Here is a 288,358-nt window from a genome sequence, read left to right as displayed (position 1 = left end):
CCAATCTTTTTTAAATTCATTGCATCTTTTTTCACTAGTTAATACTACATCCTTGCATATATATATATACCCCTAAATATAATCTATCCAATTTGCATAATGTCATCTACCTGTATGTTTTCTGGACTAACTCTTTGGCACCGGACAACCCACTGGTGCACTTTTCCTTGGGGAAGACTTTTCCCTGTTCCCAGCTTTCCTCAGTTGCCTACCGCTCTTTGTGAAAGGCCCATATGGGCCTTTTCCTGTCCCCTTTGTCATGTACATCGGTGTCACCCTTGTTCGGACAATCATGTTGGTAAGACTTTATCAGTGTAGCTTCTGATATTACTAGTGACACAATATCACAGCAAAGTCCCTGATCCTTTGGCTCTTGCAATCTTTCTGCCCTCTCCTCTGCAATGTTTCCAAGCCATATATGTGGGATTGTTTTATAGCTGTGTCCATTGGAATGGGGCCCCACAACTTTGAGTTTTGATCAGTGGCTGTTTTCTGTAATGGTCTCCACCTCCTGCAAGGTGAAAATTTCAGACCTAAAGCTTATGTAATAACAATTAGTGAAAAGAGACACCATGAATTTGAAGCCGAGTGTGGAGGAGTAAATGGTAGGTTTTGAAGAGAGAAAAGGGAAAGGAGAAATGTAATCATAATTTCAAAAGTAAAACAGAATACCCCTTCTGCCATCTCATCCATCCCATTCCCTCAAGTTCTCCTCTACCTCCTCTATCCCCTCCTCTTTCTCTTCTTCCCTCCTTTCTCCCTGCCTCCCAACCTCCAGGCTCCCAATTTTCTAATGAGATCTTGTCTATTTCTCCTTTCCAGGGGATCTATGTATGCTTAGCGTAAGGTTCTCCTTGTTACCTAGCTTCTCTGGGGTCATGGATTATAGGGTTGTTATCCTTTGCTTTAAAGTTAGTATAAGACAGAGACAGAGAGCAAGGAAAGAGAAATTTTAATTGAGGGGATCATTATGGGGCTAGCAAGAAACCTGGCACTAGAGAATTTCCCAGGAATCCACAAAGATGACCCCAGCTAAGACCCTAAGCAATAGTGAAGAGGGTGTCTGAACTAGCATTGTCCTGTGGTCAGATTGATGACCATCTTAAATGTCATGATAGAACCTTCATCCAGCAACTGATAGAAGCTGATGCAGAGATTCATAGCAGAGCACTGGGCTGAGCTTATGTATAACATAAATACCATGAATTTATTTTTATTAACAGAATTTTAATTTTGAATACTTATTCCCTACCTTTTCAAAAATAATTATCATTTTGTTTCATATTTTTGTTTATTTTAAGCTATTATGTACATTTCATATATAATATATGATATACAATATTTATAACCTCATCTATAATCTATTATCAACCATCTCTCTATATCTATCTATACTTGCTATTTATTTCTCTTTCTATATTCTATCTATATTATCTCTCCATCTCTCTATATATGTTTTTTATCTATCTTTATCTATCATCTATCTATCTCTCATATCTATCTATCTATCTATCTATCTATCTATCTATCTATCTATCTATCTATCTATCTATCTATCTATCATCTATCTATCTATCATCTATCTATCTATCTATCATCTATCTATCATCTATCTATCTATCTATCTATCTATCTATCTATCTATCTATCTATCTATCTATCATCTATCTATCTACCTGTCATCAATCTATCTATCTATCTATCTATCTATCTATCTATCTATCTATCATCTATCTATTATCTTAGATTATGTGATACTCAGATTCCTGTGCCAGGCATATTTTACTTAGCAAAGCATCTAACCACATTTCTACAAATGTCCGAGTTCCCTTTTTTTTGTGTTGTTTAGCTCATACATTTTCTTTATCTAGTCATCAGTTGATGGTCACTGAGATTCTTTCTTGAGTTTGATAAAGAATGCTGCAGTAACCATGGAAGTGCAGGTGTTTCTTCACACTGATTTCTTTTCTATGAAATGTTTATCTGTGTATTCACATCCCTGAAAAACATTTGTTATTTTTGATAATATAATATAATTCCCTAGAGATGTGAGTCAATAGCTCTCTGTTTATAATCACATTTGCAAAAAGTAATGCCCCCCAAAATTAAGTAATAACGCGTGTATGAAAATCACATACACTTTCAAAAATAAGCACCATACACTGTTTAATAATGTGCACATTCTAAATTTTCTATGCTTTCTACCATTATAACATATTTTATAATATCAATTTCATTTTTTGTACTGGCTTATGCACAGAAACATAACCTAAATCTACACTGCCATTGTAAATGATCTGAAAATGACCAGTGTTTTGATTCATCTAATTTGAAATCTCTCTTTACTTAGGCTATTATAAAGAAGAGCTATTTGTGCTTCCTGTTGGTTTGTGGACAGCAGAGGAGAACCACCCAGTCATTTGCAATGATATTCCGGGCAAGAAGAAAGTTATAATCATTTCACAAATTGGTGGTCATAATATATGCAGAACAAAGATTTCTTTAGTGCCCAAAATAACTATCATATTTGTCCATGTGCTCATGCTGGTAGAGAACACTCAGCCCTCTCCACATGCTTTGTGGATTTTGTCATCTGCTTCTGAGACCCAGAGTTTAAAAGTCTTGAAATTTTGGAGTAGAATCACTGCAAAGCTATTACATGGCAAATTGTGGAAAATTGAGATTTTAAAAGGAAAGCCTGTGCCTATTCAGTCTGGAGAAGAAAAAGTGAGGTGTGATTTATGAACTTTGCTCAAGTATGGAATTAATATTTCTGAGAAAAAGTACCGTCTGTTTTCCAACCACATTATAGAAAGCACTATTGGAAGGCTTTCAGATTAAGTGAGCCAAAAGAATTTCCTTAAACCGTGGAAAAGTTGGGTATTAGAGATGTCAGTCCACCAAATCCATAACATCCTTCATTGCATTCCTCTAGGCTGGAACTTGGCTTCAGGGTCTCATGAGACTTTGGGGGAGACATGTGCCTACCATATTCAATGTCCTTACGATCAAGACTTTGATGACTAGCAAGCTGGACTTAACATGCATATCTGATTGACAGAAGTGGGTACTTGACCAAAAGCTGTGTGCTTTCTCAGTCTCCTCTCAGGTGTTGATGTGTTTCAGTGGACAATTAAATCTTTTTCAACATAGCCACCACTAGTAGCCTTTTCTCTCCAAATATTGTTTGTTACAAAGAGATGACTCACTGTTGGCCAACTGGTAAAGTGTCTCATCTCTTCTTGGAGCCTTTCCTGGCGTACTACACTGTCCTCTCTAGGGCCACATGCAACTAAATTTCATCTTCTTTAAACAATTCCCGTATGACAAACCTACACAGACGGAACACATCAATTTCCTGCACATCTCTTTGAGGGAGCATATTTTGCCTGAAGAATTACTTCTAAGAGGAGAGAGTATGCTGAATAAAATTTGGTCAGGGCACTAATATAAAAATAGCAAAAAAAAAAGGTCTGGAAATGATTTCAACTCCTGCCACAGAATCAGGAGGCCAGAGAAATGAAACAGCTGACAAAGTTTTACCCAACGAGAAGAGAAGGTTTTTTTTTTTCTTATAAATGAAACAATTACTTTTTATTTGGTAGCAATAATACCATTTTTGAGAATTCTTAGCCTAGTAATTATAATTCTGACTAAAGCACACTATAGTAGTGATGTGCTTTCTTTAAAAAAATCATTTTAAAGAATTATGTATCAAAGAGTGTGAGAAAACAAAACTAGAATTTGATTAATATTTACTCATGAATAAATAGCGAATAACACATTTTGATGTCAACTTTGAATATGGAGACACAGAAAACTCAAGTATGAGATAGTTATTTCTGTCCTAAATAGCTAGCAAAAACCTCAGAGAAAAAAACATAGGCATGTATACAATTTTTTAAATGTATGGAATTGATTAAAGTCATTGGGTTACAAAACTAACAAAGCTGTGTATCTCGGGGAATGTTGTGGCACTGCTTCAGCTGGACAATTTGATTTCACAGAGTCATTTTCTGGCGGACCAGATGGCTTTCAGTAAAATACACATTTACACAGAAGCGTTCTGACAAATGTAACAAGACACGCTACTCCATCTGTAGTTCTTTAAATGGAAATACCATTTAAAGAATCACGATTCTTTAAATGATTTAAATCATGATTCTGTGAATGACATTTCTAGAAGCATAAAAAATTCCATCATGCTCTTTATTTAATATTCTGGCTCCCCTGATTTATGCCATCCTTCTTTTATTTGTGAGTTAGAGAGATGGCTCAGAGTTTAAGAGTACTGGTTCACAAAGGCCCGTAACCAATTCCAGGGGATCTGATGCTCACTTTGGCCCCCAAGAGCTCTGTATTCATCTAAGTAGGCAAAACACTCATGCACACAAAACCAAAAATAGATAAATGTTTAAAAATTTTATTAAATTTAATTTGGGGCAGGGAAAACTATTTTTTTCAGCTCTCTCTACTCCTTAGTTGCTTTCAGTTCTTTGTGTAAGGTTGAGACCTTGTGAGCTTCCCTCTTCCATGTTAGCCTATTTGGTTGTGTTATTCTTGTGCAGGTCTTGTATAGGCAGTCATGGCGTTGAGGTTTCATGGCTGTAGCTTCTCCAACACTTCTAGGAGACTAATCTCAGCATATTCCCTGTTTCTATAGCTCTGATGCATCTTCTGCACCCTCTTCTGCTATGATCCCCGATCCTTAGGTACAGATATGCCAACGTCGATGGGGCTGGGCACCTCATTATCACTTGCTCTCTGCACTTTGACTGGTTTGGGCTTTCTGTGCTGGTCTTCATATACTGCAAGATGTCTCTTTGATGAGGGATCCGATAGCAAGTTGTTAGCCCTAAAATTACATACATACGAGTAACACTGTATAGACTGAACAGGTATATTTATATATATATTTAGGGTACATGGGAAAGACTGAAGGAAGGAAAGGAAGGGGGGAAAACACGTAATTATGTTTTAATTAAAAGTAAAATATTTGAAAATTTAAAAAGAAATTTTATTTTATTTTGTTTTATTATTACTAATTAGTGTGTGTGTGTGTTTGTGTGTATGTGTGTGTGCATGTAACCTGGGGTACATGTGGAGATTAGAGGACAGTTTGTGGGAGTTTATTCTTTTCTTTCACTACATGGAGCCTCAAACTCAGGTCAGCAGGCTCTGTAATGGCATCTTTATCCACTGAGGTGCCTCCATTTTCCAATAAATGTGTTGAATGATTCCTTTGCAATCTAGGAGGAGAAAAGATTGTCTACAATCAAAAGAATGTGAGAAGAAGAGGGTTCCTCTCCTATGGCCTTCAGAGGAGACATGGGCACACCAACACCTTGGTTTTGAATTTTTATTCTACAGAGAGAAGTGATACATGTAGTTTTAAGATGACAAATTTGTAGCAATTTGGTGTTTGTTGTTATGTAAGAAATTATTACCTGATCTAAGACTGCTGTGATCTACTTGTTTGCTTTGTTCTATGAGTGTATGGGTTTTTCCATACATTTAAAAACAATCTCTAACCTTGAATCATTTTTGTTTGTAGTCTCAGTCTTCAAAGGAGATTGTTTAAGTTTTGGCCTTTTCCTCCTCTTCCCAAGGGTTTTCCCTGCTCCCTAGTTCTGTCACCGCACACAGCATCACTGGATCACTAAGACGATCTTTAAATCGTTTTTATGCAGTCTATTTCTGGTTTTCTTTGAGCCCCAATCTTTTTTAACATTTGGACAGCATTTTGCTCAGTGCTCTGAGGATACTATTCTATGAGAAATGTTCTTTATACATCACTGTCTTTTTTATGGATTTGAAGTTGATTTTGGACTGCCATTTTATTACAAGAATTTAGAATTTCAATTTTGTTATTTTTGAGTCTAATGACTCACTTCTTTATCACTTTTAGCATATCTGTACCATACTCTATATATCTATTTCTATATCTATATGGAGGCCCTCCCGTGGCTATCCCTGTTACAATAACAGATTACCATCTAGAATGAACCATTATTCTGAGATATGAACTATATAGAATACTACTATATAACCAGAGTAAAAATAAACTACTATATGTAGTGTAAATAGCATTTTCTGGACAATTGATGTTATGGTATATATCTATATTCGGGTTAAGAAAGTACAATGAAGTGAGGAATTTAGCCTATAACTTTTGTAGAATTAAGTAATCCTCTTTATCTCATTTATGTTCCCCATTGGTTTGAAAGATGCATTGTTTTACTTAGAGTTCTACAGTGCTCTCTGGAAAGATCTTACGGTGGTAGAAATTGTTATTAAGTTTCCATTCCGTTCACTGTTCTATTTGTCTTTCCCTGAACAAACACCATATTTAAAAATTTTTATGCTCTGCTGCCGGTCTCTGCCTCTGTTTCCATCAGTTGCTGGATAGAGGTTCTATGGTGACATTTAAGAGAGTAATCAATCTGACTATAGGGCAAGGCCAGTTCGGGCACCCTCTCCACTATTGCTTAGGGTCTTAGCTGGGGTCATCCTTGCGGATTCCTGGGAATTTCTCTAGTGCCAGGTTTCTTGCTAGCCCTATAATGTCTCCCTCAATCAAAATATCTCTTTCCTTGCTCTCCATCTTGACAATCCTGTTCCCTCACGTTCTCCTTCCCCCTCCCCTCCTCCTACCCTTTTGCCCTCCCTTCTCCTCATACCCCATGCTCCCAATTTTTTTTTTTTAGGAGATCTTGTCTATTTCCCCTTCCAAGGGGGATCTATATATGTTTTCCTTAGGGTTTACATTGTTACTTAGCTTCTCTAAGGTCGTGGACTATAGGCTCGTTATCCTTTGCTTTACATCTAGTATCTATTTATGAGGGAGTATATACCATGTTTATCTTTCTGGGCCTGGGTTCCCTCACTCTGGATGGTCTTTTGGGCTGAGCTCCAAAAGTCCAGTTGAAGATGGAAGGAGTGAGAAAATATGAGCAAAGAGGTCAAGACCATGATGGGGGCACCCACTGAACAGTTTACCTGAGCTAATGGGAGCTCACCAGCTCCAGCCAGACAGGGAAGTACCAGCATAGGACCAAACGAGACCCTGTGAATGTGTGTAACAGTTGTATGGCTGGTGCAGACTGTGGGGCCACTGTCAGTGGCACCAGGTTTCATCCCTACTGTTTGAACTGCTTTTTGAAACCCATTCTCTTTGGATGGATTTCTTGCTCAGCCTAGATATAGTAACGAGGGCCTTGGACCTCCTTAAAGCAATGTGCCTTACCCTCTCTGAGGACTTGATGGGGGTGGGTGGAGTGGGAGAGAAGTGGAGGAAATGGGAGGAGAGAAGGGAATGAGAACTGGAATTTGTATGTAAAATGCAAAATGATAGTTTGTTTTCTTTTTCTAAAAAATAAAATTAAAAAACCTAGCAAACAAAATTTTTATGCATGAATTTCAGAACACTGAGATGTTGTTAGATATTTATGTCACTTGATAATAGATATGCAATAATGAGTTTTCATTTCAATGAGTAATTACTTTCATTTTTTAACTCTAGTAAAAATCAATAAGATTTTTTTTAAAATGGGATTTTATTGAGCTCTACATTTTTCTCTGCTCCCCAAGGTCTTTGTGCTCCCAATTTAATCAGGAGATCTTGTCTTCTATTTCCCATGTAGATTAGATCTATGTAAGTCTCTCTTAGAGTTGTCATTGTTGTCTAGGTTCTCTAAGATTGTGATTTGTAGGCTGGTTTTCTTTGCTTTATGTTTAAAAACCACTTAAGAGTGACACATGTGATAATTGTCTTTCTGTGTCTGGGTTACCTCACCAAAAATGATGTTGTCTAGCTCCATCCATTTGCCTACAAATTTTAAATCATATTTGTTCATTTGTATTTCCTTTTGTTATTTACACATGCCTTTTTTTTAGCTGTTTATCAGTGGCTTATAGAGAAGAAATTAATGTTTGCCATACTGAATTTTATGCTTATCTTTCTATTTTTAACTGTTAACCTCTTTTCCTTATAGTCATAGAACACAGTTTGCATGATTCCAATTTTTAAAGTTTGAAAGTGTTTGTAGTGACACACAAAAATCTTGTTATAGTCCTGCAAGACATCGTTGCACCTCTCCCTACAGACCCAGTGAGAGCTCAAAGGTAGGTATGCGTCTACACCTGTGCTTTTAAGGCTGAGGTGAAGCATGCAGCACTGTTCTGCATGAGAATTCTAGGTTGTTATGAAAACATTTTTATATATAATAATAATTGGACTTGACATTTAGTATCTGAACCTGGGGGAGCCACCTTTCTTGGAATGTCAAGAATTAGGCCATATTCTGCATCATTTAAAAGTCTCGTCAGTTATTCATGCAAAGAAAAACGTCCATTTGCAATTCATTGAGCCAGTAATTTTCTTCATTTTACATAAACAAACAAAGCTTGTATTCAGAATGGTTTCTGAACCTGCTATTTTTCTGGAATGCAACCACCAAGTTTATTTAAGCTGATTACATCTATCCATCATGCTTAGAAACATGAATGCTTTAAATATTTATACTTTAAATTTTTATTCGTGTGTATACGCCACCTGTGTGCGGTTTCTGTAGCAATCAGAAGAGGGCATTGGACACTTAAGAACTAGAGCTAGAATTTCGGGTGGTTATTAGCTTCCTCATGTAGGTGTTACCATATGTACTCTCAGCCTCTGAAGGAGTAGCAAGTGCCCTTAACTCTTGCGCCATCTCTCCAGCCTTCAGGTGAATGCTTTAGTACTGTGTTTAATCTTCATTACTTGATTAGAAGTAGGCATAGTACTTTATTATTCCTTACTGTAGTCATAATTGAGGAATGAGTCCTTTTCAGTTTATGTGTGTATTGCAGTTAGGGTATACCAGTTTGTCAAACGCTGGCATGTGTATACATGATACTTTCTAAGAGTTTCATTTTATCCTAGTACAAGTCTTCAAATCTTTTGTAAAAAGCAGCACCAAATTAGACCAACTTAGAACCAGTTACTGACCTAAAACAGAGAACAAATTCACTAACCACAGGCAGCCTGCTCTCGATAGTTTTAAAATTCACCCAGCTCCATAACATAGGGGACCAGATTAGCCACACTTGCATTATTTAGTATATTGAATTTTTTTAAAGAAAAGATCTTTTCATCCAGGTAATGAAATGGTGTGACTGCATGTGTGTTTGTATATGTACAAACTCATATGCACATGTATGGTGTGAAACTCAGAGGGGGGAATCTGATGGGCAATGCTTCTTTTTCTCCTCTGTAACTTACATTTGATGCTGTGGAAACTCTCTTTTTCACCTAGAAGCCTGTAGGAAAATGCCTTAAAAGGTGAATTAATCCCACATTCTTATTTAAGGAAGTAACACTTAAACTATACGAGAAACTGCATGAGAATTTTTATTTTGAAGTTAATCTTTGGATATGTAGTTCATGAGAAATTCAAATTAAATCATCTACAGATACATAAAAGGCAATGTTGGCAAAACACTAGTAGAAAATAATTATTTAGACTAAGCTGGCCCTTAGCTGGGATGCACATGATCTCAGTGCTTGTGTGCCGTGGTGTGCTTTGAAAATGTCTTGCTTCCATCCCTCCGTGGGTTTGGACATGCTCACCTCTTCTCACTCTGCCTTTTTGAATGTTTAGTCTGTTGCCACAGCAGAATGTGCTTCCCAGCCTTTGGCTGGAAGCTCAGACTTGTGCAGTGAATGACAGACATGACAACCTTACCCCAGCCACCGGCCAAAGTAAAGACCAGAGTCGGTGAATGGGATGATCATTAGAGTCTTCCCCAAATCCTGTGTGAGTGGGCGCTGCATGCTTTCCAAGCTTGGAAAAAAAAAAAAAGGAAATCTAATCTGGATCATAAAGCCAACTATTTACGTTACTGACTCTTGGAATTGAGACCAGGAACTAGTTAGCTGCCATCTGATTCGTCTGCACTCTGTGATGGCGGAGAGGAACTTTTATGATTCATATTTCTCTTGACCAATGGCCAAGTCTCTTCTGACTGACTGACCAAATGTCAAATATGCTTTGGAGGATTTCTTGATGTTTTCAGTCGATCTGCAAATCTCATTACTTTTCTAACTGTCTTTCCAGACTTCTTTTGTATTTGCTTTTCTCTTATTCTCTTTGTGGGGTTTGAGAATGTTCTTTACCTAAAACGCCATTTCGATGCATTTATGTAGTGATTAGAGACATTTTCCTTGAAATATAATTTCAATTAAATGTTTATAACTTGGTGACATCCTAATGTTTTTATCCCTAATTCTTAGTAATACATACTTATTTGAATTAATAAGCATTCTTAACATGTTGAATGAATTCTGTGTAATTTTATTGATGTGATTATATAAAACATGTTTTATTCTACCTTTATAGAGAAAAGTTAGGGTCAAGTGTCAGGTTTTGGGGTCTCAATGGATTTTTTAAAATAATTACAAAACTCATTCTAATAATATAAGGTGTATTTGTGTACATATTATATATTCAGGGTGCACAGCAATATGTGACTATCTCATAAATGTCTGACCTGAATCCTTGTCCATTCAACCTTGTATTCTAGCTGCCACAGACACAAAGCTGTCTGCTGTGTTTTCAAAGGCTTCAAAGAAGGAGAACAGCAATGCTTTTAAGAAACCATGTCTCATGTTTTTCCTCTTATGTAACCCGAATTTCTACTCCTGTAATGTAATTTCCCCTTTACAAATTCTAAATAGAGACCATCTGCTCACCACTTTGCTCTCTTTTGATCTTTGCCAAGTGCCATTGACAGAACCATCTCCTCTGACCATGACCACTCAAGTCTGACTCTTAAAGAGTCCCACGTTACTTTAGTCTGTTGTGGGGCAGGGTGCACAGCAATGGATTCTTTGTTTATCTCAGCCTCATCGAACACATCTTCTTTTGGCTCTTTCTGCATTCAGTTCCTAATCTTAGGCTCGCCTATTTTCATAGTGTGGTTTTAAGCTCTAAGACTCTTCTGGCCACTGTCCTCCTAGGATACCTTGCAGCTATTATCTTGACTTGCTAGACATCTTGAGTTGATGACTATGGGCAGCCTGATAAAAAGGTATGGTTCTCATGAAGGTAATCATTAAACAGTATGAATGTACATTTGTTTCGGAGACCCTATAGTTTTTAGGACTTATCTAGAGTAATATAATGAAACAAAGTTTAAAGACATGCTTATATGCTGTGCATTAGTCATCTTACTATGTTTATAGCAAAAGTAAAATATAGTTAAAGAAATAAATATCTTGGTTCTTCCATATATTTCTGTGTCCTTGGCTGGCTAAGTCTGATAAACTTGTATGGCCTCTTCTGTCTCTTGTGTGTGTTTTCAGGAATCAACTAAGGCATTAACTAAGTTATCAAACTCTTTTGGTCCTTCTGTACAATGAAACACCCAGGAAATGCTGTTTCTTAAACCTTGAAAAAGGATAAAGTCTGAAACTTAGTTTAAGTTTGGGACAAGTGCTTTGGAGTTGAGGCTGCTTTGGGAAAATGCATGGTGTATGGTTACTGTAATGAATTAGAATAGTCATGTTATTAGTGTATGGGGTTCCAAATAATCAAGGAGAATTAGATCTTGAATGAATGTTACCACAAGACTTTGTAACTCGTAGTTCTCAGAGTGGAGACATTATAACTTTCTTCTCCTGCTTTGGTAAACACCGTGGCCCAAAGCATTGTGGGTTGAAAATGGCTTATTTGTCTTAAACATCTAATTAACAGTCCATGGTGGAAGACAACTGAGTGAACACTCCAAGAGGGCAGGAACTTGAAGTAGAAACAGTGGAAGAATGTTTTAATGGCTTGTTCTCCTCTCCTTGGGAAAGCTCTCTAATGCAACCTGGGTCATTCTTCCCGGGAGTGGCCCTGCCACAGTGGGTGTGTCCACCTACATCAAACATCAATCAAGAAAAAGTCTCTCAAACGTGTCCATAGCCCAACCTGGTGAAAGCCATCCCTCATTTGAGGCTCTTTTTTCCCCAGGTCTGTCAGATGGCACACAGCACACAGTCACACTCAGAGAAGGAAGCAATGCCTGCTTCCCTGCCTTTTTGTAACTGCTTTGCCCTAAGGACACTTCTGGGTCATAGAGAACAAGGGACCCATTTTAGATGGATTGGCTAGTATGCGTGAATCGTAAATTGAAGTCATTTCTATTTCACACAGGTTAAATGCAAGTCTTTGATGCACCACACTGTTCCATTGGGATGCTGGAAATAAAAGGTGTTAGATGATGCTGGTCCCCGAAGGAGTCTTGGAGACTGTCTGGTCAAGCGTCTCAGCTACAGGAATAGGCCAGCGTTTGGCTAGGGGTTGGCCCAGGTCACTTGGCTGTCACAGCTGAAATTGGCACTCATCTTTCCTGGACCCTGGGGTATGTTCGTTCTCTCTCACTGCATTTTCTTGGCAAATGGTTATTTTCTGGGCAACCATGATTTCCTTTCTTCCAGGCAAAAGAGGAATAAAATCTCAAACACTATCAAACAGCCTGCCTACCCCAAAGAATACTCCATTATAAACCTTCCTTAGTGTACACAGATACAAATACTATGATCCCCCATAATCTTCAACTTAAAGGGCAATATTTAGTTATAAAGCTGCAGATTTCATTTTTTAGTAGTCATAAGATCATAATTATGACAGTAAGTAAAAAGTATATTTCCTACTTTTTACAGAATTAGTTATCTCTTGTTCCCAATAAAACAATCTGATACCTGTAACTAAGACATCTATATTGAAGAGAATATTCACTTCAAATTGTGGAGAAGAACAATGTTGTAAAGAAATTATTATACATACAAAATTATATATTGTACAATATCTCAGCTATTATAGTCTTTATGGACTATTAGGAAATTATGAAGCCCAAAGTGCTTGCCTATTTTTGTCGAGACTCATTTTTGTGCCAACAGCAATTAATTTTACAAAAGAAGTCATGTAAATTATCCTAATAGAAAATATTTTCACTATTAATTTAAATTTGCTTGTATCCTAGAAAAATGTCTGATGAAAAATTTTTAAATATACTTATTAATAAAAGATATTACTGTGTAACTAAAGGGATTTTAATTAGAGAGCATGTTTTCATAGACATTTCTGTTGGGCCTTTTATTACGCAGAAGTTTTGTTTGTAGATTGTATGCTGTGGAAAGTTCTTTTTTATGGTAAAAGTATTTATGTATGTATGTATTTATTGATTGATTGATTTTCATTGAGCTCTACATTTTTCTCTGCGCCCCTCCCTGCCTCTCCCCTCCCCGCCTCTCCTCTCCCCTTCAACCCTCTCCCAAGGTCTCCATGCTCCCAATTTACTCAGGAGATCTTGTCTTTTTCTACTTCCCTCTGCAGAAACTTCTAATCTGTGACAACTGCTTTATGGCCAGGGAGGATATCTATAATTCTTTTTGCCCCGAACTCCAGAATATGGTTTATTTCTCTGCATACACATATTAAAACATCTAATTGAAGACGATGACATCGAAGTACTAAAGCCTGTAGTAATAAACATTTAAAATTCCAGATGAGAAAAAGCAAAATGTGTTTTATATAGGGCTACATGTGACTGTTTGAGACTCTGGCCATTTTTTTTTAAATTTATATTGAAAGAGATGATATCCCTCTTGACAAATACGTATTTGAAATAACTGATATGCTTTGAGGCTTATGTGAATTTAAAAATTTTTAAATTAAAATCTTTTAAATTTATGTGTGTGTGCTCTGTTGTGTGTGTTGTTTATGTTTATGTGTATGTTGTATCCTCTGCTGGGTGGAAACATTTTACCTTCATGCAATTCCGTTGGTTAATTCTTGCTGTTATTTCCTGGGCTGTAGGAATTCTCAGAGGCACCTGTGTCTCAAGAGGGATTGTTGTGAGCTGTCTCGGAGTTTTGGCTCCAGCAGTGAGGTCTTCCCTCTCCTTGTACTTTTAATTCATGAGGCTCCAGATTGTGCGTTTTTACCATGAGGTTATTCACTTTTTAAGGTGCTTCAGTAAAGTCCTGGATAAAAGAGACCCAGTGCCTTTTGCCATGATGTATAATTTCTTCCACTTTACTTTTGCAACATTTTTTTTTTGATTTTTTGAGGCAGGGTTTCCCTGTAGTTTCTAGAGCCTGTCCTGGAACTAGCTCTTGTAGACCAGGCTGGCCTCGAACTCAGAGATCCGCCTGCCTCTGCCTCCCGAGTGCTTGCAACATGTGTTTGATTCTCACTGTAATTGTTATATCATTTTGACCGATATGAGAGATACTTTCATATCTGTTTGACCCTTTTGTTATGAGCTCCAAGCGGACTTATTTTAGTTGTATATAGAGTCTAGCATTAGAGCCAACATAAGGTAAAAATGAATACCTATGACCACATTGAGTGGGTGATGGAAATATTTTATCATGAGTAATGCTTTTTACAAGAGTATCTGCTTTTAAAAACAGTTGTTAAAATAACAGTAGGTCTGAGTGGGAAAAAAAAATCCAACATCCAGCATCAAAGACACTTTGGTTCTTGAGATTAGAGAAGAAAAGTTACCATCCGAATGGAGGAAAGCGGAAGTACAGATCCTCATAAAAAATCACAGTATGAATTTTATTCTTTGGAAAGAATGCTAAATGGCTACACGTACTTTACTGTTTTAATGATTAATTGCGGAATGCATTTTTTTTTTCAAAATTTATATTTGAACCAGACTTTTAATTTGTTTTGGTCTTAACTGTTTATTTTTTTTTAAATTAACTTAATCACATATTGCATCAATTAACATTTGGAATTTATGTTTGGATCTCTCATCAACCAAGCGTCTCTGGCTCCGAGCCGTGTTTCTAAAGCGTGGGGAAGAGCTCTCCGGCTGTTTTCTGATTGCTTGGTGGAGGTGGACTTGTACTGATCATGCTGGTCAGTCATGATCCTTGGCAAGGAACCGCGTGAATGAGAACCTCTTCTGTGTTTGATGAACCAATGTAAAGGTGGGCTGTGAGCAGCCGGACGAGACTCCCAGAGGACTGTGAGTATTGGTTACCTCGGGAGGAAAGGGGTGTGTACTCACGCCTTCACAGTACAGAAAGTTTGTTCCCAGGTTGAGCAAGAATCTTTGAGGTGGTTTACTTCCCAAACTGGCTCCGGATTCAGTTTTCCTGGCATCCCTCAAGCGTGGAATCCTGTCTTTTGGCTCCTGGTGACAGGCAGCCTGTCACCTCTGGTTCTGGTGTCATGTCCAAGGAAATGCTCTGTGCCATAGGGCATGGAAAGACACAGTTGGAAGAGGCAAGCTGCCAGGGGCAGAGGCAGAAGTTCCACAGCAGGGTGAGGGCAGCTGAAGTGGCCATAGGACTGTGGTCAGCCTGAGCCTGCTTCCCTTTCTTCAGTCCAGACTTGGAGGACTGGATGGTGCACACATCTGGCTGGCTGCCCTCTGGGGACATTTTAAAGTTTTGCTGCAGGTCTTTTATTGACGCAGGGATGCTGCTTTAGATCAATGGCCAAGCTGCCTTTGAGTTTTTACAGTGGGTTGAGCCAGCCAAACTTTAAAACCTTGTTTCTGATGTCTGTCCATATGATTAAAGTAATGCAACTCATACAAGATCAATAGCCACCATGTCGTTTAAATTATAACATAGCTTGTGCTTGAAACTGAAATTGATCTAAATTGAAGAACTTCAACTTTTGCTTTTTAGAAATAGTTTATGAAAACTGAAAGCACCAAACTGCAAGTCCAAGGGTATGAACTCAAACCTAGTTAGTGAACACCATTAAGATTGCTTCCCCAGCAATAGGTTCCAGGTGCAGAACATTAGAAACAAGCATAGATGTCAATGGGCTTATTTGAATGGGTTTATAACCTAATTGGTGGCTTTCCTTGGAATTATCACGAAGAGGATGAATCATCAAATGTATCAGAATTACTCTTCCAACATACAAGTCTTATGTATAAAGTATTACAAGAATTCAGAGAGAGAGAAGTAACTTTTTGAGAAATAAATGGAGGTTGTGTCGATAATCAAATATTCAAAGGCAAGACTCTTAGGTAGAACAAAGAGTAATACCAAGCCCTGCACACATCTACAAACAGGAAAGGGCTCTTTGATTAGATCTCCAGGCCTTTTTTTTTGTTTTTTTTTTTTCGAGACAGGGTTTCTCTGCAGCTTTAGAGCCTGTCCTGGAGCTAGCTCTTGTAGACCAGGCTGGTCTCGAACTCACAGAGATCCGCCTGCCTCTGCCTCCCGAGTGCTGGGATTAAAGGCGTGCGCCACCACCGCCCGGCTCCAGGCCTTTTTAATTAAGTCTGCTTTCCTGTCCTGTGACTCAAATGTGCAGTGTCTTCAGCAATGGGGTCTCTCTATCAACTTCTGGAGGGTAGCCAGTAGCATTGGCAGTAGCTGAAATATTTAAGGGTCTACGGCAGTTCACTGATCAAACACTCCAAAGGAGGTAATCCCCTGTTGGCATCGGGCTTCTGACTTGCTGGCTTGTGGTGTCTAGCCGGAGCATTGTCACCCCGTTATCAGGGAACTCAAACTTTAAGACAAGGAAAATGATCCATTCTGGAGGTCTCAGAAGGATCTGTAGCAGTTTGCCATGCCAGTCATGGCTGCTTTGATCACTAGGAACCACTTCAGGTGCACAGGACACCATCAATATTATATGCAAATATTGCTAGATGCCGGTACTCCAGAAAACTCAGGGATTAGTATTATACCACAAATCTCTTCTCCATTTTGATCTCTACTTCTCTCTCTCCCTTACACACATCCACTCTTCCTTTTTCATCCTGATCATATTCATGATTGGTTTTAAAGGGTCTTCTTCTGACTTTCATACGATCATCATTATAACTCAGATTTCATAACTATTTCCTAGTTATTTACGGTTACAAGACTGTTTTGGAGGCTTTCTCATCTCAAATGCATGTAACCAGCAAAGGAAGCCACTGACACCACCACTCCCATTTTGCACATGCTTGCGCAGAGTTCACACACCTGGACAGGGTAGGCTTTTGGACACACAGTCTTTATAACACACGAATTGAAAGATACACCTCATGATGCCTTGCATGTCTCTGATTAAAATAGGAAACTGATTTGACCTTGCTACTTACCTTCTCTTAAAGAAAGAAGACCAGAGATAAAGAAATGAAGAAAGTTAAGATGGCTTTTACAAGAGGAGCAGGCTCTCAAAGAACTCATTGTCTCAAAGGAAGTAGAGACGTACACACCTGGACAAGGACAAATGTCTGCAGAGGTGTCAGGGCAATTCGGCATCTCACTGTGGGTGTGGTGGGAGACAGAATTTGCTACTGAACTGGCAGCTTTAGCTCCCCTGAGAGAGTTAGAGATGCATACTCCCCAATGAAGAAGAATGTTGAGGAAACGGGTAAAGTACATTGTAGCCGTTCAAGTATAGAAGGGAAGGTTGCAAAAAAAAAAAATGTTGTAAGTTCCAATATGTATTCCTTTAAAATTTCCAGCAACTGTAACTCCAAATTAGTCAAGTAAAATCTGGGCTAATGGTTAGCAAGTCCTGCTACAGATGACAAAAACCTAGGTTAAATTGTGCTTCTTGGTTACAAGCAAAGGTTATGAAGATTAATTGTTTGAATTTGAATCCCAGCTGCTTCATTTACCAACCAGTAATCTTGGCAAGTAACTTGACCTCTTGATGCTTTAGCCTTCCTTGGTTGATGGGGTGGCATAGTAGAACCGCATAAGACTTGTGGTAGAAGCTATGTGTTTTAAGAAGTGTATACAGAGCCGGGTGGTGGTGGCGCACACCTTTAATCCCAGCACTCGGGAGGCAGAGGCAGGCGGATCTCTGTGAGTTCGAGGCCAGCCTGGTCTACAAGAGCTAGTTTCAGGACAGGCTCTAAAAAAGCTGCAGAGAAACCCTGTCTCGAAAAACCAAAAAAAAAAAAAAAAAAAAAGAAAAAGAAAAAAAAAGAAGTGTATACAGAGGAAGCCTTGTGCAAATGGGGCCTGATGCTGCTCATGGGCATCTTCTATGTTTGGAGTTTGTTATTCCTGTAATTCAGTAAGAATGCTCACTGGAAGGGATGGCTTAGGTTCCCAAGTAGTGAAATACGATTTTTATCTTCTTTTACATTCATGTTCCCCATACAGGATGACACAAATTAACTACTCTGACTTTCCAATCTCAAAGAACTTTATAATGGAGTGCCACTTATTGTTATTTGAATTATTTTATTTTTGGTTAAACGAACAAGATCGCTCAACCGAGGGAAATAAAAAAAAATAAGTACTTTTAAAACTGGACTTTTAACATTGAACTGCTGGAATAAAATGATAATTTCGGATACTTCCGTTACACTCAAGCCCTCTAATGAGTTCTGAATTATTTTTGAACAAGTAGCCATTGACCCTGAGTAGCCACAAAAGCAAAGTCAACGTTCTCTTGCTATAAATATGTACAAACTTTTTTCACCGTTTTCATTTCCTAAAAGTTTGTTTTAATAAAATTCAATTTGGAAGATTTACCAAAAAAACCCCTACAATTGCACCATTTTTTGTCATAAATGATAAAAACAAATATGGTATAATTTTGAGCTAAGTTAGCTCACCATTTTTCCTAAGTACTTTGAAATATTATAACAACTGCCTTAATATTATTATAATCATCTTACCAAAATAGCCTTCAGAATAGCTTAAAACTATTTTAATAAAAGAGATAGAAACAGGATGAAAATGAAAATATAGTACAAAATGACAATGCATATCTAGAAGCTTGAAGTATTACTCAAATTATGAAAAAATTTCAGAAAAAAATGTTGAATAATATTGTGTCATATATGGGTCCATTTTTTTGAAATGTGGAAGTGTTTTTAAGGTGGAATACTTTAAAAAAGTATAACTGACATAAAAGTGGGAAAGAATAAAGCCATCAGGATTAGTTTAGAAAGTTGATGTGGGGACACAATTCTGTATGCCCTGAATATATTTTATTATCTTTGGTTAATAAAGAAGCTGTTTTGTTTTATGGCAGAGCAGAATATAGCTAAGCAAGAAATCCAGACAGGTACAGGGACAAAGAAGGCAAAGTCAGGGAAATGCCAGCAGCTTCCAGGGAAGCAAGATGTGAGGTAACAAGCCACAAGCCTTATGGTAAAATATAGACTAATAGAAATGGATTAATTTAAATTGTAAGAGCTAGATAATAATAAGCCTGAGCTGATAGACCAAACAGTTTTAATATTAGACCTCAGAGTGGTTATTAAGAAATGGACAGGAGGGAGAGAAACCTCCAGTTACAAAAAAATTACAGATTGTAAAAGGCAGAATGAACTCAAAATATTTTCAATGTATGATGCAGAGTTTTGAGACCCAGAGTCATGATGACATACAGTGGTCACCAAAAACCTCTACCCATACCACCATATGTCTATGTAGCACATATTCAACAATTTATTCTTTATTTCATTTTTAATTATTTCCTTCAAGAAACTACATGTAAAATAGAACTGCCATTTCTTTTCTTTCTTTCTTTTTTTTTTTTTTTTTGGTTTTTCGAGACAGGGTTTCTCTGCAGCTTTAGAGCCTGTCCTGGAACTAGCTCTTATAGACCAGGCTGGTCTCGAACTCACTGAGATCTGCCTGCCTCTGCCTCCTGAGTGCTGGGATTAAAGGCGTGCGCCACCACCGCCCGGCTCTAGAACTGCCATTTCTACAGAGTCATTATTCCACTAACACTCCTGTAGTTGTTGCCAAATATTTCTGCAATAGTTTAAAATGTGTTTCACCATTCACCATCTGTTTTTTCTCTAATTGTCAAAACATGGAAATAACTAAAGATAAGGGAAAGTCCTATGAAATGCCAGACTGTGCTGTATAAATATAACTTATAATATATGCAGGTATGTCTTGGGAATCCAAGCTACTAATTTGGAACATTCAAAAGAGTACTTGTTATTATAATAGTAATTGTGACTTTTAAAAAGATTAAAAACATATATTTCCTGTTTCTAGCACATTAGAGCCAGTGTTAAGAATAAATGTTTTCAAAAAGAATAGCTTAAGGAACTCCAAAAAAACTCAGTACCAAAACAATCAAACAAAAGTTTCTGGATTAAAAAGCGAGCAAAAGACTTAAGCAGACATTTCTCAAAAGAAAACATTGCAAAGGACAATGGGCACAGGAAAAAAAAAAAGACAAACATCACAGGCCTTTAAGTATTGTATGCATACTTTTAGCAAAAAGAAAAATGGTCAGTTAAGCTACATTGAAGTTAAGAATGCTGTTGATTGGCTAACAGTGAGAGATTATGTGGGAGACTAATGTATTTGTAAAACTGATCAACTATAAAATGAAAGTCTCTTATCCAAAATATAGTAAAACACTTGGAAATAAATGTGAACAAGCAGACAAACCAGCGGAAAAAAAGGCATAGTATATGGTAGCCAAATCGTTCTTAAACCTATGAAAAAGATCTCTAATATATTTAGTTGCTCAGCAAATTATAAATTAAAACCCAAATGAGATGTCATTGCATACAATCAATTGGCTAGACTGACTGTGCCAAGTGCTGAGAAGGAGGCGGAAAGCCTGGATCCCTTCTCCATCACTGATAGGAATTGTAAATCCCAAACTAATTGCTAAGATTTAGTAATGTTGAACACTTCCACATTCTATGACCTAATAACTGTGAAAATTTATCATCCGTTGCCAACAGGTACATACAAAAATATTTCTAGCAGTTCTATTTATAGCAAAGCATGTCAGCAATTGCCAGGACCACCCCAAAGTTGGCAACTCACTGACTCTCAAGATCCAACAGTATTAGTGTTATATTCACTGGTATGGCTTATCTTACAGAAAACCACACACAATGGAAGCAGCACAAAGAAAAAAAAACCATAAGGAGCAAAGTCCAGAGACTGGCTGCGTATTCCTCTACAAGTGGAATAGGGCATAACATGCTACCTCGCACCATATGCGAGCTGTCTACCAGGCAAATTTGGAGAAAACTAAGTGTCAGGTGTTTTTTCCCCCTTTTATTGAAAATATTTTTTCTCATATAATATACAGTTTCCCCTGCCTCTATTCCAGTTCCCTCTCCCACATCCAGACCCACTCCATTTCTGCCTACCATTAGAAAACAAACAGGCTTTTAAGGGAAAATAATAAAATATAACAGTAAGATAAATCAAAACACATCGAAATTGGACAAAACAAACAGAAAAAAAAAGAGAGTCGAAGAAGATGCTCCAGAAACAGAGATCCACTTATTCACATGCTCAGGAAAAACAATAAAAACACAAAACTGGAATCATAATATATATGAAGAGGAACTGTTCAGGCCCTGTGCCTGCTGCCTCTCTCTCTGTGAGTACTTATGAGCTCGGATCATGTTGACTTAGAGGTTTGTGTTTTCTTGGCGTCCATCCTCTCTGGCTCTTACATTCTTTCTGCCTCTTCTTCCATGGGGTTCACTGAGACCCGAGGGGAGGAATTTGATGGAGACTTTCAGTTTAGGCTGAGTGTTCCAAGACCTCTTACTTTGTGCATTATGTTTGACTAAGGATCTCTGTACTTGTTCCCATCTTCTGCTGGAGGAAGCTTCTCAGATGATGCAAGATACTAATCTTTGAGTGTGGCAGAATGTCATTAGCAATCATTTTATTGTTCCTTTTTTTTTTAAAGACCATTAGTATTTGGTTTTATCCTAGATCCCTGGGCTATCTAGTCTCACATTCTTGGCCACCCACACATTGTTGGGTATGGTATCTGCCTCATGGAATAGACCCTAAGTCAAATCTGATATTGGTTGGTTATTTCCATCGGCTTTGTCCAGCCATTGCACTAGGATATCTTGCAGGCAGGACAACATTGTAGATCAAAGAGTGTGTGGCTACCTTGGTGTTTGTTTCTCTTTTGGCAACATGCAGAGTTCCTTTCCATACCAAATACACTAGTGTGTAGGGGCGAAGGCTCTGTGTAGGCACCAGCTCAACTTCTCTGCTGCGCACCGCACCCCCGTGTCTGCATTCGATGCACTTTTACCCAGTTACCAAGCTTCAGGCAAGGGGCTGGAGGTTAAAAAACACAGACAGAGGGACAGAGACACGGGTCGTATTTGAATTCCCCAAGAATGCCCCCTTTACTGTGTTCAGGGGCAGATTATATAGAGATAGCCACGCCCCAGCCAAAACCACCAGAAACCACTCTCCTGCCATCAGGCACTCCTGAAGGTCTCGTGCTCAGAGCAGCTGTAGGCACTCAGATCAGGGGATTACAAGCAATTCAGGATCTGGGGTCTCACTGCTCCCAACACTTCTCCGTCTTCAATGGGCGATGTATGTGCTGTCTTCAGCAATGGGGCCCTCGCTGTCAGTGTGTGGAAAACAACCTACAGTCTTGGTAACAGACTGGGCTCTTTGGAGATTCCCATGGTATTCCTTTGGACAATAATTAAGCTGGATGTGACTGAAATCAGGTTAGGAAGCTTCATTTGGTGTCAAGAGATGCAATGCAGAACTAAATCATTATAACATTAAAGAATATGCATATATGCTTTTGTTTGAAGTTCCAAAGTGCTCCACATTAAACACCATAGTGTTTTTCCACTTGGTGAGTGTTGAGTGCAGGGTTACTTTAGTCACTGGGCCAAATACATTCAATTTGGATGGATGTCGCTTTGTGGTTTATTTCAATGAAAAGTTTACTCATGAGCATGTTTATCCTGGAACAAAGGAGATAGGAAGGTAGGAGAAACATATTACTTAGAAAAAATGGTTAGAATTTCTAATAGTTTTATGTTATTAAAGTGAAACTGTAGAGTTATAAACAATTTAGTGAATATTATGTCAGGAAGGTCACTGAGTGTGGCATTATAGGGCTTCATACTGTCCATATGGTGACACCATAGAGAATTTCTACTCAGAGCTGGAAATGCGACCATGTCATATTAATGCATGCTGTATGTATGTTCCATAATTGTTTGTCATAGCTATGTGCTCTAAGCCTGAAATTAAGACCACCCTTATGATTCTTAATATAAGCAATCATGTCACATCTCAACCTTTTTTATTACACAGATAACAAGCATTATTGAGCACATTTAAAATAAACTGTTTAAGGAAATCCTTTTACATTTTAGTATGAATACCACAAATTAAAACTGTATATGTGGCTCATATTGTATATTATTTAGTATTAGTATGAATCATGTCACTGATAGCAAAGATATGAATAGATATATTTTCTATTTGATTGATTTCTAAATACCAAACTCCTAATGAAGTTGTTCTTACTGATTCTCGGGCACCCAATTCCGTGTGCTAGTCTAGTGAGGCCTCCTTAGAACTCCCTAGGCTCTCAGATCCTGGTGGCTGTTTAAATGTTTCTATCCACTAACAAATAGCCATATGAACCGTAAATGTTCATGTCTTATTTTCAGTTATCTTGACGTATGGCTGCTTGCAGATCATCTATAAAATATTGCTTAATGGAACTATTTTAAATATTATCTTTCCTAGGCCCTCGCCTCAAATTACCCAGAGACACAGTGAAGGCAGCGATAATGCGGTTGAAGATGCTAACGGGCAAACTATGACATGTGCGCTCGGTATAATGAGCACCTGCATTTCAGCCCCCAGGGCTGGTGCTTCTGTGTGCTTCCTCTCAACTGAAAACGTCTTGCTGGGCTTTGGTAAAAAATGTTGAAAAGAAAACCCAGGATACTAGACATCTGTTTATTTTGCTATATGCTGTCCATGTATCAGTATCTGTAGTTAACAGTATCCACTAGCTCAAGCTGAGTCTCGAGGTAAGTCACAAGTAGAAAGCATCTTCCTCTGCTTCTTTCCCTTTATCCAGGTGAGACTCCTTCAATCAGCCGGCGCAGGCCAGCTCGTCTCTGATTTATTGCTCTTCACCGCTGCAGCGTTTCCTGTCTTTAAAACAATAAATCGCCGTTTCAGGCATGGTCGCTTCTGACTCTGCGGCGGGCGCCCGTGGAAGAAGCTTGCACGTTTGTTCTCTCTGGTTGGGTTCCATCGCGGACTCTGCTGCGTCGAGCTTCAGTGCGGATGTGGGCCATTGCTGGCGGCCCACGTCGAGGGCTGGGGAAATCAGTCACCCTTTTCGTGTTGCCGCTGCCACCCGTTCAGTGGTTCTCGTTCACTGTGTGACAGCTGAAGCTGTTGGCGTCGGCGCTCACATGTCCCATGTCCTGGAGTGACGGACACTTGGCTCGTACCTGATTTTACTCACTCTTTAACCATGGACCTTTCTCTTTAATATTCTTGTTAGGGGCTGTGGCGACATTTTTTTTGGATAGGCACAATGATATTTAGACCTGCCCTCTGCTTCAGCTGATAATCATAACCTTAAACCGGAGCTTCGGTCCCCTCGCGCGGTACGCCTTCATTATAGACCAGTTTGTTTTTACAGGACTCTTGCTGGTGCCCACTAGACAAAACATAGAAAACCCAGTTAAACTTTAATTAAAAGACCTATTTTAGCCAATTTAGGCTGCTATAACAAAAACATCATAGATGACATAGTTTATAAATCATGGAATTTTCCTTCTTGGGTTGGCGAAATAGTAAAGGGCTTGCCATACACGCATGATGATTTGATTTCAATCCCACGACCCACCCAAATGTCAGGCCTGTTGGTGAACGCTTGCTCTGTCAGAGCTGAGGAGCCAGAGAAAGGTGGTGGATCCCTGCGACTTTCTGGCCAAAGACTTTAGACTAAAGCAGCTTCCAGGCAAGCAAGAGATGTTGTTTCAAAATACAGAGTGGATGGCTCCTGAGGAATCATAGGGAAATTTGACCTCTGGCCTGTACAGAAGCATACATATAGAAGCATATTGGTGAATGTAGTAGGAGCAGGTACACATAGAAGCATACAGATGAATGTAGTAGGAACGGCGGGCTGCGTTCCTGCACAGCTAGCTTTACACCCAAAATAACAACACACAAATTGTATTCTTTTAAACACTGCCTGGCCCATTAGTTTCAGCCTCTTATTGGCTAATTCTCACATCTTGCTTTAACCCATATTTAGTAATCTGTATAGCACCACGTGGTGGTGTCTTACCTGGAAGGATCTTAGCCTGCTTCCATCTCAGAGAGGAGAGGCATGGCGTCTGCCTGACTCTGCTTTCTTTCTCCCACAATTCTGTTCTGTTTACTCCACCTACCTAATTTTCTGTCCTATTAAAGGGCCAAGGCAGTTTCTTTATTAACCAGTGAGAGTAACACATAGGCAGATGACCTCTTCCATCAGAAGACTCACCCATATTCTCAAGGTTTTATTTATCTGTGTCAATCATATACCATTATATATTTTTTGTAGTTTTGTAATGTTTTGCAATCAGAAAGTATGAAGTCTTCAACTTTGTTTTTCTTAAATTAGTTCAGCTGTTTGGGGTCCTTTGTGGTTTCATACAAATTGTGAGATTTTTTTTGTCGTTGATATTTTGATGAGAATTTAAACTGCGTATCGTTTTAGGCTGTATTAACATTATAACGATGTTAGTTCTTTAAATCCACAAACGGAAATGTCTTCCTATATATTTGTGCTCATTTAATTTTCTTCACTCAGACCTCACTCATAATTTCTGGAGTTAAAAAAAAATGCATCCTTGCCGGGCATGGTGGTGCATGTGTTTAATCCCAGAACTTGGGAGGCAGAGGCAGGTGGATCTCTGAGTTCTAGGCCAGCCTGGTCCACAGAGTTCCAGGACGGTCAGGGTTACACAGTGAAACCCAGACTGGAATAATCAAAACCAAAAACAAGAAAAAAAAATGAATCCTTAGTTAAGATTCTTTATAAGTCTTTCTTATAAGTACATCTCACAATCAGATGTACATGGGATTATTTCCCTAGCTTCTTTTAAGAGTTGTTCACTGGCAGTGATAGCAACACAGCTGATTTCCATGTGCTCTTATATCCTGAAACTTTACTGATTAAAAAAAACACTTCTATTTCTAGTTTCATTCTGCTACTATACAAACAAACACTATGATCTTAACAAAGCAGCTCAGGGGAGGGAAGGATTTATTTGTCTTATACTCCCAGGTCACAGTCCATCATTAAGGGAAGTCTGGATGGGAATTCAAACAGTAACTACATGGAGGAACTCTGTTGTTTTGCTTGCTTGCTTATGCAGCCTAGGACCACTTGCCCAGGGAATGGGGTTACCCACACTGGGCTGGTCCCCGCTATTTCAAATAAGGCAATTAAAACAATCCCCCCAAAACATGCTCCTAGGCCAATCCAAACTGGGCAGTTCCTCAGTCAAGTCTTGGAGATAGCTCTAGCCTCAAGGTGACAAAGCTAACAAACTTTAGGATGATGGGTTCTTTTTTAGGATGGTAATTTTCTCTCTCTATAAGGTCACATCATCCTTAATAGTGAAAAAAGGTTACCCCACCTTTTTTTCTGTTCCAATTTGGATGTTTCTTATTGGTTTTCTTGCCTTATTGCTCCACTCAGGACGCCGGTGTTATATTGAACGGAAGTGGAAGCAGTGCGCATTTGTGCCTTGCTTCTGATGGAAGATAAAAAGCTGTCAGTATCATTGCTGAGTAAGATGCTAGCTGTGGGATTTTTGTATGTGGCGTTGCTGATGGTGAGATCATTTTCTTGTGCTCCCAGCTTTTAAAGTGCTTTTATTATTTGTAATTAATTTGATCAGTCACCATATCTGCATGATTTTTCATTCTTTGCTTTGTTCATTGAGTGAACTGGATTGATTATTTATGTGTTTAACATTGGTGATCTTCAGTGTTCCCTAAACAATTTAGTTTATATTTTGTTCTATATGCCTTCTTTTTATATTCTCAAGGAGAAGAACACTCATTTCGTAAGAAAGCTCTTCCACCTACCACTCTCTCTGCTGGCTTTCTCTGGCATTTCTTGTCTCTGTTTTATCTCAACCTTACTGTGAATGCACTTTTTTCCCCCTCAGAATTATCAGAATATAATAACTGTTTTGAAGATGATCTTTTCCCTCTTGTGCACTTCACAGAGAAAGTGTGTGTTGTTTGTGACCATTCAATCACTGCATGAATGCACGTTCACACGCATGTGAACACACACAGATTTATTGCTCATGAGCTTATACTCTCAAAGTAAACGAATCCATACCACTAGGACCCAGGACTTAGACGAAGACTCATAACCACTCAGAGACTCTTCCTGTATTCACCTTCAGTCAGTATCATCTCTTCTGCTTCCTGCAATAAGCGTAGGTGAGATTTACACCATGAAAGATTGCTCTTTCACTTTATATGATTTGAAATATATAGTAGGAAACTAATTCTGGTCCTTTTATTCAACACTGTATTTGAAATATTTTTGTATCATGTGTCATTTGAGATCATTTATCATCGCTGCGGCGAGATTATAATCATAAGTTTTTCCATTATGCTATTGGTACATATTTGAGTAGTTGCCTTTTTTTTCCCTTTTAGAAATAGTTCTGAAGTGAATATTCTTGTTCATTACTTTCCTGAGCAAACAGATAGAGATCTTCCAATGAAATCAGGTTTGTCTAAGTTCTCTTGCTTAGTTTTGGTCTTCATTGGCCAGCTTGGTCTGATGCGTGTGAAGACTCCATGAATGAAAAGGTGATATGCCTTTAGAATCGCACTGAATGACGCACTTGGCAAGTCTCTGTCAGACATAATTTTTCATAAAATATTGTCGTAGCTCATGGTTTGGTGCTTAACTCTTATACGTGAGGCAAATTGGGAGATGAAATTTAAACTTTAAAAATGCCTTTTCCAACATGATTTTGCTCGGTAATTATTTCAGTGGATAATTTGAAGAAATTTATTGTAGTGAATACAAGTCATTAAGATATTTTGCTATAAAGTTGCTTTAGATAGGTATATATTTTCAGCTGGGTTGACTATGATAAAGCTAGATATTTGACCTTTTTGATTGAAACTTAGAATTTATTTATTTATAGTACTTGGTTGCTATCCATGAATTATTCTGACACACCTCCTGGGAATCCTACAGTGAGTAAATGAGTTTTCAACCTAGCAGCCTAGGGTGATTTCGTGTGAATGTGGCTCCCAGGAGCAAATATAACTTATTTGGTACTAAGAACTACCTTCCTGTGCTCCGTGATGTCTCCTCATTCAGCCTGTAACAGCATTGTACAGCTGGGATTCTGAGAGGCTGTCTACTGGATGCAAGTGATTTCCTTTCCTGAATTGTGAACAGAGATGCTCCTTCTGAGGAGGAAAGTGGGCCGGTTTGCCTTGGCCAAAGCCCCATGGCCCAGAGTCAAGCCGGTAAGTGCTCTCTCAAGTGCCTAGACTAGTTTCTTTGAGGCCCAGTCAAGGTAGCCTAAGAAGGAAATTACCCAATCATCCCTGTTCTGGCATCTGTTAGTACACATCTGTTTCTCTCAGTTCTGCAGGAGAATGTTTCTGAACTGGCCATTTCCCTAGATATGAGGGTGCATCTATTATGAGATAGAAAATAATTTCCATAGACTGACAAAGAGTTGGAGACTAGATTATAAAACAAGCATGCCTGATAATAGTTTATTCACTAAATATTCCCCGTGCATGGTGCATAGCCTCTCTACTGATACTTATAGTACTAGAAAGCTTGGAACTGGGCATTTATTCTAGGATTTCTCAATATGTGGTCCATGCCCCTGGTCATGTCGAATCTGAATCTCTGGTGAAGAAGCCTAGAAACTGTCACTTCTGCTGGTCATCCCAGATGACTCTGGAGTAAAGTAATACTGATGTCTATGTGGCATAATCCTTAGTTCATACCTTGTTGAACTGATGGTTAGCAGTTCCTTTGAGAATAAAAGAAAAGTTAGCAGCAAAATGTTAAATGACTGATGTGTATCCAAATATAAATGCTCTTCACTTCAGAGACAAGGTAACAGTGGAGTTCAGGCGTCATTAGTTTCTCAAATATTAGTCCCACTTTGATAACGCTAACACACAGTTATGCACCAGAAAAGTGTGCAGAATTGGTGTAGTTAGCATGAAAGAGTGAACGGGCTTCTCGTGCAGAAACAATGGGAAATATTTATCTGCAAAAGTGAAGAATGGGGCCTGTTTGGGTGTCAAATGTCAGCTTAGTTGGGTTATATCTCTTGACTCTTGTGGTGAGGACACTATAAGGCCTGGACACACGGCTTCCGTGTTAATGTTAGTGTGCCCATTTTTTCCCCCTTTATATCCTTTCTGTCCAGGATTACACTCCTTTCCCTCAGGATTTAAATTTCCGTGTCTCAGCGAGTAACAGCATCTTAGGCATATTCTGAGTACGCCCTCCGGGTTTTAGCAGTCGTCCTTGACACTATTCTTAATGTTTTGTTATCCATTTAAAAGAATTAGGATAACTTTTCTATTCTCTTCAACAAGAGCCCTGAATACAAGAACATTTAGTCATTACAAACAGCCTTGCCAACAAAACTGTCAATTCTGTCATTTTTTAAAGTACAGTTTGGAGTGCTCACCACTATGAGTATTAAAGGATTTCTGTTGCTTTCTCTGTTTTCTTTTCTTGCCTTTTTTGGAAGTTTATTTTAGCAAACCAGATGGCCTGAACAGAGGGTCATCACGTACATGCTTGCTGTCGTTTTCCTTTCTTATTTTGTCTTCTTTCCAGGTTTAATTTTGCAATTTCTGTAATCTCTGCTGTTCAGTGATGTCTCAGGATTTTCAGTGGTGATAAAATGTACATTTTTGAGTACAGGCAATGTGTCAGTGTGCTACCCTATGAATCTTCGGTGACACTCGGGGGTTACAGGCTACTATTTTTCCTGATAAGGCCTGGAGATAAGGAGGTGAGGGGCCTTGCTCAGGCTTATGCTCTGAGGAAATGACAACATTCACAATTAGAGTTGCTTCGTTGAAAAACTTGGGATCTCTTAGTCTTTTTAGAAACTATATTTTAAAACAATTTCTCAAAGTTTTTATGCACATATGCATAATTATGGCTTGGTGCTTTTGGGCTTTTGTTTTGTTGTTTTGTGTTTGTGTTTCAGGTTCTTTTTCAGGGAATCTTTGTTTGAAACACTCAGGTGAGTCAGAAAACTCAGGTTCTGGTCAGGTTTGCTGTTGACTGTGGTCAGTAAGAAACTTCTTTGCTTGAGCCTCAGTTTGCCAAGTGCTAGAGCAAAGAGAAGAAAATGTCGCTCATGGGAAGTTCTGGAAGATTTTAATAAAATTACCTGGGAAAATAGACTCAGGTCTGATTCTGAAAGTCAGTATTATTAAGTAACAGTTAAATACAGATTTCAAGCAGGAGACATATTGAAAGAAACTCTTTAAATTATGCATGTGATTATTCCCCCAAATGCCAAGCTGGCTAGTACACCCCGATGTTCCCTTGGAGATTTAGTCACCCTGAGTTGGGCTTGGCTACACTGTGCATCCACTTAGCTTCCTCTGCCCTATGTCATTCTGCTGCTCTTGTTCTCTAATCCAAAAGTGGAGGATAATTTCAACTTCTTTTTTTAATTTAATAGGTAATCTGCAATGGCTTTATAACTTTAAGAAAAGAGATTTTAAGAATCCTATAATCTAACCTCTCAGAAATAAATTTCAATGAAAAATGTTTAATTCTTCCTAGAGTATTCTCTGTATTTATACTATATTCATCTATAGTATTTGATATACTATGCCATATTTAATATGACATGACTAGTTGCTGCAATCATTTTAATACATCCATAAGTGTAATATGGTTATCTCAATCCATCATATATAGGTTCCATAACTTTTTCAACCAAGTCACTGTTGTCAAACATTTAAATTTCTACTTTTTGAACATAAAATAGAAGTTGTGAGTAACATATTTTTGTACAGTACAGTGGTATATTATTTGTGTTTTAATAAATAAAGCTTGCCTGAAGATCAGAGAGCAAAGCAGCCTTACTAGTCAGCCATATAGGCCAGGGAGTAGTGGCACACACCTTGAATCACAGGACTCGGGAGACAGAGGCAGACAGATGTCTGCGAGCTGATGGTCACCCTGGCCTACACAAGACTGAATCTGTCTAAAAGAAAAACAGAACTCACACAAAGGTGATCCCAGCACTTGGAATCCCACGCCTGAAATCCCAGCACTAGGGAGGTGGAGACAGAAGTGGTATGGCTGGGTGGAGAGAGGCCTACAAGGGGGAAGAGACAGGAAATCAGTGGAGGGTGGAGTCTTCAGGGTTCGTGGAGACAGGATCTTGCCCATTTTCAGTCTGAGGTAGAGGTGGGAGCCAGTGGATGGCTGCTTTGCTTTGCTGTTCTTCAGGTTGAACCCCAATACTTGTCTCTGGGTTTTTATTATTCATGCTACCGTAAAGGGTGACTTCCTGGAGGTACTGAATGAATTAGTATAGATACATATATGTATATATATATATATATATATACCTTTTGCTAATTTACGTAAGTTTCATAGCCTCAAAGAATGAGATGCAAAGTCAATGTGTTTCGTTTTCCATATATATGTTTACACCTGGTACCATGTTCTAAAGGTTTTCCATCGTAAGATAAAATCTGGATAGAGGAAAGGTACACACAAGCACATACATGTGCACGTGTCCAGACATGGTTTATTTAGGAATTCTCTCATTCAGTTTCCAAGGGGAGCAGTTCAGCTTAACTTCACCATGAAACAGCACACTTAAACATGCTTGTCTTGGAACACTGGGACTTTTATTTCTATCAGAATTAACATGGTGCCTTTGACCTGTGAAGAATGTTGACCCTGAAATTAGCGTTATTTGGCAGTATATACATAAATAGCGTGTCAGGGTCATCTAGCCTCACGCTTTACAGTTTGCACGTTGAGACCTGGAATCAGGTGGCTCTCGGAGAATCGTTGGCTTCTTTGAATAGGAAACAAGAACTCAGTGCTACAGCCTGGCTTGGCCATCGTTTATCATATCTTGTATAATTTGACTATGTTGCAGCTTTAGTAAATGAAAAGTTGTAGTAAAATTTTAATTTATTTTGAATTTGTATTTTGTATATAGTTTATTGTTTGGGGAGATTTTATTTTCCTCTGTAAGTTTTACGTGTGTGTGTGTGTGTGTGTGTGTGTGTGTGTGTGTGGTGTGCGTGTGTATGATTCTGTATTAATACTGATTCTGAATATAAATATATATTTATATAAAATCTGTTTATTTATTTGAGACATTTGTAATTATTTTTAATATATGGCCTGTTGTTAGTTTTGCACATCTTTCTATTAAAGTTTTTAATTATGCTTTTAGTGATATATAAGAACCATTATTTGTCTAAATATGCAAATTAAAATTATTTGTCTACACATGTAATAATAACAGTAATATCATCGTGGAAGAGGGCAGAAGGGTTCTAAGAGCCAGGAACAGTGGAGGACAGCCACCCCATAGTAGTCCAGAGCACGGCAGGGCCATGGCACAGTGATCTCACAGCTTGTGACTGTATGAACAAGACCTGCAGAAGATCAAGCCAGCCAAATTTACAGTGCGGAGGGGGGATATAGGAAGAGTTGGAGAGGAGGGAGTGGAGGTGGAGCTGATCAAAATACAATATGCTTATGTATGAAAATAACAATAAGTTAAAATAATAACGATATTTGCTTTGGACCATGTGGCACTGTCCATTCATATTAATTTTTAAGTATTTAAAAATTTTAGTGAATGAGTGGACTGAAGAGAAAGCTCAGAGGTTAAGAGCACATATTACTCTTTCAGAGGTAGTTTACAACAACCTGTAACTAATTCCACAGGATCTGATGCCCTCCCCTGGCCTCTAAGGATGCCCACATACAGGTATGCACACATACACACACACACACACACACAGCACATACACACACCACACATATCACACCACATGCACATGCACACCACACCACATATCACACACACACGCATACACATTCACCCCTACAAATACACACCAAATATACCACATCATACTACACACACACACCACACACCAAACACACACATACACATCCCCCACACAACACACATACCACACACCATATCACAGTACACATACCACACACATACGTGTGTGTATATATATATATCAGACACAGCATACACATACCACATACTACACACACTACACACTGCATCACCCTTACATACACACACATACCACATACACCATGCACACACACACACACACATATATATATATATATACACACCATATATATATACACAGCACACACCACACACACTAAACACACACACACCGCACCACACATATACACATACATGCCACATGCACCACACAAACACACACCATACCACACACATCCCCATCACATAAACACACACACACCACACCACACACACCACACACACCACACACACCACATAATGCTCTCCACACACACTACATCACACCACACACATACTGCATACACACTGCATCACACACACATACACACAGCACACAAACACACACCAGACATGCACACACACATTATAAACTAATCTTTAAAGAATTTCAGTGAATGAATTTATCTCTTTTGTGTTTTTCATTTATATTTGTAGAATTTGGTAGGCTTTCTTGAAAATACTTGGTTAATATCTGTATAAAATAACAAACAGTGAAATCTTGGAGACAACATGTCCTCTAAATTAGAAATAAGAACGAAACGGTGCTCTTTCCTTTGTGGTTTCTGTGCCTTCAGCCTGTGAAGAGCACACAGCTACAAAGAGCCTCACTTCTCACACTCTTCAGAACAGCAACTGCTGACGGTCATCCAACAGGGATGCCTTTTCCAAACGAGGTTCCCTAATTATAAATCTCCCATTGCTAAGGGATGTAAAGGTCAGCGTTAGCAGCCTTGGTGCAAACAGATCATGGAGAAATCTGCTAGTGGACATTGGCCAAGAAATGGAGTGTTTGCAGATTGCTTGGCGGAGATTCCTATAAGGAGCAAGCTCCCGCCCCGCCCTTTACTCTGAGTTTCCTGCCTGCTTTGCTTCAAGGAAACAAGTGTTTAGATACATTTGAAACATCAACAGAAGTTTATACTAATCTGAGCAGAATACACTACGGAGAGCAGATGATGTTGCAATATTGCTGTTTTCCCGACAGTTAGCAAGGTCTTCAACTTCATCCTTGAAAATACGGGACACCCCAATTGGAGACTCATCTGCGTTTGTCCTTAAAAGCTTAAGCTCTGAAGTGCAAGCGATTTACAGTGAATTATTTCTCCAGTAGCCTTTAGCTTTTCATTCAACTGCTCTAGTGCCCACGCTCCTGCTGTTCTGGCTAATCAGAAGCTTACCATATTTGGATTTTCAGTTTTCTGCTTTCAGAGGGCTCCTCTGTCTGTTTTTCTCTCAACAAATGTAAAATATTTGAATCAAGGGAAAACAGAGAAAGAAACAAACCAAAACAACAACAAAAAGATTCATTCTGCTCAGCCAGGGGATTGGGATGTCATTCCCGTTGTGGTGGCCAAGCAGTTCTAAGGAGAAATCACCCTAGCAGACCCGGCTTTTCAGTTAGAAATAAAAACATTTGTTGCAGTGTCTCTTATCTTCCCCTTCCTCCTCCTTTTGTTTTCTCCTCTCGTCATAAAAAGCGAAGAAATGACGGCAAATGCCCATCTTTGATTTCCTTGCCTGTCACAGCGTAAACATTTCTTTTCATTCCTCCTGTCTCATTCCACTGGTTAGTACGTATTCATTTTTTTCAACAAACTTACTCTTTATGGACAGAAAAAGAATGACACAGATCTGTATTTAACAGTTTGAAAATTCTTGGTTCCTTCACATCCAGGGTCCCACGGCCACCAACCAGCATTCAGGCAGAATGCTTAGTCAGTCACCCCGTAAGTTAGGATTTCCGGGCCATCAGCATTCAGGCAAACTGTGTTGCCACCCTAGGGACTTATGCCCTATAGTATCTATGTGCAGTGAAGTCAAATGATCTATGTGTGACCTGTTGTCAACCGCCTTTACACTTTGTCTCGTCTTTTACTTATGTCTCCGTCTCGAATTTCCTGTTATACTGACTCTATTGCTTGTGGCGAGTTTGGGGGATGGAATGCTTTGACAGGTCCCGCTGAGGCACTCATTTCACGTGGGGATCCCACCTACAGTGAATCTGTTCTCTCCCACCTGCAAGGAATTTGCTTTCTTAATTACTGGCAACTTTGACTCCCCACTTTTTTCTTGGCTTCAAAGACCTGCGGATGTCTGTCTACCCTCTATTTCTTTAAATGCCCGGTTTTCTTGTTACAAACAGTGTCAGAGATGAAAGAGTCAGCTTCTGCTCACTCAGTATTCGTGTGACTTTTGATTTAACTTTATGTGTGAATGTAAGCTAGCTTTAACTCTGTACCTGTGTGTACATTCAGCCACAGTTTAGGAAAAGGGTCTAAACCAGCCACAATGGTCTATTAAACAATCTTTGTGAGCTGTGTTCTTTGTATCTCCTTCTAGAGTAAGGAAGCAACAAGCCTCAAATATTTTAGCAACATATTGTCTATGTGGATCAACTCTGCTTTCGAATATATTCTATATAGTGATAAAAATTAAGGTTATAAAGATCACTTGAGATTAATGAAAGCTAACCTAGAGATTTCCTTTAATTATCAGTTTTTACTATTAAGCTTCTATTGCAATTTTTTTTTTTTACCTCTTTGTCCTTCATGAGCATAAATCTAACCTGTTAAGTTAAAACCAGTTACAGTCAAGCTGGAGGACTCTGGGTAAAACATTCCTTCACAGCCTCTCAGCTCTCCAGGCAGATCCTATACTGTATTCATAATTCACATATACCCAATAGACCGCCTTCAAATGCTCAGAGATTGGGGAATATTGCATTTAAATGTTTAATTAGAAAAGCTTTTTATAACAGAGAGACAGGCTAGCTCCTGGCAGCAACCTCTACTTCCTCCAAAGAAGATGGATTGGCACAAAAGAACTTAGACACCCATAACTTGCTTCAGAAGTAGCAGTGCTAGCCACTGACCTAATCTGCCATTCACCTTAACTGCTGTAAACCTCATCAGATTGTGAGGAATTGACTGCCTTATTGCCTAGGGCAAGGTAGGCTGGTCTTCCTACAAACTCCTTATCTACAGGATCTTCTGAAGCCTCTCAGGCCCTGTGCTACCAGCTGAGAGACAACGTCGCCCTAAGACCTGCCCTCAACGACCATGGAGAATCGCAGGGTGGCTGTCTAGGTAGCCAATCAAGTTAGTCCCTGTCATTTTAAAACCAATAACTCAGGTGAAATTTTACCCTTCTCAAGATCTCTGATGCAGTTTGACGACTGGTAGCTTTGCCAGCTGCCTTCTCAGGTCTCTGTGTAAAATTCACCCTCCTAGACCCAATACTAAGTCTGGACACAAGTGACCTCGTTACCGTGCTCAGATAAGAAATAAACTCCCCAAACAGATTTCTCCTGAATGTTTAGGGGATGTCAAAACGATGGGGAAGGAACAGGTACTTTAAGGGCCACTTATGTAAAAATACAAAGCTTAAGATGTGAGAATCTAAGAACTCTTTGGGGACTAAGAAGGTGTTTTGTGGTCTACAAATGCAAGTCATGAAGGTGTGCACACGCAAGTCATGAAGGTCTGAGGATAAGAAGCTTGAGCGATGACAAAGTCATGTGATTTGAGATGTTTGAAAGAATAAACCATGTTCCAGGTTTCTCTCTTGCATTACGTTGCTGTTATATTAGGAGGGAGGAGGGAGAAGGGAGAGGGAGGAGGGAGGAGGGAGAGGGAGAGGGAGAGGGAGAGGCAGAGGCAGAGAGACAGAGAGAGATTCACACCCGCTAACCTTCAGAGCCTGCCCCCAGTGACTCAAGACCACACCTGGTAATCCTTCCTCAAGCAGTTTCACCAACAGGGGAAGGTATGCTGGGGAAGGGGGGCAACTATTCAAATGTGTTACCCTATGGGGGGTCATTCTTATTCAAATGGCCACACCTGATCCTCTGTAAGCCCATGAACCATTTCTTTATTCATTCAAATAAAGTATGTACTGATCTCTCATTATGTAAGGGACACTGTGCTCAGTGCTGCCCATACAATAATGAACGGAGCATCCTAGGTCTAGGCTGTGTTGACCACCCCGTGGGACTGACCCTGGACCAGACATGGGCTAACTAGTGGTACTTAGGGAAGAAAAGATGGATTGGAGAGCGGTCATGGATTTGGTTCTTAGATAAGTTGATCTTGAAACCTGTTTTATTTTTTTGAGACACCTAAGAGGAGAAAGGAGACAGCTGGCATGCAAATGGGATTAGAAAGCTAAGATGATGTTTTTGAAGACTAGAGAGATGCATTTGGAATCTGGATGTGTATTCTAACTGAAGTGCTAAGAAGAGGGTAAAGAGGAGGCCGATGATTGACAATAATTAACAAGCGGGCCTTCTGCCTTTACCCATCAGAAGAGGAATGTCCAGAGAGGAACAGAGCAAGGGAGGAAAAAAAATCTTGAAACGTGGAGAAATCATAACACTGGGCATCTTGAAGTTGTTAAAGCTGGTCCACGGGAGCTGTCCCTGGACTGGCAGTCTCCCAGAAAAAACACACAGAAAGCCTTTGCTGCAGAGGGAGAGCCCTTTACAGGAAGCTGAACAAAAAACAACAAAAAAAAAAAAAAAAAAAGAAAAGAAAAAAGAAAAAAATGGAAATTGAGGGGGCTGTTGTAAAGAGAGTGCTTGAGAAATTTGACTGGAAGAAAAAGTGAACTTATTTTATTTTATTTTGTATGAATATCTGTCTCTTTCTTGTCTCTTCTGCTTGTGTGTCTGTCTCTCTGTCTCTCTTTCTCACTGTCTGTCTGCTTGTTTCAGTCTGTGTGTCTCTGTCTCTCACTCTATATACATGTGTGTGTTTGTCTATCTCTGCTTCTTTCCGTCTGTCTGTCTGTCTGTCTGTCTGTCTGTCTGTCTGTCTGTCTCTGTATGGATACATGTTACATGACATGACACAGTGCACTTGCATAGAGTAAAGCCTGCGATAGTTGATTTTCTCTTTCCACCGCATGGGTCCTTGGTTTTGAACTTAGCTGGCCAGGCTAGGCTGCTAGTGCAGGTACTCACTGAGGCATCTCATAGCCCTAGGGTACTGATTTTACTGTATTTTATGTGCTATTGGTAGCGACTCTTTAAACGGCACGCAAACTTCCTTTGAAAAGTTATCAATATTTGCAGGCTTATCATTTGCATTGGGAGCTGGATCTTAGGGGATATGATAAAGGAACTGTGCGACTGATGAATTTGAATCATAAAATGACGGCAAGTTTTTTATGACTTGGCTTTAAAAGAACGGGAGGTTGTTAGGCTGGGCAGGGAGGGACCAAGAGCCCTAGAGGCTGCCTGAGAGGACCCTTCCCTCATGATGGGCTTCAACACCACCTCCCGCCTTCCTGGTAGTAATGGAAAGGAAAGCATCACAGCCTTCCCCCTTGGGCCTCCAGATCCAAAGATTAGAATATGTTTGGCTCTGTATGAAGATGTGACATTCTCATCTGTATCTTTTCCAGGAAGGTAATGCAGTTGGGTGTGTCGATTACCTGGTTAGAAGGCCACCCCACAGGAAGTCTGATTCACCTCCCTCAATACTTGTGAAAAGATGGGAGGAAGAGTTACCCCCTTAATGAGCCAATGTGCTTTCCCCAAAGCCTCTCCTTTGGTGTGCCACATACACACTCCCCTCAAGTCAGCGCTGTTAAGCTTGGACACCTTTTAAAAAATATTTTAAGCACAAACAACACCATTTTCTTGAAAGTCTAGACATATTTTTTCTTCTGTGTAAACATGCCTTTGCCCACATTCTAAGCTCTCTCACCAGTTACCTGAAGTTTCACCTCACCCTTGTGCCAAGTAACTGCAGACTTCCATTACTGAGCATGTTGGCTTCCAAACAACATGGTCCTCTCTTCTTCACCTGTCTCCTGCTGGGAGCTGCCAGGATTTACAGCTTGCCTGCCCTGTTTTTCTCTGGCACACAAATAAAATTGTGCTTGAGTTTCCTTCTGAATCTGTTTCAAAATTCTTTTGTTCACAAGACTAATAACTTGACAGGAAAGCCAATGTTCCCAATAACAAGATTTGTTATTCTTTTTCTAATTCTGAGGATGTGTTTCAACAACATAAAGACATTTTCTATAAGTTATAGGAATAAATGGAAAATAAAGCCGAGTTTTGAAAATACCACATTGCAGTAAACTCCAAACACAATTATTTTAGCTCTCGTTTGAAGATTCAAACATGTGCCCTACTTTAATATAAATGTAGTTGAAAAGTTAAGCTTAGCTTATATTTTTGCTATTTTCTTTCAAAACGTATTCTCTAATCTTATAATCCTATGGCAGATTTTAATTTAATTCACACAGAATCTAGGTATTTAAAAAAATCATACTTCTTCTTTTTGGAAACATACTTTTAAATTATTTCTTAGCATTGTTTGTGGTAATACAAGATAAAGTAATTTTAATTTACACTAGTGTTCAGCAGTATCCTATGTTTTTATTTAAGAATGGCTCACAATGCTCTTAAAAACAAATTGTCAAAGACCCATGCACGCATGCACCTCCACACTTACCAAGTCTATGTCATTGTTTCTGACTCAACTGCGTTCACCTGACCCTTCAATCTTCTACGACTCTTCATGCAGTCCCTGCCTCCCATGTTTTATTGATCTCAAACATCTCCCTTAAAATATCTGTTGTGCAAATACTTTTTTGGATGACTGTAAATGGCACATGAAGATTAGTGGACCTTTTTCCTCCTGTGGTTATTCACGCTGGTCCTGGCTCTTCCTACTTGGACCATGGAACCCATGCTTAGCTGGAAGGACTTTTCTTTATCACAGGATCTATTCTGGAGAAACAACAGTGCCCCCTCTCAAATCGAATATGGCATCAGCTACTATCTCGTTTGTGCATGCAGACCTCCTTAAGGTCACCTACATTCTACACAGAAGCAGATGCCTCTTTATAGCACGCAGGCTCCCTGTGACTCTGAGAATGTTGTGACAGTTAAGAACTGGCTTTTGCTAAATGTTTGCTCCTGACGCTCTTCAGTATTTCATTGGTTCAGTCTTGGCTGTTGTTTGTTTTGCTGTTTATTTGTGGGGCTCCAGTCATGTCTCTGGCTTTGACAAATTTCCAATATCTAGGTGTTCTTGTAGACTCTCCTATGAGCCCAGACTCACTGAAGGCAATTCTTTTCTCAGTCCCATTTCCTACCCAGTATCTCCTTCTACGCCATGACTGGACATACAGATCTAGGAACTATTGGAATTTTTACCATAAACTTTAGAGAGCATGGAGCACTTCTTTGTAGGGAGAGGAATGATTGCCCTCCTACTTTAAGTGATTCTTTTTTGTAAATAATAATTTTTGTTGGTGTAGTAAGAAATTCATAATATAAGCCTTTTACCATTTTTTTTTTTTTTTTGGTCTCGGTAACTGTGTTGTACCGATTCTACTATGTTACACAAATACCTGATTCACAAAAGTGTTCATTACATTTGCTTTCTACTCAATTATAACTCTTTCTAAAGTCTAAAATGATTATATTTAAAGGAACCAGAAGTTGAAATATGAATATTGGAGCACACAATTGTTGATACCTACTATTGCCTAGACATATTATGTATAATTATTTTCTTGAATTTTCATAATTAATTATTTCCCTGTTTAGAGAACACTATCCACATATACAAAACCAGCTCATAGAGAAAGGGCTATAAAGAACATGAGATTAACCAGCAATGAAGTTCAAACCCTTCTGATGCTAAGCATTAACATTCAGTTCAATTGGTGCTCCAGTCTTTTTCTTTTTATGCTTTTATGTTGCTGTGATAAAATACTAACTAGATCCACCTTGGAGAGAAAGGAGTTTATGTGTCTGACAGGAGACAGACAGTCCCTCATCAATGGAGTTCAAGACAGGAAGCTGGAGGCAGGAACTGAAGCAGAAAGCGTGGAGGAACGCTGCTTACTGGCTTGCTTCATCCTTCTTCTCAGGTAGCTTCCATATACCACCCAAAATGTGCTTAGTGATGGCACTTCCAAGAGTGGGTTCAGCCCCCCACCATCAACTAGCCGTTAAGAGAATGTCCTAATAAATAGGTCCGTGGGCTAATACAATTGAGATAACCCCTCCAATTGAGGTTCTTCTTTCCAGGTGTGCTAAGTTGCTAGCCATCAAGAAGAGCCATTACAAGTCCCCTCCTGGTCTGCCAAGGCTGCAAGAAGGTGTCAGATTTTCTGAACCTGGAGTCACAGATGGTAGTGAGCTTTTACATGTCCACATACACAAAAGTGGCTCATAGAGAAGTGGCTACGGAGAACGCAGAATTAATCAGGAGTCACATCACATGATGAGAACTGAATCCTGATCCTCTTCAAGAATAGTCGAGAGCTTTAACCCCTGAGCCATCTCCCCGGCCCCAGCTTAACTATCTATCACTCTAAGAATGGTAACTCTGTTTACAGACCTCACCTCGTACTATATTTAAGAAATAGTCTCCCTGGGTTCCCAGCCCTTTGCTTTATTTGCTGTTAACCTTCCCTGGAACCTTGAGCATGTCTTTCCTAACAACTGCAAGACATGTCTACATGAACTAAGTTAAACTTGCACAGTCACTGGTGTGTAGCAAGCACAAAGATATTGTTCTTTTATTAATTTAGATAGTTTGCTTTTAAAAAAATGTCCTGTTGTGGTTAACAAAGCAGGGAACAATAAACCATGTTAGAAAAGGAGACATCCTCATGTCCCCATGAGCAGGAAGTTGCTGCTCTGTGAAGGCTAGGGGACAGGGGCTGCTATCAGCAAAATCCTTAGGTGAAGAAAGGAGAGGGTAGGTAAGATAACAATGCAGCCATTATCTTTCCACTTCAAAAACAAAGGAACACTGAAAATGCCGAAGAATTGTCCAGTTGCTTTCGCTTAGCATTCTATGGTCTAAAGAGGGAAGCTCCACCAGCAGAATCCTGGGGGCGGAGACACAGATAAATGGCAGATATCCTATCGTTTTGCATACTAGCATTCTATGCCCATGGCACATAAAGTCAGTCCTACACACTCCAGAGACATTTTAAAAAAATCGTCTAGAGATTACAACTGGAAAAGAAGGTGGAGTTTTGAAGAGATATTCTGGTGTGTCAAATTAAATTAGAACATGAAATTGATTTAAAAGTTTGAAAATAATTCTGTCAGTCCAATTAATACTGAAACATAAGTAGGACTCACACTGAATTAGTAGCGGAGCTAGGCACACAGACCCACTAAGAACCAGTTGCTACAGCCGGCTGTGCTCAGTCAGCCCAAGGGAAGTCTGCAAAGTCAGAGACGGGGCACTCAGTGGGTCCCTACTCATGTAACAAAAGCCTTTACAAAGAGGCTAGCTTGGAGGATGAAATGTTGCTGCTCTTCCTTTCCACGTGTCAAGGACCTCGGTTTCTTCACGAAGCAGCATATGTGACTCAGCTATGAGAACCGAGCAGCCCTATGTGAAGATTCTTTATTTTCAGTTCCCAAACTGTCTTCTTGGTTTCTCAGCGTGACATTTCTGAAGTCAAGAAGGAGACATTTCACTTTTATTGAACTCCCCAATCACATGTAACCCATCTCTCTTGTCTCAGACGGCAGGATCACCAGCCCTTCTCTCCGTGACCCAGAAAAGATGAAATATTGAAAGAGAGAAAACCATAGCCGTGTAACAAAGATGGGGCCACGAAACGAATTATAATGGACAAAGTCATTAGCTGTTTAATCCTGACTGCTTATTCTACGCAATTTATAAAAAAAAAAAAAATGACAGATGGTACTTTGTTCTCTAAACTTGCTGATACACTGCAAAGTTGGATATTCCTTTATGTCCAGTTCAGCAGTTTCGGAAACACTGAGACACTCTGCATACAGCTGTGTTCCCACTTGCACAGGCTAACATCTGCCAAAGCAAATACTGGTCTCTCCCTGTAATTCCACCACTCCACCAGAAATTTCTCCTGTATTTATGGGCTGGGCGTGCTGATTATAACCTGGACTTCTGGTGTTTGGGTCTCAACTACGTTGTACTTAAGTGCATTCTCTGTGTTTTTGGTTGGAACTTGAAAGCAGTGCCACATTTAGATTTGGGAGGGTGCAAGAAATGCAGCCAGACAGTTACATTAGGCTCATGACATATCCTCATTATGTGCCCTTGGCCCATACATATGATGGAAACGTTCACGATGTCTCTCCTTTCCGAAACACAAATTTAAAAACTCTATTACGGATTTATATTTCATCTGTTCCAATTATGAGCACACAATTCGTGTTCTTACCATTTTAATGTATTTGGGCCGCAGAAAAACATGTCGATGAAAGGTTTTTAAAAGACATCAGTCATGATATCATTCTGGAAAACTGGTTTGTTAGGTTGAACTCCTTTTAAGAATCAAGAATTGCTCTTAATATGTTATCAGAGAGTTGTTGATGGAGTCATCTGATCTACACTGGTCAATAAGCCTCATAGTTTACTCTCCTTGTAGCTATATCAGTGATGACAACTCTTCCCAGTAGTGGCATTTTCTTATTACGTTTCTATAGCTCTCAAAAATGGTGACATGCATCCATTTTTAAGAGGTAAAATGTCAGTTTTTACACCTGTAATCGTTTCCAATGTACCAGGTATTTTCTCCAATAGTTACACATACATTATAGAGTTAGACCAGGCATATCAATGGAACTAGATCGGCACATGCTTTGCAATGCCGCACTGCATTCAAAGGTGGTTTGGAAGCGATACTTTTTAAATTTTATTTTTAATTATTTTTTTTTATTTCTTTAAACTTATAAATACAAAGCTTCTCCCTTTTCTTTCTTCAAACTCTCTCTGTAAAACATCTTGATATTTTCATTGCCTCTTTTTAAGTTAATTGCTGTTGCATATACATTTGTACATGTACATGTATACATATACATACTCATAAATATATAAGTACAAAGCCTGCTCAGTCCCTATAATGCTACCTCTATATATGTTAGCAGGGATGAGTCCCTGGAATTAGATGACCAATTAGGATTATTTTCCCTGGGAAGACTATTTCTTTAGTTCTCAGCATTCCTTAGTTGCATGTATTTGTGTGTGTGTGTGTGTGTGTGTGTGTGTGTGTGTGTGTATGTGTGTGTGTGTGTAGGCTTGAGGCCTCCTGGTCTTTCTCATCACTTTGGCATATCTATGGTCATTGTCCTTCTTCAGTTCATGTTGCTGCCACACTGATGAGGACTTTATGGGTATAGCTTCTTGTCTTAGGATTTCTGTTGCTGGGAAGAGATACCATGACCATGGCAACTCTTACAAAGCAAAAACAAAACTATGTGGTTTGCATTTTCAGGAGTTGTTATGTCCATATTGTTATGGTACAACACAGCAGCATGCAGCCAGACGTGGTTCTGGAGAGGGAGCTAAAATTTCTGCATCTTGACCCACAGGCAATAAGAAGTGGTCTGAAACACTGGGCATGGCTTGAATATATATGAGCCCTCAAAGCCCACCTCCACAGTGACACACTTCCTCCAAAAAGGCCATACCTACTCCAACAAACTCATACCTCCTAATAGTGCCACTCCCAGTGGACTTATGGGGGCCAGGTACATTCAAACTACCACACATCTGAAACTACAAGGAGACACAGGCTCACAACAAACTCCCTGGTCCTCTGGCTCTTATAGTATTTCTGTCCCTTCTTCCATAATGATCCCTGAGCTATAGGTACAGGTCTTATATTGTAGATGTATCCATTTGGGCTTAGCTCCACAACCCTGCATTCTGATTCATTGCGGCTTTCTGTAGTGTTCTCCATCTGTTGCGAAGAGAAGTTTCCTTGAAGAGGGATGAGGATGACACTTATCTATGGGTATAAGGCAAATATTTAGAACGTACTTATGGATTCTGTTGGTTTAATAAAGTAGTGGGCGTGGATTCTCATTCAAGAGATAGGTTTCCAGTACAAGGCATGGCTTCCTTCTTTTTAAGGAAATCTTATTCCAGTTAGAGAACTGTTGGTTACCACCAAAGCAGGCTTGCTACTATTGTACCCTTAGGGCTATCGTTCTGTATGGATCATTGCTGTTGTTCACAGGCATCATATGTGTGTAGGATTGTGAGTCGCTTCCCTCATTTGGAAGCTTGCATGATGCTTTTATGCAAACAAAATATAAAGTTTCTTGGAGGAAACTAGTCCTCAGGGAGCAGGGGTTAGGGTCAGTTCTGTTTAGGTTCTCTGAAACCTTTGACTGACGGACATAATATCTTTAGCAATAGAGACTTAACTTCCACCTCTGGTGGGCAACCAAAGGCAATAGCAATAGCCTGTAATATTTTAGGAGTCTGTTAGACAACCCTGACCAACAACTCAAAAGAGGGTTTCTTATGCTCGGTTTTGGGGATTTTGTTATGTGGCCATTGGCTCTTGGAGGGAGAATTGTTATCCCAGATGGGAAATTTTCCTTTGAAATTTATATACACCAACTTACAGACATTATAGGTATTTAAAAAATAGATTTAATTTTTAATCATTAGAAACATTTACTATTACAAAAATGATTTTAGATGGCTTTTATTTCTCAGACATATGGTTAAGAAACTTTGATAAATGACTTTTGACAGTATATATATATATATATATATATATATATATATACCATTTTTCAGAGGCAAGAAAATTTGAAAAACCATCTTACCTTGTCTTGGCAAGGTTTGACAGTCTTTTTGCTTGTATCCTGCTTGTCCAGTCTGGACACCATGCATTTTGTCAGTGGTTGAAGCAGGGGCAATTCTTTGTCCAAAGGCTAGTTTTTCTAAGAAGAAAACAAGTTCCAAGTGAGGTGTCTTCTGTGCCCAACATTCGCTCAAAAATAGTTTGGTGCTGCTAGGAGCAATCATGTCTCACATCAAGAGAATCTTACGGTGTTTAATTACCATATCTTTAGTTCTTTGAAGTGTTTGAAGAGTACCTAGCCATCTGAAATATATCTCTCTACATCTAGAAAACCTAACTAATATGACTACAAGTTTGACTATTATAAATGACTACCTATTAGTCTATATTTCTTAATTATACATTACCTTTTTAAATGAACTGTACAAATACAATACCTTAAACAAGAGCAGAAATAGTTATATACAGTGTAACAAAAATCAATTAAATATGTATCAGTAACCAAGATCCATACCAAGGCAAAGTATTTGTCTCTATATCATATCATATCCCCATACCCCCCCTTTTTAAGAAATTGACTGTGACCATTAATCACTTATAATCAACCTCCTTTAAATGAAAGCAAACATTTATAAACAATTATTTTGGGAATTTGGGCATTGTTTTCAGCAAACTGATTTCTGCTGTTTGTTGGGCAAAGTAATTTTTAGGGTTCACAGAGACCTTTCAGGGGGTTTTGTTCCATCAAACAACATTAACCTAGAAACAATCCAAGGTTCTCATCTTCCATGGAAACAAAAGCAAAACCTCTTTTTCCAAAGCAAAATAACATTAGACCCAAATTTTGAAGTCAACATACCTTTATGTTAGTTTAATTCAACAGCCCCCAGAACCAAATGTCTTTCTGCAATCAAAAAATTTAAAGAAAGCACAACAATATGCATAATACAGACTCTCTGTGTTTATTTCATCTCTACGTGACTTATTTTTTTACTCCTTTAATCTATAACTGTCTGTACTCTTTTATTTTACTTTTACTGTCTCTTTAAAGACTTTGTTTTATTCTTAAAACTATTTATTTCTTTTAATAACTGTCTATATTCTTTTCTTCTTTCTCCAAAACCTATGCACATTTTTTTTTAAAACACACTGTGGCTAATTTAGAGGTCTTTTCTGTCTGAATCTGTCTTTATTGTATATTTGTAGTCATTTTCTGACCAGGAGTGCCTCTTAAAATGCTAAGCTATGTGGATAGGACTAAGGCTGCTTTTTCTTTTGGCTCCACCAAGTCCAACATGGTGGAGATATGTTCACCACCAGCTCTGCTAGCCATGCTCACCGCCCCAGCTCTAGGGGTGCAGTGGGTCTATGTCACAATTAAGCAACTTGTAGCACTCTGCCCACAAACCCCATTTGTATGCTCTATAACAGGACCTCCTGAAAGGGTCAGAGACATTCCATGATGCCAACACAAATCTGGAAGCCAGCTTTTAAAAAAGCCACATTGCTTGTAGCCAGCAAACAGAACCTATCTGAAAGAATGCGGCTACCAAAAACCTGTACTTGGCTCCCATTTTTGTGGGTCTAAAAGCCCTCTTATTTTTTTCTTAAGCTGTTTTAGGAGTTTTGTGAATCCTTGTCCCAGACAGTGCACACCAATTTGTTGATGGACAAAAAGTTCTACAGTAGCCTGGAATAGAGTATAACAAAGGTTTATTTATCTGGGGATAAACTCACAGAACAATTAGTAATCTGAAGTCCTCTGTGTGCCCTGGAAATTGGAACTGAATCCAGCAGCCAAGAGATCAGCACATGCTTTTTGTCTGCATTTATAGTACATGAGACCACACCCAAAGTGGGCTGGCATCTTAAAGGCTATTGGCTGAGGGAGTTGCCACAGCAATATTGCTTAATGAAACTAATATTTTATTAGAAGAGAAACATTAAATTTTAAAAGTAATTCCTTTAATATTTGATTTAATAGGATGGATACAATAGAATTTTTATACTTGCATCTGATTCAATCTACTGCCATTTGTTGTTATGATTAAAGTGTCTGAAAAATTCTTGCTTCATACAAACACATAGGTAAAAAAGAGAAAATCTTCCTATCAAATTCTTCCCCTCAGAGCTCAGGGGACCCTGGGAAAGAGAAGGTAGAAAGAGTGTTAGAGGCAGAGATGATGGAGGACACCAGGAGAACAAGGACTTATAAAATCAATGGACGTATGAACTCACAGAGACTGAGGGACCATGCACAGGGCCTGCACATGTCTGCAACACTCATGCCCCTACGCTTAACCCAGAAGCAATCTCCAACTGATTGTCACTTGTAAATGACAACTTAGGCTACAAACACAGAAGTAGAGGGCCAACAGCAAAGAAACTGAACAGTGTCTTTGGATGTTCCTTGTCTCATAATGTCATATCAAGGCATGTCTCATAATGTCTTCTATTTAAAAAATTATTCATAAAAATATAGTGTATATTTTATATATATGCTACATATTATGCACACACCCACGTGCACAGTTACCCTATAGATCTTCTATTGAGTGTCTTTATGGGATTCCTGAATGTACGATTGCTTTCTCTTGGACTCTTTTCCTTCTGAATGTTTATTTTGTCCAATTTCAATACATTAGCTTTTGTTTTATCTTATACTTTATTATGTTATTATCCTTTAGATGCCACTCTATTTTCTAATGAGAGACAGAAAGGGGTGGAGCAGGATTGCGGGAGAGGAGGAAGGGAGAGGATCAGAGACAGGGGAACCTGTAAACAGAATATTTTATGTTAAATCTATTTTAAGTAAAAGTAAGAAAAAAATAAAAATTAGAAAATCAAAAATCTCAAAGACTTACCTTGTTTCCTTTCCTCATAAAAAGTTTGTGAGTACCCAAGTATATTTATTCTGTCTGTGATGTAGAGGAAGAAATAGAAGTCACGTCTGGGATTAAGTAACGTGTGCCTCACTAGTATAATTTTTGCAAATGATTTAATATCTCTTAATCAAATGTTAATTATCTGTATAATGTGTCTGTGACTCATGTGGTTGGGAAAAACCAGTGGGACATTGTTGTGAAAACTGTCTTTGACATTAAACCAGAGCGGATGTAACAGACATTTTTAAACTACAAAACCATAAAGTTCTAATAGTAATGTTATTTGGAGTGCTTATAGTCATAAACAGTAAAATAATAATAGTTTGATTCTGTGTATGATATTTAAGGAACAGTTATTTTGTCTTGCCCAGTAGCCTCTGAGATCCACTTTCCTTATTCTTTGTCGGTTACTTTCGATGTTACTAAGTCATCGCTGAATGGAAGCTGGGGAGTTTGACGGGACCTGCCAATTCAACAAGCGTTGCATTACTCACAGACCTCCTCCTTTAACCCAGGATGAAGCACCTTGTTTGGTTAAAAATAACTTCAGAATCTGTATTCTTAAGCTCTTTCTTGAATTCTTTGTATTACATATTGATAAATAATAATAGCCTCTAATATAATCTTTAGAATTTACAAAATGTATTCATGGAAACCGGGTAGTGGTGGCGCACACCTTTAATCCCAGCACTTGGGAGGCAGAGGCAGGAGGGTCTCTGTGAGTCTGAGGCCAGCCTGGTCTACAGAATGAGTTCCAGGACAGGCTCCAAAGCTACACAGAGAAACCCTGTCTCATAAAACAAGAAACAAAAAAAAAAGTGTTTGTCAATTTTTTTTTTGTAGAAATTTTGGAAGTACAAAATGCTTTTACCTTCCTGTCCTATTTTACAAAGAAGGAACTGGGCTCCGGGGAACTCTGACGCCTTCCTTATTGAAGAGTTCAGACCTCATGTTTTCCATGAAAAATAGTCTTTTTGGAGATTTCTTACTTAACAAAATGTGGATTTTTCACTCCATTTGTTCTCATATAAAATTAAAATTTGATTATACTCGTCTCTTTAATAATTTGTATTGGAACTGTATTTGAAGTAGAAACTTCCTAGATAAAATTGGAAGGGACCCACGTATGTGTGTTTCCCGTCTCTCTGATACATAGACTTAAGCTGCTGAGAAGAGGTCAGAGTGAGCCCAGGAAACGGGATGACGTCACTGTTTGAAAAACAGACTTCCGAGCTACACATGGTTGCTTTTTCAACCACAGTTTTACTTGAACCATATCTTCTTCCTTTTTTTTTTTTTTGAAAAAAAAAAAAAGCTATGGGTATGGTTCTGCAACAAAACCAAGCACAGTTGTAAAAACCTTTATATTTTTCTACATGAATAAATATGTGGGGATATTATCCAAGTATTTTTCTGTCTCCCCAATGGCACGACACTGTGGAGATTTCAGTTCAGCAGCCTGAATAATGTAATAAGTTTAGAAGTTCCAAAATACAATAATCATTATAGGAGTTGTTTTTGGCATACTGACTAAACCATTATGAGATAAAACTGCTGTCAAGGCTGGTGTTCCTGCAAACTGGATATCTAAGATATTCTTGGTAACATCATACGTACTCTTACAATTTTAGGAATTTAGTTTGGTATTTTGGTTTTTCATTTGGCTGAGGGACTGGTGACTTAACTCTGCTTGGCTAGTAATTTTTTTATGCCACCTTAAGTTTCCTTAATCACCATTCAGGCAGAATTTGCTGGTTTAATGTACTTTCTAAAGTTCTGCTTAAATTCCACCAAAATGAATATCCTTTTCGACACTTTATCCTTTATTCTTCCAATGTTTTGTGCACTTCCCTGTACTGTATGTAATATAGATGTCAGTGGTTGGCTCACCACCTAATCCAGTATGGGTCTGGGATTCTGCCCTGTCCACATATATAGCTCTAAGGTGCTCTCTTAGCAATTGTGCCTCACATCGACTGGCACACAACTTCGAAATTGGAATCCCTTTCATTCTTAAGTTGGGTAAGGACCTTAAGATGAGCAAGACACATTTTAGACAAGTGTGCGGTCATGAATGTTCATGCCTCAGGAGTGCAGTAACTTCTTAATTCTTCTCGCTGCTTGTAATTTTCCTGTTCCACATAGCAGAAGTGTTTCAGGAGAGTTCAACAGATTCATAAAAATGTAGGAATGCCCACAATTTGTGTTGGAAACAAAGTATATTACAGCTTCAGGAACTGATAGGGTTTGGGGATTGACTAGAGAACATGAACTAATAAAATTATCTTTTTTTTTTTGCAGACAAATGGATATAGATTGAATTTCAGTAGGTTAACAAGAAATAACCAGGTGTTCTAAGAACCATTCTGTTGTCTATGCTTTGTATTTTATGTGCAGGAAGAGATTTCAGATCTTCTAGGAACGGTTTTCAAGATTCCTTTTGTTCCTGAATATGTTGCTAGAAGAGAATCCAGAGGACATTTATAAAATCCCACACAAACAATAATACTTACAACTGCATCCATTCCAGAGCAAACAAAAGCCATAGTCTCAGCCCAGTAGACCCATGTGCTCCTTCAAATCTTAGGAGAGCATGCCACTCACCCCAGAAATTAAAACAGTACTTTTCCTACTGGTGAACGAAACCTGTGCTGGAATTTCCTATGAGCTAGGGATATACATTGTCTTTTTATAGGAAGTGATCACATTGCGGTTTGACTTTTAGTTTTAGCTGCCAAGGAGGACTCAGGCTTATGAAGACACAATAATTGACAATTTAATACTTAAAATTAAGCTCACAAACTTTTTTAACAACTCTTTTGTAGGAGTATTTATTTATGCACATATCCTGTATTAATTAAATAACAATTGTGACAGATATACTGAATGCTTCTGATGTCAAGATGGTATAATTGATGAATGAGAAGCCTTGTGGTGTTTAGAATATTGCAAAAAAAAATCCTAGCTACGTAGTAACTACGTTTCAATTTATAACTCAAGGTTCAATTATGATGGTTGAAGTTTGCTTTAACATAGATTTGTGAACTCAGAAATTACATGAAGATATTTGAAGATATTTAAAGAAAAAATATAGTTTAAATATATCATATATTTTAACTCAATAGTGTAAATGTAGCTTTTTACCAATTATTTAAGCATGTGTGTAAAGATTTGTCCCCATGGCCTTTCTTCTGTTTTATATTAACAAAGACAGAGATCTACTCTTCATGTCCCCTGAGCTATACTCCACCTAAGAGAGGGAGAACAGACAATGCATTTTATTACTCAAAAGCTGTCTAATTCTGACACACTGATAGATGGGATAGCTACGTTTATTCAAACCCTAACACAATTATGACCTACAAAACAAAATACAGCAGAAAAGGCTTTGAGTGGGTTCATGTATCTGTTTGTCCTGTTGAAGAGCTAGCTTCCTGCTCCTGCTTCCCCTGCAAGAGTATGTGACTAAAGAGAGCAGGAAATAGCTCCCCCAAACCCAGGAAATATCAAAATTAACAAATACCAATAGACTTATAAAACAGGGTACAATATGTCACATGGCTTCCCTGTTCTCTACTGCCCTCTCTCTATCAAGAAAAGACCCGTTTGCAGACCCCTGGCCGCCACAGCGTGGTTGATTGACAATGAACGGAAGGCCTTGATGGGCTGAATGGCGCCTTCTGTAAAAACCATCTTGAAACTTTTAGTACTTGAAGCTCCTTACAGCAGACATGCAGGTTGGCATGCTCGTTGGGTAGAAATGACTTTTGGTCTCAGTGAGCTTCTAGACAATTTCTCCTTTGTAGCCTGTACCTAGCCTTGCCATTGACAAAATTTCCCCTGGGGAAGCTCTGACTCATGACTCTTATTTTAGCTACTGAGAATTGTCTCTTCCAGTACCAACAATCATCCTTGCCTCAGACTTATTAGACTTAAAAGTAACTAGTGGATTCATGGCTTAAAAACGAAAACAGCAAAACCACTTTAAAATACGAATACCAAAAGTTAAAAGCAAGCTACGGCTAGGTCAACATGGGTGAGCCTTTGAACCAGACACAGAAGACGGAGACTAGAATGAATCTATTTATCTAGCATTGTAGAACAGTGAAGCCATAGAAAACAAGTCGGATCAGTCTGCCAGGGCTTAGATGACAGGGAACACTGGCTCCACATTGAGGAGTTGGGGAAGGCAAAAATAATATCCTGCAGTTTGTGATCATGATTTCAATCTCATACATTTGTGAGAATCCAAAGAACTGTGTACATTAAACTATGACTTCTGTATAAACAATCTCTACTAAGCACAATACCAAAGGGCAGGACAAGTGGGGAATGTGGTGTGATTAAATTGTCTAGTTACTGCTGGCTTTTATTTTTAAGTAAATTTGATAGTCTGACAACAAGCTTTTTATTATACCAGCAGTAATATGATTATTTGTATGCTAGATAACTTCTAAAATCTTTACAACTAACAACTCATGGAATTCTCATAACAACCCTGTGAGTTACGTGGTATTATGATCCCCATTTTACAGATGGAGAGACTGAGTCAAATAGAAGACGTGGGTTTTCTTAGGTCCATCCATCTGGTAGACAGTCGCATGAGCATTTGCACCGTCTGTTTGGCTTCAAGGTCATATTTATAACTGCTGGATTTTCATGGGATATTTGAAGCTTTTTCCCAATTAATAAAATTTGGATAACCTTTAAATTATCAAAGACAGTGTAAGAAATGCTAAGACTTAGGAAGGTTATATTTGATAACCATTATTTGCCTTAGGAAAACTCTGGAAAAAAAAAGGTTAATTATGTTGCTGACGTTTCCTGGGGATATATAAGCAAACATCGGTCTCTTATAAGCAGTCAGTGTCACTGAGGACAGCCCAAAGAAAACGCCACGTATCTAACTTGGTGGGTAATGTGATTGGGGGGAGGGGCCTTGTGGATCTTGTAAATTTCAGGTCTTTCTTATGTTTGTGAGTTTTTCTTGCTTCATGAATCCTATCATTTTCCGTGACTACCAAGGCCTCTGTCCAGGAAGGATTGTTGTAATTCGGAGAATATAGCTACATGGCACTTACTTGCTCTGAATCTCAGTAAAAAACGGGAATGATCAGAAGGTCCGTTTTATCTTCAGTTGCAGGGACATTTGAACTTGAATAGTACTTGTAGAGTACTGTGCTGTAATCACCAGCACTGTTTATTATTATATTTTTATGTCTATAACTTTGACCTGGAAAACTCTACATAAGTTCTAAACATGAGTGTTTATTGCCTTAGAAAATAATTGTATATTTTAAAACGTAAAATATCAAAATTTTCTTAGAATGTTACTCAGCTAAAGCATAATTGCCTATTAAATAGAAAAGTCATGTAGTAGGAATTCCTAATCTTCTAATATTAAAAAAATGCAATCCATAGTCTAGTACTGGTGTTGGGATCTTGATACAGAGGCATAATCTTGATTGGGTGTTAAAGTAGTAGTGAATGCAAAAGAAGAGAGATTATGAGAAACCTCACTAAGATCTCTTAAACATAAGCTATCGGGGCTGGAGAGATAGCTTAGTGGTTAAAGTAGTTGTTGCGCGAGAATGAGCACTTAATTTTGGATTCCAAGCTCCCATGTAAGAAGTCAGACATTATTATCGCCCCAGTGATGGAGGTGGAGACAGGATTCCAGGGCCTGGTGATCAGTCAACTCTAGTCCATCAGTAAGCTTCAAGTAGAGTAAGAGACCCCGTCCTAAGGTAGAAAGTGACAGAGGGGGCTAGAGAGATGGCTCAGTGGTTAAGAGCAGTGGCTGCTCTTCCAAAGGTCCTGAGTTCAATTCCCAGCAACCACATGGTGGCTCACAACCATCTGTAATAAGATCTGGCGCCCTCCTCTGGCGTGCGGGCATACATGGAGGCAGAATGTTGTATACATAATAAATAAATAAATCTTTTAAAAAAAAGAAAGTGACAGAGGAAGATAAAGGTGTCCAGCATCACACATATGTGCAGGCATATGCAAAATCATTTATATAATACAGACGTGTGCACACACACAAGCACAGAAGATAAGCTATGGGCAATTGATGGGGGAACAGGCTCCAGGAAATGTAGTAAACAGAGGAAGAGATGCTATATTAGGGTTCTCTAGATGAACAGAACTGATAGAAGAATAAATATGTGTATTTATATTCACACACACATCTATGGGGAAGGAAGAGAGATATTAGAATGGCTTATAGGTTGTGATCTAGCAAGTCCCATAATAGTTGTCTCATGGTAGAAAGGCCAAGAGTACAGTTTTTCGTTCAGTCCCTGAGTCTGGATGCCAGATGGCTCAGAGTTCCATTCTGGGTCTAGAGTTCCGGAGAATTTCTGGAGAGCTGCTGGTCTTTACTTTATGTTGGAACCTCAGTGAAACTGGCTCTAACTCTAGCAAAGAGATGCCTTGGCAACGAAATCGATGAAGCTGTCAGTGGCAGCAAAGGCAATAGGGAAAAACCAAAACCTTCCTTCACATCCTTTCATGTGGGTTGTCGTCAGAATGTGGGGCCGAATATTGGAGTGAGTCTTCCCATCTTAAATAATGTAATCCAGAAAGTGTGAACCGGTGACGACAGGCTTGCCCACACTCTTTGGTTTTGACTCTAGATGTAGTCAATGTTGACATCGAGGACCAACCATCAAATTAGTAAAAGAGAGAAAGGCAAAGTTGTTTGAGTTTGAGTCTATATGTGGTCATGTTGACATCAATGATTAACCATCAGGTTAGTGAATGACAGAAAGTACATAATGTCCAAATATAAATCGAAGGGAAGAGAAGAAGGGAAAGGGAGAGATCATCTCTGAAAGAATGCTCAGATGTATTCTTTCCCTGAGATTGGAACATGGTGTCAGGCAGGTCTTGGAAGAGCCAGGAAGCAATGGTAACACCCACTTGAATGTTAACCGCCACACAGCTGGAAGCTTACATGTACTAGTTAGGCAAACTTGATCAAGTTAAGCATAGTTTTTATATAGAGTTTATATAGAGTATGAAAACCAATAGTAAGATTTGGGGATTCTTATGAGAACAACTAGAGATTCACTCAAGTACTTGCGGTGCTGGATTGCTGGCACGCCTCAGGAGAACTGAGCCTGAATCCTGACAGCCCTGCTCCAGCAGCAATGGCTAGAGCTCATTCTGTACTTCTCTAAGGACTAAAAAGTAACGACACTTAATTTCCCAGGAATTCAACTATGTCTGTTAAGCTGGTACATCTGCTGACACCTGTGTCCATTCTAGAATTTTCCACATTGTCATGTGGGACCCAATGACAAACATGGGAGAAAAGTTCTGGCTGGAAAAAAATTCACTATTTATGGCTTCGTGGCACCAGAGGGCAGAAGCTCATGGAAAACCGCAGTGTGGATACTGTTTTATCGTAGTTCTCAGGGAAATGTTTCCTATGGTCTTATCTCAGACTTCTAGTGCGATGCAAAGAGATGGTAGAAGCTACGGGGGTCTGGGAGAGGGTTACACTGTGTTTTCAATTTCCCCTGTGAAAGTTGTGTCCACACTTAAAATACCTGTCTCGGTGATCCCTCCAGATTAAGCGGTGAATGGATGCGTAAAAGAAATCCTACACTAGCTCAGAACTGAGAGATAGAGAGTTATTTATTTAGGGGTAAACTTACAAATCAGGATTCTCTGCTTGAACGGTGGATGGAGATCGAATTCAAACAATCCGAATGAACAATTGGTGAAAAGGAGCAAGGGGAAGGAGATAAAAGGCGGACGCAGACCCTGTGACAACGTATATAGTATAAGAGGCCACACCCCAGTAGGTGGGTAATCACAAGGGGCAGGCCTTCCTACAGCAAATATCTAGATCGATAATCACAGAATAACTGCTGTCACAGCAAGTGGACGATGACGGGAACAGACACCGAGGATGAGATTTGCTCACTCTGCTCCAGATCCTGTAATCTTACCTTATCATCTTTGTACTGTTAGCGAGGATGTAGTTTCTAAGAGTTGTAGATTCTCCACAAACATCTGTTTTCTCAGTACTTCCGTGGAGATTGCAAGATACCCCAAAAGTTGAGCCGCTTTTGGTACCAGGATAATGTTCGTATCTAAAATGGTCTCATTGTAGAAGAAAACTGGTAATCTCAGAGAAGACAACATTTTTCCTGTATTTATTTATTTCTCAGTCTCTCCCATTGATTTAACAAGATCCCATTTAACAATATTTTTTTTTTGCTTTTTCAGGTTATAATATAACTGCATCATTTCTATCTTCCCTTTCTTCCCTCCCCAATCCCTCTTATCTGCCCTTCCGTTTTCAAATTCATGGCCTATTTTTCATTAATTGTAGTTACATGCAAATATGTACACACAGAAAGACATATCTATTTCTGAGTGCATAAATGCCACCTGCCCAGCCCGTATCATGTTACTTGCCTGTGTATTTCCAGGGATGGTCATTTGGTATTGGATAACCAATTGGTATGCTCCTCCATGGAGAAGCCTATTCCTCCCAGGGTCAGCCTGGAGTCATCTGTACCAGCCTGAGGCCTCCTGGTTTTTCCTCTGTCTACTTTGCCATGTCTATTGGTGCTGTCCTTGGTCAGCTCATGGGTAGGCAGTCACGGTGGTGACTTTATAGGTGTAACTTCTGACATTATTAGTAGGAGACATGGTCTCACAGTGAACTCCTTGCTTCTTTGGCTCTTTCTACCCGTCTTTCTCAATGTTCTCTGAGTGGTAAGTTCACGCGGTGTTTTGTAGATGTGTCCATTGTGACTTGGTTACACAGCTCTGCATTGGTTATGGTTCTCTGAAGTGATCTCCATCTGTTGCAAAAGGAAATTTCCTGGATGAGGGATTAAGACGTGTATTGACACCGGGCGGTGGCGGTGCACGCCTTTAATCCCAGCACTTGTGAGGCAGAGTCACGAGGATCTCTGTGAGTTTCAGGCCAGCCTGGTCTACAAGAGCTACTTGCAGGACAGGCTCCAAAGTTATACAAAGAAACCCTGTCTCGAAAAACCAAAAATAGAAAGTACTGACATCTTGACATCATGCGTTTTTGTTTCTCAGGTATTGTTCAAAGTCTTAGACGTTTGATTTCTGCTTTTCATTTAGTCCATTCATTAAATGGGAGCAAGACAACATGGAATCAGCTATGTAGGGAAGGGAAGTCACTGTGCAGAGATGGAAAGCTTCTCCTTGAACTTGTCCAGAGTCTGCCTGCACCTCTCAAACTGAAGCCTCCTGGGTTTCTTTTATTAAGGAAATTAAATAGTAAATCAAGCCCATATCCATATTCTAATTAGAGACAATTTCTTTCTTTTTCTTTTTTTTTTTTCTTTTTCTTTTTTTTTTTTTTGGTTTTTCGAGACAGGGTTTCCCTGTAGTTTCTAGAGCCTGTCCTGGAACTAGCTCTTGTAGACCAGGCTGGCCCCGAACTCAGAGATCCGCCTGCCTCTGCCTCCCCAGTACTGGGATTAAAGGCGTGCGCCACCACCGCCTGGCTGAGACAATTTCTTTCTCTTGAATTTATTTTGGGTTTAATACATTCCACACATAGTTATATAACTGGTTTGTATTTTTTTTGTTTCATGTAGACATAGTTTTTCTTCACTTACATATGTTTCTTGCGGATGATGGGTGTGGCCTTTGTTTCTAATGTGCCATTGTCTTAGTTAGGGTTTTTGTTGCTATGAAGAGACACCATGACCACAGCAGCTCTTCTAAAGAAAGACATTTAATTGGCTGGATTAAAGTTCAGACATTTAGAACATGGTCAGCATGCTGGGACATGGTGCTGGAGACGGAGCAGAGAATTCCACATCTTTGATCAGCCAGCAACAGGAAATGAACCAAAACACTGGGCGTGGCTTAAGTATATATGAGACCTCAGAGCCTACCTCCACAGTGACACACTTCTTCTAACAAGGCCACACCTACTCCAACAAAGCCACACCTCCTTATGACAACCCTCCCTACAATCTTATAGGGGACAATTGCATTCAAACTACCAAAGCCTCAGAGCTCAGTGTGGCTCAAGGTATCTCATCAATGATGAAAAATTGTTAACATTATAGTCACGCACATGGTATGGGACAAACTCCTGATCCTTGGGGACTCCTGGTATTAAATATATTAGGCTGTTTTAAATGCACACAGAAGGCATGTAGACCTTGTCAAGCCTGAATACGGCACAGCGTTGACGGCTTTTGCTCTCAAGAGGAACATGCATCTGGGATCACCGTGCCCCATGGCAAGCCGGTTTAGGGTTAATAACAGCACCCTCCACGTTTCTGTAGCTCTTTGCAATTTGGAACGCAGTTAATAGCATACTACTCATTTTAGTGTCGCCAGACCCTGCGCCTTGGCCAGGGCAAAGCCCTTTTCCCAACAAGAAAATTGGAGTGCACAGAGGTAAGGACTATGTATAGATTCACGAAATTGGCAAGTGGCGGATCTGATGCTGGAACCCACCCTTTCTGCATCCAGAAGCAACATGTTTTCCTGAGCCGACACAATCCTTAGTATACTTTCCTTTTTCTAACATAATAAAACGTCCTGGGACAAGGAAAATGTATAGATATTGCTCCTTAAGAGATGTGGATATAACTCAATGCAGAGTATCTCAAGTTCATTTTGCAGTTTTTCTATCCTGCCTCTCTTCCTCAGAAACCCTCTGAGGGCATGAGAAAGGGAACAGGAGGAGAGCTGAGACAAGAATTCTTCCTCTGCAGACAAAAGGAAGGGTTTAAAATATGACCTTTTAAAGGCTTCTGGTGGCGAAGATAATTCTAAATACCTAAACGCTAAAGAAAATACAAACAATCTCCCTAAAAGACTGTACATCCTCCCTAAAGCCTTTTTAGTGTCTCTGGAAAAGTCAGTGGGTGTGTTTCTGGGGGGAGGGTAGGAAGGGGGAGGACCAGACTCCTTCTAATAGGCTTTCTTTTTAAAAAAAAAAAAAAAAGAAGAAGAAAGAAAGAAACAGAAAACCACACACACACACACACACGCTCAACAGAAAGAAATAAAACTTTGTCTCTGTTTGGCTCCATCGGCACTTAAAATCTACAAGAAGGAGTAAAAACCCAAGTCGCAGAAGCGCGCGTTCTGATTTGGTTGTTTACGATCAATCAGGCGGTTGCTTGGCAGACACTGGATGGTTATGAGCCTGAACAAGCTGAAAAGGGGCAGGAAAAGAAGTGGAGGCAGCATTCTTCCTATTTAAAGCTGCATCGCTTGAAAAAAGTTTTCGCAGACTGTGCCGGAGTTGGTGCTGAAACAGGCTGAGGCGGCCTGGGGGCTGGTGCTGAAGAAGAGCCCTCAGCGGAATTCATGGTGCTACGGTGACCTCAGTATCTACTCTTCGTTCCCGGGAGGACCCACATGTCTCAAATTTAGACGTGATGGCAAACTGGGTGGTAGCAAGACCTCTCCTCATCCTCAGTGTTTTCTTAGGGCACTGTGTCTCAATAAAAGCCCAGGCACAAGAGAATGGTGAGTTTGCCTTTTTGCTTTGCTTAACGGTGTTTATGGCTTGGTTTGGGAACTCGGTGGAATGTGAAGCTTCAGGAAGAGCTTGGAGAGGAGACCGGGTTTGAAGTTTGAGAAGGGGGGCTGTGGGATTGATTGCACCTGGGAAACAGCTTGACTCGGGAACTTCGGTGCCTGTCCTGGCAGAGTGGGCTTCTGCCGTCCGGGAAGAGGCAGAATGCGATCAGTCTTTTTGTCTGAATGGGGGAGTGGGACGTTTAGAAGAAAAGAGTGCTCGAAACGGAGCCCCGAAGGCACGTTTGGTGAGAGGCAGTTGTGAGGGCTGGCGCTTTCTGAACAGGGAGAGCCGCTGCCTGCCGAAGCTGGGCAGGGTGGAGTCTTTCCTGTGCGAACTTCAGCAGCTTCATGGAAAGTCTTTGTTTAGAGAAACCTCTGCGGCACTCTGATAGCTCGGGATTTTCTTTGTCTTCGCTCCTCATTCCTTTCTTCCCACAGCCTCATCCTTCCCTGCCCACGTTTTCATCTGGGATCTTAAAATCGTGTTTGCTTACTGCGAGAGAGTCAAGTTTATTTCTCCATGACAGAGGCTGATAGAAGCCAGATTTCTTAAAACTGCTGTGTTTTCCCACCCTGCTGACTTGGTTATCCGGGACAGTGTGGTTCCCAGGGTGGGGGTGGGGGGTGGGAAGGAACGACTGAAGGTAGGAAATCAGCATGTCTTATATATAACTAATTTTGCACAGACTATTGATAAGGGCATTTCCCTTAGATCCTTGCTTCCTTCCTTCTTCCCTCCCTCTCTCATTCCTTTTCCCCTTTCCTTCCTTTTAAGGCATATCTTCCTTGGGCCATGTTGTTAAGCAAAATGGCATGACTGCTACAGAATATAATAAAAGACAAAACATCCAAAAATGAATGGCTCCACTGATTCTTAAATCCTTAACTTCTGAGGATCGAAACGCCCGATACAGACATAGTCTCATTTGCAATAGGCCAGCATAGATCTGAGTCACTGCTAGTACTGAATTCGATCTTTTAACATTGCATATGTGTTAATCATGTCTGTTACTGTCTTATGTGTTTTCTCCCCCCTTCTCTGTACATTTGTCTCCTGCTTCCCTGGATTTTTCCTCTGAAAATGTTTAGAAACTGTTAGTTCTGGAAAACTGTGAGGAGGGGAGAAGAAGCTTCTGGAGGTTAGTTTCAAGTCTGTCAGAGTCCCGTAGAGGGGGCCCTTTTCTAAAATCTGGAAACTTTTAAAGTCAGTTTCTCTGTTCCCGAAAAATGGGGAATTTATAAAAGGTGGATCTTACCATGTTTCTTCATAACACCACGAGAAGGATGTGTTCCTTATCAGTGTAGGGACAGAGAAGTTAGGGGAGAGGAGGACAAGCAGAAGCATTAGGAGAGCAGTAACACGTCTGACTATCAGGAATCTGCTCACTCCCCTCCCCAGCCAGTGGGTCAACTTTAAAATGTCTGCATGGAAGACCTCATTCCTGACTTATCTTAAAGTTATGTGCTTAGCTTTTGTGAAGTGTGGCAGCTATTGGACACGGGAGTAAATGGAAGATGTCAGATATGAGAAAGCCTTGTGTGGTAGGCCGTATGCTAAAAGCCTCTCCGATGCCATCCTGCTTATTCTGTAGGTGTTACTGAAAAGCAAAGGTTTATCCTCTCTCAAATATTTATTTGCGGGAATTAAGAATATAAAGTTGGTTCAAAAAAGTTTTGCCTTGGAACTAACTCTTTTGCTCCTAGTGTCATTTAATAGCAAAGAAACTTAAACCCCGAAACAGAAAACAAATTCTCATAGACATTCTGGATAGTAATTCAGATAGATGTGATAAAAATCAATTGCAAAAAAGAGTGTATGTAAGTAAGGATGATATTTGTGACTCAGTAATGTAGTGTGTGCAGAGCCACTTAATTTAAGCTCAACTCACTTTCTCTGAATGCTTGGGTGTGCACTGCTGCTGTGTGGACACTTGTTACACTTCGTTTCTCCTGTCAGAACCTAGTAATCCCATGTTACTTTTGAATCTGGGGAGGAGTAAATGTGGGGAATGCTTTAATATTAAGGAGAAGTCTAAGACTTGTATGTCCAGAGGATACAGATTTCAATGGTTGTTGTGAGTAACATGGATGGTGGTATTTCCTTTGTGTTCTCTCCAATGTGTGCTATAGAAAGCTGGCATTGCATATATAAGACAAACTTAGCCTTTTGTTAGTATAAGGTATGGCTGTCTTCTTTTTGACTGGGATATGAAATGTCAGCACAGTGTCAGTCTGACAGGCACATGTGTAGTTGCTAAGATGAGTAAATAAAGTCTTAGACACTTCTGGCCAAAATAGAGTTGCCCTATCAGGAAAGTTTAAACATTGGATTTTAAAAGTTTGTTAGAAACTAAGAGAAAGAGTTTGAGATTTAGGCTAACTTTAGTTGAAAGTACAGTGTAACCAAAATCAGAGCCAAGATGATAAACTCAGCTTTTTTCAAGATCCGCCTCCTCCTGGTGTGTATGGTGTAGGGAGGTTTTGGAATGTTCCACATTTGTTTTTTGTAAGAGAAACATACTAGGCCATTGACAGTGACATTTTATTTCCGAATCAAAGTGTAACATCTAGGGAGCTTCGCAGTTTTTGTTATTGGCACTAGGCATGCTTAGTCTCAGGGAATAGTCCTCAGTATGAATCATTTGATTCAGCGTTGCAGGAGCAATGCGGTGAGAGAGCTCAGAAGGGAGCACGTACTGGGGACTTCGGTGCTGCCAGAAGCTAGGCTTGTCACATGACTAGTGACGTAACAGTTTCGTGTCTTAGCAGGGGATGATGGGAGAACTGAAGACATAGGCATGCCCACTTCAAGCATTCCAAGTTAACATTTTTTTTTCAGAAAGCATTGCTTAAGTCAAATTTAATACGCCTAAGGGCCAAATTTGGCCCATGGACTAAAAATTGTCAATACCCATGCTACAACCCTATGCTGAAGCTTGATTCCCAAGACAGCTTCAAACTACCAAGAGAAAAAGTGCAAATTTTTTTTTAAATATTGGAGTCTTTTTAATTTTTTATGACGTTACATCTGTGATTTATCTTGTAAGAATATGGACAGAAGGTATTAGAAGTGTGGCACTCAGCAGTGCTTGGATGACATTATTTCAAATGAGACCCAAAGAAAGAGAGGGTGAATACATCACTTAAGATATTCACGTTCATAAAGTGTTCTACACTCACTATTATTTATTTTAGAGTGGTCCATGTATTAGAACACAATTTCAACAAAGATAAGTAAAACCGAATCTTTTTTTCGTATTCAAAAGAAGCTCTCAAGCAGAGCGAAAAGCTGGTACTCTGAAAATAGCTGGGTACTCAAATTTTTCTCTCTCCATTCTGTCATACCTAGTGTATGGTCTTTGATTTTATAGCCCTTGGCTGCTGCTAGAGATCCGAACATTGCATGCAGTGTTCTAGGCGTTTAGATAGAAAATGAGAAGCTGTGAGTCTGCACTTCTTAAATGGAATCTTTCCTGGCTTCGAAACATGTAGGGTTATCTATGCATGGCTGGAATTTAGTCATATGGTCACACAAGATGCAAGAACGGGCAGGAAAATGTTGAGTTCTAGGTGAACCGTGATGCTACGATGCTCTACTATTGAGGACACTAGAAAGAATTGTTGCAGTGGACGGAATACTTGAGTGAAATTGTGTGTGTGTGTGTGTGTGTGTGCATGTGTGTGTGTATGTGTGATCAATATATAATTATTATCTAAACCACAGTGATGTGTCACTCTGAATATTTCTCTCTCTGTATATGGGAGTTTAGGGAATCCATTGTATTGACCAGTGCAGTGTGTGTTTCCCTCATGATGTAGTATTGCATAAAGAGTTACCTACAGATCTTGTTATTGATACAGCTTTCAGGTCTTATTCTTTTTAAATATACCTGGTAAGGCTGGATGTGGTGTGAGAATCGGACCTTTGAGGGTGACCCGGTGAAGCACTATATTATGTCTTTGGCCATCTTTCCTCTGGTATTAATAGAGCCTGTGGCTTCCATGCACTGAAGTGTAAACTCCGGGACTTTGGTTTCTTAGTGATTCATTTTATTTGTAAGGCTGACTGAAGTTTGTGGGTAAACCATTATAAATTAGACATCATTTGCGGAAAAGATAATCCAAAACCTAATGTCCATATGGTGTTAGATGAATAATTCTGTTATATAGAGGACTTGTGTAATTCCAATATATTCTCAGGTAAATGTGAGTTCATCTGCCATCCCTCCTATTCCTGCTTTTTACATACTGACACTATTATCTCAAGCCTGGAATCAACATTGTGAGCATCCCAAACATGCATTCAGTGCAAGGTGGTAGACTAAAGCAGAAAAAGTAGGTTATGTCTTGAGAAGGCATGACAGGGAGGCCGGAATTGGGCTAATCTGACTAGATAGTATGAAATCATTTTAAACATACCGTTTGCTCCATGTCAAGGATAAAACTCATGTCTTTGGCCTCATGGAGCATATGTTAGGGTTGAATGGGGACATTTTAATCTACTGTTTTTGACTCTGGGATTGCAACTTTGAGAAGTCTATATTTACATTTGAGAGATATAGCAATAATAAGAGGAAAAGATTAGAATTGTTAGTAATTAATCGACCACGTAACTTTGGGTAGAATGTACAAGGTTAAAAAAACCCAAATTTATCTTAGAGTTAATTAACATTCTAATATGTGTTATTCTCAGCGATTTATTTCTGGAGACCCGGATATGCCATGAGATATTGCCAATTTACTGTAAATTTGTGTTATTTGAATTTTCTTTCATGAGTGTGTACGTGTTCATGTGTGTGTACTGGGATGTGGACACACATGTGTGTGGAGGCCATAAACCGACATTAGGTGTCTTCATTTGCTTCTCAATCTTACTTTAAATTTACTGTTAGTGTGTGTGCATGCGTGCGTGTGTGTGCATGTGTATGTGTGTGTACCTTGTGGAGCCAGTTGTGTCCTTCCTTTTTTATGTGGGTTCTGGAGATCAAATTAAGGTAGGCAGGATGTACCAGATGAGTTCTTGGTCTCCAATTTTATTTTTTACTTTTCAAATATTATCATTTTATTTTTATTTTGTGTGTCTGAGTATTTTGCCAGCATATATGTGTATGTGTGTGGTGCCCTCCGAAGCCAGGGTGTCAGATTTGGGAGTGGAGTTATAGGTAGTGTGAGTGGCCACACGGGTACTGGGAACCAAACATGGGTCCTCTGACAGAGTGACAAGAATTTTCATTTGCTGAGTCTGCTCTCTCATTCCCTCAGTCTTGTTTTTGAGAAAGGGTCTTTCATTGATTATCTAGAATGGATGGCTGGCAAACCTCATGTCTCTGCCTCCCCTATGCTAGGAATACAACCCATCTTTTATGTGGGTACTGTTTATCCTAACTCGGGTTCTTATGTTTCCACCTATATGGGCACTTTTTATTTTGTTTAAATCTTTAAATAAGCTATACTTTCGATAAAATGAATGCGAATTCATCTTCTACTTAATTTATTTAATAAGGGAAAACCTAGCGAAGCAGTGCTTTCCTAGCTACGTCTTGCCTTCTAGGGAGAAATCATTCATGTCAACAACATTAATAATACATTAGTACAAATACATTCATAGAACTTTATCCCTTCAACATTTTGGTGTAGTGTCCAAACTTAATGTTTACTCTTCCAAAAATTACATCTAGGAAGAAGATAGTGTCATAGTTTTCTTTCTTATGTCTCTTATTGTCTTCAGTCAGAACTATGGCTTTGGTATTTAGATGGGAAAAACCTGCTCTTGGTCCCTTCTCAAGGAGAGTCAGCCTTGATCTCTCCACCATGTGTGAGAACTTTGTTCTTGACATCGCTGGAGCTTCGCAACTTTCCAAGTCCTTTCTGTCTCCACTGCAAATGTAGGGAAATAAGACACAGCTTTGCAGTCGGGCTGCGGAGCTTCAACTGAGGTACAGACGAAGAGCACTTATCCCAGTCACGACAGATAAAAGCTCCAGAGACACAATCCTTTCCTTTTAAACAAATCTTAGACTTTGTTTTGAAGTACTCTATGGGTTTGTTGTGTACTGTGCTTGCTCTCCACCTTCCTGAGGAACTAGTATCAATCACGACCTCTTCAACTACTCCTTGTATTGGGTCTTTACTCCTAGCCTTTGATCAGGTCCACCCATCTCCCAGAATTCATATCTTCTTTCTAAGCCCAGCTGCTTTCAAGGGACAGTAGTCAAGCTTTCTGTCTCTGTCTTGCATCCCTCCCTTCCCTCATTGTTTCTACTGTACTCTGACTTTGGAGCTTCCCATACAGGTAAGCTGGTGCAGTAAGGACCAGCATGCATGATGACCCAATGGCCTCTTTCTCCTCGGTTTATAAGAACTATCTTCTGGACTAATACCATTGATCACTCCAGATTTTCAAAAATGCAGTTCTCTGAAGGCATTCTCTCACCTCCCCACCTTTTTTTTTCTTGTTCACTCATAGGATTCCTCTTTCTCTCCCACCTAGCCCTTTTTCCTACTTTATCGGTTCTGTCAGTATATTACCTTTTGAAGTCATCAGAAAGCTTCCACAGTTTCAAGGGATTTGCCTAGTGAGTAATGCTAACTCGTAACTCTTTTGACAATCCCGAAATTTCACATGAACTCTGGAGTATATGTCTAGCCACCGAGAACCATTTTGAGCTCCTGTATCTAAAACAACTCAGTTTTAGATACAAAGTTCATCTAAACTCCTCTAAAACGTTACCCTCCAGGAGTGGGTTATTTTCTTACATACCATTTATGTCAGTTAATGGCAACTTCATTGTTTCATTTAGTCAGTAAATTTCCAACCAGTCACTAAATTTTCTATTTTATTTACTAAATATTTCCCATATATAACTCTTATTCATCTTTATTACAAAGTTCTCAGTTCAAGTCCTCATCATCCGTCTCTGGGTTACTGCATTGACAACTGAGTTCATCTTCTTGTCACTCCTGTGGCCATTTTCTGTCAACAGAACTGTGTTATATATCACATAAGTATATCCCCTTCTTGCTAGTGCAATTTGAAACAAAATGTAAGTCCTTTTTTTTTTGCCTTCTAATTCTTCAGTGGGAACACATAGTTTGAAGAGATATCAATGGTCATGCTTGTTAGCTTGCACACCTTTTTTTTCTTTTTTTATTAAGAATATTTTAGTACAATTTTTTCCCATTATACATAGCTATCCCTATTCCTATCCCCTCCCCTCCTCCCACCCCATCCATATCCCCACCCATCCCCCCATTCTCAGAAAGGGTAAGCCTTCCCATGGGTAGTCAATGAAGTTTGACTCTTCACTTTTAGGCAAGACCAAGCCCCTCCCCCCATATCTACTTTGAGCAAGGAATTCCTCCAATGAGAATATGCTAGAAGACAGCAGTTCAAGCACTAGGGATAAATCCTGGTTCCACTGTCAGTGACCCTACAGACTGTCCAAGTCTCACAACTGTCCTTTACGCTTAGTAAAGCCTAGTTTGATCCTTTATAGGTAACCCCGCTATCTGTCCCGAGTCAGTGAGCTCTCACAAGCTCAGGTCAGTGGTTTTTGTGGGTATCAAGATCATGGTCCTGACCCCTATGCTCTTCCCTTCTGTCATTCTTTACTTCACAATAAAAAGTCACTCATAGTTGTCACTCACAATGTGCTTATGCTTGTGCTTGTCCTTTACATGTGTGTGTACACACTCACATGCATGCATACACACATATACACATATGCAGACACACACACACACACACACACACACACACACGCACACACCTGTCTTCTTTTTTCCAAACCTCTACTCTTCAGAGTGCACTGGATTTTCAGCTAAAAGTGCAACTAATTTTCTCTGAGTTGAACCCAGTGTTCCTCCTCCTTTTCTGTCTCACAGAACTTAACCCACCTTTCTCTGCGTGAGCCACATGTGGAGAATTGCTTCTCTTGTGTCTGTTTCACCTGTTCTCATACGATGAGTTGTTTATTTAGTTCTTATATTTACCTCAGAATCTTCTGGCAATTGATTCTACTAACTTGTCTACTGTACCATGCTTCATATATTCCATTGGTTATTAATACTGTGTCTTTTTTTTTTAATCTAAAGAATGTCAGGATTATCCTCCTGACTTTCAAAGCTACTAATCTCATTTTCTCTTTGTAAACAGCCATAATTGTGTTTATTTATGATTAATACTACGTGGCATCCTTCCTCACGTCATTATAATTTTTAGTAGGCTAGTCTGTAATGGTTAACCTCTTATTTCTCTATATGTTCTCTAAGTGGTCAAGTGTATTGCTGCTAATTCACTGTCTTGAGAAATAGAGATTATAACATGAATTTATATCATGTTTTTTCCTTTCTGCAAATCTTTGAATTGTTTTGCACTCAGTCTTTCGGATAATGTCTTTTGCTTGTTCTTCATCTCTTTGGGAAACTTCCTGAATTCTGATTAATACCTTTTATAGACCCAGTAGGCACATGACAGTTATTTCATGAATATTCAGTAGTTGAATATTTTTGTAAAAATTAGAAAATATTGATATTCATTCAGTTGTGAATGAACTAAATTCAAGTTCATGGGTTTTAAATTATATTTGCACAGTCTTGGACAATTTCTTAACATTCCTGAATCTTGGTTTCTTTATACATAAAACTATAATAAGATAATTTACCTCAAATAGTTAATAGGATGACTATCTGTCGTTTGATTATAGCTTGTTTTCAACTAATAATATCTTGTAAAATGATGGTTATTATTATTATAGCAATAGTAATAACAACAAAAGTAACAAATGTCCATATTTCCATCCCATCAATTTTACATTTTCCTTCAATTCCCCACCATATTTCCCTTCCAGCTTCATGCTCTTTTCTTCTTTTTTTTTTTTTAAAAAAAAGCAGACTGAGTCCAATGAGAGTTTCACATATATGTATATGTATCCATCCACTGAAGCATGTAATATACTTCATGTCATCTCATGAAGTATAGCAGTGAACCATAATCCTAAAGAAAATTAACCTTTTCTAACATAGCAGCCGTCAACTGCCATTAGCTCCTCTAAAGGTTGGGCAGTCATAAGCCCCTCCTTCATCTTTGCCCTGGCATTATCTCCTCTGATAGGGTCAGTGTTGATAAGCCCCTCCTTCATCCTTGCCCATTATCTCCTCTGATAGGGTCAGTGTTGATAAGCCCCTCCTTCATCCTTGCCCATTATCTCCTCTGATAGGGTTGGTACTCATAAGCCCCTCCTTCATCCTTGCCCATTATCTCCTCTGATAGGGTTGGTCCTTATAAGCCCCTCCTTCATCTAAACTGGACTGTTGCCTGTCTTGATCTTGCGCAGTAGCCGTAAGTGCTGTGAGTTCATGAGAATAAAAACCCCTGTCATCTCTAGAGGACAGCTTTGCCCCAGTCATCCCCAGCCTCTGACTTTTTACAGTCTTACAGCTAGGTTGCTTTCATTATTCTTGGAATCTGCTATGTTTGTTAAAAGGGAAAATGATTGGAAACATTTCGACTCTTTTATATATATAATCAGGGCAAATTGCAATAGAACTCATCTAAGATGAACCAGTGAAGACACTCCAGGTTCTATTGCAGATATTTGTGTTCAATAAACGGAGGATGAAAAAATTAAATTAAATTAGTGCAACATATGGTATTTCCATACAACTGACTCGTAAAGTGTACCTCTTACATTTGGTAAACATGCAGCTCACCTGGGCTGCCTCAGGTTCCTACCTTCTGGTCTTTTGGTGGAATGTCCCAGAACTGTGATTATCAATCTTCCTAACACAGTGACCCTTTAATACAGTTTCTCATGTTGTGATGACCCCCCAAGCAGAAGATTGTTTTCTTTGCGACTTCGTAACTGCAATTTTGCTACTGTTATGAATTGTAATGTAAATATCTGTGTTTTCTGATGGTTTTAGGAGACCCCTATGAAAGGATCATCCAAACCACAAAGGGGTCCTGAGAACCACTATGCTAGAAGGAAGAGAAGGTTCAGTACTTAATCAAAAAAATGAATTTTGAGATACATGACCTATCAATTTAGTTTCATTTTTCTAAAAAGGGAAACATATTTTTAACTTCCTCAATATTTTGATGCCATATTACCTTTTCAGGGTCTTATGCTGCAGCTTTGTGTGGCCGCCACCTTCTTTTTTGTTTGTTTGTTTGTTTTGATTTTTTGAGACAGTAGCTCTACATAGGCCCGTCTGTCCTGGAACTCACTATGTAGACCAGACTGACCTTAAACTCACAGAGATCCACCTAGCTCTGTCTCCCCAGTGCTGGGATGAAAGGCATGGGCCTCCACACCCAGCTTTGGGAGGCTTCTTCTTCTTCTTCTTCTTCTTCTTCTTCTTCTTCTTCTTCTTCTTCTTCTTCTTCTTCTTCTTCTTCTTCTTCTTCTCCTTCTCCTTCTCCTTCTCCTTCTCCTTCTCCTTCTCCTTCTCCTTCTCCTTCTCCTTCTCCTTCCTCCTCCTCCTCCTTCTCTCTCATCCTTGTCCTCCTCGTCCTCGTCCTCGTCCTCGTCCTCCTCGTCCTCGACCTCCTCCTCCTCCTCCTCCTCCTCCTCCTCCTCCTCCTCCTCCTCCTCTTCTTCTTCTTCTTCTTCTTCTTCTTCTTCTTCTTCTTCTTCTTCTTCTTCTTCTTTTTCTTCAATTTTTATTGAGCTCTACATTTTCTCTGCTCTTCTCCCTGCTCTCCCTTCCCCTTCAACCCTCTCCTAAGGTCCCCATGCTCCCAATTTACTCAGGAGCTCTTGTCTTTTCTACTTCCCATGTAGATTAGATCTATGTATGTCTCCCTTAGTGTCATCTTCTTAATTGCCTTAAATTATAGTTCGTATTTGAGACTCTCCCTCATAGTTTGGACCGCCTACCAGCATTGCCTGCTATAGTATTTGCTTATGCTCTACTCTGAAGGGCACTAACTTGATCCACATGCCCTCCTACTTATTGCTCTACTGTACAGACTGAGTAATTGTTTTTCCTCTAATGTGAGCTCCTTATATGGCAACTTGTACTTGAAACATTTCCCTCAATATTTTCGGGCTGCTAGAATGTGCTGACAAAGTGTCTCATCGTCTTGGCTAGACTCTGGGGTTCATCTTTGGAAGGTGATCTTCAGTTTGTCCGAGAAGCTCTGCTCTTGTCAACAGACTTCCCATCAGATCATTGCAGTCACCTCAATTCTATTATAAAGGGAACCCGAAAATTTAAAGTTCTTCAGGATATAGTCCTAAGGCTGTCATGTCAGACATGCCTCAGGGGAACTGGTCAATGGAATTGGGATTTGCTTCCTAATAAACAAATCCCTACAGGGACTTCCAAATGGGTGCTTCCAAGCTCCTCTTTGTTATCCCTCTCCTTGAACTGCCTTCCTTTTCCTGCTGTAGGTGATTAAATGTTTTGATTTGTCTTTTCTTACTAAGAAATCTCAACAGCGGCATTCAAGTTACTCTTGAGCAAACTCTTAATGGTCCTCTGCAGTCAGCAGTGTGTGGGAATTAGGAGTGAGGGTTTAGAGAGAGCATTAAGTCTATGGCAAGAAGGGCCCTTGAGAGGGTGCAGTCAATTCCAGTCAGCTGAGTGAGATAACTGAGCTGAAAGACGATAAGATAAAAGGTTCCAGGTTCCATGATACATTTTCCTGCTTTATAACCAGACTTCAGTTTTTTTTTTTTTTTTTTCTGTGAACAAACAATAGCTTCCCGTTAGGAGGTGAGAACTATCAAATTCATTACTTCTTTATTCGTGTCTCTTCAGGAAGCTTGTCTCAAAACCAGTCATCTCTGAGGTCCTCTGTGTTGCTTGGCATCTCTTTTTTAGTGAGTCGAAAGTGACTAGGAGCAAGAAGCTGACCAAAGTCCCCAGCAATCAGCTAAGTGTTTATACGGAAGGCTCCATCATCTCCCAGGGCTGTCTGTCTTCTGGTGTATTTTAAGACTCTGCTGGCACGGAGGGAAACATGCAGTTAACGAGATGAGAGCTTCAACTAAACAGGCTGCAACTTTCTTCCATGAATGAATTGTTGAAATAATTTTAATGAAAAGCTTCTAACTTAAAACTGGACTGGGATGCAGGAATTCTGCGTTCTAATTGCAGTTCTGCCATGGGTTCACTCAGTGATTTGGGGGAAGTGACTCAAATTCTCTGGGCCCCAGAGGCTTTCTTCAAAGCATGTGGCATAGCATTGTTAAACTCCAAAGGCCTACAGAGTATTTATGTAAACTTTCTTCACCTAGGTCAGAATAATTTTGTATTACTACAGAGTATATTGTGCACAGAGTTTGATGATTGGGACCATAATGCGTATTTTCTGTGGGTGATACATATGCGCCCTTTAAATTAGGGTTTAAAGTTTCGATCCAGGTTTCTGGTTATTTCTTGGAGGCTGTAGCTCTGAATTATAGATGCTAATTTCCCCCAACAACATAATAAACTTACTAAGCTGACAGTTTATTCGTAGGGTGACAGCAGCGATCATATGGAACTAGCAAGAAAAGGTGGAGGCTGCAAAGCGAAGAGGGGAAGAGAAGGAAGATTTGAGAGACAGAAGGAAGATTTGAGAGACGAAAGGAAGCAGTATTTTAACTGGCCGTGTGATCTTGTCTGAAGAGTAGGCCATAGAATTTGCCGCGAACCACGGCCCGGGTCTGTGCTCTATGCGCTAGACCCCAGTTCGGGAGCTTCGGGAAAGGGGCTGGAGGTTGAGGAAACACACGCAGAGAAAGACCGTCACAGACCTTCAAACACTGGTTCCAAAAGCCCATCTTTAATAGCACCATGAAGACTTAAATACACTGCAGTCAATGGCCAACAGGTGAAAATCTCATCCTCTGATCCTCTAAGCTAGGCACAGCGTCTAGTAACTTCAATTAGAAGGTTCTAGGAGGGAAGAGCAGCTGAAGGCCAGGACTCATTAGTCCTAACAGAATTGTCCTATTTCTTCTAGTTCTTCAGTTCTCATTTCTCTTTACGATAATGCTAATTGGAAGATGTGAAAACGTTCAGCCTGAATAGGTAGCTGTGATTCATTGTATTGGTAGTGACTGAGCCCAGAACATTTTAGAACATGCTGTTTGCCCTTCTTCCATTTCCATGATTCTCTCCCATTTCCTTTCTTCACAAACGGTAAATATGTGAATATTTTGTTCCAGGGTTCTGCTGGAATTTCACTCTGATATATTCCAAGCAAGAAATAAGACTGAATGACTTACAGACAGACACACCATATAAATCCTGTCTATTAAAAATCTCTCTCTGGGGTGGAAGGGAGGGGAGGGAAGTGGGAGGAGGAGGGGAGGATATGGAAATCTTTAATAAAAAATGAGGAAAAAAAAGAAAAAAATCTCTCTCTGCCTGGCAATGGTAGCACACACCTTTAATTTCAGCACTTGGGAGGCAGAGGCAGGCGGATCTCTGTGAGTTCAAGGCCAGTCTGGTCTACATAGCAAGGACATCCAGGGCTCTTTTACAGAACAAAAACCTGTCTTGAAATATAAAAAACAAAAACAAATTCTATATTGTATTTCCAGTTCAAATGGATGAAATATTAAGATTAAAGTCTGATAGGCAAGAATCAATCTTGTTGTCTAACAAAAGATGAATGCATAAAGAAAATGTAATATGTATGTACAATAAAGTTTTTAAATTATTATCTCTTCCTTATTCATGCATGCCTCATCATAGTTTAGCCATAAAGTATAAAATTATGTCATTTGTAATTACTTAGATGGAACTGGAAATCAACCATGTTAAGTGAAATGATATATATCTAGAAAGAAAAATAACTTGAATATACAAACTAATGGCACGAATTTACTAGGGGATCTATTTGAGAGGAGGAAGGGGTAGTGAGAGAAGAGAGAGGGGCAGGAAAGGATGACAGACAGCGAATATGGTCACAGTGCATCATGTACTTTAATAGAACTGATGCTCAACTCCAAATACATCCATGCTAAATTAGAGACTGCAGAAAGAACACACTTCCCCCAGCTAAATGGCCTCTGCAGTAAGTGAGACATGTACTTGGCTATCTGAAAGCACTTAAATGTAATTCACTGTGAACATAAGTCATTGTATCAGTAAAAGCTGTCTATGTGAAATTTTCTGGTAGCCTTCAATAATGTATCCACAAAGTTAAGGACGAAATTAAATTCTTAGATAGTTAGATATAATCAAATATATTAATTCTGAACTAACTTGATGTAATAACCATTACATCATCATATTTGACGAAAATGCAGCTCAGTTAATTTATCTACACACTACTTTTCATCATAAGGGTTTCTTGGATATTAATGAAATGATGAGCATGATCTATTAGGATTTATACTGTATTAGTATAATTTTATACTAAGAAATGTTTATAGTGATATCATGATATTATGCAAAGCAAAAGACTAGGATTTAATTAAGAGTTCATAAATTCTTGACCTGGAAATGTTTAATCTATACATCATGATGATATTTTCTACCTATATCAACATATAATAACATAATTTTCCATAAGTAATTAGTTACTATAGTGCCAGTTATCTACAGAAATTACTGTGATGAGTCTCAGGACTGCATCTAATCATTACTGAGCACTTATCTACAATACTTGCAATTAAAATCCAGAAAGTATTCATTGGATATCTACTATGTTTGGTTATTATGCTAGCTAGAGTTTAAAACTGCCATAGTGTGTAAGTCATGAACTTGTTGTCCTTGAAGAGAAAGAGAGGTAAACCCATAGAGTAGGAATGTTTAAAAATTAAATGCCTTCCTAAATTTTTCTATTTGTCAGAAAGATATTATCACGTATGCATATGTCATATTTTAAATAGTTTCTGGTCTAGTTATTCCATTGATGCTAAAAATGCTGTATTTAAGCCAGGACATACCAGAGGGAATAAGGCATTTTGAACAAACCCCTGGCAAAGATTTACTCCAAATAAGAATACCACAAAACATTTAGTGCTACTGAAAAATTAGCCCACATTTTTACTTTTTCATTCAAAGCACATTAACATTCCAGTCTTTTTTATTGATATGTATGACTATTTTGAGGTAGACAATAGTCTAGATTAGAATTCCATTCAGCAGACTCTGTTCAGTCAGGTTGCAAAGCCACCCAGCTATCACCTCTTCAAACAGATAGCAGGGTCACATTTGTATGATTATTATTGAAGAAACTATACAAATACTTTACAGGAAGCAATCAGCCCTTCTTAAACGCATTAGAGTATCCCAGTAACATGACTATTCTTTTACAATTAGGCAGTGACAACTGCTCATTCATTCATTTGTCAAGCATTTACTGACATTCAGTTCTTGTCCTGAGCTTTTGCCAGGTAAATACATACGCTAAAGTAGATGTTCACAGGATTTACCGTCAAGAATAATTAACTATTCTCCCGTAAAATTCATAGTTCTTTTTTTGATGGTTTCAGAGGTCATTTGTTTGATAGGAGAGAGCTGAGCTACAATTCTATATTCTTCTTGATAGAATGAGGAAAGAGGGAAACTGGAGAAATTGTGCTGTGCTGGGGGCTTGCCACTTGTGTAGCAACAAAGTTCTTTTTTTGATGGTTTCAGAGGTCATTTGTTTGATAGGAGAGAGCTGAGCTACAATTCTATATTCTTCTTGATAGAATGAGGAAAGAGGGAAACTGGAGAAATTGTGCTGTGCTGGGGGCTTGCCACTTGTGTAGCAACAAAGATGTCTCTCTGGTCATTTCATGTCCCTCGCTCAACTCCGGCAACAACACATCCGGCAGCAGGTGTGGGCATCACAAGTCATCAGCTGCCTTGGCAAATGAAGAGTGTTCCATTAAACCGCGGGGTCTTCTTTCACTGAGTCTTGAACTGGAGACTTGGTCTTAAAAAAGTGTATTGTTCCCTCTATGCTTCGTTTTTTTTTTTTTTTTTATCACATTTTGCAGCTAATGACAACAACTGTCATCTATCAACATCAGCGAGCATTAGAAATTGTGTCTGGATGTAGGTTTCTTCCTTACGGAAGACTGAAGTCTCTATGTGGGAGTGAGTGCACTGGTACTATTTTCTTTCTTTAGTTCTTCATTTTTAAATCTGACTTCACTGTACGAAAACACTAACTTATAAAATGTTATTATTAATTTTATAGAAGGTGCCAAAGTATGCAGTCAGCGAATAGCAATTTTCCATAGCCAGGGAATATTGGAAAGCTGTTCTCCAAAGGTACTGTGGAATCTCAGGGGGTCTGTATGGGAACCGCCACTTAAGGCCAAAGCATCTTACCGGCGAAAGTGATGGGAAGATGATTTCCAGATGTTCAAGTGCTTGTTTTGGCAACTGCGGTAGAAAATCGAAACGTGTTGCCAGGACAACCGAAAATGATGGGAAGCACTGATCTAAGAGGGATTGGGCATACACAAAGGAAAACGTTCAGAATCCAGAGAGGAGATTCAGGGGGTGTGTCTGAGAGAAGAGAGTGGTAATCAGAGCTGAGTAAAAAGTACATGTGCCTCTATGTTAGTGTGCACCCAAGCTCATTACTTTTCTGCTCTGTGCTCCATTTCTTATGATCTTTCCTATAACCATCAACATTATGATAGTAACCATAGCAACTATGCTAGACTAATGTCAGAGGTTATAAACCCTGCCTGATTATTTGCTATCAAAATAGGCTGGCCTAAGTCACTTGTCTTCTATGGGGTTTCTTCATTACAGAATGGTGTCAGATATGGGCGCCACTACTGAAGGAGAAATGAAGTGAGGTGCTTTCAGGGATTAGTTTTTCCTCTATCCAACCCCTTTCAATCCACCTGCAGAAGGAAGAATAAAAGAAGATACATTTTCTAAAGATACCCGAAAAAGGGAAGGCAATGTTGGCAGAGTCAAATGATTTATTTTCAGTCAAACTGACTTTCGATGAGAGTTTACAAGAGTCTCATAGGCAACTAGGTACTCTGCTAGGGGTTGTTTTGGGATTATTTTCTAAAAAGGGAGAAAGTCTAAAGTTTTTGATTAAGTGCTTACATTGACTACAGGGCGTCTCCCCACCCTGACATTTTAAATACACATGGATTTTCAAATGGAGACAAGAAATTGTCCTGAAGTAGTCAGCCTGTGCCAACTTGCTCTAGGTAAATGAGTTTGCATCTAACTCTGCATTTTTGTGAATCTTTCCCTTTTATTTCTAAATTGTTTTGATTACACCGTTCCACTCTACACTTCGATGCTCTCCACTTCAACTCCTCCATAAAATAAAGATTTCTTGGCAATCTCCATGGTAACCCTGGTCCTGGGCCAGAGAAGGCCAGGCCCTTCCAAAGCGTCAGCCTCTGCAGAAGTTGGAACCTGAAATCCCAATTCCTGTTCCAACTATTTTCACAAGTAGTGGGGCAGTAGGGCCAGGGTGACAGGCAGATATTTCTCTAGGGAGCTCACTCGGTCCAAGGCTGGAGAAGTGAGCATACTCTATTGTGAATTTTCTCAGAAACTTTTTGAGTGTTCATGTGGAGGAAACCTTCATTATATATTGACTTTTATGTAACTTTATTTACCATCTTGGCTGTCCATACTCTTTGACCTTCTAATTTATCTGAAGAAACATCAGAAGCAGAAGCTACTGGAATCTTGGTTTGGAGTCTAGAGATCACAGACCATTGGCCTTATCTGTCTTATGCTTGGAATTAGAAACCCCAGCTTAAGTTCAAGCTCCATAAAGCTCACTGGTTCTGCATTTCAACTATACATGTACATCTCAAGATATATGTCACAAAATGCAAATAATAATAGTGACGCTGTCTTGCATTACTTTGTACTGTGCCAGGAGTGGGATTGGGGTTGGGAAGGCAGAGTGTATCAACCCTTCTGAGTTATGCACTGGGAATACAAACATTCTGCTCATGTCGTGATTATTTGATTTCTCTTACTGGTTCAGGAATAGGGATTGATTCTGTTTTTTCTTTAGCTCTTGAGTAAGAAAAAGAATGCCACAGTTTGCTGTGTGACTAGCAAACTTGCAAACCCAGAAATGCGATTTGAGATGATCTCTATAATTATGTAATTTCTTTGTGCAAAGCAAAAGGGCTTTGAAAATCAACATGACTTTCCTATCATTGCTCCCAAAGGGAAGTTGCCAAAGCTATTTAGAACTATGAAACATGTGGAAATAGTGGAAATCTCAGCTAAAGTTGATTTTAAATAATTATGGAGAGCGAAATTAGCGGCCACCCTAGTGGTCTTTGTAGTTGAGGTATGAAGTAATGTGTGTGAGTTTTATTCATTTTCTGGCAGTTTGAGGATTGAACCAAGAGCCACACACATGCTATATAGGCACAGTTTCAAGTACAGTTCCTGTCCCTGTTGCTTAGATTTTAATGCAAGCAGAATTTGGTAGTTCATTCTGGAAGGTAACTTACTGAAACAGGATCTTGTTTTTCCCCATCTTTACGTGGCTTTATTTTAAACTCTATTTCTTTTATTTTTATCATTTTTATTTTTTTTAGTTGGGAAAATACCAAAGGTTGTATCTCCAGGTCCAGCAATTAGGGACTATAATCACATGACGTGAACACCAAAAGACATAGACTGACCCTTTTTAGTCTTTAATTTCTGCAGTCCACCTGACCTCTCTTCCAGGCTTGACTGCAGGAATCCTTACACACATATATATGATTTTATTGAGCTATACATTTTCTCTGCTCCCCTATCTTCCTCCCTATTCCCCTTCAACCTTCCCATGGTCCTTATGATCACAATATACCCATGAGACCTTGTCTTTTTCTACTTCCCATGTAGATTGGATCCATGTATGTCTCTCTTAGGATCCTCATGGTTTTCTAGGTTCTTTGGGACAGTGAATTGTTGGCTGGTTTTCTTTGCTTTATGTCTAAAAGTCACTTATGAGTGAGTACATATGATATTTATATGTCTGGGTCTGGGTTACCTCCCTCAGTATGATATTTCTAGATCTATCCATTTGCTTGCAAATTTCAAGATGTCATTATTTTTTTCTGCTGTGTAGTGCTCCATTGTGTAAACATACCACATTTCCCTAATCCATTCTTTGGTTGAAGGGCATTTAGGTTGTTTCCAGGTTTTGGCTATGACAAACAATGCTGCTATGAACATAATTGAGCACATGTCCTTGTGGTACAGCTGAGCATCCTTTGGATATATACCCAAAAGTGGTATTGCTGGGTCTTGAGGAAGGTTGTTTCCTAGCTTTCTGAGAAATCACCATACTGATATCCAAAGGCGCTGTATCAGTTTGCACTCCCACCAGCAATGCAGGTGTGTTCCCTTAACCCCACATCCTCTCCAATATAAGTTGGCATCAGTGTTTTTGATCTTGGCCATTCTTACATGTGTAAGATGGAATCTCAGAGTTGCTTTGAAAGATAATTTTAATAATTTGACCTAACCAAATGGAACAGGATTCCTCTGAGGTAACATATTTGTTTTTTGAAAGTAACTAGTACATGGATGTATGACCATGGATACTTTTGAAGAAATTAAGAAATTAGACCAGATAGCTTTTCATTCTCTTCTGAAATTTTGAATATTTGAACTTAGTGGCTCAGTAACTAAAGAAAGATCCCTAAGCTCCTTGTAGGACCAAAGCCTGGAAAGAATAGGGAGCATTATTACATACAGAAAATCATTTTTCAAAGATAATTTTAAAAAACAGAAGTGAAGAAGTCAAAACTTGATTGAAGTTATCTTGCAAGGTAAAAAAATAGCCACTGCCTACAGGGATACTGGTATTTTAAGGCAACCTTTTAATCTTTGAAACTTTAGAAAGACTTTAACATTTATGTCTTTAAAATATTTTTTCAGAAAGAATGTTAGTTAAATTAAAAATGGAAATTCTTTCAGATTTACTATGTCCCAAGGATTTGTAAAACTGAGCTGTGCTTATATACTGACATGTGATGGTTAGCAAGAGATCCATTTGCCTCATATACCCAGTCATGTGTCACCAGAGTATATTCCAATATAATTTATTGCCTGTTCAACCATCTCTACAGCACAGGTGTAATGTAGAACAGGAAACAACCTCAACCGTTTGGGGGCCAAACTGATGACTGCTTTCTTTTGACCTTCTGGAAGTGTGAGTCTCTTAGCTAATTCCTGAAGGACACATTGTTCAGAAATGTTTATCAGTTTGAATGATGGCTAATTTTCCATATTGACCTCATACATAATTACATAAATTAAAGCAAGCCCTAACAACTGAGGCTACGCATAAAATTTTATGGCCCTAGCCTTGCACTAAGCTTGAAATTGCATGCCACGCAGCACATATATCATTTTTGAAAATATGTGTTTAAGGCGCTTCTAAGAACTGTAAATAAAAGGTTTTCTCTTAGTAAATGTTACTCTGGAGCCTTCCTCTTGAGAAGTCTGGCTGTTGAGATGGCTTATTGGGTAAAGGCGTTTGCTGACAAACCTGACCATGGAATTAAATTCCTGGGATCTACAGGGTAGAATGCCACATGCCACTTTAGAGAGCACAAATGCAGAGCCCCACAGCAGACGGTCTGTATGCAAATCAATGAATATATATCGTTGGAAATGTTGACCTGCCCACACTTTCTACTACGCCACGGTGTAGGAAGTTATTGGAATTTAGGAAACTAAACATTGGTACTGGGATTTACGTGGAACCAACATCCATGAACTGCCCTCTGACCTTCATATGTGTGCCCTTGTGAACTCAAACACATACACACACACACACACACACACACATACACACACACAAACACACTCATGCACACATACACACTCACAGGCACACACATGTTAAAAATAAATAAATGTAAATTTTTTTCATCTTCTATTCTTTTTTAATCTGTCTATTAAGCAAAAAAAAAATGCCAGTATGTACAACCATGGGCATTTATTCATTTATTTACTCATTGATATGCTTGTCTTGGAACATGATTACTTAATAAAAACTTCTTAAGCTGGGATTCCAAGTTGCTTTAAAACTACTGAAAACACTGGGCGGTTGTGGCGCATGCCTTTTATCCCAGCACTTGAGAAGCAGGAGCAGGCGGATCTTTGTGAGTTCGAGGCCAGCCCAGTCTACAGAGTGAGGTCCAGGACAATTCAAGCTACACAAAGAAACCCTGTCTTTAAAAAAAGTTATATAAAACGTTGTACAAAACTATCAAACAATTTTAAAAAATGGAACAGAATGGAGAGCTTAGATTCAACCCGATGAATAGAGAAGCCATCTTGAATTTTTTTACGTGTAATTACACTTTACGTGGACGAGAAGGGCTCGTCATATGGGATTTGAGGGGTTAATGATGTGGTAAGTCCTTGCTTTTTCTTTGTGTAATCATAAGATGTCTACAAGTAAAACTGCATTGTGTGCTTCTATAAGAATTACTCACGTTCAGAATTTGACAAAATTTATACTCCACACTAGATACATTGGCTAATATTTTCCTTGTGATGACGGAGAGCTTTAGTTATCTTCCAAATATTAATGTTCCAGGATTATTAATCAGCAGGTATTATTCCATTCACTTTACCTCTAAAATGATTTTGTTTAAAACTGTGCAGTCAGTCATCTTCCCGGCTCGTTTCTGGAGCAGCACACGAGATTAATGAAGGGAAGCCTTTCACGAAGCCTCCCCTGTTTCCTTGCCCTTCTGTACCTTCTGCTCTTTCCCAATTTCATACATGTTACAGGAAGGGCCCGCTTGTTCATCCTGCTGCCCAGCTCCCAGCTGCCCTGCTATCTTAGCCCCGAAATTCTCACACAGAAACCGTATTAATTAAAACACTGCTTGGCCCATTAGCTCTAACTTCTTATTGACTAACTCTTACATTAATTTAACCCGTTTCTATTGATATATCTGTATATCGCCACGTGGCAGTGACTCACCGGGTAAAATTCAACACATCTACCTCCGCCACGGAGCCACGGCGTCTCTCTCCTACTCTGCCTTTCTTCCTCCCAGCATTCAGTTCTGCTTCTCCGCCTACCTAAGTTCTGCCCTATCAACTAGGCCAAGGCAGTTTCTTTATTCATTAATCAATGAAAGCAACACACAAACAGAAGGAACTCCTACACCACGTACACGCGTGCTGCGTAGTCTGGTGACTCTCCCATGTTCCCTCTCCTATTTCTTTCCCACCCCTGCAGTGCCTTCCTCCCCCTAAATGTCTTTCCACTGTTTACTGACTTTCGTTTTGTTTAGAGTCCCGCAGAGTTTAGTTAGGGCTATCCCCGTGAATGCTGAGTTTGTAACTAACCATTAGAGCCTGGCTGGCTCACCGCTGGGTATACAACTGAGCACTGACTCCCTCTCTTCCATTACAGAACAGATCAGCAATACGTGATAAGGTCTTATAAGCCCTTTCTCCCTTTATAGTTATTAGGAGGAAGAGTTTTGTGGCTCAAGTGCCTGTATAGTCTCTGGTTGCCACGGCTGTGTCATGCTTAGAAGATGGTATTGCTCAGATTGTCTTCTCCTCCTCCAGTTTTTACATTCTTTCCATTCCCTCTTCCGCAATGTTCTCTGAGCCTTAAAGAGGTGGTGAAAAGGTCTTGTTTAGGGCTAGTCTCTCAACTGTCCTTTATTTTTAGCATCTGTACAGCCACAGGTCTTGGCATTTGCCTCTGTTTACTGCAAGGAGTGGCTCCTATGGCTAAGGCGAGAGTAGCCTCTGCCTGATCCGAGTCAGATCCAAATAGTCCATTTTCTTTTTTAATAATGAGAAAGTTGACATGACTTTGGCTACAGAAATAATATTCTATTTTCCAATATTTTTATTAGCATTAATATTGGATATGGTAGCAGAATTAACATGAACTCAGCAACCCCTCTTATAATTTAGGAATATTACTTTTCCCTAAGGCTGAATCTATGCAAACTAATGATCTCTAGGATGGATCATGTTTATAAGATGAAACATCTTCACAGAAAAATGAAGTGTTTTTTTTAAAGTCTGTGATTGTAGACTATATGGACGTTAGAAGATATCCTGGTCGAACTTTGTCACCTTAACAAAAGCTTAGACACATCTAGAAAGAGTAGACAGTAATTCAGAAACATGATTGGCCTGTTGGCAAGTCTATGGGTCAGTTTCTTGATTAATGGCTAATTCAGAAAAAGCCCAGCTCCCTGTAAGTGGTACCAGCCCTGGGCAGATGGCCTTGGGGTGTATAAAAAAAGAAGGAGGAATAATTAAGAGGAGCAAGTCTGTAAGTAGCACTTTCCCATGGCTTCTGACCCACTTCCTGTTTTGTTAGAGTTCCTGCTCTGGCTCCTCCAGTGATGGACTATTAACCGCTAGTGTAAAAGGAAATAAACCCTTTCCTTCCCAAGTTGCTTTTGATCACGGTGTTCTCCCACAGTAGTAGACAGTAGACGACAAAGGCTTTTATACACACTTCTCAACCTATTTGTACCTTTTTTATTCTTTACCAACTTTATAATGTTTTCTTTTTAAACTTTTATTTTTATATTTCAAGTCTCATGACGTAACCTTCATGGCTTGTTAGAACACATTCTTGCTGACTTCTTTAACTTCCCAGGCTCAGCGTTGAGACTATTTTATGTATAGATTCATGCAGAGTTCATGCTCTTTTGTGCTTGTGCTAGTGTCTTGGTGAACTCTTATCTACTTCTATGAATATTCATTTAAGTGTAGAAATCTAACCCAAATGCTGCGTTTCTCTAAGTTCTAGGTATCGCTACATATGTGTATGCATAACATGTATGTGTGTGTGTAAAATATTAATATGAAAATCAGCATCTTGTTTGACTATCTTCAAGAATGATTTTTACAAAATTCTGAGATTATTTCTCTGGGTCTTTCCCAACCCAATGAGCTTGTTATGTAGATAAGGATTTCTCCCAAGGGAATAAAAATATCTTCTCTAAGAATGCAAATAAATTGTCCATAAGGAAGTTCATTAGTCCCTCATCTACCTGTCAAGGGTCATCTTTAAGGATATTCACTGGTAATGTTTTGCTTTATTCTCCAGAGGAGTTTTAGGACTGTGCAGCAGTATCTGTGAAGATTTGGGTCCACATGCTGAAGCACTTCCTTCCAGCTCACCTGATAGATGTGCAGATAGAACTAGAGACGCCACAAACCTGCTTTCCTGTCCTCTAAGCTCCCTTCACTTTTTCTTCCTCTCTGTCCTTTTGTCCTTAATCTCATCCAAAAATTTGACCAGGGCAGTCCAGCGTACTAAGGAAGGTAGGTGGATGGATTCTAATATAAACCCCCCAAATAGCACTCTGATATGTTCTATGATATCTGGGTACTGTTCTATCTAGAGTAGTTATTAGCAATTAAGAGTTTGTAAAGCTCAGTATTTGGGCTTCTCTCTACCCGAAGAAAGACCTTATGGAAGATTTGTATGTCAAAGCATCTTCTGAATCCAGGGATGAGTGAATATTTAAGCAGTCTTGGTCTAATCCTTGTTATATATTCTTTGAAAATACAAAAAATACAAATAAACTATATCTATCAGTTCTTGCATTAAATGTTTATTAGCTTGACAATTCTAACAGATTAATTAAACATTATTTTCTTTCCAGACCTCTCATTCCCTCTGTGGGATCTGTTAAATTAAGCACATGTGGTGTATGTATCATGTTGATGAAGCAGATTGCACCAGATTGCATGAGTGTAATTAAAATTTAGATTACCAAAATATTTAAAAGACTTTGTTTACAAATGGGAATAATGTTGACAATTTACTTTTAATTTTTTTTATTAATTTGTTTCTGAGAAGTCACATGATTGGCTCATTGTTCAATATCTAACCCTTATATCCTCTCATTATTTTGTATAAAAAATTATAGTTTCTCAAGCATTTTTCCTGTGCCAAATATTATGATGAATGAATGGTATTTTCAACAATTTATTTAGTATTTCTGAAATGTTCACTGAAACTACACTTTAAATATTGATATTATCAAATAAATAAATCAAAATGGACTAAAACCCAATGAACTATTGAATATTCTCCAAACACACCATTTTATTTTTAGGATTCCTTTGTAAGATTCCTTTCTTCTATTTGACATTTTGAAGGATCTTCCTGTTAGCTTTGAAATGCCTTGTAACATAGTTTCACGAATAGCTTTCTGGTCTGCCTAATATCTACTGCTGTATGACCTGTCACACTTTGGAAACCTTTCCCTTCCCTTCATTTGCAAGATTTCCATTCTGTGGTATTTCTCTTCATAGGCAGCCTTTCATGCAAAAGTTTGATCTGAAATTAGTTTTCTTTCTTTTATTTTTTTGCGTCTTTTTTATGATTCATGAGAAAATAACTGTCTTGGACTGCTAATGGTTATTTAAAATAGACTTCAGAAATTCTGTAGTTTAGCCGGGCGGTGGTGGCGCACGCCTTTAATCCCAGCACTCGGGAGGCAGAGGCAGGCGGATCTCTGTGAGTTCGAGGCCAGCCTGGTCTACAAGAGCTAGTTCCAGGACAGGCTCCAAAAAAGCTGCAGAGAAACCCTGTCTCGAAACCCCCCCCCCCAAAAAAAAAAGAAAAAAAAAGAACTTCTGTAGTTCATCTAATAATGTATTCCTTTTTAACGTGTTTAAAAATAATGCAAGATTTTAATGTTTTTCCTAAAGTTAAACTATTTTATCTGGCACTCCCCTTTCCACCAAACCCTGGCCTGATTGAATAGGAGGTAGAAATGAACCGCTATGATATGGCATGCAGCAGTTCCTCTCCGACTTTGTCTAGACGCAGAGAAGAAAATTTAAGAAAACAGACTTTTCGTGTGTTTTGCATTTGAATATATATTCTTTCTGATGATAAGAGGATGAACCATAAAAATCCACATTACTCCTGTTTTATCAATTGTGTTTACTTTTTAAATTTTATATACTATTCAAATAATTTTAATTTAATAGTCAGCTGTAGCTAAGTGTAATTTTAATGTTTTTAGACAATAAGCAAGAGCTTTATCATGTTATCTTTAATCAACTTATCTTTACCACATGGGCTGTGAAATTTTTACACTACAGATCTTAGTAAATGATATGTTCTCTTGAGTCTTAATGTATACTGATTGCTTCCTGTAAAGTATTTGTATAGTTTCTTCATTGATTATCCACTCAAATGTTATATAAATGCACTTACTGAGATCAAAACTCTCTTTGTAGGCTATTTGATAGTTGAAGTACATGTTGCATGGTTCAAATTTATGGTCCTTTGCTTTAACTCCATTATCTCACTCAGGGTGTATCCTGAGAGTCACAATTTTATTCCTCTACACGATAACATCTACTCATCCAATATATTTGTGAATTTGTTAAGTTCACTGGATATTTAAGAACCCATGGAAAGGCCATGTTATTAAGGACTAGGGTCTCAATTTCTGTCTTATAGTTAACTGCTCTCACATAAAAAGGGCCTTTTCTCAGTCTATTTCATAGTCCTACCTCATCCTTCATGTACAGTTTTTCCTTCATGGTCTAAGAATCTGTGTAAGTGTTTACTTTCCTTGAAAATATTATATTTAAGTAGTATAAATCCTACTGGAAAAACTCTTTTGCTCACTACTTAATAATTGTTAAATTTTCTCTGCCAATCTAGGCACTATAATAGGTACAGATTGTATAAATCATAAATGGCAGATAAGGTTTTAGGATGCTTGTATTCTGGAGGTTTCTGATTCAGTTTGTGGTCAAAATAATATGTAAGTGTCAGTCATTTGATTTGGAATCCCAGATATAAAATACTAATGACGTGGATTTTATCTTTCCATAGGCAGATAGAATATACATTTAAATTCTCACACATAGTCATGAATTATTTTAATTTAACTACCTGTGGGTTGTTTTTTTCTCTTCTCTTCTCTTCTCTTCTCTTCTCTTCTCTTCTCTTCTCTTCTCTTCTCTTCTCTTCTCTTCTCTTCTCTTCTCTTCTCTTCTCTTCTCTTCTCTTCTCTTCTCTTCTTTTCTTTTTTTCCTGAGACAGAATTTCTCTGTGAAAAAGCCCTGGCTTCCTGGAACTCACTTTGTAGTCCAGGCTGGCCTCAGGCTCACAGAGATTCACCTGCCTCTGCCTCCTGAGTGCTGGGAATAAAGGCGTGTTCTACTTCCACCTGGTAACTTGTAGGCTTTCTTTACCAGCTTGTATGCCCTTGAATGCCTTCACTTTGTGTGTTTGGAATTAAATATATATCTACATGTTGGATATTCAACTGAGACAGACACTTCACAAATATTTGGGGGTTTGTATGGACCAATATACTGGCATATTAGTGCCATTATTACATGGAATTCTCTTATACCTATATTACTATATTTTGACACTGTTTTGAAATCACATAAAAGCAGAGAAGGTTGTGAAGGAATAAATTATTCTTAATTCTTAATCTAAGTGATTTCTCACTTATTTTATGTAACTCATGAGACCACTATTGAATTGATAGCTGCCATCAGAATGTTTGCATGAATACAAATTATCTCACAGCCTGTTTCTTCTCGTTTATCCAGAGTCTGAGCTAATGAAGCTTATCTGTGGACATGGGAGCACTCACCATGTGCACTCTTCCTCATCTGTGGACATGGGAGCACTCACCATGTCCACTCTTCCTCATCTGTGGACATGGGAGCACTCACCATGCCCACTCTTCCTCATCTATGGACATGGGAGCACTCACCATGTGCACTCTTCCTCATCTGTGGACATGGGAGCACTCACCATGCCCACTCTTCCTCATCTGTGGACATGGGAGCACTCACCATGTGCACTCTTCCTCATCTGTGGACATGGGAGCACTCACCATGCCCACTCTTCCTCATCTGTGGACATGGGAGCACTCACCATGTCCACTCTTCCTCATCTGTGGACATGGGAGCACTCACCATGCCCACTCTTCCTCATCTGTGGACATGGGAGCACTCACCATGTGCACTCTTCCTCATCTGTGGACATGGGAGCACTCACCATGTGCACTCTTCCTCATCTGTGGACATGGGAGCACTCACCACTACTCCTTATCTATGAACATAGGAGCATATAACATGTCCACTTTTCCATACATGCAGGGACTGAGAAAGTAGCTTGCAATCTTTTAAAGAGATTCTGGTTGTGGTGTAGGGAGACTCAGCTTTTCATGATGTTCCAAACTCAAAGACGTGTCTGTTTCAGAATGCATCATTGCAATAATAGAGAACTGTGCGCCAGTGCACCCCAGGAGCTGTTGAACTCTCTTATCTTATTCATTTGGCAGGACTGAGGTCCTCTTCTGTAGAATGCAATTTCCTCTCTAAAGGATGCGAAGCATCTGTTCCTACTCAGAGGCAAATAGAGAATGCTTCCTGTGCGTTAGTCATGTGGCTTGGTTCCCATAGTGTGCTTAAGGCCACGGAGACAGGGCTGCACAGACTGGTTAGTGATCTGGTGGCTCATGGTCTTAGACTGGTAAGCGCTATTATGTTTCCAAACCCATCAGGATTAAAAACAAACTTTCTGATGGGAGTGTATATAGTCATGTGTGTAACTGTGCATTTAGTATGATATATAGTGGATTTTATTGTCATATTATATATAATATATGTATATATACAGTGGATTTTATTCTCAGATTATATATATGTATACACACAGTGGATTTTATTGTCAGATTCTTATGCATACCTTTGTTTGACTTTACTCTGCGTATGATTACAGAGAATACTGAAACCACCGCTCTTCCTCATGAGAGACACCCATACCACCCTTAACAAGTCCAGTTTTGTAACTCAAAAGTTAGAACCAAAAATCCTCCTTTATTTCTCTCCTTTCTCCTTTGTGGAGAACACAGCATCTGCTCCCTTAACTAGACAAAAGTAATCCATTTCCCACTCATTCATTTAATGAAATCAAGGTTCTTAGTAGGGGCAAATTTCTTCTTCCTTTTATCTGTGTTTTGGGTTTGGAATCGCTAGGAAACCTCTCCAGAACATCCATGCTCTCTGTTTTCAGAGGCCCAAGCTCTGCCCCAGCAGCAGGGTTTCTGCTCCGGAGGAATGTTTCTGAGGATCCACGCCCGGTCCCACCACCATCTGCTCAGCAGATGATCTACACAAGCATTGTTTTTTTTTCTCTTCCTTCAAGGACTGAAAAACCGATTAGAAGCAACATTCTAACCCCACCATGCTCAGCCAATGAATCTTCATATGTGCATCGAGTTGCTCAGGAATTTCATTCTTGAGCTCTTTTTATTGTAAGAATGAACATGTCACACCTATGAATACCGTCTGTGGGATGTTATCATGGTGCTGGGATGTGGCTGTCCTTTCCTTCAGCCTAGTTACATCTTACTCCTTCTCCAAATCAGGTTTAAGTGTTGCTCTTCTCTGAAGTCTCTCCTCCTCAGTATGACTCCACGAATCTCTTCCATGACCCCAGACTGATTTATTCCACATTGGTGTTTATATTTGCTTCACTGCCTTGTCTGTTTAATCAGACTGTAATTTACCTGATAACTGGATGCTTTTTTATTTTGTTTTGCAGTCCCAACCTAAGGGACGCAGGGCATTGGGAACCCAGCTGTTGAAATGATACTAAATCAATGATTTGAAGATTAATTCTAACAGAGTACATGATGGGATTTAGTTTGTAAAAAAAATGCAGTCAGAAATTAGGAAGTACTGTTGCTTTTATCCTAGACAAGGGGGTAGGTAGGAGCATTGTGGGGAAAAAAAAAAAAAAAAAAACACAGGCAATAACCAACGCAGAAATGCATCCCCCAGCAGGCACAGCTTCAAGCAAGAGCTCATGGTGCAAGATGGGAAAGAAACTCTGGCTCAGATGTCAGCTGCCACTGGTCACTGGGAGCCTCCGTGACTTTACAGACTTCCCCATAAATTCTTCCCAGTCCTCCACTGTGACAGACGAAGCTGTGAAGGGCGCAGCGGATTAGGAGGCAGCTAGCATTGCATACTCTGTGTGGTATGAAGCTAGAGACCAGGCAGCTGGGCGTTTTATGTGTCACACTGGGAGAAAGATCGAAGTTGCTCTTGCTGGTACGGATATAGGTTTCGAATTGGCCCGAGGAAATAACCCTGATGAGAATGAATAGCCCAGAGCGTGGGAAGGAACGAAGGCAGGAGCGCAGCAGGGGCAGCGTGTGTTAGGTGTGCGGACGAAGAGGGAAGGAAATGGCACAATTCTCAGGGTGAGAATGAATCTGTCAAGAGAACAGCATGTCTCTGGGCGCAGTCACTGGGGCTTGAAGAAGGCTACATGGCTGACGTGCCATTTAAGAAGACAGTTTTGATGGCTACAGTGAAAATAACACTGCAGGATACTTAAAGTAAAAATATATCTGTACGTCTGTGCCAGTAAACACTGAAAGATGAAGGAACAATTAAGGCACAATACATGCAACTTCTGGACGACTCTGTAAGCCTGCAATCTGTGAAAGAGTGCTTAGGAAATTAAGGAGTGGAATAAGTAATGATAGCTTTTATATTTTTATGAATATTTATTAATAATACTTACTATTTTAAAGTTACCGTTTGTTGAAATCCCAGTGAGTGGGGTGCGTTATTAAGTCTATATACAATACATTCTTAAAAATGAAGCAAGGAGAAAAACGTAGAGCTCAATAAAAATCAATTAAAAAATAAAAAAATAAAGCAAGGACTATACTATTATGATGGTGTTAGCAATATTTCCTTCATATAGGCTTCAGGTGTTATTTCAATAGCACCATTTGATTTACTCAATTTAAAAACTTTATTTTTATGCCGGGAGCCAACTTCAGACTTGCCCACATTCTGAAATCCTCTGGTCCAGTTGTGCACTTCCCAAAGTGTGACTTCAGTCAGCAGTGGCCCAGGATATAATTTTTAAAAGTAGGTACTATTGTGTTTCACCTTCTGTATTATATGGAAGTCACTTTAAAGTACATCTTCATAAGCCAGGTGTGATGGCACACAGCTTTAACCCCAGCACTCAGGAGGCAGAGGCAGGTGGGGTTTCTGAGTTCAAGATCAGCCCGGTCTACAGAGTGAGCGCCAAGATAGCCAGGGGTGTGGAGAGAAACCCTGTGCTGAAAAGCAAGTGAAACCTGATTGTGCAGGCGCACGCCTTTAATCCCCACACTTGGGAGGCAGAGGCAGGCAGATCTCAGTCATTTCGAAGCCAGCCTGGTCTACAAAGCGAATGTCAGGGCTGTTACATAGAGAAACCCTGTTTTGAAAACAAAACAAAACAAAAATAAAACCTAAAAAAACCCCACAAATCCAAACAAACAAAAGACCAAAGAAAGAAAGAAAGAAAAACCATATCTCTAGTTAAAAAAAAATACACAAAATTAATGGCACCTAATATATAAGGATGCACATAAAATTGTAGTTATGTTAAAAATAACTAAAATAAATAAATATGTTAAAATAACTAAAAATAATTAAAAATAAGTAACATGGGAGGACTTATCTATACCATATGTGTTTTTCAAAAAGGTTAAAAAATTATTATTAAAAATAAGGTGACTGAGATTTTGTGGAAGAATCACTCATGTTTAGATATGTCTAGTGTGAAGAGTAGATTTTCCAACAGAAAGGACTTTGCTATGTTAAAGAATTTTTTTTATTCAAAATTGTCTTAAACAAAAATTTCTCTCTTCTTTCACTGTATAATTTCTGTGACTCCATATTTTAGTGAGTAAGAGACCCAGAAATACTAATCACTCACCCCAGTCAAGTTGGTCCTCCACTCCGTATGACTCACCCAGCCCGGCTCCAGTCCCAGAAGAATAGACTCCCTGTGTCACAGAGAAAGCTCTGAGAATGACTCCCCGTTAACTCCTTATGTCTCATGTAAAAAGCTTTTAGTATGACTCCCCATTGACTCCCTGTGTCACATGGAAGAAGCTTTAAGAATCTCCCCGTTAACTCCTTGAGTCTCATGGAAAAGGCATTGAGAAGGCTCCCCACTTAACTCCCTGTGTCACATGGAAAAGGGTCTGTGGATGGGTTCCCCAGTCACTTGGCAAAATCTTTTGTCTTAAGAGCTCTAATGGCTTTATCTGTAAAGTAGGAAAATAATTTGTTTCAATTTGGTAGAAGTCTGTATCAGGTAAGGTGTGAAGAGTGCATGTATGAGTATGTGACCCTACTATTATTAATACTGCAGGAGGAGAGGGTCTGAGAACACCATTGTGTTTTCCCGCACACTGTTCAGACATCTCCAACTGTGACTCCACCACAAGCCATTTGGAGTCACAGCTCATGTTACTCTTCTCCCCACTGTGCCTGCCACGGTCTCTGTTTTGCCAAACGCACAGTAAGACTCTCCTACAGTGAATGCACGGAGCTACTTTGTAATTTACTTAAAATAAAATAATGATGATTACCATGAAAATACTTTGAAAGTAAGGTATACTTTTTGGTGAATTTTAAGTAGATTGGTTTGGTTTTGAGATGGGATCTTACAGTGTAATCTAGGCTGGTCTCCAGCTCAAAAGTCTCACTGTGTCATCCTCCCAAGTTCAATGTCTGCCCTAGACCATTGTACACACACACACACACACACACACACACATTCTTTCTATGTGGACTTTATGGTGTATTTATATGTCAAAGTGATGTTTTGGTATTTTTTTAACTTAGAAATTTACCTTTATTTTGGTGTTTTTATATACATGGACAGTTTGGAATGCTAACCAATTATACTTTAAATAGGCCCTAAGAGCTGATCATTAAAAAACATGCTTTTTAAAAAAATACCCTAAATCAGATGTCTTACTATGAAGTCTTCAGGCTGAATTATTTTTGCATATATATGTGGCTTGGGTCACAGTATAGATGTTTCCAAGGGTACTCCAGGCCCAGTATTTTCCTCTTCCAGATATCATATCAAGACAAAATGAATTAATATTGATACTTCATTGTTAATAAATGAGCTTTATTTACATTTCTTTGGCTTTTACGTAGTGACCCTTTTTATGTTAGTATCTAGGCAACACGACATTACATCTGATGAGCGCATATCCTTAGGCGCCCTTTGGCTGTGACAGTTTACCAACCTTTCTTTGTTTTCAAGACTTGGAAAAGCTGAGCGATCTAATGAGGTGTTCTGTAGAATGTCCCTCAGTTGGGACGTGATCTTTTTCTCATGAATAGACTCATATATGAGTATTTGGAGTGTTCACAGATAAAGTATAGTACTTGACGGTTGGGGTGGGTTTACAGCAATGATGCTGAACTTGAACACCTGACTTGTGTAGTGGTTACCAGTTATCTTCATTTTAATTTACTGCTTCTCTCCATCCTTGCTCTTAACGGACTCAGGGTGAATAATCTATAAAAGAGTGGCATTACTCTCTGCCTCCTTGAAGATGGAGGGTCACACAAATTATTTGAAATTCCTGATGAGTTATTTATTTGCCAGTATGAATTCTCAAATACTTATTTATACTTCTAGAACTATTGGTTTCTGCATCGCGGAGACTAAACCCATCATATATAACACCCTTTTAAATTCTGACACAACACCATCATACACGCCACTAAATTCTGACACACCATCGTACACGCCACTTTTCTAAATTCTCACATAACACCATCATAGTACCTCTTTTAAATTATATTTCCGCATTATATGTGCCCCTTTCAAGTTGTGATATAACTTCCCTGTATGCACCTCTTTCAGTTCTGATAAAACCACATCCTACATCTCCTTTCAAATTGTCCCTTCTTTTCTGACATTTCAATATAATCCTTTTCATGTTTGTCTCAGCCTAGTTCCAAGATGAGCTTGCAATTCTTCAAAGTGACCCTACCTCTTCTGTTGAGGGATGATATTTAAAGCCATAATCTGTGGCAAAGGTGTGCCTGCATCTGTATCAACTTAGCCGTGAGAACAAAGTTTGTGTGTTCATAGACACATAGTTATTTCAGTGGATTATACAGTTATTAAAATAATTATATGGTTCTTTTGGGAGCAGACGCAGACCTAGACTTTTGCATTTCACATGAGATCCCTAAAAAAAGAAAAACCAACCCATGTTAATGGACAGTAAAGCTAGACAGAGGTTAGAAAGAATGGTTTGAGAACATACTGTAATTCAAATGTTTCTACCCTGAGTCTTGGGCTGGATATGTCTGCCCATGCATTTTGTTTGGGTCATGGAAAACTGTAAACAATTGGAATTGCACCACTGAGTAAAACCACTGGGAAGTCCAATGCCATGCTCTGTTTTCAAAGCTCTGGGCTTTGTCAGGCCTGAGAACCTTGCACTTGGTTCTCTATTTGCCAATTGTCTTGCACTGATTTGCAGCACCAACCTTAGTAAGGACCCCAGGAGCAAAGACTACTTTTCCGGATGATCTACGCATTTCTCCATCCAACTCATCATCTCCTGTGCACTGGGAGCCACCTCAGGCCCCAAATGCACAAGCACCATTGCTTCTATTCCAATACAAAAGAAAGGAAATTCCTTTCTGAGTCCATGACTAGCAAATCTGGAAAATGAGAAAAATAATTTCATTTCTCCAAGTGAATAATATCCATATTTAAGTAAAAAAGTGTGAACTCTATTGGAAATACTACATAAAACCCAACAAATGTAGCTCAGTAAATTTCTGCCTAAATCCTCATTCTCAAATGATTGTCATAAGTCTGCCTTCCTAGCCACTCATTCAAAATGAATAGTAATAAAGTAATAAAAATGTAATAAAATCAATATAAAAGTTGGATCTGAGGGTTGGAGAGATGACTTAGGGGTTGCTGCTCATGCAAAAGACCTGATTTCCGGACCCAGACCGATGTCACACAATTCAGAACCCTATGTAAACCAAGATCCAGAGGATCCAACACCTCTGGTCTCCAAGGACACCTGCGATCATGCACACATACCTGTATACATAATAGACCAGAGAATCACACTCCTACACAGAATTAAAAACAATAAATCTTTAAAATGTGGCTTTTGATGTAGTCTGATAAATAAGCTGTTACAAATGATCTCTTTTTAAAATTCTAGGTGATATTTCCTGTGTTAAGATAGAAGTTTATTTTATTTGTCAATTTTTTAGTATCTTTTTTTTTGGTTTTTCGAGACAGGGTTTCTCTGTGGCTTTGGAGCCTGTCCAGGCTGGTCTCGAACTCACAGAGATCCGCCTGCCTCTGCCTCCCGAGTGCTGGGATTAAAGGCATGCGCCACCATTCACACACTTTAACTGCATCCCGAGGCTCAGGCTTGTGGTTTTGTTTGTAGAATCAGTTTGGGCAGTTTTAAGGCTGAGGACAGAAAGTGGCAGAGAGCTCATGGTGCATACATGTGGCAATATATTCTCATAAACTATTTCAACCATAAATTAAAATTTATTCAAATATTCAAGCTTGGGAAGAAGAAGCTTCATAAGCGGTTGAGATCAGAGTATATGATCATCTATGGCAGTTTTTATTTAACTGAATAACTTAAATTGAAATTCTTGTATTTTAATTAAATTTGAAATCAACCCTTCTTTCTTACTTGTTTGACTGTACCCACAATTGTAAGTTGAAATGGAAAATGGAAATAGATAAGCCACAAAAATCCGTATAACTTGAAGAATTATTTTATGCAATATAAAGCAATTATAGTCTACTCACCCCCCCCCCCCCCACTTCTCTCATCTGCCTTTTCCAACTAATCCAGGGCTAGGGTGCTGGACTATAGATACTGTCTTCAGTGGAAAGAATACTCTTGAAGGTTTGCAACTAATGCATCTTCAGATGTATGAATCTATAGCTTTATACAGGAGACAGAGCTGAAAAGTCATGCTTGGAAATAGAAGGTGTTCCTTTTGTAAAGATTTAGGCAGACTTTCCTGACTCCTCATTGCTGTCCAATGTTAAGGGATGTACTTAGAGGTGTTTTTACAATATAATTTACTCTATTTTTCTGGAATCGACCTGTGGCTACTGTCAGAATCCAGAACGGTGTTTTATGTATGATTTAAAGACATCATTCAATGTAAATTTACTTTATGAAGGATCGTTGAAAATGATATGCTACAGCAGAGTCAGGAAGTTGTTTAAAAGGTTTTGTTTGCCTCGTCATTTATCATAGAGGACATTCCAGGCTGAAGTTATACGTTACTGCTTTAATACTGCCTGACTGGAGAGAGGACGAGGTGCTAGGTGTGGGATGGGCTCTAATAACTTTATAAATGGAATGTAGAAAACACCAAAGGTAATCACCTCTGTGGATTCGGACAAACCTGCTCAGTGTGCTTCTTGGTTTTTGTCAGTCTCACACAAACTCGAGTCAGTTGGGAAGAGGGAATCTCACTTGAGCAATGGCCTCCAGTAAGCTGGTCTGTCAACATGTTCGTGGGGGCGTTTTTCTGATTAATGTTTGGTGCAGGAGGTCATGGACCACTGTGGGAGGTGCCACCCTGGTGGATGAGGATCCGGGATTATGTCACAAAGCAAGCTAGTAAGTAGCTTTGGGTCGATTCGTGTCTCCAGGTTCCTGCCTTGGACTCCCTGGGTGATGGGCTGTCACTGAGAAGTTCAAGGTGAAATAAAACCTTTCTTCCTCAAGCTGCGTTGTGTTACTGTCTTTTCAGATCAACAGAAAATCTAACTATGACTGTCAGCATGTGATTCCAATGTATTTTTCACGATATCTTGGGAAGGTGGAGGGGAGTCTATCTGGCTTTATCCTCTATACACCGAGAAGTAGGAGCAGAGTTCTTGTACGTTTCCCCAGTTCCTTGTTCAGAGAACCCAGCCCCCATCTCCATCCCTGCTGTCCAAAAAATAGAGAGATAGGGCATGAACTCTTCAGGGCAAAGCAAAGCCAGTGTGTGTTTTTTTTTTTACATGAAATATAATTTTGGAACGTCTGTTGCTGACACTGCCACTTAGGTGGTGGGGGACATGTCTTTTCATTTGCTGCCTGTCTTTTTGCCTCTCTGTCCCTAGGATTGACCCTTCTTAGCTCATAGTATGCTATCCTGCAGATTGGCTGTGCAGATTCTCAGCCACTTTTCTGATTCACTTTTATTTTTCTAGCATCTCTGGGGATTCAATCTTGTCACCTGCCGTTTTTCTGCTCTGTGAAGTAAAGGCATTCAAGATATCACATCACCAACAATGACATCCTGTTCTGAATAATTAGCTTATACTTATATTAGCTTATATTAGCTCTTTGTGTCACTGTTTGGAAGCAGCAGGGCTCTCTGGCATTTTGTCTACTTACCAAAGCCGTCTCTCCCATGATGTTCAAATGCATTCCATTCTGGACTTCTTCATCCCTGAATAATTGCTTAGGTTTTTCCTGAGTTATTATCTGTGACACTCCTTGACAGTGACTTGGGCGTAGTCAATATTAATTTATTATTTTGGCAATGAATTAGTTGAGGACTTAGCATTATACAAAGTGCATTTTTATTCCTTTATCTTCTATTATTTCACTTTCTCTCATCGTTTTTAATCCTATTAATCTTTTCAAAGAATATCAATGGCATGTGGTTAAAATTAAATGCTGTTATTCTGTTAAAAATACAATAGCTTTTACTCTTAGGAAGCCATGAATTATAATGCATTTTTCATCTCTAAAAGTACACAAAATTTATTTTCTCTGATTAACAATTTTTTTAAAAATGTACAATTAACTTTGCAATCGTCCCAAAAATATTTTCATAGGTTTATATCTTTCTTTGATTTTATGAAGTTGTCTGTACCAAAATGACAGTGTTACCCAGGAATGTTGATGTGGTAGGAAACCTCTACTTATGTCTCTAGAATCTAGGCCATGATGACATACCATAAAAATAGATGCAAACTGTGGCTACTCTTGCTTCTTGGTGTCCATGAGGTTGCTTCATCACATGTCTGTACATGTCAGCAGCTCTTTTTTTTTTCTCAAAAATAGATGTTAATATATGATAATCAAAAATATGTCCAAGTGGGTGACATAAGACCAATTTTATAATAAAAACCATTCCCTGAATTAACCCAAAATTCAACATTTACTTGTTTATTACATAGCATTAATGTTTGAAATACTCAAGTATTCTTTATTGATTTGCCCAAAGACTCTCACCCCTTTACCTCTAGTTTGTTTCCCAAGTCTAAAAGGCAAATTTAGTTCATAGGAAACCCTCGTGGAAGGACTTTAATCTCATTCAGACACACTTGAGTGTTGATATTTCTCAGCAGTTCCTCAGTGCACGTTTTAATTAGATTTGTTAGAGTTTCATCTTTTTAGACAAAAGTAGGTATGATCGGTGCGTTTTCGCCTAATCTCAGTTTCACACACAGAGAGTCACATGTTTTTCTCTGCTGAGTCTCCCTATGTGTATGAGTGTGTGAGGCACTCAGCTCTCAATCGCGTTCTATACCCCAGGGGTTTACTTAAAGATGATATTTCTCCTGAAAAATAGAATGCTTCTTCAATAAAAAAATCTAAGTTCTTTCCTGAAACCATTTATTTATTTATTTATTTATTTATTTATTTATTTATTTACTTATTTATTTTAGAGAGGAGGCTTTTAGGTAGCTTAGGTTGGTCTCAACTCATGTTGTATCAAAGGATTACTTTGACTTCTAATCCTCAAGTTTTGCCTCCCAAATGCTGGTACTATAGGGAATTATCACCATGCCAGATTTATAGGTGTCCATCAAACCCAGTGCTCCATGCATAGTAGGTAAACATTTTATCAAATGAACTATACCCTTAGCTTCTTCATAGATACTGGAATAAGGTTTGAAGCAATGAACAACAGTTAATATATTCGTAATTTCAAACTGAAAATAATTTCCTAAGTTTGAAAATCCAGCACCCCTAATGGAATAAAAATCTGAAGATATTTTCCTTGGTGAAATCACACAATAAAGATGATTGGTAGAACTGTCACTTATCACCCAAGGGGTTTCTGTGCACGATAAAGCTTTAGATAACAGGAGAAAAGTGAACTTTGGCACAAAACTCTTAACATTTTCAACCATACTATCACCACTACTCCCACTTGAGACAGGGTGTCTCTCCTGGAGCCCAGGCCAACCTCAAACTCCAGAGTGTCTCTCCTGTAGCCCAGGCTAACCTCAAACTCCAGAGTGTCTCCTGTAGCCCAGGCTAACCTCAAACTCCAGGGTGTCTCCTGTAGCCCAGGTTAGCCTCAAACTCTAGAGTGTCTCCTGTAGCTCAGGCCAACCTCAAATTCCAGGGTGTCTCCTGTAGTCCAGGCTAACCTCAAACTCCAGGGTATCTCTCCTGTAGCTCAGGCTAGCCTCAAACTCCAGGGTGTCTCTCCTGTAGCCCAGGCTGACCTCAAACTCCAGGGTGTCTCTCCTGTAGCCCAGGCTGACCTCAAACTCCAGGGTGTCTCTCCTGTAGCCCAGGCTAACCCCAAACACCAGGGTGTCTCTCCTGTAGCCCAGGCTAACCTCAAACTCAAGACCTCTCGCTTCAGCCTCATAGACTCACAGGCTTGCAGCACCACAAGGTGAAAGTATTTTATCTTCCCTGCTTTTCCTTTCTACAACTCTCTATGCTTTAAGTGTCGTGTCAGAATCTTTCAAAAACAACAACAACCACCACCCCTTAACCATCTTGCATATTTCACTTTCAAAACATGAATTTTCAATTTGAGGTGCAAAATGGGCCTCCTTTGGTGAAGTAGTTTTCTTTTTTCTACTCATTTCCAAACATGTAGACAATGCGGGCTGGGCCCAGATGACAGCTTCTAAGGGTTGGCAACTCCCGCCATCTGTTTTCTATAAGGCCGTTGTTTTTCCTTGTTAAGTTCTCTGAGTGAAATATTTTTCTTGAGATTTTTTTTTGTTAATTCTACTCTGTGATAAAACACTTGGGACCATAGAAGCACATGAACATTCAGGGAGAACTTGCAACCTACATTCACCAGAAGCTCACCGACGTGATATAAACCAGACCTTCGCAGAGATATCATTGACTGACTTACTGAATGGACCTAGTGATTAAAGACATTTTGACTTTAAAGGGGTTTTCACTTTAGATGCCTATTAAGAAAGCTGTCAGCAGCAGCCTTTCCCATAGAAAATACCAGCTAGAATTTATCTCTATCGTGAAGAACAGTCAGAAAAGGCCCTCAACAAGAAAGGTCATATTTGGGCGTGGCAATCATCTGGGCTCTCCATTTAAAGAAAAGGACATCATAGAAGTACGTGTTGTGAGGAAAACAGTAACCATTCTCACAGCTGCACCCAAACCATGAGAGAAGTGTCTCATAAAGCTCTCAAAGCAAAAAATAGAATTAATAGGAGCAGGAGGTAGGAATTAGTATAAAAAACCCCTCAAAACATCAGAAAAATCCCTCTGTGTTTCTGATTGAGAGCTGAGTTTGAGAAGCACCAAGTTAAAAATCAAGGCTAAATTTAAAATGAAATTAAAAACCTTCCATTTGAGAGATACACTGTATTTAAAATCACAAAACACATATAATTTTTATGCGACTGATTTTCAGCGAAATGTTTGAATTATGGAAGTAAAAGATTATAAATACATGGTCTTAAACATAACCTGCAGCTTTATATGACTCTGAAAGAGAACACTGGGACCTGCCTCCCCATCCCACAAACAGAAGCACCTACTTTCTTAAAATTATAACTGGCAAAATATGGGCTACGTTGGCAGAAATCTCAAAAGAGGCTTCATCACTTAAGAGCCTCTTGTCAAGATGCCTTGTAATTAGCTCCCTAGGTTTCCATCTGTGGTGCTGTTAAACACAGGTGTATTGCCCTAGGCAAGTTGTTCAGCTATTGTGACGATAACAGGCTCAATTAATTGCTATAGTGGCTTTGTTCATTATCGGGTGCTAACTCTGAAGCCTTCTTCTTGCCCTGGAGAACCCACGGTCTTCATGTTTCCTACCCCTGTCACTTAAGCTCTTGAAATATGAATGTTTCAGGTTTGTGATGTTGGTTAGCACCGAATTGATCAGAGCGTGTTCGAAGGAAGGGCAGGGTTCCTCTAGGACACTGTTAACACAGTCCGTTGTGAATGGGTCCCACCCACACAGCATAACGGGACCCTTTCTCCACCTACTGAGCATTCCGGTAGGCCCCTCTTACAGAGAACAGTGGCGAGACTCCAGGGACAACTTACACAGAAATGGTTGGGTGAGGGAAGGAGGGGCTTGGGCGACTTTGTACTAGATAGTAATTGTTTGTCTTTGATGAACAGGAATGAGTTTTTCGAAACCATTTTTCCAACTGTTCAATTTCTAGAACAATTTTAAGAGATGTACTGGGCCCAAGTTTAAAATTATGAGTAAAGGGAGGACCGAAATATTCATTTACCAAAGGCTGCACAACGTGAAACTTTTCAGAGCCAGAGTGAAAAAGTCACGGAACATGGAAAACCCAGGTTTTCCTCGTTATTCAGTGTCTTCCTCTTCATTAGTGTTCACATGGACTAGTTCAGTGACCAAAATGTAACCCGAATCTTATCAGTTAGGGTTGTAAGTAGACCCTCTCTCCATTTGCTATTCTCTTGTTCCGGGTTGACAGCGTCCTCTCTCTGAAGATGCAACAAATAAACCAGACCAGAAGCCTGTGTTGGTGACGCTCCACACCAGCGTTCCATCCGAAGCTGTCTCTGCTACTACTCAGCGTTCCGCCGGGCTCTCTGGCTCTCTGTAGGATCCAGTAAAGCCAGGACCACATTCTCAGCACAAAGCTTTATTTGCTCCAGAGAGACAAAGGGTAGGGAATGAGAGACAAAGACAGGGGAGAGAGGACTAGGGAGGAGAAAGGAGCAAGGGAAAGAAAGGGTCTGGGATATTCCCGGAAGGATGACAAAGGACATCAACTGCATAGAGAGGAGACATAGGCAAATGGCACTTTATAAAGGTCGAGGGTAACTTCCTGTTAGGATGAAGTGTTTAATTTTAATTGAGTATGTTAATTAGGTTAGCTGAAGGTGAGTTGAAGTTGACTTAAATATGTTGATAGCTGGATCCTGTTAGTCTCAGGAGGAGGGAGTGGCCATCAAATGGAATAGAACTTAGTTTCTAGCTTTATGGGTGTAATCTAACAGGTTTTAACAAGGCAGAGGGAAAGAGGGAGGAGGGCAAGGGCTGCCAGAGCCAAATTTGCCATGCTCAGGCTAGCTAGAGTCCTTTTACGCTCTACATTGCCCTGGCTGGACTGGAACTCACAATGTAGACCAGGCTGGCCTTGACCTCACAGATGTCTGCCTGCCTCAGCCTCCCGAGTCCTAGGATCAGAAGTGCGTGTCCAGACACCCAGCCTCAGTCTCTTCTTTCCTGTCCTTTCTCTTTCCCTGCTTTACTTCTAACCATACTTTATTATGTATTGTTTCTGGATAAACGTTTTCCCTTCTCAGTTCGCAGCTGGGGCAGCACTTCTGCCTAAACGATTAACCTGACCCTCCCACAAAGTGCCATGAACGAGCCGAAATACCCTCCCTGACAATCCCACGGTAGCTGTGTCAAGATCCTTGTCACTGTGTATTTGAATTGCTTATTTGGATACCTTCTTCATTAGACTATATCTGCTTGGAATGATACTGACAAGTTTTTTTAGAGCCTAATTGAAATATGTAATAGTTGGCCCTCAACATTTGCTGGGTAACAAAAGTCATTGAGTCTCTGTATGCACTACTTCAGTATTCCTTACAGGATGCCTATATATAATTCTTTGGAGGGCTGAAGATGGACGCTAAAAAGAAATCCCACACTAGCTCAGAATTGAGTATAATAAAGGGTTATTTATTTAGGGGTAGACTCACAGATCACAGTCCTCTGCATGAACAGGGAGCAGGAACCGAATCCAGCAGCCAGAAGAAGGGAACATGAGCTTTGCATAAGCATTTATAGTATGAGAGGCCACACCCAAGTGGGCGGGTAACTTAAAGGCTACTGGCTCTAGGATTTCCTACAGCAGAGGACTAATTTGTTCCTCACTCTTTCAAGGTCTTTCCAGTACCCCTGCTGAGCAACAACGCTGTGCTGGATATATCTTGCTGATTGTGGAAATTTATAAATTTATATATGTATATATATATAATTCTAATAACATATTAAAATTATACACACATACCTATATATATACATCTATACACCTATATATCTATATATTTATGTGTCTATATATCTATATACATATATATCTATATATAGATATATACATACACACACAATACTTCTCTCTCCTTTACCCCACCCCTTTCAATTATGGAAGTTTTAACGGTACCATTAACTTCCTGGTTTAGAATACATTTTGCTTTAATGTTAACTCTGCAAGACTTAGTAGATTTACAACCATTATTTTAACTTACATAATACACACACACACACACACACACACACAAATGTCAACCATTCTCCCCTCCCTCCTCCCACTCCCCACCACCTCTCTCCCTTCCCTGCCCTGCCTCCATCCACTCCTCAGAATGGAGAAGGCCTCCCCATTGAAAGTCAACAAAGTCTGGCCTTTCAACTTGAGGCAGGACCAAGACCTTCCCCCCTGCATCAAGGTTGAGTGAGGCATTCCACCAAAGGGAATGGGCTCCAAAAAGCCAGCTCATGCATCAGGAATAGATCATGATTCCACTGTCAGGGGCCCCTCAAACAGACCAAGCCACACAGCTGTCATCCATATACAGAGTCTAATTCAGTCCCATGTAGGCTCTGCAGTTGCTGGTCCAGAGTTCTTGAACTCTTACTAGCTCGGGTCAAATGTCTCTGTGGGTTTTCCCCATCATGATCTTGATCCCCCTTGCTCATATAATCCCTCTTCCCTCTCTTTGACTGGACTCCTGCTGCTCAGCCTCTGGAGATTTTCTGCACATGATTCTCTGCTGTCCTCCAAGGGGTAGCTCATTTCCTGGAAATATACTCTTGCTTTGCAACATGGAAGGAAAGGAAACTTTGTACGTTTTATTTAAAGACGATGTATGATGTGCGTGAGTGTGTGTGTGTGAGTGTGTGTGTGAGTATATGAGTGTGTGTGAGTGTGTGTGTGTGTGTGTGTGCATGTGCATGCTGAAGTCAGAAGTTGACCATTATATCTCTCACTACTCTCCATCTTATTTTTGGAGACTGTCTTTCTTTTTCCTTTCATTTCAGCTTTTTTTTAATTAAAAATAGATTCTTATTATCTCATCATAGAATACATCCCCACCACAGTTTCTCCTCCCTCCACTTCTCCCAACTCCCCTCCAATCCTTCCCTCCTTCCCCAGATCCACTTCCCCTCCATTTTTCCTCAGAAAATAGCAGGCCTCCAAGAGACAACAACCAAACATGAGAAAACAAGAGAGCAGAGAAAAACCCTTCCTTTTGAGGTGGGACAAAGGCAACCCAATAGGAGGAAAAGAGTCCCAAGAGCAGACAAAAGAGTCAGAGACACACCCACACTCACTGTTAGGAGTCCCACAAAACACCAAGCTAACAGCCATAGCATATATGCAGAGGATCTGATGTAAACCCATGCAGGCAGGCCCCGTGTCTGTGTTTCAGTCTCTATGAATCTGTATGTGCCCTGCTTAGTTGATCCAGAGGGTCATGTTTTCCTGTTGTCCTCCATCCTCTCTGACTCCTACCACCTTTCCTCCCCTTGTTCCAGGGATTCCCTGAGCTCCTCAGGGAGGGACCCAATGGAGACCTCCAAATTAGACTTTCTCTCCCCATAGCAGACGAGGTCTTTCACTGGATCTGGAGTTCACAGATTCAGCTCGGCTGAATGGTCAGTGCACTCCAGGGATCCACATCCAAGACTTCAGCAGTAGTGTAATAGATGTGTTCTGGTCCAGCTTTCATATGCAGCTTTCATATGCGTGATGAGGATCTGAACTCAGGTTCACGCTTGTGTGACTATATTTTACCAACTGGCCCATCCTTCAGGTCCTAGATGAATGACTTTTGATGATGCAAGTTATTAACAGTATTTTAATTGCAACACAAATCAGCTATCAAAACTTCTCATCACACAAAGTTTTACCATTGTAAAAAAATCTGTGTGTTCTCACACTTAGATAACATTGTTTTTGCTATCTTATCTTCACCTTAACTTTTTTTTTTTATTTACTTGTTGTTGAATGGTTTAAGATGTGTTCCATTCATTCATGCTGTGGGACATTTGTTTAATGATTCATAGGTGTGCTGCATTCTTTTATTGTTAGCGTTTATTTAACTCTGTGAAGCTGTGTTACGTTGCCTGCCTAAAACGCCTGATTGGTCTAATAAAGAGCTGAGCGGCTAACAGCTAGGGGGGAGAGAGAAATAGACGGGGCTGGCATGCAGAGAGAATAAATATGAGGAAAGAAGAGTAAGAAGTGAGAAAAGGAAGAGAGGGAACTACGGGGACCAGCCATTCGGCCACACAGCCAGCCACCAAAAAGATGGAGAAAAAGAAATATAGACTAGAGAATGATAAAATCCCAGAGTGAAAAGGTAGATGGGATAACTTAAGAAAAAAACTGACTAGAAATAAGCCAGGCTAAGGCCTATCATTCATAAGTAAGAATAAGTCTCCTTGTAATTATTTGGGAGCTGGGTGGCAGGCCCCCAAAGAGCAACAAAACAAAACAATTCAACTCTATTTATTAACATTTCTAATTATCTCCTACGTCCAATGATGTTAAATTGAGTTGACTTCCAATTTTGTACCAGTTAGTTAGTGCCTATAAAATAATTAGTTTTTAATTTTCGGATTTTTTTTTTGAAATTTTAAGTACTAGAATTTTTAGTTCGTCATATGTAGGCTAGCATAAGGTCATGGATTGAAGTGTATACTCACTGCACATTTCAAATTCCGCTAAGTGCTGAATAATTCTTTACATGGTATATGGTTCAAGGATCACAAGACCCAGAGCTCATGGATGCAGACAATCTGATTTTATTGTATGATATGAGGCAGAATAGTGTTGAACGCATGGGTACTGACACTCTGATGTAGAACTATATTGAGCACATGGCTACTGATATACTTGTGGTTTGATATGAATACAGAGAATGATTTCTTGGAGTTCCTAACTTGCAGAGAAATCTAGGTATATGCAGATGGTTTAATAATGCCTTCCAATCAACTTCTCTGTTTACCAGTCCAAACCTACAGACTGTCCTTTCTTGAAGTTGAACCTTATAGTATCAGACAGACTGCTGGAGATAGGCCTCTGCTTCTCCTTGATCAGGCACATCTTATCTCATTTGATAATACAACCCAGTCATACCAAGTATGTTTGAGATCATGAAAATCTCATAGCTGACAATGACCTCTTAGTCATTTATATTTTATTAATGTCACAATTATCTTCTATTTACCCAATTATCTTCTACTATGCAAATATTCAAATAATCACAGTTAGATTTTATAGAGGGCATGCTTTTTGTATTGTAAATGAACATCATTTGCTTATTTACAATGAACAAGTGATTTACATAAGTAAATGTAAATCACGTTTTCCTTTATTTCATTTTCTTTCAAATCTAGAAAACAAACTAATCCGTTGCACTCAACAACACAAAGAAGACAGTTGAACTTGTGCTGTGTTGTTAGAGGATACTTGTTTTCAGGTTCCTTTACAAAGCCAAAAAGACAAGCAAGAACCAGAAACAAAGCACACACACGCACACACACACACACACACATGTTACCTTCCCCCAGGTCAACTCCTCCTCTTTTTCCCTTAAAAAAAAAAAAGCAGGCCTTCTAGGGATATCCACTGAATATGGCCTAAAAAGATACAGTAAAACTAGACACAAACCCTATCATCAAGACTGGATGGGGCAACCCAGTAGGACGGAAAGGCTCCCAAGCTCAGGCAAAAGAATCAGAGACACCCTGAATCCCATTACTGGGAGTCCCACAAGAACACCAACTACACAATCATTAGGACTAGTTCTTAAAACTAGCTAAGTTTTAAGACTTTACAAAAAATGAGAAAGTAAAGGGTTGGTATATTATATAATTTAAAATGTACATAGTTGATGTTTTTAAATCATACTTTTCAAGTTGCATATTTCCCAACATTTTGGAAAACAAACAAATAAACAAATATCTGATTAGTTAAAAGAAAACAGAGAGCACAATGTTGTTATTGTTTGCTATGAATAAGAGTCATTTTTATGCAATAAAAGCAGAATATTCTGGGGGGAAATTCATTTCCTGTGCCCTATAAACTAATCTAAAAAGGGAAATGATAGCCGGTATGAAGCCATTTGCTAACCATATTCACGCAAATATCTGAAGGCTTATTTATGACATGGACTTGGTTTCCCCATCAATATCCTACGGGATCTCAGGAAAGCTGGGGGAACTTTCACCGGATATTAGAACAGGGATATTTCGTGACTGCATAGACCATGCACCTGGAGATGAAATACTGGCCATTAACAGTCAGGAACAGAAGAGAAAGCATAGAGCTCACATTCTTGCCTATAATAACAATCTCGTTTTAAACATTGATCATTAGCCTCTCTTTTCAAAATGTCTAATGCTAACTTTTTTTTTCTTTTCCAAGTTAATTCATACCCTTAGGCTTTTTTTCCTTCATGCAAGCTCTATTATCCATTTGTTTCATCCAGTTAATCAAATTCCACATTAGATTTTGAACTTCAAAATTTTATTTGTGCAAAATTGAATTCTCTCTAAAGTAGGAGTCTGTTTGTCTAACGAAGGGCGAAGGGCAAAAGTGATGAAGGAGGGCGTAGGTATTTGAATCATCGGCTACACGATTTGCTAACTTTTGGTTGTACTTTAGAAAGTTACTGTCTTTACCAAAACCCTGTAGTACCTCTTTTATGTAATTGATATCCCCCCTCTGGGCTTACCCATAAGACACTTCTCAGTGATTATTTCACGGGATTCCCCCTCACCTTCCAGACAATCTTCTTCATGACACCATGCGGAATTCCTTGAACGTTTCAAGGTCTGCTTAAGAATCTGTTTCATCTTACTCTCAAACATATATGAGATTTTGGTCTTAGACAATTTTGAACATTTAGCTATGCATGTTGACCACTTTCGGCCCCCACCACCCTTACCCATGTTTTCTTCTCCACTTAAATTTTCTCACGTTTAGATGTATTTGTTTTGTTTTGCGACCCCACTGAGATAAACCAGTGCACAACTGTAAACAACACTTCTGGAGCCGGTCATTGGAACCTGGTGGACTCAGCAGCCGGTGCACAACTAAAGACATCCATCTCTCCTCTCCCAGAATCTATCAAGAGCCCACTAGCTCAGCAGGAAAGAGTAGGGACTTAGCTGCCCGACCACTCCTGGGCTTCCTTGATGGATGGCAGTGTTGTTCAGTATGGGTCCAGTGCACATAACTTCAGTTGCTGTGAATTAATGGTTGAAATGGTTACACTGAATACAAAGAATGGTATTTTGCAGACCTTCCTCCTATTGCCCACCTCTTTCATACATATTTTCTGCCCTCCGTTCAACAATAGTATAAGGTTAGATCTTATAGGAGGTGAAAGTCTAATTTTATATATATGTATATATACATATGTATACTCATATACATATGTATATATACATACACACACACACACATATATATATATATATATATATATATATATATATATAGTCACTGTGACTACTTGAAATAATTTAAGAAGTAACTGGATAGAATGGACTTCATTTGAAAAGTCCTTGGCAAACATATTTTTTATATATTATTATTTTTATTTTATAAATATTATTTTATAAATGTTTGTTCTTTATACCTGAAAGTTTTTCTGGAGTAGTATGTATAACTCTCGTATCTCTGACGTGGATGTAATCAAGCATACATCAAATAGACTCAAATAATACAAAGAACTGATATAAGTGGATTTTCTTAGTATAAACTAAAAATGAAATCCTAGTGTGAGTTTTTGATACGTATCTTAATGCTCACTGTTTACTAGATTCTAAATTAGCACTTGCGAAAGAATTTTTTTTTCAAACTAACCATTGCATAATATAACTTTTTTTTTAAAATGGAAAATGTCATGAGGATATAATCCAGAATTCTGAATCTAAATTTGAAAAAAAAATGGCTATGGAATTGGACTTGGAAAAACACATTTACAGTGTATCCTCCTGTTGCCAGAGTTAGTTAGTCATTGGCAACAAATATCCCCTCCCTGTTTTACTGTGCATCTCTGTCCTGGCTTCTGGGGCGTTCTACAGACTACTGAGCAACAGCCTTCTCCCAAGGCACCTACTGTGGCCATACCAACAGATTTAGAAACAAGAGTGCCATTGTCTCCCCTTAGGCAAGGGAAAAGGGGAAAGATGGTAAAGGAATCAATGCAGGAGCAGTGGGTTTGGAGAAGTACCATGTTTCTTCAGATGTATGCAGGACAGCTGGCAGACAAAACGAGTCAGTTGCCAATTGCCAGCATGAGCCAGGAGTAACTCCGTTACCCATCTTAGAACAGGGGTTCTGGAAGGAACCACTTTGGATTTGGTTTTCTTCCTTATAAAAAGGATGCCGCTCAGTACGGCAGGGAAAGGAAAAGAAGGCATTACAGAATTAGCATCACTGAAGTTTTTGATGTCTCTGCCCTCCCACCTAGGTGAGCAGGGTTCCAGCATCCAAGTTTGCCCCCGTTTTATGTTTAAAGAGTGATGTCCTATTAGCCTAGGTCTATTGCCACATTGTTTCTTTCTTCAGTCTGCAAAGGCAGGAAAGAATACATTCACTACCACAGCTTTTATATCTAGAGTTTGTTATAATAATAGATGCCACATTTTTCTTTATTGAATAAATAGCATATCATCAAGGCAGGCCATTATATTGTTTTATTGTTTCTGTTATAGTTATAATTATGCTGGCCTGCCCTTTCACCTGGGAACCCTGTCCCTTTAAGAGACAAGCTCCGCCCACTCCCACTTTCCACCTTCCCCACCAAGGCAAGCTGGTCTCAGCCCTCTTCCTTTTCTCTCTGTCTGCCGACTGTCAGTCCTTCTGAACTTTTTGTTTCTCTCCCCCTTTCTTTCTTTATCCTGTTTCCTCTCTCTGTGTCTCTCTGTCTCTCTCTGTCTCTGTCTCTCTGTCTCTCTGTGTCTCTGTCTCTCTCTGTCTCTCTCTCTGTGTCTGTCTCTGTTTGTCTCTCTCTCTGTCTCTCTCTCTGTGTCTGTCTCTGTCTGTCTCTGTCTGTCTCTCTGTCTCTGTCTCTGTCTCTCTCTTTCTCTCCCTCTCTCTCTTTCTCTCCCTCTCTCTCTCTTTCTCTCCCCCTTCCTTTTGCCTGCCTAACACCCATTAACGTAGCTCTCTTTAGCCAAGCTCTCTGTGCATGATGTTCAGCTGGTTCTGAGGTTCAATCAAGCAAGCCTTGACCTTAAATCTACAGTAAAGTGACTCATATAACTGTGAATGCATATTATAAAAGGGTAAACTGGGGGTTAGAGTCTGGGAAATGAATTTAGGCTCTCAAGTAATGATTCCAGCTTTACTGTATGCTCGGACAAGGACTTGGAAGGGAGCTGCAAGGTAAAATTGAGGTTTGCTTTTGTTCTTCAGTGAATCACCTGACTGTATTAGTTACAAAATGATGTAAGTGAAGCCTTCGCAGAGCAGAGTAAAATTAGTGTAAGTTTACTTTGCTATACAGTCTAAGTATTTGATAAAACTAGAAATTTCCCAGCCAGGTAGTGGTGGCACACGCCTTTAATCCCAGCACCCAGGAGGCAGAGGCAGGTGAATCTCTGTGAGTTTGAGGCCAGCCTGGTCTACAAGAGCTAGTTCCAGGACAGGCACCAAGGCTACACAGAGAATCCCTGTCTCAAAAAACCAAACCGAATCAAATCAAACCAAACCAAATCAAACCAACCAACCAAACAAACTAGAAATTTCTCTTTGGGATGAAAGCACGGGTGCTCCTTGCCTCTTGTACCATCCCCTGGATCCCAGTTCAGAGGGAAGAGAGGAGAAAGAGGCAATGCTTGAACTTTGCTTTAGAAACTTTCTTCCAAGTCGTATAGGACTCTTTAGAATGTAATGAATGGAATCTGAGACCCCTTAAGAATTGGACACTGTTCTGTTGATCATAAAATAAAAAACAAATTCAAAATAGTTAATCAGAGGGCATTGAATAAGTAGCAAGTCGATAAAGAACAAATTACAACAGAGAAGTTGATTACCACAATTTCTGGATATTCCCTCTCTTTACATTAGTTCAAGTTGGCTTCGAACTCAATACGTAGCTGAGGTTGACATTGAACCCTAATCCTTGCTTTCACCTCCCCATTGCTTGGATTTGAGGTGTATTTCACCATTTTGACTATGTGGTGCTTAAGCTGGAACCCAGGACTTTGAGCATGCGAGGCAAGTACTGTATCGACCAGGCTAATCCATAGCCTCTGAAATAAACGTTTTGTCTATAAACACTAATTATTCTTTTATATCAGGAATGATGAGAGAGAAGGCAAAATACAATGTAAAGATAATGAAAAGATAAAGATTTGAAGTAATTCTGAAAAACTGTCTTAGACAAAATATCTAATTTTATACCCACTTGTGTCTCTTCTAGTTAATATTACCATAATATCTCTGAAGCAAGTTCCATAATAAGCAAAAAATTAAAATATACACAACATCCATTTTAGATTAAGATATCTGCAATGAAAATGTCACTATATAGTGTCACTCCAATCTCTCTTAGTTATTTGATGTTCTTGCAAGTATGACCCACAGCTGAGAAAAGCAAATTAAATGGTATTTCTTTGAAAATCATGGAATGGCCCAGAATTAAAAGAAATCATGTTTGCCTCCAGTATGGTCTATATCTCATTGTTGGTCCTACAGTTGACTTTAGGAAGGATTGTTCTTTCTTACATACCAAAGAGTGTTACTGAATGATTCTACAACCTAAAGAATCATAACAAAACAATAGTCACCAAATTGATTCCACAAATTTTGATTGATCACTTGCTGAAATCCTGACACGGTTTTAGGCTATCAGCAAATGTTAGAGAGAGAAGCCGAAAAGTTAGAGAGTTGCAACCGCATCATGAAGAGGCCAACAATGCACACGGAAGTGAAAGCTCATACATAAAGAACAAGAGAGCAGCCATCACGGGAGAGCAAGGCTGGATGCAGTGGTGGTGACTTACAATCCCAGCACATTATAGGCTCATTCAGAAGGATCAAGGACTGAAGATTATCCCAATTATCTGGATTGGGGTACATAGTGCAATCCTGTGTCAAAAATACACTAAAATAAGCCGGGCGGTGGTGGCACACACCTTTAATCCCAGCACTCGGGAGGCAGAGGCAGGTGGATCTCTGAGTTCGAGGCCAGCCTGCTCTACAAGAGCTAGTTCCAGGACAGGCTCTAGAAACTACAGGGAAACCCTGTCTCAAAAAACCAAAAAAAAAAAAATACACTAAAATAAAACAAAACAGAATAAATAAAAGAGATAGTCACAAGCTTCAGTGGATTAGAGTATTGTGATTTATGTGTCTGTGATTCTTTGAGACTTTTCGTTAAGTAGTCAGGATGGGCTTTATGAAGAAAGTAGCCTTTGAGTTGAGACCTATGGGTGAAGAAGGAAATCTGGAAGACGAATCTTTTGTGTTCAGTCTTAGGACCAAAGGCTGGGCAGCTGCAGAATATGCATGCATGCATGTATTTATATATGTTTACTCACAAATAGGGATTTAGTTACATAAAATTATTACTTAGGTCTCTCTCTCTCTCTCTCTCTCTCTCTCTCTCTATATATATATATATATATAATGTTTGTATATGTTTACTTGTATAAAATATGTTAGTACCTCCGAATACTGTGTGAGGTGAGTGGATAGGTTCACCTCATTCTCTGTAGTGTTTTTGCATCTAATCAGGGGCTTAAGCCATGTACTGCATCTCTGTGTGTGAGTAAAGTAATAACACAACCAACCAAAAACAGGGGGAAAAGTCGCTCTTGCAGACTGAACCGTAGATGAGCCTCGCACATAAGTATGTGCAGTTTTAGTTTTCATAACTTGGCCACAGTTATTCCCATTTCCAAATGGCACATGGAAAGACATTCAAGTCGTATCTAATAAGAGAGTCTCTGCTTTCATTTTTTTCCATTTTAAGTCAAGGAAGACCAGCGGTTTTGCTAGTTAACGGAAAAGCATTTGTGTGTGATTAAAAAACCTTTAATGACAGAATTAAGGAAATTACCTCTGTCTTCATTTACCAAGACTGTTCATTTGTAGACTGACCTGCAATTGTGTGTGGGGAGGTCGTCGTCTTTGTAATTTCTCAGATTTTAATAACGTCTCTAAAATTTTTCATGTTGCTTTAGATTATAAAACAGAATCATTTTTAGTAGAGCAGGAATTTCAGCTCAGCTTAAGAACCTTTGGGTATTGTGGTAGACAATCCTTTTGTCCCTGTTTCTGGGAACTTTGTTAAAATTTCTGAAGTTTTAGTCATTGTTCACTGGATGTTTCTGCTTCTTGGCTTGTACATGGTGAGACGGTTTCAGGGTGATTTTGTGTAGAGATAAGTGGCTCGCCTCTGGAAAACTGAAGGGAGAGAGAAAAACTGACATAAAGTGTCCAGGGGCAAAATATATCATCCAATGACAACTGTTAGTGATCCACTTCCTCCAGCTGGGCCCGTAGTGATCCACTTCCTCCAGCTGGGCCCCATGTGCTAATGACCCCATTAAACTGTGAACTCATTGCTTTCATCCATTGGTGAAGTTATTACATTCATGATCTAACCTCCTCTGAACAGAAAAAGCTGAGGACCAAGACCTTTGGCATTTCATGTTTAAACACAACAAGTTGTCTCTGGTGACTTCCGATGCTTCTGACTGGCATGGCTGGCACTCACTCAGCTGAGGCTAAAGGAAAAAGTGAATGACCCTCTCCTTGTCTTTTCCTGTGATAATAGGTGCTTCAGAGAGGAAAAGCTTTGCTTAAAGAGTGTCTGGAAGGCAGAAGGAGCTGAGGTTGTCCATCCTTGCTGGAGAGTGTCTGCAGCCAGGTCCAGACGGTTGTGGTTGGCCATCCTTGCAATAGACAGTCTCCATGGTTGGGTTCAGAGAGATGGGTGGTAGTGTTGGCTTTTGCATCTTTTGTGCACTAGAAGAAAGTGAAATGAGCATTAAATATGGCATCCCAGACCTTCACGACCCCAGTGTGGAATTAGTTGAACTCGGTCAGGAAGGCAATTGCTCAGAAATACAAGCTGTTAGGACCAACACTTCCTTCTTCCTGTCTGGCCTCACCAGAGGTCTTGACACCAGAGTCACTCTGTCAATCCACCATGTTACCCATTTCCTTTTATTCAAAATAAGAGTCCTCTGGAAATTTAAGAGATGAAAGTGCTGTTTTCAATATATTTGTTCACAATATATACTTTTCTTTGATCCTCATCCACACTATGAGACAGATACATTTATAAAAGCCTTCTTATAAGACATCAGGCAAACATTCCTGAGATGGCCACTATTTTGGGACCCAAGGAATTTACAGCTCAGGAGAAGAAATTGATCAGAACAAATATCTGTCTGAGTAAGAGAGAGGTTATTGCAAAATAAGGGCATGGCATACTTTCTACAGGGAAGACCTTCAGTGAATGATAGTTAAAGGCCCTTAGGTTATTCTCAATTTTAGGTTTAAGGCATAATAGTAGTATGAGCATGGATTTAAAACTATTTTCTTCAGGTTCTATGAAGAAGAACATTAGTTATATTATTTAGGAATTATGTATCTCTGGCTTACAAAGGTTTCAATATGTATCTTTCATTTCTCAATATTCTTTCCCTCCCTCCCTCCCTCCCTCCCTCCTTCCCTCCCTCCCTCTCTCCTTCCTTGTTTCTTTCTTTGTGTGTGTGCTGTTTGTGTGTGTGTGTGTGTGGGGGGGGGTTACTCATGTAGGCCAGAAGAGGTTATTGAATTCCCTGGAACTAGATTTACAGGACAATTATGAACTTTGGGTGTTGGGAACTGAACTCAAGTCCTCTGTGAGAGTAGTAAGTTCTTATAACCACCCCCCATGTCTCTCCAGCCTTTCCCCTCCTCCCCTACCTCTCTTTTTTGAGATAAAATATCATGATATAGCCCCAGCTGGCCTTGAACTTGAGATCTTCTACGTGGGCATCTTTTGCACATATACTGTGTATGAAGGAATGGAAAAGTGGGGAATGTTAGCTCAGAGTTGGCAAAGGGTAGCTTTAAAAAATCTTAATTTCTGATGGTTTGTTGTTAAAAGATGGTGTGTTTGCTCTGCCATCTAGTGATTAAGTACTGAATTTAGACAATTAAATTTGAAAGCCCATAAGATTTGTAAGAAAACAGATCTATATAAAAGAAAACTTTTTATAAACATAGAGCAATTGAGTTGATTTCAAGTAAAGGATGATTAAACAAAATGCATCTCTCCATCTCGATACCCGTGCCAGGGCTTTGTGGGTGACTCACAATGGAGTCAGTCTGCTGCCGTACTTAGTAAGGGAAAGCAATCGTGTAGCCTGCAAATTCAAATGTGGGAAATTACATCACAGAAATTAGAGAAGAGTAAAAATATGGTCATATTTCAGCCTCTTTAAAATATTAGTGACATTAATAAACTATAAGCAGCAAAAAGTGCAAGCAGCATAAAATTACAGATTGGCGGGCATGTGTGTGTGTGTGTGTGTTTTCTAGGACTCAAATCTAGACTATAGATCTAAGCCTAGATTCTGTTTCTGAATTGAGTAGCAGAGTTCTTGAGGGCACTATTAGATTTCTCAAGATGTCATTTGAAAATTCCCTCTCTTTTGCTTGTATTCATGCAATAATTCTGTCATGACAACATCTTTGTAATTCTTTTCATCATTTTGTTTCCTGTTCTGCTTTTCATTTAAGTAATTGGCCCTGTAGAAACACAAAGGACGGTAGCCACGTTCTGCACAACGGCCATGCAGAAACAGAGGAGTTTATGAGCTTTACTTTCTAAGCTCTCTTACTTCTCACACATATTTCCTTCAGGCACACACAACAAGTCTTCACTGGGCCCTCTGTGATGGGAACAGATTCTTGTGTGGGCGAGGAGAAGGCGTGCCTCAGAAGTGAATGCGGGTTTTCATCTCCTTGCCATGTAAAAGCATTCCGACTACGTGTCCACATCAGCTTATGTTTAATTATAAATTCTCAGGAGAAAGAGACCAGGGATGAATCCGAGTACAAAACCAGCTTTTGCATTGCCATTTAAAGAGAGCAATACAGTGACCCCTTCTCTGCCCCTGGAGTTGAGATCATATTGTCTCAGACTTCCAGGGAGGAATTGCTCTCATTTGTGTTAACACAGGACTGAAAGGGTGAGTCTTTTTTTCCAATCTCTCTCTCTCTCTCTCTCTCTCTCTCTCTCTCTCTCTCACTTCCTCCTGCTCCCTGCCCCGCTTCTTGGGGTCAAGAACAAGTTTATTTGGCTTTCAGAGAAAACAGTACAGATTATTTGAAAAATTCCCAGCAGTCACCAGGAGAAGATGTAGAACAAGAAATGACTTTTAAGTTAGGGATGGAATAGAAATAGCTTTATCGACAAAGACAAAAGTATTCTAAACAACACAATCGGACTAGTGAGCCGGAGAAAGAGTTCTCCAAACCTCCTTTCCTAAAGTCGCTGCAGAAATATGATTAAACTATCTGCGGAGGAGATTTGTACACATTTTAGTAATACCCAATTGAAAATTTGCATGTAATCTTGGGTATTTTTACTTTCCAGTTTTAGTTCATTTCAGTTATATTACATACGTTATCATGACTAAAACATGTAATAATATCCTGTGTCTAAAAATATTTCATTATCCATGTGAATGTAAATTTGTTGCTTATAGCACACTAATTGGAAAATTAAAATTATATAGCATAATTCTAGATTAATTCTATTTAATTAATATTAATAATAAATTTATACAAATTTATTTTTATTGTATCAATAAATATAACTTTATAATGTTGTATAAAGCATTATATATAGCAGACTATATATATTAATATATGATGTCCCACAGTGATACATATATATATGACAGAACACATATGCTTTCAATATTTGAATGATCAGCGCATACCCAATACCACCTCACCCCGTTAATATGTTTGAACATTACCAATCCTAAACCTTGACTCCCCAAATTGTGAGAGAAATAGCTATTTGACCTAAAAGAGTACTTAATTTTCCAGCAATGAATTTAAAACCAGAAAGTAGATGCTGCTTCCTAAACCAGAAACTTAACGAGCCAAGTTCCTTTGATTCTGAAAATTGTGTTTATTCATTTATTCTGTGTGCCTGTCCACATGTTTATATGGAAGAAATGGGGAACATGGAATTTGAGCATGGAAGACAGAGGAAAATTCTGGGTCTGCTCTCGTTACATTCCGTGGAGTCCCCCGGGCTTAAGTTCAAGCTTGGCTACAGGTGCCTTTACCCACTGAACCATACTGGCGCTCAGAAAGTTATTTTAAATTTATCTATTTATTGTAGTAGTTCAATTAATTGTGAACCGAGTCCATGTTTATATGGATCATGTTTTGGAATGTTTATTTTGGAAGCAGAATGATTAAAACTAATTTTAATGCCAAAACAGCACATTCTATTGCTTGAGAATTTCATACATGCACATGCAATTTAATTAATGCCTTCATTTTCTCTTCTCCAATTACTCTAGTATCCCCTGACCACTTAGTTTTCCCCGTACTGTTTTTTATTTCAAATTTAGGGTTCACATAGCGCTACCTGAATGTGCCTTAATGGATGTGGGTGGCCTTAAGGGGGGGCATCCTTGACAATAACCTGACTCTCCCTGCTCCAGAAGCCACCAGTTGCCAACAAATCCTCAACTAGGGGCGGGACTTCAGAAGCCCTGCCTCTGCTCATCCTCAGGTTCTGATTGGCTGATCTTGTGCGGTCAGTTCCTGCTGATGTGAGCTCCGCTGTGCCGCTCTGACATGTCTGGAACGTACGGTTTGGCTGGAGACAGCCACTGTTTCTGCACCTTACAATCCTTCCTCTCTTCTTTTCTCTCTTGGTTTCTCCTTCCCTCCCTCCCTCCTTTTGTCCCTCCCTTACTTTTCTTTGGAAATATTGATACAGGATCTCACTGTGCAGTCCTGGCTGGCCTGGCCAGGCCCTCACAATTTTATTGTCTCTTCCTCTGCAATGGTAAACTGCGCTTTAGAGGGTGGGCTGTGATATAAGTGTCCCTTCCTGTCTTGTTCTGAGCACTTCACAGATGACCCGTTTATTGCTGGAATTTGGGTACTATTCTGTTGTTTCGTTCCTGGGACTTCAGCATCTGAGGTAGTTTGTGGGTTGAGTGCTTCCCCGACTCCTCTGTTCAATTGCCTTTCTTCTTTTAGTGGAGGTATTTAAAATGCCAGGTGAGAACTGTCTTAGAAGTGTTGAGATGCTCAATTTTCCTTTGCGAGGCTGTTGCAGGAAGTACTAGAGGGGAGCTGGGTCTAAACAAGGGAACCTATTGTCTCTCCTGGTTGAAGAAGGCCATATGGGGTGGGATTCTGTAAAAAACAAAAAACAAAAAAAAAAAAAAACAAACCTCTTGGTAGCTGTAGTCTGTGATAGCCATGAAGATACAGGAAAACTGAAGGAACTGGGATCTAGGAACCAGGCAAGAGGATATTTTGTGCAGATCAGAAAGGAACTGCCATTGCCATATGGAGGAGTTCGGGTGCTAGGGGCTGAGAAGTTCCTGAGTATTTAGAATTGCGCTTTGGTCCTGCGTTCTATTATGCACAGGTTGGCCTCTTATTGGAGCTAATCATATAATATGTGTATTCTTTCAAGTTAACTAAAACTGTTGTTGCTCCACATGTACACACGTGTACATATTTTTTCAATATTAAAAATAACTTATCAGCTGGGTGGTGGCGCATGCCTTTAATACTAGCTCTTGGTAGGCAGAGGCAGGCACATCTCGGTGAGTTCGAGGCCAGCCTGGTTTACAAAATGAGTTTCAGGACAGGCTCCCAAGCTATAGAGAGACCCTGTCTTGGAAACAAACAAACAAACAAACAAAAACCCAAACAAACAAACAAAAAACCTTCTATCTAAATATAGAAAGGTAATTAACAAAATTACATAAAACGCACAATATTATTTTTGTTATGACTTTGATGAATCGGTTTCAATGTAAAAATAATTTTTTTGTTATCTGTGTGAGTTTTGTGTTTCTGTTATAATTTGAAAAGCAAATATCCTCAGTTTGGCATGGTTAAAGGAAACGTAATGTAAGAGATAGGAAATGGTTATTTCATTTTCAATTCAGGTTTAAAACAATTCCCAGAAGTCCATATGCTATTCTCTGGAAGTTTCTTTCAGTACACGAATCTGCTTGAACTCTTTGCTTGAGATTTACTTGTATAAAATCTCCAGGAAGTACAAAGTCATCTAGGGTTCACATGGACTGAAGTTACTCATTCCCTTTCAAAATCCTTTTTGCTCTCTATTTTCAAGTGGTTTCTTTCTGTCCTTCTTTACCAAACTGTATTATGCACAATTACTCAAAATTTTGAAAATAAAGTCTTGTGAGGAGCATTCCTTGGTGAAATGGCATACTTACTTTGGATCATGTTTTCCTTTGTCATCTGTTAGGGGGACATGTATTTCATTTATCTTTACATGATGAACAGCTACTCACTGTTTTGTGTGAATAAATCCATCTGTCTTTTGTCTCCTAAAGATATTAGTCCCTTTTCTTCTCTCTTCTCCTTCTCCTTCTCCTTCTCCTTCTCCTTCTCCTTCTCCTTCTCCTTCTCCTTCTCCTTCTCCTTCTCCTTCTCCTTCTCCTTCTCCTTCTCCTTCTCCTTCTCCTTCTCCTTCTTCTTCTTCTTCTTCTTCTTCTTCTTCTTCTTCTTCTTCTTCTTCTTCTTCTTCTTCTTCATCCTCCTCCTTCCCTCTGTGTGTGTGCATGTGTTGGTGTGTGTTTGTGTGTGTGTGTGTGTGTGTGTGTGTGTGTGTGTGTATGTGTGTGTCTTACAGTCAAAGATCGATGTTGGGTACCTTCCACAGCTGCTTTCTATCTGTGTTTAGGGACCGAATCTCTCCCTGAAGTTGGCTGGGTTGAGTGGTTAGGTAGCTCTGGGAAATCCTAGTACTAGCTTACAGACACACGTGACTGACTACACTTGCTCAGTCTTTTGTATGGGTGCTGGGAATCTAAACCCAGCTCCCCATGCTTGCACAACAGGGGCTTTCCTGACCCAGCTAGAGGTCTCAAGCCCTAGGATATTACTTCTTAGAATTTTTAAGACCAAAGTGATACTTTGTTATCTTAAACATTCCACAAATTACGAAATTTGAGATTACTATCACCTTCTCTTTTTATTTCAGATGAATATGATGAAGAAGTAGCCTGTACTCAAGGTGGCCAGATGTATTTGAATAGAGACATTTGGAAACCTTCTGCCTGCCAGATCTGTGTCTGTGACAATGGTGCCATTCTTTGTGACAAGATAGAGTGCCCGGAAATGCTCAGCTGTGCCAATCCTGTAACACCTGCTGGAGAGTGCTGTCCAGTATGCCCACAAACCCCTGGAGGTGCAGACACTAATTTTGGTAAGAATGCTCAAAGCTGTTTCAGAACAGAGTCCATAGCTTTATTTCAGAGTAATTATTGCCCTCATAGTTCAACAATCTGAATGAATAATCACAGCAACTAACTCAGTGACCTCAGGGGCTAATGACTTTGAAATCAGTAAACTAAATATATATATATATATTTATATTTTATATATATAAATATTTATATATATTTATATTTATATATAAATAAATATATATATTTAAAGTGTAATGAACCTCGTGGAGCAAGTAGGGAACCTGGTTTTCCCTCCTGAGGCTGATTAACATATAGAAATAGATACACAATGATTTCTTGTTTGTTCTTAAACAAACCATGTTTAAAACATGGTTTATATCTAAAATATTTAAAAATGGTTATATCTAATTAAAGAACGATTGTTTTAAATGGTTATATCTAATTAAAGAACGATTGTGCATTATAGGTGGCTGTTGTTATTTTGTATATAAAAGGTGCCTCCAAGATACTTTGTGGACTTTCATTGTTTAATATCCAAGGGAAAATGCAGAAAACATATTTATTTCCTCCAGTACAAGCTTCACCCCATAGAATACGATAATTATTCATAATATAATTGACTGATCTAGCAATTTATCTTACATAACCTCAAAAATCCAGGGCATGCCTAATGTGAGCCATATAATGGAAGGAAATGGAGGCAAGTACTTGGAGAAAAGAAGGATAATAATTACTGGGTTTTAAAAGGGATTTTTTAAAAAAATGTATTTAAATGTAATTGATATATATATATATATATATATCAATTAGATTATCAATCAAAGAGACAGGCATGCATTACATTTGCATATTTTAATGGGTTACATAAGGCCAACACTAAACTTTTAAGTTGTTTGCTTTATTTCTTGTACTGGCATTGTCAATATTATTAAATATTAAATATTTGATAATATTAAAATATTATCAAAGTTTCCTTTTGCTTTCCACAAATTCCATTTGACAACAAATATAATGAAGTGTTCAACAGTACACACGTGGACATATTAGACGGCAACTTTTAACTTTGCATCTTGGATATTATTTAGCAGAAAAACAATGCACCTAAAATAATACTGAAAGTCAAATTTTTGCGGTATGATAAACACATGCCATAGAATGATAAAGACAAAGAAGCCCCTGGAAGCAGACATAATTTCATAGACATAGATCAGGAATCAGTACAATTAAACCAGGGGGCTAAACAAATAGCAAGTGGGAGTGTTTCAGCAAATGTCGGAGAGCAAAATCTCTAACTTCCTGCCACTAATCAGTGCGGGGGAGTGCAACTCCTTCCGAGAGAAGTAGAGGCAATGAATTTCAGCTAAATTTATGAGACAAAAACACCCTGGAATATGTGTGGTTATAGACCAGGTGAAATTTCTGGAGCTGAATACAGGGGCACATGCCTTTAATTCAGGAGTTGGAATGAGACATTGAAGGATCAAGGGTTCAAAGTCAGCCTGAGTTACACACGGAGTTCAAAGCTAGCAAGGTCTAAGGACCAGGCATTACATCCAAACTAAATTAACCCATGCCAAATTGAGCTTACAATATTCTCAGCAATTCTACAACTTTCTGAGTGCTGGGTGCTTTATATATAAATAAGCCATACTAAATACTAAGACATATGTCCAGGCCAAAACCTAGTAAACTCATAATTGTGTCTAAGAGGAAAAACCCTTTCGTCAGGATCCGTGTGCGGTGATGTGAAAGCAATAGGAAAAACAAAAACGGAAAGATGAACTAGGACGTTGAACCATGAGGGGGTGGCGTACAAATTACAGGGGAGGTGGGGATGACATCCATGAGAAGAGAAAAATAATAAATTAATCAAGAAGAATTAAACATATCAAAAGGCAGACTCTATGTAGAAGATACGGATATCATTGAAAAGCCTCCGAAGAAGCTAACACAATGGAGCAGAGCAAACCATGACGTAATTGACGTAAAGCGCCAGCAGCACTAACAGAACCTGGGCAAACCCTTTCTCTAGTTGGGGAAACCGAGCAGAAATTAATTGAAAACTATCATTTTTCCCTCTGAGCACTTCGCATGACTGGTGGCGTATAGTCAGTAGCCACTCTAGACATGCTCTTTTAAGACAATAATCATTTCTACAAAAAAGTGTGCATTTATAAAACCCAAGGAAACTGAGTAAAAAAATTATCATAAGGCAGTGTAGCATCAAATCAACCAGCAGAAATGTATAGATTTGTTTTGTAAAATAGTTGCATTATAATGTAAATAATGAGGATAAACATATTTCATTCGTGGCCATAACAAATATCTATAGTTAAGATAAAACACAGAAGAAATAGCTGATGAAGGTATAATAGATAAGCAAAGGCTTAGAAATGTGAGCATTCTATTGTATTCTTATCATGGATGTTAATTATCATAAGACCTCTAGAATGGTTGAATTTTAGACAGATCTTAGATTCACGACAATCACGCATTTTAAAGCAGGGCAAAGCACAAATAGCTGACAACATATGAGATAAAAGGGAATTCTACTCATGTCAAAACTAACAGATTTCTTTTGTAATCCTGAAACAAAAGGCCTTTTCTCAGGCTCTGGTCAAGTCGAGCGGTCAAGTATTCAGACATCACGAGTGAGATCTTAGGTTCATTTCCCAGCATGCAAACAAACAAGGAAAACAAAATAAAAACAAGTATTTGTGTAGTTGTTTGTTTTTGCCTTCTTACTCTTCGTTCTTTTGGGGGGACTGCCACTCAGTTCCCAAATAATTACACACACACATGGAGGCTATTATTACTTATAATGCCCAGTCTTAGCTTGCCTTGTTTCTTGCCAGCTTTTCTTAATTTAAATTATCCCAACTATGTTTTGCCTCTGGGCTTTTTCCTTTTCTTGCATCTCGATGTTACTTTCACTCTTGCTCCTTGGCTGGCTCCTGATGTCCTCCTCTCCTTGTTCTCTTGCTCCTCCTTTTCGTCCCAGATTTTTCCTCCTATTTATTCTCTCTTCCTGTTAGCCCCACCTATCCTTGCTCCTGCCTCGCTATTGGCCGTTCAGCTCTTTATTAGACCATCAGGTGTTTTAGAATCACAGGCGAAGAATCACAGCTTCGCGGAGTTAAATAAATGAAGCATGAACAAAAGCAACACGCCTCAAAACAGTGTTCCACAACACGCTGGCGTGCAAGTAATAAAGTAAATTTGTAATTCAAGTCACAAAGGATGACAATGTTTTAAATATAAAGACATTTCAGCTACAAATAATAAAATTACAATAACAAAAAACAGGAGAAGAAATGACATATTTTTTAAAAGGAAATTTGAGTATGATACCTGTCAAATTTCCTCAAAATCAGAATTGGGAATCAGTCACATTGTTTCATCTCGCAAACTGAACAATATAGTAGTGTTCCTTAGCACATTGTATCACCAGCAGTTATTCTGAGAGTTTTGTTCGCTGACTACAGGATTATCAAGTGGCTGCAACCTCAGGAGGTGGTATATTGATAATATGTCAAATTATAATTATCTATTCATTGGCTCAAAGAGCTTAAGGAAATTTATCTTACAAATATGCGTAGAGATGGTCATATTTATTCATTTAACATCATTTATAATAATTAACAGGGTTTGTGGCTAGTCCATCAAACCCCCAAATTATCCCAATTTCTATATTTCTCTCACTTCCATTTTTCAAAATATTATGGCAGGGTAATAAGCTAGCTTTAGTAATTAGAAAAAAAAACAGAAACAATCCAAATAATTAATTGTGGGGGAAGCAATGGCGTTAAATGGACTGTACTGGATTCACGTGATGAGATACTGAATTGAAAATCGAACAGGAAAACAAATTATGCAAAGATTTGTCTGATGTAAACATCTATTACTATATGCAGAGAAGAATAGGAGAATAAGGAAAAAATTAGGTACCTGATATCATTTGCTTATTTATGAGGATTATATACATGATACAAATAGCAGTGACTTCTGATGGCACAGGGCTTGGCAGAGACTAGGAAACAGGGGACAGAGGACGTGACATGGGTTACAGATTTCCACTGCAGAGTTGGATGCTCAGTACAATTTGCATTTGAACTAAACCTCTTGACTCTTTTAAAGTATTAAAAACAACAGACAACTCTAAATATAATTTACGATAAAATGATTAGGCTTTGCTAGCACTAGAATCTTTGTAAATGTTAAGAAAATTATGATCACATGAGAATATTCCAAATATATGTGCAGTGTCCTTTGTTAGAATTGTTTCAAGGCAGTTTTTGCACTCTGCCATATTAGTGCAGAAATAACTTGTCTGTGTTGAAATCTATATCTATAAGAAAGAAACTATTTAAAGCTGCTTTATATATATATATATATATATATATATATATATATATACATATATATATGCTACATGTTTTCTATAGTTATTTCTCCATAAAATGATATGTTTATTCTTTTCTTTTTGTAGGTAGAGGAAGGAAGGTGAGTTTTACTTTGTATCATTTCTTTTACATAAGCAACGTTCTTTCTGAGATGATCCACACAGAACTGTTCTTTGAAATGTCTGGAAGCTTGGTGTGGAGTGTAAGGTGACCTGAAATACAGAGACAGAATGGATACAGTTTCTCGCCTGCTGATAGTTACAGAGGCCGCTAACCTATTGACTCTGCAGTTCCTTTGTCTCTTCTGTCTTCAGCCTGAGAGAGTCAGGGCTTTCCATATACTGGCCAAGCCTTCGATGGCTGAGCTAGTTTTAGTCAACTGCCCGTTCCTGTCAGAAAGTTGTGAACTACATTAGGAGTTTTGGAACACGTTCTGCCGTTTCCATCCTATTGTTAATCACTGTACTTAGTAAATAGTTCATGTACCTTAGGAACTTGACGTACATTTGTGGTCAGGGGAAGATAGAGGAAAAGGAAGGAGGGAAGACAGGAAGAAAGAAGGAGGAAGGGGAAGGAGAGAAAGCGAGGGGAGTTCTACTTTAATGGGTTGGTCTTCCCAGTGGATGAGAATTAATTGATCCAAAATACATTTTTTTCCCCAATGCATACTGCTTGCCCTCTTCCCCTTCCTTCAGCTTCAGGACCTTAAAATACTTTCCTGGAGAAGAGCTTCACGTACGTGAGGACAGCAGTAGTCATAACTGTTTCCCTAGTAACAACCTCTGCTCTAGGGCCACGTGCCTACTTTAATGCATTACCTGCTCCAGACTCAGACCAACCGACGCGATCGCTGTGTTGTATGTCCTGCTACTGAGTCTGTCATGGTGATCATTAAAGTTACCAGTTTTAAAATTTCATCAGTCTTCCATGTGTGAGGTAATATTGGAAAGATATAATTAGATTTTCCCCTTTGAAGTATACGATTTGGTGACCTAGATTAAAAAAAAAAAATAAAAGAGCAGTACTCAAAACATAGCATGACTTTTAGCCCACATGGTTTCTAGCAGCATCTCTTCCACATCAATCATGATGGCACCCAAGCATGGATAGTCAGCGATGTCCATTGTAGGTCAGCGTAGGGATGTAGCAGCGCAGAGTTGGCCAGATAAGCAAGAGGGCGTAAAATCTATGGGAGCGGTCTCCGAGTTACTGAGTGAGATAAATCTAAGTCTGAGTGTTTCCTCTGCTTGCAGAATTCCCTTCTAGCCACGTACTTGATTTTCTAATTAGATGAATGAATGATATATGCGAGAGACAAAATTAAAGAAGCTCCATCTCACTCCTCCTGCGGTCCATCCACATAGGATGTGACTTGAAGCCATGCTTGCTCTCCTCAGACGCTTATCAGAACACATTTTGTAATGTGTTAATTGGAACTCATTGGTTCAGGACGATCACCCAGGAAGCAAAACAGGCAGAGACAATGACGATATGAAGGAGCCCCAAATCACAGGAGGACAAACGCTGAAGCGGATAACACTAAATAATATATGAAGAAATACACAGATACTAGGCCACCCATACCCTACCTACTGAGATCATAAAATCAGTATATCCACGTCAAAAACCTACAGGTCTACTGTTGAAACGCCTCTGGCGTCTAGTTTCCTTGTTGCTCCTTCACTGAAGCTCATAAATTGACATGGCAGTCTCTTGCTATGCAGTTGACTTTTTCCAACGTTTCCCTCAGAGATTGAGAAGCACGCAACTAGAACAACCGTGCTTTCTCTTCTGATGAGAGGCAAGCATCTGTAACTTTTGATGTTCGCCATGAAGTCTATGGAAGGAAAACGAGGGGCAAGAATGGTTTCTGTCGATAATGATAACCCTGCCCACTTCGTATGTGTGGGAAACTCAAACTCATTCATCTCTGGGTTTCTTCTGTGGTTTTAATCTATGGGGAGATGTCCCAGCGACTCTTTGTCTTTACTTCTTTCTCCCTGACTTTTTCTTATTCTAATCAGCTGTCTGCTATTGGTGTTATTAAAAATGAAGTAAAACAAAGGTTTTCTCCCTTCTCATTTCATGTGCTTGATTTCTTTCATGGTCTTCATCTCTATAGAAGTTGTGTTCACAAAGAATGTCTGACCAAATGCCTTGATCATGGAACATTGACTTCGTTCTCATTTGCTAGCATTTTATCCACATTTCCAGTATTTCTGTAGACTGGTGTGACATGCTATTGCTCAAAATAATTTATATTTTATTAATTGGTTTCTTCTTTTTTAAAAAAATCTTCCTAGGGACAAAAAGGAGAACCAGGACTTGTGCCTGTTGTAAGTATATATTATTTATACATAAAACAATATATGTACTATTTTCAAGCATAACTATAGAAGCTGTATATTATTGCTTCCATTCAAAAAGAAAGTTAATTTATAATGAAAAAGTTTAATAAAACATGCACAAGGCAGAATACAGTATTAGATATAATACATATGCTTTATAACATTAAATTTTATATTCACATGACTGACAACACAAAAATCATGTTCTTATAATATTAAGTGTATTGAATTATATATAATGGTGTTCCGCACTTTTGGAAGTGTGTCATTCCTTGATCCTGATCGAAATCCCACATTAATTCAGAATTCTCAAGACCTCATTATCCTTGCTGCTGACCAGAAGCTACATCATGGATATGACAAAATTGTTATCATTTCAAACCATAGATTTTTTTATAGCAGCTTCCACTGATCTGTTAAGTGAAAAGATTACACTCGTTAATTATTAGGTAGCAATAGGTACTTCCTATAGTAATAGTAATTAGGTAAAAAACCCTATTTTCTCAATTTATCCCAAAGTATGCATTTTTTATAGTTCCCCTTTTCATATTTGATGTGTCTTAGATTCTAAATATTTGACTTTTTCATTCCACATAATTCTGCGAGATTGTTTCACTGACACCATTTTGCGTTTCAGTCTGCATATAAATTTCCATTTAAAGAAACTTACTAGAGAGAGAATAAGCAGTTAGTTCCAGGTCACACAGCTGCCCTGAGAGTGAAGATTTGGCGAAGAGCCCCTGTCTTCAATGTGAATGTATTGTATCAATGTAAATTTATTATATCAATAACATGTATCAATTTCCATGCAAACACTATATTTCTGTATTAAAGTTCAAAACAGGTGATATTTTAACTCAGAGGAGGAAGTGCAACTAGTTGGGCACATTCTTTAAAAAGATTCCACTGAACTTTTGTTTTTATTCATTAGGCTGTTGAGTTTTTCAAGTCTCTGTAAAGTTTATCTTCATAATTTTCTTGTTTGGTGCTTAGGTAACGGGCATACGCGGTCGTCCGGGACCCGCAGTAAGTGCTTTCCTCCAGTATTTGCTGTGAATACTGAGCATCTAGTTTTTTTATTGGTTATATTGAGCTTTACATTTTTTTCTGCTCCCCTCCCTGCCTCTCCTCTCCCCTTAAACCCTCTCCCATGGTCTCCATGCTCCCAATTTACTCAGGAGATCTTGTCTTTTTCTACTTCCCATGTAGATTAGATCCATGTATGTCTCTCTTAGGGTCCTCATTGTTGTCTAAGTTTGCTGTGATTGTGGTTTGTAGGCTGGTTTTCTTTGTTTTACGTTTAAAAACCACTTATGAGTGGGTACATATGATAATTGTCTTTCTGGGTCTGGGTTACCTCACTCAATATGATGTTTTCTAGCTCCATCTGTTTGCCTGAAAATTTCAAGATGTTTTTTTTTCCTGCTGTGTAGTACTCTATTGTGTAAGATCAAAAAACACTGATGACAACTTATGGTGGAGAGGATGTGGGGAAAAGGGAACACTCCTACATTGCTGGTGGGAGTGCAAGCTGGTACAGCTCCTTTGGATGTCAGTATAGTGATTTCTCAGAAAATTAGGAAACAACCTACCTCAAGACCCAGTAATACCACTTTTGGGTATATACCCAAAGGATGCTCAGTCGTGCCACAAGGACATGTGCTCAACTATGTTCATAGCAGCTTTGTTTGTCATAGCCAGAATCTGGAAACAACCTAAATGCCCCTCGACCGAAGAATGGCTAATACCGAGCATCTCTGTTGATAGACAAACATGAGAACACAGCAGAGCACAAAAGGATGCTTGGCATCCCCAAACATTTTACTTTAAACCAGCTTCAGAGTTAGCATTTTATGGCACACAGGGCTCAGTTCATCTTTGAACTGAAAAACCATTTTTTTTTCTAATGTATTAGCCTTGCTGTTGGTGGAAGGAGAAACAATCTATGTTTGTGCTGTTGATTTTAGACTGACATTGTTCTTGAAATGAGAGTGTAGTTGTGTGCTTACTAATTAAGAGAGATTTATTTCCTTAAGTAATATGTTACAGTAGAATTTGAGGAATTATATAGCAACATGACAGATTCCTGACTTTTTTTTTATAAAGGCTATTTATCTCAGGTTTGGACTATCAATAGCATTCTTAGGTGATATATATATGTATATATATCACATACATATATACATATACATATGTATGTACAGTCACATACATACCATTCAAACATTGAAATGCATCAGATCTCCTGAAATAAAATGATAACATAATTCTAACAGACTCATTTTCCTTTGGAAGTTTCTGCTTTTACACATTGTTGTTGAGCAGGGCACGGCAACAGGATACATAGTTCCTGCTTTTCAGGAGCCTGAGACATAAAAACCCTTGAACCAAGGCGTTTCAGGGCCAGTCTGGAAAACATTTTTTATTTTTTAATTTAATTTTATTAATTGATTTTTATTGAGTTCTACATTTTTCTCTGCTCTCCCCTCCCTCTCCCAAGGTCCCCATGCTCCCAATTTACTCAGGAGAATCTTGTCTTTTTCTACTTCCCATGTAGATTAGATCTATGTATGTCTCTCTTTGGGTCCTCTTTGTTGTCTGGGTTCTCTGGGATTGTGATTTGTGGGCTGGTTTTCTTTGCTTTTAAGGGAAAACATCTTAATATTAAAAAATTTAAATAAAACAACAGAAGCAAGGTTGTTGGTTGAAACAAATAACAATTTTTAAATAAATGTTTTTAGTAAGGCAGCAACTGTGGCACTTAGAATTCGAGAAATTTTGAGTAGAGTTTATATGTGTGCATGTATGTGTTCCATAGAAATAATAATCCGTCTTTCTTCGAATGTACATGAAGCAACGGCAGGCTGCCAGCAGCAGACAGGCCAGTAGTGAGCAGTCTGGAGCATTGTGTGCCAATCTGAACTCACATATTCTACCAGATAACTGATAATTTAGGGTGGCACTTTTCCATGTATCTTCAGGCATGAACTCTTAAGTTTTTGTACCTAGAACTTATTGGCCAAAGATTTGCATTGCGGCCAGCCTGTGAAAATGATTTTTAATTTGCAGGCGCTAGCTATGCCAATGCGTTCAGTTCTGCAGTGTCTTTATATGGTGCCTAAGTCTGTGCAGCTCTTTGAACTTCACCCTGAAACACTCAGCCCTTTATCGTTTATAGAACATTCGCTCGCATAGCCTTTGCTGTCCAGTCTTCAATTGCACTAAACTGGAAAAGTGATGTGTCTTTTTCAATGTTCTTTTATCGATTAAATTCTTTAAAAATTCATAAATGTTTATATCCATAACTATAATTTGTATTTTAGGGCCCTCCAGGATCACAAGGACCAAGAGGGGACCGAGGCCCCAAAGGAAGACCTGTAAGTTGGCGACTGTTTCCCCCACCCCCCAAATGTTTCTCCGATGTGCTGATTTGCACTTTTCCTTTGAGTGCTGTGAGGGTACCAGAGACACTTTTGGTCGGCCATTTCACTAAACGCCACAAAGAATTCCAATCACGAAATGAACTTACAGTTCTCCAAATGTAGAGAAAATTATTGCATGAAAGTGATTAGCCACTCCTTACTAGTCAGATAACACAACTGCAATCACCTACATTTTATAAAGTCAAATTACCGACACACTGATTATAGAAACAAGGTTAATACATCATACTGCGTCCAGAAGCTGTCATTCACGAGTGAATGATGCCAAGAATGTTCAGTCAAGGTAAAACACCTGCACTCTGGTTTTTATGGTTGCTGTGGAAATTTCCAACGGGAGAGGGGAAAAAGAAACTATTGGTGGGTAAGATTTATTTCCTAAGAAGAATACTTTCCTTCCCATGGTGTAGATGTTACAGAGATTTAATAATTGGAAAAAATTAACACTTCTAACAAAGGTTATGAGTTAGAACTAAAATCTGTGTGCCCTTGAGCTAAAACATAATGTCGCACACACTGTAGAACCTCGTTCTCGCCTTATCTACTTGCATACGAGGTGTATTGTTTTCTTCTTAAGTGCATGCTTTCTTACACCCACCATAAAATCGAAGACGTTTCATATATTGAGAAACTGGATTACGTTTTTGTTGCTGCCGTGACCCCTTATTTCAGTAAGAAAAACATTTGTACTGTTTAATTTTTACCTCTAATTGTAGCTTCTAAAACTTAATTTTCAATGGAATTTTAAGTATCCAAATACGCGTTCGTCGGGATATACGTGGAAGGAATCGATAAGCAAGAAGGCAACGCATGACTCTGAATGTATAATAGGAGTGGAATCTATTGTAGGTCAGATCGTTATGAGATCTTACAGCCTAGTTCTCTTTAAAAGCATCTGCACATTAAACCAAACAGAGGATGTAGCGCTAAGGCCGCTAGAATCGAGCTGGCAGTGTGGGTGGATTGCCTAGGCCACATCAGGGGGACACATTGCATGTTCTCATTCTCTCGTGCGCTCTTCTTTGCTGTTCTGTTGAGCTACTTCACTGGTATTAGTGGTTTAAATGCTTTTAGCTCTCCAGGTGTCACCACAGAATAAAAATGACAAGCGGGGAAAAGTTATTGAACAGTGTCCGCTGTTTTCTTCATGTGGACGTTTAAAGTTCGCCACCTAGTGGTGGCCGTCTGCAAGTACTTTTAGGCGAGTGCTGCCCGAGCGTCTTCTGGCGGGGGAAGGGAGAAAGGGATGAAACAGCATTTACTTTAACACACAAATTATGTGATTAAGTTTAACTGAAACTACGCATTTGAATGGATTACCAATTCTAGTTCATTTTTAGTTTTTAACCACTAAACCTTCTACATTGTGTTCTTAGTCTCATTAAATTGTTCACATTCACTTCATCTTAGAAAATTTTCATAAGTGTCTATTTACTTAATTTTCAAGTTCTGATGGACTAACACAGACAAGCGATATTTAGAGATAATTCCAGGAAAATACAGAAGAAATTGGACGTCAACAAAAGGGTAGGCTCTCTTCAGGCCGGACCTTGCTTGGTATCTGATCAACCTTAACCAGCGAATACAGTAACAATCCCGAGAATTCCTATTGACCAGATCGCTTTCTATTCATACATAAAGAAAATTTAGTTTTCTGTTTATTTTGGAAACGTTCCGGGAGTAAGCATTTTGTTCCTGTTAAGTTTCTGTTTTTAATAATAGATTTATTGAGCGGTTGGTTTTTTTGGGGGGAAAAAAGCACTATGACTAAGCTTAAGAGCCGCTCTGTGTGTTCTGGAACAGAGGTGCCCGCCACACTGCGTGATCCGGGGGCGAAGACCACAGCGGAAATAATCCTGACAATGCATTAGATAGAGCAGTGACTTGCCAGTGGGCGAAGGGCAAGAAGGGGACTGATTTTTCAAATATAAGAATGTTTTTTCTAAGAAAGCATGCCTTGGATTTCCTAGGCTATTTTTGTCTCTCAGTTCAAAGACATAAGTGATATTTGGCCAACTCCAGAAAAATATGGATGTTTGAGTACTGCAAATTACGATTAATCAGCTTCTTCAGCTTGTCCAGCCTTCTGGCCTACATTATTGGTTCATATTTGAGTTGCTGACTGTGGGCCAGGTAGAGTTCTTGGCTAAGAATTAGAAGCTTTTTTTACTATTAAACACCAACTTACCACTTTACTTGTTCCCCATATATACTGATAAACTTCAAATTATCTTGTGACTTCTTTGTTCCTCTCCTATCAGAGCTTAAGATTTTTAGACACACACGCTCGCGCGCGCACACACACACACACACACACACACACACACGCATGCGCGAGCCTGATGGAAATGATGAAGCTGGGAAACCGAGCTTTTCCAGACCCAAGGGTGTGGCTGTTCCCCAAGTTGCCCTCAGAATGTGGGTTAGGGAAAGGGTGGGACTTGGCGGGAAGGGTCGTTGTTCATTTCTCTGAGAACTGGCCTCTCACGTCTCATTCGTCTGGCTGAGCGCTTGGGTGGGAAGGAAAATAAGACGTGCCAGACTTAACGTAAAGAAGAGTGAACTGTGCAAATGTTATCCACGGTATTGATTGTCCACTGTGTACCAGAAATTATGCAAGCCTCAAGCAATTTGGAAGATGAAATAGACCCACAAACTCTATCCAGGGCTTTTGCATTTTAGGAGAAGATAGGGTGAGAAACAGGATAAGCAGGCACATTCACAGGTAACTGTAATATCAGACAGACAGGTACATTTAGAAACCGTTTATTAAATATACCTAAGCAAGAAAATCTCATCAAATAAACCTCATTGTAGACCTGTTGCTGAGGTGACACGCTTTTCTAATTATTCTAAGATTTAACACATCAGATAAAATTCTTACCAAGACCGTGTCTTGGTGACAGAAGCCCTGAACAGTGGGGAAATTGACAGTGTTTAGATTGTCTGTTATAATGACCATGATCGCCCTCTCGAAGTCTGTGCATTCAGTTTCCTCCTGAGCACCTATATGAAAGTGGTTCTAACATCCAGTGGTTTTCTTTCCTAGGGTCCTCGTGGTCCTCAGGGAATTGATGGAGAGCCAGGTGTTCCTGGTCAGCCGGGTGCCCCAGGGCCTCCTGGACATCCCTCTCACCCAGGGCCTGATGGCATGAGCAGGGTGAGTTGTGTGCTCTGATTAGTGTAACAGTTAGGTGATACACAAATTGTGAATTCAGCCTGATGGTGTTAGACTGTATCCGTTCAGAAGTTGATACTTTACTCAGAACCTGTGGCAGGAACGCAGATCTACTGGGAACAACAGTGAAACGTATAAATCCACAAGGAATTGCTGGAAAATCCAAAGCATCATTTTTCTCAAGACTTGCATCAAATTATTTGTTCTCTTGTAGTAGTTCCAGACCCCAAAACACTCTCTTTTCTTCTGGTGGTGCTGAGAGAACACTACACTGTTCACACAATGAGCTGAGGAACACAGATCTCTGTCCTGCTGTTCTCCAGGCTCCCCAAACCAAACCTGCACCCTCCCAAGAGAGGATGCCATATTTGTGGTGATAGAAAGAACACGAGGTTGTACAGACGCTTGGGGCAGACATTTTTGTCACCATGACAGATGCTGGAGAGAAACAGTTTACGGGGAGATGACTGGATTTGGTTCACAGTGTGAGAAATTTCTATCCATAGCTGCTGGCTCCCTTGTTTCTGGGCCTGTGCTGGGTAGAGCATCACGGTCTAACACTGATAGAGTAAACATTCCCTTCTCCCTGGCATGGAAGACGACAAATAAAGGAAGAGTTTGGGATAAGACAGAGTTCCCCAGAACATGTTCGCAGTGACTTGGATCATTTCATGCAGCTAGACCTCACTTCTGAAGGTTTCGACCTCCTCCCAACCCATGCTTTTGACTTACGACTCCATGGGTGAATGAATTCATTGGGAAGATCCATGGTCCAGTTACTTCCCAATACTCCACCTGTGAACATGGCACTGGGAACCAAGATTTTAACCCAAGGCTTTAGGGTATGTTGGGGGAGCCGTATCCAACCATAGCAGCATTAAACATATTTCTTATATTTTAATTTTCTTCTTTAATCAAATGAAATGCTTCTTTTTGTCTGCCCCGTTGAACTCTTGGTGGCTGCAGATGGCACTCAGGGGTACACTGCATAGGAAAGGCCACCCGAAGAGTGTGAAGACTACCAGTACATTGCAACTGTCCATGCATTTGCTTACAGCTGATTAAAGAAGGAACAGTCTGTTTATATGTTGAACAACATACTTATTTCCCACTAAAATTAATAAATTAATTAATAAAGCTTCTGAAAAATAGATGAATAGTTTTAGTCAGTTTAGTTGCCAGAGTATCTTAAAGGTATCAGAGAATAAGTAAAATGATTTCCACTTCTTGGAATAATCAGAGATTTACTGAAAGGATTATAAAAATTTTGTCAACTTACAGAACAGCAACTTTTAGGTTACTTTCCATGAGACAATAAAAAAAACACCATCTAGTTAAAATATTCTGAAATGGAATCTGGCATCTTTAGGATAAATATTTAAAGTACATCCTTTAAGCTTTGCTCTGTTACAAGCATGTTCCGGGTGGGAGAGAGCCAGATGAAGACATCAGATCTGTGGCAGGCAGCTGAGAACCTGTCAAGATTTGTGTACCTGGTTGCGGCAGGTTTTCTGAAACAGCATACGTAGAAAATACCCTGAGGGAAGAATAGCCCATCAAACGCATGCACAACCAAAGAGCAGCTTGAATTCTTCCCCACGCATTAAAGTCAAATATTCAGAACGGCTCTTAAAAGAATCTGGTTGAGAATGGCAGACGTGTGCACATTCCTCATGGTTAGAAGTGTGGCGATACACATCTTTTACAGTGTAAATAATGTCAACGCTTTCCTCTCCAGCCCTTTTCAGCTCAGATGGCTGGACTGGATGAAAAATCTGGACTTGGGAGTCAAGTGGGACTCATGCCTGGCTCCGTGGTAAGCATACTGTTTACTGGTGAAGTATTAGGTGAACGAAACAGGGAAGCTTGAGTGAGTTAGATAAAATCGTAAGCAAACGAGGGGACTCAGCTGGTGAAGTCCACGGCTGCCTAAGCCTGGTGATTTGAGATCAACCCCCAAGGAACATATGGAAGGAGAGAATAGACTCTTATGACTTTCACATGTTCACCCTGACACTCAAGTATACACACACACACACACACACAGTGAGAAACACACAGAGATGCACACACTAACACACACAGAAGCACATACATTTACAGAAACACAAACACACACTCATACACACATACACCGACACACACATATATGCACACACAAACATCTATACACATACACACAGAAGCACATACATACACAGAAACATACATATGCTCATATACACATACACACAGAAGCACATATACGAAGAAACACATACATATGATTATATACATACACACACAAACACATACACACATGCACATATATGCATGCCTTAAAATAAGCACATACATACACATATACAAACACATACACACATAAACGTTCACACACATAAGCATACATAAATACATACATATATACATAAAATGTATATACACACATTTTATTAATATAAATAAAATTAGAATATTTTAGAACACACTTATCAAGACATATAATTTATTTTGCAAGTCCTGCTGTGTGTGAGTTGAAAGTCCAGGAATGTTCCAGTCATACCCTTATGTACCATTTGTGAGCATCAATCAACATCTGTCTGCATATTTCATTTCACACTTAAGGAAGAGAACATTACTACCATCAAAAAAGACTATTTATTTATAGTAAAAGTGTATTCATTATTTTTTTATAGTGTTGATTAGAAACCCTGACTTGTTTGACTTTTTAAACAAATGCTGGGTCATTTCCATTTTTATGAGTTCCTACTGACCTAGCATCCTTTGACTGGACATCCTTAGTCCAGCAGCTCTGCTTCCCTGACTATTCCTCTTTTGTCTTTGGCCCTGTGAATTTTCCAGCTTCTTGGACTGATTCTTAACTTGGCGATGTGAAGGATTCCAGACGCACAGAAAGAGCTAACACTCTTCACACCAATTCTTCAGTGCCTTTTGAACTTAATAATTCAAAACTGGTCCATGTTAATGAAATCTCAGACAATACAAAATAAAGTCACACCTCATAGATAGCCAGCCCTCTACCCATCTTTAAGGCCAGCTTTAGGTTACCTCAAACATGATTTGTGTGTCTTCTAAATCAATGTTCACTGCTTGTTTTGTGGTAGTTTTCTGAGATATCTAATGTTTTATATATTTTTAAATTTAAATTGCATACATATTCATACCACTATCTTATAAAAATTTTATTTTTAAAGTCCTTTAATTTAAAATTAATGTTTTCTTAACTTATACTGATTGTACATAATAATGGTTTCCTTATGTTGTTTTTATACATGCACACAATTTGATATTCCTTCTTGAATTTCCCACTCCTTTCCTTTCCTTTCCGAGTCATTGTCTCTGTCTCCCCAAGTGGCTACTTTTCAACTTTCTTACTTTTAAAGGTGCTTTCTCTTCTTCGTAGCTAGAATACAGAATGAACTAAACTGAATTTAGCAGCATTTACTCGATTGAGCTTTATTTTAGCTAAACAGATTTTATTTTCTAAGGTTTGACGTGAAGTTTCGTTATCCTCATATGGAGTTAAAACTCCCCTAAGCTTTCACTTCCCACTGCATCCCCTTTGCTTCAGGGGAATCACTTCATGTTTAAACGAGGGAAGCCTGTGCTTATGCTTTTAATATGTGTTGTGAAAGAAAGAAATGTTCCAGAAAACCCAATTCCCCGATAATTTAAACTGACATTGAAAATGATCTGGCTGGCATTGCTGGTTTCATAAACTGTTGACTTAGCTTGGTATTTAAGCCAGCCCTCCCTAGAGCAGAAACATCACACGGGCTATCTGTAAGTACTGTGTGGGTGCCAAGATTTTCCCCTCTTCAGATGTTTTGCTTTATCAGAATCTCCCACTTGCTCATCCGTGGGCCCTTGTCATAAAGACACCGGGTGTGCACAGGCATGTTTATGGCACAGAGGCTACACAATGAAATCATCACACACGTCAGTCAAATTTAATCTCCCTGAGTGCATCTGCCTCCCAGAAAAGCAAATCCAAGCTCATGTCAGTAGGGCTCTCTAGTCAGTCGTCACTTCCCAGATTCTAAAACACATCCACCATTTTAAAAACATGAGTTGTGGGACTGAAGAGGTTGCTCAGTTATTAAGGGCAGCTATTCTTGCCAAGAACCCAGGTTTGATTCTTAACACCCTCCTGGTGGTTCACAACTCCAGTTCCAGAGGATATAATACCCTCTTATGACCTTCCAGAACACCAGGCACATATATGGTGTGCCTGCATACACATGAGCAAACCACTCACACACATCCAATGAAATTAACAAATCTAAAAATAAATATAATGCGACCTTGAATATGAAGTAACTTTTCTTCTCACTTGTTTTGAAGGGTCCTGTTGGCCCAAGGGGACCTCAAGGTTTACAAGGACAGCAAGTAAGTGTTTTCACAATGAAATTATATACTGCAACAGAAAGAAAGAGCACAAATAAGGTTCACGTTTCATGACTACTTTGGGCAGAACATTAAATTGCATAATTATTACTTGGAATGGCATCTACCCACTTAGAAGCATAGGCAGCTTTCTTTTTCAAAGTTTCCTTCTTTTTTTTTTTTCGGTTTTTTTGAGACAGGGTTTCTCTGCAGCTTTAGAGCCTGTCCTGGAGCTAGCTCTTGTAGACCAGGCTGGTCTCGAACTCACAGAGATCCGCCTGCCTCTGCCTCCCGAGTGCTGGGATTAAAGGCGTGCGCCACCACCGCCCAGCTTCAAAGTTTCTTGATAACGTGTGTGTGTGTGTGTGTGTGTGTGTGTATGTGTGTGTGTGAGAGAGAGAGAGACAGACAGACAGAAACAGAGAGAGAGATGGAGGGATGGAGGGAGGGAGAGAGACAGAGAGAGAGATGGAGGGATGGAGGGAGGGAGAGAGACAGAGAGAGAGACAGAGAGAAAGAGGGAGGGAGGGAGGGAGGGAGGGAGAGAGGGGGAGAGAGAGAGATACTCTAGCTCTATCTCTCTATCTCTCTATCTCACTCTCTTTCTTATTCGTTTCTTTCTGCGGAGGGAGTGGAGGGAGGGAGGGAGGGAGAGCGCAAACCAGAGACTGAAGTCAAACGTCTTTTTTGGTTGCTCTCTGCTTTAGTTCTTGGGGCAAAGTCTCTCTCTTGCAGGCAGGGTCTCTTACTGAGCTGGTAGCTCACCGGTTTAACCAGTCATCTGGCTGGAGGGCCCTGGAGATGCCCTGTTCCTGTCCTTCTACCCGGCATAAGGATCACAGGCTGGCTGTCTATCTGCCCGGCTCTCACATGTGTTCTGGGGCCCCACACTCTGATTCTCCTAATGCCTGTGCAGCAAATGCTTATCCACTGAGCTGTCTCCCTAGCCCTCACAGTTTCTCAATGGTCCTCAATGTGCATCATCTGATTTCTCTATGTGATTGACCTCTAACACTAGGATCCATGTATCCTTGGTTCTAAAACAATAGAACATCACCTCATGTCATGATGATTTCCACAACTGATTATTGCCAACTCTCAGACTTTACGGTCAGATAATTAAAAACCATTTCCAATTAGTATTATTATAAACTAAGGCCAAGGTGGTTATCTTATGGAATCTGTAAGATCCTGATACTATATACTTTCCTTCCACACCTATCAAATGCTAGTAGAACTATGATGTAGAACTGTTTGACTCCTTGTAATGATCTAGTAGGCATGAGCTAAGAATGCTTCAAAAGGAACATCTTTAGCTCAGTCGAGGTAATCACATTGTCTTGATCAGCTGTCCGGAGTTTACTTCATTACTTTGCTGAACATAGAGGTAGTTGATAACGGTGAGGTGGTTGATGATGAGGAGGAGGAGGATGCTTAATACTATTGATTGAGTACCCATTCTGCACTAGCCCTGTTTGAAGACTCATTTATCTAAACAGGCCAACAAACTGAGTCCTAATATTATATATAATATTGTTATATATTTCAGATTGTGAAACTGCATTATATTCTGATTCAGTAATTTCCTTGATATATATCTGAAAAGAGGCAGAGAGCAACCCCCACACTATGCGTTGTTAAGAATGCAGAATTTGGCGTTCTGCTTTCCTTCGCTTCATTTATCCTTCCTTCTCAATTTTAGGGTGGCGTTGGGCCATCAGGACCTCCCGGTGAGCCTGGCGAGCCTGGACCAATGGTGAGTGTGGAATGAGTGTGTCAGCCCATTTCATGGGGCTCTACCTCTATGAGGTGTTGTGGGTATTTGTTCTCCTGGGCTACAATAACTTAGCAAGAAATGACAATCCCTGGGGTGCTGTGCTGTGGATTATACTTAGGTTCTATGTTTCTAAGTCACAGTATTTTAACCCAGGGACTTGCGTGTTGAGTACGGACACATAGATTTGTGCAATTCAACATCTCTATTGCCAAGCACAAGATCCGAGACATAGAGATAATAAAACATTATTAGTAATGTTCTTTGATATCTTTCCATTGTCCCGATAGGATTTGAATAGCAATGGAAGGAGGTGAATATTCTTTGTTTTTTGTTTTGCTTTCTTCTTAGGGTCCAATTGGTGCCCGTGGACCAGAGGGGCCCCCTGGGAAACCTGGAGAAGATGTAAGTTTCCCATTGCTTTGTAGTATAGACGAGGCTCACTAGGAGCTGCATGGGTCAGGCGAAAATTCGGCTCCGATTCCCTTTCATCAGCTCAGCTCCCATCAAATCCACTCTAGACTGGAGGACACAGGTTAAAGTTCTCCAAAACCTGAAAGGACTCTCTCTCTCTCTTTTTTTTTTTTTTTTTTTTGGTTTTTTGAGACAGGGTTTCTCTGCAGCTTTTTTAGAGCCTGTCCTGGAACTAGCTCTTGTAGACCAGGCTGCCTCGAACTCACAGAGATCCGCCTGCCTCTGCCTCCCGAGTGCTGGGATTAAAGGCGTGCGCCACCACCGCCCGGCTTGAAAGGACTCTTTATTATGAGAGTGTTAAGTTACTAGATATTATCTCTCCTGAATTCTCCAAAAATTTTTTATTAAGATTTATCTTTGAAAACAATTTGTGGTGTGTGTGTGTGTGTGTGTGTGTGTGTGTGTGCATTTTAGAAAGCTGGGAAGACGAGTTAATCTGAACATATAACAAATGCTTATTTTATTTTAATTTTTGTTGTGTTAGGGATCAACTTTGGGTATTGTGCATGATAGACGGGGTCTCTGCTTTGAGCTGTATCCCATCCCTCTGCATGTAAATTGTGATGTTCTGAAAATGGCTAGATCAGAACAGGTTGCTTTGTATCCATTTATTCTTCCTGGCAACTTTAAAGGAGCATGAGCAACTGAATTGCAGGGTTACATGTGACCAGAAATCGAGCTTGGGTTCTGTTTCTACACTGTTTGCAGTATAGGCTTTTCATCTAGACTTTATCATGCAATCTCAGAGAAGGGTATCTGATCTCTCCACACTTCTCACCCCCTTTTTTCCTGTAAAGGGTGAACCTGGAAGAAATGGCAACACCGGCGAAGTGGGGTTCTCAGGGTCACCGGTAAGTTCGTGATCATCAGTACAATGACACAAAAATAAAGAATGCGAAACTCGCAGCGCATTGTACACGCATGTATTAGACACGAGGTAAATGCAGACACCCAAGAGATATCCTCTTCTGTCGAAATGCAAGACGTGGAGGGACGTTCTGCCAGCATTACAGTGAATCCCAGTTCCCAGAATTGTATTGGCGCCAGATGCAAACCCTGGAGCCAAACAACTGGGTCATAACTATAACTCTCAGGGATACTCCCTAAACTCAAAATTTCCACAATTAAGAAGTCACCGAAGTGACCTACTTATAATTGATAACACCTGAGTTTTGTTGATTTCCAAATATTTTTATTGTATAGCAGCCCGTCTAACGGAAGGAGCGGCTTGAGGTTGTTGCCTCATGTATGTTTTCAATCAGCGGGGGGCTAAACTGTGGACAGTCTGCTTCTTTGGCTGCTCACCAAGTCCTAATGTTGCCTGAAATCCTTTATTAGTATGCTGGGTCCTAAAATCTCAGGACAAGACGCGTCCACGGCCAGGCTGCCCTAACACAGCTGTTTCGTTCTCCCTTAACTCATTCAAGGAACACACGTGTCAGCCCACTCCACCGGATTTCGAGATCCGGAACCTTGAACGGCTTCCAAATCTGCCTGTTTGTGCCCCCACGTTGCTTTGTTTAGTTTCTTTAAGGGGGTGTGCAGACCAGAATGGAGAGAATTAGAGACCGAAGAAGCAAAAATCCTCCTCAGGCATGTCAGTGCGTAGAGTTTCTCTCGCCCAGCAGCCCCTCGCTGAACTCAGAGCCTTCATTTCGTTCCTGTTATTCCCTAATGTTTCTGCACTTAGTACAGCTACCTGATACTGCATGATTCTCTGCTTACTTTCCGAAAATTAATGAGGTTCATTACTGAGATATTTTTTTTTAAAAGACACAGAGGAATATTGCTCTTTAACTGGGATTTATAGGGCTCTAAGGATGATTTAGTTTCAATTATGAAACCAATCCCCCATCTTCCTCTCTTTATCCTCTGCTCCCCATCAACCTGGGGTATAAGAGAAGACAAAGGCGTGAGGGTTAGCAGCCAGGACAGCTGTCCTTTTCCACCCTGGCCTTCTGTACTCCCGCCTGTGCTCACAGCTAGCATTCCCGTGGGGAGGAGAGGTAGCCGTGCCAGGACGGCGCAGATGCTCTGTGCGAGCTCACCGCAACCCCGCACATTTGCGCTGTGATGACAGCTCTGGGTCAGCAGAAGGAGAATTCTTCACGAGCATTAGAACATCCAGTTCATTTCCTTGTCATACTCGAATATGCAATTACATAGGAATTTCCCCTGTGCTCGTAAAAGCTGAAGTTAACTAATTATTTGAAATAACAGCTCAGCTATTCCTCCATAGGCTTGCATGGGTGTGCACTAAATGACTTGTTCGATGTTAAGGGAGTTATATCTCAGTGAGAGAGATAGGATGTTGGTCCAAAAGCATTAAGGGACTTATTGATATGAAAGATTTTCTAAGCATGGTTGCATCCACAGAAGAATTAGCGATACCTCAATGTTTTCAGAGAGGAGTAGTATATCCTTACTGTGATAGTCTCAAAACGCCGAGGTACTTTCCCTGCAAGAAGTCACAGAAAATATTGCTCTGATCTTATCACCTGATCTTTTTATTGTCTAGTTGCTTATTCATTCATGTAGTAAAATTGAGTAAAGGCTATGGTATGTGGAGCAAAAGGACTTTGCCGTATGTGTAAGGACTGGGACAAGAGAAGCTGCGCTGGAAGGGACTGGTGACAGCAACTGCGGCATTCACATCTGAATTCAGTTTGTCGTCAAGCTGATGGTTATTTTCTGATTGCTCACTAACCAAGCATAAGGCTAAGTGCTAGGGATTTGAGGACTGATAACCACCATTGAACTCTGACAGCTGGCTGATCGCACCAATCCATGCTATCAGACTCTAGAACCTTCCAATGACAGCGGTCATAGGAATTCAATGCAAAACCAAATACGTGTAGTCAAAATCATAAGAGCATGATTGAGTTACTGGGTCACTATCATCTGAAAAACACTACATGGAAAAAGCCTTAATATCATTTCAAAAAAGTTCTTCGACTGGTTTTCATCTGTGGTTGTATCTCTCTCTGTTCTTCTGCTTTAACGTGCTTGGCTAGAAGAGACATAGAATTAGCAGAAACCTAGACATGACTGAGTCAGGACCCAAAGCTACCCTTGCATTTCCTGATTTTCTCTCAGATATTTTAGCTGCTCGCTCACTTTTCAAGCAATCACCATTTTACAAAGCTTGCTCCTGAACCCTAACTTCTAAAAATCTGGATCATAATAAACTACTGTATTCAGACAGTAGAAATGATCAAAGCCCTTGGCTTGCTACATACAAGGACACCTCTTCCACCCAGGCGAAGCTCAGTGGGAAACTGGCCAATGTGATCCCCTGGGTTCCTCTACTGAAGTTTCTTCTGGATGCCTGCACCTAGTCGATTTATACACTGCACGTGTTGATCCATGAATATATTTATTGATTGATTGATTGATTGATTGATTGTCCCTTGTCAGTAGACAGTGAAGTATCAGCAAAGTATCAGCAAATGGCTCTTTAACCCGCATCTTTGTGTGTTGGGCTCTTCCGTTTCTAACAGGGTTCTTGCTTTCCTAGTTTTGATTACCCCAGTAACATTTTAATAGGCAAAAGTATCCTGTCCTTCTCTTGAATATGTGGGTGAAAAAGATGTGTCGGCTGCCTGGGGCAAAGGCATATTAAGCCATTTTCCGGTTTTATTAATGACCGCAATGTTTCTATGTACCTTTCCCACAGGGCGCTCGAGGCTTCCCTGGTGCTCCTGGTCTCCCAGGCTTGAAAGGTCACAGAGTAAGTTGCCTTATTCTTTGTTTTACTGAGAGGGGCCCGGGGATAAACCAATCAGAACTTTGGCAATTCCCTGTCCTTTATAAACTGTCTTTATACTTGTCCTTGAGATACTCATCTGCATTGCTGAAATTGTAAATACCATACATTTCCTTTAAATTTCATATAATTCTATTACAAAAAGGCTGTGTTACGTGAGATGGTTCTATGGTGAGCAAGAAGAGTCTTGGATCTACAACCTCAACTCAACCTCAACTACAAAGTGGATGCCACTTAGGGAAAGAGAGAATCATTATGTTGTAGGGCAACGAGTGCCTTGATTAAAGGGGAGGACACTGGGCCAAAAAGGGCACAACTTGGCAGACAGTAGTCTTTTAAACTGGAGATAATGAGTAGGTGACTATTAAGTATGGTGCACACAAATATAATCTATCATCAGCCTTCTACTATACATGTGTCTGTATTGGGATGTTGACATCATTCTATCTTCTATCCAAAGGCAAGGCCAGTATCAGCTATACTATACTTGGGGAGTCACTTTTTGAGCTATTGAAATTTTGAGTAGAATGAATGTTGCTGTCCTCATTATCAAATTACTTTACTTTTTTGGTGTCTGTTGGGGAATGGTTCCAGGACAACCCACACCCAATAATATAGCTTTTAAAACTGTATAAGCCCCGTAATTTGTCTAGGGGTCAGTATACATTTTTGTAGCGTAGATTAATTTTCTAGGAAGTGATATTTTTGTTGCTCAATGCTTTAAGCTGAGAACATTTTTTGGTGGAATCTTATTTTTTGAAATATATTTCATGAAAGTATTCAAAGTTTAGAAAAATAGTGAGCAATTATTTTACCTGTAAAGCTTGTCTCTACAAGGCCCTGTGAATAAGTGTGGTTTTGGTTCTTCTTTTATCCTTTTGAAAACTGAATAAAACCAGAAATATTTATAAATTTCTACTGTTCTTTGCAGGGACACAAAGGTCTTGAAGGCCCCAAAGGTGAAGTTGGAGCAACTGGTGCCAAGGTATTTGTTCCACACTAACCCTGATTCAGTGCAGCTGCCCTGGGCAACACTGACCCTGACTCTGCAGCAATGTAGCTGCTGTGTGCAACCTTTAAAGAGGAAATATATGGAAAAGAGAGGGTCTTAAATAAACAAACAAACAAACAAACAAACAGCCAAGTAAATAAAAAGTCTCCCGGTTACTCCACTCTTTTCCAGGGATTTCCAGCCATTCTTTCTTTCCCAAAGTGATGGTTTTTAATTAAGTAGAGAAAATAGGGCAGAAGTTTTAAGGTCTTCTTAAGAGGAAAACATCATTGTGAGACATACGCATGTTTAAAATTTTTATTTCTCAATTTCCTACAAAAATTAACCTAGTTACCTTTAGTGTTGTGAAATGTTATCTGGGATTAATTGGACATGTCAGTGCCCCCTGACCAGAAGTGCGTCGTATATGCCAATCTTGTTCAAATACCCAGTTTTAGACTTTATTTCTATGGTAATTAAACTTTCGTTTAATTTTAAGAAAAGGTAGTAAAAACAAATTCTGAGCTTTTCCTTTGAAAGCACCCTTTTCAAATGTCTTTTTTGAAACCATGCCTTTAACATCGGCCTTTATGGAGCAGCATTTTGGTAACTGTACTTAGATTCCTCACACTGTGATGTACTTACTCTCTCCTTTGTTTTAGGGTGAAGCTGGCCCCACAGGTCCGATGGGTGCCATGGGCCCTCTGGTAATCCTCATCTTTATTTCTTTGCTTTTCATATTACAATAAGGAAATGTTCAAATAAAGATGCATATATTTGCTAGTAAATAATTTTGAAAGGTAGCCAATAGAAAAGCAGTCAAAGAAAAGCCGGCTCTCCATTGGAGGTCAGTCCTTCCTGGATTTCAATGCTTTTCTTTAGCACAGTCATGAACAATTACTCTTCTCTGTTTAGCCTTTAAATCCGTGTTATGTGAACTCTATTTGTATCGCGATTTGCATCTCCATAGATAAACAGATTTTTCACATTTCAAATTTTCTCCTTTTAATATTGCTTTTGATATCAATTATATTATTTTATTTTTATTTATATTGTGTCTAAATTGGATGAGAAGGTGAAATAAAACCATCACATAAACTCACATTAGTTATCTCATGAGATTCTTTTCTATGTTACTTGTAGGGACCAAGAGGAATGCCGGGAGAAAGAGGAAGACTTGGGCCACAGGGTGCCCCTGTAAGTATACCTAGATCACATACTTAATAAGAACTATGTTTAACTATTTTTCAGTTACACTTTAGTAGACATGCTTTTTAAATGAGAGCAATTGCAGGGCATATAACTTTATGGTTGGGTTATTTTCATTTTGGAACATACTTCAAGTTTGAAATATTAGACAGTGTGGTCTTACATTCTGAAAGCTTTGGAAAGAATTCAGAACACATCTTCCCCAGGTTCAGCTCTCATCATCCTTTGGTCTAGTCTCCATTAAACCTTCCCAAATGCCCGAGACAGCTATTGTAGGCTCAGCCCATTCCTTTACTCTGTAAGCTGTCTCAGTTCACGGTTGGAGACAACACTTACCAGTTGAGGGTGATCCCACCTCCATTTGATGCTAACTGACTAGCGAGGAATCCAGCTTAAAATATCTTCTGCCATGTCTGCCTTCTCATAGTATCTGATACCAGTGGACTCTGGGTCTTAGGTCCTTTTCTTAGACAACAGTTTGAAAGCTGTGCCTTGTTGATGAGAAATTGATGGGGGAATGTATTACAAAGCAAACCCATGAAATAAGGATAAGGAAGTAGGCTTGGAGAGAAGAAGCTGAGTAGCGTTGCAACAACAGCAAAGACCTCAGTAAATACCTGGGGAGCTAACTATCATCCTGTGTAGACATGACCAGAGAAAGGGCAGCAATGGGAAGTCTGCAGTCTCCAGGGAGAATCTGACTGTAGCCCTCAGCAGGTGTTGATTCAGCTGATTCAGGGGACCCTTCCATGCTACTCCATCCTGACAGGGACCTGTCTGAGACCCACAGAATTAATGTGAACTTGATTTTTGTTTGTGCTTCCTGTGCTCTTAGCTATTTTGTTTGTTTATTTTGCAAAAGCACTTGTCTTCAGAGTTAATCTGCTCGGTAAGAAAGTCAGGTTGCTCAAACTATCTTTGGATCAGAATTTACATGACATAGGGTGCTGCAGTTAAGTAAAGTGAATTTTTGGAGCTGTTTTCTTTCCTTAATCTTGAGGGTTAATTGTTTTTTGTTTGTTTGTTTGCTTTCTACTGATACAGGATAAATATGTTTACTGCTACCTTATAAAAAGGCATATATATATAATCTGATTTATATAAACTCATGCTTTTTAATCACCATTAGTTCAATGGCACTTGTTATTAGTCATCCTTAATATATTTTTTTCAATATTTTCATGGTAAACTGTTTGGGAAACAAATGAATAACTGTCAATGATGCAATTCTCTCTTTTAATTCTCTCTCTCTCTTTTTTAAAAATTAGGGACAACGAGGTGCCCATGGTATGCCTGGAAAACCTGGACCAATGGTGAGTTGTGTTGTTTTCATATTAACTAATTAATTGATCCACTATCAATTTGTATATTTTCACATTTATTTATTTATTCATTTATTTCTCCATTATTTTATTTATTTTTGTGTACTACACTTACAGAATTCTCACTGTATTGTAGACCATGGAATAAAAACATAACAAGCACAGATCTTATTTTTGAAAATTGATGTATTAATTAATATAGGTGTGGAATACTACAGTCGATGAATATAGTTGATGTAGTATAGTGAATTTGAAATACAGAGCATACAGGAGGATAGCTTAAACCTACAATATATGAAGGATGTAAAAAAAGAATTAAAAAGGAATAATTACCAAATAAAATCTTGAGTTATTGATACATAAAAGTCAAGAGGCTTATTCCATCATAATTAAATAAAATTCCATAATAATTTAATAAAAAAAATATGAGGAACTCAGGGAAATACTAATGAAAAGACTGAATTGGCAGGTAGGTAATAGGTCACACAGTTACATTTACTGTTAAGGAATGTTTGGTCTCTTTTCTACCGCAGGTATTGAGAAGCCACTCTGTGGCATTAAACATAGGCAGACATGACCAGAAGGAGCATCAGTTGTCAATGTTGTAGGTGGATGAAGGTGGTCAAGACCGAGTGTGAACACCATTAGCTTAATTCCAGAAAGGGACTGTAAAAGTGTAATCTAAATCTAGTATATTGGTAGTGAAGTTCAGCTGTTGGAAGAGTAAACATGACTTCAAGTAGCTGCACAAGATAAATTGTACTAATGTTACAAAACATTAAAGTGTGAGAGAGAATAGAGTTATTTGATCACACGGGTCAATTTTAAAATTTTAATTTTTTCCATAGTCCTAAAGTGAAATACAAATATATTAATCAAAATTCTTGACCCTGCGATTTTTCTTCCCCTTGCTACTCAAAAAATGAAGTGAAAGATAGGACAAAAATATATTTTTAAAGGCTTTTATTAATTCAAAACTTCTGTAAACAAAACACATTGTTCAAAGAAATGCAGTAATTTAGCACTGTCCAAAGCCATACCCTGTAAACTGGTTTACGCTGATCACTTCAGCTGTGCATCCTTATAGATTCTGGCAGTGTTACGCCACGTACACTAGTGTTATCTCCAGATGTTCTGGGATGTCATTTGTTCAGAACGAAATACGAGATTTTACTACAAGCTACAGCTGCTCAAGGACTGTCCTGGTGACTCAGTTAACACGAACAAACCAAGGCACACCTTTCGAGCGACAAATGTTTCCATTGTGACATCATCGATTTTATGTGGCACGATTAGAAAATTTGTGCTTTATAATGAGATTTATTTATTTTATGTGTAGGAGTATTTTTCCAAGTGTGTGTGTGTGTGTGTGTGTGTGTGTGTGTGTGTGTACCATATACATATCAGATATCCACATAGCTGTGAGCTGCCATGTTTATTCTGGAAACTTAACCCAGGTTTTCTCCAAAAGCAGCAAGTGATCTTTGTTGTTGAGCTGTTTCTTCTGCCCTGGAAATTCAATTTTTATGGTTGACACCATTGTATACATCTTTGAACACTACTTTAAGCCAATGTTGGATGACACTTATAGCATAATTACATTGTTTTGTATGATGTATAGATTGTTCATATCTGTTAAAAATACAGATTCACACCCTCTGAACAGAGAAATGATGTCATTGTATCATGATTAAAATCTGTGATTACTTTACCGGTTTCCTTTTTGTAGGGTCCTCTTGGTATACCTGGCTCTGCTGGTTTTCCAGGAAATCCTGGAATGAAGGTAAAGTAGTAATGGCATTTGATGAGTTGGGGTCATGTCAGTAATTGAAGAGTCTGGGGGGGGGGGATATTCTCTTTTTAATTGATTAATTGATTTTTTTCCCAGCCCAATCAGTTTCCCTTCCCTCCTACTCTTCTCCCAGTCCCTTCCTTCATCCACTCTTCCTCTTTTCTCTTCAAAAAAAGGACAGGTCTCCCATGAACATCAGCCAGCAAAAGTATATCAAGTTGTATTAAGACTCGGCACCTCCTCTCCTATTGAGGCTTGACAAGGCAACCCAGTAGGAGGATGGGGTCCCAAAAGCTAGTAACAGAGTTAGAGATGCAGCCCCTGCTCCCACTCTTAGCCCTATAAGAAGACCAAGCTATACAACTGTAACATACATGCCAAAGGCCTAGGTTAATCCAAAGCACAAGCTCTCTGATTGGAGGCTCAGGCTCTGTGAACTCCTATGATTCCAGGTTGGTTGATTCTGTGGATTTTCTTGTGGTGTCCTTGGGCCCTTTGGCTCCCATAACCCTTCTTCCTCCTCTTCCACAGGATTCCCCAAAGTCCACCTAAGGTTTGACAGTGGGTCTCTGCATCTGTTTTCGTCTGTGGCTGGCTGAAGTCTTTCTGAAGCAATTCAGATAGGCAATAATCTATGACTATAGCAGAATATCATTAGGACTCATTTATTGACTATTTTTTTTTTTTTGCTGGTCATGTTTAACAAGAAAAAGAGCCTAGAGTAATATGTTCACAGTCCTTATGCAAGGGAATTCAAAAAAGAAAATGGAAAAATGAACCCTGCTATATGATGTGCCATTAAACAAAAGTTACTTAAAGCCATATAATTGAACTCTACAGACAGACTCTTGAAATGGTTGTAAGATAAGAAAGAACAATTTTGAGCTGAGTGGACACTCTGTTCTTGGAGAGAGTGTGGAAAATAATCAAAGCGGACTGTTTTAAGCAATAGGAAGTCCAAATAAATTAGATCTTGCAAAAGCAAGAAAAGCTGTTCTGTCATAACACGCTGGCCGTTTCTCAGCCCCTCCCTGGACAAGCCCTTAAAGAAGGAAGTAGGGAGGACACTTGGCGTTCCATGTGGGAACGGATTAAGGCATTCTGAGGGTGTTGTGACACGGTTTGTTCTTTCAGTTCTTTGGGAGAGAGTCAAAGATTACAGTAGGAGGACAATAAGATTGCATTAGCCGAATCACAAATAAACTCAGAACACTGGTTCTGAGTTGCGAGCCTCGGGATCTGATTTCCCTCTGCTCCAGGATTGGTAACTCTCTTGGTCTTGAAAAAAAAAGATTTCCCCAGGACTTTCAACTTGCAAACGTGACTGCACCTATGGCCCCTCAGGAACTTCGCTGTGCCTCGTTTTCCAAAAGAATTCTGTCCAGGATCCAGTGTGACGATTTGTGTGAATGATCAACGTGGGGGCTGGGCCAGCCAATAAAGCATAGGTTCCTGCTTCCTGTCAGCCAATAAAGCATAGGTTCCTGCTTCCTGTCAGCCAATAAAGCATAGGTTCCTGCTTCCTGTCAGCCAATAAAGCATAGGTTCCTGCTTCCTGTCAGCCAATAAAGCATAGGTTCCTGCTTCCTGTCAGCCAATAAAGCATAGGTTCCTGCTTCCTGTCAGGAACTGTCCTCAGACTAAGTGGGAATTCAGACATAGAAAGGAAAGGTCATTTTCAGTACTTTTTCAGATATGAGAATCAATTAGTCAAGTTACTCTCCAGGCTGAGAGCTTTAAGTCGAAGTCTTAAGTAACTGGTCCCTGTTTTCATGGAGAATGTGTTCCTTTAGGACTCTAGTCTCTTGAAAAGTCTACATCCCTCTCCCTCTCCTTCCTTCCCATGCTCCCTCTCCTAATCCTCTTTCCTCTTCCTATTTCTCTTATGTAATACTGGCCCTTCTTCTTCCTCCCCTCCTTCCTTCTTCTTCTCCCCCTCCTTCCCTTTTTTTCTGAGCTATTTATTTGAGCAGGAGCAGGTATCTACTACTGTGATACACTCCCAGCCCTGAAGTCCAAATTTTAATAATACTGGTTCATGACTCAACCCCCCTTCATGCTCTTATTAAAACATAAAAAATTTCTTCATGCTTCCAGGGAGACTCCCCACCCTCAAACTGAGTGCTCTCTAGGCAAATAAGGAAAGAACACTCCCCATGCCTTCGTCTGTGCACTAGCGGAAAGCAGTGCCTTCTTACTGCACCTACAGCTGACATAGAGACTCTAGAGACTTGGGGTACTGCCCTGTACCCCTGTGTATCATTTGAGGCTATTGAATCCTTCTTAATGAAACTTAAACATGCAGTATGTTAGGTATATCTCAGAATTTATTTTACTGTCTTTGCCTCTTCACCTCCTCATTATAAAACCTCTGGGTCCTTGGTTGTCGTTATTTCTCTAAGACTATGTATGGATCAGCTTTAACATCCAGTCATTTGCATTTCAGTAAAGAGTGGAAGAAATTTAATATGTTTTATTATTATACATTAGCCTTCTAAAGCTTACAATTTTAGTTTTTACTGAAGAAATATGGATAGTCCGCTAAGGAATAGGCAGGATAAAATATAGGACCAAGCTTGAATTTTAGAGACACATATGAAAGGCTTGTGGTAAAAAATGTGTCTCAAAATTACATAAAAGAAACTCATACCAAATTTGCTTGTACCAATCCAAAGTTATCTGAGGATGATAGATTGGTACTTGCTATCTTTTTTGTTGTTGTTGTTGTTTTCGAGACAGGGTTTCCCTGTAGTTTCTAGAGCCTGTCCTGGAACTAGCTCTTGTAGACCAGGCTGGCCTCGAACTCAGAGATCCGCCTGCCTCTGTCTCCCGAGTGCTGGGATTAAAGGCGTGCGCCACCACCGCCCGGCTCGGTACTTGCTATCTTGAATATCATCTTGGACTGAAGTACAGGTTGCCATGGTTCTTTGCTCCACTATCCATGCTGATATTTTAATAGCTCCTAGTTCCCAGAAGAGAAGCTATTATTTATTTTGTTAATGCATTGGCTTTTTCTTTTACATTGCTAGAAGGTAACATGTTTATAAGCCACTTCAAAATCAAGTGTTTTCCTCTTTATTGAACAACTATGTCTCTGAAGGTCCATAAGTGAATGTTTAATGAGTCAGAGTATATTCTTTACTCTGAAACATGATTTTCTTTATTGCTTCTACCGAAAGGAAAGGATTTCTTGCCTCTAAATTGTAGAGTGAAATTTGTGTAATTTTACAGCGAGTTTAGTCCATTCGAAGTTATTGAGTCCTGTAACAAATTTTAGCTATGAAATAGCGGTAGGTTGTGGGGATACTCAGAAATCTTCTGTTGTCTTCCGTGTTTCAATCAAGCTTTAATTGTATGGTTCTTGGTTGGACTTCAGATGTCCGGTGCTTCGGGAGTTCCTTCTGCTCCTTCAGCCAATAGCCCTTAAGACACAAGCCCACTTGGCCGTGGTCTCTTAAGGGCTATTAGCTGAAGGAGCCCCCTGGTTTGCACTGAATATAAAGCTCATGGTAGCTTCAGATTGTAGATTTAACATGAAAAGCCCCAAATATACAATTACCTTTAGGCAACAATGCTAGTATTTTAATTAAGTTAATGTTTTCTTTTCCATCCCTCTAGGGAGAAGCAGGTCCTACTGGGGCCCGAGGCCCTGAAGGTCCTCAGGGGCAGAGAGGTGAAACTGGGCCCCCAGGTCCAGTTGGCTCTCATGGTCTTCCTGTAAGTGTCTCACGCCTCTAGGAGCTAGCCCAGGAAGATGCTTACTTATTACAGCATCAGAAGATGGAATTTATTTAATATAATCAATTCTAAATTAACACTCAGAAAAAGGACGCTTTACCTGCCAATGCATCTTCTTTCTCCTAGCTAACAGAAAAGGTTATCCACGAAAGTACTGTTTTGCTATAATAGTGTATTTTTTTGTTTGCAACTTTTCTGCCTCTCCTTAGATGATCTGAATACTATGTTAGCTGTGTCAGATACAGGTTAGTAGTTACAAAAGTGCTCCACGTACTTTTCAGGGTGCAGTGGGAACTGATGGAACGCCTGGTGCCAAAGGCCCCACGGTAAGTAACATTTCCATCCAGTGGTTTTCAAAGGGAAGCAATCCCTGGCTCTAGATTACTATGCTCATGTCACCCTTGCCGCTGGCAGGGCTCTGCTGGAACCTCTGGTCCTCCTGGCTTGTCGGGACCTCCTGGATCTCCTGGCCCTCAGGGCAGCACTGGACCTCAGGGAATCCGAGGACAACCGGTATTGTCTCAAATTCTTTTTATAAATGTTTTCAGATTTTAATTACATCATTTCCCCTTTCCTTTTCCTTCCTTCAAACTCTCCCATATACCCCTCTTTGCTATCTTTCAAATTCATGGCCTTTTTTCTATTAGTTTTTTTTATGTACTCATATGTATGTGTGTATGTATGTATGTATGTGTGTATGTATGTGTGTATGTATGTATGTATGTGTGTATGTATGTATGTATGTATATATGTATGTATATGCTGGGCATGAGTGACAGTGCTTGTAATCCTAAAGCTTGGGAGATGGAGACAAGAGCAAATCTGTCAATTCACCTCCATACAAGTACATACATGTACTTCACATGAACATGCACAGAAATTATTACATTTCATTTTAATACTAATTCAGCATAGACTCAACAGCCCATTCATTGCACTTAATTTTTATTTCTTTCTACTATTGATATTTTATTTTAGGGTGATCCAGGAGTTCCAGGTTTCAAAGGAGAAGCTGGCCCAAAGGGAGAACCAGTAAGCCTTCATGATTTTAATGACGAAGAGTATTAATATTGTCTAGAGGTGTATTGCTTGAATGTTTCATGTATGTAAACTAGCAATGGCATAAAATAATTATTTAATATACTTTAAATTTTTGCTGACTAAATTAGGTGAGTTGACTTACTTTAACTTAATGAATAACTCTTACTGGAACCCATGCTTCTGTTTTAATAGGGGCCACATGGTGTCCAGGGTCCCATAGGCCCACCTGGTGAAGAAGGCAAACGAGGTCCTCGAGGTGACCCAGGCACAGTTGGTCCTCCAGGCCCAATGGGAGAAAGGGTATATTTGAATAATAAAATTAATTTTCCTCTTCTTTCCTGTGTGCGTGTTTTGGGAGGTTGCAGGTGTAAATTTGTGACTAGGAAGGAACCATAAATAAGTTAGGAGACAGGGGCTGGAGAGATGGCTCAGAGGTTAAGAGCACTCACTGCCTGCTCTTCCAAAGGTCCTGAGTTCAATTCCCAGCAACCACATGGTGGCTCATAACCATCTGTAATGAGGTCTGGTGCCCTCTTCTGGCCTGCAGGCATACAGACAGAATATTGTATATAAAATAAATAAATATTTAAAAAATAAGTTAGGAGACAATGAAGAGGTCTTGGAGAGCTTATGGAATTTATCTATGTCAAAAGAGCCAAGCATTTATTTACGTTTCTCTCATCTGTTCAACATTGGCTGTCTAATTAGTGTAAGCAAACTGGGGCTTTACGTACTCAGGATGCATCAGCAAACAAGAAGCCTGGGGTCCTCATCCTCATGGGGCTGTAGGGAACAGGTTTACTTAACTGGGTGGTAAGCAGTAAGTCGGCAGGTAAATAAAACATTTTCATGAGTGCCCCATCGAGTATTAAATAATTGATAGCATGTGGAGTATAACAGGGACAGGTGATGGGGAGGTGGGGGAGGAGACAGATGTATAACAGGGACAGGTGATGGGGAGGTGGGGGAGGAGACAGGTGTATAGCAGGGACAGGTGATGGGGAGGTGGGGGAGGAGACAGGTGTATAGCAGGGACAGGTGATGGGTAGGTGGGGAGGAGACAGTGTATAACAGGGACAGGTGATGGGGAGGTGGGGAGGAGACAGGTGTATAACAGATAGGGGATGGGGAGGTGGGGAGGATATAGGTTTGTTTGAAGAGGTAGCAGTTTAGCCTAGCATAGAACAGATGCTTGTGACAGAACATGGGGGTGGAGCACTCCCATTCCCAGCAGAGGTGACAGGAAAGGACTAGGTGGTTTTAAGAGTAGAAAAGGTTGTTGTTTTATATATATATATATATATATATATATATATATATATATATATGAAGGGACTGTCATCATCAAATATTTGTGTACAATTTTAGCGAAATCCAAGGTTTTCTTCCCCTATAAGATAGTATGAAGCATGCTAACACTGGCATTTTGATTACAATAGACATAGATTTTTGCTTCCTGGGTCTACATATTAATTTTTTACTGTGTTTATTTTAAAATTGATTTTTAGAAGTTTTCTGGAATATTTGTTTTAATACTCATTTTCTTCAAATTCTCAATTAAAAATTTGAAAAAAATTCTCAATTTTTTTTCTAGTAAGATTATCTTCTTTATATTTATTTTTGCTGGGTTAACTTGATCAGAACTCTGAAAGCCTGTTAATAGCAAAGTAAAATCTATTCACTAGTCACATCATACAGTGAACAACAGGATCTCAGAACTGCATTTTGGTTCATTGCAGGGTGCTCCTGGCAATCGTGGCTTTCCAGGGTCTGATGGTTTACCCGGACCAAAGGTAAGATCACAGCAAGGCTGGCATTTCCAGAATGGGCATGTGTCCCTGGCTCATATGAGTTCATACCCATAAGGGACATAGACGCAGGTATTGGCTTAACTCCAAACCTGCCCTGTCTATATTTTTTTTATTTTTCTTTTTAGTACTAGGAGGTCCTGGGAGATGGATGGTTGTTTGAATTAATACTAGCATTAGTGAGGCCTGGCTTCCAGACTTTCAAGGGTTACTTCTGAGAACAAAAGGTTGTAGGGCTTTAGTTTGGGTGATGTAACCTTTAGATGAGATTTAAACTCTAAAATTTTTTCCTTATTAGAGTGGCGCTGTGATTTCATCTTTCTTTCTTTAATACTGGATAAGGTCATTTCACAGTGGGTACAAGTTAGAACAAAATGTTCAGCGACGTTGCTTTCAAATGCATCGCTGTCAAATCTCTGACAAAATGGTTGCATATTCATGTGTATCTGGGAAATAAGAACTTAATGTCTTCTGGCTTTGTTTCAACTCTGCCCTGTCTGTCTTCTTTGGAATAGGGTGCTCAGGGAGAGCGTGGTCCTGTAGGTTCTTCGGGGCCTAAAGGAGGTCAGGGAGACCCAGGACGTCCAGGTGAACCTGGGCTGCCAGGTGCTCGGGTAAGAACTCTGTCAACATCCAAGTACTTCTGCGTTCATGGAGGTTCATTTTCCCGTGTTTATGTTTAGCTTGCTTTACGCCATAGAGCATCATTTCAGAAGTATATGGGCTATATTTTACAAACATTGATATGCTATTTTTGACCTGTCCATAAAGTACAGTCCTGTCTAAGGACCATTTTAAAGGCATACACACTGCTCTTTCTGGGAACAGTATCTCTTTGCAACTTCTAATTTTTATTCTGAAAAAAAAAAAAAAAAAACCCGGCTGGACCTTTGGTAAAGAAAATTGTTCGTTCTATTTAAGAAAACATCATTTAACATTTTATTCAAACAGTGAAACTGCCCATCCGTTTAGTTGGTTACAATAAAGTATCGCGGTTCTGTTTAAAGTCTTCCCACCAGTGGCTGTTCGCAACAAATTAACAGTCCATTTTCCTTGTCAGGGTCTGACAGGAAACCCTGGGGTTCAAGGCCCTGAAGGAAAACTCGGGCCTTTGGTAAGTAATTGGAGTGATTCCATAACACTTCCCAGTATATGCGTAAGTTATTTATTTATCCTGGCAGTGGTGGCCACGACTACATTCGTAAGTGTCCCATGGCAACAGCTTCTTAGTATCTATGAACTTTCACACTGAGCAAAATGTAAGCTAACTTTTCTTCATTAGGTGTTTAAAATTGAAATTTATTCAGTAAAATAATGTCCTTTAATATTGCTAAACTTGTCTAACATTGTTCTCTTTCCCTGGTGGCCCTTCTACTTTTCCATGTTCTAGAAATAAATAACTTGTCAGGGTATGCATCCGGATGCGGAATCTCTTCTGTAATGTGAACTGGGGGAGTTTAAATATTTATGACCACAAAACAGAGGATGAAGAAAGGGAAAGCCTGCCCCTTAACATGAGAGGGCCAGGAGATGGTGGCAAGGAGGCTTATGAATGGAGCAAAATTAGAATTTCTGCTCTAAATGTTCAACGTGCCTCAGGGCTTTATAAAAACAAAACAAATTAAACCAGGCCAAACAACAAACACCTATCTGACAGTTCTCACTCACTAACATATAAACCTAAGGAAATTCGTTTTTAGTTAAGATGACGTTGATGATTAGCCACATCCGGTGGCAATGTGGACAGAGCGGTGCTTAGAACTCAACTTACCTGCCTGCTGTCTGTCAATTCCGCAGGGTGCTCCCGGGGAAGATGGACGGCCGGGTCCTCCAGGCTCAGTTGGCATCAGAGGACAGCCTGGAAGCATGGGCCTTCCAGGCCCCAAAGGTAGCAGTGTGAGTACAGCCAACAGCGCTTAACAGTTGCCGGGAGCCTGCAGCTGGAGATCGGGACAGGGGGCTCCAACTGAGCAAATTTAGAATAGTGCCCCTGTATCTTTTAGGGTGACCTTGGAAAACCAGGAGAAGCGGGGAATGCTGGCGTTCCGGGACAAAGGGTAGGCATCCATTTTCTGGTATTGAATAAAAAAAAAAAAAGATATAAAACCATCAAAATTCCGATGGCCTCACCTGAAATGTTATGTCCGTGTAATCCTAGGGGGCTCCTGGCAAAGATGGAGAAGTTGGTCCTTCAGGCCCCGTGGGGCCCCCGGTATGTGACTTGCTTCGATGACATTATACATTGCGTTTCTCAGTGTTTCTCCAAGGTTTTCATGAATAAGTTTCAGGGAAGGGAATGAGGAAATAAGGGAATGAAGGTGAATTTCAGTTGTCTTTTGTTTTATTCCTCTGATGTATTGCTCCCTCCTACTTGGGTAAAAAGACTGATCTCATTTTAAACTGTAAAACGGTATCTAGTGGCAAAGGTTGTTACCCCATAAATGCCATAGTTGAAGAATTTATCAGCTCTCGAAAATAGTGTTTGCAAATATTTTAATGTATTCATTTAAATGTATAAATGCATACATAATTCCACCTACATTATAAAAATGTATCTTGTAAAAATGCATTTAATTTGGCTGGTTTTGAAAAGGTAAAAAGAAAGAATGCTCATATTTTGATTCTGTGTTTTCATCCTGAGTTTGTTTTAATTGTTTATCAAAGATGTTTTGACATATTGAGTTTTTATGGGGTCAGTTTATGTATCCTCTCAAATGTTGAAATAGCTTTTGTTAATAGTCCTATAGGAAATTAACAATGGATAGGAAGAAATGTCAATAGAAATACAACCCTTTAAGTTGGATGTAGGAAATAGTGGGTTTCCTATAGTCTATCTATAGTTGGCTTTAGGCTTTTTGTATTTGAATTAAAAACAAAACAAAACAAAACCTAAAACCATTCTATAATTTCTTCACTAGCTTTTTAAATGAAATGGTCTCACTTTGAAGGACTTCAAACAGTGGGATTTGGTGACTCTTATTACTAGGGTGTTATCTGACTGATACATAGAGCAGATGTCTGCAAGAAATACAAAGAGATCAATACCCCTGGTTCACGTAAACAGAAAACAGACGTGAACATCTGGTGGGATTTATACTGTTTTTCTTTTCTCTTTTACTTTTGTTCTTAGGGTTTAGCTGGGGAAAGAGGAGAGCAGGGTCCTCCAGGCCCTACTGGCTTTCAGGTATGTATTAATTTAGATTTTTATTATTCTATGAATTGTTTTAAAAATACACACACACATACGCACACACACACACACACACGCACGCACACACATGCACACACACATACACACATGCGCAGACACGCGCGCACACACACACGCACGTGTGCACACACACACACGCACACACACACATATTATGGAAAGTAGCCAGTTGTGGATGCTGAACCTGCACGCAGACTGAGTCAGAGGGGTTGCTATGAGTGCACAGCCAGCCTGTGTGACCTATTAAGTTCCAGGCCAGACAAGACTGTAGAGTGAGACCATATATGCATGAGAACATGTGTGTGCATGTATACGTGCACATGATACAATGCTTGAATGTGGCAGAGTCCTCTAATTTTCAGACATCATCTTTTAGGATAGTTGTGTGTAACCAAATACTGTTGCTCAAAGATAGGGAATGACCTTCCTCTGAACAAAATGATTAACCACAAAGCTGGTAAGAAATTAATGATAATAGAATGTTCTCAGCATCTCAACAGGTTCATTAAGCTTAATCTTACCTGATTTTATTGGTATCGTTACTAAAACTTGTTCAGAGAATGCTTCTATATGGTAAACATTATTTATGGGCATTAAAAAATTCAGTTTGTGGAAACATCAGGCCTTCTACCAATATTATTCGACCAGTTCAAATGTGCTAGAGACAAAACAAACACGAAGAGCCTTGTATTATATTCTTATCCTAATTTTTAAGTGGTATGTGTAAAGAAGAAGCTAGCCTTAAAAGCCAGGTAGGCTCTGTGCCTTGTAATAGGTGACTTTCCTAATGTATCTGGAGACTATTTTTCATAACGTTTGCTCAATATGTCCATGCAACGTCTTTTGTATTGAAGTGAAATAAAGTATAAAATGTAAACTATTTGGTTTGGTAGCTGGTAAAACTTTCAGTGACTCACGAGATTTATTTGTCACTGCTGCTTTAGGGGCTGCCTGGGCCTCCAGGGCCTCCCGGGGAAGGTGGAAAGCCAGGTGATCAAGTAAGTTTTTGAAATGATAGCATCGAGACTATAAGTTGGTAGATTATAATATCATCTTTGATGAGTGAAGCCCTAGTTTTGTTCAATGATTCAATTATGTCCACTGACAGGTGAAGATGTTTTGCGACTTCCTCAGTTCCTCTTTTGAACTCAACTCACTTGCTTTTTTATGTGTTTTATGCCTAAAATATCACTAGATCACGGTCTGAAATTGCTATAGGCATTTAATGGCAGATGGATTTGCTCTTTTATCTTTGAGCGATTAATTTGCTTATTACCGTTCAATAAGCATTTGCTCAGCATTCTGTGTGCTCGGCTCTGTTAAGCACACCACCTTCTCAGCTGGAGAGTTGGTTGCAGACTGTGGAACTCTGTATTTCCAAATAATAGAAGAGACAGAATATTGGAAAACAGTATAGTAACAGGATGGTCCAAATGCTACAGCAGGGGAGACACTATATGTATAGAATTCTTGCTATAGGAAGACTTTCCAAAAGTAATATTGCACATAAAATATGAAGGCTAGAAGATGGTAAAATATTTCAGGAAGTGGGAATGGCGAGCATAAATGCTTGCTGAGTAATTTCAGGACTGTAAAAATGCAGTGTCAGAAGTGTGAGCACAGGACAAAGTGGTGGAGATAAAGTTGGAGGTGTGAACCAGGGACCTGATTGAAGGGAGTCCTACTGGGAGCTTCATTTGGTCATTTTTAGAGCACAGGGAAACTGGTAAAAGACTTTTAAGTAGGAAGCACTGCAGCTGGACATGGGCTTCAGGACCACGGTGCCATAGTGAGAATGAAACACTTCCGAAAAGAAATCTGGAAGCGGGCTTGATAAAGCTTTCATCTTGTTTTTCTTTTTAAATTATCCTTCTTCTCTCAATACATATTGACCACAGCTTCCCCTTCCTCCACTCCTTCCAGTCCTTCCTCTCTACCTCCCATTTCCCTCATCCACTTATCCTTCCTTTCTCCTGAACAGCCCTCCCAGGGATAGCCACTGAGCAAGGCATCGACAAGTTACAGTAAGACCAGACACAAACCCCCTATACCAAGGCTGGATGAGGCAAGCCAGTAGGAGAAACAGGATCCCAAGAGCAGACAAGAGTCAGAGACATCCTGTTCCCACTGTTAGGGTTCCCCAAGCTTCTTAAAGGAAGAAGTTTTGAAATAATTTTGATGCTATTTTGGTCCCCAAATTTCTCTCTCTCTCTCTCTCTCTCTCTCTCTCTCTCTCTCTCTCTCTCTCTCTCTCTCTCTCTATATATATATATATATATATATATATATATATATATGTGTGTGTGTGTGTGTACATATATATATATGTACACATATATGTATGAATATATATGTATAATATAGAATGTTCATACACACACACACATATATATATATTAGATTCAATATAATTGAAATTCAGTTAGTTGAAATGACCGGATATTATGTTTTTTGTATGTTACTTTTCTACTATTTAAACCCTTCCCAATACTATGTTTAAAAAATATGCTATAACTATGTTCTGTTATCTCTGAAGAATCTGATATACTATTTTTGTGAGAGAATATTCTATACATTCTCACTGCCAAAAAATCAGACATTTGGGTTAATAAAAATCTTTTCAGAAAATATATTTCCTCAATTGTAAAGGTATACATATTTTCACACTTTAGTATTTATCATAATAGCACACTGCAGAACATATGATGTTTGATCTAGAAATATTTGTAATAATACAAGAGCTTCCATTTTTCAAATTGTCTAGGGTGTTCCTGGAGAGCCTGGAGCAGTTGGCCCCTTAGGACCTCGGGTAGGCATTTTCCGTTGTGTGATTCATTTTGTTTCCCATTGGCTACAGAATAAAAGGAAGTCTTCTATCTTAAAGGGTGTTATATTTTAAGTATTAAGCTGTTCTATTCTTTGAAAAATTTATGGGATACCTGTCTTGTCTCATGAGTATAAATTATCTTTAGTTCATGTTCATGTCTTTGTACTAAATTAGAAAACCTGAGCCATTAGTGGCTCCATTATAAAAAAAATTTTTCCAGTCGAATTGTGTAGGCACTTCTAAAATTCGTTTTAGGTTAATATTAAGGTTATCTGACATTCTGATGTCATACTAGGGAGAAAGAGGGAATCCTGGAGAAAGAGGCGAGCCAGGAATAACGGGGCTGCCCGGGGAGAAAGGCATGGCTGGAGGACACGGCCCTGATGGTCCAAAGGTAAGTGCAGTCCTGACCTGGGATTCCAGAAAACTCTAGACCTTACCAGCTGTCCCTGGAATGCACCTTCGCTTGGTCTACTGGGATAACTTGATTGAATTATTTTTACTTCAGCAAATCTTTAGTGGTTGCATCTTGGGCTTTTTCTGGCAACTAGAAAGTGAGCTTTCTATGGTGGGGAGGAGGAGCCCAGGCACAGGATGCTCTGTCGTACATGCATGAGCTCCCAATGCTTGTACATTTCGTGGGTAACATATGCAAATTAACAGGGATGAGAAATGGGAAAAATTACTTGTTGGGAGCATCTATGAATGAAAGAGAAAAAAAATAGAACATCATAGTTTTAGTAGGTGAAGCAAACCATGTGCTCATGTTCTTCATCTTGACTCCATGACTAGTTACTGCCTGTTTGCAAATCTATAGCTTTGGATATAGTGCAGCATAGAGAACATGCCTGTGTGTGTATGTGTGGAACTCAAGTGGAATTTCACATGATTATATGACTAAGAGGTCTTTAACATCGCCAAGGTCCAGGATGACAGAGCAAAGCCAATCTCCATTTGATTGTGCAGTTTTCTGGGAACCAGCTTAATCTTTCAGGTTTTCCAAGGAAACAGTGAAGTGTTCCTTTTCCCTAAACACAATATCTTCTTTATTAATGTGTCTGTCATGGTCAGTGGGGGGAGGGGAAAAGCAAGGGCAATTCAATTAATTTTATTTGAAAGGACATTTATTTTTCTTTTTATTTGAATTAGTGTTTCTCTATAGAGACAGGTTGGGTGTGGGTCATGAAACTAGGACCGTGAGAACCATGGGGAGGGGACTAATGTTGACTTTGGGGAGGGTAACATGTCACGTATGTGACAGGAAAGTAAAAAAGAAGCCCCTGCAAGTGGTATAGTACAAGAGATGCCAAGAGGGTTGGAGAGGTATAAGTAGGATCATCAAAGAGAAATTATCTTCAAAATTCTACAATGAAATCTAATATTTATATACTAATTGCAAATAAAAATTAAATCTACATTGTTTTCAAGAAATCCCACAATAACACAATTTCCCCAAGTACTAAATCTGAGCATTGAGATTTAATTTAATTGCTAACATTAAATTAGACTTTAATTGCTTTAGACTGATTAAAACAGCAACTTCACAGGTTTTGGTATTAATATACTAATACAATCTCATCATTTATTCATTTTAGGGCAATCCAGGTCCTACTGGGACCATTGGAGACACAGGGCCACCAGGTCTTCAAGGCATGCCAGGAGAAAGAGGAATTGCAGGAACCCCTGGCCCTAAGGGTGACAGAGTAAGTCCTGCTTTTTGCTATTTAACTTTTCCAGTGTTTGTATTTAGACTTTCTACAATAATGACTTTCTAAGCAGCCTTTTGTCTCTCTCAGCCTGAGTGATAAGTCATTTCTTCTTCTAGTCGTCTTTATTTATTTAGAGTATGCCTAGTCAGGTGCTGTTGTAGTCTGCAGCTGGTCGAGCTGTGATGGAGGCATGAAGCTTCATCTGGAGTACAGGAGGCACAATTAAACGAACAGCTGCTACTTTGTATTTTTCCAGGGTGGCATAGGAGAGAAAGGTGCTGAAGGAACAGCTGGAAATGATGGAGCAAGGGTAAGGGAAAGGTTATCTTCTCGAACGGGCTACAAACTTACATTATTGTTCATTGGCCTATGAAATTGCTTTAGATTTTAACAGTAACGTTACTCATGCTGATTTATCGTCAAGAATGTAAAACGATGCTGTTTGAGACTTGATGCAGATTAGCAGGGGGTACTTATTTTACTTACTCTGCTTTCTAGCAATGCAACAAATAAATAATAATGTCATGGACCATACAAAGCTATCTTTATATCTACCATGCTCATAAAATGTTTACGATAGAGCAGAGCAAATAGAATGATTGCTTTATTTGTAGTAAGTGCAATACATTGTTTTAGGAAAGAGGCATTTGTTGTAAAAAAAAAACCAATAATATGTTTTCTCTACATTAATAACAGCTCCCCTATACAAACAGGGTACTTTTATTTACTATGCATATAAGCAATGAGCTGGGTTTTTTTTTAAACTCAGGTTTCAGGAAGTGTTCTAGGAAAATCATTAGAGGAATATGTTTTCTGTTATAGATCTGGAGAAAACAAAAACCTTTTGTCAAGAATATACAAATAAGAAGTAAATTTTATGCTTTCCATTCTTTCAGTAATGGATATAGAACTTTCAGGACAAAAATATTGAGGTACCTGTGAAGAAGAAGCAAAAAATTAACAGAGCACTTGTTCCTAAAAAACTCCCAAAATCTATCCACTTAAATATTGTGATTATGTGTCCTGACGTCCCAGGTCCTGCACCAGGTGGTGGCTGTCCTACACTACACATGGTCAGGACTACATCAAAAGCAGCGAGCCTTGATGTGAATGCCTCTTTCATCTTAAACACTGAGGCCTGCTTAGTGTAATTGAATTTATAATAATAGAATTACATTTTGTTATTATCCTAAAATTTAAGAGAATATTACAAAAGAAAATCCAATTTTCAATCGATACCCAGATTTCAAAATAGATACTAGTAAAATTAAACAGGTTGTAAAATCAAAGAAACATTGCCAACGAAAGCTGCTAATTTAGATCCAATTTGAAGATGGTTTCATGTAGAGAAATCTAGCTGCTAGTATATGAACAACATGGCACAAGTCATAAGAAGGCAGAGGTGCTGTCATCTGTGGTAGATAATGACTTGCAAAAAAGTAATCATGCTACAAAAATATAGCTGTCTTTCTTGCTTACTTATTTAAACGTGGAAATTTCTGTACATGTCTTTCCTCAGTGTACCTATGTCCTGTTAATTTACAGGGTCTTCCAGGTCCTTTGGGACCACCAGGTCCTGCAGGCCCTACTGGAGAAAAGGTAAGCCGAACGATATCTCTGTGCACTTCAAAATGACAAGGCCCAAAGTGTTGCTGTTTCTCAGACTCTGATTTACCTGCACGTTGTGCCTGGTGTTTTTCAACTGTGTTGTGCACTGGATACTTAGTTGTCTAAAATCTGCTTTCTAGGGTGAACCTGGTCCTCGAGGTTTAGTTGGCCCTCCTGGCTCGCGTGGCAATCCTGTAAGTAAAAAATCTTTAATTTTCTTTAGTGAGAGGTTGAACACTAAAAGAATTTTTCTTTGGTTGATCTATCTATCTGTCTGTTTGTCCATCCATCTATTCATCCATCATTTAGATCTATTCATTCATCTATTCATCCATCTATTCAACCATCTATTTATCCATCTATCCATCGATCTATTCATCCATCATCCATCCATCATCTATCTATCTATCTATCTATCTATCCCTGTCTGTCTAATCTTTAATGTAACTTTTATGCTTATTGTGTTAGGTTATTTACAATTCCCCAGTTTTCAAATTTTATTGCCATTAAACTTAAAAAATTATCAGCTGCATAGTCTATTAAATCTAGGCACGTCGCTTTTCTCTAAGCAACTGAGTTTCTTTGATCTCAAGAATTTTGTTCAGTGTCCTCCAGTTTAATATTTAACTTAAGGCTCTTCCTCAAGCAATGCAGTTGACTTCTCTACATACAGTTAGCTACATAAACTGTATATTATGTACGAAAACTTCATTATTACTTGTCTCCTTTTAGGGTTCTCGTGGTGAAAATGGTCCAACTGGAGCTGTTGGTTTTGCTGGACCCCAGGTAAAATTTTCAAATGTTTCTAACTTACAAGTTAAAACTCTTCTTGGTAGAAGAGTTTAAAAGTCTTATTTTTGTATGCCTTAAGTTATATTAAAATCTTTAAATTTTAAAATAATCTGTGTATTATTTAGCATATTTTGATAGGTGGAACAAAAGCTGATGTTTATAATATTTTAGTGAATGTAATTATTTTCTATGATAAATATATGCTAAAAAATTTTGAGAAAGGTTTAAAGAAGATATGAGTTTTTTATACCATGTTTAATTACATAGCAATGTTTTATAACACTAAATGCCATGTTAATAGTAATTATTATGAAAATTTTGTTCATGATTCTTAAAGATATTTACTCATTTGAAAAATTGCATTTAGGGTCCTGACGGACAGCCTGGAGTCAAGGGTGAGCCTGGAGAGCCAGGCCAGAAGGGAGATGCTGGGTCTCCTGGACCACAAGGGTTGGCAGGATCACCTGGCCCTCATGTGAGTTAAAAAATTTAAAAAGGAAATCTTGATACCAGGTCCCGATATAAACAATGCACATGCACTTGACCTCATTTTGTGATCTTTTGGTTCTTCCACGTAGGGTCCTCATGGCGTCCCTGGACTGAAAGGCGGTCGGGGAACTCAGGGTCCACCTGTGAGTCTCTTTCCTGTTCTGGGAATTGTGCACAGCCTGTTGAAAATATCGAATGTGTCCTGGTTATAAAAAAGTTGTCATCTAAGGATGTAGTGACACATTGTCTTACGTATCAGCTGTATTACAGAGCAAAGGGTGCTTAGCTTAACGTGGAAATCTGGGTGAAAGTCAGTGTTGTTAGTTGTGAAAATTCAACTGCTCCATATGAAGCAGAAGTTTATATATCAAAGTATCATATGTTTGATATTTATATATCAAAGTATTATATGTTTGATATTTATATATCAAAGTAAAAATACCTTGTGTAATTGATTACACAAAAGAACCTTTGTAGCTTTAGCTGTATTTTTATATGTTAAAAATAAAAGTCAAAACAGAAAAACTGTTTGACTCTATCAGTTAATCCAGATTCATTTGAGGCACGAGAAGCATATAATGCTACGTGATCATAAATACGAGAAGGAATCAACAGGCCCTAAGCCTCCTGTGTGTGAGATATAGGCTTCAGGAAAACAAAGAAATCACTTCTTGTCTGGACTGATTGTATGGTATTTTGTTCTTAGGGTGCTACAGGATTTCCTGGTTCTGCCGGCAGAGTTGGGCCTCCCGGTCCTACTGTAAGTCCACTTACACTTAAATCATTGTTAGTACATTTAACCCATGTCCTTGTATGTGCGCCACCACACATGTGACATTCTAATTGTCATTTTTATTTAACCTCTTACTGATTTGTTTTCCTCTTTGTAAAATCTTCTTGCAGTCATAGTGATATCTCACCAAAACAAATCCAAAGTTACCAGTCAAGGAACTTGGAAGAGATTATTTGCACATTCTTTCTAAGCTACTGTCTGACCACGACTCTGTTTGAATACTACATACTCTTTTGTTCTGTGCTAATAATGCATCTCTGAAACTTTCTTCTTAAAAGTTCATTCTTTAATGTGTATGTGTGTGTGTACCGTGTGCATGCAGGAGCTGATGGAGGCCAGAGAAGGTGTCGAATCCTCTGGGAGTAGGGTTAGAGGCATCTGTGCTTATCATGTGGGGGCTGGGCATCAAACCATGTCATACTCAAGAGCCATGGGGGCTCTTGATAGCATCACCATCGCACCAGCCCCTGAGAGTTTCTTTAGTAAATCCTGTCATAAGACCAGTTCAGACCAGTCAAAATAAAATAAAACAGTATAATCTATAGTTGGAACAAAACCTTAAATGTTTGAAAATTGAAATTAATTTCATAGCTCTTAATAATGAGAGGTTAAATTGTCATCTGAAAATGAAATTTGGGCTTTTCAGCCGGGTGGTGGTGGCGCACGCCTTTAATCCCAGCACTCGGGAGGCAGAGGCAGGCGGATCTCTGTGAGTTCGAGGCCAGCCTGGTCTACAAGAGCTAGCTCCAGGACAGGCTCCAAAGCCACAAAGTAACCCTGTCTCGAAAAACCAAAAAAAAAAAAAAAAAAAAAAAAGGAAGAAATTTGGGCTTTTCTCAGGGTATTAATCTATGGCCTGCTATGTTTCATTTTCTTTTGGTTTGGTTAAGTATTCTCAGTAACCGATTATCTCCGAAGGTAACAAACAATTCTGCAAGGCTGTGCCCTCTGTGCTGAGGTAGAGCCCTGTAGGTCAGCTCTTCTTACTTAGCTTCCACTTTGACCTCCTCATTGTTTCTTTTTGTGTTGTTCTAGGGTGCTCCAGGACCTGCAGGGCCCATAGGGGAACCTGGGAAGGAGGGACCTCCTGGTCTTCGTGGGGACCCTGGCTCTCATGGGCGAGTAGGTGACAGAGGACCCGCTGGCCCACCTGGTGGCCCAGGAGACAAAGGAGACCCAGGAGAAGATGGGCAACCTGTAAGTTTGCCTCTGTTGCACTACGACTCCAGCTGAAATACTTATAATAAGAAACCTCTAATAATCATTGCCATAAAATCCATCAAAATGTGATTCTGGAAACATTCCTAAATGCTTTCATCGGACTAAGTTCTATGAAATTTTCAATTTCTAATTCTCTGTTATAAAAGTATATATATTTACAAAATGGTAAAGGACATGGTTTTCTTAAATTAAACCAAAAAACCCATTCTTTATTTAATGTCCCCTATGTCAAGAAAATAAAACATATATTATCATATTTAATATTTGCATAATACTAAATTTTGACATTTTTTTGAAATATAATTCTAAATTTTCTTTTTATTTTTTAAAAGAAGGAAACAGTTTTTTGAATAGTTCTCTCCTCTTATTTTCATTAGCTGTCAACTACATTCCATGTGGTGAATAATGTTAGAGGCTGTGATAGGACTCCAAAGTATTGACATGCATGGTTTATGAAATGAGAGGTTTTTTTTTTCCCCTCATACCTCATCAATGTCTATAAAGTCATAGTCAACTATATAAATTACTCAGATATGGACTCATTCTGTAGAGTAGTAATTATAGCCTGCTCTCACCATTAGGGTCCAGATGGTCCCCCTGGTCCGGCTGGTACCACTGGGCAAAGAGGGATTGTAGGAATGCCCGGACAGCGTGGGGAACGAGGCATGCCTGGCCTTCCTGGCCCAGCGGTGAGTACCTGTGTCAATATTCATTGGATATATGATAAAACTTTTGCAGAAAGAATTGATTTGTTTTACTTGATAAGTTGGTTCAGTCTTAAGCTGACATAAATTTTCCTAGCTTTTAAAAACCTTTGATCTTAAATGTTAAATGCTTAACATCCTTGAAAAACATTAGTTTAACCATGGCGCTACAGAGGTAGATAACAAGTGTTTGGATTTTGGGTGACGCAAATCTTTCTTCAAAGATAAAAACAGTGCCGGCAAAGGGGGATGGCCTTCTTGAGGTTTGGTAGTATCTTTTAACATAAACATCCTTAGCAAAACAGCCATACAGTAAACCATCAAAGAGAAGAACTGGGTGAGTCACATTAGAAGTGGTTGTGGGTGAACTTTAATCTCCTGTTTCCCATGGATGCTCCAGGATCTTGTATTCTTTGGAATATGGAAGAAAGTTTGCTGCTATCTAAACTCTGGCATGACTCATTTTACCAGTGGGTGTTTGTTTGAGGAGAAAACGGTGTTCTTAAGGAATGTGGACAGAGGTTGGATTCGTGGTATGTTCAACTAGAAGACCTTTGGGTAGAAATATGAAGGCAGAGCATTTAAGAGTTAAAGCTAATCTTGCTGACATCAGAACTGAGCCAAGAGCTGGAAAGTAAAATTCTTCGGTGATGAGTCTAAAGGACCGGAACACATTTTAAACAAATGAGCAGAAGAAGCCAGAGTGATAAGGATGTGAATGTCTTTGCAGAGATACGGATTCCAGAAGGGCAGCCATAACTGACTACACATGTTTCATGCGCAAAATTCATACCTAATCTTTTATCGCTTTGATATGTCAGGAGTGATGTGCTATGAAGTGGGCAATGTCTTTAAGCAATCGCAGGTGCTGTAGGATACTGGACAGTTATTTCTGTAGGAGGAGACACTAAAGTACTACTGACTAAAGGGATCCTAATGGAAAATGGTGTTCTGAAAACTTTTCTGCAGTGGTTGACTCATGCTTGTGATCTAATTTCAGGGCACACCCGGAAAAGTGGGACCCACCGGTGCTACAGGAGACAAAGGTCCCCCTGGACCTGTAGGACCCCCAGGCTCAAATGGTCCTGTCGGAGAACCTGGGCCAGAAGTGAGTGCAGCAACCCTAAGGAAAATACCTTCTATTTTAGCTCAGTGTGGTAGGGATAATTCTTCCATGAGGAAGTGGATGCGGATGTTTAGAGATGAATTGCACATACGAGCTTAAGAAAGATTTTTGACGTGCTGTTTGAGGTACTCTATCTCCCTAGAGAGTTGGCTAAATCATAGAGAAACCAAATCAGTGTCCTTGGACTGACTTTCGTAAAAGCTTCAGTGAGCATTTCGGTTGATTTAGATTTTGGGAAATTGTCTTGAAGGTGGAAGGACACAGCCATTCATCTTTTCCATGTTATTATTTCATTCTGTGATGGGATATTTATCAAAATTGCCCAGCTTTGTGGTGATAGGATTAATGAAACCATTACAGCTCAGGAAGAAGAGAAAGTTGAGGACATTTTTCTTTATCATGAGAAAGTAACATAAGGGCTGTCATGTCCCTTTAGTCTCTTTTGAGAGGAAATACAGAGTGGGCAGGCAGTTCGAGAAGCGAAAGGCTGGAATACCCTCTGCTCAGCAACTGAATGAATGAATTGCCAAAGGATCACATGCTCCTGAAAGAATTAATCAATGATTTCAAAGTTCATTTTATCAAAAAAAAAATAAAAATAAAAACGTAGTTCTGAAAAATATCAAGGTAAAATAAGGAAATAATATATACTTTCAAACAGACTCTTATATAATATAAATATAGTTATCTGGTTTTAAAACCTTAAAAATATTATTTGGAAAACCAAAGTGGAAGTTCAAACAAAATGCAAGACAGCAGCACTATTACTGCAATCTATTTAAGTGTGCCTTAGGACCTTTCCTTTTTAAGATTGAGAACTAGAAATGAGTAATTGAAGTAAATAAGAATATGGTAATTTTACAAGCAATTGGAACTAGAAAGGAATTGGCAGCCCTCTTTCTCTTGCTGAGGTTCCTACTGAGTGCCATTTTATAGTTCAAGGAAGTAAAACATGTTGGGTCTGTTTCCTGTCAGCAGGAATGAGAGCTTCAAAATCTCATGAACCAATGTCTCAAACACTGTTCATTTTAGGGTCCTGCTGGTAATGATGGTACCCCAGGACGGGATGGTGCGGTTGGAGAACGGGTGAGTTCAATGCTACTGATTAAAACATTAGAGCCACACAAACCTGAAATCAATGAAGTTCTAGTGTAATAATAATAATAATAATAATAATAATATTTTTTAAAAAGATATTTAAAATATTCTTTATGCCCACAGTCCCAGTGAAACTTTGACTTTTCCGACGGTAAACTTTTTAGTAAGGTTATAACCTTGGATAATCTTCTAAGTGAAGTAATATTTGGATGCATGACAAAGTATGACACAGATTTTCCTAAGCCAGGAACCAAATTGCTTTCTTATTTGGTATAACGTGGAGGCTACGGCTGAAGATGGAAATGAATCCTCTAAATTCGTCTGTCCCTTTCACAGCTGAATGACATGCACATTTTTCTACTCACTCCCTAAAGGGAGTAACTGACAGGGATATAAGCGATGATGATAGATATGCCACATGTTTGAAAATCAGGCTGCGTCGAGTTGACAGTTTCCCCAGGTATACCAGCAGCTGAGTCCCTTGTGGTGGTTGCACAGCTGTCAGGAAGCAGACCTGGCAACCAAGGACAACTGAGTCACGTGACACTGACTTTTTTGAATCTATTTCCAAATACCTTAAATATGCTTAGCGCAAGTGTTTATATGTTAATACAGGCTTAAAATTCTTCTGCAGAGTAAGAATGCAAGAATGCTCTTGTACTATTAACAGGATGGAGACATTTGAGGCGTCTTTGGCTAAGACTCTCCTTATCTATTGTAGCCACAGAATTTTTTCTAGCATCCGGAGTCTTGGCCTTTGCTGGTGTACATGTAACAGCAGAAAGAATTCAAAGGTCTTGATGTACACTCCCTGAAATACTATTGCAGCTTGAACTTATACGTGCACTTTAAATGGCTGTCTCATTTTTAATTACAAAGTTAAATGCATGCACAGGCAATTCCCTATAAATTCCAATTGTATGAGTGCTTTAAATGACTTGCTTTTCAAAAATCTTCTCTTCATCGTATTGTATATGTGTTCTTTAACTTAGATGCAAATGTTTGTTCTGGCTGCCAAATTAGTAAGTTAAGTAAGAATGAATTTCTGTCAGAAAATAAAGTTTGACTCCAGTTTTTGACTCATTAGCTGTGGTGATAGGTTTTTATTATTAATACCAATTAGAACTCATGCAGCAATTAATTGCAACCTTGCATGCTCATGCCACATTGATTTCACCTGTGCGCACACAATCAGCTCTTATTTGCCGCCTTGCCATGTGGGTCATGTGAGTGAAAGACGGGAGGACTCTTTCCCATTTCTTCCAAGCGCGATCTGCAATCTGCAGGCATCTTTCTTTGCCCCTCAGAAGCAGTTGCTTTCAAGGGCGTTATGCTATACAGGACTGAAGATAGCATAGTGTTTGCCCTTCTTCCAGAGGAGGGGAGGGCAAGGAAGGAAGGAACCAGTTTTCTGAGAGATTTTGTGAATGTAGCTGAAAAATGTAGGCAGTGACTTCCTTGATGTTTTCCCACTCTGAAATTTACACTGTGCTTTATGAATGTGGACACTTCTTTGAAGACTGCTAGTCTAGGAAAGCAGACCAGCAAATGTTGACTTCTGGAGGTCAACTCCACTAGTCTAGAAAGGTAGACCACAAATGTTGACTTCTGTCCTCTGACAACCAGAATGTAGGGAACAGCAAGAGTCGAAGGTGGATAAGACCTGAAGCTGAGGAGAAATAATCCTATTCCCTTGAATTTAATGTATTGATTAGTGAATAAAAGTAAAATATTTAAGTAAAGAAGTAAATCGACGTGTTTGAAATGGTATATTTTCATATTGTCTATAATATGAGCAATATAGATTATTGTTATTATACAATCAATGTTTAAAGAAAAATGCTCTGTCTATTCTTCTCAGGGTGATCGTGGAGACCCTGGGCCTGCAGGTCTGCCAGGCTCTCAGGGTGCCCCAGGGACTCCTGGTCCTGTTGGTGCACCTGGAGATGCAGGACAAAGAGGAGATCCTGTAAGAACATCAATTTCTCACTGACAGTTATATGACATTGATATGCTATCCTATATGTACATACATCCTATCTTGTACATGTTGTTAGCCAAGAACTCTAAATATTGGTAAACAGACAATTATGCATTAAAATATATGCTAAGTTTAAAAATGAATTGCTGTCTGAATATGGATATGATCCCAATGTAGTTACTTTGATTATTCAAATAGGGTGCAATTTATACGAACTGTGATACACATAAAAAAATTAAGCAAGCAATGTCATTTAAAAGTCAACTATGGTGAACTAAATTTGTAAAGCTAATAAAAACAATCACTGTAATATGTTGCTAGAGTTAGTGCATTCTTACCTGATGTAGAGACATTTGCTGGACATCAGGGAATTAGTTATAATTGTGCACATTACATTTATATCTATGTTTATGCTTATGTTAATATGCTACTCTTATACTTATACCCATATTTACATTTACATTTTTTTAAATGCAATAGTAAATTTTATGAAATCTTTTCTAGGGTTCTCGAGGCCCTGTAGGACCACCTGGCCGAGCTGGAAAGCGTGGTTTGCCTGTAAGCCCTATCTTTTCTGAACATATATATTTATATGTTTCCTTATGTAAACTATATACCTAAAAAGAAATCTAATTGAAGATTCATAAAGAGCAAGGAAAATAAAGGCTGCTAGATAATTACTGGCCCAGAGAAGCCAGAAACTCTGTGAGATTGCCGCAATAATAATATGTATGGTCACAGTAAGGAATATTTCAGAAAGGGAGAAGATAGATTCTGAAAGATTGTGTTACAAAGAAATGATACAATGACAGGGCCTTTTATAGCTGCAGTAAAAACCACAAGGGAATTGCATTTAAAATGATATGGGCAAGATCAAGGATCCCTTGAGAGCAATAGAAGCTTTCTTGCCTCACATGTACAATAAATAGTTCAGAGGGGCTGGGAGAGATGAGGTTCTGGGAAACCAAAGGCTGACAGATTTTTCCCAGCCAGGGGCTTCCTGGTCCATGAGATTTCCTGTGCACCATGGATGGTGAGTTTTTAGAAAGAATTTTGCCATAGGTCATAGATGAGAGCTGGAGAGACAGGAAGCAGAGTCCTGAACAGCAGGGGTGTGACCCAAGGATGCTGGTTTAGGGACGGTTTTGTCATGTGACTTATGGCAAAAGCTATGTTGAGGGAAGCTGACCAATCAAGTGACCTGCTTACAACATATCCCTGTGGCTTTCCACCTGAGGTGTCTGGGCTGGATATTTGGTGATACCTTAATGTATAGAACTTCCAGGCAGGTTTGCCTTTATCTGTAATGGGTAGTCTAATGGATCATGTTTCTTATGTTCATACATTAATAACTAGTATTATTTTTATTATAAAAGCTCTCTATGCTACCAGATTTTTTGAAATACAAATTAAACAACAACAACAACAACAAACGAAGTAAAACAAAACAAAGAAAAAACAAGCAAACAAAATAAAACATTAGCCGAAAATCCAACGCATTTGATCATTCTGTCCATTCTCTGAAGTTACATGATAGCATTTCACCTCTTCTGCTAGGGAACCAAGGGTAACATCTTCTGGCGGAAAACCAAAGGTGACACTTTTAACCTTTAGTAGGTAGCCATATGTTGCTTGTGGTTTACTGGCAACTATCGAATCCTGACACTGTGTTTATGTTCCGGCACCCAAAGTAAATGACAGAATCCACCTAGTGAATACTTTTACCACTTCTCTGGATTTGACTTATATCACAAATAAAATTCTTCTTCATATTTTTTAGGATCAGGATACTTGCATTTGGGGAGAGACTATTGCAGATATGATGACAATGACATAGTCTCTCTCACTAGTGCATGTGTGTCTAGTGCAAGTGTGTATATCTAATGTAGCTCACTGATAATATTTGTGTCATTTGCCCCAGGCTTTGTTTCTTTTAAAAATGTTTTTGAGAACTTCTTACATGAGTACTGTATTTACCCTATTTCTACCCTCCCTCTGTCTCTCCTCTGACTTTTCCAGTACCTTCCACTTCCTCTCAATTTCACGACCACTTCTTTAAATGTCTAAACACACATGTATATATAAATGCAACCTTCTGAGTCCATTTTGCATTGCTCATGTGTATATACGCATTTGGACTGAGCTCTTGCGATTAGCTAACCTCTCAGAGGATTATTTCTGGAGAAGCCTGTTTCTCTCCCTCTTCCAGGAGCTTGTGATCTTCCTGGAAACTTATGTGTAGGGGCTGTGTTATAGGTGTGTCAGTCATGCATGGGGAATCCCATGGCCAGTTGCTCTCTGCGCGTTGACCAGTGTGGATTTCTGTGAGGGTTCCGATGAGAGACTAGAGCTACGGTTATCTGTGGATATAAGACTAAGTATTCAGAAGACAGGTGGGAGTTAGGTTAGGAACAGAACAGAGCAAAGTTCTCCTCTAGGGTCCATGATCTCACTAGCCATGGGCAATTTGCTAAGTTTCCAGTACCAGGCACGAATCATTTCCTACTGAGTGGGACCTAAGTGCAATCAGGGAGTTGCTGGTTATTCTGAAATACAAATACACCCACTAAGCTCTTGTTTGTTTCTGAAAATAATTCCAGCAGTCCTAGCCCATTATTCTATTTGCATATATGAATTTAGCATTTCTCGAGGAAAGGTAGAAAGTAAAAGTTATTATTAACTTTTAATTTCAGAGAAGCTATGTAAAAATTATAGTAAATGCAATCATAAAGAAAAAAATCACAGGAAATTGTAGTCTCGAGAAGTAATATTAATGACTGACTATTTATAGGGACCCCAAGGACCTCGAGGTGACAAGGGTGACAATGGAGACAGAGGTGACCGAGGTCAGAAAGGCCACAGAGGCTTCACTGGCCTTCAGGGTCTTCCTGGACCTCCCGTAAGTAAATTAAGCATTGTACTTTCCTGCATGTGAGAATAAACTGGTATATTCGCAGGACCACCCATTCCTCCATAAAACAGATGAATGCTTTTTTATATTACTTTAATTTAAAATTAACTTCATGGATAATTAACATAGTTATCTAATATAGATACCCATACATAAGCTATAATATTGTGGGGAAGAAATAAAGCAAAAAGTGACATGCCTCTTTACCTGTACAGTTGCCTTTAGTATTAGTTGGATGCTTGCTAAAGAAGTCAATGGCTTCTTTTCTAGTGCATAATTTGAAAGATAAAACACAGCACAATGCATGATTTAAATGTTTTAGCAATGCTTTCAATATTCTTCCTCTGTAGGGTCCAAATGGTGAGCAAGGAAGTCCTGGGATCCCTGGTCCTTTCGGCCCAAGAGTAAGTAACAGAAACTCTTAAGTTTCCGTTGTGCATAGTAAAGACTTTAGTGACATAACACTGTTCCCAGAGTACACTATTCCTGATACTAAATATTGATTGGTTCATGTTCTTTGAAGTTGGCAGAAAATGTATGGGACAAACTTAGTACATAATTTAAAATAGAAATATCCTGAAATGTGGCATACTACGTGTTGTACTGTGAGCCCATAGTAAAATCTCTTACCCAGGTTTTTATATGTTCTCCTATTAAATTTCTTATTGGGGATAAATTTCCATTGAACATGGATTTTTATAGATGATGAAACCTATTCATGAAGTGGAATAGATTTTGAAGATAGGCATATTCTGTTCTTTAATTGTGATAAAGCCCTAGAAAAAGTTTATACAAAGATAGTTTGGAAGCAAATCATAAAAGGAAATCAATACTTACGGATTTCAGAAATTCTAAAATTCATTTAAGTGCTGCTTCTTCTAGGTCATTGGTGTCCTAAGGCAATTCACAAAGATACTTAGGGAAATAGAAAAAAAAATAGAAAGAGGAATTAGCAAAAACAAAATGCTATATTTAAATACAACATAAATATACATAATTGAGAACAATATTAAGAAGAGCGCTAGGTTGTGATGAGGTTCTGTGGTGTTAGGACTGACGTTCAACTACAGCAAGCACACAACTTACATAATTTACTTGTCAAGTACCTGAAATTCCAACCAAGTTTATTAACAATTTGATGAAATAGTTGCTACCAATGAAAGTTGGTGATTAGCATGTATCTTAGATAGGATTTCTACTGTTGGAAAGAGACACCATAGCCATGGCAACATTTAGTTTGGCTGGCTCACTTACAGTTAGTTACAAAGTTCAGTCTATGATCATCATGGTGAGGCATGGTGGTATGCAGCCAGACACGGTGCTGAGAAGTAGCTGAAAGTTCTACATCTTTAAAGTGGTCTGAGACAATGGGTGGTATCTTGAGCATATAAAAGCCTCAAAGCCTGCCACACACTTCCTCCAACAAGACCGCACCTACTCCAACAAGGCCACACCTCCTAACAGTGCCACTCCCTTTGGGTGCCATTTTCTTTGAAACCGTCACCACAGTCCGTTAGAGTTATTAACTTATCTTGGTCCTTTACCCAGAATTAGTGATGGAAAGTGAACACACAATGAAATTCTAAATGTAACACGATGCTGAAAGGCCATTTATTAGTTATCAGGGCTGGAATTTGAGCAATCATAGCAATTACTCAATCTCTATAATAGTTCTTTTATTAGAGAGACATTGCAAAGTCGTTCCTCTAACTGCAGTTTTTGTGTTCCGACAGGGTCCTCCTGGACCAGTAGGTCCTTCAGGTAAAGAAGGAAACGCTGGGCCACTTGGACCCATTGGACCTCCTGGTGTGCGGGGAAGTGTAGGAGAAGCAGGACCAGAGGTAAGCTCACAAGACTTTGCATGGAAGATACTGATACGAAGATGGAGTTTCTTCGGTAGCATCTGTTCAACCTTGCCAACAAGAATCTGAAGATACTCCTACAATAAGCTTAGACGTAACCACAGAAGGTTACCTACTTAAGAAATTCTTCCAAGTCATTAAATACACAGTATTTAGGACATACAAAAGAAGAGTTCAAGATACTAAGTCCTTGATTGGCTATTACAGTGAGATCAATCCAGCTAAGATTGCATTCTTATCAAAGTTGTGCAACCAATGTACTGTTTGAGATCATGATTGTCTTTAAGATTTCCTGTTAAGAAAGGGTTTATTTTCCCTCCATAGTTCACCGTATAGCCCATTGTGGCAGGGAAGTAAAGACAATGGGAGCCTGGAGCAAGATGAGCATATGAGTTTGAAAGTTTTCTTTACTGGAAATGACATTCAAGATTTCAATTTAAAGTTTCCAATTACCAATCCAAGGGTATTTAGTATAAGAGGATATCAAATAATAGACCGTATTAGTTAGTCCCTAGCTTCTCTGTCTTTAGACATACATCGTCGATCTATACACATATGTGATGTGTACGTTTAAGTTTCTGTCTAGTGTTTCTTTGATCTTATTTATCTGACCCTACCTTTTTAATCTTTAATCCCCCAGTGGCAGCGCCATCAATTCAAATATTTATTATTTCTATGTAGGTATGTAAGTTTGTTCTCATCATAGTCAAGAAAGTTCCCCATTTCTTTCTTTATGAGAAGAAAACAGCTTTACAATTTGATTTGTGTGGCTCTTAATTGACGTTTTTATGGCTCAAAGGTTTTAATGAGATAAGCCTCTTTTCTTTAGATTAGTGTAACAGAATGTGTGGAGTCATAATGACCTCCCAGGAAATCTGTCGTCCAGCCAGCCATTTTACTATCATCTGTCTGTCTCCCTATTCTCAGTGTTTTGAGAACAGAAAGCATTTGCCTAGAGGTTAAGATGCCTTGCCTGGAGCCTCACAGGGGATAGCAGAGCCAGTACTGGCTCATCTGTCTCTGACACCCAGGGTGTTCTCTCTGTGTGAGATGTGGGCTCCACGTGTCTTTAGTTACGCGGCTCTTTCAGGACTCAGTTCTTCTTCTGAAAATTCAGAGGTATTAATGGAAAGCACTCAACTTGCAATCTTTGCTGCTTTTTTTGAGGCTTATCTGAGACTTCACATTCCTTCCATTGTTACTGAAAAATGAAAAGGTGAATAGGAACTCCTCCTCAACTTTGTACAGAGAAATTTTATATTCACCATCATTCGCATACATACGAAAGGACTTCCTGTCTTTCTTCTTGCTTTGGAGGAGGCAAGAAGCTCCATGTTGGAGGTCTTGTGGCTATTTCCCTGGTATTTACACGGAGACTTACAGAACAAGATCCCACACCCCGGCAGCACTTTTGCCTCCTGCACACAGCTGCTTATGAAGAATTCCAGTTGTATTTTGTCTCAAATTATTTTCAAAAGAATGTAACCCTGAATGTGCTTCACATGAGATACATAAGATCATCAAAGAAGACATCAAAGTGAAAAGTTTGGCTTTAAGCTTTTGTTTATCTCAGAGCCTGACTTGTAGATTTTTTTTTTTCCTGGAAAACAGCTCGGGGGTTACTCCCCATTCTTGCAATGCTATTGCTTGGTGGGCTAGGCCTGCCTGTTTAAAAAGCGTGAGTCACCCTTCTTCAGTACCGACGAGTTAGTTAGGGTGCTAAGTTGTAGCTGCCGGTGCACTGCATAGCAGCAGTTTAGTAAAAGAAGAACAAAAAGCTTCTAAATGTCTTCCTAATTGCTCCTTCATTAGGGTCCCCCTGGTGAACCTGGGCCCCCTGGTCCTCCGGGTCCCCCCGGCCATCTCACGGCTGCTCTTGGTGATATCATGGGCCACTACGATGAGAATATGGCAGATCCACTTCCCGAGTTCACTGAAGACCAGGCGGCTCCCGATGACACAAACAAAACCGACCCTGGGGTCCACGCTACCCTGAAATCTCTCAGTAGTCAGATTGAAACCATGCGTAGCCCTGATGGTTCCAAGAAGCACCCAGCCCGCACCTGTGATGACTTAAAGCTTTGCCATTCCACCAAGCAGAGCGGTGAGTAGCTAGGAGCCTGGATCCGTGAAGCGTGTGGTTGGTTGGGGTTGAGTTAGTCTCAACTAGCAGCAGGAAAGATTTTTGCAACTTTTTTTTTTCTTTTTGGTTTTTCGAGACAGGGTTTCTCTGTGGCTTTGGAGCCTGTCCTGGAACTAGCTCTTGTAGACCAGGCTGGCCTCGAACTCACAGAGATCCGCCTGCCTCTGCCTCCCGAGTGCTGGGATTAAAGGCGTGCGCCACCACCGCCCGGCCAGATTTTTGCAACTTTATAACTCATGGTAGACGCAAAGATAAAACTCTTAACCTGCTATAGAGCTTACAGTGTTGTGGTAGAGACAACTACATGAAATATTATAAAGATGATAGATAGCGTATACAATACAGGTCGTAGTCTATCAAAAACCCAAATTTGAGGAAGTGGTCCCAACACACATATGTACCTTCAGAAAATACTTGCTCATGCATAATTAAAGATGGTTTTTTCACCTACAAGATCATTCAGAATTGTAGTTAGGTAAACCATTCAGAGATCAGTAAAGTACATGTTCCCCTAAATTATTTGCATATGGAATCGATTTATTGCACTTTAATGTGCTGCCAGTCACTCTTTTGCAATCCTTCCTGGTAGAATATTGTATAGCGAGCTTTTAAGGCAGTTTGGAATGAAGAAGTATATCTTCCTTAGTTGTTTGACAGTGTTCTAAGTTTTCCTGCTCCAATAATTTTAAATGATCTAATTAGACCCAGAAAAGGGGTATCTGAAACTGTAAGAATGAGTTGTAAAACACCAGAATTTCAGTTAACTTTTAAATGATGTCAAGGGGGCAACCAAAAAATGTTCTCTCTAAAAAAAAATACACTTTTTTTTATTAATTGTACAATTTGCATTTCCCTTTTCATTTTATTCAAAATTTAATTTTTATAATTTATGTAGAATAGCATACACATGTTTATGGTCCTAAATAAATACACATGAGTAGATATATTTGTTTGTGTATGTATGTGACTTGCTATACCTTGTTTTACAAATCATTTGGATGTCTTGAGTTTGGAATACACAAACCGGAAAAGTGTCTTTGCAAAGCATGGGGAAGGCTCCCGGTGTTTACCAGTTACATTCCTCCCTATATGTATATGTGAGTGGCTGTGCACATGCATGTTTGTGTGTTCACATATGTGTGAGTGCATGTGTACACACGGAGAAAGTTGACATTAGCAATCTTCCTCAGTTACTGTACATCTTAAATGTTAAGACTTGCTTTTCATCTGAGTCCACAACTCAGTCATTGTCTGCTTGTGCCAGGGTTTCTGTTTCTATATTTCTATATGCTGGGATGGCAAGTGGGCCACCGTACCCACCTAATTTGTACAGATTTTAGGATTTTGGGTCCCAACTTGCTTTCATGGCAAACACCTTACCTGTTGAGTGTTCTCCCCATTCCCTTAAACAATTTCATTTTGAATAACGGGTCAAGTCTCCAGTGATAATTTTAGAGGCTCATCATCATATTTGAGATCATCTTCATTTAGCAACTATTTCTATCTTTAAAAAAAATAGGTGAATATTGGATTGACCCCAACCAGGGTTCGGCGGAAGATGCAATCAAAGTTTACTGCAATATGGAAACAGGAGAGACATGTATTACCGCAAACCCAGCCAGTGTTCCACTTAAAACCTGGTGGGCCAGCAAGTCTCCCGACAATAAGCCTGTGTGGTACGGTCTCGACATGAACAGAGGGTCTCAGGTGAATTTATGTTCACTCCAAATTATATTTTTTACTTTTTCTTATTTATTATGTTTCTACATTTATATTAAAACTTTGCTGAATTTTTGACTGGGTTTATTTTAACTATGCTTACTTTGAAATGATAGTTCTCACGATAAATGCAAAATATTTTTCTAAATAAGTTTTATCAGGATTAATTGATATGAATTTATAATTATAGCTCTTCCTTTTAGTAGAATGAATAAACAAAGAACAAATAATCTCTTGTATTAGTTCCTTTAATACATCACTGACTATGTAGTAGAGTCGGAGGGGTCTTGTCTCAGCCCAGGACACCTGGGTCATATCTGGAACTTATTAAATTACTAAACCTTTTAAAACCTTATCGCTCCTTTAAAGAGCGGGCGGTAAGGCTGAACTCACTGTCTCCGCGAATGCTAGGGCTTAGTGTAGTGTCTGGAAAGATAAGAGCTGATGCGTGCTCGATACATTCAGGGAATCCCTTGAAACTGTGAACTATCCCACACGCTTCCTAATTTTTCTAATTAGGTGGCGGTTTTTCTGTGTTTCCGTCTGCCTTATGCTTCTGGTTCGGTCTAGTGTCCAGAGTTTATCAGATCTTGCGTGGTGTTTTCTATTACAAAATCAGCATTCCGTCCCAGCTTACTTTGTCCCAGTTAGCATGGTATGGAAGGGCTGTAATTCTCGACAGTGAAAATAAAAATTTAAATATAAATAGCTAAAATGTAGTTTAACCAAAATGCTATGCCAGAAATCAAAATGATGCCACCGGAGCCAGAACTCAAAGCTCTGGATGAGAAAAAAAGAACTAATTGGCAATGAGTTTTGGACACTTGTTTTACAGAAAGTAATATTTCTGTAAGTTTATAACTGTTCAGTAAAATAGATTTATACTTACACCTAATTCCTATTTTATTCTGATTGGTGAAAAAGCTGAGCTATATTTATTAAGTATAATGTATATAATATGTATAGAATTAAAGCAGATTTTAAAATATTTAATTTTTCTCAAGGAAATTAAAGTCATTTTTTTTCACCTCTACTTTGAGGTCATAAGGACTATTTATGACCATGCAAAAATATTTTCCTTTGTATAGGTATCATATCTTAATATATGAAAATGAAGTAATATTTTTCAGATTCGATTTGTCTATGGTCAATTAGTCCTCCATCTGTGCACCTGTCATCAATCTGCCATCTCTTTGGGTGGCATTATGAGTCCCTGGGTATGCTCTATCACATCGACTCCTTCTGTTTGTCTAGTTCACGTACGGAGATTACCAGTCACCTAATTCAGCTATCACTCAGATGACCTTCCTGCGCCTCTTATCCAAAGAAGCCTCCCAGAACATTACGTACGTCTGCAGGAACACCGTGGGATACATGGATGACCAAGCCAAAAACCTCAAGAAAGCTGTCGTGCTCAAAGGGTCAAATGACTTAGAAATCAAAGGAGAAGGAAACATTAGATTCAGATACACAGTTCTTCAAGATACCTGTTCCGTAAGTGCCTTTGGAAACACACTCTTCTGCAACTCCCTTCCTATTTTCAGCAAGTATAGTTACTGAATCTGTCTTAAACTTTTATGAGTTAGCTTAACTCTCCCCCCCCCCAGTCAGAAACTTTTGTGAGTCTGCAATAGAGAAATACTGATTTGCGTGTCTCCTTCCTGCCACGGACACTAGTGGCACGCTTACTTGAGCTGTTTATGTCACTACTGTGATAATACAAAAAGCTGCCGTGGGAGGGTGTTGCTGCGCCAAACTCTTAGAAAACGTGTGTATGCCACTCACCTGTTGTCCTGTTGAATTCCAGAAGCGGAGTGGCAATGTGGGCAAGACCGTCTTTGAATACAGAACGCAGAACGTGGCCCGCTTGCCCATTGTGGACCTGGCTCCTGTGGATATTGGCAGCGCAGACCAGGAATTTGGCATCGAGATCGGGCCGGTTTGTTTCATGTGACAGAAGCCCAGACACATTGACAACGAGCACAGCCACTGATGACCACACCTGAGATGATAAGCACTGCCATCCGTGATCACCACCCTTCACAAGAACTTGGCCTGTTTGAGGTTGATCCTGAGACTCTTGAAGTAACGGCTGATCCTGCGTCAGCTTTGTACATACAGTCTGAAGTGCCTGGCCTCCTTATCCTTCGGAATATTTATTTTACGTACAATCCTCAAGTTTAATTGACTCAAAATACTTTTCAAAACGGCAGTTTAGATCGAAGGTGACCAATGACGATGACCACCTTTGCCAAAAAGTAAACTGATTAAGAAATAAATACGTTTTCATCAACTCCTTTCACGGTAATGAATAAATGGCTTAGTATTTATGAAGAAACTCTTCTTTGTAGCAGGTAGCTTATAGAGGGGGTGAAAACCTCAGCACATGTTGACTTTGCTTGGCTGCAGTCTGGAAAGTAGAGAGCAGTGCCCTTCCGTGTCCCCTTATTCCCAGATAATCAATGAAAATTGAACACAAAGTATTTTACCTTGTGGCTGAAGCTCTCACGAATGTCATGAGATTGTAATGCCATTACAGGAATTCTTCAAGGAGAATATAATATCTCACATTTCCACTTTCTTAAACGAAATCTTTAAACAACACACAGTTGTTGAATTTCAGGAGGAAAGAAAAACTCATGATTGCTTCAGCTTTCTAATTAATTTTGCAAAGACTGATGCATTTTGATTTTTTCATTCAAATTTAAGAGTAACATTTTCCTCTTTGTTCTATTTCTTCAAGAAGCTATATTTGCATTTCCTCATGTAAGAGGATATTGAATACAAAACATTTCTACATGATTCTCTAAACACCCCCCCACAAAGAGACTCCCCAACAGGTACAATCTCATTTTTTTTCTGAAGCCTATCACAAAGGACAGATCTAGAAACCCAGAGTTGTGACGATCACTCAAAAAAATATTGTGAGGATTGAAATTAGAACATTCATAAGAAAATATGACCCAACATTTCTTAGCATGAGCTACCTCATCTCTAGAAGCTGGGAGAGACTTCTGTTCTTGTTTATACTTTAGATGTTGAAAGGTGCTGTGATTCTGTTGTTAATCCAAGACTGGAGATAGGCAGGGCTGAAATAGTATTACTTTTCTCTTAATGATGGTGCTAAAATGATCTCTATAAAATTTTATAAAAAATAAAGGTTATTTCATCAATGCCATTTGTAAACACAGAACAGTTAACCATCCCGTTTCTGAGAGACAGAGCATCGTTGCAGGGCCTGTTGACTGCTCCTCTCATCCTGTATTTAGAATGCTTTGTAGTACTTGCATGCGTCTTAGTCCAGGGTACACAGGTCCTCTTGCGTCTCGAGTTATTTTTTTTTCTTAATTGTGACTCTTTTGCTCCATTGTTATTTCTTACTTAAAAAAATAAATAGTTTGGGCCTTCCCAAAGGACAAGCCACGCACACAACTCTGGTTATGTATCTCTGCAAAGCAAGGAATTAAACGCACGCTTCTAAGTCAGTCGTTCTCATTTTGTGAATTCCTTTGAACGGATTGGATCCTTCTAGCTCCCAATAGTGAAAACCAAGGTCTTTGGGTAGTTAGGTGTATCACTTAATAGAAGCAACGAGTACCTTCCATTATGTCTGCACCGACTTACCGAGAAGTCTGTCTGTAATACTGCCCTCAACGGTATGAAGACATCAGTGAAGACAGTCTTAGAAAACTCTGATGAAGAATAAAGGAAATGAAAATTCCATGGTTGAATAAACTGATACTAAAACATGCCTCAGTGTGGACCAAGTACAAATTTAGCCTGAGCATTATCAGCATTTTATTTCCAGTGTCTGTTTCACAACTTCATTTTTTTTTCTGATTTGATTATTATCTGAGCTCAACATTTTTAATTTGACTATATCACTAAGGATATTTGATGTTTTCTTGGATTATTTTTAACTCCGACCTGTATAAGTGGTACGGGTTCATACAAGAAATCCAGAAACACACATTGATTTCTATTTATTAAAAGTGCTAATAGTTTCCACCCACAGAAATACCAGTTCTTGCCCGGATGTCGGGAATGCTACTAGAAGTCCATCTACATGACACCAAAGTTTCAAATCTCAGTCTGTGCTCTGCGCACACAGGTTTCTTCAGATCAGTCGATTTCTTTGCCTTTATCTCGGATGCTAAATAACCAAAAGCAAAATAAGGGGGAGAGTGGCATCTCTTTATTGCTGATTTATTAAAAGTACAAACAAAGCTCTCTCTAATTAGCTTGAATGAACAAAAGGAAGCAAAGCTAGGAAATGAGCGGTGTTAAAAAAAAAGTCCCAAACTCACAGCACAATTTAATAAATTCCGGCTTCGTTCACTGTGATTTGTTCCCAATTTTCGAAAGATTCAATTTTAAAATTTATAAACATCATCCTTTCCCAAAAATGGTATTACAGATCTATTTAGTTAGAGATTTTATTACTGTGATATAACACCGTGACCTAAAGCAACCTGGGGAGGAAGGAGTTTCTCTCGCTTATGCTAGCTCCTCGCATTCCATTTTAAAGGGAGTCAGATCAGGAACTCAAGCTGGACAGGAACCTGGAGGCTGAGCTGATGCAGAGGACGTGGAGAAGGATTTCTTATGGCCTTGCTCCACATGGCTTGCTCAAACTTGCTTTTTTATACTAGCCCGGGCTATTTTTCCCAGAGGTAGCACTGCTCACCAAAGGCTGAGTCCACCCAGATCAGTCATTAGCCAAGACAAGGTCCTATGGACTTGCTTACATACCTATCCTATGAAGGCATTGTCTCAATTAAGATTCTTTCTTCCCAAGTGATGCTAGCTTATGTCAAGTTGAGAAAACACTACCTAGCCCAGGTTCAGTAAGAAAATACAAAAGAAAAAACTCTGAACAAAGCAGCAGTTGAAGCTATCACATGCTAATCTACCATAGCTCAAGAGAACCCATTTTCTTTAGAAATTACAAAGGATTGAGAAGACATTAAGGAAAACCATTAAAAGTTGTTTTTGGAAAAAAATAACAAAACTAAAAGCACAACACAAGCCCTGAGCCATAGACAGTCTGTAGAACAGAGTGCATGTCAGTCCGCTGATTTTCTTTCGTTTTCAAATCAAAATAGCCACTCCATTCTAAAGGAACGTTTCACCCTTCTTTGTCAGTGAGCCATTTTTCCCGTTGTTTCAGTGTGTCTGTTCCCGACTGGGACAATATTATCTCAATGTTGTTCCCGAATGGGGCAATTTTATCTCAGTATTAACTCAATGCCCTTGCCTGATTTTATCCATACCTATGCCTTTGGTTTTCATCTGGATATCAATAGCTTAAAATGTAATCCCAACCATTCTCTTCCGAGCTTGAGACATTCCCAGCTGCCATTCCTCGTGTTTCGGATGCCTTTCCGTTATCTCTTCCTGGCAAGCATCTCCTCCCCTCCTTGCACCCCAGGTGATATGTTTACACCCTACAAATTTTCTTAACACTCTATTCTTCATTTATGAAAACCTATAATGTTTTACTTCATTTTTATGAGTATAGTTACTGTTCTTCTTTTTTTAAAGATAGCAGGGGTGGTAGGGGGAAGGCTGGTCTCACGAGGGGTGACGGTACCACGAAGGGCAGCCAGTCCCACAAGGGGCCACAGCGGGTTTATCCGAGGCCTTTGCAGGGCTGCGCCGGTCACCCAAGGTGTCAGTGAGGTAGCAGCAGGTCACCTGAGGCCTCAGCAGCTCCCCAGAGGCCTAGGCTGGTCAGTGGGTGGGAGATCATGGCAGGTGAAAGATAGGCAGATATGTCGTGCAGAGAGAGAGTTTGGGTATAGAGTTTATTTAGTGGGTTATGGAAGAGAAAGGGAAGGGGAGAGTGGGGGAAAGGGAAAAGGGGGGAGAAGAGAGAAAAGTTACCTTCTCAGAAGAAGGGTGGGCAGAGAGAGAGAGAGAGAGCACATAGGCTGGAGGAGGCTGGAGATCCACTTGCCTCTGCAAAAGGGGGATTGGGAGTGGGCGGAGCTTGTCTCTTAAAGGGATAAAGGGACAGGGTACCCAGGCGACAGGGCAGGACAGAAGATCATGACAGTTGCTGGTACTCTTTTCTGCACATTTGTTACAAAGGCAGGGAAATCTATTTACAGAGAAACGTAAATTTTCTTAGTATTTTTGCCAGATCACCATTTATTCATTGAATGAATAATAAAAATGTAATACTATATAATTGCAAAATATACTCAGAATATTCATTCTTGATTCATGTACTATTTATGCATATGTCATTAATAATGTTTATAGTTTTAGCATACAAAATGCACAAAAGAAAAATTATTTTTGTCCACGGTTATAGTGTCATAAAATATTTTTTAGGAATTAATAGAGCAAAGGAAAAATATTAAAGTGAGTTACATGAAATAAAACTTAATAACAACTTACCTCCACATAGGGAAATTAATATATGAAAAGTGCAACATTTTCCTAAATTAATAGCTGAGTCCAGTCATCATGGACTCTTTCAGCTATGAAACATTACAAAGTCAGGCTCAAGCTCTTGGTGTGAAAAATAGGAAAGAAAATAATGAATTAATGTTAGAAACTTTCTCAGCTGGAAGGCATATTTCTCTCATTCATGACACGGTATAAGAGGCAGTGGGCAGGTACTACTCTCCGCCTCTCACATCCACAAATCTGCCAGCAATATCAGCTTTAGTGTGTACACCAGTCAAAGTGCAGGGACCACTCTCGGCTGTGCTACAGCTGGTGAGGGACAGGGCCAGCTCCACCCCACTCTCCCTCCCTGCCCCCCGCCGCTGCCGTGGGTGGCAGGGGGAGGCTAGGGACAAAGGAGAGGATCAGCAATGTTCAAAGGACAGACACAGGTGGGAGAGCCTCGGGAGCATGAGAACAGAAGAGTTTGTCTTATCTCTTACCAACTGTAACAATAGGCAGAGCGGGTCTTGTACATCGTCTGGGCAAAACAGTCGAGACGGTCCTGGTGGAGTGAGTGTGGAGAAGCTGACCTGGGGGCAGGAGGACCGGCCCTGCCCCTTGCTGCCTGTTGCATTGGGTGAGCTAGCAGAGGCGGAGCTAGTGACCCGTGCTGCCAACCAAGGCTAAGGTGACATCCGGCTGGGGCTGCTGCCAAGGACAGTGCCTGGGTCCATGGTTCAAGAGCGGTTGAGGTCTGTGTGGATGTCCCTGACCTTGGTTGCCACCAAGGGCCAGCCATATGGATGTCAGGGGTCTAGGGAGCCACCTAGGACCTCTTAGTGCCCAACGGCTGAGCCTCTGAGAAAATGTATACACCAAATAAAGCCCGAAGGGATGCATTCTGTAAGACATCTTTACATGCATCACGCGACACTCAGGACATAACTTTAAAGCATATTTAAATGAGGAAAAAAACTGCAATATATACGACACAATTGTTGGAAGACTCTGGATCCGAAGGCAAAAAATTCAATCTCTCACTCCGCACTTTTTTTTGTGCCAGTTTCTTTATTGTTCTGCTGTGCTGTAAAGTTTTCAGTTTACACACGGACACACACACACACCACACACACATGGCAATCCTGTGGTAATAGCAAGGTTACAAGGCTTGAATTTCTCAGGGTCATAAAACAGATAAGAACTGACCAAAGTGAAGCTTTCTTTATGGCCCCCCAGAGATCTCAGAGATGCATGGTTAGAAAGATGCCCAGGCAGCCAGAGGCAAAAATGTTAATTTAGGAGGTTTTAAATTCTAAGAAGAGAGAAGGGGAATCCATGCATGATACTGCCTTCCTAGGTGGTGATTAATTAAACTAAAGGGTTGTGATCGATAAATGTGAAAGAAAGCGGGGGAGGGATACAGTGAATAGGCACTCTCTACTGGCAGAATTGTGGCACTTAGGGTCAGTGTCAGGGTCGCTATGGTAACCAGTGTAACTGCAGAAGAAAATGTGTGGAGTCTGGTCCATGTTAGCATTTTTACTAACATAGCTAGCTAAAAGGGACATCTCAGATTTACGAATTATATCTATCACCCTAAGCAGTTAGAACAAGGGAAATTTATGATTACTTAGTACAAAATCGGGAGCCCTGACGGTTTCCAGGTGCCCATGCCAAATCACCAAGACAGCTTGTCCCATGCTGTCTGTGCGAAAGGCATGGCTTTTCTCTGGAGCTGGCTAAATAAAAACAATGGCTTCTCCCTGTTGTCTCTCAGGGTTAGGACACGGACAGGAAATTTCCTTTGCTAAAATCTTCCATCAATAAGCGGAGGTGAGAGTTGGAATTCATAGCATTTTTAGCTTTAGAGCGGGGTTTCAGCTGAGGTTAGCACTTTCCCAAGTTGGCCACAGGTGAATCTGGGATACCCAAGCTCCCTATCAGGAAGGACTATGAATCAAACAAACTCAGACGTGCCTGCCATACCCCTATTTTTGAAGGTCCCAAATGTGATCTATCTAAAAGACTCCTCTCCTGACCAAATGTCCTGTCAATAAAAGATAATTGCAGGGGACTGACTTCTCAGTTTATCTTAGGGAACAAAGCTGTGGAACAAAGGTTTTTTGACTGTGTAATAATTTTTCTCACCAGGGTCGCATAGTGTGGAGAAAGTCACTCAATATACCAGTACATGGGAAAAATTGTGCCCAATAATTTAGTACATTGCTGAGTCTTTTGGGGACAGGTTCTGCTAGAGCAAGAGAGTGCTATGATTTCACACATGATTTACTGCAAGAACAGCTGTTATTCAAAAGGTGGTACCCTCGAAGCCTTACATCTGGGTTGGCCTCCATCAAAATGCATTCATTCTGGTGGGTTGACCTGATTTCTTAGCTGAAATCTCACTGCGTAATCCCGTGGACGGCAGCAATGCAGTAGATATTTAAGATGTGTGAAGTACTTGGTAGGTGATTTACTGAGCTGCTGAACTTGTGGGAGACAGATGACCTCAAAGGAAAGAAAAACAACGGAAATAATAACGCTAAATTCTATCAGTTTTCACAATTTATGTCAGGCAGTATGAGGGTACTGGGCTCCAGATGAAGCAAAATCCTCACGAAAACTTTCTGTCTCTCTTGTCCACTGGACTGAAGACAGTGTAAAATTATCCTCTCAAGTCATTTTTTTTTTTTTTTTTTGTTTTTTGTTTTTCGAGACAGGGTTTCTCTGCAGCTTTTATAGAGCCTGTCCTGGACCTAGCTCTTGTAGACCAGGCTGGCCTCGAACTCACAGAGATCCGCCTGCCTCTGCCTCCCGAGTGCTGGGATTAAAGGCGTGCGCCACCACTGCCCGGCCCTCTCAAGTCATTTTATCTAGATTTCACAGAAATATGAGAAGACTCGTGATCAAAGTGAGCCATGGACAGGTCAGGGGTGCCCTCTTGAGAATATTGGTTTTGTTTAATTTCAAGTGGTTGGATCCATGATTTGGAAAATAGCATATAAGTACATACATAAAATACGGTGGGACTTATAGCTCACATGACAAAGAACACTGAGAAGTGATGACAGATTGGTGTACACATGATAACCCAAGAGACAGTTGGAACCACAAGCTTCTCATGTGTGTTTGCTGCCACATAATGGTACTTTAGCTTAGGTATATACAATGCTTTGCCATCTGAGCCTACAGAAAGCGACTCAAGGCTTTCTTTACTGTTTCTATCATTAACTTGGTAAAACTATAAGACATATCACTGTATTGAATGAACATGTGGCACAGGTTATACGCAAGGGAATTATGGCCAATCTGTGTAAAACAGATTGGGCTTTGAAGAGGAGCACCGGCAAAAACAACTCAGAAGTTGCTTTTTCTTAGTGAATCTTGAAAGACAAAAGGCGGCGTTGAGTAACGGGAAGCGTAGACCAACACAACTACACGGACAAAGGTAAAGTTCTTCGAAGTCTGGTTTGTTTGGGGAACCCCTACTGGGGTGGTATGCACTTTCCCAAGTTGGCCGCAGGGGTTCATGGGAAAGGCAGAGAGATAGGGAAACATATCATGCATGGAGGCGTACGTGAGTCTAAAGACATTGGAAATTATTCTGAAGGTATTTCGGGAAACCGAGTCTCGGTTTGGAGTATAACCACACCCTCTAGAGGCCTTCTAGAGGTACGAGTGAGAGGAATACCCGTGGCCGGACTTTGTGGATGTGCCAAGCATGTTGAAAATTTTACATGCACACCTATCTCCACCCACAGAAGCAGAAGAACCAAAGCATATCAATGGGACTCTCGCCGCAAAGGACAAAGACTGGTTTTAGGGAAGTAGAGTGCGCACGCGCACGAGTTACCTGGGAGAGAAGGTAATTCCAGGGCGGAGTTTTGAATGAGACTGAAGCAGGAAATGAAAAATCAACACCACATCAGCTGGCAAAAGAGCTGCCTCTGGAAGATATTTAAGACTCAGAATCAAAGAGTCGCTTGAACGTGAGGAAGTGGGGAAGCAGGTTATGTACGTTTATTCTTTCGTTTCTGATTTGGGTAGCTGATAGAGTTGTGACAGCGTTGACCGAGAAAGAGAGCTGATGAGGCTCGGCTTGCTGTCTTTAGACCAACTGGAGCTACACCAGGACAAGGTTTAGAGAGTCCCAGGCAGACACTGCGCGGAGAGTAAGAGACCTCAGAACGCTTAGCCACAAATGGGAAGGCTCCATGGAATTCCTCCCCTCAGGGCTGAGGGAACTCTGAAGAAGAGGAGGACAAAAGAGTTGAGAGCCAAAGAGAATGGAGACCACCAGTGGAAACAACCCCCTCTGAATCAGCATGAGCAAATTCCTATGAACTCCCAGAGACTGAAGCAGCGTCGTGCGAGTCTGCACCAGGTCCTCTGTGTGAAAATTATGGCTTCCAGTTTATTGGGTTTTTTTTCTTGATATATATATATATATCAGATTTCTGATTCTTGTGCCTTTTTTGGGCTTTTTTCCTTTGATGTGTTAGTTTTTGTTCTATTTTATTTTATAATTATCCCTTTGAAGTTTTTTTTTTTTTAATGAGCAATAGAATATAGATGGAAGTGGGGGTGGTAGAAGAAGTAGTCATCAAGCTGTTGTAAGATCAGTGGGTGTGAACCAATCATGGACAAAGTTGAACAGTTGGCCAAGAAGAACAGGTCTCTGGGAAGAATTTGGAATAAAGAGAAAATAAGAAGGAGAAGGGATGGAGAGGGAGGAAGAAAGATTTTTAAAGGAAAGAGAACTGCAGGGCGATGGTGGCGCACGCCTTTAATCCCAGCACTCAGGAAGCAGAGGCAGGTGGATCTCTGTGAGTTCGAGGCTAGGCTGGTCCACAAGAGCTAGTTCCAGGACAGGCCCCAAAGCTACAGAGAAACCCTGCCAAAAAAAAAACAACCAAACAAACAACAACAACAACAAAAAACAAAGAAAAGAAAAGGAAAGGAAAGGAAAGGAAAGGAAAGGAAAGAAAGAGAACCTTTAGAGGAAGAAAACTTTACTCCAGCTCTGAGTCTGTGATGACGCACCTTTTTTTCCCCCTCTCATTTCCAGAATTTCTTGATTAAATTCATGAAAATCTGTGTCAGGGACAATGATGAAAGCTAAAAATTCTGCTTGAAAATTAAGTAGGTGAAGATTTGCTGGGACTCTTAAGGAGCCACCAAGTTAAAATTGTGCTTATTTTGCAATGTTATATATCATTTTTGCTTATAATTTTTTGCCACAGTAAAAACCTTAAGTGATTTAACTCACACATTTTAAAAGATAATTTTTTTTCTGATTTTTTTCAATGGATATGATTTGCCACAAGTTAAGGGATAACACAGTGGAGCTACATACACAGCAAAGTGTTGGGTTAAATACCATCTATGTCTTAAGTAATTGGACAGCAGACGTGTGAACTATATAACACGGAGACTGAAGTGGAGGAATGGAGGTAGGAAGCGGAGGCAGGATTTTGGTGGTAATGTGAGCTGCTTTCCCAAGAGCCAAGGCTAAAACTAGGTACATCTTCTAACGAAAGGCAGCTGGAAACACTGTTAGTTTAACGAGATAAAATGTAACGTGATTCGAAAACATCTTTGTTTCCAACTGAAGCTTTAAGGTTCAAGAGGATACTGAGGTTGAAAGCCTTGTGCATCCTCAGACAGGTTTCCTCGGGTGATGCTGAGCACCACAGGCTCTCATGGACAGCAATGGCCTTCCTGCCTTCCGACTGTGCTTTTGACTCCACTAAGGTCAAACTTAAGAAGAGTTTTGAAAATCAGATTGATTTAAAAAAAAAAATCATTACAGCAATGGTGTCTACCTTCTGCTTATTTTCCTTTTTTATCCCTATAGCCCTTGTCAGCTCTCAGAATTAAATCTTCCTCTTTTCCAACTCTGGAATCCAAGTTTGGATGATCGTGGGTCCACACCCCCTTTCGAAGACGCACCTTTTCCCTGTTGGATGTTTTGTTCTCTGAGATCATTGTTTTGGAGTCAGATGATTTCATCGGCCATCTGTCCAAGGATAGTTTCCACAGTGATTAGCCAGCCATGACCTCGTATTCTCCAGCCAGTCACACTTTGTATCGTGTTCAGTTACCCTTCCAGATGAGTCACTTTGGTGTTTAGCTTCCACGTAGGAGGCTGTGAGAAAGGCTGGCATTGAGGAACTTGGTACTTAATCTTTTCTGAAGGAAGACCCCCCTCACGGGACTGTAGAAGTCTTCCTTCAACTTCCCACATCTGCCTTCTTTTGCCTGATTTCACAGCACGTTTCTCTACAGTCTGTAACCCTTTCTTGAAGAAATGCGCTGTACTCCTTGCTTTGATGATTGTCTCCTCTTCTTTTTCTCGAAATGGCAGATTTGGGGTTCTTTCTTCCATCACAAGTATTGCTGTTTTAAATGTGATTTCTTAGTTTTGAAACAAATTTTGAATTTCTTTTACAGGAGTTTTAAAGAGAAACATGTTTTTGGAGGTTTATGGAGATTAGAAGTACAAAAATATCATCAGAGGAGAATCTGTTTTAACAATGCTTATCAATGCTGGACATGGACGATTGATGACCATGGATGATAAGCTTTTTTCTTTCTTTTTTTTTTTTTTTTTTGTTTTTCGAGACAGGGTTTCTCTGCAGCTTTTTTAGAGCCTGTCCTGGAACTAGCTCTTGTAGACCAGGCTGGCCTCGAACTCACAGAGATCCGCCTGCCTCTGCCTCCCGAGTGCTGGGATTAAAGGCGTGCGCCACCACCTCCCGGCGGATGATAAGCTTTTTTATGACACTGACTAAACACATTATTCTTCACAATATGTCTGTAAACCTTTCGAATGGCAGAATACGGAGATTTCAGAGATCTTTTGAGTATGAAAGGCCATATGGAATGCTCTAATATTTGTTCAGCCTCTTCTAGTGAGTTTTACCCCACTAGAGGATAACATTAGTATGGAAAATATTTTTTAAAGTTTCATATTTTCAAAGTTTCTGACTCACTTATAAAAACAGGGACATTCCTCTAAGATAGAACTCAGACAAGTATGATTTTAGTATAAACAAGACAAAAGTAAGGTCCATTGACATGGTTTTTAGTTTCAGAATATTTCTGAAAATGGTCTTGTATTTTCTCAACTATTATTAAAGCTAGAATAGTATTTCCTTCATGGATAAACATTGTGTCATGTTTAATTAAATCAGCAACCTCCAGAACTGCATACCCAGTATTGTCACAATCACCTTAAAAAATAATGTGTGAGGGGAATGTGTACCAACATGATCTTGGATAATCCCTTTCTTTGGAAATAGTTTATAGAAGAACTCTAATGATTACTGTTGTATGGCTTTTCCTGCATATCATGGAACGTTTTCTTCTACTCATGACACGGCCGTTGAACTCTGGAATATTCAGCAGCTATAGTCATCTGAAGGGGAACTACTTAAGAATTGACTCATTCACTTTCAATGATAGCTGAAGAGTCTCATGAGGCTGGTCATGATTTATAGAATGTCTAGTTCATGGTTAGTAAGAGGGAAGGCTCATGAGGCCAGATCCACCCTCAAGGATAGATGGGTAATTAATGGCCACTGCAGGAAGGTTTTTCTTTTCTTCTATGGCACAGCCCCCCATATGTTGATCTCAGACCTGGAAGTAACCCTTCATCCACACTCCTGTAAACAGCCCTAATTAAACTCACTATTTCACCAAGCTAGACTTAGATTTCTTTGGTCTGTTGCTATTACCCCATCTGGGATGAATAAAGATTTGTTTATCTCTCCAGAAAAAGTTTACACAACACTAGAGTGTTATAAATAAATGTCCATTTACCCCAGATAGGGCACAATTACAAAGATATTATTCTGACCAACGATAGATTAGTGAATGTTTTAGTTGTTTGTCTTCTTCTTTTCCACTGTGCCATGGTGTGGTAGTTTGAATAGGAATGGCCCTCATACACTGTGTATTTGAATGTCTAGTCACTAGTTAATGAAGCAGTTTGAGAAGGATTAGGAAGTATAGCCTTGTTGGAGTAGGCCTGGCTGAAGGCATAAATCACAAACACTCCCACACCAGTTTGGAATTATGATTAAAAGAATGGTTATTTATTTAAAGGGGAAAAAACTTACAGCTCACCGTCCCAGCCAACAGCCCTCTGCGCAATCAGGAAGGGAAACTAGTCGCTGAAAGCAGAGCCGGAAGCCAGAGAGAGAGTGGAGGGAAGTGGCCGCATTTTTAAAAAGAGAGACCACGCCCCAATGGGCTGGTATCTCAGCGGCTATTGGCTGAAGGAGCGGAAGGAGCTCCCGCAACACCTGGCTTTGTTGGAGGTGGTGTATCACTGGGATTTCGAAAGCCCACACCAGGCCCAGTCTGTCTCTGCCTGATCCCTGCAGATCTGACTGTAAAGCTCTCGGTTACCGCTCCAATGCTAGGCCTGTCTGCTTCCCACCATAATAACCACGGAATAACCCTCTAAAACTGTAAGCAAGCCCATAGCACAGTAGTAGACTTAGTCATGATGCCTCTTCACAGTAATAGAACCATAACTCGTACACACAGTAAGAGTGAGTGACTTATTCTCAGTACCTTGACCAGTTATAAATTCCCATTAACTTCCACAAAGATGTTTTCTTTTACAACACAGCCTGCCAAAAGTAGTAATCTATGGGTGTAGTCATAAATATTTAGAAAGCACCTGAATAGGCAAGATACACATTCATTGAAGAAGATACTAGCAATTGCTTGCACACAGGAAGGCCTATCACCTCCTCAGTCACAAGCTTTTGCCCTCACTCTCCATACCAAATAAAAGTTCACTCTTCTGGAGCAATCTTTAAGTTCAATTGAGAAACATTTGGTTATGTCCATAAGAGGCAGGCCACTCTTGTAGCATGCTTGACATCTTGGTAGTTTTGATAGTTTTGATGGTTAAACTTGGTAGGATTTAGAATCACTAAGAAGACAAACCTGTGGGTAGGTCTGTTAGGGACTTACTGATTGGGTTAATTGGGGTAAGAAAGCGCACCCTAAGTATGGATGTTACCATTCCAAAGGTATAAGGGCACGGAGCTGCTAGACTTAATAATAGAGAAAATGCTAGTTGAGCATGTCAGCTTCTTGACAACAAAAACTATGGTATCAGTATTCTCACATTCCTGATGCCACACCTTCCCTGTCATGATAAATCCCAACTTCAAATTCTGAGTCAAAATCAATGTTTTTTTTTTCCTTAAGTTACTTTCGTTAGAGTACTTTGTCATGGAAATAAAAACAAGTAACTCAAACAGCATTGAAGTATGCCAGCGTCATAACCAAGCAGCGCTGCCGATTTTCTATTAGCAGCAGGTACAACGATTTCTAGTCCTATAAAAACCAACTAAGAGGGAAGAAGCTTCCAACCTAGTCCCAGCTTAATTTCTCCATGTCCAGTAACAATGTGTTTGGTGTCTTTGGCAAGAGGGACTTAGCCTCTATTATCAGCATGAAGCTAACAAAAGTAACATGAGGTTTTAGGTGAGCCACCCCATCCTTGAGAAGTAGCCACCTATGGGACTTCAAATATTACTTTATGACTGCATGACTTTGTGGCAGTCCTTTTTGTACCCACGTGGTAAGACGGTGTTAAGATGGTTTAGTGACTACCTTTATTGTTCTTCCTGTTTTTCTAAATCTGTCAGCTAAGCCAGTATTAGCTGTATGTGAATAAACCTGTCCATAGGGGGTGAACATGATTTCTGAAGTCCCTCCCACTAGTGTGTATCCCAAATGGTCTTATGATTAAATAGCTAGGGAGATATTTAAAAAAGTAAGCAAAGGCCAAAAGAGCAAGAAAGATCTCATCAATTGTATCAGTTCTTTCCACAAACAAGCCATTCAGATGTGAGATGAATGTCGGGACCCTATCTATTGATCTGTTCAGAATCCATCATCAATCTCCATAAGCCATCATAATCTCCTTGCTCCAGAGCACTGCTCTCGGGCTGCCATATTGGTTCTTGAAGCTGTCTAATGTTGCTTGGCCAGGCTTGGACTGTACTCTTACCTGCTATGATTTGCTTGTTATATGGCTTTTTGATGTGAGAGTCCCCTCTGTGTGCTGTGATTACCATTAACGAATAAAGAAACTGCTTTGGACCTATAGCAAGACAGAAGTTAGGTAGGCAGGGAAAGCTAGGCTGAATGCTGGGAGAAAGAAGGGCCGAGTCAGAGAGAAGCCATGGAGCAACCGGAGATACACGCTGAGAACTTTAGATGGTAAGCCACAGCCACAGATTAATAGAAATGGGTTAACTTAATAAAGAGTTATCCAACAAGAAGCTACTAGAGCTAATGGGCCAAGCAGTGATTTGATTAATACAGTTTTTGTGTGATTATTTCAGGTCTAAGATGCCGGGTGTTCGGGAACCAATAAATGGCCTCTTTATAACTTTTGATAGGTCATATTTCCAAACTGTGTACAGTGAACTATGTTTGCCAACTATGCCATTACACTTTCCCACATTCCTTCCATTCCTTTGCTCTTGCCTTGACAGCTTTCTGTTTATTTTGATATTTTGTAAACTCTGAAATGCGGTAGGTCTTGGCTTCTATTTCTTTCTATAATCAATAGATTTATGACCTCAATTACTACATCGGATAAATGAAGTATCAAAAACTTAATATGCCCTATTAGGAATGTTGAACTCTTTGCTATTTTGTATTTTGATAATTTCTGGCAACTCTTTTTTTAATTAATTAATTTCTTGTGCTGTTGAGAATGGGTCTAACTACATATCACAAAATATCTGCTATTCCATATCATTCTCCTGCCTGAGACTAATGAGTATTGAGAGTAAAGATGTGTAACTCTTTAGTTAATCATGTTGTAAGCTTTGGTTTGTGATTTACTTTACTTTTTTTTAACATACAAATTTGTTAGAAATTCCTTTTGCCTGTGTACCCAAAATACATTAAAAGTACAAGTACTTTCATCCCATCCACCATGACTATGTTGGTAGAGACCAGGATTATTGCAATAGACTACCAAATCCTCAACCCTCTCCCTCATGCAATACTATCTCACAGCACTCTGTGCTAACTAACTAGGGCATAACACCTGTTACCATGGTGTTCCTCATCTCTCATCGCTCCCTGAGAGCAATGACCAAAACCTTCACACGGCTCAATAACAATAGATATTTTATAATATCATCAAAGTGCGAATGTTGATTGCCAATTTAACAGCATCTATAATAGCCTAAGAGATTAGCCTCTTGGCCTGCCTCAGGCGATTATCTGGAAATTATCGCATGCCCTTGGAAAACACCTGTGAACTATTACCTAGATAAATTGAGGTGAGAAGACCCATCCTGAAATGCACAGCACTATTCCATGGACTGGGCTTCTGAAACTAAATAAAAAGTGGAATTTAGCAAGGCCAAGTATACAAAATGTCCTGTCTCTTGACAGGGACCCGCTATGATTAGATGCCTCCTGGCCCTGCTTTCATAGCATCTCTTCTCTGATGGGCAGATCCCCTGAAACTTCAAACCCTTCTTGAAGTTGCTTTTGTCTGGTATTTTGCGACAGTAAAAAGACAAGCACCTCATACAGATAATGACCCTCATGAGAAAGCAAGTGCTTCCACCTGGTACTGTAAGTCTATGCCAGCATCTCTGTCTTCCAATCATTTGGAAATGCATATTTTTTTTTGCCTGCTTGGAAGTGCCTGATGTCTCATGTTTGCTCAGTTTCAGCAGATCTGAGATCTAAGTTTACTTAAAAAGCCATGTTAAAAGTATTTCTAAGATTTCCAACTATGTGTATGCATTGATAATCCCCCCACCCCGAAATGCACTATCTTTTGTCTTGTTTCTCAGAACTGGAACGCTTATTTTCCAAATTTTAGGCAGTATGAATTAATAAAATCTATTCATTATTTTTGCTTGTCAGCTTCCTACTGAGGCTGACATTTTAATTTTTACTCCCTGAAGCATTTTGAGAGCTGATTCTAGTTATTAGCTAGAGTGGGACTAGGATATGAGAACTGGCCTTGCAACCAGTTTGTCTTTAAAGACCAGCAGAAATATCACCATGTTTTGAGGTCACCTGGATCTCTCAGTTGGTCCTAGACAACCAGGAAGGTGCTTTTCCATGAAAGAACAGAAGAGGCAACCTCAGAGTCTTGGGGTGTGAGAAATACTCCACCAAGTTCCGTGGCTTTGGAAAAGAAAGGACCCCACGGGCAAAGGAACACCAGTCATGTCCTTAAGCCTGCAAAAGGAAAATGGTAATGTGGGCCCGAGTCTCTCAGGAGGAACATGCACTTGATTGACACCTCCTGCTGGCTTAATACAATTTTGGATTTTGACCTCCAGAATGTAAAAGCACAAATCTACTTTATGTGTTTCAGCTGTAATTTGAAACTTACACTGGTATTTCCAGATGCAGGTGTGTGCATCTGATTGATCAAATTCAGATCACCCCAATCAATGAGACATGTTGCTGGGAAGGTGGGTCTCTGGGAAGGTAAATAAATGTCCTTGGGTTTTCCAAGGTCAAGTAAGTTACATCCAACTCTAAATTCCTTGCAGGATGCTTAGTTTAGATTTAGATGCTTAACAACTGCTAAAAGTTTATGTGTTAAACTGATTAATAAGTATAAATAGCACATAATGTATTAAAGCTCCATGGTATATAAAATTATAGATGCAGGAGGCAGAGTGTTCTATTTCATGTGTTTCTCTTCAAGTAAAATTCTACTAAATCTTATTTAATTCAATATCTTAGTTTGCACTCATTCTTTCCTTAGTTCTAAAATTATTCTTTTTTTTTTTTTTTTTTTTTTGGTTTCTCGAGACAGGGTTTCCCTGTAGTTTCTAGAGCCTGTCCTGGAGCTAGCTCTTGTAGACCAGGCTGGCCTCGAACTCAGAGATCCGCCTGCCTCTGCCTCCCGAGTGCTGGGATTAAAGGCGTGCGCCACCACCGCCCGGCCAGTTCTAAAATTATTATGCATATATAATATACATGTAAATAATATGTGTAGCATGACTTATAACACCATAAAGAAACCGACTGAACATATTCAAATGATAGAACAAGAGGCAGTTCACACAGGTTGTTTCTAGGGTAATATTTGATTAGAAGGATTTTATTAGACATTCCTTATAATGGTATATCGATTATCTAACATAATGGATTTCCTTACTGTCCATTTGCTAGGCAAACGCTATACTGGATTGGACTGCCAGCTCTACATATCACCTTGCTGATGGCTCACTTTGTCCTTCTTTGTATGGTTCTTACTGCTTTAGTTGCCACAAATGACAACAGAATCAATGTGGACATTCGGCTTTATAATTTGAATGTTTACCCACTCTATATATTATGAAAGAAAGATTTTCAAATGGATAATGGAAATGAGCAAACTATATTAAATACATGTATGGAAGGCTCATAAAGAAATCTAATATTAGTTGAATATGATAGCCAGGCTGAAAAATCCAGCTTCCTAGGAGGCTGGGACAGAGCATCCCCTTCCAAAACTCTTAACCTACACAGTGAGCTCAAGAGACTCAGCAAGGAAGACAACTTAGCAAGACCTGTCTCAAAAATAGAAAGCAGTGGTTTATTTGGATTGATACTTCAAGTAAAAATTACTGTTAATTGCAGTTGCCAATAGATATTTTGAACTTAGTCCTGTTATTTATTATTTCACGTCTTTTGATCAAAATGGCCACAGTACTACCCACCCTGACAGCCCCTGGTGATTGATTTCCTGTTTCTCTTCAACATCCTCACACCGCAGATGCAGGTGAAGGAACCTGGCTTTCCCATGGTGCAGCAGCCGATCACTTCCTGACAACTTGCTGGCATTTCCTTATCCTCACTTGAAAACACTGGGATTCTATCTGGGGACTGATTGCCTCAACTCTAGCATCCTAAGTTTCAAATAACATCAAAGCTTCTATTGCTTCTATTGCGCTAAAATGTACAGAATTCACTAGGACTCATCTTTATTCTGCACATATAATTCATCGTCTTTTTAAATCATTGTGTTACCGAACTACACAATTAGGATTTTCTGTTAGAAAATTACCGAAGCTCTTGCCTGTAAACATGCCGTGGTTAAATCTGTGAGAAGCGACAAAACCAGAAATGTTTCATTATGATCTTTTTATTATGAGTGAATGTAAGAGAGGAAAAAAAAATCAACAACCACATACAAGCTTACAAAAGGAAATGTTTAAAGTATTCTCTGCATTATTGTGACAAAAGCAACCCCAAACTTGTTTTTTTTTTTGTTTTTTATTTTTACAGGATAAAGGGATAAAGGCAACTGCAGCATTGCCAATTGATCTTTCTGGCAGACTACAGGGATGGATGCTGTGCATTTAGGGCTTGGGTGAAGGTCACTAATTTTGATCTAGACTCTAAAAGTGAAAATACTGTAGCACCGTAACGTGTGTTTTTAAAGCCCTCCCAAATATTTGCAAGTTCACCAGCAAAGGCAGAAGAGAAGCACCTCTGAAAGCATGGATCCCCGTGAGGAAGACAGCTGTGAGCCGGAAGTACTCCTTCAAATTCCTGCACCGCAGTCTCGTTTTGTATTTTACCGACATTCTACGTGTAACGGATGGAATTTGTAAGTTTTGTCAAGTTATACATAAATTGTGTAGTCTTCGAGGACTCAGAATGTGTCTGTCTGACCAGTTGAGGTAGTTACAATAGGGAGGTCATTTATAATTTCATCTTTGCCTGTTTGGTAAATAAAGGGATTCTTTTGCTGGTGAGTGTGATCATTGCTCTGTAGGTGGGCTAGAGTCCAAAGAATGTAACGCAGTGGTATCATAAGAGTGTTGATGTTTATTTATTATAGCACCATTGAGACATTTTTGAAGTTGGAATTGGTAAAAAAAATAAAACAAAAGCATTTGAACTGTACTGGGTGGACGGAATGGCAAAAAAAAAATATTGCATTCTTTTTTGGTCAAATTATACTTTTTTTTCCAAAAATTTGGAAATAAATAACTGGAATTTAGTCGGTCACTTGCACTGGTTGACAAGATTATAACAAGAAGAACACATGGATGCGGTTTTTGTTTTGCTGGGGTTTCAGATAGAGTTTGGTTTACAAAAAGCAAACCGGGCCAACGTCCACACCAAATTCTTGATCGGGACCACCGATGTCATAGGGTGCAATATCTATGATGGGGAGTCTCAGGGCCTTGCGTGTTCGATATTCAAAGACAGTTTTGCTCCATTCCCCGGTGTGTTTCTATTCAAAAGAGAAAAAAAAATGTGTAAGAAAAGAGCCATGGCATTAGAGAACATAGACGGCATACTGAACTGATTATGTTGGACAACTGTCTTCTGCTTTTATGAAGTACTTAGTGCACATGGCACCTTCTAGAACATACGAGAACTTCTGTATTTGAGGTTTTAATGTTCTTGGTCGACCAATAAAATTATTAGTCAAACCCTAGTCAGACTTAAGAGTTAACTCAGAAGGGAGATAGTCACAGATAGGCTAACCCATTCTCAAGCCTGGTTCTGGTCGTTGCTTTTATAGTTTACTAGGAAGTGGGTGAGTCACTCACAATGGGAGTAGCTAGCATTAGAAGTGAGTTCCTCCTTTTAGTAAATTACAAGAAAAAAAGAATAGATTTTAAGTCACATGTTGTATCTTTACATTTAAAAAAAAGTGGTTATATCTGATGGATATTCTATAATAAATAGTATATACAATATAGAGTAAATATTCCAGTTATCAAAGTTGTTTTGTGAGTTTAAATTTCATTCATTTTCATTTAACCTGTTTCCCATCTAGAAGTTAGGCTCTGTTTTTGTACTATTTTACACTTTGGTAATATTTAACATTTCTGGAACAAATAAGTAGATGCTAAATAATTCATGCCCCTAGGCAGCTTCTGTCTCCCTTATTGATTTTTACTTTTTCTCGGCGAATAGATTGGATGGTTAAGCCACAAATTGTGCCGATATTTGCCATCCTGCTTGCAAAGGCATTGTTACTTACAGCACAGCCGTCCTCCAGGACCGTGTAAGTGAATTTGCTGTTTCCTTCAGCCTTGAATTCCCCTTCGTTCGATCCCATGAGCTTTAGAGACTTCTTGACATTGCCGGTGGCCTGGTCCATGTAGGCAATACTGTTCTTACAGTGGTACGTAATGTTCTGGGAGGCCCTGCTGGAGAGGAGCCTGAGGTATGCCAGTTGTACATCGAGGACATCTTCAGGAAGATCAGGATTACCATAGCTGAACTGTAACCAGACAAAAGAATGCATCAGAGGTCGTGACTGCAGCCTCAGGAAAGGGCTTCGTGCACTATCAGCGTGGACACTGCATTACAAATTCTTCACATACATTATATGATATTTTATTATATGCAGAAGGTGTTTAGATTCAACTTCCCTATTATAATCCAGCTTTTTATAGAAGTGATAGTTTTCTAATCAGACAAGTGTTTGAGGTGTTCTACTTAGTAACCAGGAAGAGGTAAAAGGAAAAAAAAATAAGTGACATATATTTGGGCATCCCTTGGTTTAAAAGGTCTATCTTTTCTTACCTGAAAGCCACCGTCCATAGATTCTCCAAACCAAACATGTTTCTTTTCAGCAGCAGCATCTGTCCACCAGTTCTTCCGCGGAACAGTCATTGGGTTGGCGTTTATGCACGTCTCCCCGGTTTCCATGTTACAGAACACTTTGATAGCATCCATCTTGCAACCCTGGTTAGGATCGACCCAATATTCGCCTGAAGAGTCACCAAAAGAGATAAGGGGAATTCGTTACAGAACTCAGAAGTGGAGCCTGGGCCAGAAGATCTGCCTGTTGAGTGCTAATGCATTTGTATGTAATATGTAGCTCATCTGATTGATATTTCTAAAGCGGAAAGTTAATAAGATCCATAGCAGTATTAAAATTAGAAAGAAAGCATTGCCGTTGGCATATATATGTACCTTGGTGTGTTGTACTTGTCTAAATCTCATCTTTTATTTCAAAGATAACATTCTATTACAGATTTATTGCATCATAGCTTAGCTTGCCTGATACTTCATATTTTTAGTTTAATGTCCAAAGGTTACTCTGAGCAAAAGCAGTGGTCTTTGTCAATATATTTAAAAGTTGAAATAATTTTGAAATAATATTTCAAAATTTGAAATTAAAAGATGATTTTTATATTAATTATAATGAGTATATTTTTAAAATAAAAATAAAAGTACACATGTCATAGTAGATAAAAGGCAGGAGTTATTAAAGTAAAATTGATACTTAGTTATTAGGTCTTCAGAATGAATTCTAATAAATATATATAATATAATAATCAAAATGATAAAATTATGCATATCTAACCATGGGAATAGAATGATGCATGTCACTTGATCATTTAAATCATTTTTGTTTTGTATTTAGAAATACTTGTGTGAAATCTTTTGTAAAACTGTCCTTAAATTTTCTTATATTTGAAACAGTTTGCAGTTACTTATGTTATACTTTAAATATGCCTTCAAATACTGTTTTTCTGTTTTCTCAAGTATGTTCAGCTTAATTAACAATGTTTGGGTAGTATAATGGCTTTAAAATATTTTCCACCAGAAAAACTTTCTTGGTCAAATTCTCATACAGCCTACAGCCATGTGTGATAAAGACTCAGACCTACCGCTCTTGAGTTCAGGATGGCAAAATTTCAGGTCTCTGCAGTTCCGCGCAGGGTTTTTACGAGAACCATCAGGACTAATGAGACTTTCTATTTGTCCATTAACAGACTTGAGGGAAGACATAATCTCCTCAGTGTTGATCTTGAAATCCATTGGTTCATCTCCATAGTAGGGTGAAAACCCAGCAGACTTTTCACCGCCTCCAAGGGCAGCAGCACCTCCTCCACCACAGCAAGGACCAGGTGCGCCAGGAGGACCAGGAGGCCCTGGCTGCCCAGGGTGGCCTGGTGAACCCTAGGTGGATGAAACTATATGTCAGTAAGGTTTTTCTCGGATTTCCACTGAAGGACTGTGTGCCACGTGTCTAGGAAGGTGAATTGCAAACAATCCACATATGTTGCCACTATTACTTTAATTAAAAAAAAGTAGATGATCTTGTAGTTTCATGATTGTCAACATAGCGAATGTAATTCATTACTGATAAATATGTTATTCTGTTATGTAAGAATAAACAGGATTGAGCACAAACTTCGTCATTTCTCTCATATAAAGATGGGAGCAAACAGCCCCCAAAAGTACAATTCAAATACTGATGTGAGGAAATAAAACAGGGATTTTTATCTTCCGGGCACAAATTTCCATTGCCATTGCATCTCTGTGCTTGTGACTTATTGATTTTTCATTTGTCACGTGTATGTTTGTCAGAACAATGGTTTATTGCTACATTTTCCCCAAAGCTGTGGAGCATGAAGGCACTTGTCATGATTTTAGCAGTAGCAAGACTGTACATTGTAAAGATTGTTTAATCTCTACAAAAATAAAATTGCATCTGTGTGTTCTTTGGTTTGAGATTGGCATGGTGTCGTTTGGTTAGTTAAGTTGATGTCATATCAAAATATCACTCGTCAGAGTATAATTTTTTTCTTCATGTCACCGTGGCATCAAAAGTCTTACTGTAATGAAGACTGTGTTAAATTAAGCCTTACTTTCTCAACAGGCTCCTTCAGTTTAAAAACAATGAAGGGTTTCTGAAATGATGGATTACAGCCAATTAAGCCATGCATATACGAGTAGTGCCTTACCTCAGATCCTCTTTCACCTCTGTTGCCTCGAGGTCCTGGTGGCCCAATGGGACCTGGATGGCCGCTTGTACCATCTTTTCCAGGAGGCCCATGTGGTCCAACTGGTCCCTGAAGAAATGAACACGATGTTGTAATGCTAGAATACATTCCTGCAGCGCAAACATTTCCAAACAGGCACCTTCTGACGGGCTTCTACGACACTTACTCTGGGACCGGCAGGTCCGGGACTACCAACTGCACCCTGGTGACCGGCAGCACCCTGGAAAGCAAGGAAGGACAGAGACTTGAAAAGATCTCCCGCAGCTTATGGAATGGACTGTTTAAGATCAGTCCTGACCACAGTGACCGTGATGAAATAAACTTCTCTCTTTCTTTGCATTTCTTCATGCTAACTTATTATTTTAAACAAGCTCTTGAGTTTGTGTCTCCTATCTTCTAGCTTATTGTTCAGAGGTGGAAAGTGTTCTGCTCGGAGTCCCTCATCAGTCATGCAGTAAAGGAGGGCTTGCAAAAGTGGATGCACTCACAGGGGACCCAGGGGGGCCTGGATTGCCTGGGAATCCTCGGTGTCCTTTGATGCCGTTGGAGCCACGCTCGCCAGTTTCACCTTTGTCACCTCGTGGACCTTGGGGACCCTTTAGAAATACATTTCAAATTAAGGTCATTATTTTGTAAACATATTGAGGAAATAAAATTGAATTTATAATAAGTTGATTATAATTTGCAGAATTCTATTAGCGTTATAATAATCTTTTATAATCGATTATATAGCATCCTCCTATAGATTATAATAATAAATGTATTATATTATGTAGGATCCTATTAGCTAGAAATCCCCCTAAAAATAACAAAGACGGTTTCAGTTCACATTTTGGATTGGTGATGCAATCAATGCTCATAATTGATACTGGCATAATTAGCTGCATGGAACTTTTAGTTCAGAAGCTGAATCGTTTTCTGTATCATCAACTATAAATTTCTATTTTCTCCACAGTTATGTATGTGTCATCCTATCTATTTCCTAGACATTCCAAAAAGCAACAGAGTATTTTTTTAACACTCTAAAATGAGTTTACAAACACAGAGGTTAAAATGCTTAATACTTACAGGAGCACCCCGAGCTCCAGCAGGACCCGGAGCACCAGAAGGACCAGCAGGGCCCTAGGAGATAAACAAACAAGTGAGCACAAGTATGTGGGACTGAACTTAAGTCACTCAACCCCATTTTGAAAAGTTGAGTGTGTCGGGAGGACAGGAGGATCTGAAAAGAATGGGGGAGGGGAACCATGGTCACAATATATTGTAAAAAATTAACTAAAATTTTAACTTAATTTAAAAAATGAAACACAGTGAACCAGTCTGAAATTTTACAAAAATGAAAATAGTTCCCTTCCTCCATCTTTACAAAGAAATCTAAACAGAAGCAGCAAGGAAAAGAGCTGCATCCCTGCAGCAAATAGACTGATGCCCATTAATCCCGACTGAAATCAGCACAGATACCTCCCAGGGGACAGAAGTAACCTGCTATCCCGACCCCAGTCTTCTTTGGACAGACCAGGGCATATAGAGAGAAGATGCTTATGGGAACTCACCGTTTCTCCCCGGTCACCACTCTTCCCAGCTGGACCAACAGGACCAGGTGGCCCTGGATGACCAGGAGCACCTGGGGCACCAGGAGAACCATTTTCACCACGATCACCCTGGAACAAATTCACGAATCTCACGTAACTATGACAGCCATCAAATTTAATGAAACATGTCTACCGTACATAGTTTGTTATACCTTGCCACCAGGGGATCCATCTCGTCCTGGTTGACCATCTGATCCTGGGTTTCCCTGGTTAAAAGGGGGAGGGGGAGAAAGATGACTTGAAATTATCCAAATACTAAGCAAGCCTTTTATTCTTTTAAAAGATGATCTCTATTTAGTTTGCGAAGTATTAGATACCACTGTGGTAGTTTTGAACAAAGACTACTTTAACAAATTTTCCTCCCCACTCATGCCCCATTTCCTTGCTGCCCCTGTCTCTCAGCAGAAGCAAAAACTGTTTTCGGTAACAAGAAATTCCATATATTACAATGTGGTTTAGCCCTGTGAAGAACTGTAAATCTTTGGCAGATATGCAGGACATCTATTTTCCCAAAATTTCACAAAATAATATGAGGAGAGCTATAATGAAAAAAATAGTATTTATAGTACAGTTAGCAAATGATTTTTGAGGAATGGAGATAATTTTATGATGGAAATCCAAAGTTAAGTTTACTTAATATGTCAGCATCAAATATAGCTCTCAAAATACATAGCACCCTGTTAAATATTTTGTTAATATAGAATATTAATTGAAAAATTAATAATTACCAATGAATAAAGAAAATTTTTATACAAAACTGTATGCTGTAATTTTCTTTATCAATCTGTTTCCTAAATTAGTTAAGCAACTGCATTTCCTCCATTAATGAATTTATTGAGAGATATTATTGGCCATAGGCATTTATAATATTCTAACTTATAGCAGGATGATTATCAGAGAGGGAAGGAGAGCTCTCTGATATAGGTTACATGGGCCAATATCTAGATCATCATAGACATTAAGGGCTCTTTGACCAATGCTTGAATTTTGTATTGGAGAGATTGTGCAATGGCTAGAGGCATTTGTGACTAAATCTGATGCCTAGTGTTCCCTCCTGGGGAGCTACATGGCGGAACAAGACAGCTGACCTCCTTAAAAGCTGTTCTCTGACCTCCATGTGTGTATCATAGTTCCTATGTGTTCATGTGTACACATATAAATAAACACAATTAAATACATATCATTTTAAAAAAATGTATCCGACAACTTTAATGTGAGCTGGCTGGTTGGACATCTTTCAATTGCTACTTACATCCCTCCCGGGTTCACCAGCTGTACCAGGTTGACCAGGAAGACCTTGGGGTCCAGGAGGACCACGTTCCCCATTATGGCCACTGGCTCCCGGTTTTCCACTTTCACCCTGTGTGAAAAGAAATAAAAGACATTTCACTTGAAGACACCAACTATCGGGGGTGTAGACAGATTTCTTCATTTCAGAAGGGGAAATGTGTTTTTATTCAACCTGCATTTCTGTTCAACTGTCTTGAAGCCATACCCTTTATAAGGAAAAAAATTGGGGGAGCAAGATTTTTGAGTTTTCCTAACCGCACAGTGATTCAGAATGGCAAAAAAACTCCTTTTTAAAACATTTGGTTGTGAGGAACAGAAATTTATGAGTAGAGAAATAGAAATATTAATGATAAACCATCATCTTGGTGACCTTGAGAGTCAGGATTTATTAGAGTCTTGGGAAGACATGCTAATTACTGTTTAAACTTCCTGTTATTATTTTCGGACATATTTTGAAATTGGTACATAAAGTATTATATAAAGTATTATATTATGAAATCTGATACAAATGGAATTGTGTTAGCTTATTTGCCGAGTGCACACTTCAGATACTAAGCCCTATAATGTTATACTAATATCAGTGATAGAAAATCAAGAGAGCAAAATGGCTTGAAGGGATGGGCAGCTGACATCCATTAAGCTTTGATATATTTAGGAGCTGAAGCCCCTTCTCCCTTCACAGGTGTAGTGACAAAAACTGGAGAATGCTCACAAGTTTCCTAACAGTGGTGTTTGAGATATCAAAATTGATTTTTTTGTGACATTGGCTTGTCTGTGTATATATTCAAGCCTTGTTTATGACATGCTTTCCCTATGCATTTTGGAATGATTGAATACAAGTTTTGTTTTTATAAACCGAGACGTATAGAGAAGTTTAGCTCTTTCATAATTTGCGTAGTGATGAGAAACCATCTCATATCTGATACAATGGAGAAATCTCTCTGTCTATGAATGGAAGCAAGAATCCAGTGCAAGTAAACTACACTTACCTTGATACCTTGAGGCCCAGGGCTGCCCCTAGGGCCTGGCATGCCTGGTGGTCCAGCAAGACCTCTTGCTCCAGTAAGTCCTGCAAGTCCAAGTGGGCCTGGGGATCCCTGTTGCAATAGATAGAAAGACTCAGCTCGTTTCTACACAGTTATATTTCCCTTATTAAATTTGTTATCAAAATATATGGTCAATTAAGAGAGAACACCAGAGCCACTCACCGGAGGTCCCTGAGCACCAGGTGGTCCCTTCTCTCCAGGTTGGCCAGCATCACCTTTTGGTCCCGCTATTCCAGGGTTGCCAGGAGACCCACTGTTCCCAGCAGGCCCTGGAGGGCCATCCTTGCCAGGAGCTCCACTGGGTCCTGGGGGGCCTGGGTTACCCTGCAAATAAATGAAATTTAAAACATACATTAAGAGTTTTTGTTTTGTTTTGTTTTGTTGTCCTTGCCTTTTACTTATTTTCAATTCTATATGGGATTTGGCAGCTACATATCAAGATATCACTTTCTCATCCTAGATATATGAAGTCTTTGGGTAAGATGCATTTGAAGAAGACTAGAAAGTACTTACATTGTTGCCAGGGGGACCAGGAAGACCACGCCCACCAGGAAAGCCAGCAGCACCCTGTGAAGCAGAAATGCACTCATCAGTGACAAACTAGAACATAAATCTTTGCACACACAAATGTCAAGAAAAGGAGTAGACCAGGACCTGAATTCCATCTTAAAGTTATTTATGATTTCCCACCTCCGCTTTAGATTTACACCCAACTGCCCGTGACTGACTGACTGACTTTCACATTCTCCCTGTGGCTCTAGTGTCATTAAAAGGTCTTTCCACAGATTGGGACTCAATACCTTTTTTCAGTAACAACTCATAAGGTGATAGTTAAGAGGATCAATACTTACAGGACCACCGGGACTGCCGCGTTCACCCTTGACACCCTGAGGACCGGGAGGACCCTAAATACAAAAGGGAGGGAGGACATACTAAGTTGAGCACCAAAATAAAAAATATAACAAAAGCATTAAGCATTAGGAGACCAGCAATATCGCCCTAAAGAGATTAAAATAGCTCACATCTGATAATATCTAAACTACTGAAACCAAAATTCAGATTGAGTATATCCTAATAAAGATGATTATATTCTCCTCTCATAACACAAAATCTTACATGAAATGTTAAATTATTAATAAACCAAAATGTTTTATGGGATTGTTTAGCAATAAGACTCACAGCAGGTCCGGAACCTCCAGGGGGTCCTGCAGCTCCAGGAGGGCCTCCTTCACCTTTCTCTCCAGGGGCACCTCTTTCTCCTTTAGCACCTGGTTCACCATTCTGTCCCTGCACACAGCAACAGTGACAGCCTGTGAGCTAACTTCCTCCACAATGCACATGGGCTAGCATTCCTTTTCTTTAAAACATAGAACTTTCTTTTTTAAGTTGGGAAGATGTTACCATCAAATAGAAATAAGAAGCTCTCTGAAGACACACCAAAACTTAATCAGTCAAAATATTGTGAGAAAGGAAGAGAAAGAGAAAGAAGAAGGAGGAGGAGGAAGAGGAAGAGGAGGAAGAGGAGGAGGAGAAGAAGGAAGAGGAGGAGGAGGAGGAGGAGGAGGAGGAGGAGGAGAAAAGAAGAAGAGGAAGAAGAAGAAGAAGAAGAAGAAGAAGAAGAAGAAGAAGAAGAAGAAGAAGAAGAAGAAGAAGAAGAAGAAGAAGAAGAAGAAGAAGAAGAAGAAGAAGAAGAAGAAGAAGAAGAAGAAGACGACATGATGGGGACAAAGGCTATGGATTTGAAAATGAGCATCATGATGCTGCATTGCCTCCTTGCCCAAGCATAAAGGAGGATGGGGGTTTAAGTTGCCTAAAGCTTAAACAATAGAATTAGTTAAACATTAACCTAAAAACTGATAAAGTAACTTAAAGGAGTAAAGTGACTGAAGAAAGACTGGGACTAAGGAACTTGTATCTGTTAGTTTTCAGCAAGATGATAAATTGGCATTGGGTTTGTGCTTAGACATCCATACTTACAGGAGCACCTGGGAAGCCAGCAGGTCCTGGAGGTCCATGTTCACCTCTCTCACCCTGAAGGAAAATAGATTGTTAGTCACCATGAAGGCCTTCCCCACGGGGATCATGCAGTGCCCTCTGTAGAGTCTCATCTTGCTGTAGTGGGAAAACAGCTAATGCAGCAAACACAGTTTCACCTGAAAGTCTTTTGACTTCTTATCAAAATTAGAAAGGAACACTAGAACTGTTGATTTCTTCTGTCTCTACACTGTGATATAACTTACAATGGCTATGCCTTCAAAGTGCTCCAATAGTAATACATTTAATTCTATAACTCCCAAATGTAAAGCATTTAAAACATGGCAAAATGATAAGACATTGATCAAACAAAAAGGTGCTGAGCTTTGAGTTTCAAGACTTTTTAAAGGCAAAGGATTTTTGGTTTGGAAGATGCTTCTGGCAAAGTTTAAGAGATGCTCATTTAGAAATGTATAGTATTTTTCAATTTATGTGCTTTCCCCAGAGTTATTCAGGAAATGAGGTACCTTAAAATAAGCTCACGTGTATTTTATTTTTTTTAAACATTTTCTTGAATCTCATATATCTTAAGGATAGAGTCAAGCATGAGGAAATAGAGTACCAGGGGCAAAGCTACTAAAACAAGACAATGACCTGTGTGGGGTTAAGAGTATGTTGAAAATGTCTTTGCCACTTACAGGGCCACCTCGAGGTCCAGCTATTCCCGGAAGTCCAGGGGCACCACCTTCACCCTGAGAAAAGACCAAACGATGCTGTCACTCCTCTGTCTTCACTGAAACAAAGGTTGACTTTATTTGCAATAGTGTTGTTACCTTATCTCCAGGCTGACCAGCTGGGCCAGGGGGGCCAATAGGACCGGTAGGACCCTGCAGAAAGATGGGTTTTAGGTTGAAAGAAATCAACATCATTTCTTGTATTAATCAGCGTCTAGAGACACTCATCTACTAAAGTGGATTTGTTTTTGTTCTCTCGTGGCTCACATGATAGTTTCATTGCTTGGTAACAATGTGAGAGAGTCCAGTAAACTCACTATTCTGTGAGTGTGAACAGAGAAAGTAATTTAATTCACTGTGTTCATTGATTGATGCTTTTCTACCTCTATTAGAGAAGATATAAGATCTTATTGAAATATCTTTTAAAGCTATATTTCTTAGCAATATTAATTCCTTTGCTTTTTATTGACTTGCTATGAGAGTCATTCCTGGCTTTTGTTTTTTATATTATTAAGGATTCTCTCCATCCTTAGGGCATTGACGAACTATCATGGAGTGATAGATATAAACTAAGGATTTAAACAGTCACGTGATTAGTGTCTTTTCAATGTTCAGGGCATGCTAACATGGTCCCACTTCATTAGAGTGGTTTTTGGAATACTGAAAGCTGAGGTAGGGTCTACCACACATTGCATTCTGTCAAGGTTCATTTCTCACAGATGTGAATACTCACCCTTGGCCCATCCTTTCCTGGAGCCCCATCAGCACCTGCACCCCCTGGTTCACCCTGCCAAACAAAAGTCCGCGTCATCACCCAGTGAACATTGGCCAAGAAGAGAAACCCTCAGGAGTTGCTGACATTAGAGTTGGTATTTGATTAACAGTTGCTATAGGACCCTATGTCAAATTCCACTTAAAATGATAACAGTAATTTTGAAAATAGTTTCTAGTAAGGTGGCTTTCCTCTAATCTATAAAATCTAGTTTATGGTAGAATCAAGATCAAACAATCAGTACCTTTTCACCCTTTGGACCAGGACTCCCAGGACCTCCTCGTTCTCCAGGCATCCCTTGTAGACCAGGGGGACCAGTAGCACCAGCGAGACCAGGGGGACCAGCAGGGCCCTGCGATAAAGAGATGCATGCCAGATGACAAGAAAGCAATTGAAGTGCATCTTCTTAAGTCCAGGATGCCAGGAATGGCAGCTACCTTTCCTCCCTCAGGGCCAGGGGGTCCAGCTCCGCCTCTAAGACCAGGGCTTCCTGCAACTCCGGGTGGTCCACGCTCTCCAGGGGCACCGGAATCACCCTATCAGTGAAAAAAATAACATCCACATTAGTAACACATTAGAGTCAGAAAAGAGAAACACTGTGGATTACATGACTTTGATTACGTCTACTAGGTTTTTAACTTATATTTCTTAATGGTTTTGAAATTTTTCAATATAAAATTTTGATTAGCTGTTTGGGAACAGGAATCTTTAAAAAGTGTAAAACAATGGAATGTGTAAAACAATGGAATGTGTATTTGTTCTGATTAAGGGAAAAGTGTCTTTGAAGTAGTTTCTGTTACGATTCATAGAGGTAACGTTTACATTTCTTCCAGCAGGACAATTCTCTGTAGGGAATGCATGCATTAGCAGCATTTCCTCTTGAGTGGCTGACTCTGTGGCATGTATTAATATTATAAAAAGAGAGAATATTCAGAGGGAGCAAGTTCAATGTTTGCAGTTTGCTCATGTGCATTTACCTTCAAATTACTTTAGGAGGAAAGAAAGTGTTCCCCTAATCAGTTGCTCTATAACAAAAGTTAAAGTAAAATTACCTTGCCTCCAGGAACTCCAGGCGCACCAACTTCACCCTTTGGACCCTAGAAGGTCAGCATTATGTATGGTAAGCATTTGTTAATATGCACTGCACAAGTATAAGCAACATCAACATCTGCTGTGCTTCTATGTTGTACAATTATTTAAATCTTGAAGCTATGCAGTTTAATTCTGTTGTTTCATAGAAAAAAAATGAAACTATTGAGTGACATTATAAGCAACTCATCTTTGTTCTGTTGTGGTTTCTGAGACAGGGTCTCGTGTAACTCAAACTCATTCTGTAGCCAAGGATGACCTTGAACTGTTAATCCTACACACCTCTTCAAAGGAAATAGCCTGACAGCTACTTGGTGTGCTCTCTGCTAGAGATCTAATAGAGAGCTTCATACATTCTAGCAAGTATTCTATGATCTAAGTCAACAAAACTCAACTACCCGGGCATATAAAGTTAATGATAGATAAACGCTTTTGATTTTTTTTCATGTAGTTGCCAACTTTACAAAAATAAGATGTGACTTACTGGTTCACCAGGCTTTCCGTTTTCTCCTGGAGGACCACTGGTACCAGGTATTCCCTGCAAATAAACAGAATAACATCGTATGATCACTTCAGAAAATGGCTTTGAGAAAGTTCTTCACATGTAAGCCCAGTTTTCAAAGTAGTTCATGACATAATTTCCATATTTCTAAGGTAGAGAATGTTTGCCCTATTTAAACTAATGACAGATAGAGGGTGGTTGTGCCTTACAAACCTGGGCTCATATCTGTATTTTTGTTTCTGTATATACAGTTGTGCTGATGAATAAGGGCAGATGAATTTAGCTACATAGACTTTTTTTGTGAGAGCTATAAGCGTGCATATAGAATTGCAGAAGTTCAGTTCATTCTTAATAACTTTATATGTACATTCTAGAACAGCCATAGAAGAAATTACTATTAATACTTTATTTCAGAATGGAAAAAAAAAGACTACAAATTAAGTTTCAGATGAACATGTAGCAGGGGAACAAAAGTTTGGAAGTTTATTTATTCTACAGAATAGGTATGAAAAAGAAATATGGAATTTTAACAGACAATAACACTCAAAGAACAAGCTCTTACTTGTAATCCTTGTGGACCAGGGGGTCCGGAATCTCCCTTGTCGCCAGATGGGCCCTAGGTTGAGAAACACAATGCTAGAGTCCATTGGAAAATCGTCCTTTCCTAGTTACTCTCCAGCTCACGGCTCAAGCAGGCCTATTGCTTACTGTTAAAAGTGAGGATATGAAGAGCGGGGAAAGCTTGGGCTATAGAAGATACTCAAGGCAAATTAAGGACAACAGGTAGTGAATGCCAGCATTTGATTAATAATAAAATAAGGAAGTCTAGGAGCTGGTGAAATATTCTAATACAGTGCAGCGATTGCATAATTTCTGAAGGCTTGCCCCTGCTCTGTTTCCACTCTCTCTCTCTCTCTCTCTTCAGTTACACAAGTACTTACAGTAGGGCCTGGGGGACCCTGAGGTCCAGTTTCACCGTTCTTTCCAGCAGGACCCTACAATAATGACAGTTAGGCGAGCAGAATTAATACATGTATCAAGAAAGTTCGGAGTCTGGAAATGACTAAGTTGATTAGATAGAAAAAGACAAAAGCTACATACGGGAAGGCCAGGTCCTCCAGGGCCACCCCGTTCTCCATTCTTGCCAGGAGCACCCTAAAGAAAAGGGTAAATGTTTACATAAATAAAAAAAATAAGCAAAGTCCAAACCCCATTTTTGATCCTGCTAAGTCACATACATACATACAACCATAGCCAATTACATATTTGTCTCTAACACAGTGCTCAATTTCACATATTTGTCCATGTTTTTAGAGAAGGCTAAGTCTTGGGTATCTTTACATTTTTCTTATAGAAAGCCAAAGGGGATCTATCACATATTTATTGGAGAAAGTAGTGTTAGAACTTACATCATTTCCTTTAGGACCAGGAAAACCCATGACACCAGGCTGACCCCGGGGTCCAGATGGGCCAGGAGGACCAGGACGGCCACTTTCTCCTTGACTTCCCTAGGAAGAAAAACAACTACCTTAGTGAGCGTTGGAGGAACACATTATCAAAATATAATATACCTACACTTATTCAAATCTAGCCAATGAATGCATTGTTTCCACTCTATCTTTCTCTCTTCAGTTACTGGACTAATTCAAAGGGATGTCATAATTATACATACGGGAGGTCCTGGTTTCCCATCATTGCCTGGTCCTCCTGGGCTTCCGGGAACACCCTAAATGAAAAATTATATTTTGTCAGATGACTTAAAAAGTCACATGAAAAAGTACAACACACTCACCTTGAACAATTTTGAGATTTCCATGGTTATAGGTAGCCTTGTAAGTGCATTCCCTACTTTTTTTGAACCCATCTGTTTTAACCCACGTTTTCTTAAAGGGATTTGGTTGGTTTACTTTGGGTCTTTGGAAGGGTATTGTCTGCTTGAAGTTGATTTTGGTCTGCCATCACTTGCATTGTCTTTCTTCCTACTACATTACAGTGTGCCTAAAACAGATATGTCTCCTTACCCTCATTCCTGGGCCTCCTGGGGCTCCATCTCGGCCGGGTTCTCCAGCTACTCCTCGGGGCCCTGCAGGACCTGGGCCACCACGTTCCCCAGCAGGACCCTAAGTTGTGAGATAGCAAGCCTTAGAGAGTTTTTGATTGAGGTAGGCAGGCACTGACACTCTGAATCTGTGACTAGTGGAGTCATTTGGCTTCTCGAGGAGAGTTCGTGTTGCTTAGTTCTGCTTTTAAAGATCATATGGTTTAGCTTTGAATGCCATGTTGGGGGAAAATGAGGCAGCTGTGATGACTATCCCTTGTTTATAACAAACATTATTGATTGGACTTAGCTACACCTTTATGTGTGTTTAAAGAGAAGCACCATTAATGGTGAGAAGTTACTGTGGAGCCTTCCCTGCCCTTCCAGGTGGTTTTCTGTGGTTCTTGCGATGAAACTGGGGTCAGGGATTCTCCCTGTCTGACAGAGGAAGTGACTTCGCTCATCACAGAGCTCAAGAAGTAACAAGGCAGGGACTAGGGTCATGAGGAGATGTTTTGCGTTCTGTTGCTCTGATACGTTTCCTCCAGATATTTATCTTTCCATTAATGGGGTAATGTAGAGAAGGAACCTCTATTTGTAGTAATGACATTCAGGAACTGAGGCCTTTACCTTTTCTCCTGGGATGCCATTTGGCCCCGCAGGTCCTCTGAAGCCAGGAGCTCCCTGGAAACAATGACAGTTAAATATTTCAGTCCATAAGATTAAAAATATTCCTATACTACAAAGTTCTTTAAGCAGGAGTTTAGGGATTTAATAGTAGAGCTTTGCCCACCAAGTACAGGTCATGGGATCACGTCTCAGAACTGAAAAAAAATAATACTAAATAAGACAAAACCAAAATTCTGAAATGGAGGAAAAGAATAACTCACGGAGCAACCCATCAGCCAAATGCACACACAAGACAGAAATAAGCAAACTGAAACTCTCCAGGGTTTCAAGTTTAGATGGGACGCTCAAGGGAACAATGCCCAGAAGAGCTTGGTGCTGCATAGCTTTAATTCCCCACTTAGGTGGTGGAGTTAGGAGAATCTCTAAATTTGAGGTCAACCTGTAGTGAGACACCGTGTAGAAGCAATTCACCGCTACAGGTTTTTGATAGCTTTTAAACTGGTGTGATGGTTCATGCCTCTAATCCAAGTATTAGGGGAAGCTGAAGCAGGAGGATTGCCATGAGTTTGAGCCAAGCCTGGGCTACAGAGTAAGGTCCAAGCCAACGTAGTCTGTAAATAAGACCCCATCTCACCAAACAGGGAGGGAAAAAAAAAAAATCAGAGATTGCTGTACCTTGAAGGTGAAGCAGGTTACTATGGAAACCTACCCTTTCTCCAGCTGCTCCGGGCTGTCCATTTGTACCGGGTTCCCCAGGGGATCCATCTTTGCCATCTTCACCCTTAGGCCCTGGGATTCCTGGGGATCCAGCTTCCCCCTAAAAATATAAAGCATTGGAACGAAATTTACTAGAGGAAATTTTACCCATTATTTTCTCCGAGCGCTGCGGTTTTCTAAGTAGCCAAGCATGTTGGTTTGGTACTGACCCTTTCACCACGAGCACCTGGCTCTCCTTTTGCACCATTCTTGCCGGGTTCACCCTAAAGAGAAAATAAAATCTCTATGTAAAAACAATGAGGATTTGACTTATAAAATCATAACCAGCCAGATGTTATACAGCTCGGAGGAGAGCCCTATACACTTAACTGAGAGGGAGCAAAAGGAATAGTAATGTTTTGCTGTGATAGGTAAGCTTGGCCTTCCAGGCACTGAAGGGGAGAGGAACTTACTGAAGGACCTCGCTGTCCAGGTGCGCCATTAGTCCCAGCTGGTCCAGGGGGGCCCCTAGCTCCCATTAATCCAGGAGCTCCAGGAATGCCAGCGGGACCCTAAGAACAACACAAACACTGACATCAGCCTTGCACGGACCTTCTTTTCTCCCATCAGACTTAAACACATAAATCGGTGTGGGATGAGGGGAGGGAGATTCAGCTCACCATTTCACCCTTGCCACCAGGACTGCCATTATTCCCAGGAGGGCCCTATGTGCACAAGGGGAGAGAGCGTCTTAGCAGGAATGCCAAAAAAAACAAAACAAAACAAAAAAAAAAAACCTCGCATGTATAGTTCTTTGCTTAGAGAATATATTTACTGACAGGTACCATGTATTGTAGAGACTATGTTATTTCCCTAATAGTAGCCCAACATATAAAAGTAGGAAAAATAATTAGGAATTAAGTCAGAGATTATTTATTTCCTGGATGGTGCTTAGTGGGGGCAACCCTCCAGGCATCACATAAGTAACCTATAGTTTACATACATGTATATTCTCTGCTCTGCACTGTGTTAATGCGAAATTCATGAATTCTATAATGCACAAACTCCCATTTTGTTAACGGACCTAATTATAGTAGAACATGAATTTACACTTTTTCAAGGAATACTTTTTGATTGACAGCAAAGTTGAAGCATGCTTTGAAGGAGTAAGCGTAGCAGCTTGGATCCTCTAGGGTCTTGTCTGCTACTTACAGGAGGCCCTTGAGCACCAGCGTGTCCCTGCGGTCCAGGTTCACCTCTTTGTCCTGGGGAGCCATTTGAACCAGGGGACCCTGCAGGTCCAACTTCACCCTAAAGAGTCAAATTCCAATATGTCAGCTTTCCTTTCCACTTCGAATAACTTAGTTTACCCTTCAGTTCTGCTTAAACTTATTTCTCTAAAGCTATAGTAGTATGGTTAAATATTGTAATAAAATGAAGGATATCATAGTCATATCATAAAGACAGGGGACAAAGGTAGATATGAGTCTACCAGCTTTTAATTGTTTCCCAGAAAGGACCTAGGAAAAGGTAGAAGTCATCAGAATAAATATCAGAATAGTAGAATGCTAACGATTATATCTGTGTATAAGTATACATATACATGAATGAGGATTATATATAAATGTACTAGAATCAAGATTAAGGCATTGAAGTTCTCTGTAGATGAAAATATACACTTGATTCTTTTACAAGTCAACTTTGAGAAGCAATCCAATGTGTTAGAACTACATGCCTACCTTAGCACCAGGGGACCCAGGGAAACCTGCGGTTCCAGGAGGACCAGGAGGACCCTAAAACAAGAAAAAATATGCAAATAATAAAAATTGGTTAGACTGAACACCTAGAATAATCATCAAATGAAGCCTCTTAGGAAATAATACATGAATCAAAAATACAGAGGACACCATATAGATGAAAGAGCATTTGCCATTCGCATGGGTATTCTAGAGGGGAACATTGTGTAAGATAAGAAGAGGGTGGTGGCGCACGCCTTTAATCCCAGCACTCGGGAGGCAGAGGCAGGCGGATCTCTGAGTTCGAGGCCAGCCTGGTCTACAAGAGCTAGTTCCAGGACAGGCTCTAGAAACTACAGGGAAACCCTGTCTCGAAAAACCAAAAAAAAAAAAAAAAAAAAAAAAAAAAAGAGGGTTAAATCTGAGGTGAGAACAGAGAACATCTGTATTTCTGCTTTTCCATACGTCCTGTGACTGTGCAGGATCTTACTCCTAAGCGTTTGTGTTCTTATTTACATAGAGGTAACATCACCGTCTATTTTGCATGTCTCTTAACTGGCATAACCAATATTGACTATGAAACATAAGTATGTGTTAAACACATGTCAGTGAATGACTGGGAATGATGGTCATGGCTAGAAGGGAAACATAGTTTGGGGGTCCATATAGATTTAAATGATATCCTGATGGATACTATCAAGTACTGGATGGACCTACAAACTATTTCCATTTTTAGGGTTAAAAAGAGTCATCGAGTGGCAATGTGGGTTTGCTATATAATATATAGTAATATAATATATAGTAATATGATATATAGTAATATAATATATAGTAATATAATATATAGTAATATGACAATGTAACATATGATCCACAAGCTCTAAGTACTTTGGAACAAAGTGGGTTTAGATACAACGTTACTCACTGGTTGGCCATCACTGCCCCGAGCACCATCATTGCCTCGAGCACCCTAAAAAGAGAAGTTTGTCTTAAATATTTTCTTATTTATGGAAGATTAGTTACCAGTAATGTCTGACTACAATTCAAGCTGAGCTGAACTGAATTTTCCTCAGACATATTAAAGTCCCCTTACTATCACATATTTTTAGGGTCAGTGTTAGACTGTTGAGACACCATGCAGGAGGCATGGAGCAAGCCTGGATTCTGGGTTTTTAGAATTGAATGCAAATATGAGGTTCTAAGGCATGCATAAAACTGACACCCCCCACACCAATGGAAAGAATCAGCAGGGAGACTAAATGCAAGGCTTTCTTTTCCATAGCATTATACCCAAATCTTGACTAATCTAATCTTGAAGACAGTTTTTTCCAGAAGAGATAACCTCTGCCTTCATCTGGGCACACTGTGACAATACTCACTGCAGCTCCAGGTAGGCCTGGCCGTCCTCGCTCACCCGGAGCCCCTCTGGGACCCTGCAGGCAAAATTGAGAGTATGATCTCAGCGTGAGCCTGACATGTGTGAGAACAGATGGGAAGGAGAAAGGCAACGGAGCTGGATGGTTAGTATTAGTACTGAAAATTATAGGAGGGGAAACGTAATTACCATGGGGCCAGGAGCTCCATTGTCTCCGGGAAGACCGTTTTCACCCTAGAGACATACGAAATGTTATGATTTTGTATAGCAAACTGTTTGATATTGTGAATACTGTATCATAGAAGAGACTAAGGAAAATATATACTTTGGCAATATTAAATTGTTGTGAGCCTTTAATTTTAATCATCAGAAATGTAAAATTCTGCACTTTAAGCACATGACAACTCTACATATTCATTAGTCACACTGGGATGTGCAAACATTTCTACGCCAGAGGCTTTGTTATATCAGCTGTCATCGAAGCTTCAGGGGGCTACCCTGAGCAATCAACAATATGTAAAGAACAGTTGACAGACAAAGTTATGCCCCATAGAGTGAATCTTAACATAGCTCCAGACTCTAAATGAGTTTGCTCAAAAACACAGTGGGCTGCAATTCACCTTCAGTCCAGGGGCACCCGTTTCTCCCTTCTCTCCGTTCCGTCCATCAAAACCCTGGGAAAATTTAAAAACAGAAAAAAAATTGAAGATTTGTGCACAATTCAAAATGGAAGTCTTACATTAAATTTCGTTACTGGATTTGATTATACATAACTATCTATAATGGTAACTTAAAGAACAGAAAGCATTTTAAACACTGGCATAGTTTTTTTATAGAAGAAAGAAGTGCCATTCAGTCTGTTTAGAAAGCTGTCATCAGGGTAGAAGAGTAAAACCTAGTTTGATGGATTTTGTTCTTATTAGATTGATGCATTTTGGACTTGGCAGATTTCACCTAATATTTAGTTAAACATAAAGATGCTTTGCCATCAATAAATTATACCTACTAAGTTCATGAATAAAGGATTAGAGTTAGGGGTATCATAAAGGTCACTTACTCTGTGCCCTTTCATCCCAGGGAATCCAGGCATGCCACTTGGGCCTTTAGCACCCTAAAAGTAATGAATGGGAAAGACGTTAATTAACATTCAAATAGACTCAAAATCCAGCACTGAAATGCACTTTGTCTTTATGTTGATTTCAATTTGGTCATGCACTTTTGAAGTTGAAATGCTTGTAACTGAGGGGGTTATCAAATGGAGGAGACTTACCGGAGGGCCAGGCAGTCCACGCTCTCCAGGTCGACCGGGTCTTCCTGACTCTCCCTAGGCAGAGAAATAAAGGATGTGTAAAGGCTCATGTGTGAGGATGCAGCTAAGGAGTGGTCTGGTTGGATCAAGCATGCAGTTGTGAGATCAGACTACTTCCGATTAGGTACTTATTTGAGACACAATCTCCGTAGATAGCCCTGGCTGATGCTGTGCTGTCCTCCAATGGCCACCTAGTGCTAGGACAATAGGTAAGAGCCATCTACTCAGTGACATCAGGTTTCTCAATGGAAGGACTAAAGGAGGCTCCTTCCACCTTGTCATAAACCTATGATGTCCTAGTACTGATGTCTCTTTTCCCAATATTCAGATTTTTCCTCAAGTCAATGAAAACAATTTATCATTGGAAATTATTTGAGGAAAAAAGGAGAATATTTACTAAATACTTAATAATAAATTTATAAATTTGCGCTCATAAAGTAATGATGTTAATATACTGATTATTTGTTACAGAATGTAAAGAAAAGAATCTTGTTCCTTCTGGGATGAAAATAAAGCGCATCTGAGAGTTCTATCACTGTTGAATTTGTCAAATGTACAGCTTTGCAAATGCAACGCAGAGATGAACACGTTGGTTAAATGCTAGCATCCTGAAAAGTGAAAACAACTATCTCATCTCGTGGTGATTTAGAGATAGAAGTATTGCAAGATTTCTGATGAAGATCTCAGCAAGAGAGCATGACTTTCCATGAAACTACCCTAGAAGCAATAAGAAGTGCTGGTCAGTGCTGGTCATCACCCTTAAGAAAGGGAATTAACAAGCTAGGAAATTCATCATAAAAGGCTGTGAGAATGCTACCAACCACCAATAATAACAGAAGATGCTTGTCAGGGTACAATTGATGTTTTTTGAGACAAGGTTTCTCTGTGTAACAGCCCTGACTGTCCTGGAACTCACTGTAGACCAAACTGGCCTTGGACTCACAGAGATCAGCCTGCCTCTGCCTCCGGATTGCTGGGATTAAAGGTATGTGCCAGTACCACCCAACTGCATTAATTTTTTTGAATAAAGACTTTCAAGTTTTTCTAAGACTTTTCTATAGTGGCATGAAGGAAACATGGTTTATCATTCAAGCCGAATTTCACTATATTCCTATTTGACCTATGAATACTTACATCCTTTCCAGCAGGGCCAGAAGGACCAATAGCACCAGGAGGTCCTGGAGGGCCCTGAAATGAGAAAATAGAAATAGATAAGCTCAAAATTTTTCTGTTACATTTTGTCCCTGCATGTTAAGTGCAGCTGGAAGGAAACATCCTTCAGTCCTTCTCAGCATGAAAATTACACTGAGTTAATATTCTATGTTCATTCCATCTAATTTTTGCTGTTGATTAAAATTTACTAAAAACTTTAAATACCATGTATCTATATCTTATCTATATCTTATACTAAAAGTTTCTATTTATATATGCATTTGTATATTTTAAGACATTGACTATACAAAAATACAAATGCATTTCTCAATATTTTGAAATATTGTATTAAAATAGCATTTCTTTTCATTTCTGTATGTTTGTGTGGCATATGATTCCGGAGGACTCTGATGTTTCCCTTCACTATATGCAGATGTATACAAGCCTATAAGCACAATGACAGAACAGACACAAGGGGAGTCTACAGAAATCTTAGATGCTTTGATAGATGATCTTTGTTAACTCTGGGAAGTGGCTAACTTTGATAACTAACTAGTTAAGAATCTCTAAGATCTTTGGGTTCACCTCCAACACCCCAAAATGCTAAGTTATTATGTAAAAATTCAAGCATGTGTGCAATCTGCACTCTAGATATAGTCATGAGTGACTCAGGAATTGATAGATTTCATATAGAAAGTGGATTGTCAATGTGTTCAGCAATCTAAGTGTTACTTACGGCAGGACCAGCTTGACCCGGTTCACCAGGGGGACCTTGGTATCCAGGAGAACCCTAAAGTAGAATAAGTGAAAATATATTTTAATATTATGTAATATTTCTATTATTAAATAATAATTATGACACCATTGTCACATTATGTAATACATGTAAATAAAGTAACAAGAGCTTCATATGAAAAACTTATACTTTGAGAATAGTCAGAAGTCATGATTGGTGAATTTAGTCAAGAATTCCATTACAGTTTATGAAGGTTTAAAACATATTTTCAGGATTAAATAAAGATTTCATTGAAATTGAAATTGAATGGTTCTTAACTCAAGGCATATTGTTTATAAATGAAACATGTATTTCAACTTTATCAAAATTTTAATTGATAATAGTTGTTAGGGAGTACATTAAATATGAAATCGTAACATCATTAAAAATGATGTTTCTTGGTTGCAGCTTTACTTAGTTGTGACTGTGCGTGCTGAAATGGATTATATCCATATCTATATTAGTTTGATTTATATATTCATGAAGATGACAACACCAGTAGGCATTATACTTACAGGGGAGCCAGGATGTCCAGAAGAGCCAGGGGGGCCTGGAGGGCCTGGGGGACCCTAGAATGCAAATTTAAGCAATAAACACAAGTAGATAAATGGGAAATGCATTGCACAGAGTGATGTCTGTTCAGACATGATGTCAATGTGTTTTGAAACATATACAACTATATCTTGTTATCTAGTAACAAGCACTGATATGCTTAATTCTATGAGATTTCCAATAAAGGTTTTTGCATGAAAACCTTACTCCAGATGAAATTAGAGAATCATTCAGATTATGAATCAACGTTAAAAATTTTAACCTCAACCCTTAAGACAGGGCTTTCAGAGGGGGAAAAGTCAGTAGAAAATAAAATGATAAGCTTTATAGTGTTTCATTAATACCTCCCTCGGTGAAAAACAGTTTCTTGTCTTTTGTCTAAGCATCGTGTGGAAAATATCTTCACACTATAGATCTTAAGCAGGTTTCTTACTTAAGCAGGTCAGTCAACTTCAAACTTCATGACTGTATTAATATCTCACAGTCATGTTGATGTGAAGACTTGGGTGTAAACATAATATATGGGCTACTAAACACTTAAAGCAAATGGATGTCATCACCATTTTAGAAGTCCAGACTAAACTAGAAAACCAGTAGTATACTATTTCTAAATTCTGACAACACGTTTTTAGCTTATCTTTCTGGAATGTCAATAAGTGATAGTTTTATTTAGGCTTGTGTACCTTATTAAAGGAGGATTTATAACATGAGTGTAGTAATAACCAATGGTCATAAAAGTGATTGATTCTCCATGTGACTTTCAAACATTAAAAAATACCAAAACTTGGAAAATCATAAACATCTAATTGGTAAACTTTTTTCAATTTCATTTATACCAGTTACTATATTCTTTACCAGTTCTTTTCTATCTACTGATAAAATTTTTTATTTAACTTTAGAAGCCACAAATATATTGGCATATTGTACTTATTTACAGTGATGTTTCTGTTACTTACAATAAATTATGGGCTACAGTATTATTCCTCTCCCTGAGAGTTATTCAAGAGCAAGCATCACCAGAATCTATCACTATATTATTATACATTCAAATCCAGCTTGGAATGATTCTTGTTGTTTTCTGTTATTAAAACTCTGGGCCATTTACATTTGGAAAGGCCTTCACAGTCAAAGTGAATAGGTATTCTTTAGGATAGATGGACATAAAAGATCAATGATTCTAAAAATGTTCATACTTGATTTAAAGCTTGGAGGAAAGATGAAAAGTGATATTGAACATTCATGACTTAAACTGTCATTTAGAATGAAAAATTCAGCAAACTAAAACATGAAAAGAGGATGCTGAGCAACTTGGATGAGAAAATGAGAAGTGGAAACACTCCTTAATAAAATTGCATTCAATTAGACAGTCTATGAGGTGATGGTGGGAGAGCCCTTATGCAGGTGGGCATGAAGAATTAATACTGGCATAGCATAAAATGCCACAAAAAGGAAATGAGTTAGTATAGGAAATCATAGCAAGATGGTTGGTTTCTCTTCCAGCTTTGGTAGTTAATGAGCCGTTTTCTACAAATGCATGAAAATGTTGTATTTCTGGAAGGCCATCACTCAGGAGTTAAGAAACAAATGCTGGGTGATACTTGAACATGCGCAGAAACATTTGTACATACAGCTGGTCCAGGATAGCCTCCAATTGCTCCTCCAGACTTGACATCGTACGAGTCATACTGAGGAGAATAATTCTGTAAAAAAAAAATCAGTACATAGATCAGATTCTATTAATACAAAGGTCATAGTTATTTTCCAAAGCATTTAGAATAAGTGTATGCAGCATGTACTGTTTGCTGATAGATTTCAGCATGCAGATGTGATGTCTTTTTTGCTTATTGTCAGTCTATGACTTTAAATATTATACTTGCTACAGAAATATTTATTGAGTAGTGTATGAAGATTTTAACAAACTGTATTAAATGAAAAATTACCACTTCAATTTGTCCCCCAGTGTTATTACTGAAATCATTATTTCTATACAATAGTTATAGTATTACACAAAGAGTAATTGAATATGTAAGAACAAAGGAACATTGATATCATGAACTCTTTAAGTATCTAATCTCCAACTAAACACGGGGAAGTAAAATAAACTTCCCAAAAGGCCAATAAAACTGATTTTAATTATATATACATGCACATATATATGTGTATATATACATATATGTATACATACATAATCAACTATATATGGTGTATATATATATATATATATATATGGTTTCTGATTTTATGTAATAAGAGCTGAACCCCTCCCAATTAAGCACTGAACCACTGTGAACAAGGAAAAATATCAGAACAGCTCAGAGCTTGCTTTTAGTTCTAGGTCTAGATAGGTTCTATTTGATTTCCACGATGCTCATTGCTCCTGAATTGTTTTGGAAAAACAGTTACATAAACCACAAACATTTGTGTAGTTTTCTGAGTTCACGTACACCCGTACAACTTAACTGTGTAGTGTTTGTATTCCTGACTATTTGTTTTGTGTGCAGACTGATTGGCAGCCCTGACTCAGAGGAGAAAGATGTGCCTTGAAGACCGAGTTCTGTTCGGCCACCACGGAGGCACAGGCCACTCTGTTTATCTGAAGTTGATAAGCCATTTTTGGAGCTGTTAACTGCTTTTGGTGCCCAAGCCTCCAATGGCATTGTCATTGGTGTTAGGAGAGGTATTAGGGAATTCTCCAATTATAGCACTTTTTAAATTTTGTAAGTTATGTATTTTAGGCGCTGATAGTCCGTCTATCAAACATAATGAGTAAGTCATGTACTTGCTAAGAAGTTGGGACACTTCTGAAAGAGGTAGCAGCAATCATATTGGCACGATGACAGTGGGTTCTTTTAACGCTCTCAGCATATAGGAGCACTAGATAAGAATTTGTTAAACATATAAAACCAGAGGACGAAAGTTGTTCTTGTGATAGAATGTAGGGCGAACTAAGCCACTTCTATGGAGGAGGTTTTAATTCTGTCATTTCTTACCTGACCACCATTTGGACATGATGGACAGATTCCAGGAGAGCCAGGAGAGCCAGGGGGACCCGGTAGCCCTGGGTTGCCGGGGTCACCATTTCTCCCAGGAATGCCAGGAGGACCCTAAAACAAATAAGACAAAAACAAACAAAACCAGTAAGATATGGGGTGCTTTAAAATGATCACTAGGGATTTGCTTCCATGCTATCTTGAATAATCACTGTGGTATTTGTCCTTGGGGATAAGTATATATCCAACTAAGTCTCATGGATAACCGAAGTTTATTATGTTCCTTTGTGTCTTGACCTACATTTTGTGTTTTGAACTGACAAAGGGATGAAGATTTGTAAGGTTTGGGAAACCAGACAAGTACAGCTATATATCATGATTTTCAAATACATAGGACAGAAGAAAATTTAGAATGATGACAGCTGAGTTTGAATACAGGAATAATTTGACAAGGAAAACCAGGCTTTCCTAGAAGTGTCATTAGCATTAACTTTTCTCCTTGGGAAGATGTTACTCACTGGATCTCCCTTGGGGCCTCGAGGTCCATGACCTTCAGGAAGGGCAGGAGCCTATGAAGTATAAACAATATAGGTTAATATATGTAAAAAAAAAACTATGGCAGTATTCTTAACTAATTCTTAATTCTCATTACACCCAACCCCCTGCTTTCATTTAGAAATGACATCATTCACTTGTTAAGCCTGCTTAACAGACATGGCTTGCAGTTCCTTCCAGGCATCTTTGCTATGGATACTGTCTATCCATTTGTTTAATATGAATCTTGAAGACGTAATCTTTGAAGAGTTTATGCATTCTGTAGACTCACAGGTGTGGTAGGCTGTGGGCATATTGGACAACATTCTCCAAACGGGATCTCTACGTTGGGGCAGTCTAGTGGCGCATCATCACAGATGATGTCATCGCAGAGGACAGATCCGGCATCACAGACACATATTTGGCATGGCTCTGGTTTCCAAACATCTCTAGACTCATAGGTCTGACCAAGGTGGGTGCATCCCGATTCATCTGCGGGAAGAAAAAATGAGAACATACGGCATATTTTATGCTTGGAGAAAAGTGATTTTTCTGTCATAACCATTTGCAGAGTACACTCAAAATGAAGAGCGTTTGGAAAAATGAATTTTTTCCTTTCATCAAAAAAAAGCACATTTCTTCTATGTAATTGCTATGTACCAGGATACTGCTTATTAAAATAAAAGGTCACACCACAATTTTCATTAAAAATCAATTGTGTTTACTTCTCATATGAAAAACTGAGCATTAGTAGATACAATACAAATATGCAAACACTTGTATATTAATTACACCACTGAAAATAAGCAATTTTGCCTAATCACTATTCTTTGCTTTAGTGGCAGATGCTTTAATAGGGACATGCAACTAAAAGGTTGATTTTTGTTACTAACTCTGGGAACTTCTGGATTATATTATCTGAGCTGAGACATTCAGGGGGAAAACTGAGCTAATCTTGGCAGCATAAAACTCTTCCAGATTGTCCTGGGAAAGCTAACAAAGTTGACTGTGTATTCAGTGTCACTGCTAGCTTAGTTGGCATTAGTAGGTCAACATTATATGACATAATGCAATACATATCTATGATATATATATATATATATATCACATAGATAAAGTTTTCCAAATGTCTAGAATAAAGTGAAACTTTAAAGCAAATATTGGCAATGAATAAGTAGAACAAATAGGGAAAATATGAATCATGGCCATGTGTATTTGTGGCTTACTACAGCAGAAGAAATAGCTTCAACCAAAATTTTAGAGTTGGTTCTTAATTATATGTAAGAAATTGAAATTTCAGCAGCCATTCACAGTGAATCCACTGAAGAGATGCCAGAATAAAACCCACTCCCAGTTCTTGAAGTGTTGACTGTGTAGTATGGGCTAAGCTCAGCTTGAAGATTCCTATGACAGTTTGCCAATCACAAATGGATAAATAATAAGTTTTGAAACATCTGCAAACAATTTCGAATGTAAGCAATGTCTTGTGTGTTCTTTTGCATTTTTTCAGACAGTGAAACTTTATTTTCCTGTAGCCCTGATTGGAAATTTCTCTTTCCTTATCTTCATATTTAGATAATTTATCATCTAAAACTTTACCATTAAGAGAAATTTCAGAGTATCTGTTCTCTGCAGACTATGGAGCTTCTTCACGTTCTACATATATGTACAAACAGCTTTAATCATCGTATGAAATAGCTCGAGCTTCTTGTATGAGGCAAGTTGAGACCCATTCTTGTCTTAACAATTTATCAATGTAACAGCTAATAAAAACCAAAAATGACAGTTCCACTAAAATTTTCAATGGGGAACAAAGATTATATAGTTAAAAAAAATCTGTTCTTTTAGGGAAGATGTGGCAACTCCTCCTGTGTCTGCAGCAGACGTGTGAGGATGGGGGTGAAGGGTGGGGTGGAAACAGGTTTTCTAAAGCTGTATGGAATGCATCTTTATTCTCAGAGAATATAAGAGCTGAATATCAAACTGTTTATCTCAGCGTAAAGGATTCAGGATTGTGTGATGCTGCTGATTTCAAGTAATTCAAGAGAAAGCAAAGAGGTTTTTTTCATATAACTAATAGTCTTAGTGCACAAAGGGCTGATCACTAAACCTATTTGTGTTACCTAGAACTGATGTTTTGTGTCTAAGAACTATGTTCAATTGGAAGTAAAAAAAAATATATGTCAAGTGTTGAGATAGAAGACTTTTCAGCAAAATCACAAATATCTTTTCATGGGTGCTCCTTTCTTCATATGAATCTTTCCGGACTTCTCTCAATTAGATGGACAAGAAATTCTTATTTGATTGGCTCTAACTTGGGATATTCTCACTGAAGATGTGAATGTCAAACTCCCTGACCTTGACCCTTTGAAGACACTGGTAGATTGTGCTAATTATTCTATCAGCAACTTACCCTTGAATCAGAAATAGCTTTCCACATTTAATACAGCATGCAGGTTATTAAAAGGAACTATTGGATACCCATGTAAAGTTAAACATAAATTAATATAGCAGGTAAAGTTAGATTTAAGTACCTCATATTTTAAAACGACTTCATATGTTCTTAATTGGTCATAAAGTTTTTTCCCCCCATTCATCCTTCCAGGTGTATACCCTATTGAGGCCAATCTCACATCAGAAGAAATAGTGTTTATTATTTGTTTTGAACATTGTCAAGTAGACAAGCACGACACTGACTCTTTAAAATTATAAATTAGCATGTTAAACCTAGGGCTACATAATAGAAAACTTGTTGGGATCAATTGAGTCCTGGCCTTCAGCTGCTCTTCCCTGTCTAGAGCCTTCTAATTGAAGTTGCTAAAAGCTGTGCTTTACATAGAGGATGAGAGGTTGGGATTTTCACCTGTTGGCCATTGACTGCAGGGTATTTAAGCCTCCATGGTGCTAGTAAAGGGGGCTCTTGGTACCAGTGTTTGAAGGTCTGTGTGTCGGTCTGTCTCTGCGTGTGTATTCTCAACCTCCAGGCCCTTTCACGGAGCTCGTGAACGGGGTTCTAGTGCATAGAGCATGGGGAGGGGGCGTGGCGTGCAGTAATTGGAGGTGTTGTTCTACATAAAAGGAGAAAGTTGGAATGCCTAAAATATAAGAGTTAATGGATCTAATTTGTTGCCATAATTTATTTCATATTCATTTGAAGCAAAGTTGTCTTTCTTGAAAAATCAGACCCTGAAAAGTCACAAGTAGACCTTGCGGCTCTGAACACAACACTTTTCAACCTGTGTCTCTTATACATATTTTCTCTGAAAAGGATGCCTTCCGAGATTCTTCTGATTTATTGTCTCATGCATGACCATCTACTGTTAGCCATATAATTTACCAAAGCAGAACCCTTCCAGTACACATCTCCTGACACTGCCTTTGGTATCAAACCTGGAAGGCATGGTATGGCAGTGGGCACTTCCGGGAATGCTTCGCCCTTTGCAGCATTGGAATACATCTGTTTATTGATTTGTTTCATATGTATATATTATTCTTATTTATAATACAATCTTCCGGATCGTGAAAAATGTTTAATATATTTAACTTATTCCATAACAGCTTTAGTTTTATATTTCGAGAGTACGGGTCTTCGTGTTATCTCCCCTTGCCCTACATGGCTAAGTGCTTTTGGTTCTCCCAAAGGGTAGTGGTGGTTGACAATTGCCAGCGCGACCATCGCTACACCAAGCTCGTGTTCTAGGCACGATCCTTGGGCAGCTGACCTCTTTTTGTTTTCTTTTGAATCAGTGGTCTCTGCCTGTAAGCCAAGCCAGCCATGAAATCACAGTCCTTGACCTGAGTTTGCAGACTGCTGGGAATGCGGGTACCGGTATGCATCACTGCAACGAACCTGCTAGAAATGTAGGGGTGGCTCACTGCAGCTGGCCGTTGGGAATGCAGCTGCGCACTTCCGTACCTGATGCTGTACATTGATCTTAGGGTTCCCTTCCTGCTTGCAGAGGACCTATCAGCTAATTGCTGTGACTGACAATCCTCAACGCAGGCAAAGAGCCCGAGACAAACCAGGTAGTGCCCCAGACTAAATAATGAAAGAAAATCAGATTTGAATCTAGGATGCTTTTCTGAAGGCTGATACTCTTAATGGCTTTATTCTTTTTTCCTTTCTGCTTTCAAAGACAGGATGGGATGGAGAGCAGTTCCCTGTCCCATATAGTTTGTAAACTCCGTGCCCTCAGGACGATGAAGGCAGACATTTTAAGGAATAACAGTGGTCTGCAAAACGTCCTTTCTGTCTAATCTTGAAACAGGAAGATACCATCTGGAGTTGAGTCCTACTTGTTTATTTCTCTTGACCTTATGAAAAAGGTTTGTATTTCCAAGGCCACCCTGCTGGCATGCAGACCACCAGCAAGATGACCGTGTGATTTGAAAGCCAGGCAGGAAGACAGGCAGAAGCAAACATAAGGTTTCTGCTTCCAATGCACAAGATGTATTTACGGTGCCTAAAGCTAATTTTCAGAAAATATTGTTACTACATGCTTCACATGCATTAACTTGCTCACAAGTCTCCTTTGAATAAATAAGGATTTATAAGTTCTGTGGAACACCACAGAGTGTTTCTTTAAGAAATATAGTCTGTCTGCCTCTACAATAACAAACAGAAGAGAAATGTCTGACAAATATGTTACTGGAAAAGTCATCTCTCAATGTTAATTTTCAAAACTAATTTAAGAGTTTTGGGGATTAGCTATGTCCTGTCCTCATTTTGGGGGGACAATTTTAGTATTCTTGCCATTCGAACTTTCCATTTTGCTCATTAAGATTACATTAGAAATGGCAGCGCTTGACCTCAGTCGTGGAAAAAGCGAGGCTTTGATTAGATAATCCGAAAGGAATCCACTGGGGCTGTGTTTTTGTTAGGCACAGACAGAGCTGCTAGTGGTTAATGTAACCCTCCAAACTGCAGTTAACAAATGACTGCTGTTCAAAGAGCTAACTCAGAGTTTCCACTGCCTTCCTGACAGGCAAAGTTTCCCCTTTTAAAAAACTTTGTATTAAGAAAAATACAACGGAACTTCCTTGCTAACCTCTAAATCAATGACATGAAGCTGGTTTCCCCCTAATGAAACTATCATTATAAGAATTATAAGAATCGGTGCACCCACATTTCCAGAAATCTGCTGCGGACCTCAAGTTTTCCAAGTGTCCCCCAAATCCAGCAGAGGCAATCTTATCTTTCATCTTCCCAGCTGACTTGCAAGCAATCCAGTTTAATGGATTCAAGGTGGAGAATATCGCTTACATCCCTTAAGTAGAAGAACTACATGGGGACTCTGCACAGCAGAGCACAGCAGAGCATCATCCACAGTGGACACTGCAGAGCCTCGGTAGGTGGCAGTCTTTTCTGAGTCACCACTCAGGCTGGCCTGGGCCTGTAGGTATGATATGACACAGGCCTTTCCAAAGAGCTGGCTCTCATTTAACGTCCACCACAGTGTTGGACAAGTCCTTTTAAGAAGAAATCTCTGGGCAAGACACCAACACAAAAGTCTGAATTCCTTAATGGACCCCTGCTCTCCTCTCTCCCAGCATGGTTTGAGAAGACTGGCTTGCTTCTCTAAGACTCAGGCTCCATCCTAGATCTAAGCAGGATGTCTCAGGCCTCGGGCTGAGCACTGTGGAGCTGCTGAGGAAATGTGAGGGGTCACAAATTGAAACAACGAGAGTGTGTGTCAATAGTCCTTTATTCGCTTGCAGTGTACATGTCCACAGAAGGGATGGTAATTTCTGGTTAGGTCCTTAGCTTCTCAGTCTTTTGCCTAATAAACCAGATTAATCTGTTAAGAGTTGAGTACTAAATAAAAAAAAGACTACCTTAAAAAACTTTTATAAATATATTTTCTCGAACAATTTAGAATTTGGAATCTCTCTTCTGTTGACAAATAGTTACAAAAAATAAGAAAATACAGACACTAAAAATATATGGTTTTTTCCTTAAATCATATAACATTTCTTCAAATTTCTGAGTATTAACCCCGTCCTTTCCTGTTTCTAACCTATACCAACACACGATTCACTACATGACTGATATTGAGATATGTACATAATTCACAATGTTCTAACAACGCATTTTCTCTTGTAAGAGCTACAGTTATTTCCAATGACTTTACAAAACATTTAATCCAGTGGTTTGGTATGTTTAATATTTAGGATAACACAAACCAGAGAAAATCTAAATGTTAATATTAGCTATAACTTTCCTTTTAAACATAAAGGGAGACCGACTCACAAAACATGAAACAAGAATTCATTCTCAATGTTCACTTACAGCTTTGAAATTCCAAATCAGTTAATAGTTCATAGTTAATTTTTGGGACGTTACCAGCATAGCAAAGTGTAGAAGGTTCAACATTAGAAGATATTTAATTAAAAGAGTTTATGTCCCTGCCCTAAGAAGGCAATATTATTAACATCTATCTATGGACCTATAAACCAGCAAAATGCTGACGGTAAGCAAGGATGATGTCAATCCATGAGTAGGGGAAATATGTTTAAAGGTCATACTATGGATTTCAATACATCTATAGCTTTTCTCTGGCCATACTGGAGATTGGAACTAGGGGCCATGTGGTGGACAAGTTCTCCACTGACATGCATTCCCCAGCCTTCTTTAAATTTGTTATTTTTGAGACTGTTTCACTTTTGTTCCCAGGCTGACCTCAACCTCACTCTGTGGACAAGGCAGACGTTGGACTAGTCTTCCTCTGCCCTCAACCGCCCAAAGAACTGGGATGACAAGACTGTGCCACCATACCTGGCTGGAAAGAACTAGGATCGAAAGACGGTACCACCACGCCTGCTGGAAGATGCCCATAACTTTAGCACTCCTTTTCAAAACGTCTTACGCTATCACTACCAGTTTGTTTGTATGGCTGGCAACATCTTATCATCTACTTTAACTTATGAAAGCTGTGTTCAATTTTTAAAATTTATAAATACATATGCACATGTACACACACACACACCACACACACACACACACACACACACACACACACACACACACACACACACCTCATTCTAAAATACCAATTCTGTGATACAGCAGTCATGTTCTGTAAATGGTGTCCCTGTCTGCCAGCCACTAGGTGGCGTGATTTAGCACTTAAAAATCTGGCACACTTCTAAACCACAGGAAATATGAAACAGACCAGGTTTTTCCACAGCTGGCATAGGATGCATGGATAAAGTAAGACTCGCACAGATTTGTATAGAGACGAAAATTCCTTTTGGAGACATGTTTTATACTCCTGAAAACTCCCATGAGTAGACTGCAAGTTACTGTCCTGCAGCTTTGTGCTCCTTCTGGGGTTTCTAGAGAACACAGGTGATACCCCATTAGGGTTCTGTGAATATTCCCAGTGTGCTGAATTGCCATCACCGACTGTAACCTCCCCAAAGATCCAGGAGAACCTTCACTAAAAACCTATAAAGAATGTGTAATACATATTCTTAAATCCCTTTCATTGTCTTAACGGCCATAGCACAAGGGCTGAAGCAAGTGAGCTAGCAAAGATGTTAGGATGGTTGTGTCAGACTGAGAAGACGCATACTCATTGTGCCTACGCTATTTTTCATATTCATTTAAGGAGCACAGTCTTTTCAAAAAATAAAATTCTGTGATTCTTCTCCCAGAAATCCAAAGATCTTTATTGGGTTGTTGGCAAATTAGCATTCCTTTTGAGCCCCGTCTTTTGGTTTTCTAGGGAAGACATGGGGATTGTTGCATCTTCCAGGAGGGCAGGATGGGGAGAGAAAGTTAAGAGAGAAATGTAAAGGAGAACTGAGCATCCAAAGGGGGGAAATGAGAGGAGAAGAGGAGAGAATGAAAACAGAGAATGAAGCTGAAGGGGGATGCCTTGGGTGTGGCAGGAGAAGGGAAGGATTAGGAAGTGGATAGGGGAGGTGGACCAGCCCAGGATGGGGGTGGGGTGATGAGTGAGGGAAGAAAACTGGGAGGGGAGTTCTTTAGGAGACAGAAGGGGCGGGGAGATAAGGAGGGGGAATGCGGGGGGGGGCTGGGGATGGGTTAAGGGGAGGAGAAAACTAACGAACAAGAAATCTGGGTGTTCTTTTACTGTTGCAGCAATGGACTGAATATACATAAATGTTACCGGGTATCCCCCGCCCCGAGCACCTAGTCTTGAATTTATAATTTGCTAAGAGAGCAAAGATATTGATATTACAAACAATGGAAAAACTAATATTCATGAAGCATTAACCAAAAGTAAAGGTTTAATTACAAGCACGTTTGATAATGTGTAAAAAAAATAAAAAAATCGCTAACATATTAAGAATCACAAAAGCACAATTATTTTGAGGAAAGTGTGTACCTCAATTTTTTGTGATGTTGAGGAACATAGGCATTTGTAAAAATATTTAAGTAAATAACAAGGCAATTGCTTTCCTGTGCCGCAAATTGAGACGGAGAAAGTTTGCTCACCAAGAATAGATGGAGGAAGCGCTTTCTGAACGAGCATCTTTACCTTGTTTGTAAAAAGCGAAAACACTCCTTTTAAAACACTTTCCCTCCAGTAATGAAAACCCAGCTAAGCAGAGCATTTGGGACATAAAGGAGCCTTGGGCAAAACTCTGAGGAAGTATGGATTAACCGGCTATGCACCTTCTTAGAATGCAATAAGAACAAGAACAATGGCATGTTTTCAGTGGCCTGGGCTCACTCCAGCAATGTCCAGAGATAGTCCATCTACAGAAATACATACAGGGGTTCTGCTGGTCTTCTAGTATCTTCTTCTGGGCTGTTGGCAACAGATGCATTTCTAATACATTATTTTACTGGAAAAATCAGGCTAAATATCCCATCCTTACAAAGAGAACCGCATACAAAGGAGAACATGAAATTATTACAAGAGACTAATAAATTCCAGATGGCTTGGGAGCATTCCAAGATGTTCACAATAGAGGAAGGGAGTGTCTGAAAGACATTTTTTTTTTTTTTTTTAAAAAAAGGTGAACATGGAAACAAAGCAACTTAGGACCATTTTTATCTTAAACAGCTAGAGAATTTTCAAACACACATATGCACTCCCTTTTTTTTATAAGCAAATATAAAAAGCAAAATTATGGTTAGAGAAGCAATCCGCAGTCAGAGGCTAGGCAGGAAATTCCTAGGACGCTGATTTCTTTTCCCTATGTGACTCTTGGTAAGAAGTTAAGACAAAGCTAACGCAGAAAGCCTGTTGAAATCAGTACCTACTTACCAACACTGCCCTGTTGTGCCCAAACGAAAGTGGGATGGAGCAGGGCAAGGAGAAGCCAGGCCCCACTTTGCACAAAGCTCATCATGTCTAAATATCAGACATGAGACTCTTCGTGCAAGCGGAGAAAAGAAAAAGCAGCTCAAAGTAGCACCATCAGTTGAACCCTGCCCTCCAGCACCGGGCCCGTCATAAAACTCAGCCGCTGAGATTCCTCTGCTTTGGCCTTAAATAGGAAAAAGGTTGGCTTCCCTTCACTTCCCGGCCCCTTTCTGAAATATGAGAACAGCTCCCATCCCCTCAGCAGTAAAAGCCGTGATTAATATTTCTTTTTTCTCTTGTAGAGGACACAGCCCGTGGAGTTTGAAATCGGCACATCTGGAGTTTGTATACATCGGCCTATGTATATGTTTATAACACGCATTAGTCTTAAATACATATTTGCATGACAGGCCCACACAGGAATGTGCTTGGTGATCATCGCTAACAATCGTCCTTGCCTTTTTAAATATCTCTTGGAAACAGTGAAAGCAGCTTGAATTTGAAAAAAGTATTTGATTCCCATTGTCGGGTGTGGTTATTTTGTGGACTCTATCTTCCTAGAGGACTTTGATGTTGGGATTTTGCCAGAAGCCACCCCAACTCGATTTAAAGAGGGAACTGTAAGAAACTTACTGAAGGAAAAACCTCTGTCTGCCCCTGCACTCCCTCCCCCCCTACTCTCTGTTCTGGATGTTGGATTTCACAGATAGTCACGAAACTGTTTCTGAGCCTGGTTCGAACAGATCTTAAGAGATTCTTATCTGTGACTGTTTCCCTGTTTCCATTTCTCCCAGATTTCTTTAGCAAGCCTGTTTCCTTGTAAGATTTCCAGTTAACATGTTGTGTGAGGAAGCCAGAACAGATGTTACTAAAGAAAAATAAAAACTTTTCCTGTCTTGTCTTTGTAAGAAACCACATTTATTTAAGAGAGTTCAGTGCCTGGGATACAAGAAATTTCAATTTCAACTCCATTAATATAAAGCTTACTGCGAATTCATCTAGGTTCCATCTTTTCTGTGTTTCTGTTCTGAGTCTGTACCAGCAGGGCTTTTCTATGCTTTTCTAGATCTACCTGAGGATTATGTACCACTCGACTTCTGTAGGAAAAAGGCATTTGTTAATTTTGTTATGATGTCACTAATGACCAAATAAGATCTTGATGCCTAACCTTCAGTCACTATTCCTTCGCTATCTTTAAAATCTACTGTGAGCCTTTCAAGGTCAACCTCCCCATCGAGGTCACATACATCTGTTTCTTTAGTCTTAACTTCATGGAAGTGTGCCCTGTCTGTGCACCTACCCTTGAGATTCTTGCCCTCTTAAACCATTTCGTGAAAGTTATTTCTGCTGAAGACTTTCTTCCTTAGGAGAATCATCTCACTTAAAACTCTTTTTATCATTTTCTCTTCCCTAATACATAACACTAATTTTTAAATTGTGTTTTATGTATGTGTTATAATCATGGACAGGTCTATGCCTGACTCCTTATATCCCTGCTCAGAGGGAGGTCAGACTAAGATGTTCAAGGGGGAAAGTGATGTCATGTGGCGACAGGAAACAAGAAATAGGACAAGACTCACTTACTGTGCATCTTCTGATTTCGTATTAGAGAATGGTTGCCGACAGAGGCAGGAAGAGTAACCTGTTGACAACATCTGTGCTGCTGGGTGACGGTGAAGAAGCTGGGGAAAGACAGTCACACGTGTCTCTCTGTCATCCGCTCTTCCTCCTTTTCTTCCGTGTTCTCTTCTGTCCAAACCAACTCGGAAACACGAGTGTTTCTCCTGGAATCTTTGGCATGTTCATAAAACAGGACAATGCGCATAAGCACGTGTCTCCTTATTTAAAGTGGTCAAGAAACATTGAGATGTATTGAAAGGTTTCAGCGTAATTTTTTTTCCCATGTGAAAAATTAATAATGCTACTTTAAAAATATTGTATGTCCAATTTCAGGCATATTATGTATAATTTCTATACTATTTTAAGTTTGCATTAAAATCCCTGAAGCAGCCTTATGTGCATAAAGGAAAGTTCCTGATCAGCGCACTCAGGACAGAGATATGGCTGGTATTTTGCAGATGGATGGTCTGCTCTGTTTTAAGGTCTTTAGGAGAGACTTAGAGAACTTTCAGGTTGTCTGGTCCACCATTCTTTTCTACTTTAAGTGTGTTTGGAAGTTCAGCATGACGAGTCTTTGCTCTGCGTCCTAGACCTTCTGTCTCCTCTTTTCGAGGAAGAGACAGTATTTCTTGGTGGAGTATCCAGATGGGAGTGGATCTGAGCTGTTGTTACAAGGGGTGAAATGCATGCACTGGGAAACTGTATCGTGCAAGCCCAGCTCTGTCATTAACCACACAAATTGCTTTGTATACCTCTGTGACTTAACTGATATTAATAGGATATATATATATATATATATATATATATATATATATATATATATATATATATATAGCCAGTTTGCTCTTTTTATTGCATCTGGAAACATGACACAAACATAAATTCCTGCACCAGCAAAAGCAGTGCTTAAACTGTCTCTGGACAAGAATGGCTGGAAAGATGAGGCAAAGCAAGGGTGTGGCCAATTATCTTCCAAGAATTTGGATCTTCTAAGTCAGTGGAAAGCTGAGGGGCTGAGGGGGGGGGGAGGAAGGGAGGGAGCTGTGCAAGCCCAGCTGTGACGAACTCTGAAGGCCAGAGAATGTCAGCAGTGCTCTCCACAATGGACCGAAACAAAGAAATCAACTGTCTCCATCATGAAACACAAGTCTCCTCTTTCTTCTGCCCTGTCTCTCTCCCTTCCACCCATCTGCTGTGGGACAATGGTTTTACCCTGTAAAGATTTATTTCTTGTACTTGTTTACTAAACGCTGATTGGCCAGTAGCCAGGCAGGAGGTATAGGCGGAGCGACCAGGCAGAAAGTAGAGGCGGGGCAATCAAGCAGGAAGTAGAGGTAGAGCAACAAGAATTGAAGGAAGAGGATAGTTTCAGTCTGCAGTTGTGATCCAGCTGCAGAGGAAGCAAGATGTGACTGCCTTGCTGAAAAATGTGCCAAGCCACGTGGCTAACACAGACAAGATTTATGGACTAATCTAAGTTTTAAGAGTTAATAAGAAGCCTGAGCTACTAGGCCAACCCATTTATAATTAATGTAGTCCTCTGTGTGTTTCTTTGGTACTGAATGACTGCAGGACCGGGTGGGACAGAAACCTCTGTCTATAGAACGATGCTCAGTCAACACCCATCATTCTCTGTTTCCTCCTTTCTTCCCCCTACTTAATCTAAAGATTTATTTGTGACATTTTTAAAAGAGGAAAATTCTTTACTCATGCATTTGTTTCTATGTTTACATCATATACATACTATATTTACAACATTTCTATCCAACATTCTCCCCTCAAATAGCTCCTGTGCCCCACCTCTTCGTTTAAACTTCATGGTGCTGTCTTCTTTAATGATTATTTTTATGGTCAGTTTGTAAATATTTTTGAATCACTGTAAGGCCCTTTAAAATGTACCTGTGGCGTTGTTCACAAAACACACTGAATCTTCAACAGAATGGCAGGAATGAAAGGGTAATTTTCTACACAGCTGTGAAGTAGGTTGTAAGCTTTTGTTATTCCTAAGGAGATGGACCTATCTACTCAGTGTTCATGGGAAGTACTATCTGTGGAGAATTTAAAAAGAATTTGAATAATAATAATATGTACCTACTAATTGCCGACTTATTCTTGAAAATTGTCTTAGAGCTGGAAGACGTGAATATGCCTGATTATAAAATTTGTAGGATGAAAAAAAATGGTTTGGAGAGATGCTGAATCCGTAACTACGGATGTGACAATCAAGAGTTTAGTTTCTGTGATCTACCCCTCTACTTTGTGTCTATATAATTATGTTAGTAGTCACTTCTTTGTGACTTTCACTTCTCATGTCTTCTTGACTTTTGTTCAAATAGTTGGGAAATACTAAATAACTCTACAATGATCGGCTGTTTGAATACTTGGGAAATGCTAAATAACTCAACGATGATCTACTATTTGAATATTTGCTGGTCTAGCTGAGGTTGTAAATATCTAGTTTTGTGTTTTATGGTGAAATTTACCCCACGTTTGTAAAGAAAAGTTCAAAGAGGTTGTGTGAGCCTGCAAGTTGCTCACTGGAATTGGGACTGACGAACACACTTTCCACACAATGTTTTCCACTTGAATTAGTCACTGATTGTGGCAACTATATTTTTATGCAATGGAGAAATTATGTGAATACAAATTTGGCACATAATTTTGTGTTTTCTCTTTGAGGGCACTTAAAACAGATGGAGAAAAAGGAATAAAATCTGAGTAGGTGGCCAGGTTTGTTTAAGAGATCATTATTCTGATTTCTGACTTTATCTTACCATGTAATGCTTGAGTAAAGGTTAGAATTGTATTTAGGTAAATTTCATTTTAGTTTTATGTCTCTGATGTGTGTGTGTGTGTGTGTGTGTGTGTCCATCCAGTAGTTTACATGCACATGTAAGAGGCCAACTTGTAAGACTCGTTTCTCTCCAAGAACTACCTCATGTGTGTTCCAGAACTCAGTTCATTAGGCTTGGCAATAAGTACCTTTACTCACCAAGCCAACTCACCTACTCTTAAGTCAAGTTTAAGTGAATTGAACACTGAGTAATTTATACTTAATTTTAGATAACAGTCTTAGGAAATGTGAAAGATTGTGCATGTCTTTGTATGTGCATGGACTTTTGTTTTTAATTTAGAACACATACATGGCTATTGTGTTCTGAATAAAGGACTCAATCACTAGTTATTCATAGTGAGTAATCATAGTTCCTCCTAAGGAAGTAAGAATAGCATCCATAGGTTAAATGTATACTACACTGGCATTTAGATTTTCAATGAATCCATTTTATATGACTCATAAGAAAAAATTTTCCCAAAAGTTCACCTAGTTATGAGGAAGATTAAGAATGGATAAGGTTCTGATGTAAATTTTTATTTTTATATAATTTTGAAAGCTCTGTACATGAATACCATACTTCTGCCACTGCCAATTTATACTCTATCCAATAACTAAATGCACATGTATATAGTCTTACAGTATTTTTAAAAATCTAGGGAAACTTCTTTAATATGCATGAGATGTGTTTCATCTTTTCTGTGTTAATTTATCTTCACAGAAGTGGATAAAATGTAATTTCCTTTTATGTGGATATCACCAGTCATTTCCTCAATTGACATTTAATCATTGATAGGAAAACTGTGGAGTCTCACCCGTTTAATAATGAAAATTCTGGAATTACTACATGCATGCTACCTGAAATGAATTCCTTATACTCTTACACTTATAAGGTGGCATTATTTGCCATCATCATAATGTTGCAATTATATTTGAAATTTCAAGGAAAATTCAAGTTCATCTCTTTTCCTGACACGCAATCTGTCCTTGAGCAGTGTGGTTATTTCATACATGTTAAATACAGACAAGGGTTGAGAAATATTATGTAAGATTTCTATCATTCTGAGAAGGAAAGCTCCACTCTGAAAATCCCACCAGATTCTCTACTGAGTATAATTTGTCATCTGAGTCATTCTCAGGAATTTTCAACACTATCCAACACAGCTGCCATAGTTCTGCAAATACAGCCAATTGTGTCTGGAGATAAATAGAAGGCCAAATGACCATCTTCTGAAAGACATATGAAGACGAAAACTGAATTCGAATGTTTAAAATGGGAACTCGGTTTAGTATGTGTCAACTACATACATGTCTAATTTTGCAAATGCACACTATCTCTATAGTGCTGTGTATGTGTAAATGCCTTCATACATATATGAGTGGGTGTTAAATTTTGCTCTAAGAATGCACATTTAGATACTCTATCCATATAAGAATTGATGTCAATATTAAGCTCTTGGGGCTAGAGACAAGTCTAAGTAGAAATTTTATTCCAAAGATCTCAGTGAAACCCCCTAGTCTCACCTTCACGTGGCAATGCCCATGGTGATAGTTTTGCTTCAAATTTATGCTTATGTTTTTAATGTATATATTTATTCATATATATCTTTGAGATTTTCTGTTCCCTTCCCCTTTAAAAATCATGATCATGAGAAGGCAAATTCTATGTGTAGATTGGGATAAATATAGGAAATTAATTGATGTAGTAGGACATTAAACATTAGTGTTGGTGTATATACATATTTTTAAACATTTATGGCATCAAGATTATGAACCAGTCCCTACCATCACCTCTCCTTTTGAAAGATATTGCATCCATCTCTTGAAGTGCTTGAGTCAAATAAAATATTTAGTGAAAGCAAAGAAATTCATGTAGAAAGTTCCAAATGAAATGTGTGCCATTTCATATCTCCCTTTGAGATTAATATACTTTTATCATTTTCCCTCCCCTTTCCTCCTTCAAAGACTCCCACATCATATCAATCATAACATATCATATCATATCATATATCCCATCTCCATTCTCCTTCAAATTCATGATCTCTTTTTAAATTGATTTTGTTATACACATCTATCTATCTATCTATCTATCTATCTATCTATCTATCTATCTATCTACCTACCTACCTATCTATCTATCTATCTATCTATCTATCTATCTATCTATCATCTATCTATCTATCATCTATCTATCTATATCTATCTATCTATCATCTATCTGTCTATCTATCTATCTATCTATCTATCTATCTATCCACCCATCCATCTATCATCTTTCTCTCTATCTATCTATCATCTATCAATTTATCTATATCTATCTTATATGTAAATATCTATCTATAGTTATGTACGTGTGATTATTATTAAAGTGGTATTTGTAGGTCCTTCTCCAAGATCCACGATTTGGGTAGCTGGTTAGGTTTCCAGTACCAGGCATGATTTCCCTTTTGTTGAGTGGGTGAGTCTTAAGTTTAATTAGAGAACTGTTGATAATCACCAAAGTATGCTTGCCATGCCGGTACACTTAGGGTTATCATTTCCTCCTGGTCCTTGTTATAGTTAATCAGCATCGTAGCTGGGTAGGACTGTGGCCAGTTTCTCTCCCTTGGAAGCTTACATGGCATCTTCTGGGATTACGAAAGCTCATGGAGAGGCACTCAGGTCAGTCCTAGCTTAGGGGCCTTCTGGCCATTTGTTGGAAGTTAATGGCGATAGGGACTTACCTTCCATCTCTCAGGGGAACAACCAAGAGCAATAGCAATAGCCTGTGTGTCTTGGAGTCTACTGAACAACAGTGACCAACGACTCAGGAGAGGGCATCTCATACTTGGTGTTGCGATTTTGTTGGGTAGTCTTTGGCTCATGGAGGAAGCATTGTCAGGAAATATGAGAAATTTCATATGAACTGGATATGCATATTTGTATACAGACTTACCTGTGTTGTAGTTTATTTGAAGCAAATATTTAATAATGTGGTTCCTCGTGATTTTTTTTATACATCCTTACTGCTATTTTGCCAGCCTGCTTCTTTTTTTGAATTTATCTCCCTTCTTCTCTTAAATTAGTACCCCACCTTGTACCATTCCCCAAATCAGAAAAAAGATATGTCACATGTTCTCTGTTACGTGAGACTCCTAGCTCCAAATCTTCACACATAGCCTTCCCATAAGCTAGAGTAACAGCAGAAAACAGGGTTATTCATTGGGGAAGAGTGGTGGGCCACAGTAGAAAGGAGGATAGCAGTGGACATGTGAACTGATCATGGAAATGGGAGTTATACCATCTTGGTAGTTCAGTGTGGTAATCATGGATGACTATACTGAATAGATGAATATTACTTTATTCTCTTATCTCCGGGTACCTCTCCATTTTTTTTTTACAGCATCTAAAATAAGATGCTAAATGATCTTGTATACCATTTTATACACATTATACCTTCTTTCTGGATCCAGGGCAGTCTTCAATAAGTCTAACAGCTGTATTTCAAGCATACCTCTTCTCTCGTGATGAGTTCCTATGCCTTGGATATTGTCTTTCTGTCAACTAATCTACGAAACTTAATTTTCCTAATTGGAGCCATTCTCCTCCTTTTTCATCCACCTTTGCCATAACTCTTAGTTGGTCTTAAACTGCAGATTTTTGAAAGTTTTTCCAAGACTCGAAGCTACTGCAGTTCAAGTTTAGTCCTTTTCCTTCATCAACAAACTTTGATACTTGTTCTGTGGCCTTGCACACAGCCGATAAACAGACATTAACTCGTGGGGCTAAGACCTGCAGCCATTAATCAAGCAGAACACTTTTGCAGTTAATGTATTCTTCATGTGCCCTTCTTTTAGAGTTTTTATAATTTTTCAATAAACTAGTCTCAGTATTTTAATAACTCTGAAAACGAGTGATTGCTCCTTCCAGCATAGGAAGTCCTTGGATTTATAATGGATATTTTAAAAACTTCCAGATGTTATTAATGTATTTCTAAAATAGAAAAAAATATATAGGGCTTGTTCACAAACAAATTGAAAGTTGTCAAACTTGTGGTCACAATTATCACAAATAAGGACCACTTAAAAGACACAATTTAAAAAATGAAAACAATACAGGTATTTTACCAAGGTATCACAAAATTTTTATTAACTTCAAAGTTAACTAAATAGTAAACATAAAATACATCTATTTTAAAATCTATTTTTGAGAATAAAAGTTAAACGGGGCATACAAAAAAACACTGTGAGAATATAGTGATCAAAGGAAAAGTTTTACATCCTTTGTTCAAGTTATTTTCATTACTCTTGACCAAATTTGTTGGTTTAACACTTTATGAGGTAAAACAAAACTAGACAAAACAAAAAGCCCCACAAATCATCAAATCAAAGTACCAAAATGCCTTATTATCACACAAATATGGACATCCTATCTGAAATGCATTACACGTGTTTAAAACTTTCTTTTGTGAATTGATTTCTGGGCTTAAATCCCATAGAGAACTGTCAAATCTATTTAGTTGAGTATACCAAGGATGTAGGCAAGTCAGGTGTTCTAGGGAGGACTCCTTTGTGTAGGAGTTCTTGGCCATATTTTTGTTTGTTGGGGGAAGGTTAGTATCTAAGGGCCATGCACGTTGACCTACATTCAGCAACAGGATTGTGTCATGCTGATGACTGCCAAGTATCCAGCTAATACAACCCATCCAAAATGATGCTTTCAGTGTGGTTGTTAAGGGTAGGTCAATAACAAAAAGTTAGCAGTTGGATTAAATATGTTCTCAGGTTGATGAGGATTCGGTGAGATTTCCCTAGGGGGTCCTGTTTCTCGGCCTGAAGTGATGTGCAGAGCATCCTCTTATGGTGAGATGTGGAAGGAGAAACAAAAGATTGCTTGTTAGTTATTAATCATGATGACTAACTAGGAAGAAATTCAACTAACGTAAGATTATTTTAGGATATCAACTGGATTATTGTTTTTCTCCCTCCAAATAAGATAAAACCCGATGGATCCTTCAGCAGGACTATTGATATAGAGAGGAAGAAATAGGAACTAATACATCTGGAGAGATTTCACTGAAATTAACACTAAATCAAAGGAGGTAATTTTATAGCTTTACTTTTTTGCTATAGCAAACACCAGAGCAAAGTACAGCCAGACAGTCATCTGGGACAGCATGACACACTGCTGGAAAAAATGACGAGCTAGCACACAATTGCAAGAAATGTCAGATCATTGTTGAAGCCACGTTGAGCATACACTGCTCAAATTATATCTGATTCTCTAGACAATCGTTCTGGAAGATTCCCCAAAACAAAAGCAGAGAAATTACATAAATGGTTTTCCAGGCCAACCTCGCTGATTTAGTGTGCTGTAAGTTGCCTGCTATGTTTCTCCAACTAGAGGATCCAGGAAAATTCCTAGGGGTTGTGGATTTTGGATTCTCACCAAATCATCCATGGCTGCGGTCACCCTAGTTAGCCACATTCTTCCTAGCAGTTATTAAGAAGATAGGGTTGCACGTGCTACAGAGGGAACAACAGTAATGATGATATGCCCATCCAACACCCACCACTGTGCTGGGTTCTTTGTTACTGTCCCCAGCAGTACAGGGATGAAGTTAACTTTTCTTCTGTTTGGTTAAAAAGAATAGTCATAGCAGTGCTCGCGTTTTGTGCCTTTTTTTTTTTTTAAGCCAACAGCATAGAACTTAGAGGAGGAGTCTGAGGCAAAGGAATCTTGATATTTTAAACACAGACCAGTGCCAAGACATGGGCCACCCACATTCCTGTGTCTCCTGCTTAGCTTCCTTGTGTTCCTTTGCTATGACCTCCGACTTGGTTTCTCACAGTCGCTGTGGTGTAGGGCTTCCAAGGTTGTAAGCGCCATGGGTCGAGGGGTTTTGTGGTAACTGTTTTCTCTGTTGTCCAACAAATAGCTGGAGGGGCAAAGAAGGTGAAGCTAAGGGCTGATCAGATGTTCAGATTCTGGTTAATACTCATGCCTTAAGTTAGTTTTTTATTTTAATTCACTTATTTTCCTGGCTAACTTATATAACAAGTTTCAATGAAAGGTCTCCCGACCCTCAAAATATAGAGAGGTTTTATAAGAAAATTGTCACTATAATAATAGCATCCCCTTGTAAAGTTTTAGGCCATTTTTCTTCATTATTTAAACACAAAATAAATCATTGCCAAGTGAAAGAAATACAAGGAAACTCAAAACATAAGCCAGAGGCAAGTTTATTAACATTTTCCCAAAGCGTATCTTATTTGAACTCTTTGTTTTTTATTTTATTTTTGGTTTTTGAGACAGGGTTTCTCTGTGGCTTTGGAGTCTGTCCTGGAACTAGCTCTTGTAGACCAGGCTGGCCTCGAACTCAGAGATCCGCCTGCCTCTGCCTCCCGAGTGCTGGGATTAAAGGCGTGCACCACCACCGCCTGGCACTGAACTGTTTATTTTGGAACACTATTCAAGAGAAATTGTTTTCTCGACAACTTATAAGAAAAACACTTGACTTGTACATGTTAATTTGATAAATGAAAGCAAATATGAGGATAAGAGAGGAAGAGAAAGTGTCTCCCACAATTAAAATAGTCTCAGAAATTGTTCTATACTTTGAAATTTAAGTAGCTGCATGTCACTTACAGCATTAGCCGTCTCTTGGTGTGGTTCCTAGCATATAGGGTGTGCAGGGAAGGTCTATTTGTTTATTTATTTGTGAATGTGTATGTATGTGATACCTGTGTATGACTGTCAGTACATACATGCCATGGCGTATATGTAGAGGTTAGAGGTCAACCCTCACGAACCAATTTTCTAATTCCACCAATGGATCCAGGAATCAGATCCAGGTACCTGATTTGTTCAGCAAACACCTTTATTCTCTGAGCCTTCTTGGCAGTCTAATGATTCCTGTTTAATACGCTACAAAATAGTTTTGATTTTATTAGTATATTAAAAGGGTTTGTCACATAAAAGTAGGTAAAACCAGGAATTGTAGGGCATAAGCCCTGTCTCAAAGAACGAAACAAAAAATAGCAACAAAATAAAATTGAAAATTGCTTCTATAATTTAATTCAGTTTTAATTACATATTATGTGCGTATGCACATGGCTACAGAGACATGAGTACAAGTGCCCTCTGAAATCTGCTTCCAGAATACACGCTTTCAATTCATATATATTATTTTCCATGTGGCCACCATAAATATTTTTAAACATCGCAGTAGTTCTCTTGAATTGAACCTTCAGTGAAATAATTTTGAACATATTTACACTTAAATTTAGCTCAGTTTTATTTTCTGGTATGTATTTTTGATGTGACATTATTCTGCTTTTCTTGTAGGCTTAATTTTTAAATGCAAAACCATTTTTTTTGCTACTTCCAGTAAATAAATGGAATAAGAAAGTCGTAAAACTAGTTTTTTTTTTAAAAAAAAAGTATATACAGTCACTCCAGTCTTTGTTCATGTCTTAAATCATTTAAGAAGAAATCCCATACGATAGGTCCAAAGGTGTCCTCATGTGGGTATCCAGTCAAATATGCATCATTTCTGTTGCGGTTTTAAAAACAAAAGTAAGTAACAAAAACAAAATGTAGTAGTACACAGGATTTAATAGTCTCATAACTCTATGGGGGGGGGAGACAAAAAGTGTGTGAATATACGTTAGACAACAAATATCAATGATCCGGAGAGAATCTCATTCTCTTCATTTATGTTTGTTTGCTAATCTGCTTTGATTGTCTCAGAATCTGTTAGCACAACCCAAGGTTTACTGCAGTCAGTGTTCAGCTTGTGTTAGCCAAGTAAGCTCAGAAAGTGAAAAATTAGGTCTTCCCTATCCTCAGGGTCTGTGCATGTTGTAAACCATACAAAATGATCCCATACTGACAATGCAGAAATGAACACATTTTCCATAAAAAACTTACATATGTGGCAGGGAACTGTTCCAAAATGACGTACTCGTGCAAGGGTTTCCAAAAGGATCATGGGGTTTTGCTTCTCCTTGTGATTTCCTAGCCTTTTTAACATTTCTCAGTGTGGCCATCTTTTTATCGCTTTCTATCTTTTTCAAATCTTCACAAGTCAGTTTAGTCAATATTCAGCTCCTTTAGAGAGAAAAAAATATAACTCTTCTTTGCATGCAAATATTGACTCAGCATCCCAAAGCAATTGCAACACCCGAAAGAAATGAAATTGGGAGATACTGGCAGCTAAGCAAATCAAGGCAGCTTATCAAATTCCAAATTTCCTTATTCATTTGTTTTTTTACATTACACATTTTAAATGTATACCATATGCTTTGACTCTCTAAATCTGGTGTTTCAAGGACCTCTTTCACTACCTTATATTGCCTCTAAATTAATTTTCAATGGTTTATGTAAGTGCCTCTTGGGTAAATATTAGCATCTGATTTATAGTTCAAACTTTTTAAATCAGTTATTTAATTATGCTATTCAATGTGCGTTGTGCGCTTAAAGTTAGGAATGCTATGTTGTACACGTTTAAAGCTTAAGAGAGTAAATCTAATGTTACATGTATGTTATTAACCACAAGAATAGATTTTATATATACAGACTATATTCTTTATTGCTACTTACTTTATTCTGATGAGATCATTTTATTTCTTATTAGATAAATTTGATAGGTTTAATTTTAAATAGAATACTTCAGAATGAAGCAATAGGCATACCAATTGTCATTCATCATAAGTTACATCCCCACCCCATTTGAATGGCTTAGTAGAACAAGCTTAGAGAGAAGCCCAAGTCTTTTCTTCTTACTTCACCATAATCTTTCTTAGGCTAATCAATTTATATCAAAAGATGGATGTTATCAGAGAGGCATTGCCCTGCCGTCACACTGGTTAGACACAGCAACCGAATCTCACACTGTCCAACAAGAGCCTGTCCTGCCTTTCGTTGTTGCTGTTGTTACTTTAGCAGAACAATTGGGAATAAGAAATTTTTTAAGGTATGAGCTCCTGAGGAAGGCCAGGGGTTGTTCCACACTTAACCAGAAAGCAGAAGAGTAAGTGAGTGTCTACAAAACAGAGGAATAGATAGACAGCAGCCACTAACCCAATCCTGAACTCATTTGTGTAAGTGGGTCCCTCATAATCCATGCCGACTCATATACCCCACAGATCCCAAAATCCCAGTGTGGAAAGGCAAGCTCCAATATCATTTTTACCAAGGACAAATACCTAGACTGTACCGAGGAACCAGAATGTTACCTGCATATGATTTTCTGCCTAAGTAGCCCTCATTTGTGTAGGGAGTGAATGCAGCAAAAATTACATAGCATAAATAATAACTATGACCGTGTGGTTAGATACATTTGGGAGAAGATGTAGAAGCTCATTGGCTCAGCTCCTGAAACTTCAGAGTTCATGATGGCAAATTATGGCAGCCTCTGTGCTATTCTTTTAAGGTTAAAGAAGACTTTCTATCCTGATGATCTGATAAAAAAGGAATTTACTAACATTCCTGCAGAATACTGAATAAGAAACATCACTGAGTGGTGGTGTCTGTAATCCCAGCACTCGGGAGGCAGAGGCAGCTGGATCTCTGTGAGTTTGAGACCAGCAGCCTGGTTACAGAACAAGTTTCAGGACAAGCTCCAAAGCTATAAAGAGAAGTCCTGTCTCATAAAAATGAAAACAAGCAAACAAACAAGAAAATAACACCAAAAGAAAGAAACATCACAGAGATCTGTATCAAAATTATGGATGATGATAAACCAATAACATTGTAAAGTTCTGTATAAGATAAAGTATTTGTAAGAAAAATTGACCGCACAAAAACAAAGCAAGGAGAAATAGGGTGACACGTTAGTTGATGTGAAAAGAAAGCAGTAGGTAGCTTTCAGTTGATCCTAACAGGGAACTGCAGGCAATGATTGGCTTCTGCCTTCGTTCATAGCTTGAGTGTATTTTTTTTTGTATTCAATTCAATCATGTATTGCTGAGGGGTTCTTGATTGCTAAGCTTCATTCCAGGAACAGGAACTAGTGATTAAACTGACCTGTAGCCCATGGCATATCCAGGGAATGATTTGGAGGGGCATCAGATAGTTTCATATACTATACTGTAAAGGAGGTATAGCCACGTGAAAAGGGACAGCTCTGTCTATAAGCGTCAAAATGAGTCTCCTAGGGAAATGTCAAAGATGACATTTTTCTATATATTCTACCAGTGTCACTCAAAGTGATCATGTGGCATATAAACCCAACACAACCTTTGTCACCACTATAGCAGTCTCAGTGACTTCCTTGACCTCTATGCTATTTGAAATATTCGAACATAGTGTCATTTATACATGCTTCAACCATCAGCCTTATGGATATACAATTGTTCTGTAAATGGAGACTGTGCTTTTGTTTCCCGGACAACCTGATCCAAATAATCACACAAAAACTATATTAATCCATTACAAAGCTGTTTGGATAACAGCTCAGGCATAGGCCTAGCTTGCTCTTACATCTTAAATTAAGCAATTGCTATTATTTCATATTTTGCCATGAGACTTGCTTTTTTGTTACCTCATATCTTGCTTCTTGGGTCGCTGCATGGCATCTGCCTGACTCTGCCTTCTTTCTCCTTGTATTCAGTTTGGCTTTGCAGCCTAGCTATATTCTGCCTTGCCATAGGCCAAAGGAGCTTCTCTATTAATCAATAAAAATAAAACATATTCATACATACAGAGGGGAATCCACATCATTGTTCAATGATAGATACCAGAGACTGTGAGATACATCTCCCCCCACCCCCCTGTTTTTTTCTATTAATAAAACAGAATTGCATTCAGGTTCAGCATCCTGCAGTTTTCTATGGAATAAAATATAAAAGGTGATGAATAGGAGCACAGGAAAGGCACTGTATTTTGTTTTCAGTTCATAATCAACATCTTTAACATTTTCAGAATTGGAGCAAAGTTAGAAAATCTCTTGCATCTGAACAGGCTTCATGCTAAGGTTCCATCAATAATATTTAATTAAAGATAAGATGCTAAAGTAAACAGTAACTTTATAATACATTTGTGAGAGAGCTCTCTCTAAATATATTCTGATAGTGATTTATGGCAAGACAATCAACATGCTTAGAGGAAGGCTGAAATCTTGAATATTATGGAACCCCGAATGTTCATATTTTTCTACACGTATATGTATTTAGCTTGATTTAGTCTATGATTAACAACCACTACTAATAAACTAGAAAAGTTAAAGAAAAGCATTGGGATAAGAGCTATGTGAACGTGATCTCAGAATATAACTCCTGTTTTTGCTATTGGAAATGTTTTCCTTTGCCCTTTGCGCTGTGCCTAACTTTATCACAAGCATTGTGGGGCTGTCCTGTGGTACCAGTACTCCCTGTTTCTCCATGTCTTAAACTTTAATGTTTCCATTTGTGTTTTGTGAAGTTAGATCCTACGCGGCATCTTCTTCAAGGGCCAGATCTCTAAGTAATCTAAAGTTTTCTTTGGATGGGTCCTTTATCATCAAGTTTTTCAAATCTTTAATGGGAGATGAAGGTTCCCAGTAAGTGTTGCGTCTTTCAGTCCAAATCTGTTATTCCATTTGTTTATTTTAAATCAACATTATTTTTTGATGTTCCTGTCTCAGTGTCACTTATTTTTGGGCATCTCTTGTTGAAGTCTTCCGGCTGGCTCAAGGCTTTCTTGCCTATCATTGATATCAACTTAAACATATTTCCTACTTATGTCTTCCGTCTGCTTTTTTCATCTGAACTAAGCATTAATTGGTCAGAAACTATGGCCGTAATGTTTGCAGTTTGAAATGCAGCTTCAAAAGCAGGGTGAAATTAGTTTCCCTTCTTACTTTCATGAGTAGAAGTTTTATTCTTAGTATAGATGCTATCAAACTCTCGATAGTTCTCTCTATTATAATTACCAAAGAGGGAACATTTTCAACTTCTCTTTGGTGTATTCAGACTGACAATATCAGTACCTTTGTGCTGTGGTGGTCCTGGCAGATAAAATGAAGGTTACTGTTGAGCACATGCATGGAGATTTAACAACAGGTGAGGGCGCCTCAGTGATTATATGGGAGAAGATCAAAGACAGCTTGGGAATGATAGGTGGAGGGTAGGTTCACCATCCTGATAATACTGCAGAATGGTATGCTGTTTCACCGTGCTTTTCAGAGGGAAGGCCATTTTTAAAACTCAAACTGCCTTAGTTTTGAATTTCTCATTTTGAGCTTTTAATGGTTTAACAAGAGTTATTAAAATCACAGACAACACAACCTCAGACAAAATGGATACTACTGAATGGCTATCACTTATTGAAAACAAAGAAAATATTTACTTATTTTTTTCCTCCCTCCTACCATTCATCTCTTTCTTACTCATTTTCCCCTTTTGCATAATCTCTGATATTTTAATGTCTAAGCCACACTGATATCAGCGGACAGTTTACTATCCCTGGCTTTGCCCTCCAAAGTCCCCTTCACCTTGAATTACACGTAAGCAACACTGCTAGCCCAGCTCTCCACCCCTAAGACTGTCACCGCATCCCGGCTCTGGCATGTATTTGGAGACCACACTTTGGCGAGACTAATAGTCTCCATTTTGTTTTTATTTTCTGTACCATATCTTAAGAAACCATTCTGAAATGCAAGTTTGACCCTTTCACTTGCCAACCTGTAAGCTTCTATGATGTCTTACCATCCGGAGGATAAAAACTTTCCTGACAAGAAGGATTGTCTCATTCTTTCAATTCCAATTCCCACCTCACCTTCCACCATTCCTCCTTCATTTGCACCTCACCAGGTTCTTCCTATTCTCGGAATTCCCTCTTGGCACATTCTTTTCTCAGAGCACTTTTTAAAAAAAAAAAAAAAAAAAAAAAAAAAAAAAAAAAAAAAAAAAACCAAAGATAGATTCTTTTCAAATCCAATGTATCCTGATTATAGTTTCCCCTCCCTCTACTCCTCCCAGATTCCCCCCACTTCCACTCCCCTCCAGATCCACTCCCTTGCTGTCTCTTATTAAAAAAGAGCAGGCCTCTAAGAGATAACAGCCGAACATGACAAAATGAAATATAGTAAGATGAAGCCTAAAGGTTCATATTGAAGTTGGACACTGCAACCCAACAGGAGGAAAAGAGTCCCCAGAGCAGGACCCTTTTTAAGGCCAACTGTTACTCATCCTTCATTGGCAGAGGCCTTTGTCCACTCAGCTAAGATGCAAACAACTTAGAGTTAGACAAAAAAGGAAGCCATTTTTTATTTAGGAATTACCTTCCATTGATATTTCATACAGTACAAAGTAACCATTTGTATGTGTGTATGTGGTGGTTGGATATCTGTGTGCGCGCACACTCAAACACACATGTGTGCACACATGTATGCATACACACACACGCTTACTCATGTGGACATGTGGCTAGGCTATAGGTTGCAGTCAGGATATCTTCCTTAGGGGCTTCTCCATTATAATTTTTCACTGGGTCTCTCACTACTTGAAGTCTGTCATTCCTGCTGATCAATGAGCTTCTGATGTCTACACATGTACATCTCCCTACTCCCAGAACTGGGAATGTAGGCACGTGCTGCCGTGCTTGGCATTTATGTAGGTGCTGAGGATGACTCCAGATCCTCATATTTGTACAGCAAGCATTTCATCCCTGAGATATTCCCCATGCCCTTTGTAGTCAATGTTCCAAGAATGCTTCAGAACTTCACGGTAATTTGGAACATATCATTCAAACACCTTCCCATCCTGAACATTTTGCATAATTTTGGATTGCTGTGGTGCCTAATAAATGACAAATGCTAGGTCATAAATAGTGGCTTTTCTGTATTGATCAGGTGTTAAATGACCAAAAATCCATGAATGTCTAGTATAGATGCATTTTTTTTCTAAAATATTTTGATACACAAATTGATTTATCAGTACAGAATCTATCGATAAGGAGGCCAGTCTGTAGAGTCCAATAAGAGTGAATAGCTGTGAGAACTACAGACTTAGGTTCTGTTCTTTCTGTAAGAGGAGACAAACCTAGATTTCTCCTGGTTCCCACATTCTCTTATCTTTGCATTGCTAGTTTGAAATAAGAAGATATCTAAAACACAGCAGCGAACATTTGAACAGATATGCTTATATTACTCTCTCATAGTAAAACAAATACTCTCCAGTCCAGAGCAGATACCACCAAAATATCCAGCAAGTAACAGATGTCTGTGTTTCTTCTGCAGCTAGATAAGACAGCCTTTGTGAAGATACACAGGCTATTGGATCAGTGAACCTAGGGTCTTCGCACTCACTGTGTGTGCAAGAAGATCTGGTGGGGCCAATCCATTCCACCAATCACTCGCCCTGTCTTAACTGAATGTTCTAACATCCAGTAAATGACTGAAGCTTTGAGAGCCTTGACACTTAAAATCCTCCAGGGTTTCCAAGCGACTCCAGAGCTAATTCTCTGGAGCTCCCCTCTTATTTCCTCTAACTTCAAACAACTTCTTATCTACTGTTAGCATTCAAGAATTTCAAGACAAATATTTTCTCTTAATCTGTGTGGACTGGACATTAACAAGGAACAGGACAGCACAAAGCAGTTATAGGCTGATAGGTCTTTGTGTTTGTGGCCGTGTAGGTCTTTGTCCGTCCTTTTCTAAACTGGAACAGTCTTAGTGAAATGATGTTGGAATTAAGTTGAAGGGAAGGGTGGAACTAGTTGGAGCTTGAGAAGCAGCTGCCAAGACCATGTGTATCATTTTTCTTTGTCAAATTATTATTGCCATCCCTCAGAACTCTGCAGAGGATTTGGAAATCATTTCTTTGCTGAGCCTGCCACGTGTGACAGTTCTTCTCAGACCATGAGCTAATGCGCTGGGATACGCCGACCATCTGGTATCATGAGAGAACGAACTTGATCTTCATGCTTAAGATAAATGTGCTGATGTGGAGCTTGCATATATTACTAAACACTAGAAGTGTCTTTCGCATGCCACGTTGCCAAAATCAAAGATGCCTCAAGACAGGGTAAACCAGCAACAGCTACAACCAAAACGTATTTTTTTAAAATGAAGAAGAGGAGTTTATTTAGGAGCATGCTATTCCTTATCTTACTGGATTCTCATTTTTTTAAATTTGTGAATAAGAATATCTCCAGTGTCATTAGGGTAATGTTTATGTAATGTTCTGTTTATGTAAGAAGTCTCTGACTGTGACAACTATTTCCCAGTGGAATACAGGAATAAATGTGAGAGCACAGAATTATATCATATACTTTAACCCAAGACAATGAGGGTCAGACTTCACCCCAATGTTAGACTATATGCAGTATATTATAGTATACTATTATACTATATTATTACTAGTATTTAATGAACTTCTAATGTCTGATATTGGTTGCTTTATCACTTTGCTATTGTATCTGTATTTACTATTGTTCACAAAATGTTTCTTGAAGCATGAAGTAAACAAAAGTTCCTAAAAGTGTGAAATAATTAAGATAAATCACATATAAGTATGAGCTGAAAATACAGGAAAAACATGAAGTTAACATGTAACATTACTTGGAAGGGAAATTGAGATGCTGAGACGGAGAAAGTTTGAGCACATTTGTGGAGTAGATGCTGCAAGTTTGGCAGGGCAGAAGCAGAACGAAGTTAAAGGGGGAAAGATGTCAAAATGGGAAGTTGGGTAATTACTGCTTATTTTCGGGCCATAATTTATTATAAACAAAACTTAATTCATCCATTGGTAATAAATAATCTTGTGTCATGGATATAATTTCCAGAAAAGGATTGCAGGGTAATCGTCAGCTAAATTTGCTTTTTTTTTCTTCTTACAGTTACTCACACTAGGAAGCACACATGCACGTTTTGTCTTCTTCCTTTTCCTTCAAATGAAAACACTTCATGAGCCCAGTGAAAGTATTCTGTTGCAGAGCCATGAAATGGCTTCCATATACATCAGCAGAGGCAGTACACCCTCCTTTCTCTGCCTGTCCCCCGCTCCATCCTCTGGTCCCCCTTCCTTCCTCTCTGGTCCTCTCTCCTCCCAGTAACTCTGCCTTACTCTGTGTTCCTTCCTCTTTCTTTACATCTACCCACTCTTTGTCCTTCTGGGGTGTATGAAGGGACTGGTCCTGCTTAATGATGGCCACGGGATCCCCACAACTTGGGGAAACAGCAGGATAGCCCAGAGGACTTTTGGTGGGGGTCCAGTGATGATGAGGTGACAGAGGCCTTGGACAAGACCAGTGACTCTGACTTGCTGTCATGAACATCTTGCGGGTGGGGTTGATTAGACAAAAAGGTATACTGTGTGACACTTAATGCCACTAGGATGAATGAAAGATGGAGGAGTCAGGTGGTTATTTGTTTGTTCTGTTTTTAATTGACTGGGGCATGCTGCAGGGGTGAGGAGAGGATATGGAGGGCCTGGGATGTGAACAGATTGGGGTGCATGATGTGCAATTCCAAAAAAAAAAAAAAAAAAGAAAATCAGTAAAGATTTATGATATGAAAAAATTCACAAGGTCCCACCGTCCCCAAGATTACATGGGCAGAGATTGTCTGCCCACAGCTCTGCCTGCCCATCGTGCAGAGAAATATAGAGTTGTGACTTTAAGAAAGGTACAGCCATGCTGGAATAAGCTCTGTGGTGATGCAGCTGCCTTTGAATCTCCCCTGCTCTTGTGTGTAACCCCTTACCTATATTCCTGCAGGTTAATCCCAGAAGCACAGTGGTCATACAAATTGAACACTGGTAGAATAATAGAATGATTGTTTTAACCTGTCATTGGTGTTCTGTTTGTAAAGGTCTCACAATACCGCTGAATACTTGCTACAAAATGTAAAATTTAGATGTTTTGTGACGGTCTTGAGTATAAGAAGCCATTGAAATGTTCTTACAGCACGAGCGAAACTTCTTTTTAAAAACTTTTAATTTTCTTTCTTTTTTTTTTTTTTTTTTTTGGTTTTTCGAGACAGGGTTTCTCTGTGGCTTTGGAGCCTGTCCTGGAACTAGCTCTTGTAGACCAGGCTGGTCTCGAACTCACAGAGATCCGCCTGCCTCTGCCTCCCGAGTGCTGGGATTAAAGGCGTGCGCCACCACCGCCCGGCTTAACTTTTAATTTTCTTAAGAAGTTAAATATACAATACTGTTCATTATGCCTATGCCTAGTAATTTAACTCTATTGTAATGAAGGCATGCATCATTTTTATTCGTGACAATTATAACAGCTTTAATGTTTTTTTAAAGGCCACAATGCTAGACTAAGAAACAAACTTGGGAATTTGATATGCATGGAATACTGCTCTAATAAAATGAAAAAGCTAAGGTATCACTGATCAACTGATGCATACCAATATGATTATGTTGGGTGAAAGAAACTAGACTTTGTATTTTGTTTATATAAGCTTCTATAACATGCTACCTCATCTATAAGATTACAAAACAAGTACTTGGTTTTTCTGAGCTAGAGGGGGTAAAAATAAAGTAAAATTGCTAAAGTGTCTAAAGACCATACATATTTTTTGAGAGTGTATATTGTTATATAGATCAGATTGGCCGGGCGGTGGTGGCGCACGCCTTTAATCCCAGCACTCGGGAGGCAGAGGCGGGCGGATCTCTGTGAGTTTGAGACCAGCCTGGTCTACAAGAGCTAGTTCCAGGACAGGCTCTAGAAACTAAGGGAAACCCTGTCTCGAAAAACCAAAAAATAAAAGAAAAAAAAGATCAGATTGAATTAAACTTGAAATTTTCTTGCCCCTAGCGTTCGAAGTGCTATAAAAACAGGTATGCTTCCCAGAGAAGTGCTCACCTCTCATCAAAGAATTTTCTTTCTCAGCATGTGGAGATGGTCGCAGAGACACAGTGTAAAATGCCAAAGACAAATGACTCTAAGGTGTTGTAGCCCAACTGATAGCATCTGCAACAAAACCCCACACCTAAGACACAGAGGAAAATAATGGACCAGAGGGAAGAATATGATAAGATTATAAGAGGCAGGGACTGAGAACACGTGTTGATAGACATGACGGAGAAACGTATCCATGGACCATGGCCATACAGTGCCTGAGCATGAGCAACAAAATAATGACTGTTATGATTAACAGATTAACGGAGTGGCGACCCTGGCAGGTTCCCCAGCAGGTGGGAAACAGACAGAGACACCATGCAGAGAGAGCTTGGCTATGGGGTTTATTTAGTGGGTATTGGGAGGATATAAGGGTAAAGGGGTATGGAGGAAAGAGAGAAAGACAGCAAGAGATAGAAAGACCAAGAAAAAGAGGAAAGAGGAAAGGGGGAGGAGGAGAAGGCAGAGGCTGCCTCTTCAGAAAAAGAATGGACAGAGCGTAAAGAGTAATAGAGGAGGTATGAGATCAGCTTGCCGTGGCAAGAAGGGAGGGATTGGGAGTGGGTGGAACTTGTTTCTTAAAGGGACAGGATACCCAGGTGACAGGGCAGGCCAGCATAAAGATAATTATAACATTCCTCTCTTTTTCTTATAATAAAAAGGTGAGGAGCTAGACATGGCAGGTAAAGGGGATGAGGGCATCAAGTTCTTGAGACTGCTTCCTGCTGATTTGTGGATGCTGGACTTTTGGCGGACCCGAGAAAGCTGTGATGCTGGACACATATAGAAGGGAGGGGTCCACTTGTTCTTCCTGGCCGCCCAGCTAGCGTACACCTGAATTAATCACACAGAAACTGAATTCATTAAAACACTGCTTGGCCCATTAACTCTAGCTTCTTATTGGCTAACTCATATTAATTTAACCCATCTCCATTAATCTGTGTATCACCACCTGGCAGTGGCTTAATGGGTAAAATTCCCAGTGTCTGTCTCCAGCGGCTCTATAGAGTATCCTGACTCCACCCTTCCTTCTCCCAGCATTCAGTTCAGCTTTTCATGCCTACCTAAGTTCTCCCTATCAACAGGCCAAGGCAGTTTCTTTATTCATCAATGGTAATCACAACACACAGAGGGGACTCCCACATCAGACACATTCTGGGGTATCTGGTTGCTTCACTCCTGCCCAAGATTAGTATGTGGAAGTGTTCATTGTCTCTTGGACCTGGTGAGGTGTTGGCAGAGCAGAAAATAAGGTTAAGCTTAGGAAGAAAAAATTTTTCTTTAGGTTCTGGTAATTGAGGAGGAGGCTGTCAGGACCAGAGAATTGAGATCTATTTAAGGTGAATCTTTCCGTTTGGCTTTCTGGAACTTACAAGAATTCTTCGAGTTTGTGAAAACATAAATTTTAGACACATACATTGTATAAAAAGCAGCATATTTATGCCAGAACGATTGCGACAGATGTTTTTGTACAATGAAAAGTATCGTTAATAAATGACCAAGGAGAATTTAAAATCCTGATCTTATAGCATAGTAATGGAAGTACTCTGCCAGAGTTAGATTAATAGCTTATCTGATACCATTTGTCATTTCAGTGAAGACAGGGGAAATCCCACATGGTCCTGCCTCTGGAGGAAGAGATACAGGAAGTCAGTGATGCTGAGAGAAGGAGAACGAGTCTCCTCCATGGACAAACTTCCACATATAATACTAAATCACAAATGGCCAGCTTTAGATGCAAGCACACATCAAAACTGAATGGGACGCAGTAAATTGTGTGTGTGTGTGTGTGTGTGTGTGTAGGTATGCATGTATGTGTTGTCGAAAAAGAAAAAAATAATAAACATTCTTATATAGGGATTTAGAGATTAACTCCCAGAATTTGAGCATGAAAACCAGACACATCTTTGGTTAAAACTAGTTCTTCACTGTTTGTTAACAAATATGAGTCTCCTGGACTTAACGCTTATCATCACAAAAAGATACAGTCAGTTTTCTAGGTGTGCACAATCACACTAGCCTTGTTAATTCTGCATGGAGTCTTGATTTCTGCCGTCCTGAGCTTGGGAAAGAAAAACCAACTTAACCTTAATGTTAAACACTCTAGTTTGTGCAGTGCCAAAGTTGAAGTGCCAAAGTTTTGGGCTATTGAAAATATTGAATGGCAGAGTACATACAGAAAAGTAAATCAGTTTGCTTGTAATTTCTTCAATGAAAATAATATAATTATAGCAGATCCTAGCCTAAAATAGTGGTCTTTCTAAGTATTGCTAAGATTCTTTCAATACTGTTCTTTTTGTGTTCTAGAGTATTGTTTTGTGTTCTAGAGTATCATTTTGCAATCGCTCCCTAATTGTTAGTTTTCACGACTATTGCTCATGTCAGTTGGGATATATATATATATATATATATATATATATATATAATATATTATATATATCTTGAGATTTTAAACAGCTCATATTGCTTTTAGTCACTCATTGTAGGACTAGATGGAAATTTCTTATTACTCTTAAAATAAGCAATTAACTATACCTTAAGTGGTAGCCTCTAATTATTTCCTTTTTAAATATTTTTGTTTTTTCTTATTTTTCTTGATATACCCCCATTGACATTCATTGGAGAAAACTGATTTTCCTTTCTCTAGCAGGTATCAATTGTAAATAACTTCTTGGTTAGTGATGGGACCCCCGTGTTCAATTTTCCTCTCAGTGCTGGCTTGAACCTGTGCAGGTCTCGTGTGTGTTGGCACAGTTTCTAAATAATATAATTGCAATCTGCCTCCAAAGAATAATGACTTTGGTAACTTAGAAAAGGAATTTTGGGGGCAAAGTGAGTATAATTTAATTGTTTAGATTTTAAAAATTATATTTCATATACTATGTCAATGGTGACACAAAGTTTGTGAGAGTAACTGACCAACATCTGATTTGACGGAAGGTCCTCTCCATGAGATGGAACACAAACCCAATTCTACTTGGGTAACAAAGAATCAAAGATGAATAGTATGGGGAGCACAGCACAAAGATCATCATACCCACAGATATCCAGTAAGCCAGGAATGTTAAGCACACAGGACTGTCCTCTCAAAGGAATGGACATAAAAATTGAGTTTTCACCAAGAAAGCTGGGAATTTGAGGCGCTTAACAGCCTGGTTATCTGCATTATCTGTTGGACCAAGCCATATCAAGCTTCTAGAACCAGGACTGGAGGTACCTAATAGTCTAAATGACCCTTACATTTTCTGTATAGCCAGAAACTCCCCTAAGCTCCCACAGCCAAGACCATAGATGAGTAAAAGCCTAAATGGCTTCTACACTCTCTGTATGATGCTTTTGTAGGCCCTAAAGCTAGTATAGTACAGATAGCATATGTCTAGAACCCATTTTCTTGGAAGAAATTATATGTACCGTGAGGTGAGTTTATGCCTCCATTTGCACTGATGATTGTATTATTCTGGGAAACCTCCTCCCCCACCCCCCAAATTATACTGGGTTTGGTTATGCTGACAGTTTAAACTACCTGGCATCAGATTCTCTAGAAGCTTTGATTGTTGAGACTGGCAACTCAGTTTTCATTCTCCCCTCTTCACATGCCGTTTCCCTGTCTGACACCTGTGGGAAACTCCCTCATAATAGCCCAGAGATCCAGGGTAAACCCAAATACTGTCAGTAAAAAAATTACTTACTTACTTAATTAATTTTAAAAAGGCAGTGAGAAAACAAAGCCCTTATGATATCCTGCTATAGCCATAGATCAGTGCCTTATTCAGCTATCACCAAAGAAGTTTCCTCTAGCAACAGACGGGAACACATTACACAAAGAGAGAGAAACCTTGGAACACACAACCGTACATGGAATGTCTCCACCAAGTCCCTCCCCTTAGAGCTCACGGAAGCCGTAGAAGAAGAGGCAAAAAGACTGTGAGAGCCAGAGGGAATAGCGACGCCATGAAAACAAGGTCCTCTAAACAACTGAGCAAATGTCATATGGCCTCATAGAGACGGAAGCAGCAAGCAAGGGGCCTGAACACAAGCTTGTACCAGGTTCTCTGCATATATGTTACAATTTTCAGTTTCGTATTTTTATGGGATTTCAGAGAATGTGAATGGGTGGGGTTTGGGTTCTTGCCCCTTATCTTAGACTCTCTTCTCTTGGTTTGCCATGACCAACTGCCATGTGATGATTTCTATTTGATCTTATTTTATTTTGTTGTGTTTTGTTGCTGTCTCATAGAAGCCGGTTCCTTTTTAAGAAGAGACAGAAGGAGTGGTTTTGGATGAGAGAGGAAGTGGGGAGGAATTGGAAGGAGCAGAGGACATGGAAATTGTAATCAGATATAATACGTGAGAAAAGAATTGATTTTCTATAAGAGGGGAAAATTGTACTTTAATGTAAACTATGTTTTTGTTTTATAATTAGATTTCATTTTACATTTAATATTGTGCTGATGCATAAGTAAATAAATGAAAATATATCTGGGCTTTATTTCTGATTAAAATATCAGATCACTGACAGATGTCTAAATGTAATATAATGATCCAGCACTGTCCCATGCATTACATATTTTAATTGTTTTTATTGGTGACATGAATTTATCAAAAATGACTTTATTAAATAATAAATTTGTTAACGATTCAGGATAAAAACCTAATTTATCAATAGTTTGTGAGCTTCATTCTCTAATCTTTACATGTCTATGTCTATGGCATAGTGGCCTCTGTTCAATTTCTGGGCCAGACTCCACAAACGATAGATTTGCGTATGTTGGTAGAGATAAGAGCCTCATTCTCCAGGGTACGTCCAAGAGGGATGGGAGACCAATGAAAAGTGCCAGACTACACTGACAGCAATGAAAGCTGCGTGTGTGGTGGGGGTGGAGGCTGCTCTATACGCTGAAGGTATGTCCTTGAGTAACATAGAAGTCAATTTTGTTAGAAAACCAAGAAACTTGAAACTTGCTAAGAACACGTTAATTTTTGTTAACAACAACAAAACTATGAAGGACATTTCGAATCGTGAAGGAATTGTTCCTGCTCTATTGGAACATGGTGCATCGAATTAAGACACAGAGTGATTCAGAGCAGCTAACGGAATAAGCAGACAGAACTACTTTAGAGACTTAAATGTAGAAATAAAAAAATACAAGCACATTCCTCTCCCACTCTGGGCTTCTTAAGAACAAGGAAGATTAAACATCAGGTACATGCATTTGAGATGTTTAACCCACTCAACCACTGACGTACCCAACCTGTGTCCAAAGCTTAGATTGTGTGATTAGCACTGCAAACAAACAAATAAACAAAAAACATAGGAATGCAGGCATTTTCAGTATATTTAACATACTGACTATATTTTCTGAATATATAGCCAAAAGTAGAATTAGTATATTATACGGTAGTTCTAATTTTAATGTCTTGACTAACCATGACTACAGTAATTCATGTTCTTATCAATGTTATATCAGGGTTCCCTGACTCCATAATTCTAATAACACTTATTATCCTTTTATTTGCAAAATCCATTCAACATGTCACAACTAATTGTGGCTTTGGTTTGTGTTTTCCTAATGATGTTGATCCGCATGCTTTTTCCAATATATGGACACTCTCCAACTGTTCCCTTAAAGCTTTCAAATTGTATGACCAAGTAAATTCTTAGCGACTGACTCTTTTCAGAAAAAAAATATTTTAAAGTTATCTTCCCCAAGAAAATCCTTCACACAGTGATAACATGGCCTCAGAAAGGGGAGTAAGAGTTTCTAGTTGTTAGAAAATTCCAAGGAACTCTGTTTAAAATCATCCGTCTAAGATGCTCAATTCCATGATTATGTAAAAATCTCTCTGGCAAGTAGTAAAATGATAGATTGCAGATATGTAAACCTCAGTTCCTGGAATTTAGCTTCATAGCAAAAAGAATTAATGAGGTAAATATAATCAAGGATGCTAAATAGCTGACTTCAAAATCCGGAGATTTTTCTGATTATGATTGGTGATAAATTAATTGCAAGGGAGGGTCAATTGTAAGTGGAGGGGAATTGGTATTTAAGTGTCGTGATTGAGAAAGGTTCCACCTGTTGTTACTAACTCATAGACAAATGGAAGCATCAACCAAATTATCTGGAAAGGATCTAAAAGCTGGATACAACCAAAGCACAGTTTATCCTAGAGGGTCCTGAATGAGTCCCAGTCTTTTTGCATCTGTATGTGAACCTGTGACCCACTGGGAACTTTTGATCAGAATCAGAAAACAATAAATGCATATATGTTATAGGAACGATTGAAATGGATACAAACTCCCTATAACAATCAGTATGAGCATTGTCTTTTGCTGGGAACTTACAAATCAATGCAAACCACTTTGGACTTGAATAGATCATAAATCAATATATAGAAAGGCAGTTTTAGTCGACTCTCACGAGACTCTCCATACAATATTTGACCAGATTAAGCTCCTTACCTCAAATTGAAGTTTGTGAGTTAAGGGAAAAAGTAACCAAAATGACAGATATTTAACATTACTTAAAACATTTTAATTTCCTCAGGAGTAAGGAGATTTATAACTATTGTCATTGCTTCATAATTTTGATAGAAAGAAGTGCTTATTGTTTATAAAATATCCTGCTTCCATCCAATCAGAATAAATTCCTCTTCAAGCAATTGCACTTTGCTGAGAACTTTTTTCAGAAAGTTTGACAAATAAAACATTATGATTACTAAGTCAATATCATCATTCTCTATTGAAAATCATAGCATTTCTCTTAGATATTTATTTATCCATGTAAGTATTTTGTTCAGATTTCTCTAATGCTGTAAAATTGAGTTATTTATTTTGAAGCGTGTAGATAGTCTTGCAATGCTGAAAGGCAGACATCAGAAGAAAGTCATGCAAGGTCCTTCCTACTCAGTTGCCATTATCACCAAAAACGGAGTTTGAAAGTGATGTTCTGGAGGAAAATACATTACCTTCTCATTTCTTCCATTCAGACAACATGTCTACTGCTGCCAGTATGCACGACTAGCTAGTTCTCAGTCCGCCGGTGACCTCATTTGGCACCTGTCATGCTCCATGGGAATTGAATTTAGTATGTGTTGTGAGAACACAATACAAAGAGTGTTTGTGGGGGTATTGCTTGTCCTTAAAAAACTGACTATTGAATATTTCAAGGTTTTTTTTTTTTTACTTAGTAAAACAGATTGATATTCCTCTCTCAATTAGTTGGATTTTTTTCATAGCCATGAATTAATATGCACGTAGACATGTAAAGAAATGAACACTTTACCAACCCATCATGAGATTTGGAGTGAACAATTGCTTTCTAATTACATATAGTTTAAAAGTTTGAAATTCCCCATCTGAGAAACTTCTTGAGGTCTAGGTAAAGAAAACCTTGATTGTGTGTTTACAAGTTTTCATAGAGGTTGGGAATGAAAGAGCATTAGTGGGTTATCACCATTTGGATAATGACATTGAGTGTTCGAACTGCTTGCCACCCCTGCCATATTCTTACCATGTTTTTAATAACAATAAGACTTTTTCTTAAAAAAGGGACTAATGATTTCACTCCATATTTGTCTAGTCAGAACCATATTGAATTACAGGCAGACACATGGTGTGTCTTCTACCCAGGGAGGTGAGCTATTAAGACCAATACTAAGAAAACCTACTAGAAAAGAAAGGTGGACTCTATATAACCATTGTAATAAACATTATAAGATATTAAATGTGAATTTCTAGAAAGATAATTAAGGTCTCAGAGTTCAAGATTTGAAAACCATACAGCAGCACAGATCGGCCATTTCCCCCTCAGCAGCAATTCCCCTCCTGTGCCAAGGGAACGCACAGCTTGATTTGATCATTTAATGTCACCTCAGTTGTTAAATGGGGGTTTTATCATTAAGTTTTACATAAGAAACACAAGATGAAAACATAAGAGCTAAATTTCATTTGGGGACACTTCTGAAAGACCTTCAGCCAGCAAATGATAATTCAAGTTCAAAGTTAGAAAGGAAAATATAATAATCAAGTAACTGGCAGCTATCCACAGGAAAAGATTATTCATGAGCCAACGGGACTGGACCACCGAGAGGAGATGGAAGCCGTGGGTGGAAACTCGCTGTCTACATTAAATAAAGTGGCTTTTGGCAGGGTTTGAGACGCGATGTTGAACTTTCTGTCTGCTCACTTTTGTCTTCCCAGACAGCCAGATTCACTGAGGGCAGTGGAGTGAGGGTGGGGATGGGGAATTCAGTTACAGCAATCCCCTTTTCCCTTGCCAGATTTCGGAGGAGGTCCTCAGTGGCCCAGCTGACTTTCATCACTGCCACGGAAAAAAGGACGCAGAGAGTGGTCTGACCCTGGGGACAGATTTCCCCAGAGAATCTAAAGGCTTCTCCATGGACAGCGAGGGCTACTTTGCATGGAATATTTTCGACCGGCACCTTTTAGCTTTGTACTTTTAAATTTATATTTACCAAACTCTATATGTAGTCTCTTTTTTTTTTTTTTTTTTTTTTTTTTTTTTTTTGGTTTTTCGAGACAGGGTTTCTCTGTGGCTTTGGAGCCTGTCCTGGAACTAGCTCTTGTAGACCAGGCTGGTCTCGAACTCACAGAGATCCGCCTGCCTCTGCCTCCCGAATGCTGGGATTAAAGGCTATATGTAGTCTCCTTAACTCTGAGATGAGATGACCCTGGACATAATGCCATTCATCATTTAATTATTTGCTATTTGTTAATTTGCTATTGGACACATACCAATTTCCAACTTCTGAAATGATAGTCTGACACCTGTGTAATATGGATACCAGACATCTTGAAATGTGGCTTCCTGAGGTAAAATGCCCTAAAAAGAACACACCAGTATGCATTCTCCCCTGATGTTATGTCTTGTTGCTGCATTTCACTTGAAAACTATCTTCTCGAAGGTATTCATAGCAAGAGAATATGAATAAAAACACAACAGAGGTTAAGAAAGAGACTAATGCAGAAATTGTTATGGAATCTCCACTCTAGAAATGTAAAATTCATCATAAATCTTCATATTCTACATGTTTTTCTCCAATACTCCCCAACCAAAGGACACACATGGCTTCTACCGACTCCCAAAGCTAGCATCATATTTATCCATCCCTCTTCCCTGACTATTGTGTTCCATGTTGGATAAACAATGTGCTTAGTGTCTGTCGCTGGGGAGGACTGATTAGGACTGTCTCGAGCCACTCATAAAATGGGAGGATTCAGAAACCAAATCTTGCTAGACTTCTTAGCTCCTGTCCTTGGAGTGGACATGAAAGCTAAACTGTTTTCCCTCTGAAGCTCTTACAGACCTGGGCCATTATATTTATTCATAAAGCTATTGAATTTAAACCTGACAAACTGTCAAATGTTGTTTGTTTGGTGCAATGATTACGGAAATTTGCAATGTAAAAGCAAATTTCCTATATCTCATTCATTTAATATATCTATTTCTAAGCTTGAGACTGGTCACTGGAGTGGCCCTGGACACCACTTGGACAGGAGAGTTGAGATTTAACAGTAGTAAGGTAATAATAGATGCAGAATAGTTTCCATGTTCAGGTCACATATCACTTCTGCACACATTTTATTTACCAAAGAAAGCCCTGGGACTGGGTTTAAACACAGGAAGGATGCCACAAAGGAGAAAGCTGAGCACTGACTGAAAATAAGACTTCTATCTACTAGAGCCTGCCTTTTGGAGGGCAAACTATTCTGATCTCTGCCACAGAAAAACATACTCAGCACCACTTCAAAGCGACAGAAGGAGGGGTCTTAAAAGCCAGCACCTCTGATGCTCACTGTATCTTCAGGTCTCAGTGTGGCTTAGGCTTATCTGGAGAACAGGGCTTGGGAATGAGCTGAAATGTACCACTCTCTCACCAGCTGCACAGGCACAGAAGAGGTGCAATGGGGAGACAGGAAACTAATGAACAGTCTCATTCCAAACGGGAAAGAAAGGGGGATTGCCTGCTGACTGTGAGTCACAGCCTGCTAAACCCCACTGGGAAGAAATTATGAGGTTTCTACCCCACAGCCGTGGAATGCTCCTTAGTTATACCCTAACTCTATGCCTCGGGAAGAACTCCTTTATTGTTCTAACCTCTGGAAAAAAACACTTCTTTTCAGTATACTCTTGGCCTCGTCTTAAGTGGATACAGGGGGGGATATTCAATGTTCTCTTAACCCGTTTCCTGCTGACACATGGTTGAATATGGAAAGATCACTTAGTGTCTAAAAGAACAGGCTGCTATTTCCTTTGGAAGTCCCTTTCTCTCAAAATTTTCTGTCAAACTAATATATAATTTTAATTAGGGCCTTGGACTAACAAATAAATTGGGACCATTTTTAACTAAGTGCTCTAAACTCCCGGATTCCTTTGTTCTGGCATTCATAGTCTCTCTTCTGATTCTACTCTCTCTTCTGGAGTTGAGGTTCTTTGAGACACTGCATGCAATGAGTCATTTGTTTAAACTAGCCAAGCCTGAGCCGGGTGACTGATTTTTATACCTCTAATTTGCTCCACACTCCGAGGCAGTTTCAAGGTTTTAGTTGAATTTTGTCTCCCAAAGCATTGCTTAATCTTACTTTTTATTGTTTAGGTTGAAAAAGTAATTCCTGGACCCACTTTGCTTCTTCTGTCGTTTGTTTTGAAAACTCTGTAATTCTTCCCTGAGTTTATGTGTTTCAGTCAATGTATTGCAAAGCTGTCTGCTGGTGACTAATACTTGCAACCAATGCGTGGCTTTCCCACGTTCTCCCCTACAGCTGTAGTTCATGGGAACATGAGCTATGTGTAATTGGGTTTTAATAAGTGTCTCATGTTTTAAAGCACAGTTTTCATCTTTTCCTCGTATTAGTTTTCTTGCGAAGCGCAAGCTGTCAGAGGCCAGAGATAGCATATTTCAATTAATAAGGGAAACAACGAACTTTAGTTCATTGCTTATGAAGATCAGGATAGTCAGTTGTTAACTCCTGTTTTCAATGTTTAAAGCCACAGAGGGCACAAGTAACTTACTCTTCTCGACACTAACAGGGCTCAATAGCAACTTTCAGTTCACAAAAAGCATTCATAGTATCACTAAAAAGAAAATAGAACAATTCATTGGCTGGACTGAGAATATAGAATATTTGAAGAATCCCCAAGAGAGAAACATATAGTGTTTGTCTTTCTGGATCCTGGTTATCTCATTCTGGATGGCTGTCTCCAGATCCATCCATTTATTTGAGAATGTCACAATTTAATTTTATTAATAGCTGAATAATTTTCTACTGTGTAAATATACCTCATTTCCTTATCCACTCATCAATTGATGGTTCTAGGCTGTTTATGGTTACTCTCTGTCTATTGTGAACAGAGCAGCGGTGAATGGATATGATCAGGTGTCTTTAAGGTAGGATATGGGGTCCTTTGGATATAAGCCCAAGAGTGGTAGAGTTGAGTGCTGTGATAGATCCAGGCCACGTGATTTTTTTTCCTTCTCTTGTACTTTTTGGTATTTAGAGACCAGGTCTCTCTGTGTAGCTTCGGAGACTAGCCCTACATACCAGGTGGGCCTCTAACTCACAGAGATCCACGTGCCTCTGCCTCCTGATTGCTAGGATTAAAGGCATGTGCTACCACCACCTGGGTGGCCAAGCTTCTTGTGGACTTCCCAGGTCGATTTCCATAGTCGCTATACCACTACTTCCAACAGCAATTGAACAGAATAAGTGTTTCCCTTTCCCCACATCCAGGCCAGCATTCGTGTTTTTATAATAGCCATTGGCTCAGGCAAGATAAAAATCTCAAAGTAGTTTTAATTTGGATTTGTCTGATGGTAAAAGATACTGAATAATTAAGAAAAAAAATTTAGCTATTTATATTTCATCTTATAAGAACTCCCTGATTAGTTTTATTTAGGTTATTTTTAATTAGGTTATTTGTTTTCTTGATGTTTGGCATTTTGAGTTTCTTGTATATTCTAGATAGTAATCTCTGTCGTATATGTTGCTAGTAAAGATTTTCCTATTCTATAATCTACCTCATCACTTGAGTGGTAGTGGTGTTCTTCGCTGTAAAAAAAAAAAAAACTTTTTATGAGGTCCCATTGATTAATATGTTGGTCTTAATATCTGAATTAACAGGGTCCTGTTCAGAAAGTTTTATCCTTACTGGTTTGCTTTCATCATTCTGGAAGGTGCTATGCATGCTGTCAGAAGAAAATAGTAACCATCCTTCTTATCCAGATTCAAACCTCACAAACTACAGTAATGGCTGTCTCGACAAGATATGCCCACTGCTGTGACATGGATAGCTCACAATACTTCCAATGTTGAATGGCACAGACTATACATTATTACTTCAAAGGAGGTTGAGACTATGATCAGAATATATTGTCTGAAAAATTTACTTTAAAATAAAAATTGGAAACTTCAAATATTTTATATAATAAAGTAAAATACTTGACGAACATAAAATTTATTTCTGTGAAGTTGGAAATAAAAGACATTCTCAACACAAGCAAGATAACAGAACTAGTTAATGGGGCAGAACAGACATGCTCAAACTTAACTCAGACAAATGTGAATAACTCATTTTGAGAGAGAAATGATATAAACTGATGATGTGACCAATTCATGGCATGGTTAAAGGGAAGGCTTTCGTGGTAGATGAGAGAGAACACCCAGGGGTATCTGGGAGAGCATAGAGCAAAGACAGAAAGGAGACTGAACATGGCCAGCTGGCTGGTCATAGCAGGGCACTTGTGATAGAGGGGATAAAGAATAAAGAATAGGGATAAAGAATAGAGAAAACAACGAGAAGTGTGGGAACAGTGTGGGAGGAGGGGGAGGGGGAGGGGAAGTGAGACTAGTCAGATTATTAGCAGAATGAGTAGAGGAGTAGCAGGGCGAAGGAAGGCAGTAAGATGGAAGGAATTTAGGGGAGTGAGGGATGGGAAGGATTTGGATGCCAACATGGTCTTTGAAATGTGTAACAGGGACTTTTGAGACCAACAGAGTCCTCAGGTTAGCGTGAGCTTTGAGACACTAATAGGTACCACAGGTAGACATATGTCCCTTCTGCCAGAGGTAAAGGAAATGACCCTTTTGGGTAGATAGGAATCAGGTTCCACAAATTCCTGATGAATGCTAGCTTTGATCTAAACACCAGAAATCTTCCTGGAGTCCAGGTTGAGCTCATTGCTGGGTATATTCGGGATGTCTTTTTGGGGTTTGGGGAATTGCTTTAGACCTGACATTGCAAGCTTTTGCTGATGATAAGAGGCAATGTAATCTCTTCCGTAACCGCTTCTTAGCTGAAATTATGCAGTTGCAGTTAGGGTCCAGGAAAGCTGGGATGTTGGCCAAAGGGCAGGAGGGTGAGGGAATTCAGACAATGTAGGAGACATTTGTAAGAAGCATATGGTTTGCTGATATAGCCTGAAGAGAGCAATAATGTTGGTTTGACCGGTTCACGTCAGCTTTTCTAAGTTCAGGGTACACTAGTTCTGCAGGACCCTTCGGGGCTAGCATGGTATAGGTTGCTTTGGAGCAGTTTTCTGGCTGAAGTTGATTTCCAGGTGGTGTCTGTTGACTGTCTGCTGGGACAGATATAAACTAAGGACACAAGGTGAAGTTAAATCATTTGGGAGAGAAAAATCTTTATCTTCAGTGTATCCTTGAAATTTCTGGGTCTGAGGTCCTAGTGAGGCAGTAAGTAGATGTTAAGGAGTTCCAGGATTAGGGAATGAGCATCCCACCCTCAGGGTCACGTTTCAATGAGTGGAAAACCTTAGGCTATTTACTGACAGGAGTACTTACCTGGAGTCCATTTGACTTAGGACAGCTCAATCCATGTCAAGACTCCAGGAAGTTTACATAAATATTTTAAAGTTTACATAAATATTTTAAAGTTTACAAAAGAGATAAGTTTGGGATATATTAGCATGACCACTGTCTTTAGACTGCACTGAAATCCTCAGTTAGAAAAATCAGTTGAGCGTCTGTAGACAGTTGGAGTAGGTATGGCTCATACACACTTTTGAGCCATAGCAAATGCTGGAAGACTCAAAAGGATGGTTCTGGGTTAAAAGCATGAAGACATTTTCCTCTGTTTAGTATATTTATGATAGAGATGATTTCATCACAAGAAGTACTTTTAAGTCTATATTTAGAAAAATACAAACAAATGGGATTTAAAAGTTTGGGACTGTAATTATGATAGTAGCCAGTGCTTTACCAAATCTATATTAATAGCTTATCAGAACTCCATTCATTAATATGCTAAAACTTTGAACTTTTGAATTCTTTTTTTAAATATTTATTTATTTATTTATTTATTATGTATACAATATTCTGTTTGTGTATATGTCTGCAGGCCAGAAGAGGGCACCAGACCCCATTACAGATGGTTGTGAGCCACCATGTGGTAGCTGGGAATTGAACTCAGGACCTTTAGAAGAGCAGACAATACTCTTAACCTCTGAGCCATCTCTCCAGCCCCGAACTTTTGAATTCTTAACATCACGCATCATGTTTAATCTTATTTTTCACATTCCTTAAGTCACTTCCTCAGACCCTTACAACCTTCATTTACACGTTTCAATCACTTTCTAATACTCTTAGAATGTACAAAACTTTTTTCCTATCCAGCCATTTGCCATGAGGCATAGGTGACTGATTGTTGAGCCCAGTCATTGAAGACAAGCTCTTTTAAGTAAAGAAATGGCAAGAAATAAATTTTTAGTTAGTAATAGCAGCATGGTTAGGTCAGTTTGTTTTTTACAGTGAAATCTGTTTTGAGATTTTCTTTTTTTTTTTAAATGTGAAGCTTGTCAGCAGGACAAACTTCAATGTGAGTTCTCTGCCTTTAACAACAGGAGACCCAGTAGCTTTAGAAAAGACAATGCATGGTTTTACATATGAAATGGACTGACCAGGTAGCTGTAGCTTGACTGAGAAAAGCTTGCCTAAGGTCTGCTTCCTGCTGCTAAGGTGATAATGCAACAGTTCACCATCAACACCATCACCACCAGAGAACTGAGAAGGATATATCTGAGCAGGAAGTGTAAACCAAATAGCCTCTGTATTAATTAAAATGACAGAGACTTACTCATCTCTTCAATGGCTAGCCTGAGCTCTCTAGGGTGATCTCAACGGCTTGGTTGGGGCAGAGGTTAGCTGTCATACAGGACAGCATTAAGTCATCAGTTGCCACCAGGGCACCTTTGGCCAGACCCTGAATATCTGTGAGTTTTTCTGAGGAGGAAGAATTTGGGAAGCCTAACCTACTTTGTGGATGCAGAGTATGGCAGTCAGCCCAACAGTATCCACAATTTTGGCAGGGGCTTGGCAGCAGGTAAGCATAGGGCAGTTCTTTGCCCAGTGGTCAGAATTACCACAATGAAAATAAGCTCCTGTTGGAGTCTGCTGCTGCCCATCTTCTTTGGAGAGAGCCTCAGCTGCTGCTACCAGGAACTTGTATTTTGTCTCTCAGGGAAATCCTTTTTCATTAAACACTTTAAAAGTCATACTCAGGGGCTGGAGAGATGGCTCAGAGGTTAAGAGAATTGCCTGCTCTTCCAAAGGTCCTGAGTTCAATTCCGGACGACCACATGGTGACTCACAACCATCTGTAATGAGGTCTGGTGTCCTCTTCTGGCCTGCAGGCATACACACAGACTGAATATTGTGTATGCACAATAAATAAATAAATATGAAAAATAAAAGTCATATTCAGCAGATCTCTGAGGTGTCTGAGGGATACCTGTGAAGAACATTCTTGCTTGTCAATTTTGCTGTATCTGGAATAAGCTGCAATCAGGAAATGGAGGGCACACCTGTGAGAGATTTTTTTTTTTTTGGCTTGGTTTGAAGTGGGTTCACCCACTTCTAATTAAGACCTAAGAGGCAGGAGGATATGCACCTTTGATCCAGATCTTGAGATGGGATCATCTCACCTTTCCCTGGGGAATAAGGTGGCCAAGGAAGCATAGCCCAAATGAGAGGCATCACTTTTCATGCAATGGGTGCCCAGTAGTGCAAAAGAAAGTGTCCGGCATACCATGTGAATTCTGTAGCACTAGTAGGCTCCAGGAGCAACAGAGACAGAGCAGAAACCCCTATATGACACTTACTCAAGTACAGCAAGTGAGGGGAAGAAGTTATTGAAGAGGACTCTAAACTTTGGAACCCAATATGGTGGATGTCAGAAGCCAGCAGAAGGAAATGATCTACACCTTTGGAGGGTAAAATCAGCAGCTAGGTTCAGTTAGAAAAGGTTAAGACGCTTGGGAAAAGGTCCATTTTTGCCCCTCCTAGGTATTCAGCAGCAGATGTATAAACTGATGATATGACCACTCCATAGTACAGTTACCAGAAAAGTTTTCTTTGTAGATACGAGAAAGACCAGCTATAGGTGTCAAGAAGAGTCCACAGATACGAGAAAGACCAGCTATAGGCGTCAAGAAAGGTCCACAGAGCAGAGAGGAAGAAGTAGACTGACCACAGACAGCAGACTGGGTATGACCAGAGAGAGGAGGGAATAGGAGTGGATAAATAATGGAGAAAACAAAGTGAGAGAAGAAAGAGCAGAGAGAGAGAGAGAGAGAGAGAGAGAGAGAGAACAGCGAGAGACAAAGAAAGAGAAAGAGAGGTAGAGAGAGAGGCAGAGACAGAGATATACAGGCAGAGAGCGAGAAGGAGATCCAGAGAGCATATCAACAATAGCAGGGTTAAAAAGACAAGATTAGCTGCGCGTGTATACGCTGTGTGTGTGTGTGGGGGAGGGCAGGGATGATGAGTTTAGTGTAAGAGGGAGGTGAGAAGGTTTAGAATGCTACCACAGAGAACTTTGAGACACTGGGATACTGAAGGAGCCTGGAGGCCAGCACAAGCTTTGATATGCTCATAGGCACCACAGGTGTCTTCTGCCAAAAGTAAGGGTAGATAGGAACCAGGTTCACAAGCTCCTGAGCATCAGAAACCTTCCTCTATGCAGGTTGAGCCCATTGCCGGATATTTGCCCTGTCTTTTGAGGGTTGAGTTGAGGTTGAGGTACTGGAGCTTCCATTGGATCTGACAGGTGCAAAGGTGATCTTTGACCTATATCGAGTTAACAATGTGTAAGGTCTGATGTACCTGAGGCTCATATTTTTGCACTTCAATATTATACTTTTTCATTTTTTTAGATTATAAATTACATTTCTCCCTTTTCATCCCTCCATACTCACACATACACCCCTTCTCCATCTACTACAAATTTATAAAGTCTCTTCTTCATTAATTATTATTGCCTGCATAAGTGTACAAGAAAAGGAGGCTCTTTGGGGAAGGGCAAATATTAAAAAAAGTCAGAGGAGGGCAAAATAAGGATGTCTGAAAAAGACACAGGAATCATACTATTAGCTATTTAACAAAACCACCCTATAACACATGTAATTTCACGTATAAATATACACATATAGTTTTAATGAACTTTTTAAATCTGGGCTGATTGTTTTCCTTCTGAGAGTCGAGGGCCACCTAACCAAAATCCCAATTCCAGACATAAAATGTCCTCTTTTGAGTTTGCCTGGGTTGATAATGTCTCCCAGAATATATAAACTATTGCTATTGCCCTAGGTTACCTTCCAAGAGTGGAACGTAAGTCCCTGCTTTGGAAGATGCAATGGCCTTCAGCACAGCATCCAGAGAGCCCTGATTTGCAACTGGCATATTTTTCTCTCACTGAGGACTAGTTTTCACAGTACAGGAAGTAATATGCAGGCTCTTTGGGGAGGGAGGTAACTATCTTTCATCCATCCATAAAGTCTTACCAACACGATCACCCAAATGTGAGCTGAACAAGGGCAATGCCAAAGGACATGCCAAATGAGCCAGGTTACAAACCCACAAGACATCAACACCACACAGAGAACTACGGGTAACTCAGGAAAGCTGGGAGTAGAAGAGGTGATCCTCCCCAAATAACAGCACACCAGTTGGCTGCCCAGTGTCACGTGGTTAGCCTCAAGAACATATATACATACAAGTAATATTATTCAGTTGAATGGGTTATGTTTAGGGATATATATGTATATACCTGTATATATATTTTTATGCATCCAATAACAATTAGTGAAAAAAGAGCTATGAATATGAAGAAGACTTGGGAAGACTGCATGATGGGATTGGAGGAAAGAAGGGAAGGGAGAAATATTGCAGCTATAATTTCATAAATAAAATTTAAAAATATGATAAGATATTCTAGTATAAAAAAGTGAGCCTCAAACATATCACACCGTATACATTGTCAACTTAAAATATATTAAAGATATATATATATATATAACACTGTTCTTTAAAACTTCTGATGTTGACTTAGGTTTCTGTCTTGCACCGTCCCGCATGCAGCCGTTCAGTCCCAAAGAAATAAACAGAGGCTTACATTAATTATAAATGGATTAGCCTATTAGCTCATGCTTCATATTAACTCTTATAACTTATATTAGCCCATCATTCTTGTCTGTGTTAGCCACGTGGCTTGATACCTTTGTCAGCGAGGCAGTCACATCTTGCTTCCTCTGTGTCTGGATGACCACCGCAGACTGAGTTTTCCTCTTCCCAGAATTCCCCTGTTCTTGTGGCCCCACTTCTACTTCCTGCCTAGTTGCCCAGCCTCTACTACCTCTGGCTACTGGCCAATCAGCGTTGTATTAAACTACAGTTGACAGGGTACAGACCATAGTCCTGTAGCATTCTGGAAGAAACTTTTCAAAGTAAAAATAAAATTTGACTGCACGTTAGTAGCTATTCCTCTCCAGATTATTTGTTCGTATACAAGTAGCTGAGGTACTACTTAGATGATGATTTTGAAACACTGATATATAAAATTAAATATTTAGAGTACATGACATAGATATTTGGATAGATCTCTCTTTACAGGGACTGAAAATCGAAAGTATCATGGTCTTCAGCTTTTATTGTAAATATTTGGTTGTACTTCAGTTTATCAGCTAATCTCTCTTAGAAAGACTTTGAGAATGTTCAAAGGAGAGCCAAAGGAGACATCTTCTTTGAGAGCGACCAAAACACAACTAAATTGGAAGTCAAAATATTCCGAAGGAATGTTTAATAAAATAAGCAACCTATGCGGTTTCTTCTAAAGTTTTTGAGTTCTTTGGTTTGTTTAGATCTCTAAAGGGAACTGGGAGACCATGAAAACAGCAGACCACATTAGAAATTTCAGAATCAAGGAAAACCATCACATTGGCCCAAGTTCTCGGCATTTTCATATTCAAAGTATACTCACTTGGAAAATGCACACCAAATCTACTTATTTTCATGGCTTTTCTTTCAGATGAAAAGAAAAAAAATATTAATTTGCTTTTATAAACTCTCCTCATTCACCAAACAGGACCTCTGTATTTGTATATAATGAACTTATAGTTCTGGATTTCTTTTTCCCAAGCACCCAGTAACAGCCAGAAAGTGAAGCACTGAGGCAGAAACAATTTCAATAAAAACTATAAATCTATCATTGGAATATAATTAACCACTGATACATACAAGTCTAATGCCCTGTTTAAGTCCAATGGAATTCCCAGGGAACAGGCTGCTCTAGCACTCACGAATCAGGTAAGAGCATACGGGTAAGTTAATGAGCTTTACTCAAGTGCGAATGTAGAGGAAGGAAACATGATTGTTAACCAACCCGATGATTCATTTTCCATTTCGATTCATTTAAGATTTCCAGGCAATTATCACATGAAATGCTACATTTCCCCCCGCACTGATCATTTATTTAATTTCGTTGTTTCCATTGGTTAGAAAATTCACAAATTATGGGCTTAAAAAAGACCACAGTGACGTGAATCTTTAAAAGATTTCGATTTTAAAATATAGCGACTAGAAACAGATAAATTTCGTAGTTCATAATCATGAATGTAAACTTGGGCAGCTAAGAATATAAAGGCCAGTGCCGAGTTTTAAATCATATGCCGTTTGGAACAAGTACAAGTGACTATATTGTTGTGGTCTTGCTTATACAATACAATCCAGGATTTAAAAAGTCTCTAAGCAAATTTTCCTATAAGGAAAGCCACACTAATATCCCAGGTAATATTTTGAGCAAATATTCTTTTGAGTTCAGGAAGATTGTACTTAATGCCATCTAAGCCAAATTTATGTAGCATTACCACTTGAAGCAGGAACACTGAAGCCATAGGTATCTCATTAAAGCCATGTGCTAGGTTTCTTTAAACACTGTGTGCAGTTCTCCCAGAATCCACAAAAGAGAAAAGGCGAAGCTGGGGAAAATAGAGTGAGTGTTGAAAATTTGGAGTTAGATGTCATCAAAGAAGACACTTTGGACTTTAAATGTGATTTTTTTAGTATGTGATGGTTATTTAAATTTCTTTTCAATATTACACTTATTAAAATATTACTTTGGTACCCATGCCTATGACTTACAATAAGCAAAAATCATCATCAAAAAGTATCAAATGAGTTTTTAATATTTATTTATATTTATCTTCTTCCTACTCTTCTCCCATACCCTCCCCACCACTTCCCCTCTGCCATCCCCATCCACTCCTCCTCCATTTCTGTTTAGAAAAGGGCAGGCCTCCCATGGATATCAACAAAATATGCCATATGAAGTTGCATTGCAGTAAGATTAAGCAACTCCCCTCATATTAAAACTGAAGAAGTCAACCCAGTATGAGTAATAGGGTCCCAAAAGCAGGTGACAGAGTCATAGAAAGTCACTGCTCCCGCTGTTAGGAGACCCACAAGAAGATCAAGCTACACAACTGTAACATATATGCAGAGGCCCTAAGTCAGTCCCATGCAGGCTCCTTGGTCTTTGGTTCAGTCTCTGTGAGCTCCTATGAGCCTAGGTTATTTGATTCTATGAGTTACCTTGTGATATTCTTGTCTCCTCTGAGTCCAACAATCCTTCCTCCCTTTCTTCAGCAGGATTCCCAGAGCTCAGCCTACTGTTTTGCTGTGGGTCTCAGCATCTCTCTTTTTCTTTGGATTTTTTATAAAATGGAAAAATATTACGTGTATCAAAGGGCGACTGCGATAACTATTTGGGTTCATATACCAAATGCAAGGCTGTGGTATGAAAGTAACTAAGCCTGGTAATGTGCCAGTTGTCATTGTAAATATTTTGCATTCATCAGATTATTTTCCAGGTTATTTTATATCCTTGTATTCAGTCTTGCAAGATTTTGAGGGGTCAATTTACAAAGATTTGATATCTAAAACATCTTACTGGGGCTGGCAAGATGGCTCAAAAGTTAAGTGCACTAGCTCCTCTCTTTGAGGAGGTGAGCTCTGTTCCCAGTACCCACATAATGGCTCATACCATCTGTAACTCCAGTTCTGAGAGATCTGAAATACTTTTCTGGCCTCCACAGGTACTGCACACATATGGTGTGCATGCATACATGAAGGCAAACACTCATCTACGTCCATTAAAAATAAAAAGAATAAACATGTCTCTCTCTCTCTTTTGTTGTATATTTTCATCTCATATAAACTGGGGTTCCTTCTCACACTGGCATTATTTTATTTTTATTGTTATTTATTTCTGGTAAGGAGAGATGAAGAAATGTTATTCATCCCTGATAAGGATACCAACAAAGGAGAAATTTTTCTAGATTGGTAAACCCATGAGTTTATCACAGTTACAAACAGTGGGTGATTCAAGAGCAGTTTCGTCATTGAAAAGTCGAATTGAAGCAAGGATAACAGCTCATAAAAGCTGCACAGCTGAAGTCCTGCCCTCAATTCATCTTCTAACTCCTAGATATTGTGTCACCCCGTAAAACTTGTGGAGCTGGCAAAAGTGAACAGGGGGAATCACATGTGAACATACAGTGGCTTTCCCATCTTCTGAAAGAACATAAAAGTTTTGTTACTGTCTTGGTGAGGGTTCCTATTGCTGCGGTGAAACACCATGACCAAAAGCAAGTTGGAGAGGAAAGGGTTTATCCAGCTTCCACCTACATACTGATTTTTATTACCAAAGGAAGTCAGGACTGAAACTCAAGCAGGGCAGGGACCTGGAGTCAGGAACTGATACAAAGGTCTTGGAAGGGTGCTATTTACTGGCTTGCTTCGCATGGCTTGCTCAGTCTGCTTTCTTATAGAACCCAGGACCATCAATCCAGGGACGACACTACCCATAATGAGCCAAGCCCTCCCGCCATCCATCACTAATTAAGAAAATGCCTTATAGCCAGATCTTATGGAGGCATTTTTTTTTTTTAACTTAGGTGCCTTCTTCTCTGATGACTCTAGCTTGTGTCAAGTTGACACACAAAATCAGCCAGTACAGTTTCCAACGTGTCAGTATACTCTTTTCTCTTAGTCCATTACTAAGCCAGTAGGGAGATGAGTCAAAGATACCTGTAGGTCACCGGAGCAATCTCTCTTTCATGATAGTGATGACCATGTCTGTTCAAGAGGAAAGAACTACACTGCTTCATCCTGCCATCTCCTTCAGCTGTCTATTTCTCACGTGTGTCGTACCTAAAAAATTATACATTTACTAGTTTATCATCAAAGAGAAGATTACATTCATAAGTTTATCAAATAAAATGTATGTACAACCTGTATGATACCTTTGTCATGTGTATGATATTTTCCAAATATAATGCTGGATTGCACATCTTTTATTGTTGGTCATATTAAATTAAGCAATGCTGTATTCGTTCATTTTGTTACTATAAAATACGCAATAAAGGAGGTTAGGAGCAGCAGCTATATACAGCAGTTATAATAATTACCGTTGTATATAAATGAGGAAAAGGAACAAATTGACTAATGAGCGTTATTTAGCCCAAAATTGCATCAGGAAAGGAGTTTTTGGCATTGTCTTTGAAGCAGAATATTTTATCCTTTTACGGAATAAGTTGGAAAATGTTTGCCCAAAGAAAGGTTGAATGAATGCCATATCAGACTCTTACATGGAAAATACATTTTATTCATTTTAACAGCAATTTTCTGTGTAGTAATCACCTAAATTATTGATTTTACATGAAGAAAATTGGGATCGGTGTAATTTTTGTTAGTTTTCAAGTCCTGTGCGACAAATTGAAACAAATTTGACGTCTTAAAACAGTATATTCAAAATTGGAAGGAGTTCTGTTATCAGAAATCTTGTAAGGTTTTAAACTAGATTTCTACTAGAGTACCAGAATGCTCAGGTTCAGTTTCTGGGGTGTCACTGGATCTCTCCTCTTTATTTCCCAGCATTGTAGACCTTCCTTTTCCACACTCAAGTTCAGGTTCTACAAGTCAGAATGATTCTTGACAGAGGGATTGTTGGTATTTCCAAACTAACAATGGCAGTGTAAAGATTTCTCTCTGATTTGCGTTTTTAACTTTCTCTTTTATAAAACCTCACATAGGAATCTGAGCTTTTAATCATATTTTATGAGTAGCTTAGATTTCCTTGTTGGAAACTTTGGGATGATTTATCTTTCTTAGAGTCAGCTGTGCTATATAAATATTCTTAACTCATAGTAATAATATATATTCGCTATCAGAAATAGGGTTTACCTGATGTCTGCACTTTTTGGAATGACAGTTTAAAATAACATGGTGATATTTAATAGCATTTATTTTATGCTCTTATGAGAATAGCAGTTATATAATTAATATTTATATATTGAAAATAAAACAGAAAAACTATGCTCATAGCCCTTATTAAACTTTTTTTTTTTTTTAATGAGTGCCCAAGTTCCGGGCTGTTTATTTATAAGATGCATTTCTGATGTGCTGTCCTCATGTTTTTTCTTTTTTCTCTCATTTTTTTATTAAAAATTTCCATCTCCTCCCCTCCTCCTCCCCCTTCCCTCCCCTCCCTTCCACCCATACCCCCATTCCCTCCCTCTCCAAGCCAAAGAGCCATCAGGGTTCCCTTCACTATGTTAAGTCCAAGGTCCTCCCAACTCCCCCTAAGTCCAGGAAGGTGAGCAACCAAACTGACAAGGCTCACAGTGAGCTCGTCCATGCTGTAGAGTTCAAGCTCATCGCCGTGTGCAACCACTTTGGAAAGCAGTGTGGATGTTTCTCAGAAAATTTGGGATCAACCTACCCCAGGACCCAGCAATCCCACTCTTGGGAATTTACCCAAGAGATGCCCAATCATATTACAAAAGCATTTGTTCAACTATGTTTATAGCAGCATTATTTGTAATAGCCAGAACCTGGAAACAACCTAGATGCCCTTCAGTGGAAGAATGGATGAAGAAAGTGTGGAATATATACATATTAGAGTACTACTCGGCGGTAAAAAACAATGACATCTTGAATTTTGCATGCCCTTATTAAACTTTTAAATAACGCCTGGCGGCAGTGGCACATGCCTTTAATCCCAGCACTCAGGAGGCAGAAGCAGATCTCTGAATTCGAGGCCAGCCTGGTCTACAAGAACTAGTTCCAGAACAGGCTCTAGAAACTACAGGGAAACCCTATCTCAAAAAACCAAAAAAAAAAAAAAAAAAAACAAAAAAAACAAAACAACAACAACAAAAAAAAACCTTTTAAGTAACTACAATTCAAAGAACTTATGACTAGTATAATGAGATGTAGACATTATTGGAGCTCAGACTAGAGTTACCATCTCTGGTCCCAGAATTGAATTTCCTTTGGTAAGCTTTAACATCTTTCCCATCTCATGCCTTCATTTATAGCAGTTCCAAATATTTATTGTGTTTATTCTGTTATTATAGAACCTCAACAAGGATCACTGAAAACTAACATGCCAATAAACAGAAGGAGCAACATGATTAATAAGTCTCTGGTCATGGCATAGAGGCATAGCAAAACTGCCCTTGAAATAAAGAAATGCAGGCTACAGCCCTGACTGGAAGAGACTGACTCTCTGAGCAAGTTGTTGAACTTCTTCTAACATTTTTTTCCAAGATAGGGTTTCTCTCAGCTGTCCTGAAACTTACTCTGTAGACCAAGCTGACCTGAAACCCACAGAAATCCACCTACCTAAGCCTCTCAAGACCTAGGATTAAATGTGTTCACCACCACCGCCCAGTCAAACATATAACTTTTAACATTAGCTTTATTTTTTAATGAATTAGAAAAACTTTCATCATCATCTTTATCATTATTACTATTATTATTATTATTGTTGTTGTTGTTGTTGTTGTTGTTGTTATGGTATACATGAAAAAAATGAGAGGCCCAGAAATATATTAGATTGATATGAGATAATTATCTTCATTAACAGTCATACAAATATGAGAATAAATAGAGGATTAAATGCGATAGTCAGAGAAACAATTTCAACAATCAGTTTTAATTTTGGTTCATTTTTGTTTGCTTGTTTTTGGTGCTAATTCTAAACTACAAATTTTCCATATCATTTCTTCATAGATCTGAGACAGCTAGAATTAATTGTTATAGTTCTCTTTAGCTTTCAAAGATTTCTTGAAGTCAACATGTTTCCATTAAATATGATTCACAAAGCCTTGCAGCCAACATTGTTGGAATTATTTCTGTCGACTATGTGCAATAATCTTGGTATCTGGATTCAGCTTCAAAGAACTTGAGCCAAGGAAAACTTTCCATCAAAACTAAGAAGACTAGATTTATTTTTCTAACTTAGTAGAGTTCTTAAGTACAAAATAAAGGATTTTTTTTATCTCTACCAAGGGCCTATCTAAAATTATAAAGTATACTTTCTCAAATGAAAAGTTATATATCTTAAAAAATATTTAAAGTAATAAGCCAATGCACTTATTAAATCAGTTACTAGATAGTATTATTGGGATAGACAGAAAAGATCAGATCTTATCCAACCTGGGCATTTTAATAGATGAGGAACTGATATAGTCAGTTCGTTTGTGCATAGAATACAAGGGAACTTCCTTGATGTTTGATATACATTTTGTCCTATCATAGAACTGTGAGAAACATTTTGTGGTGCTTTGAATAAGAATGGTTCCTGTAGACTCAGAGATTTAAATGTTCAGTCATTAAAAAGTGGTACTATTTTTAAAAAAAAGTATTAGGAGGTATGGCCTTGTTGGAGGAAGTGTATTACTGGGGTGGGCTTTGAAGTTTCAAAACTCCATGCTAAGACAAAAGTCTCTCTCTGCCTATGGGTCAGGATGCAGTTCTCAGCTACCTTTTCCTCACCATACTGGCCTGCATGGGCCATACCCTTGCCATTATGGTAATGGACCAAACCTCTGAAACCGTAAGCATGCCCCGGGTAAATGCTTTCTTTTACAATAGTTGCCATGATCACAGTGTTCCTTCACCATGACAGAACACTGACGAAGACAGATTAAAATTTCCCTTTTGGTTTGAAAATAGTCTCCAACTTACTGGAACTAAGGAACCCAAATATTAATCATTGATCTCTCAGAAATTCTAAAACTGATCAAACCAGTTAACTTAAGAGTTGTTATCAACTCTTTT

At 39.2% G+C, this 288,358-nt stretch overlaps 2 protein-coding genes and 1 long non-coding RNA gene across 3 annotated transcripts; 1 reads left to right on the top strand and 2 right to left on the bottom strand.

Annotated features, from left to right (window-relative positions):
• Nucleotides 1–59,526: 59,526 nt before the first annotated feature.
• On the top strand, nucleotides 59,527–185,903 carry Col5a2 (collagen type V alpha 2 chain). Its single transcript, XM_038315320.1, has 54 exons — nucleotides 59,527–60,032; nucleotides 120,347–120,571; nucleotides 125,044–125,057; nucleotides 127,261–127,293; nucleotides 128,299–128,331; nucleotides 130,629–130,682; nucleotides 133,795–133,905; nucleotides 135,662–135,739; nucleotides 138,268–138,312; nucleotides 140,012–140,065; nucleotides 140,435–140,488; nucleotides 141,355–141,408; nucleotides 144,234–144,287; nucleotides 145,255–145,308; nucleotides 145,977–146,021; nucleotides 146,458–146,511; nucleotides 147,792–147,836; nucleotides 149,575–149,628; nucleotides 153,256–153,354; nucleotides 153,657–153,701; nucleotides 153,790–153,888; nucleotides 154,354–154,407; nucleotides 154,609–154,716; nucleotides 156,156–156,209; nucleotides 156,740–156,838; nucleotides 157,285–157,338; nucleotides 158,022–158,120; nucleotides 158,228–158,281; nucleotides 158,383–158,436; nucleotides 159,355–159,408; nucleotides 160,380–160,433; nucleotides 162,200–162,244; nucleotides 162,558–162,656; nucleotides 163,858–163,965; nucleotides 164,228–164,281; nucleotides 165,517–165,570; nucleotides 165,720–165,773; nucleotides 166,312–166,365; nucleotides 166,739–166,846; nucleotides 166,950–167,003; nucleotides 167,567–167,620; nucleotides 168,689–168,850; nucleotides 169,456–169,563; nucleotides 170,579–170,686; nucleotides 171,737–171,790; nucleotides 173,664–173,771; nucleotides 174,288–174,341; nucleotides 176,575–176,682; nucleotides 177,045–177,098; nucleotides 178,428–178,535; nucleotides 180,369–180,660; nucleotides 182,219–182,406; nucleotides 183,673–183,912; nucleotides 184,226–185,903. Exons 1-54 carry the CDS (start codon nucleotides 59,942–59,944, stop codon nucleotides 184,370–184,372), a joined length of 4,494 nt encoding a protein of 1,497 aa, XP_038171248.1. The 5' UTR covers nucleotides 59,527–59,941; the 3' UTR covers nucleotides 184,373–185,903.
• LOC119803871 lies at nucleotides 173,042–189,428 on the bottom strand. Its single transcript, XR_005283757.1, has 3 exons — nucleotides 189,318–189,428; nucleotides 177,532–177,609; nucleotides 173,042–173,742 (listed from the first exon to the last, which is right to left on the bottom strand). It is a non-coding gene; the product is annotated as an uncharacterized LOC119803871 (long non-coding RNA).
• A 14,210-nt stretch (nucleotides 189,429–203,638) lies between these two features.
• Col3a1 (collagen type III alpha 1 chain) lies at nucleotides 203,639–239,835 on the bottom strand. Its single transcript, XM_038315384.1, has 51 exons — nucleotides 239,619–239,835; nucleotides 230,669–230,868; nucleotides 230,361–230,411; nucleotides 229,843–229,956; nucleotides 228,481–228,552; nucleotides 226,816–226,869; nucleotides 226,262–226,315; nucleotides 225,508–225,561; nucleotides 224,335–224,388; nucleotides 224,122–224,175; nucleotides 223,685–223,738; nucleotides 223,254–223,298; nucleotides 223,069–223,122; nucleotides 222,615–222,659; nucleotides 221,693–221,746; nucleotides 221,166–221,264; nucleotides 220,634–220,678; nucleotides 220,427–220,525; nucleotides 220,184–220,237; nucleotides 219,967–220,074; nucleotides 219,258–219,311; nucleotides 218,611–218,709; nucleotides 218,262–218,315; nucleotides 217,999–218,097; nucleotides 217,691–217,744; nucleotides 217,531–217,584; nucleotides 217,152–217,205; nucleotides 216,572–216,625; nucleotides 216,051–216,095; nucleotides 215,436–215,534; nucleotides 215,243–215,350; nucleotides 214,960–215,013; nucleotides 214,326–214,379; nucleotides 214,191–214,244; nucleotides 213,496–213,549; nucleotides 212,698–212,805; nucleotides 212,370–212,423; nucleotides 212,032–212,085; nucleotides 211,681–211,842; nucleotides 211,462–211,569; nucleotides 210,435–210,542; nucleotides 209,335–209,388; nucleotides 209,144–209,251; nucleotides 208,659–208,712; nucleotides 208,079–208,186; nucleotides 207,757–207,810; nucleotides 207,552–207,659; nucleotides 206,472–206,763; nucleotides 205,378–205,565; nucleotides 204,830–205,072; nucleotides 203,639–204,070 (listed from the first exon to the last, which is right to left on the bottom strand). The coding sequence occupies exons 1-51, from the start codon at nucleotides 239,701–239,703 to the stop codon at nucleotides 203,924–203,926; spliced, it is 4,389 nt and encodes a 1,462-aa protein (XP_038171312.1). The 5' UTR covers nucleotides 239,704–239,835; the 3' UTR covers nucleotides 203,639–203,923.
• Nucleotides 239,836–288,358: the final 48,523 nt, after the last annotated feature.

This window comes from Arvicola amphibius, chromosome 18, assembly GCF_903992535.2.
Source record: "Arvicola amphibius chromosome 18, mArvAmp1.2, whole genome shotgun sequence".
Classification (NCBI taxonomy): domain Eukaryota; kingdom Metazoa; phylum Chordata; class Mammalia; order Rodentia; family Cricetidae; genus Arvicola; species Arvicola amphibius.
This window is presented reverse-complemented; position numbering and strand designations above follow the sequence as displayed.

What these genes read in the sequence shown, in the direction of transcription:
- Col5a2 (XM_038315320.1), top strand. Translation starts at nt 59,942, where the DNA reads ATGGCAAACTGGGTGGTAGCAAGACCTCTCCTCATCCTCAGTGTTTTC. An exon ending in GAGGCCCCAAAGGAAGACCT is followed by an intron (nt 130,683 to 133,794) that starts GTAAGTTGGCGA and finishes TTTCTTTCCTAG; the next exon opens with GGTCCTCGTGGTCCTCAGGG. An exon ending in AGGGTCTTCCTGGACCTCCC is followed by an intron (nt 176,683 to 177,044) that starts GTAAGTAAATTA and finishes CTTCCTCTGTAG; the next exon opens with GGTCCAAATGGTGAGCAAGG.
- Col3a1 (XM_038315384.1), bottom strand. Translation starts at nt 239,703, where the DNA reads ATGATGAGCTTTGTGCAAAGTGGGGCCTGGCTTCTCCTTGCCCTGCTC. An exon ending in ATGGCATCCCAGGAGAAAAG is followed by an intron (nt 218,710 to 219,257) that starts GTAAAGGCCTCA and finishes CTCACAACTTAG; the next exon opens with GGTCCTGCTGGGGAACGTGG. An exon ending in CTGGAGGACCTGGCCTTCCC is followed by an intron (nt 217,585 to 217,690) that starts GTATGTAGCTTT and finishes TCATTATTGTAG; the next exon opens with GGTCCTGCTGGAAAGAACGG.